The 234,109-nt window shown below is 52.9% G+C and overlaps 10 protein-coding genes, 1 long non-coding RNA gene and 2 pseudogenes across 38 annotated transcripts; 7 read left to right on the top strand and 6 right to left on the bottom strand.

Moving 5' to 3' along the window:
• Positions 1-304: 304 nt before the first annotated feature.
• LOC100339706 (alpha-galactosidase A pseudogene) lies at positions 305-8,578 on the bottom strand (annotated as a pseudogene).
• Positions 8,579-9,209: 631 nt separating this feature from the next.
• MAT2A (methionine adenosyltransferase 2A) lies at positions 9,210-16,281 on the top strand. The gene is made up of 9 exons (XM_051842703.3): positions 9,210-9,406; positions 11,105-11,182; positions 11,271-11,393; positions 12,721-12,833; positions 12,915-13,058; positions 13,225-13,443; positions 13,593-13,775; positions 13,930-14,063; positions 14,678-16,281. Exons 1-9 carry the CDS (start codon positions 9,316-9,318, stop codon positions 14,778-14,780), a joined length of 1,188 nt encoding a protein of 395 aa, XP_051698663.2. The 5' UTR covers positions 9,210-9,315; the 3' UTR covers positions 14,781-16,281.
• A 1,193-nt stretch (positions 16,282-17,474) lies between these two features.
• GGCX (gamma-glutamyl carboxylase) lies at positions 17,475-53,565 on the bottom strand. 12 transcript variants are annotated; one of them, XM_002709673.5, is made up of 15 exons: positions 53,349-53,565; positions 52,838-53,008; positions 50,849-51,007; positions 50,372-50,537; positions 43,689-43,767; positions 43,132-43,238; positions 23,718-23,881; positions 22,047-22,312; positions 21,761-21,892; positions 20,324-20,475; positions 19,769-19,938; positions 19,429-19,559; positions 18,812-18,959; positions 18,438-18,633; positions 17,475-18,058 (listed from the first exon to the last, which is right to left on the bottom strand). In XM_002709673.5, the coding sequence occupies exons 1-15, from the start codon at positions 53,389-53,391 to the stop codon at positions 17,872-17,874; spliced, it is 2,271 nt and encodes a 756-aa protein (XP_002709719.2). In that variant the 5' UTR covers positions 53,392-53,565; the 3' UTR covers positions 17,475-17,871. The 12 variants fall into 12 exon arrangements, 10 of the variants coding, with proteins under 10 accessions (XP_002709719.2, XP_089182314.1, XP_089182312.1 ...); XR_016229245.1 differs by lacking the exon at positions 20,324-20,475; XM_089326188.1 differs by lacking the exon at positions 23,718-23,881 and having other exon boundaries at positions 53,349-53,528.
• A 1,744-nt stretch (positions 53,566-55,309) lies between these two features.
• Positions 55,310-56,276, top strand: LOC100339210 (large ribosomal subunit protein P2 pseudogene; annotated as a pseudogene).
• Positions 56,277-68,569: 12,293 nt separating this feature from the next.
• Positions 68,570-72,803, top strand: VAMP8 (vesicle associated membrane protein 8). The gene is made up of 3 exons (XM_008254170.5): positions 68,570-68,651; positions 69,967-70,122; positions 72,373-72,803. Exons 1-3 carry the CDS (start codon positions 68,649-68,651, stop codon positions 72,514-72,516), a joined length of 303 nt encoding a protein of 100 aa, XP_008252392.1. The 5' UTR covers positions 68,570-68,648; the 3' UTR covers positions 72,517-72,803.
• Positions 72,804-75,415: 2,612 nt separating this feature from the next.
• VAMP5 (vesicle associated membrane protein 5) lies at positions 75,416-84,007 on the top strand. Its single transcript, XM_008254169.5, has 3 exons — positions 75,416-75,560; positions 82,887-83,024; positions 83,550-84,007. The coding sequence occupies exons 1-3, from the start codon at positions 75,558-75,560 to the stop codon at positions 83,718-83,720; spliced, it is 312 nt and encodes a 103-aa protein (XP_008252391.2). The 5' UTR covers positions 75,416-75,557; the 3' UTR covers positions 83,721-84,007.
• A 1,840-nt stretch (positions 84,008-85,847) lies between these two features.
• On the top strand, positions 85,848-87,537 carry RNF181 (ring finger protein 181). 2 transcript variants are annotated; one of them, XM_017340388.4, is made up of 5 exons: positions 85,848-85,952; positions 86,513-86,643; positions 86,826-86,935; positions 87,099-87,173; positions 87,394-87,537. In XM_017340388.4, exons 1-5 carry the CDS (start codon positions 85,867-85,869, stop codon positions 87,451-87,453), a joined length of 462 nt encoding a protein of 153 aa, XP_017195877.1. In that variant the 5' UTR covers positions 85,848-85,866; the 3' UTR covers positions 87,454-87,537. The 2 variants fall into 2 exon arrangements, with proteins under 2 accessions (XP_017195877.1, XP_089182309.1); XM_089326183.1 differs by lacking the exon at positions 86,513-86,643.
• A 648-nt stretch (positions 87,538-88,185) lies between these two features.
• TMEM150A (transmembrane protein 150A) lies at positions 88,186-92,185 on the bottom strand. Of its 3 annotated transcripts, none has more exons than XM_070068842.2 (8): positions 92,124-92,185; positions 91,376-91,564; positions 90,933-90,980; positions 90,559-90,645; positions 89,936-90,003; positions 89,470-89,597; positions 89,112-89,289; positions 88,186-88,951 (listed from the first exon to the last, which is right to left on the bottom strand). In XM_070068842.2, the coding sequence occupies exons 2-8, from the start codon at positions 91,438-91,440 to the stop codon at positions 88,710-88,712; spliced, it is 816 nt and encodes a 271-aa protein (XP_069924943.1). In that variant the 5' UTR covers positions 91,441-91,564; positions 92,124-92,185; the 3' UTR covers positions 88,186-88,709. The 3 variants fall into 3 exon arrangements, with proteins under 3 accessions (XP_069924943.1, XP_002709718.1, XP_089182308.1); XM_002709672.6 differs by having other exon boundaries at positions 91,376-91,532; XM_089326182.1 differs by lacking the exon at positions 89,936-90,003 and having other exon boundaries at positions 91,376-91,532.
• Positions 92,186-94,002: 1,817 nt separating this feature from the next.
• On the bottom strand, positions 94,003-99,521 carry C2H2orf68 (chromosome 2 C2orf68 homolog). Its single transcript, XM_002709670.6, has 4 exons — positions 99,267-99,521; positions 99,069-99,187; positions 98,160-98,311; positions 94,003-97,904 (listed from the first exon to the last, which is right to left on the bottom strand). Exons 1-4 carry the CDS (start codon positions 99,371-99,373, stop codon positions 97,782-97,784), a joined length of 501 nt encoding a protein of 166 aa, XP_002709716.1. The 5' UTR covers positions 99,374-99,521; the 3' UTR covers positions 94,003-97,781.
• A 956-nt stretch (positions 99,522-100,477) lies between these two features.
• On the top strand, positions 100,478-136,981 carry USP39 (ubiquitin specific peptidase 39). Of its 4 annotated transcripts, none has more exons than XM_089326178.1 (13): positions 100,478-100,770; positions 101,767-101,836; positions 104,048-104,142; positions 105,242-105,378; positions 108,512-108,664; positions 114,160-114,385; positions 117,035-117,112; positions 122,212-122,279; positions 122,758-122,946; positions 127,071-127,213; positions 131,513-131,648; positions 135,652-135,738; positions 136,518-136,981. In XM_089326178.1, the coding sequence occupies exons 6-13, from the start codon at positions 114,244-114,246 to the stop codon at positions 136,563-136,565; spliced, it is 891 nt and encodes a 296-aa protein (XP_089182304.1). In that variant the 5' UTR covers positions 100,478-100,770; positions 101,767-101,836; positions 104,048-104,142; positions 105,242-105,378; positions 108,512-108,664; positions 114,160-114,243; the 3' UTR covers positions 136,566-136,981. The 4 variants fall into 4 exon arrangements, with proteins under 4 accessions (XP_089182304.1, XP_002709714.1, XP_089182305.1 ...); XM_002709668.6 differs by having other exon boundaries at positions 100,478-100,777; XM_089326179.1 differs by lacking the exons at positions 100,478-100,770; positions 101,767-101,836; positions 104,048-104,142; ... (2 more) ...; positions 114,160-114,385; positions 117,035-117,112 and adding an exon at positions 121,057-121,279.
• A 447-nt stretch (positions 136,982-137,428) lies between these two features.
• SFTPB (surfactant protein B) lies at positions 137,429-144,988 on the bottom strand. Of its 11 annotated transcripts, none has more exons than XM_070067873.2 (12): positions 144,745-144,979; positions 144,198-144,290; positions 143,744-143,871; positions 143,451-143,522; positions 143,081-143,206; positions 142,736-142,873; positions 142,448-142,537; positions 140,235-140,418; positions 139,906-140,066; positions 139,023-139,103; positions 138,462-138,540; positions 137,429-137,995 (listed from the first exon to the last, which is right to left on the bottom strand). In XM_070067873.2, exons 2-11 carry the CDS (start codon positions 144,265-144,267, stop codon positions 138,478-138,480), a joined length of 1,113 nt encoding a protein of 370 aa, XP_069923974.1. In that variant the 5' UTR covers positions 144,268-144,290; positions 144,745-144,979; the 3' UTR covers positions 137,429-137,995; positions 138,462-138,477.
• A 48,760-nt stretch (positions 144,989-193,748) lies between these two features.
• On the top strand, positions 193,749-223,137 carry ATOH8 (atonal bHLH transcription factor 8). The gene is made up of 3 exons (XM_008254167.5): positions 193,749-194,907; positions 202,805-202,996; positions 222,151-223,137. The coding sequence occupies exons 1-3, from the start codon at positions 194,140-194,142 to the stop codon at positions 222,154-222,156; spliced, it is 966 nt and encodes a 321-aa protein (XP_008252389.3). The 5' UTR covers positions 193,749-194,139; the 3' UTR covers positions 222,157-223,137.
• Positions 218,642-220,966, bottom strand: LOC127488289 (uncharacterized). The gene is made up of 2 exons (XR_016229244.1): positions 220,865-220,966; positions 218,642-219,011 (listed from the first exon to the last, which is right to left on the bottom strand). It is a non-coding gene; the product is annotated as an uncharacterized LOC127488289 (long non-coding RNA).
• Positions 223,138-234,109: the final 10,972 nt, after the last annotated feature.

Below are 234,109 nucleotides of genomic sequence, written 5' to 3'. Positions count from 1 at the left end.
CAAGCACTTGGGACATCCTCCACTGCACTCCCGGGCCACAGCAGAGAGGACTGGAAGAGGGGCAACCGGGACAGAATCCGGCGCCCCAACCAGGACTAGAACCTGGAGTACTGGCGCCGCAGGCGGAGGATTAGCCTAGTGAGCTGCGGTGCCAGCCTATTGTATACGTTTTAACATATGCTTTTTTCATTTAGTTTGGCTTATTTCTTCCAGCAAAAGCAAAACAGCGCCCATGGGACTTAAGTCTGTAGGGCATGCATGGAAGCCCATGCTCCCTTTTCCTAGAGAGCAGCTATGTGAGGAGTCAGGCAGGGTTCCAGTCTGCCTCACCTAGGGAAGCAGTTAAGAGTGGGAGTGGGAGTGCCACCAGCTCCCCACAGGTGTATATAGCTACAGCCCAGGCCACATCTGAGAGGTCATTCCCACCCCTCAACTTGGTCTTCCTTTCTAAGCAGGTACCCCTGCTTGCCCACGGGGTCCTTATCCTGAAGTAGAGCTTCGGCTTGGGGGCTGATGTGTCAGAAATCATTAGATCCGAATAAAGGGACTGCCGCGCTAGCCCAGAGGGCCATCCGGGTTCCTTGCTGATCCCAGCTGAGGCCAAAGTTGCCAATCACAAACTTATCTGGGTCATTCCCACCTCCTGGTCCAGCGACATAATTCCCTGCTGTTAGAAGCTGTCTAGGCCACTCTTTACACTTTGTCAGGAATCATAAATGTCAGCAAAGTCTCGCCAGTCATGGCAGTGCTGTGTAACTGAGCTTACGTAAGGGCTGTCTGTAAAGGGGCCACTCACAGCAATGCAAAACGCGTCTGCCAGTCCTGTGCAGGGCCACCGTTATGCATGTATAACCGCATGCCGAATGTTCCATACTGTCACAGTAGCAACCGTAACATCTTAGCAGATCTACTTCCCGGTCAGCAATGTCACAGTATCCCAAACTCCCAGGGGAGCTTGTGCAGGTTTTATTTTCAATGTCTACCTAAATCCCTAGCTTCAGTCCTTTGCTGTGGACACAAGTAGCTGGGTGTTGATCCCACCAGGAAAGCGCTGTGCGTGTGCCTGAAGTCTCCCTCTGGAGTATCTCTGGGGAGCCATCCCATAGTCATCAGTGCAGAGCTACTCCTGACCTGCATTCTTCCAGTCATCTGCCAGCTGCCTGCAGAGCTGCGCGCTCCTCCATCTCAGGCCATTCTTGCATCAGTTTGAGAAAATAGTTCATATACATGTTGGGGGTTTGGAAATTGAACGCATTAATACTATCCATGTTCTGGGGCTGGTGTTGGGGCAGGAAACCTCTGCCTATAAGGCCAGCATCCCATATCAGAGTGCCAATTTGAGTCCCATCTGGCTTGTTTCTGATGTAGCTCCCTGCTGATGTGCTTGGAAAAGCAGCAACAAGGTAGCTCAAGTGCTTGGGTTCCTGCAGTCCACAAGGGAAGCCCAGAGGGCTCCTGGCTTCAGCCTAGCCTGGTCCCGACTGTTGCAGCCATTTGGGGAGTGAAGAAGTGGGTGGAAGATCTCTCTTTGCTCTTCTCTCTCTGTTACTCTGCCTTTCAAATATATATATATATATATATAAAGCCATCCACCTTTAGACAGACATGGAAAGCTTTCATGTCGCCCCAGGGGTGTCCTATCCCAGTTTGCAGATTACCGATCTAGGTTCCGGCTATTCAAAGTGTGGTCAACAGCCTAGCAGGATGAGCACCACCTGAGAGCTTGTCAGAACTGTGGGCTCTTGTTGAGTGCATAGCATAATGGCTCTCTGCATGATTTACTTGCACATTTAAGTTCAAGAACCCACTGCTTCCAGCAAAGGTGTTCATGGTCTAGAAAGGTAACACTTAATATTCTTACCATTGATTCAACCAACAATTGCTGGCCCAACAACCAATCATTGGCAGCTCTGGTTTCTCACTAGAATCACCTGGGTTGCCTTTCAAACCGCCTGTACCCTGTCCTAAACTCAGAGATACTTGACAGGGTCCAGGTGTCACTGATTTAAAAGGACCTCCATTGATTTTAATGTGCAACCAGGGCTGAGACCACGATGCTGTTCCTGTGAATTATCTACTTGAGAAATGTTGCCCATTACTCTACTCCTAGCTGGTGTAGTTTTCAAGAGACTCCAGAAAAATAACCTACTAGTTTTAATCTGCACATCACCTATTCCCAGAGAGTTGGGTTGATACCTTCAACCCAGCCGGCAGGCAGGAAGGAGGGTGCCAGCATTGGAGCCTGACCAGAGGAGCAGGCCTTTCGGGTGAGTGCTGTGCTGGGCCCACTCCCTTATGAGGGGTGCCGTGAGTCTTCCAGGATGTCATGCAGAGGGTGACATTTACTCCAGGCTAAGTTCAGGGACAAAAACCACAACTCTGCTCCCCAGCAGCTGAGAGGATCTTGACCTCCGACCTCCGTGAACACTGGTCATGAGCTAGTTTTTAACTCTTCTTCTGCCAGGCCTGTAATCGCAAAGCACAATCAAACCAAACCCTGCCCCCTCTCTTTTTTAAAAAGATTTATTTACCAAAAATATTTTATTTCACTTGAAAGGTAGAGCTACAGAGAGAGAGGGAGAGACAGAGTAAGAAAGAGAGAAAGAGATTTTTTTTTGATAGAGAGAGAAAAAAAGGTCTTTATCCGTTGTTTTACTCCCCAAATGGCTGCAGCAGCTGGATCTGGGCCAATCCAAAACCAGGAGCCTAGAGCTTCTTCTGGGTTTCCCATGTGGGTGCAGGGGCCCAAGCACTTGGGCCATCTTCTTATGCCTTCCCAGGTGCATTAGCAGAGTTGTATTGGAAATGGAGCAGTGGGAACTCTCAGCAGCACTGCAGACAGCAGCTTAACCCACTACACCACAATGCTGGCCTCAAGTAAACGAGATTATAGCAATACAAAGTATAGGGGCCGGCGTTGTGGGTAAAGCTGCCACCTGCAGTGCCAGCGTTGTGTATGGGTGCCAGTTCGAGTCCTGGGTGCTCCACTTCCAATCTGGCTCCCTGCTATGGCCTGTGAAAGCAGTGGAAGATGGCCCAAGTCCTTGGGCCCTGCACCCATGTAGGAGAGCTGGAAGAAGCTCCAGGCTAATGGCTTCAGATCAGCCCAGCTCTGGCTGTTGCAACCATTTAGAGAGTGAACCAGCCGATGGTATACCTCTCTCTCTCTCTCTAACTCTGCTTTCAAATAAATAAATAAATCTTTTTTTTTTTTTAAGAATACAAATGATTTAAGCTTCTTGGGGAACTGGGTATCCTGAGAACTGAAAAGTTATCCAAGTGTAGCAAAAACCTATAGCAAGTAGATAAAGTCTCTCTGCATTATGCAGGCAACACCACTGAGGGTGGGGCCACGTGCTCCCAGCTGCCCCACCCAATCAGCAGTCTCTGTCCTGAAGTATTTTTCTGTCCCTGGGTACAGCTGTGTCCTCCCAAGGGCAGAGACAGGCAAGATAAAGGATACAGAGGTTCCTGAGGATGGTCCCCCAGGAAGAGGGTTCGAATGTGAATGCTTAAACCCTGTACACCCCCATCTATGCCAGTATTAGAACTTTTGGAGAGGGGCTGGTGTTGTGGTATAGTAGGTAAAACCACTGCCTGCAACTCTAGCATCCCATATGGGTGCCAGTTCTTGTCCTGGCTGCTCTATTTCCAATACAGCTCCCTGCTAATGGCCTGAAAAAAAGAACATATATGGTTCAAGTATTGGGAACCTGCCACCCATGTAGGAGACCTGGATGAAGCTACTGGCTCCTGGCTTCAGCCCTGGCCATTGTAGCCATCTGGAGAGTGAACCAGCAGATGGAAGATCTCTCTCTCTCTCTCTCTCTCTCGCTCTCGCTCTCTGTAACTCTTTCAAATGAATAAATCTCTTTTTTTAAAAAATGGAGAAAATTTGGAGAGCATCATCAGCATCATGAAAGCTCCCCCATAGCTTTTCCCCAAACTGAAGAGCTAGAACACAGCAGGATTCTGCCTCTGACCTACCCACCCCCACCTCCCTGTCCTTAATTTTCCCCAAACTCTCTCTATAAATAAATTCATTCATTTCCCTGTCAGTGAAGTTGAGCATCTGTTCATGTTTATTGATAACTTGGATCTTCTTTTTGGTGAACTACTTAACACTCTTTTCCCCTAGTTTTCATTGGACTCTTTTTTTTTTCTTATCAATTAGTATTAACCCTTCTCGTGTGTTTTATAAATGTTTTCACCTATTCTCTGTCTTTGGGTATTACTTATACAATAATTTTTCATTTTTATGTTAAATTTATTGATCTTTTTTCTTTGACTTCTGTATATTGTCAATGTTATAAAAATATTCTTTGACCATTTTTCATGTCTCATGATGACAAAAATTGAAAATAGTAGTAATACCCAGCACTGGTAAAAGTTAGGAAATAATATTCACATACCTTGCTGATAATGTGAGTTTTGATAGTCATTTGGAAAGTAGTCTGGCTGTAACTATAGAATGTAAAACACATATATCCTTTGTCTAATCAGTCTCACTTCCAGAAATCTTTTCCATAAAAATACAAACAGTGGTTCACAAAAGTCTGTATGAAGATGTTAGGTTCAATAACATCTGTAGGACAGAAATGAGAAACAAACTTGAATGTCAACAAATAAGGTGGGGCTGGCACTGTGGCATAGGGGGTAAGGCTGCTGCCTGCAGTGCCGGCATCCCATATGGGTGCCGGTTCGAGTCCCGGCTGCTCCACTTCTGATCCAGTTCTCTGCTATGGCTTAGGAAAGTAGTAGAAGATGGCCCAAGTCCTTGGGCCCCTGTATTCATGTGGGAGACCTGGAAAAAGCTCTTGGCTCCTGCCTTCGGATTGGCACAGCACAGGCCATTGCAGCCAACTGGGGAGTGAACCAGTGGATGGAAGACCTTTCTACCTCTCCTTTTCTCTCTGTGTAACTCTGACTTTCAAATAAATAAAAAAATCTAAAAAAAAAAAAAAAATAAGGTAACAGTTGAATGGATTATATAGCAGAGTCATACTATATTTTACCCCTACACCCATGTGGGAGACCTGGAAGAAACTTCTGGCTTTGGCCTAGCCCAACCCTGGCTGTGCAGGCCATTTGGAGAGTGAACTAGTGGGTAGAAGATCTCTCTCTCTCTCTCTCTCTCTTTCTTCCTCTCTCTCTCTTTCTGTAACTCTGTCTTTCAAATAAATAAGTAAATCTTTTTTAAAAAAAATCATTTGGCAGCATATTAATGTATTTATTGGAGCAGAACTGCACACTTAAAAAGTTAAAACAACAAATGTAATGGTATATCTATTTTACCACAATTTTTTAAAAAAGGAGGAACAAAAAGAATGATTTATGCCTCTATATCCTGGAGAGGTGGTCATGAAAATTGCTAAGAGAAAACTGTAGGGCCAGTGCTTTGGCACAGTGAGTTAAGTCACCACCTGCAGCCCTGGCATCCCATATGGGTGCCAGTTCAAGTCCCGGCTGCTCCACTTCTGATCCAGCTCCCTGCGAATGCACCTGGGAAGGCAGCAGCAGATGGCCCAACCGTTGGGCCCTGGTCACGCACGTGGGTGATCCAGATGAAGCTCCTGGCTCCTGGCTTTGGACTGGCCCAGCCCTTGCCATTGGGCCATTTGGGGAGTGAACCAACAGATGGAAAATCTCTCTTTCTGTCCCTCCTTCTCTAACTCTGTCTTTCAAATAAACAAATAAGTCTTGTTTAAAAAAAGAGAGAAATCCATGTTTCTCTGAATGATAAACCTCAAATATGCACAAATATGTGCGCACACATGTGTGTAGATGTGTATGTTCACAGCAAAAGATATGGAAAGTGCGGACCAAAATGTTATGATTAATTACCTCATGGAGTGTGAAATATTTATCTATAAAAAGGGGAATGAATTTAGGACAGAGACCCAGGCTGATTTGATACATGACCTACATGCTAGTTTCTTCACCCATAAAAAAGGAGAAATAAATGGTAACTGCCTCACTGGAGTTGTTGTGAGTAGATACTGTAACTGCCTATCACAACTGTAGCTATTGTTATCAGTGGCCCAGGGTCCTCTTCGCTCTCTCTTGTGCATTTGTCCATCCCATGTCTTCATAAGGACTGTAAAAACATTTAAATATCCAGGGGGAAAAACAGAAATAAAAGCAAAAGACAAAACAACCTAAAAATGAGGGGAGATTCACGTCATATTTGTTTCTGAGTGTTTGCTGTCTGGGTTACAAATACTAGTTATGCAATTCCAATTTTGCCTCTTTAGCAGGACTAATGTTAAATGTATGTTCTCTGGGCTGAGAAATATGGAGCTCCTAAGCAGTGGTTAGATTTTTTCCAATGTGCTTTACAGCCTTTCGCGTTCAATAAATCTCATTAATGGTAAATATGAAATAAACCAATAGCTACTCCTGGCTTATTTTACCCTTAGGGCACTAGTCAATGAAATCAGAAATCTCATTCCTCCCAGAACAGGATGGCCATGTGCTTCTCTGTTAGTAAAGACGTCGCAATGTTATTCGTCACAGCGCTTCTGACTAAAACTAAGCAGGGCCTTTTTCCACGGGTGTCCCCTGATCACGAGGGTCTCATTCCCTGCTTCCTTCTCCCATTCTTTGTGTTCATTCACCTTCTGCCCTTCCTCTCTTCTCTCCCCTGCAACAAACGTTCGCAAGCAGCTTATGTGTGCCAGGCGTTTAGCAGCAAAGCTTGAGGAACACAGACCAGCTTCTCATCATGGAGTCTATAATTCTAACTGGGAGCTGGGGACATTCACCAGATACGCAGCACATCTGTCACTTCCAACTGTTCTTAGTAACATGAAGGCAAACACAGGATACTGTGAGAAATGTGTGTAGGTGAGGGCTTTAGCCAGGAAGCGGCAGGTGAGCGGGGACGGAGAGGGCCGAGACGAGTTAGTCAGCCAGGCACCTTCCCTCAGGTGGAGCTTGGACAGGGTTGAGAGCAGGACTGTGTCTGTATGTGGGGCTGCTCATAGTGTTTGGGAGACGGGAAGGGCAAAATGAGTGACCATGCTTGTTTTGCACTAATCAATACATCTGACTGTTACTAACCAAAAGAAATCCCAAGTAGGAGACAGAAAGAGGGGAGCATGATGCAAGAGGAGGTTGACAAAGACAGCCAGATCACACTCAGCCCTTTCAGGGCAAGTAGGGATGGTGATCTTCATCCTGACAGCACATGGAGAGCCCCTGAAAGTTACTTACCGGCATTATAGCTGATATTTTTCTGCTAACGTTTAAAGCAAAAATATGCTAGTCTTTTTCGAATGTTGACTGCGCTGTGCTAGTTAATTTGCACAATTTTATCTATTCCTTCAAACAGTCCTATGATGATAGCATTACTATCCCAAGTTTACAGACTGAGGGCACTGAGGTATACAGAAGTTCGATTGCTCAAGACTGTTAATAAGTGGCAAGGGCATGGCTCCCAACCCCCACTCAGCCACTTTACTGCCTTTACTGGGAGCGAGAAAGAACAGTAGGCAAGCAAGTAGATACAGCAGATTCTAATCTCCTTGGCAGGAACGGCCCCACTGCGGAGTTGGTAGCATAGGGGTATCGGGGTCTAATGAGCTAATCACTGAATTTAGCTAATCCCCTTGTTCTCTCTGTTAATAAAATCCTTTTAATTATGTTCTGGCTTCCCATATGGATTTTTCTGCTGGGAGATAATGCACTGACCAGCCTACACACGCATTTTGTTGCAGTTGACAATTTTATTACTCATTGTGAGTTAATAAATTGGCATCCTGCTTTTAAAAGCGATGAATTAACATTAAAACAAACAAAAAAACTATGAAACTCTGACACAGTCATTTTTCCACGGTGAGCTTGAAAAGTAAAAGCCAACAAATGAAGATAACAAGGCTTTTGTCTCTTCTTGCTTTTCTTGCTGCCTGCTGCGAGTGACCACGGATGAGCCCGTTATTAATCTTCTTTGTCCCAGCCCAAGAGCCTCCTTTGTTTCCCAGGGATCCTTTGGGCGAGTCCCACCTTTCCTCTCCGCTGAGGAGTCACCGTCCCAGGCCGCCCCTGGCACCCTGGGCACGCGCAGCCCCCCACCAGCCTGCACCGGGGTGCCACCCGTCCTCGCTGCGGCTCCCTTTTGGTGGGGACTCTAAGCAGTCGGTTCTCGACTCCCTACTCCTTGCTGGCTTCAGTCTTGTTTTTGCTCTTTTTCCTTCTCCAGAATTCCTTTCATGGGTAAAACGAGGGCACCCGCAGGTGATCATTTTAAAGTGAAAGTTTCACGCTGCAGCTCTGCAGCAGCACATTCAAGGGCTTGGCTAAGGCCCTGCCCCCAAGGGAAAGAACTAGCCCCCTCGACCGGGGCTGAAATGACGCGGCAAACAATTCTTTCTCTTTCAAAGGCACAGGAAAGACCGGGCCACGGCAGCCTGGTGAGCGGCCTCCTTTCTCTCCGACGAAGAAGAGGCCAGAGCGTGGCCTCGCTGTGGCGTCGACGAAGGCTGAGGGTGCCTCTAACACACTTTCGCGGGGGGGATGGGCTGGAGCGGCAATTGTTCAAATCGGTGACAGCACGGTTATTAATCAGCTCTCCAGCCATTTTCGCCAGAGCCACTAACCAAGAGATTGCTGGCTGGGCCGGGGCCCCTCAGAATTTCTAGCTGCCTGCCGCGAGCTGGGTGGGGTGGATAAGAAGCGTATTTTTTTTGGTCACTCAAGATGGCCACTTCCACACGCCTAAGAGCCCATGGGCTGCCTGTCACCAGACCCTAAATTAGCCGGGGCGGCGGGAAAGACCCTCGCCCAAAAGCCTTAGCACAAAACCTCGGCGGTTCCCGCCGCCACCACCGGGGGGCGCAACCCGGCGGAGAAGCAGCGCAGCCAACGGTCGGGAGGGAGGTGCCATTTCACAGCACAGGGGACCCGTGCCATAAAGCCCTGGTCGCTCTGCCTCTCCCACCGCGAAGACTCAGGATATTCACGTTTCCACGTACTCCACCGCCTATATACACACAGCTTCCTAAGATGGCTAACTACGCGAGTGCCTCCGCTCCCTCGCCTCCCCCCGCCTCGCACAGTGGTTCAGCCCGGGCTCCGCTCGGCGCACCCCGCCTTCCCCGGCCGCCCCCCGCGCGTGTGGTGCATTGGCGCGCGGCGCCGAGGGGCGGGGCCCGGGGCGGGCGCGCGCGGGCGCCGCGCTATAAATACTGGGCCGCGCCGGCCGTCGCCTCGTTTGCTCCGCGCCGGCCGTCAGCCTTCGGTAGAACGCAGTTGCTGCCTCGCTGCCGCTCGCTTGCCTCAACGCCACCGCCTTCATCCTCCGCCACCGTCGCCAACATGAACGGGCAGCTCAACGGCTTCCACGAGGCGTTCATTGAGGAGGGCACGTTCCTGTTCACCTCCGAGTCTGTGGGGGAAGGCCACCCAGGTGAGGGGCCTGGGCCCGGAGCCGAGGGCGGGAGGGGCGGGGCTGGGGCCGCACGGAGGCCCGCCGGCCGGACCCGCTGGTCAGCGGCGCCCGCGCGGCTCGCCCCTGGCCGCCGGGCGGTGGGGGGAGAACGGCGGCTGCGCGTTTTTCCTCGTGGCGCTGCCGGTGCCGAGCGCGTGGCCGCCCCTCCCCTCCCCCCGCCCATCCGGCCGCGCGCTCCGGCATGCGGAAGATTCCAGAAAACGTGCAGGGCGGGGGCCGCGGCCGCTCGTGGGCTGGCTCCGGGCGGGCATTCTTGTCTCCTCTCGGCGCTGCGGCCCGAAAGCCCTCGAGTGGGCGACCCGCCCCGCAGGCTCGCGGCCGGCCTCGGGAGCGCGCGCCCCGCATTGCAGCGGCGACCACGTGTCCGCCGCCGCGTGTGGCGGCGCCCGGGCCTGGGGCTGGGGGCGCGGGCTCGGGGTCTCCCCACGCCCGCGAGACGATGGCCGTGCCCTTAGGCGGCAGCGGCCTTGGCGTCAAGGTGACAGCCTCCGACTAAATATAGCGCGCGGTGGAGGCGGCAGCCCTTATTTGGGCGCGGTGGGGAGGCTGGGGAGGCTGAATGAAGCGGGAGCTGCCATTGCGTGGGGTTTCCTTTTAAAGGCTTTGGGGCCGACCGTCGGGCGAGGTCCTCCTCCACGTTCCTTTCTCGGGGCTTTGTCCACGGCGCCGCCATGATAGGGGCCACTTTGCACGTGAGCGAGGGAAGCGCCCCTAGGAACTGTCGCTCTTGGGCAGAGCACGTCACCTAATACAGATAATGACTGTGCTGCCCTTAAAGTGACCACGATAACGTGGTGTCTAGTCTGATGGCGTAAGGATCTGTTTCTCTGCAGGCGCCAGTGCTGCGCTGAGCGCCCACAGGCGAGCGAGTGGCAGCAAAGGACAGACGCGAGCCGGGGATCCGTGATGGAGGCCGGCTGTTCCGGCTGTGGCTTTCTTGTTTCTGTTGACCCAGCTTTTACAAGTTACAGGCTTTTAAAAACAGTTTGTTCATAAGTCTGGATTTTGGTCGCCATTCCCACTAACAGCTGAAGACAAGGATTCAGAATACATTTGGGCATGTTTTTTTCTGGAGAGCTCTAACAGAACCAAATAAGTGCTTACTCCCATTGTTCATAAAGTTAATATTTCCTGTCAGTTGTTTAGTTCTAATTCTGTTGCCCAAATTGGTGATCCTTAAATTAGGGCAACAGCTTGACAGGTGGTCTTAGTTATCCTAGACCCCAGGTGTGCGGGGGTTAAGAGGTGCTCTTGAATGTTGTAAAGGGAACTGTTTCTTTAAAGATACCACTGTTTTCTACTTTAACCTGATTAATTGGTTACAGGTCAACGGTGAAAATTGCTTTGCTTATGAGCTTAATTTTTCAAAACATTTGAAATATTTTTGAGATGGGACTGGAGTCGGTCGGATATAAATTTATGTATCATAATGGAGTAAGATGTGTTAAATATGCAGTGTTTTGCTGGATTATCTGAATTGGTGAGCTTGCACAACTATCTTTAAGACTGTGGTGTCAAGTTTTCAAGTAATAGGCAGCACTACCTCCAACACCTATTCAAGCAAATGGTTCTGCTAAAGCAGTGCTGAAGAGCTCGGAAGGGGCATGACCTACTTAACAGAAACTTAAAGTGAGTCGGGAATTTGTTTTTTTCCAGATAAAATCTGTGACCAGATCAGTGATGCCGTCCTTGATGCCCACCTCCAGCAGGACCCTGATGCCAAAGTGGCATGCGGTAGGTTTGGAATATGTGCTTGCATGTCAGCTGGAGAAAAGTAACCTCAGGAAAAAAATGTTTTGAGTGTGGGCCTTTCTCTTCTTAGAAACCGTTGCTAAAACTGGCATGATCCTTCTTGCTGGAGAGATCACATCCAGAGCTGCTGTGGACTACCAGAAAGTGGTTCGTGAGGCCATTAAACACATTGGATATGATGATTCTTCCAAAGGTACATTTTAATGATTTGGTCTGAGCTCGTTTTTTGATACTGCTAGTGAAAGTTGAAGACTATTTAACAGTGTTTGATAAACCCTGAGTTTTACTATTTTGTTCCAGCTATATTCCATTCTCTAAAAAGTGTGATGTTGTAGGTGTACAGTGCCCCCCTTAGCCTTCATCCATTGCAAGTGTTCACCCTCCACTTGTGAGTGCCTGGAAACTCAATACAGGACTTTTTTTTTTTTTTTTTTTTTTAAAGATTTATTTGAAAGAATTACAGAGTGAGAGGTCTTCCATCCTTTAGTTCACTCCCCAAATGACTGCAATGGCCAGAGCTGAGCTGATCTGATTAGGAGCTCCTTCCGGGTCTCCCACGTGGGTGCAGGGCCATAGCAGAGAGCCGGATTGGAAGTGGAGCAGCTGGGACTCAAACCAGCGCCCATATGGGATGCTGGCACTGCAGGCCAGAGCTTTAACACACAGTGCTGGCCTCCAGATTTTCAGGATTACTGCTCTTGTGCTTTGGATATCTAAAAACTGTTTTGAGATAGGGTGTTTGGTACAATAATTAAGATGCTTCTTGCATACATCGTGAGTGCTTGGCTCTATCTCCAGCTCTGCTGCAATCCAGCTTCCTGCTGATTGCACCCTGAAAGCTGTGGTGATAGCTCAAGTTCTGGTCTCAGCTTCAGCTTGATCTAACCTTCCCTGTTGCAGGAATTTGGGGAGTCAATGAACAATGGGAAATCTCTTATTTTTCAGATGTTTAAAAATTGGATTATGAGTGATAGGAAGTAGCATAGGGCATGGATACAATGGAAGAAGGGCTAATTAACATCCTTGTGCAGCCCAAGATTTTTTTTTCCTTAAAGGTTATGGTTATTTGAAAGGCAGAGCAATAGGTGTTCACCTGCTGGTTCACTTCCCAGATTCCCACAACAGCCAGGCCTGAGCCAGGAGCTCCGCCCTGGTTTCCCACATGGCTGGCATGGGCCCAAAGTACTCATCATCTGCTGCCTTCCCAGGCATATAAATGGAAAGCTGGACTGGAAGCAGAATATAGCAATGCTGCCCTCCTATACTGGGCTCCTGGCATGAAGTGGCTGTAACCCACTGCTGTGATGGCAACTCAGGATTTCATCACACTATACAGCATACAGTAAAAACTATTTCTGGAATTTTCTGTGTAACATTTTTAGGTGGTGGTTGGACATGGGTAATGTAAAGTAGAAACTGCAGTTAAGATACTGCATCTGTTTTCTTTTTTGCAGTATTTAGAATTCTAAATAGAAGGTAGTGCTATGACTTTTTTTCCTAAACAAGCTTTTTATTTATAGGATTTGACTATAAGACTTGTAATGTGCTGGTAGCCTTGGAACAACAGTCACCAGATATCGCTCAAGGTGTTCACCTTGACCGGAATGAGGAGGACATTGGTGCAGGAGACCAGGTAACTTGGTAGAGGTTGTTTACATCTCTACTAATGTTAAATCCTGCAGCCTTGATCACATTAGTGATTTTCTCTTTTCAGGGTTTAATGTTTGGATATGCCACTGATGAAACGGAGGAGTGTATGCCTTTAACCATTGTCTTAGCACATAAGCTCAATGCCAAACTGGCTGAACTGCGCCGCAATGGCACTTTGCCTTGGTTACGCCCAGATTCTAAAACTCAAGTAAGTGATCATAAAGCTAAACTGTCTCTCATATATGCAATCCATAGTTGTTGAATTATAGCTAATTGGAAAATAGCATTTGTCTTAAGTCTCACTTAAGTAGAGAACCAAGAACAAAGCTATTGTGTAGTGCACTGGGGTTCTGATGACCTGTGTTGCCTTTAAGGTGACCGTGCAGTATATGCAGGATCGAGGTGCTGTGCTTCCCATCAGAGTCCACACGATAGTTATATCTGTTCAGCATGATGAAGAAGTTTGTCTTGATGAGATGAGGGATGCCCTAAAGGAGAAGGTCATCAAAGCTGTTGTACCTGCAAAATATCTTGATGAGGACACTATCTACCACCTGCAGCCAAGTGGCAGATTTGTTATTGGCGGGCCTCAGGTAATGTCTTGGGTTAATTAACAAACGCTGGCTGCCTCCACCTTTTGTCTAGGCTCTCTGAGGCCTACGTGTGCATCTTCTGAGGATACTTGCTTGGGTTATAGAGGTAAGAAGTGGGCATAAAGTGACTTTAAATCCTGTCATTTCAGGGTGATGCAGGATTGACTGGCCGGAAAATCATTGTGGACACTTATGGTGGTTGGGGAGCTCATGGAGGTGGTGCCTTTTCAGGAAAGGATTATACCAAGGTGGACCGCTCAGCTGCTTATGCTGCTCGTTGGGTGGCAAAATCCCTTGTTAAAGGAGGTCTGTGCAGGAGGGTTCTTGTTCAGGTATATATACTCTTACATTATACGTAATTGGAGTGATTCAAACTCATAGGTGGGGAGGGTCTCATAATATTTAACCAGCTTGTCTCTTGTTATGCCAGAATGCAAGTGTGTGGTCTTCTAATCACTGACTCTTATAACATTTGAATCCCTTTAGGTCTCTTATGCTATTGGAGTTTCTCATCCATTGTCTATCTCCATTTTCCATTATGGTACCTCTCAGAAGAGTGAGAGAGAGCTATTAGAGATTGTGAAGAAGAATTTTGATCTGCGCCCTGGGGTCATTGTCAGGTAAAGATGGTAAAGCCTATTGCTAGTGAAAAACATTGAGGCTGTGTCAGTATGCACACACACACATGCATATACTAAATCTAAGTAAGGATGTAAAAGTATGAAAAGGTGCTCCACTGAGGAAACACAATCCTAGAACATGTTGATGTTTTAAACTGTCTTCAGGAGATGGCTGAGTTGAGGAATCTAAAATTAGTGTTCAGTGGTTTAGACTAACCACCTCAGAAAATCTTCCACATTTGATATTAGACTTTACTCATCTAAGGGTGTTCACATTAAGAACTTGATAAATGGGATGTTTAGGACTGTTAAAAAGAAAAACATAGTGGACAGTGAGATCTTGGTAAGTATTCCATGATTACATCTCAGAATAATGACAAAAGTTTTCATATCTTTTGAGCCAGGGATGGAAAAATAAGAACTGTAGTTACTAATAAGGACTGTGCAAGGAGTTTGGACACGAGGGAAGTAACACTTCTGCCGCAAACTTTTTTCCTAGCATACCCCAGAGAACTGAACTCATTTGCCAGAGCTCTTGAAAATGAGTCTTGCTGATTGTTTTGCTTTACTTTAATTCAATGCTACATATTAAGTTACGGACTTGTATATTCCAGGGATCTGGATCTGAAGAAGCCAATTTATCAGAGGACTGCAGCCTATGGCCACTTTGGTAGGGACAGCTTCCCATGGGAAGTGCCCAAAAAGCTTAAATACTGAAAGTGTTAGCCTTTTTTCCCCAGACTTGTTGGCGTAGGCTACAGAGAAGCCTTCAAGCTCTGAGGGAAAGGGCCCTTCTTCCTAAATTATCCTGTCCTCTTTCAGCTCCTGATCAGTTGCAGTCACTCTATAGTCAATGACATGAATTCTAGCCTTTGTTGGGACTGTAAGTTGGGCTTGCTATTCTGTCCCTAGGTGTTTTGTTCACCATTATAATGAATTTAGTGAGCATAGGTGATCCATGTAACTGCCTAGAAACAACACTGTAGTAAATAATGCTTTGAAATTGAACCTTTGTGCCCTATCACCCAACCCTCCAAAGTCCTAATTGCATTGACTTCCCCACCAGATGCTGAAAATGTCCTTGTAATGTGCACGTAAAGTATTTGTAGTTCCACTCTAGCCTCTGTCTGGCAATGCCACAACCCTGTCAGCATGAATTTGTAATGTCTTGAGCTCTATTATGAATGTGAAGCCCTCCCTTATCCTCCCTGTAACTCAATCCGTCTCTAATTATGTAGCTCTTTGTCAGGGAGTGTTCCCTATCCAATCAATCTTGCATGTAACGCAAGTTCCAGTTGGAGCTCTAGCCTGACATAAGAAAAAGGCAGTTACCATTAAACCATCTCCCTGGTGCTCATGCTCTAACGGCCACCTCTAACAGCACCAAATCAAATCTCTCCACTGTCAGCTATCTTTTGGAGGACGTACGTAATAAGGTTTTTATTTAGTACACCAATCCTATGCATGGTTTCAGCACTAGCCAAACCTCACCAACTCCTAGCTCTAGCAAACAGGCACTTGGAACCCTTGTGACGTCATACAGAGAAGTCACAGGGCAGTCCCCAAAGGTCTGTAGGTTGCACACTTTGGTACCAGATAACTTTTTTTTTCTTTATAAGAAAGACCGAGTACTCCACACTGCACAATAACTCCTCCCAGGGTTTTAACTTTGTTTTATTTTCAAAACCAGGTCCAATGAGCTTTCTGAACAGCTGGTGTGGCTACAGAGAAACCAGCTTCCTTCAGAGAGCAGTGCTTTTGGCGGGGAGGAGGCAATCCCTTCATACTTGAACATTTTCTAATTGCTTATTTATTGTATTCTGGGGGATGGCGTAAGTACAGAGAAGCCATCTCCTCAGATGGCAGCTTTTAAAAGATTTTTCTTTCTCTCTCAACACCATGATTCCTTTAACAACATGTTTCCAGCATTCCCAGGTAGGCCAAGGTGTCCTACAGAAAAACCTTGGGTTAGACCTACAGGGGGTCTGGCTGGTGTTACCGGAAGGGAGGGCAGAGCTGGTGCGGCTGGCCATGGAGAAAGCGGACTTGGCTGGTGTGGTACAGAGAAGCCAGCTTGTTTACATGCTTCATCCATGACTGCTTGCCCTAAGCAGAAAGTGCCTTTCAGGATCTATTTTTGGAGGTTTATTACGTATGTCTGGTTCTCAATTCCAACAGTTTAATGAAGATCTAAATAAAATGCTAGGTTCTACCTTAACTGTGTCCACCGTTTTTTTTTTTCTAAAAAGTATTGTGGTATAAACACTGCTCATGTCACCTTTACCTGGAACAACTGTAATCCTACCCATATTTCAGAAAAATCACCTCAATCCTTGGACATGCTGTGCAAGCAATTATTAGGTTTACAGTCCTGTCCCAGGCACTAGTTTTGTTTGGAAGCTCCCTGAGGGATCCAGGTGTTGAAGAGGATTAATAGTAAAGCAGCCCGGCTGAAGGCGCAGGGCCTGATCTTCAATGTAACCCTTTTATTACTGAAAAGTCCAGTTTTCTATTGACCTCATGCCACCCCAACATTTTTCTTGAGAAAGGCAGCATACTTACATGTACAGTTACATGTAATTGTTCCAAGGTGAAGACCCATTTTTCCCTATCAGTCTGCAAGGGGTTAGAACAAGGAAATAGGGAAAACCAGTGCTCCATGTTTATGACTGTACTACACTGAATGCTCCCAGTGTCTGAAGACCAGTATTGCAAAGTGATCATGAAGACATTTAAAGATGGTAGCCTGATCCTGATCTGTCGCTGAAAGAACACAGGTTAATGAAGGTGAAAACGTTCACAGGGTAGGTACACTGCAGGTGGTGTTGAAAGGATTTGGCAATTGGGTGTAGGGAGAATGGGAAGATAAATGTCTGAGTTGGGGATAGTGGTAGGGGTAGACTGAGTCTACCTTGGGACCACTGTCCAAAGAGGAGGGAAAAGAGTGGAAGAAGTTAATGACAATACCTATTTATTGCCAGGCTGTGCTGGGGGAGGGACCCTTGTACTGAGGAAGTTCCCAAGACACCCCTGCAAATCCAGATCTAAAAGGTCTGTTCCCCAGTCCCTTAGCATGTTAATCCTCACTTTATAGCACCTGCTCACTAAAAGCTAGAATAATGCCAAATACTACTAGCATCTAACATTTCCTAACAGTGCTGTTCATTACTGCTAGTAAAAAGCTTACTGATAATACAGATAATTTGGTCAGATATACTAGTAGGGAATTTCACATTATTTTACCTCTTTCTCAGTTCCTACAATTAAAATAGGGCTAATGACTAATGAAGAGTTAAAGGTAAAACATTTGGCTATATTCATCATGATACACTAAATCTTTTCCCCCCCAAAGAGCCGGTCACTTTAAACCTCTTACCTCTTTATCCTAAGAAGCCATTTTCATTTGTAATCTTTTGGCCCTTCAATCTTAAGATTTATTTGAAAGGTAGAATGAGAGGGAGAGGTAGAGATCTTCCATCCACTGGTTCACTCCAAATGGCTGCAATGGGAACGCCATCTGAGTCACTGCAGAAACCCAGGTACTTGAGGCATCTTTCCTTGCCTTCTACCTACTTGTAGGTAGCTGGATCAGAAGTACCATAGCCAGGAGCTCCAATTTGGTGCTGGTGTCACAGGTGGCAACTTAACCCCTTGTGCCCCAGTGCCAGTACTGGCCCCTCAATTTTGGATTAAGAAATCGTTCTTTTTTCCTCGACTCCTATAGGCTGCCATTTCTTAATTTAAAAGAACAAATGAGAAGTTCTCAACTGTATTGCATAGGTAGTAGATGTGTAACTACCTGGCCTCCCTAGAACTCTGAGTGGACAGGATCAGCATCTGGTTCAGGAGGATCAGAATTTGAAGGATCTGTGTTTGTTGAGTCTCCAACTGGCTCAAAGGGTCGCAGATTTGCATAAGTCACCTCTTGGGCAAGTTGCTCCAGTGAGGGGCGGCCTATAGCCAGATTTCGAAGTGAAATACAAGTCATGAGGAAGCTGAAAAACAGGAAAAAGGTCACTAGTTTAAACTCCGATTTAACTAATTCCAGCCAAAGCCCTTAGCAGGGTGTTTGCTCCTCCCACCCAGGCACGTAGGGGATCTCCCTGGTGACCGGCCACTTCCCAGCTGGAGCAATACACCTGTTACATATTGCTAGGAGATCCCAGGGTAGGGTGGGGCTGGGGAAGGGCTGAGGCAGAACAAAACAGCAGGCCACCAGGCCACTTAATATACCAGTAATTGGGGAAAACAGAAGGGAAAGATTACTAGAGCCAGACTGTTCTGGAAAAGGGTCTCCCAGTGCTACCATCATTGGAGAAAAGCTACATGGCTACAAACATCTCATGGCAGTGACAAGGTGCCACTGAAACCTACCTGCGGCGAAAGATGTAGAGCTTCCGCAGGAAGAAGCGGAGGAGTCGCTCGTGGAAAGGGGCATTTCGCCGGCGTTCAAGCTCCTGGAGCCTTTGCTGGCGTCTAAGAAAGGTCTGAACCAGAGGTGTTGGCTCTGGGCCCCCCTTTACTTCCCCTTCCAACAGAGGCTGCAGCTCCGGAGGCAGAGGCCCTGGTTCTGTCCGGAAGACAACAAAAAGAGGAATCACTGAGATGGAATCAGTCTGGCCCTTGGAACTCCCCTTCTACCAGCTAGATGCTTCAAGTTCATTGTCTAATGTCTAGGTCTTCATTCATTAACTCTGACCTCTTGAAACCAGAGGCTGTGTCAGCCCAGATCTTCATACTATACTCACCACTTCCATTCTCTACCTTCTCCTTTAACTCTTGCAGATGTGCCAGGTCTTGCTCCAGCGTGAGCTCCGTAGTGTTGACATAGACGTACATGTAGCAGGAAGGACCAGACGACACGGTGTACACCTTATGGTACTCACCAGCAGGCAACTGACAGGGAAGAAATGGATGTATTTCACTGACCTTTAAATCCTGAACGAGGGCCAGGCATTTGGCACAGTGGTTAAGACAGTGCTTGTAACACTCGCATCGCATACTGGAGTGCCTGGGTTCTAGTCCCAGCTCCGCTCTTGATTCTAGCTTCTTGCTAACACACATCCCGAGAGGCAGCAGGCGATGGCTCAAGGAGCTGGGTCCCTGCCCTCCAGATGGGAGACCCAGAGTGAGTTCCAAAGCCTGGCCCTGTCCTTGCTGTTGTGGGCATTTGGGGAACCAGAAGGGAGATCTGATTCCCTACCGTTCAAAGCACATTTTTAAAAAAAGGAATCCTGGATAAGTCTATTCACAGGCCTTGTAGCCCCCACCCCCCACTGCATTACCACCACAGGAAAGCATCTGACATCTACAGCAAATGAACTCTTTTCAGCACAGCTTTCTGCCATTAATCCCAACCAGATACCTGCATTTTTTCTCCCTCCCGAAGAGTCCGATTCTTCTGTTCTGCCACCAGCTCCACAGTCACCTCCCCCTGCAGCAGCTGGATGCTGGTGTTGCCCAGGTCTTCACTCACAAAATTCTCCAGGTGCAGTCCTGCCGGGGCCACAGAGTTACCATCAGCCGCAGCAGTGAACTCACTCCCAGTCAGAACAGGGCTGCCACACTGTCACCATCAGCACCCCCCGCTTTCACAGCCCTTCCCACCAGAAACGCTCCTCCCTCTCTACCACATGCACCGTCTCTGGCCAAGAGAGCCGGAAGGGACGGAAGACAGCTAAGCTGCTTCTGCCTCTCCTCCATACCAGGGAAATCCGCAATGAAGACCACCTCGGTGTGGTTGTCCAGGCTACTCTTGATTTCCTGTAATTTGGTCCTCCAGGGGGACAGGTCCATCAAGAGCGGCTGCAGCCAGGGTGTGCGCTGGAAGGGGGACCAGACAGCCTGCACGATGTCCACACGAGGATCAAAAAGCCTTGGGAAAGAAAACCAAGTGCTAAGGAGGCCACAGCCACCTACCCGGCAGAACTGCGGGTCCCAGGCAGAGGGAATAGAGTTTCCAAATAGAAGAAACAGCTTTATGTCAGCTTGTCATTGCCAGTCCATGGCAGAGAGAGGAAAGAGAGTCTGCAGCATTGGGAAAAATGGGCGTTAGTGGCCAGAGAAGGCACTGTGTTTACAGCATCGAAAAGTCCTCTCCCTTTTCTCCTGGATGATGATGCCCCCTGCTGGAAGCAACCAGTTATACCCACAACTAGATCAACCAGAACATGCACTAAAGAGATAACCTTTTAAAACCAAACCCAGGAAACACAAGAGCTATACTCCATTTTTCCCCATTCTCTGCTCCCATGGCCCACCTCTGCTGGAAGCGGTCATTGATGGAGACCCAAATATCAAAGTAGATCTGGGGCTCAGTGACATTGTACTTGGGAAGCAGGCGGCTCAGGCAAGTGGCATACTGCTTCAGCATGTCTGCGTGATCCTTCCATCGCCGGCTCTGTGTGAACACCTGCCCCAAACCCCTACGTTAGTCCAACCTCATCACTTCCAGTCACACAGGTCACACACTGCCAACAGCACAGATTCCTTCCTGCTGCCCATTTTGGACAGAAAAACAAAAAAACACTCGTCTTTAGGGATGAATTTTTCATTGCTGGGCTAGTGGAATCTAACTTTTCCTAAACCTAATCACAATTCAAGCAAGCGACAGTCACTGCCCTATTTGAATAGAAAGTTTAGGGGCTGGTGCTGTGGCGTAGCAGATGAAACTGCTGCCTGCAGTGCCGCCATCCCATATGGGCACTGGTTCGAGTTCCGGCTGCTCCACTTCTGATCCAGCTCCCTGCTATGGCCTGAGAAAGCAGTGGAAGATGGCCCAAGTGCTTGGGACCCTGCACCCACGTGGGACCCAGAGGAAGCTCCTGGCTTCGGATCGGTGCAGCTCTGGCCGTTGTGGCCATCTGGGGAGTGAACCAGTAGATGGAAGACCTTTCTCTTTCTCTGCCTCTGTAACTCTTTCAAATAAATAAATCTTTAAAAAAAAAAAAAAAGAGGTTAAGGGCCAGCATTGTGGCTCACCCTGGGATGCTGGCATCTCATACGGCTGCTAGTTCGAGTTCTGCCTACACTACTTCTGATGCAGCTCTCTGCTAATGCACGGGGGAAAGCAGTGGAGGCTGGCCCAAGCCCTCAGGCTCCTGCACCCATGTGGGAGACCTGCCTGAATGAAGCTCCTGGGCTCCTTGCTTCAGCCTTGCCAAGCCCTGGCCATTGCAGCCATTTGAGGAATGACCCTTCAAGTCAATAAATCTTAAAAACAAAAAGGTTATTTTTTTTTTTTTCAGGCAGAGTGGACAGTGAGACAGACAGAGAGAAAGGTCATCCTTTTTCCGTTGGTTCACCCCACAATGGCCGCTGTGGCCAGCGCCCTGCGGCTAGCAACTGCACTGATCCGAAGCCAGGAGCCAGGTGCTTCTCCTGGTCTCCCATGCGGGTGCAGGGCCCAAGCACTTGGGCCATCCTCCACTGCACTCCCGAGCCACAGCAGAGAGCTGGCCTGGAAGAGGAGCAACCGGGACAGAATCCAGCGCCCTGACCGGGACTAGAACCCGGTGTGCCGGCGCCGCAAGGCGGAGGATTAGCCTAGTGAGCCGCGGTGCCGGCCCAGTCTAGCTCTTAAGAGAGGGGAGAGCAGATTCAAATTTGTTTCACTTTAAGGTGTGTGTAGACCAAACGAGACCCTGAGGCTCAAGGGGGTTAGGAGAACAGTCACCCGTCAGCACCAGACGTCTCACCCCAGGGTTAAGGTAGCCCAGCTCGCCCGTGCGCCCATCACGGTAGGTGATCTTCACGTGCTGGTGGGAGCGGGAGTGCACCATCATGTCCCAGGAGTAGCCGTACAGCCCATTTGTCCAGTTGTTATAGCCCTAGGCCGCAGTGCAGAGAATCAGCTCAATGCTTCCCATACGACCCCTACCTCCACCAAGAAAGGGGTGCAAAACCCCCATTCCTTCCCAACTGTTGTCACCATTGCCACTTTCCATGCCCAGGCGCTGCTACACACCCACAACGCTTACAAACCTGGGTGAGGAAGTGGGAATAGGGCAGGAACAGCTGCTCCAGGAGGTAAAGCAAGGTGAAGAGGGCTCCCAGCCGATGGCGCAGGCCTGGCTTCTGGCCACCTTTGGCCCGGCTCCTCTTGTACACGCAAGAAGCACTGGGCTGAGGGGCAGCCTTGAGGGGCAGCAGATCTTGCAGCCTTTTGGGGCAGTGAGATACCAGCTTCCGGGGCCACTCAGGGGAGCAGAAGAGAGGGCTGCTGGCCAGCATGACATAGGGGAACATACCTAGGAAGGCAGGGAGAAAACACACATCTCCGTATTAAGCTGAACCCCTCAGCCCCCTTCCCTCAAGCCTCTCTCATGTTCTACTTAAAATGAAAGGAGTTCTGAACCACAGGACACACAGTCTCCCTCATCTAAAATGCCTTCTAAACCAGAAGTGTGTCAGACTGTCAAGTTTTTCAGAATTTAGACTATCTGCGTACACTTCACTGGTTAGCATCCTTAACTCAAAAATCCAAAATTTGGGGCTGGCGTTGTGGTGCAGTGACCTAGGCTGCAGTGTGCAATGCCAGCATCCCATATCTGAGTGCTAGCTCGTACCCAGCTGCTTTGCTTCTGATCCAGTGCCAGGCTAATGTGCCTGGGAAAGCAGCAGAGGACAGCCCATGTACCTGGGCCCTTGCCACCCATGTGGGAGGTCCAGATAGAATTCCAGGCTCCTAGCTTTGGCCTAGACAAGCCCCAGCTTTGGCAACCATTTGGAGAGTGAATCAGTGAACAGAAGATCTCCTTCTCTTTCAAATAAATGAATAAAGTCCAGTGTTGTGGCACAGCAGGTTAAGCTGCCATCTGCAGCACCAGTATCCCATATAAGTGCCAGTTTGAGTCCCAGCTGATCCACCTCCAGTCCAGCTCCTGGCTAATGTGCCTGGAAAGTAGCCGAAGATGGCCCAAGTACTGGGTCTCTGTCACCCAAATGAGCCCTGGATGGAGTTCTAGGTCCCTAACTTCGGTCGGACCCAGTCCAGTGTGTTGTGGCCATTTGGGGAGTGAACCTATAGACGGAAGTCTTTCTGTCCCTCCCTCCAACACTGCCTTTCAAATAAATCAATCTATCTTTAAAAAATATAAAATTTGAAATTCTCAGTTTCGGAAAGGTTCAAATTTTCATATTAGGGTTGCTCAACCTGTACTTGTTTCTCTCAAAGATTCCTTACTCTACTGTATGCTGAGACCAGAGGTTGGCACTGTGGCACAGAAGGCTAAGCCTCCACCTGCAGTAGTTTGAGTCCCAGCTGCTCCACTTCCAATCCAGCTCCTTGCTGATATGCCTGGGAAGGCAGCAGAAGATGGCCCAAGTACTTGGGCCCCTGCACCTCCATGGGAGACCTGGAGGAAGCTCCTGGCTCCTGGCTTTGGACTGGCGCAGCCCTGGCCACTGTGGCCACTTGGGGAGTGAACCAGCAGATAGAAGACCTCTGTCTCTCCTTCTATCTCTACCTTTCAAATCAATCATTCAATCAATCAATCTTTTAAAAACCTCCATTTATTCCTGCTTCAGTGACCACACTGGACTCAGTCTAGCTCCTGCTCCCAACAGCATCTCCCCACTCCCAAACAATACCCCTGGCTAGTCCCTCCCTAGAGACTCGTGGTTCCTGTTTCCTGCCAGGCTACAGATACTGACCAATGCTGAAGAGCTGGGAATTCATGCAGTGGAAGTAGGACACGAAGACGAGGCCAGTGGACCTTGAGACATCGAAGAAGAGCAGGAAACCAGCCAAGAGGTCAAGCAGCAGCCCACCCCAGTGCACCACCAGCAGGCTGGTCAGCTCCTCAGACAGCAACAATCTGCAGACATGAGCACTGGGGTCAGGCCCAGGCCACTGGGGAAGCCAGCAGCCACGGCACATTTGCATGTGACACAAATGGGCCTCTGCTACCCTCTTGATGCCAAAGGACGTACCCCAGTGGGTGGCAAAACCAAGGTACCTAACCTACCCACACAGACTACGGTAGTTCTCCTGTACAGCTTCACACGCTTTAGGTATACATTTTTTAAAAAATATTTATTCATTTTTTGAAAGAGTTACACAGAGATAAGGAGAGGCAGAGAGAGGGGTCTTCCATCCGATGATTCACTCCCCAAACGGCTACAACGGCCGCAGCTGCGCTGATCCAAAGCCAGGAGCTTCTGGATCTCCCATGTGGGTGCAGGGGCCCAAGGACCTGGGCCTTCTTCCACTGCTTTCCCAGGCCACAGCAGAGAGCTGGATCAGAAGCGGAGCAGGGCCGGCACTGTGGTGCACTAGGTTAATCCTCTGCCTGCGGTGCCAGCATCCTATATGGGCACCGGTTCTAGTCCTGGTTGCTCCTCTTCCAGTCAAGCCCTCTGCTATGGCCTGGGAAAGCAGTGGAGGATGGCCCAAGTGCTTGGGCCTCTGCATCCACATGGGAGACCAGGAAGAAGCACCTGGCTCCTGGCTTCGGATCAGCGCAGCTCCAGCCGTGGCGGCCATTTGGGAAGTGAACCGACAGAAGGAAGACCTTTCTCTCTGTCTCTCTCTCTCACTGTCTGTAACTCTGCCTGTCAAATAAATAAATAGTCTTTAAAAAGAAAAAAAAAAAAAAAAGTGGAGCAGCCGGGTTTCGAACTGGTGCCCATATGGGATGCTGGTGCTTTAGGCCAGGGCTTTAACCTGCTGCACCACAGCGCCAGTCCCAAGGCATCCATTTTTCAACATACCTTCTGTACTGAACAAGGCCAGGTCTCCAGGATGAAATATGAGGAGTGGTGAGGGCAGGCTCCTCAGAAAGGGAACAAGTAGGACAAAACTTTAAAGGTAGAAAGTTGGGGCAGGTGTTTAGCATAGTGGTTAAGATGCCACTTGGGATACCCATACCCTATGTAAGAATGCCCGAGTTCAAATTCCGGCTCTGTTCCTGGTTCCAACTTCCTGCTAATGTGCACTGTGGGAGGCAGCAGATGATGGCTCAAGTAGTTGGTTCCCTGCTACCCATGTGGAAAACTTGAATTCCTAGTTCTTGACTTTGGCCTGGCCCAGCACTGGCCACTGGAGATTTGAGGAGTGAACCAAGGGACGGGAGCTCCCTCACTGTCTCTGGTTTTCACTTTAAAAAAAAATTTTAAAGGTGAATTCTTGGCGCCAGCATTGTGGTACAATAAGTTTATCCTCCATCTGTGGAGCTAGCATCCCACATGGGCACTGGTTCTAGTCCTGGCTACTCCACTTCTGATCCAGCTCTCTGCTATGCCCTGGAAAAGCAGTGGAAGAAGCCCAAGTTCTTGGATCTCTGCACCCATGTGGGAGACCTGGAAGAAGCTCCTGGCTTTGGATAGACTCAGGTCCAGCTGTTGCAGCCATCTGGGGAGTGAACCAGTGGATGGAAGACCTCTCCCTCTCTCTCTGCCTCTCTATAACTGCCTTTCAAATAAATAAATAAATCTTTAAAAAAAATAGATAGAAATCAAAATGAAATACTGGAAATGAAGAATTCAACAGAACAAATAAAGAATGCAGTGGAAAGCCTTAACAACAGACTTGGTGAAGCAAAAGAAAGAATATCCCAATTAGAAGACAAATCTCTGGCCGGCACCATGGCTCACTAGGTTAATCCTCCGCCTGCGGCGCCGGCACCCCAGGTTCTAGTCCCAGTCAGGGCGCCAGATTCTGTCCCGGTTGCACCTCTTCCAGTCCAGCTCTCTGCTGTGGCCCGGGAGTGCAGTGGAGGATGGCCCAAGTGCTTGGGCCCTGCACCCACAGGGGAGACCAGGAGAAGCACCTGGCTCCTGGCTTCTGATCAGCGCGGTGCGCCGGCCACAGCGGCCATTGTGGGGGTAAACCAACGGGAAAAGGAAGACCTTTCTCTCTGTCTCTCTTTCACTGTCCACTCTGCCTGTCAAAAAAAAAAAAGAAAAAAGAAAAAAAAGAAAAAGAAAACAAATCTCTGGAAATTTTACAGTCAGACCCAAAACGAAGAAATCAGAAAATTAAAAAGCACCATTGGAGATCTATAGGATACTATCAAACGACCCAACATGCAGGTCTTAAGAGTTCCTAAAGACATGGAAACAAAGAATGAATTAGAAGGCCCCTTCAGTGAAATAATTAAAGAAAACTTCCCAAATTTGGAGAAAGAAAGGGACAGCTAAGTCCAGGAAGCATACAGAACTCCTAACAGTTCTCCTAACAGACACCACCCAGCAAGATCTTCACCATGACCCATTGTAGTCAAACTCTCCACAGTGAAACATAAAAAGGTTCTAAAATGTGCATGAGAGCAAGGCCAGATTACTTTCAGAGATCTCCAATTAAACACACAGCATATTTCTCATCAGAAATGCTACAGGTTAAGAGAGAATAGCGAGATATAGTCCAAGTCTTAAGAGAAAAAAATTGTCAACCCAGAATACTGTACCCTGCAAAGCTCTCAATTATGAATGACGGTGAAATAAAGACCTTCCATAACAAACAGAATTGAAAGAATTTCTCACTACTTGTCCAGCTTTACAAAAGATGCTTAAGGATGTGCAACATACAGAAACACAGAAACAGGGCCATCACTACAAAAGAAGGTGAAGGGGCTGGCACTGTGGCATAGTGGGTAAAGGCGCTGCCTGCAATGAACCATAATATGGGCATGGTTCAAGTCCTGGGTGCTCTACTTCCAATCCAGCTCTCTGCCATGGCCTGGAAAAGCAGCAGACGGTGACCAAAGTCCTTGGGTCCCTGCACCTCCACAAGAGACCCAGAAGAAGCTCCTGGCTCCTGGCCTCAGATCAGTGAAGCTCTGGCCATTGTGGCCAACTGAGGAATGAATCAGCGAGGAAAGACCCCTCTCTCTCTCTCCTTCTCCTCCTCTGTGTTACCTCTTTCAAATAAATAAATGAATCTTTAAAAAAGAAAGGAAGGAAGGACGGACAGACAGATGGATGGGCGGATGGACAGGAAGAAGGAGAGGGCAGAAAATCTCCCAGTAAAAGTACAAAGGAAATTCAAAGTAAACAATAGGAATATTTACACAAAAATGGCAGGGCAAAGTCGTTACTTATTAATAGTCACCTTGAATGTTAATGGCCTCAACTCTCCATTTAAAAGACACAGACTGGCTGAATGGATTGAAAAACAAAACCCATGTATTTGCTGCCTACAAGAAACACAGCTCACCAACAAAGACACATGCAGACTGAAAGTGAAAGGATGGAAAAAGATCTCCCAGGCCAGCAGAAACCAAAAAAGAGCTGGTGTAGCCATCTTAATATCAGACAAAATAGACTTTAACACAATAACTGTTAAAAGAGACAAAGAAGGGCACTATGCAATGACTAAGGGATCAATTCAACAGGAAGGTATGATTATTATAAACGTATATGCACCTAATTACAGGGTACCTGGCTATTGAAAAGAAAGCTTAAGGGATTTAAAGGGAGACATAGACTCCAATACAAGGATAATGGGGGACTTCAACACCTTACTTTCAGCAATGGACAGATCAATCAGACAGGAAATCAGCGAGGAAACAATATTTAATCGACATTATAGACCAATGGAATTAACAGATATCTATAGAACTTTCCATCCTGTAGTCACGGAACACATATTCTTCTCTCCAGGGCATGGAAGTTTCTCTAGGTTGGACCACATACTGGGCCATAAAGCAAGTCTCAGCAACTTCAAAAAAATCAAAATCGTACCATGCATTTTCTTGGAACACAGCAGAATGAAGCTGGAAATTAACAATTCAGGAATCTCTAGAGCATAGGCAAACACATGGAGACTGAACAACATGGTCCTGAATGAACAGTGGGTCATAGAAGAAATCAAAATGTTTCTGGAAACAAATGAAGATGATAATACAATGAATTAAAACTTATGGAATACAGCAAAAGCAGTGTTAAGAGGAAAATTTTTGGCAATTGGTGCCTACACATCGAGAAATTGGAAATGCACCAAATAAATAAACTATCAATGCATCTCAAGGACCTAGAAAAACAATAGCAAACCAAATCCAAAACTAGTAGAGAAAATAACTAACTAAAATTAGGGAAGAAATCAACAAAATTGAAAGAAACAAACAAAAACAATACAAAAGATAAGCAAAACAAAGAACTGGTGTTTTGACAAAAATAAAGAAAATTGACACACCATTGGTCCAACTAACCAAAAAAGGAGAGAAGACCCAAATTAACAAAATTAGAGATGAAAAAGGAAAAGTAACAAACAGACACCACAGAAACAAAAAGAATCATCAGAAATTACTACAAAGAGCTGTATGCCAACTAACTTGGAAACCCAGAAGAAATGGACAGATTTCTGGACATACACAACCTACCTAAATTGAGCCATGAAGACATAGAAAACCTACACAGACCAATAATCAAGATAGGAAGAGAATCAGTAATGAAGCTCTCCCAACAAAGAAAAGCCCAGGACCAGATGGATTCACTGCTAAATTCTATGAGACATTCAAAGAACTAACTCCAATTCTTCTCAAGCTATTCAAAACAACTGAAAGGAAGGGAATCCTCCCAAATTCTATGAAGCCAGAATCACCTTAATTCCTAAATATGAAAAAGATACAACAGATGAAGAGAACTACAGACCAAGTTCCCAAATGAACACAGACACAAAAATCCTCAACAAAATATTAAGTAATTGAATCCAACAACACATCAGAATGATCATTCACTCAGATCAAGAGGAATTTATCCCTGGTATGCAGGGATGGTTCGATATTTCACAAATCAATGTGATACATCACATTAGCAAAATGAAGAATAAAAACCATGATTACCTCAATAGATCAGAGAAAGCATTTGATAAAATAAAGCACCTTTTCATGATGAAAACTCAGCAAATTGGGTGTAAAAGGAACCACCCTCAACAAAAGGCAATTTATAAGAAATCCATGGCCAACGTCCTATTGAACAGGGTAAAGTTGGAAACATTCCCACTGAGATTCAGAACCAGACAAGGATGCCCACTCTCATCACTGCTCTTCAATATAGTCTGGAAGTTTTAGCCAGAGCCATTAGAAAGAAAGGGAAAGGGAAAGGGAAAAAGGGGAAAAGGGGAAAAAGGGGAAAGGGGAAAGGGAAAAGGGGAAAGGGGAGAAAGCAAAGGAATACAAATTGGGAAGGATGAAGTGATGGAACAAAGATGTCAGCTTCAGCCATTCTTGCTCACTGCCCAACAGATAGATAAACTTTAGGATGTATTCCTTGCCCTTGAATCTCAACTGGGTCTCACACTCTAATGCCTTCATACCCCATTCGCAACGGCCACCTGGAATTCCCCTCTGCCTGCTGCCCCTTACCCCCACCCTCCTAAAATATAAAAAGACCCTGCCCCTGAGGTCCAGGCCTTCTGCCAAGTGTTCCATCAATGCGCACGTGGGCAGTTGGTCATCCACCTGTACAAATTTATTTCCTCTGCATAAATTCGGTCTGGCTATAAATTCGTACACTGCCTCCTCTCTATTCTGCACCTCTTTTTCTAACATTTTGGTGCCCCGTGTGAGGAGGCACCAATCTGCAACTCTTTCCCTAGCATTTATGGTGCCCTGTGTGAAGAGGGGAGTGAGGAACCAGCATCTTGCCCACACCAGCCGCTCCCTGCATTCTCTGGGTAAGAGCTGTGATCCCCCACCCTTCCTCTGAACTCTTTATTCTGAACTCCTACCACTTTTTACTGTCTCTGCCCACCCCTTACCTTCTTGTTCCTACAGTCTCCTTCTTTTTCTTCTGACCCAAGCAGCCCTGAGAGACATCTCTCCAAACACGTTTTTCCTCCTCCTTGCGCTTCTCATTTCCCAACGAATGTACAGCCAGAGCCCTTTGCTGGATCTCCTCGCTGCACCCAAGACTGGATCTCATTCTCGACCCATCGGACTGGTGAGAGAGGCCTTTGTCACCTCAAGTGCACTGGGGCGCTGCTCATGACGGTTCTTTCCCCCCATCACAGGGCTCAGGGTGTTTGGTCAGTTTCCCTGGCTTAGAACTGGGACTCTGGGATTTCTCACTCTCTCCTCTTAGGAGGACTCAGAACTTCGGTTCTCAGTTGGGGTTATCATTTTCCAGGGGATGCCCTGTGAAAAGGACGCCCTTCCCTCAGGCTATATTTTGCCTAATCCATGGGTTCCAAAATTTCTTGGATCTCACCCAACTCCCTTTGGCCTGCCTCTTAAAAAGCTTGCGTGGGGGCCAGTGCCTGCTGGTGGCTGTGGATAAGAACAGCCATAAACAGGTTAATTATGAGAAGATCAGAGAGGTCACTCAGGAACCCCATAAAAATCCTGCTCTATTTATATCATGTCTTAGAGAAGCAATGATAAAGTATACTAACACCGATCCCAATTCCCCAGAGGGATGACTGTATTTAAATTTCCACTTTATGTCCCAGTCAACTCTAGATATCCATTACAAACTGCAAAAATTACAAGATGGTCCGCAGACCCCCCAGAACTCATAGAAGTGGCTTTTCATGTTTTTAACAATAGAGATGAAGAAAAAAGAACTCAGAAGGAAATAAATAGAAAACTGAAGTCTCAAAGGCTTGCCTCTGTAATTCACCAAGACCCCAATTGCCAGCTAAGTCCCACTGCTCAGGGGCCCTGTTATTAATGTGGCAATGTTGGCATTGGGCCAAGGCCTGCTCCAACTCGAAGCCCACCTTTGTTAAAGGCTCTAGCCCTCCTGGAACCTGTATTAAGTGTGGCAATACCAGACACTGGGCCAGGAGCTGCCCAGCTGCCAACAAAAGCTGCTATTATTCACTGCAAAGGCCACCGGAAAGGTAAACAATACCTAGCTGAAGCTAACAACAAGGCTGATCTGACAGCTAATGCAGCGGCTCATGGGGAGGCGATCCCTTCTTTTCTCTTTAAATTAGCTCCTGTATATTCAGACCTAGAACTCTCAGTTCTAACAACAAGGGGCATCTAGAAAGGATTCATGGTGGTTTCTAGATGAAAAACTAATACTCCCTTCTTCTCCCCAAGCAGCCTTTCTAAAAAACCTCCATTCTATCATTCAAACTCAAACTCTCTTCTTCACTTCCTGAGATCACATGTACACCTAACTCCTGCCATAAGAGAAACTCTGTATAACATATCTCAGACATGTAACATCTGTCAAACTTCTAACCCTAATTCTAATATCAGGCCACCCCCACTCCCCACTTCCCAGGCCCATGGATCACTCCCAGGAGAGGACTGGTAGACTGACTTCACCCACCTCTCTCAGGCTGACATGCTAACAAGAGCTACGCACAAGGTAACTCTGTCTCATTTTGGCCATCTTTTCCACCGTGGGCAATCTCCCTTTTGTCCTCATAATCATAGGGCTCCTATTTCTGCCATGTATAATTAACTTATTCCAAACATTATTGCAGGAACGAATAATTGCTATATCTCAAGTCATCTCGTAACAGCAGCAAAAGATTGCTCGTTGAGGGTGGGAGGGCAGGAACGGGGTTAGAACCACTATATTCCTAAAAGCTGTACATATGAAATTTGTATTCATTAAATAGAAATCTTCTTTAAAAACAAACAAACAAACAAACAAACAAAAAACAAAAAAACTCCTCTGCTCGTCTTCTTCAATCAATCCGATCTCGAGTAGAGACTCCTGGTTCCACGTCTATGCCCCATATTAGCAGGTAGTAGCCAGAGAGAAATCGGTGCCCCTTCTCCTTATCTGTACTCAGAGTCTGCTTTGATGGAACAGACATAAACCTCAGCCATTCTTGCTCATTGCCCCAAAGAAAGATAAACATTGGAACGTATTCCTTGCCCTTGAATCTCCATTGGGTCTCACACCCTATCACCTTCATACCACTCCCCACGCCAACTGAAAGACCAGTTCTAGGAATTCCCCTCTGCCTGCCGCCTCCTAGCCCGAGCCCCAGCCCTAGCCCTCCTAAAATATAAAAAGGCCTGGCCCCTGGGGGTCAGGGCCCTCTGCCCCGTGTTCCATCAATGTGCACACATGCAGTCGGTCACCCACCTCTACGGATTTATTTTCTCTGAATAAATTCGGTCTGGCTGTAAATTCGTACACTGCCTCCTCTCTATTCTGCGCCTCTTTTCCTAACATTTTGGTGCCCCGTGTGAGGAAGCAGCATCTGCAACTCTTTTCCTAACAGAAAGTCAAACTATCCTTATTTGCAGATGACATTCTATACATAGGGGATCCGTAAGACTCTACTAAGAGACTACTAGAACTCATTGAAGAGTTTGGTAAAGTGGTAGGATATAAAATCAATACACAAAAATCAACAGCCTTTGTATACACAGACAATGCCACAGCTGAGAAAGAACTTCTAAGATCAATCCCATTCACAATAGCTACCCCCCAAAAAAAATCAAATAATTTGGAATAAACTTAACCAAAGATGTCAAATGTCTCTATGATGAGAATCATAAAATATTGAAGAAAAGAAAAGGAAAACACACAAAAAAAGGGAAAATCTTCCATGTAAATGGATTGGAAGAATCAATAACATCAAAATGTCTGTACTACCAAAAGCAATTTACAGATGTAGTGCAATACCAATCAAAATACCAAGGGCATTCTCAGATGAAAAAATGACTCTGAAATTCATACAGAAACACAGGAGACGCTGAACAGCTAAAACAATCTTATACAACAAAAACAAAGCTGGAGGCATCACAATACCAGATTTTAGGACATACTACAGGGCCGGCGCTGTGGCTCACTTGGTTAATCCTCTGCCTGCGGTGCCGACATCCCATATGGGTGCCGGATTCTAGTCCCGGTTGCTCCTCTTCCAGTCCAGTTCTCTGCTGTGGCCCGGGAAGGCAGTGGAGGATGGCTTAAGTGCTTGGGCCCATGCACCACATGGGAGACCAGGAGGAAGTACCTGGCTCCTGGCTTCCAATCGGTGCAGTGCGCCAGCTGTAGCAGCCATTTGGGGGGTGAACCAATGGAAGGAAGACCTTTCTCTTTCTCTAACTCTAACAATTAAAAAAAAAAAAAAAAAAAAAAAAAGACTACAGGGCAGTTAGAATCAAAACAGACTGGTACTTGTACAAAAACAGATGGATAGACCAATGGAACAGAATAGAAACACCAGAAATCAATCCATGCATCTACAGCCAATTTATCTTTGACAAAGGAGCTAAAATTAATCTCTAGAGCAAGGACAGTCTGTTCAACAAATAGCGCAAGGAAAACTGGATCTCCACATGTAAAAGTATGAAGCAAGAACCTTACCTTACACCTTACACATAAATCCACTCACTATGAATTAAAAGGGGCTGGCACTGTGGTGCAGCTGGTTAAAGCCCTGGCCTGAGGCACCAGCATCCATATGGATGCCAGTTCTGGTCCTGGCTGCTCCTCTTTCAATCCAGCTCTCTACTGTGGCCTGGGAGAGCAGCAGAGGATGGCCCAGGTCCTTGAGCCCCTGCACCCATGTGGGAGACACAGAAGAAGCTCCTGGCTTGGGATTGGTGCAGCTCTGGCCATTGTGGCCATCTGGGGAGTGGGCCAGTAGATGGTGGACTTCTCTGTCTCTGCCTCTCTCTGTAACTCTTTCAAATAAATAAAATAAATATTTTTTAAAAATGGATTAAAGATCTAAATCTATGACCTGATACCATCAAATTATTAGAGAACATTAGGGAAACCCTGAAAGACATTGACAAAGGCAAAGACTTCTTGGAAAAGGCACCAGAGGTACAAGCAATAAAAGCCAAAATTGACAAATGGGATCACATGAAACTGTCAAGCTTCTGCACTGCAAAAGAATCACTCAGCAAAGTGAAGAGGCAATGGATAGAATGGGAGAAATTATTTGCAAACTTTGCAAACTGATAAAAGATTACCAGAATATATAAAGAACTCAAGAAACTCAACAACAACAAACTACCCAGTTATTAAATGGGCAAAGGACACAAACAGGCATTTTTCTTTTTCTTTTTTTTTTAATTCTAGTGTTTTGTTTGTTTGTTTGTTTTTTTTTTTTTGACAGGCAGAGTGGACAGTGAGAGAGAGAGAGACAGAGAGGTCTTCCTTTTTGCCGTTGGTTCACCCTCCAATGGCCACCAAGGCTGGCGTGCTGCAGCCGGCGCATCGCGCTGATCCAAAGCCAGGAGCCAGGTGCCTCTCCTGGTCTCCCATGTGGGGGCAGGGCCCAAGGACCTGGGCCATCCTCCACTGCACTCCCAGGCCACAGCAGAGAGCTGGCCTGGAAGAGGGGCAACCGGGACAGAATCTGGTGCCCCGACCAGGAATAGAACCCGGTGTGCCGGCGCCGCTAGGCGGAGGATTAGCCTAATGAGCCACGGTGCTGGCCTTCAAACAGGCATTTTTCAAAACAGGAAATCTAAATGGCCAGCAGACACATGAAAAAATGCTCAGGATCACTAGCTGTCAGGGAAATGCAAATCAAAACCACAATGAGGTTTCACCTCACACCCGTTAGAATGGCTTTGATTTCAGAGAAATCAAAACAAGAAATACTGGCAAGCATGTGGGGGAAAACGGACCCTAATCCATTGCTTTTGGGAATGTAAACTGGTACAGCCACTATGGAGGATGGTATGGAAATACCTCAGAAATCTGAATATAGACCTACCATATGACCCAGCCATCTCACTCCTGGGAATTTACCCATAGGAAATGAAATCAGCATATGAAAGAATAATCTGTACCCCCACGTTTACTGTAGCTCAATTCACAATAGCTAAGATGTGGATTCAACCCAAACGCCCATCAACTGAAGACTGGATAAAGAAATTATGTGGGAGGTTCCAAGATGGCACTGTAGGGAAGGAGCTTACTGCTCTAGCCCAGGAAAAGACAGTTTAAAAAAAAAAAAGTGGAGGCTGGCGCCGCAGCTCACTAGGCTAATCCTCTGCCTTGAGGCGCCAGCACACCGGGTTCTAGTCCCGGTAGGGGCGCCAGATTCTGTCCCAGTTGCCCCTCTTCCAGGCCAGCTCTCTGCTGTGGCCTGGGAAGGCAGCGGAGGATGGCCCAAGTCCTTGGGCCCTGCACCCCATGGGAGACCAGGATAAGTACCTGGCTCCTGCCATCGGATCAGCGCAATGCGCCGGCCGCAGCACGCTGGCCACGGCGGCCACTGGAGGGTGAACCAACGGCAAAAGGAAGACCTTTCTCTCTGTCTCTCTCTCACTACCACTCTGCCTGTCAAAAAAAAAAAAAAAAAAAAGTGGAGATAGAGGCTGGCGCTGTGGCATAGCAGGTAAAGACGCTACCTGCAGTGCCAGCATCCTATATAGGCGCCAGTTTGAGTCCCAGCTGCTCCACTTCCGATCTAGCTCTCTGCTATGGCCTGGGAAAGCAGTAGAAGATAGCTTAAGTCCTTGGGCCCCTGTACGCATGTGAGAGACCCAGAAGCTCCTGGCTTCAGATCCATGCAGCTCCAGTTTTAGAGCCATCTGGGGAGTGAACCAGTGGATGGAAGACCTCTCTCTCTCTCTCTGCCTCTCTGTAACTATGCCTTTCAAATAAACAAATAAAAATTTAAAAAACAAAAGTGGAGAGAGTATAATCTCAGGGAAAAGTTAGGGAAAAAATGGCAGAGGAAACTCTTACCGAAACTAGAGGGACATGGTGGACCTACGTGGAGGGCATGGGTGTCCACCATTCAGGACTCCAACAGCCGAGAGCCTATATACCAGTGTTGGAAAGTGAGGGAAGACCATACTGCAGCAGCCCAAACCCCTGGCAAAAAAGTGGCAGTAAGAGCCTAGAGGGAAACAGGCTTGGAGCCCCGTGGGAGAACGTGTACCAGTCAAACCAAAGCAGAAAAAAAAAAAAGACGGGATGGACACATTTCTCTCTGATCACTTTACAAAGGTGTACTGTGACAAGCCGATAGAACAGGCTCCATTTTGGACATACGTTAACAGCTGTGCCAGCTCGTGTCTGTGCCCAGCAACCCGCCAAGCGGAGACTCCAGACTCTGGTTGGGAGAAATAACAGGGGGCTGGGAGCTTGTGACTGTGTGAAGCTTCTGAACCAGGACTGTGAAAAAAACAGGGTGTGTGGGAGGACTCACGATGTGGCTGGGATTTTGAGCAGTTGTAGTGGGAGACTCCACAAGCTCGAGGGTTCCTGGTTACCTGGTGAGAGACACTGCAGGGGAACCTGAACTTACACTGAGGACTGCACAGATCCTTTGTGTGGTCCTTGGGACAGCGCGGACTAATATTATACCCACTGGGGCTAGCGCTCAGCCACTGGTCTTCACTGAAAAGAGCTCAGCTGAGCAGAATACACCTCCCTTCTGATTAAAAAAAAAAGAGAGAGAGAGATTTACCACGCCAAACCTGGGTGTGTCACCTTAGGCACTCAAGAACTGAACAAAGCTCTCTGGCCACACCTACTACAAACCTCTAGAGATTCACCAAAAGCAAACATTCTATGTATCTACAGAGACATAAAAAGATAAAAGCCACCACAGGAAAAAAAAAAAAAAGAAACCAATGGGTATCTCCACAAATGCCAAACAACAAACACACCAATCGCAGAAACAAGAATAAAAAAGACAATATGATGCTCTCAAAAGAACAAGATACTTCAATACTAGATTGTAAGATGAAGAGAGAGAAGAAATGCAAGAAATGGACCTCAAAAATTGATCATAAGATTACACAGAAATGGCCGGCGCCGTGGCTCAATAGGCTAATCCTCCGCCTTGCGGCGCCGGCACACCGGGTTCTAGTCCTGGTCGGGGCACTGGATTCTGTCCCGGTTGCCTCTCTTCCAGGCCAGCTCTCTGCTGTGGCCAGGGAGTGCAGTGGAGGATGCCCCAAGTGCTTGGGCCCTGCACCCCATGGGAGACCAGGAGAAGCACCTGGCTCCTGGCTTCGGATCAGTGCGGTGCGCTGGCCGCAGCACACCGGCCGCAGTGGCCACTGGAGGGTGAACCAACGGCAAAGGAAGACCTTTCTCTCTGTCTCTCTCTCTCTCACTGTCCATTCTGCCTATAAAAAAAAAAAAAAAAAAAAAAAAAGATTACATAGAAGTAATCAAAAGCAAATGTACAAACTACTGAAATCCATGCAGGACATGAAAGAAAACTTCTCCCATGAAATTGAGATCTTAAAGAGGAATCAAAATGAAATGAAGAATTTAACAGACCAAAAAATGTAGTGGAGATCCTTAAAAACAGAATTGGTGAAGCAGAAGAGAGATTATTGGTCTTAGAAGTCAAAGCACAGGAAAGTATACAGTCAAACCAAAGACAAGAGGAAATTAGAAAACAAAAAACACTTTTGGGAACCTACAGGATACTATATTTAAAAAAAAAAAAAAAAACCTTTGGGTTCCAGGAGTTCCTGAAGGCATGGAGAGAAAGAAAGGATTAGAAAGCCTTTTTTTAGTTAAATAATAGCAGGAAACTTCCCAGGTTTGGAATAAGGGTCATCCCAATAGCCATGACACATTGTAATCAAACTCATCACAGTGAAACATAAAGAGAAGATTCTAAAATGTGCAGGAGAGAAATGCCAGATTACTTTCAGAGGATCTCCAATTAGACTCACAGCAGACTTCTCATAAGAAACCCTGCAGGCTAGGAGAGAATGGCAAGATGTAGTCCTAAGAGAAAAAAACTGTCATCCCAGAATATTATACCCTGCAAAGCTCTCATTTGTGAATGAAGGTGAAATAAAGACCTTCCATAACAAACAGAAATTGAAAGAATTTGTCACCACCCATCCAGCCCTGCAAAAGATGCTTAAGGATGTGTTGCACACAGAAACATGGTCATCACTACCTAAGAAGATAAAGGAAGAAAATCTCTCAGTAAAAGATCAAAGAAGTTGAAAGTATAAATTTGGAATATCTTCGGAAAACCGGCAGGGCAAAGTCATTACTTATCAATAGTCACACTGAATGTAACTAGCCTCGGCTGGCGCCATGGCTCACTTGGCTAATCCTCCACCTGCGGCGCCAGTACTCCAGGTTCTAGTCCTGGTCAGGGCGCCGGATTCTGTCCGGCTGTTCCTCTTCCAGGCCTGCTCTCTGCTGTGGCCCGGGAAGGCAGTGGAGGATGGCCCAAGTGCTTGGGCCCTGCATCCACATGGGAGACTAGGAGGGAGCACCTGGCTCCTGGCTTTGGATCCGGCGCAGCGCACCAGCTGTAGCAGCCATTTGAGGGGTGAACCAACGGAAGGAAGACCTTTCTCTCTGTCTCTCTCACTGTCTAACTCTGCCTGTCAAAAAATAAATAAAAAAATAAAAATAAAAAAAATAGAATGTAAATTGCCTCAACTGGGCACAGACTGGCTGAATGGATTAAAAAACAAAACCCATCTATTTGTTATCTACAAGAAACAATCTCACCAACAAAGATGCAGCAGACTGAAAGTGAAAGGATGGAAAGATATTCCATACTAATGGAAACCAAAAAAGAGCTGGGGTAGCCATCCTAATATCAGACAAAATAAACTTTAACACAAAAACTGTTACAAGAGACAAAGAAGGGCACTATGTAACAGGAAGATGTAACTACTATAAACCCATATGCACCTAATTACAGGGCACCTGGCTATTTAAAAGAAATGCTAAGGGATTTAAAGGGAGACTTAGACTCCAATATGATAGTAGTTGGGGACTTCAATACTCTACTTTCAGCAATGGACAGATCAACCAGACAGGAAATCAGCAATGAAACAGCAGATTTAACTGACACTTTAAACCAAATGGATCTAACAGATATCTACAGAACTTTTCATCCTACAGCTGCATAATACACCATTCTTCTCAGCAGTACATGGAATCTTCTCTAGGACTGATCACCTACTAGGCCATAAAGCAAGTATCAGCAAATTCAAAAAAAATCAAAATCATACCATGCATCTTCTTGGACCACAAAAAATGGAATGAAGCTGGAAATCAGCAACTCAGGAATCTCTAGAGCATATGCAAACACATGGAAACTGAACAACATACTCCTGAATGAAGAGTGGGTCATAGAAATCAAGAGAGAGAAAAACTTTCTGAAAACAAATGAAGACGACAACACAAACAAAAACAGTGTTCAGAGGAAAGTTTTTGGCAATTGGTGCCTAAACATCAAGACATTGGAAAGGTACCAGACAGGTATGCCCACTCTCACCAATGCTATTCAATATAGTTCTGAAAGTTTTAGCCAGAGCCACTAGGCAAGAAATAGAAATCAAAGGGATACAAATTGAGAAGGCAGAAGTCAAACTATCTCTAAAGGCAGATGACATTCTTTATAAAGAGGATCCAAAGAACTTCATTAAGAGACTACTGGAACTCACAGAAGAGTTTGGTAAAGTAGCAGGATATAAAATCAATACACAAAGATCAACAGCCTTTGTGTACACAGACAATGCAGTGGCAGAGAATTTTTTTTAAAGATTTATTTTATTTATTTGAAAGACTGAGTTACAGAGAGAGGTAGAGACAGAGAGAAAGGTCTTCCATCCACTGGTTCACACCCCAACTGGCCACAACGGCCGGAGCTGTGCCAACCTGAAGCCAGGAGCCAGGAGCTTCTTCCAGGTCTCCCATGTGGGTGCAGGGGCCCAAGAACTTGGGCCATCTTCCACTGCATTCCCAGGCCACAGCAGAGAGCTGGACTGGAAGTGGAACAGCCGCAACATGAACCAGAACCCATATGGCATGTTAGCACTGCAGGCGGCGGCTTTACCCACTATGTCACAGCACCGGCCCAGGACTAAATCTACAACCCAACATCATCAAATTATTAGAGAATATTGGAGAAACCCTGCAAGATATCGCAAAGGCAAAGACTTCTTGGAAAAGACCCCAGAGGCACAGGCAGCCAAAGCCAAAATTAACAACTGGGATTACATCAAATTGAGAAGTTTCTATACTGCAAAAGAAACACTCAGGGAAGTGCAGAGGCAACCGACAGAATGGGAGAAATCACTTGCAAACTATGCAACTGATAAAGGATTAATAACCAGAACCTACAAAGAGACCAAGAAACTCCACAACAACAAAATAAACAACTCATTTAAGAGATGGCCCAACAACTTAAACTGACATTTTTCAAAAAAGGAAATCCAAATGGCCGACAGACACATGAAAAAATGTTCAGGATTACTAGCCATCAGGGTAATGCAAATCAAAACCACAATGAGGTTTCACCTCACCCTGGTTAGAACAGCTTTCATATAGAAATCAACAAATAACAAATGCTGGTGAGGATGTGGAGAAAAAAGCACACTAATCTACTGTTGGTGGGAATGCAAACTGGTAAAGCTATGGAAGACAGTTTGGAGACACCTCAGAAATCTGAATATAGCCCTACCATACGACCCAGCCATCCCATTCCCTGGAATTTACCCAAGGGAAATTAAATCGGCAAATAAAAGAGCTATCTGCACCTCCATGTTTATTGCAGCTCAATTCACAATAGCTAAGACATGGAATCAACCTAAATGCCCGTCAACGAAAGACTGGATAAAGAAATTATGGGATATGTACTCTATGGAACACTACACAGTGGTTAAAAAAAAATGAAATACAGACATTTGCAACAAAATGGAGGAATCTGGAAAACATCATCCTGAGTGGAATAAGCCAATCTCAAAGGGACAAACATGTTCTCCCTGATCTGTGACAACTAACTGAGCACCTAAAAGGAAACCTGCAGAAGTGAAACTGAAAACTGACACTATGAGAAGCAATGCCTCGAACAGCCCTTGTCCTGACTGTCGAGGAACAGCTTACTATTTTATTCTTCTTAGTATTTTCTTTTTCTACTTAATACTATTGGTTGAGGGGCCAGCACTGTGGCACAGCAGGTTAACGCCCTGGCCTGAAGCGCCATCATCCCAAATGGGCGCCAGTTCAAGACCTGGCTGCTCCACTTCAGATCCAGCTCCCTGCTATGGCCTGGGAAAGCAGTGGAAGATGGCCCAAGTCCTTGGGTCCCTGCACCCACGTGGGAGACCTGGAAGAAGCTCCTGGATCCTGGCTTCAGGTTGGCACAGCTCCGGCCATTGTGGCCAGTTGGGGAGTGAACCACTGGATGGAGGATATCTATCTCTCTCTCTCCTCTCTCTGTGTAATTCTGACTTTCAAATAAACAAATACATTTAAAAAAAATCTATTTAAAAAAAAATACCATTGATTGAACTCTTAACACAGAATTCTCAGGTGTTTAAATCCAATTGAAAATTGATCCCTGTTAAAAATAAAAGGGAGGAGATATACAGTTCGGCACATGTTCCCTCGGACTTACCCCAAAGGGTAAAGCTAAAAACTTGCCATGGGACTCCAAATCCCATTAAATTGGCAGGTACCAATGCCACCTTACTAGATAAAGTGATCATTTTAAGTGCATAGCTGATCATAAAGATAGGATTAAGTGTCAAAGGGATTACATAAATAAGATCAAGTGTATGGTAATAACAATAGATGGAATTAAAAAGGAGAGAATGTTCCAACATGGGAAGCAGGCCTCAGAGCCGCGTAGAATGACAAACGCCCTAAACAGAACTCTGGCCTCAGAATCAGCCTTTAAGGCATTTGGATCTGGAGAAAAACCCCATGAGAGCATTTCAGGCATGGAAAGCCAAGACACTGTGGCAAAAAATGACCTACATGAAAGAGCTCTGTGAGATCCCAGTGGAAAGAAAGTGCCATCAAAGGAGGGGATACTTTTCTCTGAAGGGAGGAGAGAATTTCCACTTTGGTTATAGCCTTGTCTAAATAATGTTGGAGTCTGTGGACTCAAGAGGCTTCCATAGCCTTGGCAGCTCATGACAAGTGATCACTGACATCATAAATGTCAATTGTTAAATCAACAACAGGAGTCACTGTGCACTTGCTCCCCAAGTAGGACCTCTGTCTTTAATGAGTATGAGAATATCAGTAAAACTAGTCTTCAAACAGTACTTTATACTTTGTGTATCTGTGTGGGTGAAAACTGCTGAAATCTTTACTTAGTACAGAATTGATCTTCTGTATACAAAGATAATTAAAAATGAATCTTAATGAAGAATGGGATGGGAGAGGGAGTAGGAGGTGGGACAGGAATGGAGGTGGGAAGGCAGGTTTGGGGGAAAGAACTGCTATAATCCAAAATATGCACCTATGAAATTTATATTTATTAAATAAAAGTTTCAAAAAAAAGAAATTATGCGATATGTACACCATGGAATACTACACAGTGGTTAAAAAAAAAAAAGCCAGTTGTTTGCAACAAAATGAAGCTGGAAAACATCATACTTAGTGAAATAAGCCAGTCCCAAAAGGACAAATGCCGTATGTTCTCCCTGACCTGTGATAACTAACAGAGCTCCTAAAAGGTCATCTATGGAAGTGAAACTGACACTGTGAGAAGCAATGACTTTGAACTGCTCTTGTCTGAGCTGTTGAGGAACAGTTTTTTCCCCATACTATCATACTATTTGTTGAACTTTTTACTTTACACAGAGTTAATCATATGTATATAAAATCAACTGAAAATAGGTATTAGTGAAAAAATAAGAATGGGAATAGGAGAGGGAGGAAAAAGAGGGTGGGAGGGCGGGTAAGGTGGGAAGAATCACCGTGTTCCTAAAGTTGTAGTTATGAAATAAATGAAGTTTGTATTCCTTTAAAAAAAAAAAGAAAAAAAAAGAAGAAATAGGAGGAAGAGTGAAATCTGAGAGGCAAAGCTCTGTTCTGTAGTCAATAATGGTTTTCTGAGAGCAGAAACAGTGGCTGCCTATCTTCTCATCATCTTGACTGAAGAACCCCAGGAGAGGCCAGAGGCAGAGAAAGGACACAGACACTACCCCAGGCAACCACCAGGGGGCGTTAGCTCATGCACCAAGTCACCTAGTTATGGCGTTTCCTTTCCCTCTGAATTTTTTCCTTCTTGCCCACCTGACCATCAGTATCTCAGGGGCAAGCAGGCCTCAATCTTTTAATATCCTTGACTCTGCCTCTGCTGAAAAGGGAGATCAGTGAGCAGAGGAAGGCCAGCGGCAAATTCAGGCAAACTAGGGACAGCAGGCATTACTGCACACCTGAGGCAGACAGGGCACCTGCTCTGCACCTGGGCCACAACGAGGCCTCTATCCTGACTGCCACTCACTTGAAGGGACTGAAGAGCCAGTGTCGGGACAGGTGTTCCATGGAATAGCCTTCAACCCAGTCTGCATCCAGCTTTTTCACACCCGCAATGAAGTATACAATGAAGATCTGAAAACACAAAATGCAGCAGCAATGTTCAAACAAAAACAATCTTGTTTTCTTCTACAGATATCAAGAATGATATAAACTCTAATCTCAGTCCAGAGCCCAGGGAAGTACAGATCCATTCTGTTCATTCATTTCCAATATTCACTTAACCAACATGCATTTATTGACATCCTCTGGGTGCCAGACACAGCATTAGGCACCAAGAAAGGCATCACGAAGCACAGACATGGTCCTTTCTCTCATGAGGAGTCTCATCTAGCAGGAACAAAGCTCTACTCTTTCTGTGGCAAGGCGAGAGAACGCAGAGATTAGGAGATTGGGAAAAAGCCAGACTTGCTTTCTAGCAAAGGGAAAAAAGAGAAGACCCTGGGAGGCCGACGAGAGTGCAGCCTAGCAGCGGACGGCCATGCTGTTCACAGTGGCTCCTCCCTCGGCCCTGAAACCCCGTACCTGGCCTCGCAGCACTGCATAGTTCCAGAGGGGCACATGGGCATTCCTCTTACGGGCATTCAGCAAGCCATCCACAGACCTACGCCAAGGGAGGCAAGGGTTGAGGTGGGCTTAGCCCAGCCACATCTGCATCTTTATTTATTTTTTTAATTTATGTATTTGAGAGGCAGAGTTACAGACAGGGAGAGAGGTCTTCCATCCACTAGTTCACTTTGCAAATGGCCACAATGGCCAGAGCTGGGCCTATCTGAAGCCAGGAGCTTCTTCCGGGTCTTCCTCACAAGTATAGGGGCCCAAGCTCTTGGCCACAGCAGTGAGCTGGTTCAGAAGTGGAGCAACCGCCGGCGCCGCGGCTCACTAGGCTAATCCTCCGCCTAGCGGCACCGGCACACCGGGTTCTAGTCCCGGTCGGGGCGCCAGATTCTGTCCCAGTTGCCCCTCTTCCAGGCCAGCCCTCTGCTGTGGCCAAGGAGTGCAGTGGAGGATGGCCCAGGTGCTTGGGCCCTGCACCCCATGGGAGACCAGGAAAAAGCACCTGGCTCCTGGCTCCTGCCATCAAATCAGCGCGGTGCGCCGGCCGCAGCGTGCCGGCCACGGCGGCCATTGGAGGGTGAACCAATGGCAAAGGAAGACCTTTCTCTCTGTCTCTCTCTCTCACTGTCCACTCTGCCTGTCAAAAAATAAAAAAATTAAAAAAAAAAAAGAAGTGGAGCAACCAGGACTTGAACCAGCACCCATATGGGATGCCAGCGCTGCAGGTGGAGGCTTAGCCTACTACACGATGGCACCAGCCCTTTTATCTTTATTTTTTTTTAAGGTTTATTTATTTATTTGAAACAGTTACAGAGAGGTAGGGAAAGAGAGAGAGAGAGAGAGACAGACAGACAGACATGTCTTCCACCTGCTGGTTCACTCCCCAAATGGCCACAAAGACCAGAGCTAAGCCAATCAAAAGCCAGGAGCTTCTTCCAGGTCTCCTACATGGGTGCAGGGCCCAAGGACTTGGGCCATACTCCGCTGCTTTCCCAAGTGCATTAGCAAGGAGCTAGATTGGAAATGGAGCAGCCGTGACACAAACTGGCACACATATGGGATGCCAGCACTGCTGGCGGTGGCTTTACCTGCTATACCACAGTGCTGGCCCCCATCTTTAAAAAAAAAAAAAAAAAAAAAAATTTATTTATTTGAAAGAGTTACAGAGAGGTCTTCCACCCACTGGTCCCCAGGTGGCCACAATGGCCGGAGCTGTGCTGATCCAAAGCCAGGAGCTTCCTCCGGGTCTCCCATGCAGGTGCAGGGGCCCAAGGACTTGGGCCATCCTCCACTGCCCTCCCAGGCCATAGCAGAGAGCTGGATTGGAAGTAGAGCAGCCAGGACTAGAATCAGCGCCCATAAGGGATGCCGGCGCTCCAGATCAGGCCTTTAACCCGCTGCGCCACGGCGCCAGCCCCTATTTTTACTTTCAAAAGTGAGGATCCCATCTATCCCAGAAACATCTCCCACATCCTGAGACTGTTAAGACTTACATGAGCAAATACAATTCTCATTCAATCATAAAAGAAATATTACTACAGATGCTTCGACTTATAGTGAGGTTATGTCCCGATAAACCAACTGCAAGCCTAAGAAATCGTGTAAGTTAAAAATGTATTTAAGGGGCCAGGCCGGCGCCGCGGCTCACTAGGCTAATCCTCCGCCTAGCGGCGCCGGCACAACGGGTTCTAGTCCCGGTCGGGGCGCCGGATTCTGTCCCGGTTGCCCCTCTTCCAGGCCAGCCCTCTGCTGTGGCCAGGGAGTGCAGTGGAGGATGGCCCAGGTGCTTGGGCCCTGCACCCCATGGGAGACCAGGAAAAGCACCTGGCTCCTGGCTCCTGCCATCGGATCAGCGCGGTGCGCCGGCCGCAGCGCGCCGGCCGCGGCGGCCATTGGAGGGTGAACCAACGGCAAAAGGAAGACCTTTCTCTCTGTCTCTCTCTCTCACTGTCCACTCTGCCTGTCAAAAAATAAATAAATAAATAAATAAAAAATTAAAAAAAAAAAAAATGTATTTAAGGGGCCAGCGCTATGTATGGCGCAGTGGGTCTAGCCAAAACCTGCAGTGACAGCATCCCATATGGGCACTGGTTCGAGTCCCAGCTGATTCGCTTCCAATCTGGTTCCCTGCTGGTGCATTTGGGAAAGCAGTAGAGCATCCAAGTCCCTGGGCCCCTGCACCCACATGGGAGACCACAAAGAAGCTTCTGGTTCATAGCTTCAGCCTGGCACAACCCTAGCAGTTACAGCTATTTGGGGAGTGAATCCACAAAGAGAAGATCTCTCCATCTCTCCTTCTCTCTGTAACTCTTTCAAATAAATCTGAAAAAAAAAAAAAATGCATTTAACACATATGACCAGAGCAGGTGTTTGCTGCAATGGATAAGGCACAGTGGTTCAGATGCTCCGTGAGATGCCCACGACCTGTACTGGAGTGCCTGAGTTTGAGTCCTGGTTCTTCATCCAATTCCAACTTCCTGCTAATGTGCATTCTAAGAGGCAGCAGGTGACGGCTCAAGTACTTGGAGTCCTGCCACCCACACAGGAGACCCAGATTGAATTCCAGGCTCTGGGCTGCTCCAGCCCCAGCTGTTGCAAGCATTTGGGGGAGTAAACTAGTGGGGGATTTCTCTCTGTATCTGTCTCTGCCTAATAAACTCAAAAACACAGAATCTAATGAACATCATAGCTTGGCCCAGCTCACTTTAAACACAAACAGAAGACTTATGTTAGCCTACAGTTGGGCACAATCATCACATAAAACCTTTTTTATAATAAGGCGGTGAATATCTCCTGTAATTTATTGTATACTGACAAACAGATGGTTGCACAGTTATACTTTCAAACCATAATAAAGTCTAAAAATCAGGGGCTCGGGCTGGTGTTGTGGCACAGTGTGTTAAAGTGCTACCTGCAAGGCTGGCATCCCTTATGCAAGTGCTAGATTGAGCACAGCTACTATGCTTCCCAATCCAGCTTCCTGCTGATACGCCGAGGAAGGCAGTGGAAGATGGCCCAAGCACTTGGGTCCCTGCCACCCATGAGAGAGGCTGGGATGGAGTTCCTGGCTCCTGGCTTGAGCTTGGCCTTCTCCAGCCATTGCAGCTATCTGTTGAGTAAACCAGCAGATGAAAGATCTCTCCCTCTGAAATTCTGCTTTTCAAATAAGTAAATAAATCTTTTTAAAAATAAACCATTAAATTGATAATCCATACGAACAATGAAAAATTCAGTGTAGGGGCCGGTGCTGTGGCACAGGTTACGCCATTGCTTGCAACGCTGGCATACCATATGGGAGCTGGTTCCGAGTCCCCATAGCTCTACTTCTGCTCCAGCTCCCTGCTGATGCACCTGGGAAAGCAGCAGCAGATGGCCCAAGTCCGTGAGCCCCTGCACCCACGTGGGAGATCTGGAAGAAGCTCCCAGCTCCTGGCTTCAGCCTGGCTAGCCCCAGCTGTTGTGGCCATTTGGGGAGTAAACCAGCAGATGAAAATCTCTGTCTCTGTCTCTTCCTCTTTCTGTAATGCTACCTTTCAAATACAATGAATAAATCTTAAAAAAAAAAAAAAATGCAGTGTTTACCGTCAGTTTACAATTAATCAAGCAGGGAAGACAAGACTGCAGTGCTAGAAAATGACTACAAAATGGAATGAATGAACATGAGGGAGCATTGAAAAAGTTAAAAGTGTGAATAGGGCTGGCGCCGTGGCTTTCGGTTAATCCTCCACCTTGTAGCGCCAGCATCCCATATGGGTGCCAGGTTCTAGTCCCGGTTGCTCCTCTTCCCGTCCAGCTCTCTGCTGTGGCCCAGGAGGGCAGTGGAGGATGGCCCAAGTGCTTGGGCCCTGCACCTGCCTGGGAGACCAGGAGGAAGCACCTGGCTCCTGGCTTTGGATTGGCACAGCGACGGCCGTAGCGGCCATTTGGGGAGTGAACCAATGGAAGGAAGACCTTTCTCTTTCTCTCTCTCTGTCTATAACTCTACCTGTCAAATAAATTAAAAAAAAAAAAAAGTGTAAATAAATATATTCACGGTGTATTGTGAACATCTGCTATCCTATAAGAGAATTGATAAACTCAGGCTACTGATAGCAGATGGATTCTGGTGAGCTAGAAGCAAAGCAGGTCTTTCAGAAGTAGGAAGTCAGCAAAGGGGCAGCTTACACTTGTGGCTGGTATTATGGCACAGTGGGTTAAGCCACCGTATGCAGTACCAGCATCCCATATGTGTACCAGTTCCAGTACCTGCTGCTCCACTTCTGATCCAGCTCCCTGCTAATGCACCTGGGAAAGCAATGGAAGGCAGCCCAAGTCCTTGGGCCCCTGCACCCATGTGGGAGTTCCAGAAGAAGCTCCTGGCTCCTAGCTTCAGATCAGCCCAGCCACTGCAGTCATTTAGGGAATGAACCAGCAGATGGAAGATCTCTGTGTCTCTCCCTGCCTCTCTATAACTCTGTCAAATAAATACATCTTAAAAAAAAAAAGAAAAAATTTAATATTTAGCATAGAGGCCGCCACACGGAAAACCCTCATTAAATGATAGCTTTTTTTTTAAAGATTTAAAAGGCAGATCAACAGACAAGAATGACCTTCCATCCTTAGTTCACTCCCCAAATAACTGCAACAGCCAGGTCTGGGCAAGGCTAAAGCCAGGAACCAGGAACTCTGTTCCAGTCTCCCATGTGGGTTGCAGGAACCCAAGTAATTGGGCCAGCCATCTGCTCTCTGCTCAGGTGCAATTAGCAGGAAGCTGAATTGGAAACAGAGACAGGACTCAAACCAGCATTGATATGGGATGTGCGATTGGTGGCTTAATCTGCTATGCCAACACGAGCCTCTTAATGATATATATAAGTCTTAAAAATGCACAGAAGTCATAAAAGTGGGACATTCTCAGGGATATTCTGTCAAAACTGCCTCTTAATTATCTACGATCAGAGCCAGACATTCTGGATGAGTTTAAAGTTTTACAAAAGGAGCATCTAATGTAATGAATGAGACATAATGATTTTTAATAAATTTAATGTTTGAAATTTCCTCCCTGGACTCATCTCCTGACATTTTGTGTTTGTGTTTCAGTTAACAATGGGAACAATCTTTAAACTCATCTGCCCTGCCATCTTGTCTCTTAACCCCTTCTCCACCTCCTCTGAGAGCCAGGTATCAGAGCCACACATGGGGCAGGGTTACCTCCTTGCAGGACAGTACCTCAGCAGCCCTGATAGGCCCCCTCCTCCTGACATGACCTCCATACCTTTTTTTAAAAAAAGATTTTATTTATTTATTTGAGAGGTAGAGATACAGTGAGAGGTAGAAACAGAAAGAGATCTCCCATCTACTGTTCACTTCCCAAATGGCTGCAATGGCCAGAGCTGAGCAGATCCAGAGCCAGAAGGTTCTTCTGGGTTTCCCACACAGGTACACGGGCCCAAGTGCTTGGGCCATTTTCTGCTTTCCTAGGCCACAGCAGAGAGCTGGATCAGAAGAGCCGCAGCCAGGACTAGAACCGGTGACCATATGGGATGCCTGCACTGCAGGTGGAAGATTAACCTACTGCGCCACAGCAGCAGGCCCTCTTCACAGTCATTTACTCCTGACTCTAACTGTCCCTCTGAGCTCGCACAGAGAAAATGCTCCGATGGCCACATGATCACCCTTGATTATCTGAAATCAGTTATGTCTGGCTTCAGTCTTCTCTCCCTCTAAGATGGCTACAGGAAGTAGATGGATCAAGGCCCCTGGGAAGATACGGGAAGAGTGAACGGGTAGGATGGAGCCATTTTGCTTTTCATCAGCCCAAGTGGCTGCCCCTCCTCCTTTCAGATCCTTCCCAATCAGGGCTGGCGCTGTGGTGCAGTAGGTTAATCCTCCACCTGCAGTGCCGGCATCCCATATGGGTACGGGTTCAAGTCCTGGCTGCTCCACTTCCAATACAACTCTCTGTTATGGCCTGGGAAAGCAGTAGAAGATGGTCCAAGTGCTTGGGCCCCTGCACCCACGTGAGAAACCCAGAAACTCCTGTCTCCTGGCTCTGGATCAGCCCAGCTCTGGCCGTTGCAGCAATTTTGGGAGTAAACCAATGGATGGAAGATCTTTCTCTGTCTCTCCCTGTCAGTAAATTTGCCTCTCAAATAAGTAAATAAAATCTTTAAAAAAAAATCCATCCAAATCAAAGGTCACCACATAACTCTGCAAAGCATGGTTGAAAATAAGCTTATAAGGGCTAGGGCTGTGGCTTAGAGGGTAAAGCCACTGCCTGTAATGCCAGTATCCAATTTGGGTGCCGGTTTAAGTCCCAGCTGCTCCACTTCCAATCCAGCTCTCTACTATGGCCTGGGAAAGCAGTAGAAGATGGCCCAAGTGCTTGGGCCCCTGCACCTCCATGGGAGACCCAGAAGAAGTTCCTGGCTCCTTGCTTTGGAATGGTGTAACTCTGGCCATTGCAGCCATCTGGGGAATGAACCAGCGGATGGAAGACCTCTCTACCTCTGCTTCTTTTTAACTCTGCCTTTCAAATAAATAAATAAATATTTAAAAAACTAAAGACAATATGCTTACAGAAGCAAATGCTAGGACTTCTTCACTAGTCCCTCAAGTCTGGGAACCATCCGGATCCAGCCACCCCTCCCCTATGTCCCCCAGACTCATACCAGTAGCGGTTTGCGTCCATGAACGTCAGCTGAAAGGCCAACAAGCCATACAGATAGGAATGGTTGTTCCACGATGTCTTGTCCAGGAGAAACACATACCAGTACGGCAGCAGGAATAACACACAGCTTATCCGGTAGCACAGGCCCAGCAGCATGCCCAGTGCCCCTGGGATTGTGGGGAGAGGATGAAGAGGTCAAGGGGTCACCACAGGCCCAGCCTCCCCGGGACAGGGTGTGGTGAGGGTTAAGCAAACTCTTGAGGCATTTTATGATCAGGTGACATTGGATGAAAACTAAATGTTATCTGAACACTTTACAAAGAAGAGTTATGGGGCCACGGCTCAGGTGACACAGGTCAGTGGTGTGACTGAACCGCACCAGAAGGGGAGGCGGCACCCAAGACCTCTGTCATTCCCAGCATGCTAGGCCTGCGTTCCTGATGCTCAGTCCCCTCATCTCTGCCACAGTTCCCCTCACCCAGAAACATGATGGTGTAGACCAAATACATCCAGTCAAGGGGCAGCGGGCGCAGGGCGTCCAGCAAGGGGAAGCGGCACACATCCAGCCCATCCAGGTATCTCCGGTCCAGGGAGCTGAGGCCCCGCTCCTGCGGAATGTCCAGCATCATCAAGAGCCCTGAGAAGGCAACAGGAGAGGGACCGCGAAGCCTCAGAAGGAAGCAGAACCAGTGGTACACAGTAGTGCACTGCACTGTTTTTCTAACCTTGGCTCTGCCATTTATTCAACAATTACTGAGTGCCTATTCTGTGCTAAGCACTGTCAACTGTGTGAGCTCAGATGACCCCTGAGGCTCACTGACCCAACTCCCCATTTGTGGAAAGTGAAGTAACACCTTGACAGTAGGGACTCCATTTTGGAGTAACTCAGATTCCATCCTGAGAAAGCACCCCGCTCCCCTCTGGCCTCCCTCCCCCCGCTGTGAGACCCTGGTCTGAAACTATGATCTAAAAGTCAGACAATAGCAGTCCACCACATCACACTTGTCAAAGCATAGAAAACCCCTAGCATGATGGCTCAAGCTTGGAAGCGGATAAGCTGTACCTGGGTTAATGATAAAAATCTAATTTGTCTATGTCCTACATATGATTTAAGCCAATACCTGGATTAATGTCAAGATTATAATTCAGGCCGGCGCCATGGCTCACTAGGCTAATCCTCCGCCTGCGGCATCGGCACCCCAGGTTCTAGTCCCGGTCGGGGCGCCAGATTCTGTCCCGATCTCTCCTCTTCCAGTCCAGCTCTCTGCTGTGGCCCGGGAAGGCAGTGGAGGATGGCCCAGGTCCTTGGGCCCTGCACCCGCCTGGGAGACCAGGAGGAAGCACCTGGCTCCTGGCTTCGGATCGGCGCAGTGCGCCAGCCGTAGCGGCCACTTGGGGGTAACCAACGGAAAAAGGAAGACCTTTCTCTCTCTCTCACTGTCTAACTCTGCCTGTCAAAAAAAAAAAAAAAAAAAAAAAAAAAAGATTATAATTCAAACTGTTAGATTGTAACTGGTATTAAGATTATAATTAATATTAGTTTCACATAGGTTTTAGGTTAGCTTGACCCGGGTACCCATGTATCCACTCCCAATTTTGTGTTTTTTGCCTTTATAAAAACTCAAGAGTTCTTTAGGGCATGAGCCCACTTTCAGTGGGCTGCAATAAAGGACCATCAAATTTTATCAGTGTATGGTGCTCCTCTGTTTGCCCTCACTCAGGTACAACAAAAGGAAGGTCATAAAACTTCACCAGGTTGTAGGAAGGATTAAAGGAGAAAAACATTCAAAATGTTTCACTTTTATAAAGATCCACCCTAGAGGGCTGCACAAGTGCTCTGAGGTCAGTCTCAACCTTTTTTTTTTTTTTTTCCTTCTTCTTAGCACCCCTAGAAAATAGTGGGATTTGGGCCACACAGCTGGGATGAACCTTAGGGGCTACTGGGATCAGGGAGAGCGCTTGGGTAAGGCAGGGTTTCTCAACCTCAGGATCAGTCCTATGTGGGGCTGGTTAATCATCTGCCATGACATCTAGAAGTGTGCTGGCTTCTACACAGACGCCAGCAGTCACCTCCTCCCCCCACCAGAGAGGGACTGCCCCGCAGGTAAGAGCTATTCGGCTAAGGAGGGAAAAAAATTCGTATTTTGGCACACCTGTGACCTGAGTCAGGAAGGTCTGGATCAGGGAGCCCCAGCGAAAATGTTTGCGCCTTGTTATCCACGCTCGGTTTCACTGAAGTCCTTAACACACTTCAGACCACAAGCAAATGGGACCCTGTTCCTCTGCTTCTGAGTTTTGTAAGGGCTCAGATCAAAGTATTTCTGGCCACTAAGCCCCAAGTGCAGGAGATAAGGGAGGATTTGATGCTAACCTTGACAAACACCTCTTCCACTAAGGAACCCCGAAATGGGTGACTGTCATTTTCCCACCCCCAACTAAACGACCCGCACCCGGAAAATCGACTCACCAAAGAGAAAACGAAAGACAGCCAAGCTTGCGGGGTCTGTTGGTCGATTAAGCAGGGTAACCAGCCTCTGCCAGCTGGATAAATCCGTCCACTCGAAACCCAAGAGTTTCTTCATTCGGCTGTCCTGCCTGGGCCCTGAAGTCTGGCCAGCCTTGTCTTTCTGTACTTTATCTGCAACCAGTAAGGGGGACAAATCACCACCTCAATAGCCTCAGCGCTTCTGCCCACCTGGCTTCTCCCACTCATCTCTGACTGCTGCAAACATCCCTACGTGTAGTGCAGCCCCTCCTGCAGGCTCCGCCAACGTCCCAGAACCCCTCGGGCCACAGCCTCCTCGCTGCAACGTGCGCCCATTGGCATCATCACCTGAAGCTGCAGACCGCGATCGCTCAACACGCCCCTTCCCCACCAAAACCCCCCGTCCCCAGGTCCCACGGGGCGTCCTCCCGCCCCTTCCCCTCTGGGACAAGTGCCCTTCTCCCTCTGACGCAAGGCTAGGCCCAAGGCCGACCTGAGCCCGGCGGGGGCCGAGCGGACCGGACACGAACAGCCATGGCTCCACTGAAGCAGGCGGGCCACAGCAGCAGCACACAAGCAGGAGGTGCTGCGAAAGTTCGCTCCCATAGGCTCTACCCTCACCCCCGACACGTAAACACCAGCGTGGCCGGCCGGAAAGCGCTGACACTGTCGTGAAAGGCCCCGACGGGCGGGGCGTCAGGGGGCGGAGCGAGGAGCCTGGGGCGGGGCCTAAGTAGAAGGATGGTGTGACGCTGTGGCCGGTAGACCTGCTAGGGCCCATGCACAGCCTGTGTCACTTCCTAAGGCCTACCTGAGGCCTTGCTGGTCTTTCAGCCCTAAGGAAACTTTAGCTCCTCGGTTTCCTTGGATCCTTTCCCAACCCCTTTAGGCCTCACAGTGCTCCCTGGCGTGAGCAGTCAGGCACAAAGAAAGGTTGACCATAGATAGAGTTGAGGACTCAGGTGAAAGCAAGAATCCTTTTAGTCATGGCCTCATCCTGTGGGTGCGGAGAACCCGAGAAATAAGGAGCAGTAAAACAAGGGCAGTGAATAGTGTGGTGCCTGGGCCCCGGGTGCTTAGGAGTCCTGGACAGAATTCTAGGACTTCTCTCCACTGGGATTAGCCAGAAAAAGGAGAGGAAAGCATCCCAGGGCAGCGGTTCTCAACTTCTTTGGTCTCAAGGTTCTTAAAAGTGTAAACACTGTTATAAATTATAGAGGGCCTAAACAGCTTTGTTGGTGGTTATATGTTCTGATATTTACCATATTAGAAGCTTTTAAGTGGAGAGACTTTAAAAGATGGATTGACTTGAGGCTGGCATTGTGGCATGGTGGCTAAAGCCCCTGCCTGCGATCCACACAGGTTCGAGTCCTGGCTGCTCCACTTCCAGGCTAGCTCCCTACTAAGGCCTGGGAGAAGTAGGAGAGGATAGCCCAAGATCCCGGGCCTCCACACTCACATGGAAGACCCAGATGAAGCTCCTGGCTTATTGAGGTCATCTGTAGAGTGAACCAGTGAATGAAAGATTCTCTTTCTGTAACTTTCAAATAAATAAATAGTTTTTTAAAAATTGGATTGACTCATTTAATGTATAGTAAACCCATTACATGTTTATATAACATTTTATGAGATACAAGTATTTTTCACAAGAATAGGTTCGTTTTATATACAAATCTCTTTAACATCTGGCTTTGTTGAAGATAGTTGGAGTCTCATTTTTGCTTCTGCATTGTATCTGTTGTGAAATGTTGATTGAAGAGTATGAAGGAAATACGGCCTCACAGATATTTAGTTGGAAAGGGAAAAGCATTTTAATAGCCTTTTGGATATTCTTGATACCATATCTAAACTTACAAGCATTTTTAAAAAGATTATTTATTTAAAAGGCAGAGTTTCAAGAGGCAGAGGCAGAGAGAGAGTCTTCTACCCACTGGTTCACTCCCCAGATGGCCACAATGGTGCGCGTTGAGCCGATCCAAAGCCAGGAGCCAAGAGCTTCTTCCGGGTCTTCCCACACGGGTGCAGGGACCCAAGGACTTGGGCCATCTTCTACTGCTTTCCCAGGCCATAGCAGAGAGCTGGATCAGAAGAGGAGCTGCCGGAATAGAGCTGGTACCCATATGGGATGCCAGTACTGCAGACAGTGGCTTTACCAGCTACACCAAGCACCAGCCCTACTTACAAGCTTTAAAATTTTTTTTTATTATTATTTGAAAGATAGGGCAACAGAGAGAGAAGGAGAGACAGAGCTAGAGGGAGATCTTCCCTCTACTGGTTTACTCTCCACACGGCCCCATTAGCCTGCTGTGGGCCAGGCCAAAGCCAGAGGCCAGGAACCACACACGGGTCTCCCACTTGGGTGGCAGGGGCTAAAGTACTTAATGCATTCCCAGGTGCATTTGCAGGAAGCTGAATTGGAAGCAGAGCAGTCAGGACACACACCTGCATTCCAGTATGAGCTGCCAGGTACCGCAGGTGTTACTTTAATCCACGGTACCACGGAGCCAGTCCCACAAGAGTAGCTTTTTTTTTTTTTTTTTTTTTTTGACAGGCAGAGTGGACAGTGAGAGAGAGAGACAGAGAGAAAGGGCTTCCTTTGCCGTTGGTTCACCCTCCAATGGCCGCCGCGGCCAGCGCACCGCGCTGACCCGATGGCAGGAGCCAGGTACTTCTCCTGGTCTCCCATGGGGTGCAGGGCCCAAGCACCTGGGCCATCCTCCACTGCACTCCCTGGCCACAGCAGAGAGCTGGCCTGGAGGAGGGGCAACCGGGACAGAATCCGGCACCCCGACCGGGACTAGAACCCGGTGTGCTGGCGCCACAAGGCAGAGGATTAGCCTATTGAGCCGCGGCGCCGGCCAAAAGTAGCTTTTTAAACATTAATTGAAATGTGGAATCTGAAACCTTATCTATAAATTTGTCTCTATTACATACTAAGTAATTGGTATGTTTTGCATCTTTTATTCATGCATGATTTTTGTTTTTACTAAGATTTATTTATTAGAGCCTTCCCTCCATGGAGCTGCTGAGGTCACACACGTGAGGCCTACTCATTGCCATCAACATGCTATACCTCCTCCTACCTGCTGGCTGCCCTTGGGAGCAATGCCTGGCCCAGTGCCAAGGATGTCAAGAAGACCCTGGGCAGTGTGGGCACCGAGGTGGACGATGACCGGCTGAACAAAGTCGTCAGTGAGCTGAACAGAAACAGCACTGGAGATGTCATTGCCCAGGGTTTTGCATGCTTGCCAGGGTGCCTGCCAATGGGGCTATGGCTCTCTGCAGCCCCTGACTCGCGGCTCCTGCTGCTGGCTCTACCCCAGCTGCAGCAGAGAAGAAAGACAAGAAGGAGGTGTCTGATGAGTCAGACGATGACATGGGACTTGGCCTATTTGATTCAATTCCTGCCCCTTGCCAATAATGCCATTTTATGTTTACAAAGAGAGAAAGAGAGTGCTCTTCCATTCACTGGTTTACTCCCCAAATGGCCACAACAGCCAAGAGCTAGGAGCTCCATGTGGGTCTCTCACATGAGTGGTAGGAACCCAAGTACCAGAGCCATCATTTTCTGCCTTCCCAGATGCATTACCAGGAAGCAGAGCAGACAGAACTCCAAGCAGCGCTCTGATATGGGATGCTGGTGTTGTAAGTGGTGGCTTAACCCAGTATGTCACAACTTCTGGCTCCTATCTTTTTCCTTTTAGAAATGTGGGGTTTTTTTTCTTCTTTGGTTTTTAAAGATTTATTTATATATTTGAAAGGCAGAATTACAGAGAGGCAGAAGAAGAGTAGAGAGAGAGAGAGATCTTCATCCACTGGTTCATTCTCCAGAGGGCCTCACTGGCCAGAGCTGGACCCATCCTAAGCCAGGAGTCAGGAGCTTCTTCCAGGTCTCCCACGTGGGTGCAAAGGCCCAAGCACTTGGCCATCCTCTGGTGCTTTCCCAAGTACATTAGCAGGGAGCTGGATTGGAAGTAGAGCAGCCAGGACTTGAACCTGTGCCCATATGGAACACTGGTGCTGCAGGTGGCAGCTTTACCCACTACACCACAGTGCCGGCCCCTAGAAACATGCTCTTAACATATGATCAGGGGCTGGTGCCCTGGTGTAGCAGGTAAAGCAGAGCGGACCTCCCATATGGGTGCCGTCTCAAGTCCTGGCTGCTTTACTACTACTATTACTACTTCTACTACTTCTTCTTCTTCTTCTTCTTCTTCTACTACTTCTTCTTTTTTTTTTTTTTTTTTTTTTTGACAGTGTGAGAGAGACAGAGAGAAGGGTCTTCCTTTTTCCATTGGTCCACCCCGCAGTGGCCGCTGTGGCCTGCGTGCTGCAGGTGGCGCACCGCGCTGATCCGAAGCTAGGAGCCAGGTGCTTCTCCTGGTTTCCCATCGGGTGCAGGGCCCAAAGACTTGGGCCATCCTCCACTGTACTCCCGGGTCACAGCAGAGAGCTAGACTGGAAGAGGAACAACCAGGACAAAATCTGGAACCCCGACTGGGACTAGAACCCAGGGTGCCAGCACCGCAGGCAGAGGATTAGCCTAGTGAGCTGCAGCACTGGCCCTGGCTGCTTTACTTCTGATCCAGCTCTCTGCTATGGCCTGGGAAAGCAGTAGAAGATGGCCCAAGTCCTTGGGCCCCTGCCCCCACGTGGGAGACCCAGAAGAAGCTCCTGGTTCCTGCCTTTGGATCACTGAAGCTCTGGCTGTTGTGGCCAACTGGGGAGTGAACCAGTGGATGGAGGACCTCTCTCTCTCTCTGCCTCTCCTCTCTGTGTAACTCTGACTTTCAAATAAATAAATAAATCTTTAAAAAATTATTAAAAAACATATGATCAAACAATCATACTTCTTGGAATTTATTTATAAATAAATATTTAAAAAATAAATAAGGGAACAGCACTGCACCCATGTGGGAGTCCCCGAGGAAGCTCCTGGCTCCTGGCTTCCTCTTGGCCCAGCCTTGGCCATTGTAACCATTTGGGGAGTGAACCAGTGGATGGAAGATCTCTCTTTGTCTCTCCCTCTCTCTGTCTATAACTCTGCCCCTCAAATAGAGAAATAAATCTTTAAATAAAATAAGAAGAAATGAGGCCGGCACTGCAGTTCACTAGGCTAATCCTCCGCCTTGCGGCGCCGGCACACAGGGTTCTAGTCCCGGTTGGGGCGCCGGATTCTGTCCCGGTTGCCCCTCTTCCAGGCCAGCTCTCCGCTGTGGCCAGGGAGGGCAGTGGAGGATGGCCCAAGTACTTGGGCCCTGCACCCCATGGGAGACCAGGAGAAGTACCTGGCTCCTGCCATTGGATCAGCGCAGTGCGCCGGCCGCAGCGGCCATTGGAGGGTGAACCAACGGCAAAAGGAAGACCTTTCTCTGTCTCTCTCTCTCACTGTCCACTCTGCCTGTCAAAAAAAAAAAAAAAAAAGAAAGAAATGTTAATTCAGTTTAATTGCACAAGAGCTTTTCCTGGAAACTATGAGAGTCATCCCATGCGGAAGTACTATATACTATATACATATTTCCCATTTCTTCACACAAAACGTGAAAAAGATGTGTACTTAGGGTCAAGTTTTGATAAAATTAATAATTTTAGACTTTTATTGCATCATCAAAGATATTCTTAATTGAAAATGGTATTTTTTAAAATTCCAAGTACATAGCATCGAGGAATACAATGACTGCTACTGCCATTTGGTGCCCATCTTGATTCATGGTGAGTTGCCAGCAGTTTTTTTTTTTTTCTTAAGATTTGTTTATTTGAAAGGTAGAGTGACAGACAGAGGGAGAGACAGGGAGAGAGAGATCTGCCATCAGCTCATTCACTCCCCAAATGGCCACAATAGCCTTGATGGGGCTGTGCCAGGCCAAAGCCAGGAGCTCAGAACTCCATCTGCGTTTCTCACGTGGGTGGCAGAGCCCCAAGTATTTGGGCCATTTACTTTTAAAAATACATTTTATTTATTTATTTGAGAGGTAGAGTCACAGACACAGAGAGGGAGAGACAGAGAGAAAGGTCTTCCATCACTGGTTCACTCCCCAGATGGTTGTAAAAGCCAGAACTGGGCTGGACTGGAGCTGAGCCAATCTGAAGCCAGGAGCCAGGAACTTCTTCAGGGTCTCCCACACAAGTGTAGGGGCCCAAGAACTTGGGCCATCTTACACTGCTTTCCCAGACCATAAGCAGAGAGCTGGGTCAGAAGAGGGAGCTGGATCAGAAGAGGAGCAGCCGGGACTAGAACCGGCGCCCATATGGGACGCCGGCACCACAGGCAGAGTCTTAGCCCACTATGCCACAACACTGGCCCCTGGGCCATCTTATGATGCTTTCCAATGCACATTTAGCAGGGAGCTCCATCAGAAGTAGAGCAGCTGGGGCTTGAACTGGTGCTTATATGGGATGCTAGCATCACAGATGATGCCTTAACCCACTGCTCCACAAAGCTGGTTCCATGAATCTTTTCTAATAAAAATCATCTTTCTGGGGCCAGCACTGTGGTGTAGTGTGGGTAAAGATGCCACCTGCAGCATAGGCATCCCATATGGTCGCTGGTTCAATTCCCAGCTGCTCTACTTCTGATCCAGCTCCCTGCTAATGCACCTGAGAAAGCAGCAGAAGATGGTCCAAGTGCTTGGGCCCCTGCATCCATGTGAGAGACCTGGAGGAAGTTCCTAGCTCCTGGTTCTGGCTTGGCCCTGCCCTGGGTGTTGTGGCTATTTGGGGTGTGAACCAGCAGATGGAAGATTTTCTCTCTCTCTCTCTCTCTCTGTAACTCTGCCTTTCAAGTAAATAAATCTTAAGAAGAATTAGAGTTGTACCATAAAAAGCAGTCAGTCATGTAAAAAAAAATCACCTTCCTAAAAAAAATTGTTTTTACAAAAAATTAAAAAGGGGGTGGGCATTGGCACAGCAGTCAAAGTGCCCACAGCCCATATTGGAAAGCCAAGGTTCAAGTCCTGGCTCTGCTTCTGATCCAGGTTCCTGCTAATGTGCCTCCCAGGTGTCTGCCACCTATGTGGGTGACCTCAGTTGAATTCCAGGCTCCTGGTTTTGGCCTGGCCCAGCTCTGGCTTTTCTGGGCATTTGAAGAGTGAATCAGCAGATAGAAGATACCTCTGTCTCTGTCTCTGTCTCTGTCTCTGTCTCTCTCTCTCTGTACGTGTATGTCTGTATGTGTGCCTCTCTCTGCCTTTCAAAGAAAGAAATTAAATCATTTTTCTGTCTGCATTATGGAAAAAGAACTCATTTTTCAGATCTCTCAACTCAGTATCAGAAACACTCACTGAGGTGCCTACTCAGTGCAGGGGTACATGTTATACACTACAGAGGGTGTCCAAGTGAGGGCACAGCCCTTGCCTGCTGTCAAGGAAAGCAGCTAAAGGTTGGCCAGCGCTGTGGCATGGCAGGTTAAGCCCACCGCCTCCCAGATGGGCACTGGTTTGAGCTCCAGCTGCTCCATTTCTAATCCAGCTCCCTGCTAATGTGCCTGGAAAAGAAGTGGAAAATGGCCCAAGTCCTTGGACCCCTGAACCCACATGGGGGACCTAGATGAAGCTCCTGGCTCCTGGCGTTAATCTGGCCTTCCCCAGCCATTGCAGCCATCTGGGGAGTGAACCATTAAATGGAAGACCTCTCTCTCTCTCTCTCTCTCCTCCCCCCCTTCCTCTCCCTGTCTCTCCCTCTCCCTCTCTGTAACTCTGCCTTTCAAATAAATAAATAAATCTTTAAAAAAAGAAGAAGGCTGGCGCCGCGGCTCACTAGGCTAATCCTCCGCCTTGCAGCGCCGGCACACCGGGTTCTAGTCCCAGTCGGGGCACCGGATTCTGTCCCGGTTGCCCCTCTTCCAGGCCAGCTCTCTGCTGTGGCCCGGGAGTGCAGTGGAGAATGGCCCAAGTGCTTGGGCCCTGCACCCCATGGGAGACCAGGATAAGTACCTGGCTCCTGCTATCGGATCAGCGCAGTGCGCCGGCCGCAGCGGCCATTGGAGGGTGAACCAACGGCAAAGGAAGACCTTTCTCTCTGTCTCTCTCTCTCACTGTCCACTCTGCCTGTCAAAAAAGAAAGGAAGGAAGGAAGGAAGGAAGGAAGGAAGGAAGGAAGGAAGGAAGGAAGGAGAAGAAAAGAACTAAAGGTTAAAAATTTCTCAAGTAGATTCTAGAGATTGTGAGATGCTAAAGGTTAAGCTAAAGAATGTTCCAACAGATTTAGGAAAACAATTGAAGTCAGTCTCCACCGGTCTTCCGCCTCTTGCAGCTGGGAATTTCGTAGTTCATGAACCAGTCAGAAAGGGTTTGCAGTTGAGAATTTCTTGCCCATCGATGTGGAAGTCCCCTATAGAAACTTCAGCATTTGCCTCACAGGACACTGTTCAGTGTCCTGAATGGTAATTCTGTGTCCTTTGACCTCCAAGTCATTCTTTTTCTTTCTTTTTTTCCTAAGTTAGCCTTGACTTCATAGAACTTAGGCTCAGGGCCGGCGCTGTGGTGTAGTGAGTAAAGCCGCCGCCTGTCGCTCCCCATCTTCGTGGAGGAACGACACAGGACCCTGCGCTGTTCTTTTGTCTGCTCGGCCCTCCCCAGGTTTGCTGCTGGTTCTTCCCGGGTTGGCTACCATCCCTTCCACCTCCGTGGAAGGGCGGTTCCCCCTAGCCACTTTCCCCACTTCCGCGGGGGAGCGGCACACTGCCGGCTGGCTCTCTTGGGGGCTGCACAGGTGTTCCTTCAGATAGATGTTCCCCTTAGATGTTCCTGGTGCATGTTGTCTCTCTCCTCCTTTATAGTCCTCTTCCACCAATCCCAACTCTGCTACCCACATGCCGAGTACGCTGCTCTCCTCCAATCAGGAGCAGGTCCTGCTGTTTATTGGTTGAACTGGAGGCAGCTGTGTAGAAGCTGCTTCTCCCTTCTCAGTGCCATATTGTGGGAGAGCAGATGCATAGAATAAGTCTTAATTCCAGTAACTTAGTCTAGTCCGAGTTGCTCCCAGTTGCTCCCCACAGATCCCCCTTTCTTTTTATTTTTGGCGTTGATATGCGCCTGTCTTCGGTGCCCCGCGGCACACACTCTGCTCTGCTTGCTAGAGTTGCCCACAGGTGCTTACAAGCCCTATCAATCAGGCAAACCGAATCCGGGTCCTCTCTTCGCCATGTTGTGAGGAGGTTTTTAGGCGCTGATGCGTGCCTGTGTTCGGTGCCCTGCAGCGCATGCTCTGCTCTGCTAGAACTGCCTGCAGGTGCTTACAAGCCCTAACAATCAGGCAAACCGAATCCAAGCCCTCTCATTGCCGTATTGTGGGGAGACTTATTGGTGTTGATTCGTGCCTATCTTCGGTGACCTGCAGCTCATACTCTGGTCGAGCTGCCTGCTGGTGCTTATCGCCTTACTAATCAGGCAGACCGAATCCAAGCCTTCTCATTACAGTATTGTGGGAAGACTTATTGATGTTAATTCGTGCCTGTCTTCGGTGACCTGCGGCGCATAAGCTGCTAGCCGCCCGCAGGTGCTCACCACCTCCCTAATCAGGCAGACCGAATCCAAGCTCTCTCATTGCCATGTTGAGGGGAGGCCTTATTTTTCTCTATTTCTCTTTCTCTGGGCATTCCTGTCTCTCCCATTTTACTTCTATCTGCCAGCATTCCTATTTCTCTCATTTTACTTCTAAATGTCTGTTTCTCTTATCCCCTCGGCTTCCCGGCGCCCACCCCGAGGCTGCTTCTCGGCGGCTTCCCGGCTCTGAGCCGCTTCAGCCTGCGCTTCTCTCATCTGCGCGGCTTCCCGGCTTCGCGCGCGCACTCCGCGGTCTCCGCGCCCCTTCGCGCCCACACCACGGCCTCACACTAGCCCCACGTTCCCTATCTATCCACGCCCCATGCTCTCTCTGCACGCGGCGGCTTCCGCGAATCACACAGCGTAGCTCACGTTTCCGCCACCAGCATTCAGTCCAAGTTCCCCGGACTAACCCGGCGAATTCCAACCTGGCGGCCCACGTCTCTGCCTCTGGTTCCAGATTTTCGCCTTTTGCTCCCCGGGCTGACTTGAAGAATTCCAAGCTGGCTTACGTCTCCGCCTCGGCCTGCCCTCGCGGCTTCAATTTCCCTAACATTTTTCTCTACCCGGTATGTTTCCCTAACTTTTCTTCCAACAACAATATTCCCCTCTCATTTCTCCCGGCTTCTCCCCACAGTCCGCATCCGAGTCCAAGCCTCCTCCAGGTTTCACTTTTGCTTTCAATCTCCTAGCTTCCCCGCCATAGTCCGCATCCGAGTCTATGAAAGCTTTCACTTTCAATCCTAACTTCTTTCCCACAGTCCATATCCGAGTCTATGCCTAGGCTTTCAATAGCTTCTTCCGGCACCTTTTCCATCCGGCTTTTCCCTAGGCTCTTTGCTAGTCTCTCTCTCTCTGGTATTTTCCCACTTCTTCCCGTTTCTTCCCTCCTAGGTTTGCTATCCGAGTCACAGCACCATTATGTCGCTCCCCCTCTTTGCGGAGGAACAACACTAAACCCTGCCTAGGCTTCATATCCGGGTCACGGCACCATTATGTCGCTCCCCGTCTTCGTGGAGGAACGACACAGGACCCTGCGCTGTTCTTTTGTCTGCTCGGCCCTCCCCAGGTTTGCTGCTGGTTCTTCCCGGGTTGGCTACCATCCCTTCCACCTCCGTGGAAGGGCGGTTCCCCCTAGCCACTTTCCCCACTTCCGCGGGGGAGCGGCACACCGCCGGCCGGCTCTCTTGGGGGCTGCACAGGTGTTCCTTCAGATAGATGTTCCCCTTAGATGTTCCTGGTGCATGTTGTCTCTCTCCTCCTTTATAGTCCTCTTCCACCAATCCCAACTCTGCTACCCACATGCCGAGTACGCTGCTCTCCTCCAATCAGGAGCAGGTCCTGCTGTTTATTGGTTGAACCTGGAGGCAGCTGTGTAGAAGCTGTTTCTCCCTTCTCAGTGCCATATTGTGGGAGAGCAGATGCATAGAATAAGTCTTAATTCCAGTAACTTAGTCTAGTCCGAGTTGCTCCCAGTTGCTCCCCACAGCCGCCCACAGTGCTGGCATCCCATGTGGGTGCCAGTTCAAGTCCTGGCTGCTCTACTTCTGATCCAGCTCCCTGCTATGGCCTAGGAAAGCAGTAGAAGATGGTCCAAGTGCTTGGGCCCCTGCACCCACATAGGATGACTAGAGGAAGCTCCTGGCTCCTGGCTTTAGATCAGTGCAGCACTGGCCATTACTGCCAATTGGGGAGTGAACCAGCAGATGGAAGACCTCTCTCTCTCTCTCTGCCTCTGACTTTCTCTCTGTGTAACTCTTACTTTCAAATAAATAAATTAATTAATTAAAAAAAAACTTAGGCTCTTAAGAGGTGTCAAATGTGTATGCAGTTAATGGCAGAACACATGATAGAGTCTATGAAAGAGAAATCAAATGTGAAAAGGAAAAGGTGAACTTTTTAAAATATTTTATTTACTTATTCGAATAGCGTGTGCACACACACATACACACACACAGAGACAGAGAGAGAGACACACACAGAAAGAGAGAGAATGTCTTCCATCTGCTGGTTCATTCCCCAAATGCCTGCAACAGGCAGGGCTGCACCAGGCCCAAGTCAGGAGCCTGGAACTTATTCTGGGTCTCCCTTGTGGATGGCAGGGACCCAGCTACTTAAGCCTTCATGTGCTGCCTCCCCAGAGGCACACCAGCAGGACACTGGGTCAGAAGCAGAGGAACCAGAGCTCAAACCAGGCACTCTGATTTGGGATGCAGGCACACAATCTGTGTCCTAACCGCTGTGCCAAACGCCTGCCCCAAGTTATCTTCAGTAAGGGAATCTGGAAGGCTTCATAGAGGCTGTGTCTTAAATATCAATACAATTTTCACAAGCAGTGATGAGGGAACTTTTTTTCAAAAAAAATTATTTATTTGAAAGGCAGAGTTGGGGGTGGGGGAAAGAGACATCTTCCAGCCACTGGTTCCCTCCCTGAATGATGTCAATAGCCAGGGCTGGGCTCGGCTAAAGTCAGGAGTGAGGAACTCCATCCTGATCTCCCACATGGGTAGAAGGAACCCAAAGACTTGCGCCATCTTCTGCTGCCTTCCTAGGCACATTAGCAGGGAGCTGGATCAGAAGCAGAGCCGCCAGGACACAAACTGGTGCTCTGATACGGAATCCCAGCGTCACACGTGGCAGCTTAATTTGCTTTGCCGCAGTGCCATCCTGGTGAGGGAAACCTTGACGCAAAGATATAAAAGGGAATGGGAATGGGGGAAGGGTGAGTGATTTAGTGTGACTGCAGGGCTGGCTGGGAGGTGAGTCTCATGACAGATAAGCTTAGAAAAGCAGGTTGAGAACACTCTTGAAATGCCATGCTAAGAAGTTCGGTCTTTAACTTGGAGGCTGGGTGGAGCCTACTCAAATATGTATTTTTGGAAGATAGCAGATAGTCACCAAAGGAATGGACAGGGAAAGAATAGTCAGTTGGAGGAGGTTGGAATTATCCAGAGAGGAGATCACACTGCCATTGACTGTGGGTGATTCTGTGCCTGGCTGGGAGACTGCCTGCCCAGCCCACGCAGGAGGTTAACCTGACTGCTGGCTGGTGGGAGCCCCAGGCACATCCCCCTCCCCTCCCTGTTAAAGGGCCCTGTCACTGCTAATCAGGTAAACAGCTCCCAGGTGGGACCCAGGCCCATAGGGAGGACCTGAGAGGCTACTATAGCCTACGTGAACTTCAAGCTGATTGGAGAAGCTTAGCAGCGCCAATATCAGCTTCATCCTATAGAATTAGTGTTGCCTTGAATTAGCTACGGCCCCTCTGTCTGCCCTTTAAAAGCTTATGCTTGATGGTTTAATAAACAAACACGCTCACTGAAACTTGTCCCCGGTGCTTCTTGTGGAAGAATACCATTGCCCCACCATCCCAGCAGGCGCGCCTTGCAGGCCAATCCTGCAATTGACTATGAAGGAGGGGTGGAATATGAGAGACATGACCAAGAATGAATCAAGACTTGGTGATGGGGGCTAGCATTATGGCGTAGCAGGTAAAGCCACTGCCCGCAACACTGGCATCCCATATGGGCGCCAGTTCGAGTCCCAGCTGCTCCATTTCCAATCCAGCTCCCTGCTAATGAGCCTGAGAAAGCAGTGGAAAAATGGCCCAAGAGTTTGGGCCCTTGAACCCACACGGGAGACCTGGATGAAGCTCCTGGCTCCTGGCTTCAGTGTGGCCCAGCCCTGGCTGTTGTGGCCACTCGGGGAATGAACCAGCAGATGGAAGATTTCTCTCTGTAATTCTACCTTTCAAATAAATAAATAAATATCTTTTTGTGAGACTAATATGCCCTTGCCCACATCAGATGGGCAGGTGTTTGGTTGAGACATTGCTTGTGTCCCGGCTCCACTTCCAATCCAGCTTCCTGCTAATGTGTATCCCAGGAGGCAGCAGATGTCATCATCAAGTACTTGCGTCCCCTGACAAAGCAGAGAGACACGGAGACAGAGACAGCTACAGACAAGAAGCCGCGCCAGAAGTGAAAGGGCCAGAACTGAATCAAGTACTTTGACATGGAATGCAGGCATTCCAGGCAGCAACTTAGCCCCGGTGCAAAAACACCTGGCCCACTTGTGTGATTATGGTGGTCCTCTTTGGACACTCTGGACTCTACCTGCTGATGATTGCTGAGTCTAGGCCACTGGTCAGCTCCCCCGGGGACACCCACCCATGTTAAGGTTGGCAGTGGCAGGCGAGAGCCTAATAACTTCTCAACTATCATAACCCTGATTCCCACTCTGGGGATCCTACTCCATTTCCCTCTCTCTCTCTCTTTCTTTCTTTTTAATTTATTTATTTGATAGGCAGAGTGAGCAAGATAGAAAGAGGGAGAGAGAGAGAGAGAGAGAGAAACATCTTCCATCTGGTTTATTCCCCAAATACTTGCAACAGCAAGCCTGGGCCAGAATAAAGCCAGAAGCCCGGAGCTCCATCTGGATCTCCCATGTGGGTGGCAGGGACTCAAGCACTTGGGCCTTCATGTGCTGCCTCCCAGGCAGTAGCTGGAAGTTGGATGGGAAGTGGAGTAGCCGGGACTCAAACTGGCACTCCGATATGGGATGCAGGTGTCCTGAGCTGTGGTTTAAAAACTGCGCCATAATACTCACCCCCCGAGACATTATTCTAACATGCCATCAACATATGAAATTATGAATGCGATATTTCCATTCTTCTTTTCATACTACGTCTTTGAACTCTGGTGTGTATTTTACATTTACAACACATCTCAGTTCAGACTGGCCACATTTCAAGTACTCAACAGCCCAAGTGGTTAATGGCAACTGGTCTGGATGACACAAGTAGAGACTAAGAATTCCACTCCTCCTCCACCTGGCCTTGTGGCAACCTGAGAAGGGTGAGGCAGCCATGTTTCTTTGCCAAAGCAGGCTGGTACACACTTTGTTTCCCAGGCTATTTGTCCTGGCCACTAAAATTCATGTCTGTATAATCTAATAAACTTACAACCTAATTGGGGACAAAATTGTATTTAAGTTAGAAAAAAGATGTCTCAAGACAAAATGTATTAAAGACTTTTTAAAAGCACTGGTTTGAGTCCCGACTGCTCCACTTTATATCCAGCTTCCTGTTAACGTGTTCGGGTAGGCAGCAGAGGAAGGCCCAAGTACCAGGGCCCCTGCCAGCCACATGGGAGACCTGGATGGAGTGCCTGGCTCCTGGCTTCAGCCTGGCCCAGACCTGGCTGTTGCAGCTATTTGGAGAATGATCCTGCAGATGGAAGATCACTCTTATTCTGTTTCTTGTCCTCTCTTGGTGTTCTGCCTTTCAGATAAATCTCTCTCTCTTTTTAAAAGTATGTGTTGGTGAAGTTGATATTTCCTCTTTGGAACTGCCATTTCTTCTGGGAAGAGGCAAGAATGTTTGTTCCCTTCTGCAGGTCCCTGTTACTGTTCTTGTGTCTTGATAAACACCATCCAGGAAGAGAGGATTTTTTTTCTGGCCTTTCTCTGGCCCAGGGCCAGGTTGGTGGAAAAATCCTTTGCCCTGGGTCGTCCCTGTCTGGTTCATTGGGCTGTCCTCTGACCACTGATAGGGTCAGCAACCTCCCCCAAAACACACACACACTGTCCTCCCAAGGCACATGCAAGGCAATTGGGAAGGGAAGGGGAAGGGCTGGTGGGCCATCATTTCCTGATTACTTATTTTGTTCAAGGCACTGTCAGGCACATTGTGTGAGCTGTCTTTTACTCCTTTGCACCTGCAATACAGAAAGAGGTGAGGAAGTTCACTAGGCAGCATGCAGCCGGTAACCCTGAGCTTTCTGACACCCGAGCCTGGGGTGACAGCATTCCAGACTTTTCCCAGTGTTTGCAGTCCTAAGTACAAGGGCTTCGGCAAGATCTTGTCACCTCTGCACCTGTTTTCACGTGATCTCGGCCCGCAGGGTGCTTAAGACATCCCAGACATAAAAAGGAGTCTGTCCCGCCTCAGGAAACCTAGGAAGGTTGCTTGATCTTTGCTTTGTCGTTTCTGGCAAGTGGCAAGACCTTCGGTGCCCTCCCGGGGAGCCTTGTGGCTTTAAGTTTAAGCCCTGGTTGGGTGGAGACTGGGAGGGCGGGGGCGGGAGCCCGCCTACCTGAGGAAACCTGCGTTAGGTGTGGCGCGAGCGCAGGGATGGAGGTGGGCAGGGGCGGGCTGAAAGTTGGAGCAAGCAGGAAGTGGAGCGAGGGCTGCCCGGGAGGAAGCAGCCTGGGTGAGCTCCGCCGCTGACGGGCCCCAGCGACTCGCAGACATGGTGAGCGATCCGGACGGGGGCTGCTTTCTAAAGGGGGCTGGGGACTGGGGCTTGGCCTTGCCGAGAGGGGAGGGTGCGTGGTGAAGTCAGAGGGCTGGGGCCGGCGCTGTCTGTGGCCTCTCTGACAACTTGGCCGCAAATACTTCTGAGCCGCCTGGGCGGTGTTCCTGTCCCTGCCCCACTACCTCCCTCCCCTGGCCTCCGTGCTGGCCCCGAGCAGGGCCGCGGTGGGGGTTGGGGGGGCGTCCGAATTCCAGGCAAAGAGTTGCTGCCACTTTCTGCCGCCCCCCGCCCCCGCCTCCCCTGGCAGGGACAAACTGGGTGTTGTGACACCGCTGGACAGCAAGCGCCTCTGCTGTTCCCGGCTCAGATTCCAGGCCAGCGGCGGCGGGAGTTCTCCCACCGGGCCTCCCGCTTTCTCCCTATGCAGAAACCCAAAGGATCCCTCTGTACCGCGTCTAAGGAAGCAGCCGGGGGCCTGTAAAAGACCCATAAGTTGGTTCTCTGCGATAATCCAGCTTCGCCCCACACCCTTGGCAAGGTTCTGCCCCCCCCCCCCCCCCCCCCCGAGGGCCAGGCTGGGAGGCCTGTTTTCCCTCCTTGATCAAAAACCTTATCATGAACCCTGCAGGATGAGGCAGGCAGCAGGCGGGCAGCACTTGTCCTCCATTTCCCCCAGCGCCCAGGCGGCTGTTTTCACTTAGTATCTGCACAGGCTCTGCTGAGAGGTGGGGAAAGCAGAAGTGTGTGCTCAGCGGATCATGGCGCCGTGTGAGGGACTTGTTGGCTCTGGGTCATAGCCATGGAACTAGGGTCAGGCTGTCCAGGAAGCCCCGGAGCCGAAGCAATCCTCCAGCAGCTGTCCGGGAGCCGGAGCAGGCTTGGGCCAGGTGGGGCGTCCTGCTGGCTGGCACTGACAGGTTTAATGAAGACTCAGGGGGGTCCAGGAAGCAAGGGAGGGCTCTAGGACTTGGTAAATCATGGGGGGTCTGCACTGGAGGGGGACATTGTGAGATGCCAGCTCTGCAGTGCCTGCGACCCCATGAGGAGGAGGAAGTAGCCAAGAGGGAGTTAGCCATGCTGCTTTCTTCCTTGCCAGGAGCCCTGGGAACCCAAAAGTTTGAGTGATGGTGTCCAGCATCAGATCTCACCTGCTGGGGCTTACAGAGTAAAGCAGGAAAAGATAGTTTGTAAACAATGCAAGCATTATAAAGGCTGACGTCCACCTGAGGCCTTCCACTGCCCTGGCCTCTGTGGCTGGGTCTCCCTCTGGTCCTCTGTCACTTGGCCTAATTAGCCCCTGTGCTGTGCGCAGGAGGCGGCCAGCGGAGGCGGAGATGACCGAGTGCGGAACCTGCAGAGTGAGGTGGAGGGAGTCAAGAATATAATGACCCAGAATGTGGAGCGGATCCTGGCACGAGGAGAAAACCTGGACCAGCTGCGCAACAAGACAGAGGACCTGGAAGCCACTGTGAGACCGGAGACCCTGGGACAAAGGGAGGGCATGGTGAACGGGAGGGGCGAGGCTCTGCTGTTTCTGTTGCCTTTGCATCTATTTCGGGAATTGGCATGAGCTGGGTCCCCATTTCCTATTCTGCTCTGCTCCATTGATTGGTATGGGTCCAAGGAATGAGTCTGATGACTGGGGTTGGGGTGGGGTGACCCACAGAGACATTTTCTGAGGCACACAGGTGGCTCAGTCAGCCCGCTCATTTTACTGTGTAGTGGTAAAAGCTGCTGCCTACAGTGCCAGCATCCCATGTGGGCACTGGTTTGTGTCCCGTCTACTCTTAGCTCTCTGCTATGGCCTGGGAAAGCAGTAGAAGATGGCTCAAGTCTTTGGGTCCCTGCACCCACTTGGGAGACCCAGAAGAAGCTCCAGGCTCTTGGCTTCTGATGAGCCCAACTCCAGATGTTGCAGCAATTTGGGAAATGAACCAATGGATAGAAGACCTCTCTGTCTCTGTCTCTCTCTCTACCTCTGCTTCTCTGTGACTCTGCCTTTCAAATAAATCAATCAATCTTTTAAAAAAATACATTTACAGAGGCCGGCGCTGTGGCATAGCCGGTAAAGCTGCCACCTGTAGTCCTGGCATCCCATATGGGCGCTGGTTTGAGTCCCGGCTGCTCCACTTCTGATCCAGCTCTCTGCTGTGGCAGAGCATAGAAGACTGGCCCAAATCCTGCACCCATGTGGGAGACCCAGAAGAAGCTCCTGGCTTCAGCCCAGCCCCGGCCATTGAGGCCACTTGGGGAGTGCACCAATGGATGGAAGACTTCTCTCTCTGCCTCTCTGTAACTCTGCCTTTCAAATAAATAATAAAATAAATCTTAAAAACAAACAAACAAAAAGATTTACAGAGAGAGGGAACCATCCACTGGTTCACTTCCCGAATAGCAACAGTCATGGCTTGGCCAGACTGAAACCAGGAGCCTGGAACTCCATCCAGGTCTCCTATGTGGGTGCAAGGGCCCCAAAACTTGGGCCATTATCTGCTGCTTTCCCAGGCACATTAGCAAGGAGCTGTAGCAGAAGTGGAGCGTATGAGATGCCTGTGTTGCAGGCAGCAACTTAACCCACTGCACCACAATGCTGGCCCTAGCCCCTGCATTCTTAAATTTCTCTCCTATGAAACATTCTCCCTTTGAAGGCTGACCTTGACAATCATTTGGATCTGATCCTCCCCCCCCCATCCCCAGAGAGCAAATATTGATTCTGGGAAAACCTCCCTGGGCCTCTGGCCTTCTCCAGGAGTTATGAGGCAGGCGGTGGAAAATTGCGAGAGTCTTGCTGAGTCAACTTTAAAAAGATGCTGGGAAGAGCAGTGCGCTCCTCCTGTCCTGAGGTCCCTGCCAGCTGAAGGTTAGAATAATATCTCCCACACATCTTGCTGGGCCTTGTTCTCTCTCCCTAGCCGGGGACCAAGGCCAGCTACTCAAGGAGGGAATTTGTGTCCAGCTAAGAGAGACTGGCTCTGGCTTTCTGAGGCCCGAGTGTGAACTTGAGTAGTGCCTGAGAAAATTTAGTGGGACAAGGAGTCACAGAGCCAGGGCATGTGCCCCGCCCCTGGAGCCTGCACCCCTCGGCCCCAGGGTCTGCCTTCCCAAGAGCAGGTTGTGCTGCCAGTGTGGACTCCCTGGATGTGTGCGTGTGTACCAGATCACTCAAGGGCAGGGGTTCGGCCTGGCAGCTAAGATGCTGGTGAAGACACCCGTGTCCCATGTCAATCTCCAGCTCCAGCTCCCAGTTCCATCTTCCTGCTAATACAGACATCAGGCGATGGTTCAAGTAGGTGGGTCCCTGCCACCCACGTGGGAGACATCAACTAAATTACTGGCTTCTAGCTTTGGGCCTAGCCCAGACCATTGCAGACATTTAGGGAGTGAACCCGCAGATAGGAGCTCTGTCTCTGTCTCTCTGCCTTTCAAATAATAAAAAAAATTTTTTTTAAAAAGACCCCTCAATGTGCATGACAGTGCAAGGACAAGAGAAGGGGGCACCTGTCCCCCATCATGTCCAGGTGGAGAACTCCCAGGAGCTCAGAATTCCAAATTTGAATCTCTTCCGCCAGACTGAAGATATATGTGTCAACAGGGCAGGATGGGTGATCTTTTAGTTGACAGTTAGTTAACATGATTGAGATGCTGATGGGCGGCAAGTGAGTACTGTGGCTCCAGTGAGCGGGGTGGCGGTCACTCACTGCATCTCATCCCCCGGCAGTCGGAGCACTTCAAGACCACGTCGCAGAAGGTGGCTCGCAAGTTCTGGTGGAAGAACATGAAGATGATTATCATCATCTGCGTGATCGTGTTCATCTTCATCCTCATCGTCGTGCTCCTGTCCACTGGTGTCATCCCCACTTAAGGGGCCCGCCCCACCCCGCCCTCCCCTCTTCAGGGGCAACCCTCCAGAATGGATGCCAAGAGGGGCCCTTGCTCCTCTCTCTCCTCCTCCCAGGGAATGCTGCTTGGATTTCCCCGGGGCCCCTCTGGTGCAGGATGCACCCCCCTCCCCCCAGCACCTTGGTCTCCCAGTAGGAGACAGCTGGACTGTGGCTGCCTTCCACAGTCCTTAGAGCAAGTTGGAGAGACCCAGAGGGCTCAGCTGGGACGCTGTTGGTGGCCGGGGGGCAATAAAGACCTTCCCGAGTCCCCGTGTGTATGAGGCCCTTTGTCCCCAACTGCCCTTCCAGTCTGCTCCACCTGAGGACCCCTGTGCCTGAGCTATTCCCACGACAGGCCCGGGGAGGTGGACTAGGGGGCTTTCTTTATTCCTCCCTATTCCATTTGTTGTCAGGAATCTCGAGAGGGGGTCTTTTCTGGGGGTCTTTTCACCTAGAAAATCCAAAACCTTCCCAGCATTTTAGGGTGATATGCAGGATTCTTACGTGTGCCCCAGGGGTACTGCCAACGTCCTTTTATTCCTCCACTTTTGCAAATGCTAGCTGAAACCTGAAGCCTCCCTGGAAGGGGTGCTTAGGATGTGGCACGGGCGTGGGGGGGCCCCTGCCTCTGCCACCGTCCCCACCTCTCTTCTGCAGCAGCCCCCCCGTAGCCTAGACCCGAATGCCAGAGGAACTGGACTGCTTTTCTTTTCTGGTGCTCCTGAGTGTTGTGTGTGGTCAGCCCCTGCCCATCTGGGTCTCTGCTGTCCTGAGGGGGCGAGTGTCTCTCCCCCGCGTCCCATGGCTGGGCACAGTCATTGTCACAGGACAGGGCCCGTGGCCCTCCTTCCCTCCACACACAATGAGCCTCTCTGTCTTCAGGCCCCGCTCCTCCCCACCGGGTCCCACCATCATTGCTGCTCTTCCGGGCACCCGGTCTGCCTTGTTGGGTGGGGAGGGTTCTAGCCCTTTCTGTCTCTGTCGCCTCCATAGGTTTCCCAGAATTGCAGACAACCTGATGTTGGGAGCAAGTGGGGGGAGGGGCAGGCTCGGGAGACAGGGTCTGAGACCAGCTCAGAAGTCTGGGCCTGGAACCCTGCTTTGTGATCTGAGGAGGGCCAGTGCAAGTACAGGGGAGACCTGAGGCAGGCTGGGCCATGGCAATGTCCATCCTCACTCTCTATAGCTCACTCCTAGGCCTAAGGTCCAGAGAGCTGAGGTGAAGACTCTTAGAGACTGAGGCTTTCCCCGGTAAGGGTGGGGTCTGAGCTCCCAGCTCCAAGCCCGGAAGCTCTCAGCCCCTCTGTCAGGGGAGGTCTCATCTGAGTCGCTGGAGTGGAGAAGTGCTGGTGACTTCTGTGTAGCAGGGAGAGGACGGGAGGGGGTAGGAAGACCCCGCTGAGGGAGGCTCTGGAGTGGCAGCAGCGAGCAGCCTTCGCCATCCTTGGATGGAGGAGCAGGTTCCTGTCCGGGCAGGGCTGCACTTGCTGCGGTGCCAAGGACGGGGACACAGGAACGTGAGCGGCTTCCCCGTGAGGGTCTGCTTTCTTTTTAAGTTGAGGTGAGATTCACAGGACTTAGAGTATAACATTTCAACACGTACAATTCAGAGACAGGTATTGTATTCAGAATGTCGTGCAGTGGTTAAAACGCTGCTTGGCTAAGTGCTTGGGTCCCTGCCCCTGCGTGGGAGACCTAGAAGAAGCTCCTGGTTCCTGATAGGCCCAGCTCCTTCTGTTGCAGCCATTTGAGGAGTAAACCAGCAGATGGAAGACCCTTCCCCACCCCCGCCTCTGTAACTCTGCCTTTCAAATAAATAAATGAATCTTTAAAAAAAAAATGTTATTTGGGATGCCTGCATCCCGTTGTCAGGGTACCTGGCTCTGAGTCCCGGCTGTGCTTCCAATTCCAGCTTCCTATTAATGCAGACCCTGGGCAACATGGGGAGGGGGATAAGGGCTCAAGTAGCTGGGTCCTTGCCACTCACATGGGGGACCTAGATCTAGTTCCGGGTTCCTGACTTTGGCTTGGCTCAGCCCCAGCCATTGTGGCCATGTAGGGAGTGAACCAGCTGATCAGAGATCTCTTTCTATTGCTCTGGCTTTCAAATAGTCAATTAATAATCTAAGGGACCAGTGTTGTGTTGTAGAGGGTAAAGCCGATGCTTGCAGCGCCAGCATCCCACATGGGCTGGTTTGAGTCCCGGCTGCTCCACTTGCAATCCAGCTCCCTGCTTATGTGCCTGGTAAACACAGTGGAAGATGGCCCAAGTCCTTGGGCCCCTGCACCCATGTGGGAGACCTGGAAGAAGCACCTGGCTCCTGGCTTCGGCCTGGCACAGCCCCAGCTGTTGTGGCCATTTAGGGAGTGAACCAGCAGATGGAAGATGTCTTTCTCTCTCTCTCTGCCTCTCTTCTGTAACTCTGACTTTCAAATAAATAAATAAATCTTTAAAAAAAACAATAATTTAAAAAGGAAGAATATTGTGCAAGCATCACTTCTCTAGTTCCAAAACTTTCATGCGTCAGCTTTGGTTTGGGGTGAGATGCACCCACTGAGACCCTACCTGGCTTGCTCAGGGCCGACAGCGCCTGACAAGGACACTCTACAGATGCTTGTTGAATGAACGGATGACACCTCCCTAGCTCACCTACAGGGTGTCAGATGCAACACTAAAGAGGGTCCCAGGACCGGCTCCATATGTCCATCTCACCCACTGGGCTCTGAACTGCATTTAACCTGCAGGCTGGCGCCCGGAAGCACAGTAGCTGACCAGGTTGGGGTGTCATTGCAAGTCGGGCGCCGGCGGCCCGGCAGGAGGCGCCCCCACTGACCTGGGTCGCTGTCGCTGGCGGCTTTCGGTTTGTCTTGGTCCCCGTCGCCTCTCTCGGCTCGCGGAAGGCGCGCCCCCCGCCCCCGCCGGCCGGCCCCGCCCCGTCCCGCTTCCTCCCCGGCCGCTGGCACCGCTGCCGCTCCACGGGCAGAGCAGCCGGGCGCGGGCGAGGCGGCGGCAGCGGCGGCGATGGTGAGCCCCCGGCGGGGCGGGCGGGCAAGGGACCCAGGGCCAGCGCAGGGGTCAGACCACGCATCACAGGTCCGAGACCAGGGGCGTGGGCTCGGACCCGACGAGGTGACTGGCGGCTGCGAGCAGGACCCGGGCCAGACTCCCCCGGCCGCGCTCGCAGCCCGGGAGGGAGAGGGGGGCGTGCGCCCCGTGGGGCTGCCCCGCGCAGCGCGTGGTGAGCGGTGAGCGGGGCTCGCACTTGCCTTTCTTCTGGAGCCAAGTAGCTGGGAGCGCCGCTTTGGAGTAGGACTCCGAGTTGGGATCCCGGTTCTGTGACCCCTGGCAAGTCACTTAACCTCCCCGAGTCTCCTTTTCCGCATCCGAGAAGTGGGGTCACCAATAGCTGCCTTGTTGGGTGCAATGGCCGAGACCCGCCTGGCACTCAACTCACTGCTAAGGAGTGGTAGGTAATGCGATGACCTCTTCAGCCCTTCCCCTAGGCGGTAGGAGCCAAGCCTGGCCCTGGAGCTGGAAACCTGAGCGGATGGCTAGTGGTTCCAGTCCCATGGCAGGGTGGAGGACAGACACTCCCCCTCCCTCGGGGAAGAAAAGTGTTTATGTAAAAGTTCATTGAAGTTATCAGAGTATGGCCCGATCCCTTCCTAACCTCTACCTAGTGACATATTCCTGGGTTGAGTCACCCCCGCTCTGGCTACAGTCTCTGGCCTTGTCCAGTCTTGCCAAAGCTGAGATGTTAGGGACAGCTGGTGCCAGCACACTCCCCTCCCCACTATTCCCCTGCCCCGAGGTCTGTGGGAAGGTGGGCCAGGCAGGAAGCAGGCTTGGTGCTTTAAGGTTCTGCCTTGGAGAAGTTGGCAGAGGAGTGATGGATGTGGCCTGGCTAGGGGTCCTGATGCATGGCCTGGTCCCCAGGGAAACCAGGCAGGAAGAGGAAGTGGAGCAGGAAGGTAGCACTGAACTCAGAGGCCATGCCAGGAAACTGAGCGGGGCCCTGAGAATAGAGCCCAGAGTCCACTTCTGAGCGTGCAGGATGAGGGACCTGGCAGGGCTAGGGGTGGGCTTTTAAGTGACCCCTAGCTTCCCAGCTGAAGAGGAAACTCCTGAAATGAAGGCTGAGGCCAGGATAATTTGTTGGGGGAAACTGAAAAGCTTCAGGACCTGAACAAATAGAGCATTAGAGTCTGAAGAAGATACACAGTCGCCCGTTGATATACGCCGGGGATTGGTTCCAGGACACTCATGGACACCAGAGTCTGCAGAGGCGCCAGTCGCTTTTACAAAATGACCTGGTGTTTGTATAGAATCTGTGCACATTCCCCTGTAGACTTAAGTCATCTCTAGATTACTCAGGATACCTAATACAATGCTTTATACTATTGTTTAGGGAATAATATGACAAGTCAAAAAATCTGTACATGTTTCTATAGATGTAATTTTTTTAAAGATTTATTTATTTTATTTATTTGAAAGGCAGAGTTAGAGAGAGAGAGAGAGAATCTTCCATTTGCTAATTCACTTCCTAAATGGCTGCAATGGCCAGGAGCCAGGAGCTTCCTCTGGGTCTCCCACATGGGTGCAGGGGCCCAAGGACTTGGGCCACCTCCTGCTGCTTTCCCAGGCTATTAGCAAGGAGCTGGATCAGAAGTGGAGCAGTCAAGACTCCAACCGGTAATCATATGGGATGCTGGCACTACAGATGGCTGCTTAACCTGCTACGTCATAGTAGCGGCCCCCAGATGCCATTTTTACAAAATATTTCCGGTCTGTGGTAGTCAGACCCACAGATGGAGAACATGCGGAGGGCTGACTGTGTTGATCTGTCTCCCCCAGCCTGCTGTCTCCCAGCCTCATACTCCCATCCCTTCTTTCACTCCTGTCCCTTTCTTTTTCCGAAACTCTTTCACTTCCTTTTCCCCCTCACCTTTTCCTACCTGATCCTTCTTCTTTTTCTACTTTTCTCTTCTGTGACTCATTCATTCAGCAATAATTTCATGGGCATTTCCTTTGTGCCAGCTGTGATGACAGGCACAGGGGATCAGGGAGGAGCAAAGCAGTACGGGAAAGACACAGGTGAATGAGTAATTACTTGAGTTAATCTTATAAATGGGCCTCTCTCCAAAGACTTTGTGTTTGGAGCCGCAGGCCTCCCTCATATGCACACAAGCATTGAAAGGTGTGGTGGTCTTCAGTCAGCCAGCTAAAGCACTGAACCTCCCTTTACCTGCACCTAATTTACCACAGGGGTTGAGATGCTGATCCCCGGAATCTATGTTGGTTCAACTCCCAGAGCTTCTGTTCCCTCTGATTGTGACTGGTGATTTAACATCTCTGTCCCAAAGTTTCCTGTAAAGCTGGGATAGTAATGCTGTCTTCAGTGGACTGGTGTGAGGAATACATGAGATGGAGATGGAACAAATGAACAGCCAGCAGCGCAGTGCCTAGCTCAGGGCACGTGCTGAATGAACGGTGGCTGCTATTACTGCTCAAGATGTCAAACTGAGGCCTGGCTCCGTGGCACAGTAGGTTAATCCTCCGCCTGCGGCGCCGGCATCCCATATGGGTGCCAATTCTAGTCCCGGCTGCCCCTCTTCTGATCCAGCTCTCTGCTATGGCCTGGGAAAGCAGAAGATGGCCCAAGTGCTTGGGCCCCTGCACCCACATAGGATGACCTGGAGGAAGCTCCTGGCTCCCACATGGGAGACCAGGAAGAGGCACCTGGCTCCTGGCTTCGGATCGGCACAGCTCCAGCCATTGTGGCCTTCTGGGGAGTGAACCAATGGAAGGAAGACCTTTCTCTCTGTCTCTCCCTCTCACTATCTATAACTCTACCTCTCAAATAAATAAATCTAAAAAAAAAAAAAAAAAGTCAAACCTTTCCAACAGCCTGTAGCACCCAATGGGAAGAAATGAGATGCTAGTTCTCAAAGGCCTACAGAGGGTTCTGAATTTAAGCACCCAGGTCTGCAATGGGGAAGACCTTGCTTGGCTGAGCATGTTGTAAAATGATCTAAGAGGCTTTGCTAACCACCAAGATTGGCAGGGAAAGAAGCTAGGGAAATGTGGGCTACACCAATATTAATAACTCTTCTTTACTGAGCACTTAGTATGTGTCAGCCATTGTGCCAAGCATTTTGTTTACGACCTGTTACATAACCTTGAGCTGGCATTATGCGGCAGGTGTCACTATTATCACCACCTTACAGATGAGGGGCGCGGAGGCTCAGGAAGGCTGTGTCCCCAGTCTCAGTCACTCAGCTGGTGAATGGCAGAGGCAGGATTTGAACACACAGAGGGATGCAGCGCAGAGCCCCACCCGCACTTAGACTCTGGGCTCAGCTGAGTGCTGACCCAGGGAGGAGATGATAGCCTGGAAGCTGCACCCATGTGATGACACTGAACAGGAGAGAGGGCCCGGCAGGGAGGTTTGAGAGAACTGTGCTTTCAGAGGAGGAACCCAGAGTGTGACACCTGGAGGAGCCCGCCTGGAGATCTGTGCATTGTAGGAGGATATTCTGTGCAGAGTGATGGTCTGTCGGAACACTTCCTGTGTAACTGTCACCCTCTGTGTGGCAACAAGGACTCCCACTCTCCCTGGCTCAAAACCTCAAGCCTGGGCGGGTGTTGTAGCACAGCAAATTAAGCCACCACTTGTGATGCCCGCATCCCATATCAACAGTGCTGGTTTGAGTCCAGGCTGCTCTGCTTCCAATTCAACTTGGATGGAGTTCCAGGCTCCTGGCTTCTGCCTGGCCCAGCCCTGCCTGTTGTGGGCATTTGGGGAGTGAACCAGCAGATGAAGATTCTCTCTCTCTCTTCCTCCTCTCTTTCTCTGTTGCTCGCTTGCTTGCACTGATTTCCCAGGCACATTAGCAGGAAGTTAGATTGGAAGTGAAGCACCCAGGACTTGAAAGGGCACCCATATAGGATGATGGTGTCATAGGCAATAGCTTAATCCACTGCACTGCAATGCCAGCCCCAGCTCTGCCTTTCAAGTCGATAAAAATAAATAAATAAACATGTAAAAACAAAATGAAACAAAACCCCTCAAGCTTTGCAAGCCCCTGGCAGCTGTCAGAAGTGCCTCTTTCACCCACCTTCCTCTTTGAGCTCTTGGCTGCTCCCCCTCCCCGTGCGTGGTGGGCATCTTCCCACACTCTGGCTGATGGCATTTCTCCCCGGCTGCATGGCTGCTTCTCTGCCCTGACTTTTCTCACTTCCATCTGTGCCTGTCCAGCACCAATGGGGAAATGTTCTTCATCATTGCCCTTGGCCCTGTGCACGTGTGTGTTACTGTTCCCTCCAAGCCAGCCTCCTCTACTGGACTTTTACTGCTCTCTCCAGCCCCACCCTGCCCCTTCACCCGTACTCTCTGCCTGCTCCGTCACTGTCTGGGGCGTTCCCTTGGCTCTAGGTTGCAATGCCCCAGCTCCAACCCATCCTGCAAGGGTTCCTCCATCCCATGCTTCCAATCACAGTTCTCACCTTGTTACTTGCACCCTCTGTGGGCAGCCGCATCACTTACAGCTCATATCTCACAGTGTCACTGTTTACTCTTCAGGGAGAGAGGGAGAGAGAGGAAGAGAGAGGGAGAGAGGGAGAGAGGGAGAGAGAGGGAGAGAAAGGGAGAGAGCGAGAGAGGGAGAGAGAGGGAGAGGGAGAGAGAGGGAGAGGGGGAGAGAGGGGGAGAGAAGGAGAGAGGGAGAGAAGGAGAGAGGGAGAGAAGGAGAGAGGGAGAGAAGGAGAGAGAGGGAGAGAAAGGGAGAGAGCAAGAGAGGGAGAGAGAGGGAGAGAAGGAGAGAGAGGGAGAGAGGGAGAAGGGGAGAGGGGGAGAGAGAGGGAGAGGGAGAAAGAGGGAGAGGGAGAGGGGGAGAAGAGGGAGAGGGGGAGAGAGGGAGAGGGGGAGAGAGTTGGAGAGAGGGAGAGGGGGAGAGAGTTGGAGAGAGGGAGAGGGGGAGAGAGGGGGAGAGGGAGAGAGAGGGAAAGAGAGGGAGAGGGGGAGAGAGGTCTCCTTAAAAGATCTCCTTTTATTCCAAAAACAGTTGTCCTGGACTTTAGGCTGAGTTACAGTGTGGCGGAAGGCAGCACAGCCCTTGCCCCCCTTGCCTGGTGCTTTATCTCGCGCCGTGCTAGCAGACACCTGTGCACACACGGTCTGTGTCCATTTTCCCCTGGTTGAGTGGGCCAGGGAGAGCCTGAGACTTGAGAGTCTGATGGCTCTGTGTTTCAAGTGTGTTCCTTTCAGCCTGGGTCCATCTTGGCTCTGGACAGGCCTGGCTTCGCAGTGTCGAGACTGCTCCAGATAACAGCTGGAGGCCCAGCCAGCTCTCCGCGGAGAATGTGACCCCACATCACCCTTGTTGGAGAACGAGAACAACAGCTGTCACATTCAGAGTAGCAAAAATAATGCCCAGCACCCCACCAGTCTCTAGCAGTGATTCTTATTTCCAAATCATTGCCCGTCACCGAGTTTTTGCCTTAGACTTGGAATGTGGGGGAGTTCAAAGGATCACATCACGGAGCCTCAGGGAGTAACAGGGCAGCCATGGCAAAGAGGGTGGCTGGCTCAGGAAAAGCTTCCCTGCCCTCCTTCACCCTTCCTCTGTGCTCCCCAACCTGTGAGCACCCCTCCTCCCAGTGCTTTGCCTGACCCCGCTTGAAGCAGGTTGTTTTTCAGGCTCATGAGTAAACACTGACCTATTTGGGTTTCAGATGCCTGCCCTGCAAAATTCCTGCTGGGCTGGATAAACACACTGGGGGAACATCTCTTGAGAATGCAAGTTGCTTTTGGATACAATGCAGGTGACCCACTGACTGAGCCCTTGCAATGGTCAGCACTGTGCCGGCCTCCTGGGCCCCCCAGGATGATGGCAGATGGAGGCAGGGCCCTCTCCCTGGGAGCTTGTGGTCCATTTGGAGAGCTAGGACTCATTCACTGGGAATGCATGCAGGCTGTGTGCAAGGCAGCTGCAAGGATCCTGAAGGGGGGATTCTTGCCTGAGGAGGAGGTGGTCCTCTGTGACTACTGGATCCTTCCCAACACTTAAGTCCTCTGCTTTTGAGGTGCCAAACGGTCTGCTGCAGACAGTGGCTATGTGGGCTGGCAGGAAAGGGAGCTTAGCTGATACTCTCTGCCAAGAGGAGGTGAGGATCAAGGCTGAGGTGAGGAGCTGCTGAGCTTTGCTAATCTGCCGATAGTCATCTCCCTGAAATGTCCCAGAACCTGCACCTGCACCTGCCTCCTGCCCTGAGTCTCTCTGGCCCAGGCAGAGCCAGGTGCCAGTCTTACTCATGACCCAGACGTTTCCTTTCTCCCGTGCCCTCAACCTCTCCCGGCTTGCAAGCTGCCCTTCCCTTTCCAGCCCTCTGAAAGGAGCTGTGTTTCTGTTAGGTGAGGCTGCTCAGGCTGGGAAAATCCAAGGAAGGGTTGGTCTCTTGGCAGTGAGCTGGACCCCAGTGAAGACCCTGGCTAACTGGAAGAGGGAGGCCAGAGGCTAAGACAGCTGAGCTTCCTGGGCAGAGAGGGAGTGACTGTGGCCGCTGATGTGGTCAGCGGGCTCCTGACCAAGAGGCAGAAGTGGCCAGGAAGCAGATCTGAGTTGCTCAGTTTAGGGGAAGAGGAGAGGGTTAGGCTGGATTGATACATGCTGATCCCAAATTACCTTTTTAGCCTGAAGGGTGGGTGTCTTCCCTGTCTGGCTTCCAGCCAAGTAGCTTGGCTGCCTCTTTAGGTCAGTGGGAAGCCACAGGGCAGGTGTTTGTGGGAGGGTAGGGTCCTCGCTGGAATCCAGGACTGATTTATGTCCTGCCTAATGGGCAAGGGGAGGAGACTGTGAGACCAAAGGTGAGCCGCGGAGGCCACGTGCCGTGCCGTGCCGTGGTGCAGCAGGTTAACTGTATCGTGTTTGGGAGTGCCGCTTAAAGTCCCAGCTACTCTGCTTCTAATCTAGCTCCCTGCTGAGGCACGTGGGAGGCGTCTGCTATGCACCTGGGAGACTCCTGGATGGAGTTCCTGGCTCCTGACTTCAGCCTGGCCTATCCCTGGTTGTTCTGGTCATTTGGGGGAGTGAGCCAGCAGATCAAAGGTCTCTCTCTGTCTCTGCCTTTCAAATACTATTTTTTAAAAAGATAGGACAAAAAAATTTTTTAAATGGCGAGTGGCATTTACCCAGCCCCACCCCCCAACACATCACACCCTTACACGAAGGATCCTGTTACTCACATGCTGAATCCACACACAGTGGGGGGAGAGGACTGTAGGTCTCAGGGCCAGATGAGGGCCGGGGGGGGGGGGCCTCATGCAGCCCTGACCTGGGGCTTGGTGCCCAGGCAGGGAAAGAGTTGGAGCGATGCCAGCGGCAGGCCGACGAGGTGACAGAAATCATGCTCAACAACTTCGACAAGGTCCTGGAGCGCGATGGGAAGCTGGCAGAGCTACAGCAGCGTTCGGACCAACTGCTGGACATGGTGTGAGGCCCGTGGGTCAGGGAGGGGAGGGAGGGCTGGGCGAAGGCCCTGCAGGGAACGCTCGGGCTCTGCCCAGGGTATACAGACACTTGGTGGTGGCTGGGGGGGGGGGCGGGGGGGCTAGGGGCCAGCATGGGGGCCTCTGGGTTTCTGAGGCACTCTTAGTAGATATGCAATGGCCTGCCTTCAAAAATAAGACATTCTTGATTTTGTTATGGGAGAACATAAAATTTTGCTTTATGTTCTCCCTTAATAATGTGAAGCTATGTAGCTTCCTAAGGGTGGGGACTGGCATTGTTAACAAGGGGGGAGGGGCGGGTTGAGCCAGTAGGGCAGAAAGTCAGGGGTTACACCAGAGCCTGAGGCCAGGAGTGAGGCTGGGAAGATGCGGGGCAGGTTGTGGAGGAGGGGGACAGGGTGGGGAGGATGCAGGAGAGAGGAGGCCTTCCGGGGCCAGGCTGGGAGGCGCTGGTTCTGAGGCCATGGGGCGATGCTAACTCCCACTGTGTCTGCGGGTGTCCACAGAGCTCAGCCTTCAGCAAGACAACCAAGATCGTGGCCCAGAAGAAGCGCTGGGAGAATATCCGCTGCCGGGTCTACTTGGGGCTGGTGGTGGCCGGAGGCCTGCTCATCATCCTGATTGTACTGCTGGCCGTCTTTCTCCCGCAAAACAGTGGGGACAGTACTGCCCCATAAGCCCAGGATGCAACCGCTGCCTCAGGATCTGGGGAATGACCCAGCTGGGCCTGGAGAGAGGCCGAAGAGCTGCACCGGCCAGTTCTAGTCTCCAGAGAACCCTGCTATTGGCTCCTGTCTGAGCCACCTCAGTGAGTGCCAGAGGGCAGCCCGGGTGTGGGTACCTTTGCATCTCCCAACAAGCCACAGACTGGCCCTCAAGGGCGGCCTCCTGCACTGGCCATGCCGGGCCAGCCCCACCTGGAGCTCAGTAAAAGCTGCTGTTGGATTAAAAGATGATGATGATGTGTGTGCTGCACGTGTGCACGTGTGTGCCTGAAGCTCCCCAGGTTGGCAAATCCTGCTCTGCCTCCACCCTCAGGGCTGCTTAGAAAGCCTGCCACCCAAAGGACTCCACCCCTGCAGTATAACCCGCTTCCGATTCCCTACTTGATCCAGCCCTACACAGACAGACCTTTCTGAGGTGTGGGGGCAAGGACACAGCAGCCCCCAAACCAGACCCTTGAACCCATCTTGTTTTTCTGACATCTTGGGGGGGGGGGGAGCTGCGAGATGGGATGCCAAAGAGGAAAAGACGTCAAAACTCTGTAAATGAGTCTCTCACCGTCAGCTAGACCTCCCCCCTGCTGCCCCTGAACACTTTCCCCTCCCCAATTTCTCCGGCCCAGGTTCTTCTTCAGCCTTTACATACCAGAGTGCAGGTGCCCAGAGCTCCTGTGGTGCTGTGGACACAAGTGTGGCCTGGAGTTTGTCCTGTAGGAAAGGATTCATTCGGGCTTTTTTCAAGCTCCAGGGCCACCCATGGCTAGGCAGGTGGTACCTTCAGGGCCTCGGCACAGATCCTTGTGCAACATCACAGAAGGCCAACCAAGGTGGTGGAGGCAGGGCAGCCTCTCCCTGGGTCACTTAACCACAGCTCAAACTCAAGGAAGAGTGGCAGGGGGAATTCAGAGTCAAGTGTGTAAAATAAGCAGGTGCTTGTTCAGTAGAGTGAGGGCTACCGACAGGAACAACCACAAGCTCTGAGAATTGTGTGGAATTTCATCCCTCCAAGAGGTCACGGCTTTCACCTTCCGGTGGTGGGAAAGACAGGGTCAAGCCTTTAGCCCTGCCTGGTCAGCCACACCACTTACAGGCTGTGTAATCTGGGTGAAGCCACTGCTGTAACTCAGGTTTTACTGATGTAAAAAGGACATAAGGATGCATAGCTCCCAGGACCACTGGGAGAATTACTGATGCGGTGTGGAAAATATCCATCAGACAGTTCCAGGTGCCAACCAGTAGCTGTCCCAGACATTGAGTGCAGTGGTTCTCTCATTCGAATCGGCAGAACTTAAATCAGAATATTCTTAGGGCATCAGCCCTGGAGTTATTTTCTAAAGCCGCACCTCTCATCATTCGTGTGCGGGCAGGAATACAAATATTGTAGTTCGAAGCCCTGGTTTTACAGATGCTGGATAGGAGGTTGAGCAATGGGCTGAAGGTCACACAGATGGGCAGTCCGTTCCATGGCAGGTGAAGCCACAGGGCACAGACCTCTGCCTTTTGGTTGGGAGGCTTGCCCCGCCCTTTATTAATTCTACCTAACTCTTGAGAAATGCGCAGGCTCCCCGCCCTCCGCGGGCTGGGGAGGAATCAAGCGCAAACCACTGAACCAACTTGAGCGCAGCGGGGCGAAAGGGCCCGGCGGGGACATGGGCAGAGCCGCGCGCAGAGCCATCGTTCCAGCCGGGCTCGTACACGCGTCCCCCTCTCCCGAGCGGTCTCTAGCGTCGCATGACCGAGGCCCTCGTGGCCTCAGGGCACACTGAGGACCCTTACTGCTCAGACGCCCGGCCTTCCAGAGCACCAAAAACGCTATCACGCCAGAAATTCCCGGGAATTCTCTCCGGTCTTGGATTCCTACATACGCTTTAACCAGCCCTGGTTTCTGCCATTGGCTTTACTCCTTGATCATCTGATTTATCCTAGCCAATGAGAGGCGCCCAAATTACTACTTCCGGCTTTTTTTTTTTTAGTGAGCCACTATACCCGCCCGTTAGATACTCTGATTGGCCATCCTCTCTCAACTTGCCAGTTTATTGGCCAGCACTGTGAGGCGACCGGGGGCGGGGGCCCGAGCGCTGTGTCAGACCGTGGAATAGCCATGGCGTCCTATTTTGATGAACACAACTGCGAACCGTTGGACCCAGAACGGGAGACGCGAACCAACATGCTGTTGGAGCTCGCAAGGTGGGTGCTCGGGGTTCGGGCGTGCGTCCGGGCAGTAGGTTTCTGGGTTGGGGCTTACTGGTTAAGGATTATCTGGGGCAGGACGGATGAATAATGTGGAATATTAGTCCGGAAGGCGAGATTGGGGGGTTTTATGGGGGGGCGGAACCGGGGCAAGGAAGTTGAGGGGAAGATTGGAACTGGAGAGTGGTGGGAGTCGGGGCGGGTGGGAGGCCAGCTCTGGGAGCCAGGGGTGAGCCACAGCGGGTTAGGTTCGGAAACCCGGAAGCCCACACAGCCAGCCCGCAATCTGGCTCCTCCAGTTCGTTCCTGCGTGGCCTGAGGAACTTATCTGAGTAACAACCTATGTGCAAAATGGGAATGATCAGTCTGCGTGCTGGGGTTATCAGACAGCAGCTGTAAACTATTTCCCATTCTGCCTTTTATCTCGTTAGCACCCTCTGAGGGTAGCTGTTACTGCTATTGGCTGGGTTGGGCATTTATCTGTTGATGCCCAGTAGATGATGGACAAACGGGAGGTCTGGTTTCCCTGGGGTCCAACCTTGCACCCTCCTCCCCAGGTCACTTTTCAATCGGATGGACTTTGAAGACTTGGGGTTGGTAGTAGATTGGGATCACCACCTGCCTCCACCAGCCGCCAAGGCTGTGGTCGAGAACCTCCCCAGGACAGTCATCAGGGGCTCTCAGGCTGGTGAGGCCACTCATTCCTCTTGTTGTTGGGGGCAAAGTGACAGATGCTCCCCCTTCTTCCAGCCGGACTCTGGTCTGGCCGTCAGTGGCCAGGCCAGGGCCAGGGCCAGGGCGCCCTTCAGGAGTGGGAGCTGGGCGGGGGGACCTGCGGGCAGCTCTTCTGATCAGCGCTCCCTCCTAAAGAGCTCAAGTGCCCCGTGTGCCTTCTGGAATTTGAGGAGGAAGAGACTGTCATTGAGATGCCTTGCCACCACCTCTTCCACGCCAACTGCATTCTGCCCTGGCTGAGCAAGGTACTGGTTTCCTTCTTCCAGTCCTCACCTTGCCCCTGGGCCCAGGTCTCTAACTTGGTTTACAGACTGTTGAGAGATCAGGGAAGGGTGGGAGTTGGGAGTAGGGGAGGTGATTCTAAGGGTGAAGACCTGACCCCTGGGAACACTGCCCTGTTTCTGCCAGACAAATTCCTGCCCCCTGTGCCGCCACGAGCTACCCACTGATGACGACACTTACGAGGAGCACAGAAGAGATAAGGTAGAGGCTGGGGTGGGGGGCCGGGATGGTTTCCCTGAGCCCCTTGTCCTCACAGCTCTCCTTCCCCACTTCAGCAGGCCTGGGTAGACCTCAGAGTCTCTGACCGCCTTCCCAGAGACTTTGTGGAGGGGTTTAAGACCAGGGAGAGCCAGCCCAGCCCAGCCCCTCCCCCACAGACCTTTAGGTTTGGTCCCTGCCCAGTGTGCCCTCTGTCTTCCAGGCTCGAAAGCAGCAGCAGCAGCATCGACTGGAGTACCTCCACGGAGCCATGTACACGTGAGGCGGCCGGGGCTGCGCGCTGGCTGGCAGGCCACAACAGCTTCCTCTTGCACCTTGAATCCTCATTAAAGGTTTCTTTATCTGCCTCGCCGGGGTTTCACATCCTCCACTAGGTCTCCGTTGCTGTTGGTGAAGGTGGTCCTAAACCACGAAGGCAGGCGTCGGGCTCTTGTTCCCTCCCTGCTGGCCTGTCTACACTCAGGGCGGCGGAGCCCGAGTCCAGGAACCTTGACCACTGGGCCAGCCAGGGCTTGGGCCTCTGTGTTTTTATGGTTCAAAGGCACAACATAGCAGGATCTGGCCATTTAGAGCTGATAAACCAGCCTCCATCCCCGTCCCCCTGCAGTTTCTAGTTAACCTTGGAACTTTTAGTTAATGCTTAGAATCCCGCGGGTTTTCCTGCAGCTCCATTGAGAACACTGGGTGTACCATTTTTTAAGTGGCTCCCTAGAGCACCCCCCCCCCCACCGCGCGCGCCAAAGAATCAAAGCTCAAACTGGATTCCTAGTGGGGGAAAGAAGTGTGAGGTGATCAGACCAGGTCAGCTGTTTCGTCTGAGAGGCCCAGAAAGGAGCGCAGGTCCCCAGGTCCTTGTGGGGCATCGCATGGCTCCTGGCATCACGTGTTCCTGGCAGTCCTGCTCTTAGGACTCCAGAGCTTCCTCCCCTCCTTTGCTTAGGGAAAACCATCCTGGACCAGGCCCTCTCTGACTCTCCAGAACAGACTACAAAGATGCAAATTAGAATTCTTTTAATAGGTATATAAAAAAAAGTACTAAAATACCCCCGTGGTTCTGCTGTGTTATTTGCCCTAAAGGAAGTGAGAGGCAGAGTGAAGAATCCCAGTGCAGCTCAGTGGGCCCAGAAGTGGGCTTTCCCATAAACTAAGGCGTGCCCCCCCCCCCGGCTCCTATCCCCTCTGCTGTTCCCAGCCCCCCAATTCCTGCAGCAGGAACCCCAGTGGTCTGGCTCTGGCACTGGGATAAGAAGGCACCTGAAGGGCTGGCTGGGCGAGTGAGGACAGGTGACCTTTAAACACAAAACGCCACCTCGGCGTGGGGGAGCAGGTCATGCTGCTGAGGCAGCCGGCAGGGCCTGCTCCTGTATGGCACAGGTGGACGTGGGCTGGCCACTTCCCTGCAAGCAGGGAAGCCCAGATCCCAACAGAATACTTTTCTCAGCACTGTTTTTGGTACAAAATAAACACAGATATGGGGTGGGGTGCTGCGGAGGCCAGGCCAGCCACCCTCCCCAGACTTCAGATCATGGCAATGCTCTCGGGGGTGCAGTTGAGGTGGGTGGACGTGCTGCTGCTCCCAGAGGATTTGCAGGCCCGGCCAGGGGCAGGCTGCAGGGCAGCCACCAGTGTGTCTGAGGAGATTGCCCCAAACTCATAGCTGAAGGTGCCATAGAAAATAAGGATATCGATGACAAACACCCACTCGCACAGCGCCGCCCCGTGCTGCAGCTGAGAACTTTCGTGGACAAAGAAGACACCACCTGGAATGAGGCTAAGGAAATGTTCAGGAGGATGTGTGGGCGGCAGGCCACAGTGCCTCCCCCGCCATCAGCCTTCCCCCCAACTCCCCGCCGCCATCCTGGATGGGAGAAGGGCTGGGCTAGAGGATGAGTTCTTGGCTGCCCAGTCCTGGAAGGATACTGAGGACCAGGGTGACGAAGGCGATGACAGCCAGCACACTTCGCAGGTAGGCCACAGCCAGATCCAGGCGCGTGGCGGCCCCGTGGTAGGAGAGGGCGCAGTGCAGGGACACAAAGAGCAGCCCCGCAGGGAAGGCCACGCCAGCTCCCACATAGTGCAGGGACTTGGCGTGATCCACCTGGGCCCAGACAGAGGGGCTGGTCTGTGACGAGGCCCCAGCGCTCCACCACCTCCTCTCTCCTTTCCCTCCCACTCTCTCCTTCCCCAGCCCCCAGCCTTGAGGTGCTGCTGCCCCTGCAGGCAGCCAGGCCCTGTATGGGAGAGCTCAAGGGGCCAGGTTGGGTGGGCAGGAGGGCACCTGAAAGTTGCCGACCACCACGAGGCCCGCGGCGTTGGTGCAGCCCGTGATGAGTGCTGTGGTGTTAACCCAGGAGTGCCGGTTCTGCTCCAGGAGCTGCCCGTAGCGCAAGAGGCAGATCAGGGCCACTGCAGGAGGAGAGCAGAGCTGGGGCTGGCTCTGAATCCTTCTCCAGCCCCGGCCCCACCCAGCGAGCCTGCCGGCTTGCCCGCAGTTCTGGTGCTCCTGCCCTGAGGGCTGGAAGGCAGTGGACAGGCATGTGGTGAGCTGGGTTTCCTCAGGCCCGGACCAGCAGGGTGGACGGTGTGGGCTATGTGGGAGTTGGCCTTTGGCCTTCAAGGAATGGGAGACACAGGTTGCCCCGCTTGCCTTGGCCCTCCGTGGGGGAGGGCTGAGCTGGACGAGGGCTTCCTGGGCCTTTCTGGGGAGGGGGCATGTGCAAGGTGGGGCTGCGGGGCCAACTCACCCATGAAAGCACCCATGTTGCCAATGAGGCTGAAGAGGCAGCTCTCTGGGGGGTATGTGCCGCACTTGCTGAGGGAGGGGCAAGGGCAGAGTGAGAGGGGAGTCCCAGGGGAGCCCCGTTCTGGCCCGGAGGCTCTCCCCTGCTTTATCTGTGCCCGTTCCTTTGTAGGCAAGACACTGATTTCTGTGAAAGGCCCGTGTTGCTCACGTGTGGCTGGCTCTAAGCAGAGCTCACGTGTCGGGGAGAGAAGGGAGCAGCCAGGAGTGGCCAGTAGACCTGAGACTCCTTGCCGAGGCCTGCGGCTGGTCAGGCTTTCCTTAGCCCAGAATGTGGGCTGGGCAATCAGAAGGCTTGAGCCTGGAGTCTCATGCCTCCACTCACCAGCTGTGTGGCCCGGACAAGCAACAACACTGAGTCTCGGTTTCTGAAGCAATAGATAAAATGATAGAAACAATAGCTGCCTCACCGGTGGGAGGAGGATGAGAGACTATGCATAGAGGCCCAGTGCATCGTGACTACCCCTAGGATAATGGTTATTCCTGACCCCCGAGAGCAGCCAGGGCTGTTTTGGAAGTCTGGGAGGGCTGAGGGTCTCCCTGACCTGCCCAGGTTCCAGGCCTTACCTGATGAGGGGGACATCGTCCAGGGTGCAGCAGGTCTTGGGGCCCCCTTGCTCAGCTGGGTCAGGAGAGCAGGACTCGTTGTAGGACCTGGCAGGCAGGACAGGGAGTAGACTGGGGGAGGGGGTGCCCTGGCCTCTGGCTTGTAGTCTCAAGTCTCAGAGAGGGACCTCCCCAGCAGGGGCAGGAGAGTCGTACACCAGGGCCTGCCTGCAACAAGCCGGAGGGACAAAGGGATGGTGGGAAGTGGGTGGACGGGCAGGGAGCCATGCCTGGGGGGCTCGTGACACTGGGGACACAGGGAGGCCTAGGGTCTGCATCTGGCTGGGGGACAGAGCGCAAGGGAGCTTTAGGTGAGGCTGCAGAGTGCTCCATACCAGTTCTCCACAGGACACACGTGGCGGTTCATCACGGCCATGGCGTACCTGCGGGAGCAGAACTGTCACCCCGCCCCCACCCCTCCCAGCCTGGCCACCCCCCACCAACTCCTCTCCTCCACTCTGATTTCTCCCCCCAGTCAGCCTCCTTGTCCTTGCTGGGGGCTCAAGTTGGAGTGCCCTGAGGCTTGATGTTACCACACCACACCCAAGCCTGCCGCATGGCCCTCTAGAAGTCGTCCCCTCTAGAGCTTAGAAGTCAGTCTGACAGGGAGACGCTGCTGGACAGCAGTGGTGCCAGCTTGTCCCAAGGGGCGGTGTGCCCAGGCACCAGGCCAGGCTTTGGAGACAGCCAGAGTGACCCCGGGTACCACCCTGGAGCCTGCAACGGGACAAGGGGCTTTGTGTGCCCCCCAGCTCCTGTCGCCTCCCCCTGTACTCACACAGTCCATATGCCGGTGATGGAGAAGGCTGACAGGCTGACAGGAAGGAGGATCCAGGCGGTCATGAGGGAGGGGAGCCAGGGTGGTGGTGGTGTGGGGGGAGGACAAGAGGTAGGCGGGGAGGAGGGGGCGGGCCACAACCATCAGCTGCCCTGGCCTGGTGGGGAGAGACAGATCAAAGTCCAGGGTCTGGTAAGCGGCCAGGAGAGGGGGGAAGGGGAGGGAGAGAGGTGGTCAACATCTCATCCGGAGCTGCCCTTGGGCCTAGGAGCCCATTAACTTTGGGCTGAACCCTGGCTCCTACGTGGACACCCCTGGCATCCACCGAGGGGGTATCCGCGGACCACCCAAACGCCACCGGCATGCCGCCGGCATGCCGAGAGATTCAAGCTGAGCTGTAACATCTGGAAAGCGAGTCACCCTCCTTCTCCTGAGAGACCCGGGTTGGGAGAAGGCTGGAGCTAAGACAATCGAGGGGTCCACGCCAAAGAAAGCAGGGACGGTGTGCGGGGGCCCGGTGGAAGGCGGTGAGGCGGCGGCGCGCAGGCAACCACCTGATCACGGCGCCCTGGCCAAGGGGCGGGTTCACGCGGGAAGCCCGGTCCGGCCCCCGCTCGCGTGGGCGCGGGGACCCCAGCGTGGGCAGGAGCCCGCTGCCGGCAAACCTCCCGCCCCTGGGGACCTGCGGACGGGGGCCTCCCCAAGGAATCCCTAGAGGCCCCAGGAGAGGAAGGAGCCCAGTACGCACCTCCCCGTAGCGCCCAGCCGCCGCGCCCTGCTCGGCCCCCTCGTGGTGCCGTCTCCGGCTGCGGCCCTCGGAGCAGCCCTGAAAGGTTTAAAGGGCCGAGCGGCCCCGCCCCTGGCGGCCCCAGGCCGCGCCGCGCCGCCCGCCGGGACGTGGAGTCCGCGCAGCCCCGGCCCCAGCGCCCGCGCCCTGCCGCAGACTACAACTCCCGAGCCCCCTCGGCGCGTCACGGGGGAGGCGTGGGCGGTGCCCCAGCTTGGGGGACCTGAGCGCTGAGGGCTGTGGCCCGGGGACCTCACTGACACCGAGATGCTGGCAGGACCGCTCGTTTACCTTGTTCCTGCGGCGGAAGCGCCGGGAGGCAGGGACAGCCAGCCTTTCGGCTCCACCTGTGATTGTCATCGCGCACGCGGCTGGAGGAAGCCTCCTCCCGCCCCCCTGCACAATTTGCAACCTGGACCCGGGGCAGTGAGGCTTCGGAGAAGCTCCCTCAACGTGGCACCCCTGTCCGCGGCCTGAGACGGGTGCCAGAGAAGGGAGCACAAAGCCTTGGTTGTTCCTTAGGAAACTCAGGCGCCCTGACTTTGGCCTGTGCTTCCCGCAGCTCCGCAGGTTCGGGAGGAGGGTTGCTTTCAACAGATAAACGTTGTTTTTCTTGGCGTACGAGTACACGGAGTGCTGAACAGCAGTCCGTGCCCTAGACGCGTTTCCCAACTCCTCAGTACTTGCTTGAGACGGAGACCAAAGGTTAGCCATTCTAAACAGACTCGTGTAGGTGTCAGTGTAGGGGAGGTAAGAATTAACACGGCCAGGTCTTGCCAAGCAATGAAGAGGAAGGTGAGAGGGGCGTCAGGATTTAGGAAAAGGAAACGGGATAGTGTGGCAACCATCCGCTGGCTTCACCAAACTTTGTAGGTCAAGCGTCCACTCCTGGACATTCTTTTCATGACCAAAAAGGGTGGAATACTTCCGGTCACATACATAGTGTGCCTGGCAGCCCCGTGCGTGTTGGAGCACTGGTGAGCTAACCCCGGGGCAAATCCTGATCTGAGGGTGTGCGGGCCCAGGCGGTTGCAAGCTGGGAAGTGACACTGATAAGGCAAAGGTTATGTGCACAAACAGGACCCTGTGCTGTAGAGAGATGAAGAAACCCTACAGTGGCGTGAAGGAGAGAGCGTTTCCCAGTCACATCAAGAAGCATGGCTGTGTGGAGCCAGGACTGTAATATCTGGCTAAATGGGTGAGGGAGGATAAAATCCAGCCCACCTACTTACTAGCCAGGCTCTGTGCCTGAGGACAGAGGAGGGTGTCTCTAATTCAGAGGAACCATGGTCCTGCTCAGCAGCCTTCCCACTGTTAACAGGCAGCTTCTTCTCATCTGCCCACTAGAGCTGTGATCCCGCTGGGGGCTTTGGGGTTCTCACTCAACATTCACTGTATGCTGAGCTGGGTTTGAGTGCTTTCCAATCATGGCAGGACCACCAGTGGGGTTCAAAGCTCGCTGTGCTAACATGATGGGGTAAGGCGTCAGCACCCCACAGCTGTGACATGGAGGTAGTTTTTGGCTCAATATGACAATCTAATTCCTAAAACAGAATTGCCCTAAGATAGAGCTCTCTATGAAAGGAGAGCTCCTCCTGGGTGCTTGGTAGGGAAGAGTCCTGCACCAGGAAAGCAGGACCAAATGCCATTACAAATGCCCTTCCAGCTCTAATGCTTCATGAGTTCTGGCTGGTATGTTCCAATCAGGACAGTTCTTAATTACAGGAAAAGCAAGATGAGATTCCCAGTGCTGATTCTGTGGTGCAATGACTTTACGGCCGGCATTTTATCTCCAGTCCCCCATGTACATAAGTGATTTCACAACTCTTGGCAAAAACAGTGCTGTAAAAAAAGTTTATTGTTTAAAAAAATACTGTATTTTAAAAGAACCTTTTTTCTTGGGCCAGTCACATAATTTGCACTTAATTTTATTAATCCACACAGCAGAAACACTGGAAATGAGGAAACAGAACATATGGCTTTTTATACATTTAACACAAACAGTGCAGTCTCATCTGTTGCAGGCAGTGGAGTTGTCACTCAGGTTTTCGTTTTGAGCATTGCTCCAACTCCTGGGGACGTTTGGGGTGGGTGCCTATGGCTCCTCCCAGCTGATTCCTCGACAGGGCTGGAATTCGATGAGGGGATTTAAGACGTTTCAAGTAGTTAACTGTCAACATGCCATGGCAATTCTCCCAAAAGGCAGCTCAGAGGTAGGAAAGTGATGTCCTTACTGTTCTTTCTTCTTAGAAAGGTTCCCCTAAATTTGTGAGCTGGCTGGGGATCTACCAACCATTCACTGGTCCTGCCAAATGAATGGCACTGAATGCATACTACCTCCAAACACTTCCACGTGGGCTCATCTCTAGCAGGCAGTGCCCCTCAGAGTGGACCGACCACATGAGCATACTTTCCACAGGGAGATGCGCTTGTAATTGCCTACAAGGGCCCACTGGCTGGTTGGCCTCCAGAGGCTCTCTCAATGGGTACAAGGTTTTCTAGAGAAAGGTGGTTTGGCCCAGTGGTTAGGATGCCCATGTCCCACCAGGAATACCTGGTTTCAATTCCTGGCTCCAGCTCCCTAATACAGACTCTGGAAGGCAGCGGTGATGGCTCAAGTAACTGGATTCTTACGATCCACATGGGAGACCTTGACTGAAGCTTGGCTCTGGCCTAGCCCAGCTCAGGCCATGGTCATTGTGGACATTTGGGGGGTGAACCAATGGATGGGAGCTCTTTCAAATTAAAAAACAAAACAAAAACAAACCAAAAGGTTGTATAATTCCCTTCCTTTCTTGTGTTACATTCTTTAAGCACTACCTCTGCCAACTGGCTATGATTCAAGGTTTAGTGTTTACTCTTGCACAGCCCAAAGTCCCTGCAAGCCCAGGTTCCTTGTACCTATGACATCACCTGCTGGCTCAGGAAACACAAAGCGTTAAAATCCAGGCTTACCTTCAGTTAAGAATTAATACTGCATATTGAATGCTGAGAGATATGCCTATCAGACTTTTTTTAAGACAGCCAAGAATTTATCTAATCAAACGAACACTGATTATGAAGCAGCCAGTTGGAAAGTTCTATTTAGTCCAAAAGTGTTGCCACTGTCCCACACAACACAGGGCAGTCCTGAGACATCCTGGAGTCAGTGGGAGAACACAGTCCTGGATGGCAAAGCACCAATTTTTGTAACTGGTGGAAGGTGTCTGGAGGCAGGTCCGGTGACGAGATAGTACCATTTTTGGGCTCCCAGTAGGGGGTGGCAGTCAGCGGTAAGGCTGAGGCTGTCCGTCTGCAGAGGCAGCCTTGCCTCCAAGAGCCCAGTTCTGATGGACAGGCTCTCTTCCAGGTACAAGGCTTAGTGCTTTACAGGTCATGCTACACGGATTAGAGTGCTCTGTTGGGTAGAAAATGTTTTACATACACTTGATAAGCAAAGTGCTGCAAGAAAAGCAAGTTTAGAGGCAAGGAGTTTCAATCCATCTACCTGAGGGGATCTCGGAGGATCCCATGACAAACACACGAAAGGACACGATGTGTAAACACTGACAACTTCCCTCCACACAAAACAGGAACAGAAGCTCAAATGTCAGGGGTCATGCCCCCAGACTTCAACCCTCTGGTGTTCTGAGTTCTATAAAAATAGGACACAGGTGATCCAGTTGTGAGATGAATCCAGAAAGTATTTCCTTCTAAGCCGTCATGGAATTCCAGTGAAGTCCTATGTCCCAACCATAGGATCCATTGAGGAGCTGGAGGACTAGAGTGACTGGTCTAGGCTGTGTGAAGAATGGGGGTAGGGCTCGGCACAGCCTCCATGACCCAGGCTGTGGAGGGTAGTGAACAGAAGGCACTTCTTTTAGCCAGCTGCCTAAGTAGAGGGCAAAGACTTTTCTCCTTTGAAAGTAGACCTGAGCCCAGGACTGGTAAGTTCAAGGCACTTAACCTGGTGCAGCTTTGCGGGTTTGCAGCACTCTGCTCACTGGCTTTCACAACCAGGCCCCTCGACCTTATCTGCCTCACTCACTGTCCCAGCGTTCCCTGGCGCTGCAGGCTGCAACTCAGCATTCCACGTTCTAATGGCGTAGCTGAAGGAGCCGCCTTGCCCCATTTGGAGGGAGATGATTTTCAGGAGTGCGGGGCACAGACCAACAGTTCCCTTGGGTGTCTTTTAGGAGAAGAACCTGCTCAATAGAACTGCCAGACTGATCCTGAGACCCTGATGTGGAGAAACCAGGGGGCCAGGGGGCTTTGGTTTCGGGAAGTTCCAGGGCTCACCGGCTCACTTAAGCTGTAAACTTCAAGTCACTGAGGTCACGCCGATTTGCTCGCAGATAGACATGCCTTGGAAACTTTGGTGCACACGATGTCTTGTGGACTTCAGACCTTAGCCTAACCCTGTGGTAGAAAAAAATGTTCCCTAGGGAAGAGCAGCGCTATCCTGGGACTCTTTCAGGACCTCAGTTATACGTACACCAGAGGGCTTCAAGAAGTTCACAGACAATTCAGGCTGTCTTTCGATTCCACCTTCCATGAACTTTTTGAAGCTGCCTTATGCATATCCTTGAGATAGCGAGGGAGGAAGCATGGGACAGGACGTTGGACAGGGAGAGGGAACAGATAAGGAGAGTTGTTTAATCCCCCCCCACCTTTTTTTTGCAACTAGGGCTCCAAACAGGCAATTATTGTTAATGTTGAGTTTCCCTTTGTACTTATGGTCTAGACTTTTAAGTCACGGTTGGAGAGTTAGTTTCAAGCTTGCTTTGATAATTCTCCATTGGTTGTCCTGAGCAGAGGAGTCTATTCGCAGCTATTTGCAGCTGGAATTCTGCAGCTCCAGGCAGGTTTTGCTGCAAGAAATCCTTGCAGTTTAGCACCAGGATCTTCTTCCTAGGTCTGCTGTCTGACAGTGGTGTGGCGCATGCAAGCAGCTCACGAAAGCATGGGAGGGGAGGGAGACGTGCTTGTGAGTGGGCCTCAGAAATAAAGGTCTCCCACTTTATTCTGGCGTCAGAATTACTTGGAGAACTTGTTGGAAAGACAGAGCCTCACAGTCCCCCCCTCCAAGGTCCTGAGCAGCTGCAGGTGCACAGTCCTGTTGAGGGGGTGGGGAGAGAACTGAGAGATTCGACCTGAGGCAGAGAGATGAAGAAAAGGAAAAACAAAGAATAAAGCTAAAAAAAAAAAAAAAAAAGTCCAGGGAAACACGGGTGGAAGTGAAGTGAGCACAACACGAAGGAAAGGAACTATGACAACAGCGCTCACAGAGCTGGGTGGGACACGAAGCAGCCAGGCATGTGACCTCTGAGAATGCAGCATGATGGCGAAAGGCTTCATGGACCCTGGTTCGCCCTCAAGCCTGTGCTCCCAGAACACCAAGTCAGCCACACCGAATTCTCAGAGAATTCCAGAATATGAGGGTGGTCAACAGGCCAACCAGTAAACGGTTGTGGGGGACACGGGCCAGGTGGAGTCTTGGAATGACCCTGGGGATGCAGCAGCTCTGGCAGTGTCAAGATCAAACAGTGGTGCAGGTGCCCTCAGGCTACGGCTGAGCTCCCTGGGCAGAATTCTTCCACGGGCAGTGAATCCAGCCTGCAAAGAATGCTTTCAAGTTGGTCAGTGACGGTTCTGGCGCTTTGCAATCTCCTCTTGGATACGCAACTTGAGAGCCTCTCGCATGGGCGGATCCAGAGGCGTGTGGGCAGACACCTCCTCGCTCACCCTTCCTGGGTCATCGTCCTATGTGGAGGAAGAGTCAGGAAGCTCAGGGCCTGGATGCTTCTAGAAAGGCAACCTGCCCTATCCCTGGACAACACTTTCTTACAGAACTCTGCTTGGCTCAAGGCTTTTTGCCCATACCTGTCATTTCTCAGATATCCCCTGTAATAGTAATGACTCTCAACTGGGGGCCATGAACCCCACCCACCCACCCCATTCCCCCTTTGGGAATCACTGTGTGGCAGCCCAGGCTGCAGCTGCTGCTGCGGAGCGTACCTGATACACGATAACTGATGTGACCTCGCCACTGTCCGCCTCGTATTCTAAGCAGAAGAGCTGATGGCCAGAAGGCTCTAGTTCAGAGCCACCACTACTGCTGCTTTCACTGGACTCCTCCAAGTCTGGGTTGCCTGGGCGGGTAGAGCCATCTGGAAGGAGGAATCAGAGTGAGGGAAGAGGGAGACGCCGCGGAAGCCCCTGCCCACAGAGAAGATGCAGGGAAACGTACTATGAAGAAAGCACCAGTCTGCCTGGGGACACTGTGTGTGTGTGCCACCTGTCACTTTGATTTACCTCTGTGTCCCTGCTTGGAGGCCAGCACACTCCTGTCACTGAGGAGGTACACAGTGTCAAGTATCTGGCAAAGAGGACTGGAACGTAGTGTAAGGGTAGAGAGAGCTCTACCTGGGTTCAATTCAAGGTTCTGCCATTGACTGAGCTCTTGACCACACCATTTGCACCCTCCTTGAAGGTTCGCTGTGACATAGAAATGATAATCCTTATCTTCAGACTCAGTATAGAGATCTAAAAGCCCTTGAATGCTGAGCAGTTTCAGTGCCCTATGTGGTCTCTCTAGGTCGCAGGGAAGTTGGGGAAAAGGCCAACTGCTGGGTTGATCCTACACTTCCTTCCTGGTCGCTCATAGTTGCGTCAGGTTTCCTCCCTGGCAGGTGGTGGGAATGCTACGTACAGCACGGTACGATGGGGCAAGCCAGCAGACAGACAACGGCCTCCAGGTACCCAGCGATGCTTAACTGGGGGCCATGAGCCTTCCCAGTTCCCTGGGAAGAATCACTGAGTGGAGATCTGGGAGCCCCGGGGAGGAAGGGATGAGGTCAACCGAGCCCCCTACGTGGAAGGGAAGAGCGCGTAGGCTGGAGGAGACGGCGGGGCGGGTGGCCTCACCTCGATGTCGCGGCAGGTACACCTGCAGGTCGGGCTTGCGGGGCCGCGTCGGCGCAGGCGTGTGCCGCCTCCTCACCTTCTCCTTGGCCGCCTGCTTCACCTTCTTGTCGTAGTCGTCCCTGCGGGGAGCCGAGCGGGAGTCAGGGACAGCCGGCCGGGCCAGGCCAAGGGTGGCGGTGGCGCGGGGCGGGGAGGTACCGGGCGATCTGGTTCCGTCGGATGTGGTGCACGAAGCCGTGGCTCATGTCCAGCCGCCCGCCAGGCTTGCAGCAGAGCCTGGGCCCGGGATCCCGGGCCGCCTCCATCTGGAGCCCTGGGCGCAGAGTCGCCGCCACCTCAACGGCCCCAACGGCCGCCCTCCCGCCGGTGGAGGCCCGAGCCAGCCCGCGCTCAGCTTCCGGCCGGGAGTCCCGACTTCCGGCCGCGGGAGGGCTGGCGGGACCGAGCGCCGCGGCGCGCGGAGTTCGCGGCGCCGACAGGGTGGAGGCGGGGCTGTTTTGTGTCATCAAAAGGAAACAAGGACTTCGGCTTACAGTTGGTACATCAAAAAATTTCAGAAAAAAAGGCACATCTACTAACGCCTGTGAACACTACTCGCACCAGCTGCGTGAACTGAGCTGACCCCGCCGTGCCTCAGTTTCCTCACCTGTAAATGGGAACACGGAGAGCACCTTTCTCAAATAAGCTGTGTAGGCGACCAGGTGCTGGGGCAGGCTACGGCTCCGCGAAGACTCGCCCGGCCCTCCCCTGCCCTGCTCTAGTCGCTCAGTACCAGCCCCAGGGTTTTTGAGCTCCGGACCGCCCAGGACAGGCTCACTCGGGTTGAGGCCGGACAGGACCCCTAGATCGTGGCGATGTCACGGTGCATCCACGTGGGAACGGAGCGAACCGAGCGCGTTAAACGTGCAGGTCCTTGTGGGTCAGCTATACCCCCAATGTAAACAAACCAACAAGCAAACAAGGTAATAGCAGGCTCCTAGGTTAGAGCTTTATTGGCCTTAGCATTTTGCTGACAGCTAGAACCCTCTAGTTGTGGAATCAGGGTTGCCACGTTGCCGCACGGGCTTTATCGCCTTGTTTTCCCGTGCAGGGCCGTCAGTCTCAGAGGAGCCAGGACTGGGGGAGACGACATCCCGAGGCGCTAAGTATCTCGTGCGAGTTATAAAACCGTATAGGCAGGAAAAAGTTCAGGTTATTTTAGGCTGAAAATGATAGGTAAAGAGGAAATTAGCCCACAAAACGTTCCCAGAAGCGCACGGAGCCTAAGGATGCCAGGAATGAAGCGACTCCGCCCACAATTTTCTGTAGCGCCATAGATTTGTCCCCGTTGGCGACCCGTAGGGAGCTTTGCGGGCTCCACCGGCCCCGCCCCTGATTGGCTGCGCGTCGCGCATTTGCGCGTGCCTGGCGCCTGCGCTGGACGATCTCTCCGGTAGTGGAGATGTCTGCCCGGTCCAAGCGGGAGTCCCGTGGTTCCACCCGCGGGAAGCGCGAGTCCGAGTCCCGAAGCAGCTCGGGTCGTGTCAAGCGAGAGCGAGATCGGGAGCGGGAGCCGGAGGCGGCGAGCTCCCGCGGCAGCCCGGTTCGCGTGAAGCGGGAGGTCGAGCCGGCGAGCGCGCGCGAGGCCTCGGCGGCCGCCGTCCCGGTGGTGCGGATTAAACGGGAGCGCGATGCGGACGAGGACTCGGAGCCCGAGCGGGAGGTGCGAGGTGCGCGAGGCCGGGCTGGGCAGGGCGCGAGCCCCACCTTCGCCATCTCCGTTTTGTCTTTGACTTTCTGCTACTTCCCCGCCTGGATGGGGGAGGGGGATACAGATGTTCCGATGAAGGCAGTGTTAGTAACCGTAGTTATTTGAGTATTTCTGATAGCAGCAGCAGCAACACTTTTCCCATAAGCCCTCAGCTGTAGGATCCTGCTGTAATTTGCAGTCTGGTGTTGGGAGACTTCTCCATCGGCTTCCCGCGTCTCTGTGCACACAGCGACCAGAGGCTGGCTCGTCAAAGGTGTTCCTATAGTGAACAGTCTGGGAGGGCAGAGGTGCCGTTTCCCAGTAGAGCGAAGGAGGTGGCCAACACACAGCCCCGTTTAAAAAAGGAGTTAGGATCTCCAGCCTCAGGATTCTGCCCCTCTCGGGCAGCGCACTGTGCGTGGGTTCTTAATGTTGCCTTGTGAGAGCTGACGAAGGGAATGGATAGCAAGGCTGTCTTTTGGCTGCTGCTATTACTGCTGTAACAGACTCCTTTGTTTCAGACCCAATAGTTGGGGGTCTTCCATTAGCATCCACGAAACTGCCAGACTAACTCCCTAGCCTGCAAATAGAGTAAAACCTTATAGTTCTTGGCAAGTGTTAGATTGAAGGGCATTCATTTATGCTATTTAAATTGTTCGTGGATGTTACATTCAGTTTATCTTGTAACCTGTGATATGTTTCATATCTCTCATGCTTCATGGAATTCTTTATGTAATAGATTAGTGGATTTTTGTTTATACGTGTACCAAATATATTCTCCTAGTTTGAGGCTTATTCCACTAGCAGACATTTTTTTGGTTGCTGTTGCTCTCTGAAAGGAGTTTATGTTAATGGGGAGCTCATCTTGATGGATTGCGTGCTAGTGTGTCTTCAGTTGTGTCTTCCTTCTGTGTTTGGCCTTGAGTACTGGTTTCTCATTTTCAAAGCCTGTGGTGATTTTCCTTTTAGCGAAGAATGGCCGCGTGGATTCTGAGGACCGGAGGAGCCGCCACTGCCCGTACCTGGATACCATTAACAGGTCAGTAGGGTAAAGACACCAGAGGTAGCAGAACAGTGGAGGAGCCAGTCTTTTAGCTTAGTGGTTAAGACACAGGTTAAGGGGCTGGTGTTGTGGTGTGGCAGATAAAGCCCTGATTTCATGCTGGGATCCTAAATGGGCAGCTCAACTTCTGATCCAGCTCCCATATGGGATGCCGGTACTGCAGGCAGCGGGTCTACCGCTGCATCACAGCGCCGGCCCCTTCAATTAATTTTTTTAAGGGGCCGGCGCTGTGGCTAAGCAGCTTAACATCCTGGCCTGGAGTGCCGGCATCCCATATGGACACCGGTTTGAGACCCTACTGCTCCACTTCCAGTCCAGCTCTCTGCCATGGCCTGGGAAAGCAGTAGAAAATGGCCCAAGTGCTTGGGCCCCTGCACCCATGTGGGAGATCCGGAGGAAGCTCCTGGCTCCTGGCTTCTGATCAACGCAGCTCTGGCTGTTGCGGCCAATTGGGGAGTGAACCACTGGATGGAGGACCTCTCTTTCTCTGCCTCTCCTCTCTCTGTGTAACTGACTTTCAAATAAATAAAAAATAAATAAATAAAATTTTTAAACATTTTTTTGGCCTAATCTTTGTTTGAAAGGCAAAGAAAGGGAGACAGAGAGAGAGAGAGAGAGAGAGTGAGAGAGTGAGAGAGAGGTATTTTCTACCTGTTGATTCATTCCTTAAATGCCCACAACTAGGGCTGGCCGGGCCAAAGTCAGGAGCTCAGTTGGTGTCTCCCGCATGGGTGTACTTGAGCTGTTTGTCATGTGTTGCTTCCCAGGGTTTGAATTAGCAGGAAGCTGGAATTGGAAGTAGAGCCGGGACTCAAACTCAGTGTTCTGATATGGCTGTGAGCGACCCACGTGATGTCTTAACTGCTGTACCAAGTATCTGCTCCAATGTTCATAAACAATTTCTGTTTGTTTATTTGAGAGGCAGAGAGTGCCCGTGTGTAGGTTAACTCCTTAAATGCCTGGCTGGGAGCCAGGGACTCAGTCCAGGTCACCCACATGGGTGGTAGGGACCTAGCTACTTGAGCCTTTAGTAGTAAAGGCTGCCTCCCAGGATGTACATTAACAGGAAGCTAGGATCCAGAGTGGAGCCAGGACTTGAACTTGTTCTTCATTTAAACTGGTAGAATACGTGTTGTAGAAACGTCAGAGAGCATGTTGTTTAAGGGTGGGCATATGCATGAAGAGCTCTTAGCTCATGTTGAGTTTGTGTGTTGTAATAATTTGTAGTAGCAAATTTAAGTATTTATTGAGTACCGATTACATACGCGGTACTTTTCTGGGTGCCTAGGACTCAGTAGGAAGATAACAAAAATTTTCTTGAAAGCAGAAATAGTCACCTCGTTATGCTATTTTTTTCACTGAGTCGGAGGTGGCATGTTGGATACCTTCCAGCCTGTGTCCCAGGGTAGCACTGCCTACAGAGCTTTGAGCAGTAATGGAATTGCCCTTGGGAAGGACTGTCCAGCAAGGAAAGCTTGAGCAACATACGCCTATTGGGTACTTGAAATGTGGCTTCTATACCATACAACTGAAGAATTGAATTTCAGATTTCATTTAATTTTAGTTACCTAAAGTTTAATTATCCATAGCCACGTGTTGCTAGTGACCCCTGTATTAGGTAGTGCAGTTCTGTGGGATCATAGTCGGTAAGAGTTAATACGTCAGCAGTGCTCCTTTTGCTATCCATGGATTCCGTGGAGGTAGTTTTTTATTCTTCATTACCCAGTACTCACATACTATTACCTTGCACTTGAATAAATGGACCTGTTTGTAGTTGTTCTCCTAAAAGTCTTTAGACTTGCCATTTATTTTTATGGGCAAAATTCCATTTTTCTCTTATAAAAGGGTTTATTCACTCTGTTCATGTCCTCTCATCCACAGAATACTCTTGGGCCCTGCTACTTTAGTTTTAGTTCTGCTGTAGCTTTCCCTCCAGAGAAAGTGGCTGGTTACAAATACTAGTAAGAAAGAAGGTCATGGGCATTGTGTGTTGTGGAGACCCCTGATGCTGCTCGGGGCACTGTGGTGGAGGTGGGGAACACTAGTGTTCATGGCCGCCAAGCCGTTCTCCGAATGATGCTGTGTAACACTGTGGGATGTAGAGGCAAGGCTGGGTCATTTGGATGCTCTCCCAGGTGTCCAGTCCTAATCATTTTTATTTTTTCTATTCTGTTTTGGTTTTTATAGGAGTGTGCTAGACTTTGACTTTGAGAAACTGTGTTCCATCTCCCTGTCGCATATCAACGCGTATGCCTGTTTGGTGTGTGGCAAGTACTTTCAGGGTAAATAAACGTTATAAATTATAAAATTGTTAAGTTTTCAGAGCCAATTGCAGGTGTATTCCAGTGAGCTTTGTTGTTGCTTTGAAATAAAGTAAACTACTTTCAGGAGTCCTGTGTAAGATTTCCTATCTTTATTCCTAGGAAGTTGGAGTACTTTTAGAATACCAGTAGGAAGTTTTGCAGTCAAAATCTGAATATATGTGAAAGGAAGAAAGAATGAGTTGTATGAAAGATTATGATCTCAAAGACTCTGGGTTTCTGAATCTCTACTGTTTTCTACACGTGTATCTTTTTGGAGAAGGCTTTTGTTCTAAGGACTTTTTTTTTATTTTTTTATTTCCACTCATTCATACCAGTGCTGTATACATGGTATTGGGAAGAATTCAAAAGAGATACAAACTACATTCTTTACTTTAGAGATACAAACTACATTTTTTGCTTTTATAAAGAGTCAAAGTTGACTCATGAAACAATCATTGAGTGCTACAAGACAATAAAGATTACTGTTAGACTGTGTCACAGTAAAAATAAGGACAGTAGGAACTATGCAAAAATCAGTGTTAGCTGGAAGGTTATCTTGAGTTCATGGAGGAGGTAAGGTGGGACTTGAACTAGCAAGACATGGAGGATTTGAATGGGTGGAGAGGGGGAGAGTCCAGGAGTTCCAGACTGAGTGAGGGTACATGGGTGCAGGATTGGCCTGACACAGACAGTAGGAGACTCAGGACTCAGTAATGTTGGACTGTCACAGGATACGTCCGTGTGCCCGTGTGTATGTGCATGTACACATGAGCTATTCCTGACTTGTGGCCTGTATGAAACTAACTCATATATCACATGCATTTTCATTTTGAAATGGGTTTCCTTAGCTAATGTCTTACGCTGTGTAGGGAATGAAGTGAACTACTGTGCTATACTTTCTTGCTAATTTTTGTGATGAGAGACGTTCATGTGGGAGAGTCATTTCATGAATGGCAGAGTGCTTTGTTTTTGCTGACTGTAACGTGTTCTAGTGCAAGGTGACGAAAGGGAAAGCAAACCTGATCTGTGCCCCTCCAGGACGTGCCCTTGTCTCACAGCCTTTTACCCTTCCCTACAGGCCGGGGTTTGAAGTCTCATGCTTACATTCACAGCGTCCAGTTCAGCCATCATGTCTTCCTCAACCTCCACACCCTCAAGTTTTACTGCCTCCCAGACAACTACGAGATCATTGACTCCTCGCTGGAGGACATCACGGTGTGTCCAAGAGGGCTGGTTTGGTGCTGATTGATGGGGGAGCTTTCACAGGGCTCTCTGGGAACTATGTCACCCATGGTGAGGGGAAGAACCCTCAGTCTCTTGGCCTTAATAGGCTTCTTTTTGGGAAGAACCAAGGAAAGCGAGTAACATAAGAATTCATAATTGTGGTCTGTGGTTTGTGACCTGAATGTCATTTTCTGTCTTAACGGTGAGGGCCAGGACTGAAGAAATATGGTTCCATTTTTTTTTTTTTACAGATTTGTTTTACATTAAACATTTTTTTATTTTACTTTTTCGAAAGGCAGAGTTAGAGACAGAGAGATCTTCCATCTGCTGGTTCACTCCCAAAATGGCTGCAACAGCCAGATCTGGGCCAGAACAAAGCCAGGAGCCAAAAGCTTCTTCCGGATCTCCCACATGGATACAAGGGCCCAAGCACTTGGGCCATCTTCTGCTTTCCCAGGAACATTAGCAGGGAGCTGGATCAGATGTGAGCAGCCATACGGGATGCCAGTGTCACAGGTGGAAGCTTTATCCATTGTGCCACAATGCTGGGCCTGTGGCTACTTTGTAATAGGAGTTAGTACTTTTGTTGTTTGGAGGATTTTAAAAATTTTGTCATTTTAATTTTGTTTGAAAGAGAGATGCACAGAGTCAGAGTTTTTCCATCCACTGGTTCATCCTTCAAATGCTACAACAGCTGGGTCTGGGCCATTTTGAAGTCAGGAGCCTGGAACTCAATCCAGGTCTCCCATATGAGTGGCAGGGGCCCAAGTGCTGCCTCTTGGTGTGCATTAGCAGGAAGCTAGATTGAAGTGAAGGAACTTGGAATTGAGCCAGGCTCTCCACTATGGGTGTAGGCATCCCAGATGGCAACTTAACCACTGTGCCAAACATCTGCCCCATAAAGTGCTTTTGTGAAATAAATTATCCTTCCATATTTTAGAGTGGAGATATGAATTGAGCCTGGCATAGACAGTGGATATCAAGCTGCATAACAATTTCTGGCTCCTTTTCATCCATGATGTGGCGTGTCCCATCTGGGAGCTCCAATTTGAGACCTGTGCCAAGGGATCTTGTTCTTTTTTTCTTTTCTTTTCTTTTTTTTTTTTTTTAGGTTTTTCTTTTTCTTTTTTATTTATTTGAGAGGTAGAGTTACAGACAGTGAGAAGGAGAGACAGAAAGGTCTTCCTTCCGTTGGTTCACTCCCCAAATGGCTACAACACCCAGAGCTGCGCTGATCCGAAGCCAGGAGCCTGGTGCTTCTTCCCAGTCTCCCATGCGGGTGCAGGGGCCCAAGGACTTGGGCCATCTTCTACTGCCTTCCCAGGCCACAACAGAGAGCTGGATTGGAAGAGGAGCAGCTGGGACTAGAACCAGCACCCATATGGGATGCCGGTGCCACAGGCGGAGGATTAACCTGTGCCACAGAGCTGGCTCTGGGATCTTGTTCTTAAGTGGAGAGAGTGAAAAGTCTTTGTTGTAGGCCTCAGTTAGTTTTGGACTGTTGATTATTTTCCTTCTTAGCAAGTGGTACATATTTTTAATTTTTTTGGGAAGATTTATTTATTTGAAAAGCAGAGTTACAGAAAGAGGGAGAGATAGATCTTCCATACACTGGTTCACTCTGCAAATGGCCACAGTGGCCTGAGCTGGGCCAATCTGAAGCCAGGAACTGGGAGCTTCTTGTGGTTCTCCTATGTGGGTGCAGGGGCCCAAGCACTTGGGCCATCTTCTACTGCTTTCCCAGGTGCATTAGCAGGGAGCTGGATTGGAAGGGGAGTGGCTGAGACTCAAACCAACACCCATATGGGATGCCAGCACTGCAGGCGGTGGCTGTACCCACTGCACCCTGTACTGGCACCAGTGTTTGTTTATTTCATCTACTTGAAAGGCAGAGAGATCTTCCATCTACACTGGTTCACTCTCCAAATGCCCACAACAGCCACAGGTGGGCCAGGCCAAAGCCAGGAGCCTGGAACTCTATTCAGGTCTCCTTTGTGGGTGCCTGGGCCCCAAGCACTTCAGCCATAATCCACTGCCTCACGGGATTTATTAACCGGAAGCTGAATCAGAAGTGGAGCAGTCAGACCCTTACTGGCACTCACATATGGGATATGGGTGTCTCAGGCAATGGACTAACCTGGTGCACCACAGTGCCTCTATTGACCAGGCAAGGGGTGTGTATTTCTGCTGCTGAGTTTTATGAGTTTATGGTGCTGTTTATTTTTAATGTTTATTTTTAGTGTTCAGAGTTTTTGAAATACTCTGTTTATTGCTTTTGAAGTTTTATAGGCCTGGTAATAACTGTGGTTAAGAGAGTTAGGGACAATATTTACAGAGGGAGAAACTGGAATAAAGGCAAAGATTCACACTGAGTTCATGATGACCTCTGTCTAGTGCATGCCACAGAGTCTCTCTGGTAACTGTGACTGGGAAGATTCTGATCCTGTCCCTGTAGTCCCAGGAAGTCCTGGAGATCCATAGTCCTATCCAGAGGGGAGGAGGTTCACCTGCCCGTGAGCTAGGTACATGTGCTGGTCTGCGTGAGGTTCACCTGAAACCTGCTATCCTGAGACCTGAGTCTCTACAGTTTCTGGTAGTTTACTTTCATGAGTAGACCAGATGTGAGGTCTGAAGAGGGACTCAGTGATTTGAGGTTAAACATAGAGATCCTAGGCCTGGTCTAGGATTAAACCACCTTCTGCAACACTGGGACTCCATATGGGTGCCTGTTCAAGTCCAGACTGCTCCACGTCTCATCCAGCTCCCTGCTAATATGCCTGGAAAGGGTGCATTGGAGACTTGTGCCTGCCACCCATATGGGAAACCCAGATGGAGTTCTGGACTCCTGGCTTTGGCGTAGTCCAGCCCTGGTCCTTGTGAGAATTTGGGGAGTGAGCCAGAGGATGAAAATCTATCTATTTCTCTTTCTTCCCTTCTCAGTAACTGTCTTTCAAATAAATAAATATTTGAAACAATGTAGAGATTCCCTTGCAGATTAGCAAGTACTTTTGTCTTTATATCTGTTGCATGATGTTTTTGTTTGTGGCAGAAGTTGCCATTCCAGGTATATATTGTGAACTGTTTACAACTCTAAAACAACTTAGGATTTTCTTTTGTTTTGCAGTATGTCTTGAAGCCCACATTCACAAAGCAGCAAATTGCAAACTTGGACAAGCAAGCCAAATTGTCCCGGGCCTATGATGGTACCACTTACCTGCCGGGGATCGTGGGGCTGAATAACATAAAGGCCAACGATTATGCCAATGCTGTCCTGCAGGTAGGTTCCAGATGTGAATGGTGAGGAGGACACAGTAACCTGGGAACTGCCTGAGTATCAGACAGGAAATCCCTCCCTCCCTGTGGTCAGTGGGCCCAGATTCCGAGTCTTGCTGAGGACTCCGCTTGAGTTTTGTGCAGCAAACAGCATTTCTCTGTGTCTACACAGAGGGCTGCTGTGAGTGGTGAGGCTTTAGGTGGGGGGAGATTCCCAGCCTCTGGAACTTCCAGGGAAAGAGGGATAGAGTCGGTATTGCCTGGCAGTATCAAATAAGAAACATACTAGATGCCTTTTTTTTTTGACAGGCAGAGTGGACAGAGAGAGAGACAGAGAGAAAGGTCTTCCTTTTGCCGTTGGTTCACCCTCCAATGGCCGCCACGGCTGGTGTGCTGCGGCCAGGGCACTGCGCTGATCTGAAGGCAGGAGCCAGGTGCTTCTCCTGGTCTCCCATGGGGTGCAGGGCCCAAGCACTTGGGCCATCCTCCGCTGCCTTCCCAGGCCACAGCAGAGAGCTGGCCTGGAAGAGGGGCAACTGGGACAGAATCTGGTGCCCCGACCGGGACTAGAACCCAGTGTGGCGGCGCTGCAAGGCGGAGGATTAGCCTAGTGAGCCGCGGCGCCGGCCTAGATGCCTTTTTTTAAAATGATGTATTGTACTGGTTGTCTGGTTCCTTATTCCTCCCCTGTGCTTATACCCCAAAAAGGAAAAGCAGAATGCTCAGTTGTCCTTTTTTTTTTTTGACAGGCAGAGTGGACAGAGAGAGAGACAGAGAGAAAGGTCTTCCTTATTTTGCCGTTGGTTCACCCTCCAATGGCCGCCACTGCTGGCGCGCTGCGGCCGGCGCACTGCGCTGATCCGATGGCAGGAGCCAGGTGCTTCTCCTTCTCCTGGTCTCCCATGGGGTGCAGGGCCCAAGCACTTGGGCCATCCTCCACTGCACTCCCTGGCCACAGCAGAGAGCTGGCCTGGAAGAGGGGCAACCAGGACAGAATCTGGCGCCCCGACCAGGACTAGAACCTGGTGTGCCGGTGCCGCTAGGTGGAGGATTAGCCTATTGAGCTGTGGCGCCGGCCGAGTTGTTCTATTTTCTATTTAAAAGCTTTTTTTTTTATTCTGTGAATATCGTGTAAACATTATAGAAAAAATAGGAAATCTTGATAAGTATAGGTTAAAAATATCATTTTTCCAAGAAAAAATTGATTTAAAAAATTGCAAGCAAAACCATAGGCTTATTGACCAAAAATGTATAAATTATGAAGTGAAAGCTTCTGTCCACTGGTTCACTCCCCAGTTGTCCGCAATTGCTGGAGCTGGACTGATCTGAAGCCAGGAGCCAGAAGCTTCCTCTGGGTCTCCCATGTGCATGCAGGGACCCGAGGACTTGGGCCATCTTCTACTGCTTTCCCGGGCCATAGTAGAGAGCTGGATCAAAATTGGAGCGGCCGGGACTCGAACTGGCGCCCATATGGGATTGCCGGCACTGCAGGCAGCAGCTTTACCGGCTACACCACAGTGCCAGCCCCTGAAATTAATATTCTTGTGCAGCATTCTTAATCATAATCTCATGTTCATTTTATTGATGAGTTATAATCAATAGAACCTAATAGTTTAACCATCAACCCCCCCCCCCTTTTTTTTTAATTACTTATTTAAGAGAGGCAGAGATAGAAATCTTCCTTCTGCTGGTTCACTCTCTAAATGGCTGCAGTGGCTGGGGCTGGGCCAGAATGTAGCCAGGAACCTAGAACACCATCTAGGTGGCATGGAGCCAGGCACTTGGGCCATCTTCTACTGCTTTCCCAGGAACATTAACAGGGAGCTGGGTTGGGAGTGGAGTGGCCGGGGTGCACACTGGTACCCATATGGGATGCCAGCATTGCAAGCAGCAGTTAAACCTACTGCACCACAACACCAGCCCCCTTTTTAAAATATTTATTTGTTTGTTTGTTTTAAAGGCAGAGTGAGAGAGAGAGAGATCTTCCACCACTGGCTTACTGCCCAAATACCCACAAGAGCCAGAGATAGGCCAGGTTGAAGCCAGTAGCTAGGAACTCCATCCAGGTCTCCCACATGAGTAACAGGTACTCAGGTATTTGAGCCATCATCTGCTGTCTCCCAGGTATATGTTAGCAAGAAGCAGGAAAGGAAGTAAAATAGCTGGGACTTGAACCAGGCATTCTTAGAATGGGATGTGGGCATCCCCAGTGGCAGCTTAATGCACTGAACCATAATGCCTGCCCTAAACTTACTGTTTTTTTTTTTTTTTAAACATTTCAAAAAAAGATTTATTTATTTGAAAGGCAGAGTTATGGGGGGCTAAAAAGGGAGAGACAGAGAAGGGGGGGATCTTCTATCCTCTGATTCACTTCCCAAATGATCGCAACAGCCAGAGCTAGGCTGATCCTGTGCCAGGAACCAGGAGCTTCCTGTGGGTCTTCCACGTGGATGCAGGAGCCCAAGCACTTGGGCTGTTCTCTGCTGCTTTCCTAGGTGCATTGGCAGGGAGCTGGATTGGACGTGGAGCAACTGGGATTTGAGCTGGTACCCATATGGGATTCCGGTTCTGCAGGCAGCAGCTTTACCCGATATGCCACAGTGCAGGCCCTTAAACTTGCCTTTAAAAAAAAATAAATTATTATTGTTTTGTATGAAAGAAAGAGCTATCTGCTCGTTCACTCTCCAAATGTCCCCAACTGCCAGAGCTGGACCACGCTAAAGCCAAGAACCTGGAACGCCTTGTGGTCCCCCATGTATATAGCAAGGACCCAAGTATTTGAGCCATCATCTTTTGCCTGTCGGGGTGCACATCAGCAGGAAGCTGGATTGAAGCAGTGTTGCTAGGACTTGGACCAGGCACTCTGATTTGGGATGCTGGCATCCCAGGTGGCAGTTAGTGCTACCTCTGCCATGAGCTTTTTGAAGTACCCCTGTTTCAGCCTTTTTCTGTTGTATATGTTGCAGATGTTTTCTCCCATTTCTTATTTGGCCTTTAGACTTTTTTAAATGGCATTTTCCCATATAGAATTGGGTAAAATATTGTAATGCTGTGTCTGTTAGATTTGATACCTACCTGGATATCATGCCTAGTCCCTAGACAGGTCAAATTCTTGGGTGAAAAGGGTCTTTTCAAATTCCTTCTCTTACAGCCTCTCATGGCTTTGTGAAAGCTGTTACAGGGTGGAGTGAGAGGATTAGGATATGGTCAGGCCAGTAGTCTGGCTTTCTGATGAGTTTTGGCTCCTGTAGGAAGGTTTCTATTTATAAAAGTAAGCAGATGAACAAATTCTCTGTGATGACGTTTCTGCTAAAATAGAGTGGAAAGCTGCTGTCATCCCTCTGGAGCCTGGACAGTTCCTCCCTGAGGATGCCTGCTGCTATTCGTATTGTTGCTGAAGTCAGAGAGCAAGTTTCTCCATAAATGGGTAACGGAGATTGAGGATAAACTTTATCTGTTTTTGAGAGTAATCCTTTTCTGGTGATGGTTCCTTGTTTCATTAGCTGGGGTCAGTTGGTAGAGGCTTCCCCAGTCCTACTGGTGGTGGTGCTTTGTGTCCTGAGTTGTCTTCCCAGATACCTGGTTTGTTGTGTCCAGTGGAACACAGTATCCTCTGTTCTCAGTGAATGGCCTTGCCTAGGGAACAGGCTTACAGTAAGTACTGTGCTGGTGAGGACTCAGGAACTTACCAAGAAGAACCTGTGGTGATGTTCCATTTTTATTTTGGATCTATTCTGTGGTCTCCATCCAATTTTAGAGCTCATACTAACGAGCATGTGTGGTGGTTTTGGTTTTGTTTTGTTTTGTTTTTTTTTAGATTTATTCATTTATTTGCAAGGCAGAGTTAGAGAGGGATATGTACTGATTTACTCCCCAAATGGCCACAATGGTCACAGCTGGGCCAATCTGAATCTAGGAGCCAGGAGTTTCTTCCAAGTCTTCCACATGGGTGCAGGGGCCCAAGCACTTGGGCCATCTTCTGCTGCTTTCCCAGGCACATTAGCAAGGAGCTAGATTGGAAGTGGAGCAGCTGGGACTTGAACCAGTGTCCATATGGAATGTTAGTGCCTCAGGCAATGGCTTTACCTGCTGTGCCACAGCATGTGTTTTCTAATTGACTCATGTGTTTATCTTCCTCTTTTTTGCTTAATGAGGTCTGATTTATTTTTGATCTTTTAAACTTTTGACCATTTTCCATCATAACAGAGTATATTTTTATTTTTGAGAAAGAGAAAAAACTCCCATTTGCTGGTTCATTCCCCAAATGCCTGCAACAGCCAGGCCTTGGCTGGGTCAGGAGCCAGGAACTTAATCCAGATCTCTCACATGGTGACAGGGACCCAGCTACCTGAGCCGTCATCTGCTGCCTCCCAGGTCTGTTTTAGCAAGAAGCTGGAGTCAGGAATTGGAGATGAGAATCTAACCCATGCATAGGACATGGGTGTCATAACCACTAGGCTAAATGCCCATTCCTGCCTTCACTTTTATTTACAGTTAGGTGGATTTATTGCAAGAAAGCATCAAATTTTATTAAGACAATTGTCATTTTTTAAAAATATGTAGTAAATCAAAATAGATGGTGAAAAGGTGGCAGGCATGCGGCACTGTGAGTTGCTGTCACTTGGAGCACCTGCCTCCCATGGTGGAGTGCCTGGATTGAGTCCTGGCTCCTCTGCTTCTGGTCTAGCTTCCTGCTGATGCCCCTGGGAGGCAGCATTTGATGGCCCAAGTGCTTTTGTGCCATCCATGTAGGAGACCTAGGTGGAGTTTCTTCAGCCTGGCCTACCTGCGGCTGTTGGAAGCATTTGGGAATGAACCAGTAGATGGAAGATGTCTCTCTCTGCCCCCCTCTTTCTCTCTGTCACTCTGCTTTTAAGGAAAAAGAAAAAGAAAAAAACAAGATGGTGAAGAAAGTATTTGGATTTCTAGCCTTCAGCACCTTGTGAATTTAAGTATTGTCTAAGACATAATCAAAGTGGGAAAGAAAGGATTTTTTTTAAAAGATTAATTTTACTTATTTGAAAGACAGAGTTACAGAGGGAGGTAGAGATAGAGAGAGAGGTCTTCCATTCACTGTTTCACTCCCCAGATGGCTGCTACAGCAGGAGCTATGCCATTCTGAAGCCAGGAGCTTCTTCTGTGTCTCCCACGTGGGTGCAGGGACCCAAGGATTTAGCCATCTTCTGCTATCCCAGGCCATAGCAGAGAGCTGGATCAGAAGAGGAGCAGCTGGGATTAGAACTGGCACCCATAAGGGATGCTGGCACTTCAGACCAGGGCTTTAACCCACTGCACCACAGCGCCGGCCCCAAAGAAAGGATATTATTAAATAAATTGTTCAATGCTTGGAGATTTGAATACCTTTTTACAAATTCCTTTGTGATACCCACATCAGCACAGTCTTCATAGAACTGTGCTTCCTACCAGATTCAGTGGGAAGGATGTTCTGAATAGGATTCTCCAGAGGGCTTTGGATTAATTGGAATATTCTATTTGCAGGCACTATCTAATGTTCCTCCTCTCCGGAATTACTTCTTGGAAGAAGACAATTATAAGAACATCAAGCGACCTCCAGGGGATATCATGTTCTTATTGGTCCAGCGTTTTGGGGAGCTGATGAGAAAGCTCTGGAATCCCCGAAATTTCAAGGCACATGTCTCTCCCCACGAGATGCTTCAGGCTGTTGTCCTTTGCAGCAAGAAGACTTTTCAGATCACCAAACAAGGTAAAAACGGTCACTCCTGTTGCTTTGACAACAAAACTAGTTTAATGAACAAATTTATTCACTTTTTTTTTTTTTAAAGATTCATTTATTTATTTGAGAGGTAAAGTTACAGACAAAGAGAGGGAGAGACAGAGAGAAAGGTCTTCCATCTGCTGGTTCATTCCCTAAATGGCCTCAACGGCTGGAGCTGAGCCAATCTGAAGCCAGGAGCTTCTTCTGGGTCTCCCACACTGGTACAGGGGCCCAAGGACTTGGGCCATTTTCTGCCTTCCCAGGCCATAGCTAGAGCTGGATCAGAAGTGGAGCAGCCAGGACTTGAACAGGAGCCCATATGCGATGTTGGCACTGCAGGGGGCCGCTTTACCTGCTACGCCACAGCACTGACCCCTATTTTCACTTTTAATAGTGAATCTTGATAGTAGCCAAATGAGTGACTGATGTACAGCATGGTTAGGTTCCTCACTTCTCTCTGATTGAACTAAGCAATACATTTATTTGGATGCAAAAATATTTGAAATCTGTATGATGTTTTCATAATATGCATCATCTGTGAACTTTCTGAAGACCCTTTTTGTTATGGCATGGCTATTGATGGTGTTTGGGAGTTTACAAGATAGCAGTAAAATGTTCCTCTGAGAACACCTTGCCCTGTGACCAGGTGACAACCAAGCTGTGTAGGACCATTGAATTCCAACAGCTAGCATGGCTAGGGTATTAACCTTTTTTTTTTTTTTTTTAAGATTTATCTATTTATTTGAAAAGCAGAGTTACAGAGAGAGAGGGAGAGACAGAGAGAGGTCTGCCATACACTGGTTCACTCTCCAAACTGCCGCAGCAGCTAGGGTTGGGCCTGTCTGAAGCCAGGAGCTGCTTCTGGGTCTTGCACATGAGTACAGTGGTCTAAGCACTTGGGCCGTCCTCTGCTGCTTTCCCCTATGCATCAGCAGGGAGCTGGATCAGAAGTAGAGCAGCTAGGACTTGAACTGGCGTCCGTATGGGGTGCTGGCTCTGTAGTTGGCAGCTTAACTTGCCATGACGCAACACCTGGACCAGTTCTGTCCATAGTCCCGGCTTTTCATATTAAGGCTGCATCAGGTATGAAAGTTTTGTGGAGAGATTTTTTCTGAGCTGTTGATGGGCCAGCACTGCATTCACAGTGCTCCGTAGATGACTCCTGGCCTAAGGGTGGATGCTGGAGTTGCCCAGCTTTCGACAACACTGGAAAGCTAAAACATCATTGGTTGGAAAATCAGGGTGGCCAAAGAATAAGCTTACCCAGTTTCTCCTGTCACAGCATTGTTGGGCATGATAATTATGTTGTCACACAAACATAGTGTATATATCCCATAGAGTATATATCCCATAATTTCTTTATCCAGTCTTGTTGACAGGCATTTAGGTTGATTCCATGTCTAAGCTATTGTGAATTGAGCTGCAATAAACATGGAGGTGCAGATAGCTCTTTTATTTGTCGATTTTATTTCCCTTGGGTAAATTCCAAGGAGTGGGATGGCTGGGTCGTATGGTAGGGCTATATTCAGATTTCTGAGGTGTCTCCGAACTGTCTTCCATGGTGGCTTTAGCCAGTTTGCCTTCCCACAAACAGTGGATTCAGGTACCCTTTCCCCCACATCCTTACCGCATTTGTTGCTTGTTGGTTTTTGTATGAAAACCATTCTAACCCAGGTGAGGTGAAACCTCATTGTGGTTTGATTCGCGTTTCCCTGATGGCTAGTGATCCTGAACATGTGTCTGTTGGCCATTTGGATTCCCACTTTTGAAAAATGTCACTTTAGGCCGGCGCCGCGGCTCACTAGGCTAATCCTCTGCCTTGCGGCGCTGGCACACCGGGTTCTGGTCGCGGTCGGGGCGCCGGATTCTGTCCCGGTTGCCCCTCTTCCAGGCCAGCTCTCTGCTGTGGCCATGAATGCAGTGGAGGATGGCCCAAGTACTTGGGCCCTGCACCCCATGGGAGACCAGGAGAAGTACCTGGCTCCTGCCATCGGATCAGCGCGGTGCGCCGGCCGCAGCGCGCCAGCCGCGGCAGCCATTGGAGGGTGAACCAACAGCAAAGGAAGACCTTTCTCTCTGTCTCTCTCTTACTGTTCACTCTGCCTGTTAAAAAAAAAAAAAAAAAAAAAAAAAAAGAAAGAAAAAGAAAAATGTCACTTTAAGTCACTGGCCCATCTCTTAAGTAAGTTTGTTTTGTTGTTGTGGAATTTCTTGATCTCTTTTTAGATTCTGGTATTAATCCTTTATCAGTTGCATAATTTGCAAATAATTTCTCCCATTTGAGACAGGAATCTTTGTCAGCTAGAGAAAAGAACACAGAAGCCTGAGCTTACCCTGGAGAAGTTGTTGGTCATTGGTTTTGGCCGTCCCTGGGTAATGAGACTCAATTTGGGTTAGAGATGAAAATTGAACATGCTAGTGTGGCTCAGAGAGCCTGGTGAGAGAGGAAAGATTGGAAGAGCGACAGCTTGACCTTGAAGAGCGCCAGCAGTAAGTGTTCAGACAGGAGGATAAACAGGACCAGGGTGATGTGGCCAGAGAGGAAGGAGCAAATCCAGGAATGGAGTCACGGAGTCGTGGTGTGGGTTTCCTGAATGACTGCCAGCCTCAGTGTGTGCCACCTTTCCTTTTTTCCAGGCGATGGAGTCGACTTCCTGTCTTGGTTCCTGAATGCTCTGCACTCAGCTCTTGGGGGCACAAAGAAGAAAAAGAAGAGTAAGTCATGCTGCTTGTACAAAGAAGCTCTTGTTAGCTCCCTTTAAAAAACTTTGCAACTTTCCATTCTTTTGTTCTTAACTGTTTATCTTGTGGGGGCAGGGGGGGAGGGTATCTGTCGTACACACAGGCTAAATTTTCTTCCTGAATAGGCCTTATGTTAGTCTTTTTCATAATGTAATGAAATTCTTGAGGCAGGCCAACATTGTAAAAAAAATAAATTTTTTTAGCTCAGTTTTGGATGCTGAACACCCAGATATCATGTCACAGGCCCTGACGAGGGCCCCATAGTGGATGATAGGAATATATATATAAAGAATATTGATATAGGAGGCCAGAGAAAGGGAGACTCAAGGATCTGGCTCAGACTTTTGCAACATCTCATTTTGGGAAGAACTCTAGGAAGCCAGTGTTTCCTTCAAAGGTTAGTGCCTGATGACCTACCGCTGGGCCCTGCCTCTTTTTTTTTTTTTTTTTTTTTTTTAAATATTTATTTATTTGAAAGTCAGTTACACAGAGAGAGAGGAGAGGCAAAGAGAGAGAGGTCTTCCATTCGATGGTTCACTCCCCAGTTGGCTGCAACGGCCGGAGCTGTGCCAATCTGAAGCCAGGAACCAGGAGTTTTTTCCGGGTCTCCCACGGAGGTGCAGGGGCCCAAGGACTTGGGCCATCTTCTACTGCTTTCCCAGGCCATAGCAGAGAGCTGGATCAGAAGTAGAGCAGCTGGGTCTTGAACCAGCGCCTATATCAAATGCCGGCGCTTCAATCCAGGGCGTTAACCCACTGAGCTACAGCGCTGGCCCCTGGGCCCTGCCTCTTAAAGGTCTCACCACTTCCCAGTACCACCACCCTGGGGACAAAATCTTTGACAAGTGAACCTTTAGGGGATGATGACATCTAAACCATAGTAGGCCCTTCTCCATGCTTTTGTTAGAATATAGTAATATTCCCAATAGTTTGTTGTTTTTTTTTTAACTTGAGATTTCGATAGGAGCAGATACACAGAGCTCCCATCCACTGGTTCATTCCTCAGAAGCCTCCAGCAGCAGTTTTCTGAAGCCAGGAGCCGGGAGCTCAGCCCAAGTCTCAGGTGCAGGTGGCAGGAACCCAGCTAGTTGTGTCATCACTGCTGCCTCCCGGCTGTGCATTAGCAGGAAGCTGGACCCAGGGATCAAATCAGGTTATCTAGTGTGGGACACGAGTGTCTATAATGGCAAATTAATTGCTAGGCCAAATACCCGCCCTCCCCAGTGGTATTTTTAATAAGCAGGGATATCTAGAAGACATTAAGTTAAGTGAAATAAGTCAGATATAGATAGATAAAAACTGTTCTCACTTATATGTGGAAGCTGAGAAAGCTGATCTCATAAACACAGAAAGCAAAGGTGGGTGTTTGACATATTAGTTAAAACATTGCTTGGGATGCTAGTGTTCCATATTGGAGTGCCTGGGTTCCAGTCTTGGCTCCACTTTTTTTAAATTAATTTATTTATTTGAAAGGCAGAGGCAGAGACTGGTTCAGCCCCTAAATGGCCACAATGGCTGGAGCTGACCAGGAGTCAGGAGCTTCTTCCAGGTCTTACATGTGGGTGCAGAGAGCCAGGCACTTTGGCCATCTTCCACTGCTTTCACAGGCACTTAGCAGGGAGCTGGATCAGAAGTGGAGCAGCTGGGACTCGAACATGCAGCCGTAGGGGATGTTGGCACTGCAGGTGGCAGCTTTATCTACACCACAGTGCTGGCCCCTTGGCTTCACTTTTGATTGCAGGTTCCTGCCAGTGTGTACCCTAGGAGGCAGCAGGTGATGGCTCAGGTACCTAGGTCCCTGCCACCCGTGTGGGAGACTTAGATTGAGTTTTGGGCTCGGCTGTCTCCCAACCTAGCTGTGGCTATTGTAGGCATTTGGGGAGTGAACCAGTGGGTGAGAGGTTTTTATGTCTCTGTCTCTCTGCTTTTTAAATAAAAATTAAAACAAAAAAATTCTCTTCAAAAAACTGGGGGAGGGTGGGTACTGTGGTGCTTGGGACACTTGCATCCTGTATTCCAGAGTACCCGGGTTTGGGTCTTGGCCACTCCACTACTGATTGCGCCTGGGAGGCAGCGGATGATGACTCAAGTACTGAGTTCCTGACACTCATCAGAGACGCAGATGGAGTTCCTGGCTCAGACTGGCTGTTGTGGACATATGGGAGTGAAGCAGCTGATAGAAGATCTCTTTGTCTTCCAAATAAATAACAATGGATACACATTAAAATAAGTGGGGGGTGGGCATCTGATGCAGTGATTAAGATGCTACTTGGAACACCCACATCCCATATCAGAGTGCCTGGTTCAAGTCCCCCGGCTGCTTCCAATCCAGCTTCCTGCTAATATGCACCCTGAAAGACAGCAGGTGATGGCCTAAGTGCTTGGATCCATGCCACCTATGTGGGAGATCTGGATTCCTGGCTTCAGCCTAGTGAAGCTCTAATTGTTGTGGGCATTGGGCAGTGAACCATTGGATAGAAGATTTCTTTTTGTCTTTGTGTCTGTCCATCACTCTACCTTTCAGATTAAAAGAAAGCAGAAGGCAGAATGGTGGTTACCAGAGGAGGGAAAGAGGTCAGGAGGGTGGAGAGAGGATGTTAGTACACACAGGGATATCATTGGATATGAATAGTAACTTTTAATGTTCTCTAGCCTGGTAGAGTAACAGGTTGAGAGCATTGCATTGTATATTGCAAAATAACTAGCAGAGGGTTTTGAGTATTTCCAAAGAAATGCTAAGTGTTTGAGGTAATGGATATGCCCGTCACCCTGATGTGATAGTATACATTGTGTATGTGTATTGAGGTATTATGGTGTACCCCATAAATATGTACAATTGTGTGTCAAAACTAAAAACAAATGAAATTGTGCCCTAGAAATCCTGACAAATTTTCTCTTTTTTTTTTTTTTTTTTTTTGACAGGCAGAATGGACAGTGAGAGAGAGAGGGAGAAAGGTCTTCCTTTTGCCATTGGTTCACCCTCCAATGGCCACCACGGCTGGCGCGCTGTGGCCGGCGCAGCGCGCCAATCTGATGGCAGGAGCCAGATACTTCTCCTGGTCTCCCATGGGGTGCAGGGCCCAAGCACCTGGGCCATCCTCCACTGCACTCCCTGGCCACAGCAGAGAGCTGGCCTGGAAGAGGGGCAACCGGGACAGAATCTGGCGCCCCGACCGGGACTAGAACCTGGTGTGCCAGCGCCACAAGGTGGAGGATTAGCCTAGTGAGCCGCGGCGCCGGCCTAAATCCTGACCCATTTTCAAGCTATGGGGCTGGACAGTGTGTTGTAAACTCCTAGTCTATGATTTGTTTATTTTTGTTTTGAAAGGCAGAGTTAGTTAGAAGGAGAGACAGAGAGATCTTCATCCACTCGTTCCTTCCCCAAATGGCCACAATGGCTAGGGCTGGGTCAGGCCAAAGCCAGGAGTGAGAAGCCAGAAGCTTCATCTACATCACCCACATGGGTGGCAGGGGCCCAAGTACTTGGGCCACCTGCTGCTTTCCCAGGTTCATTAGCAGGGAGCTATCGCTCCCCGTCTTCGTGGAGGAACGACACAGGACCCTGTGCTGTTCTTTCGTCTGCTCGGCCCTCCCCGGGTTAGCTGCTGGTTCTTCCCGGGTTGGTTACCGACCCTTCCACCTCCGTGGAAGGGCGGTTCCCCCTAGCCACTTTCCCCACTTCTGCAGGGGAGCGGCACACCGCCGGCCGGCTCTCTCCGGGGCTGCACAGGTGTTCCTTCAGATAGATGTTCCCCTTAGATGTTCCTGGTGCATGTTGTCTCTCTCCTCCTTTATAGTCCTCTTCCACCAATCCCAACTCTGCTACCCACACGCCGAGTACGCTGCTCTCCTCCAATCAGGAGCAGGTCCTGCTGCTTATTGGTTGAACTGGAGGCAGCTGTGTAGAAGCTGTTTCTCCCTTCTCAGCGTCATATTGTGGGAGAGCAGATGCATAGAATAAGTCTTAATTCCAATAACTTAGTCTAGTCTGAGTTGCTCCCCACAGGAGCTGGATCAGAAGTGGAGCAGCTGGCACTCGAACTCCTTCCCATATGGAATGGCAGCATTGCAGGCAGCAGCTTAACCAGCTGTACCACCATGCCAGCCCCTCATGTCTTCTGTGTTCCAGTGGCCTTGATGGTAGCTTAATGTGGGGCTGTGGCCTGGGGCTCTTTCTGTTAAATGACTCTGCCGCCTCCAGCAGGTGTTTTCAACCTGTGCTTACCCTGTGAGTTCTCTGAACCTGAGTCCTGGCAGGATTCTAGAACATGATTGTGCTTTCTGTCTCAATGCTTCATTTGCCTTTTGGTCCATCTCCAAGTCTGTCGTTTTTCTTTGGCTCCCTTGGCATGTGGTTATGGGAAGTTCCTTGACTATACCTTCTTTTGCTTGTGAATTTTTTGTGATCCCTGTATGTCCAGGCTCTATAAATCATTCACGTCAAACGTACTTACTCTTTGTCTTATTGGCCAGGCCCTGTGTTGTGAAGGAGACATGAAATAGTTATTTACACAAATAATTGTAAAAGTAACTGATGGTGGCCGACGCTGCGGCTCACTAGGCTAATCCTCCGCCTTGCGGCGCTGGCACACCGGGTTCTAGTCCCGGTCAGGGCGCCGGATTCTGTCCCGGTTGCCCCTCTTCCAGGCCAGCTCTCTGCTGTGGCCAGGGAGTGCAGTGGAGGATGGCCCAAGTGCTTGGGCCCTGCACCCCATGGGAGACCAGGAGAAGTACCTGGCTCCTGCCATCAGATTGGCGTGGTGCACCTGCTGCAGTGCGCCGGCCGCGGCAGCCATTGGAGGGTGAACCAACAGCAAAAGGAAGACCTTTCTCTCTGTCTCTCTCTCTCACTGTCCTCTGCCTGTCAAAAAAATAAAAAAAAATAAAAAAAATAAAATAAATAAAATAAAAGTAACTGATGGTGTATGTTACAGAGAGAAACCCGTGTTTAGTGAGAGTTTGGATCTTGTACTAGAAGATGGTGGTTTATTTCAGAGATTCAGGAGTTGGAAAGATATTTGTGATTTGCTTTCCAACCTCACAGACCTGTATTTTGCTTTCTGTTTGTGCAGCTATTGTGACTGATGTTTTCCAGGGGTCCATGCGGATCTTTACCAAAAAGCTTCCCCATCCTGATCTGGTGAGTGGATTGAATCTGGTTTGGACTGGTTTATGGTGTCTGAGAGGACTTAGGGGAGCCAGAGAGATGCTTAGAGAACTGGCAAGCCTCCTCCCCAACCCCGACCCCGAGCAGGCTCTGCAGAGCCTGCCACGTGCCAGCACACTGCATGCTGGGTGTTTGTGGTTGGGCGTGGGCTGCTGGTTTGATGGCCACCAAGTGGTGCTAGTGTATTTTTTTCAGGAATCTCAGCTAAGCTTTCTAGATACTCTGAGAGGTTTTTAGGTAGCAAAATCTCTCAGAAGGAAACCCTTTGGTTCCCGAGTTAGTCCTCAGGTGGTGCTGCAGTATGCAAAGCTGCCCAGTCGCTGGGGCACCTCTCTTCCTTGCAGTTGGCTGAGGGGAAAGTGTCAGGGCAGCAGCCGCATTGTTTCCCTCCGTTGGCTCATGGCTCAGAGCTGCTCACAGCCTCCCCTCCTTTCTTCTCACCCACCTTCAGCCAGCTGAGGAGAAAGAGCAGCTGCTGCATAATGATGAGTACCAGGAGACGATGGTAGAGTCCACATTCATGTACCTGACGCTCGACCTTCCCACTGCCCCCCTCTACAAGGATGAGAAGGAGCAGCTCATTATCCCTCAGGTGCCGCTCTTCAACATCCTGGCCAAGTTCAACGGCATCACTGAGAAGGTAGGCCATTCGCGCTTCGGCCCTGCTAATAAAACCGTTCATCATTTTTTTTTGGCCTTGGGAGTTACCACATGTGTGTGATAAAGTTATATCTGTTATAAAGTATATCATCTTTATGAAGCCTCCTAGACCACCTGGTGTTTCCAGCTGGTCAACCCCAGCTCTTAACTTAAGTGTCCCTCCTGTCCTTTTCTTACAAGGGTTGTTCAGAAAGTTCATGGAAATGTGTTATGCACAGACTACCCATCAATTTCAAAATTTTTTGTGGGGCCGGCGCTGTGGCATAGTGGGTAAAGCCACTGCCTGCAGTGCTGGCATCCCATATGGGTGCTGGTTCGAGTCCCGGCTGCTCCACTTCTGATCCAGCTCTCTGCTATGACCTGGGAAAGCAGTAGAAGATGGCCCAAATCCTTGGGCCCCTGCTCCCACATGGGAGACCTGGAGGAGGCTCCTGGTTCCTGGCTTTGGATTGGCGCAGCTCCGGCTGATGCGGCCAACTGGGGTGTGAATCAGCGGATGGAAGACCTCTCTCTCTCTCTCTCTCTCTGCCACTCTGCTGCTCTGTCTCTCCTTCTCTCTCTGTGTAACTCTGATTTTCAAATAAATAAATCTTAAAAAAAAATTTTTTTTTTTTTGTACCGTAAGAAACTCACTTTTCATTTCAGATTTTCCATGAACTTTTTGAAGTGTCTGCATACATCCCTTTAAGCTTTCTGCTGCCTCTGGGTAGCATAGAGAAAGGAAGGGTAGTTAAGACAGTAGAAACTGAGAAAAGTAGGAAAAACACCTGTCTTCTAAAAAATGTTACAAAGTTAATATTAAAGTGAAAAAATAGGGGCCAGCAGTGGATAAAGCCATGGCCTGCAGTGCTGGCATCCCACATGGGTGCCGGTTCGAGTCCCAGCTACTCCACTTCTGATGCAGCTCCGTGCTAATGTGCCTGGGAAAGCAGCAGAAGATGACCCAAGTACCTGGGCCTCTGCGCCCATGTGGGAGATCTGGAAGAAGCTCCTGGTTCCTGGCTTTGGCCTGGCACAGCCCTGGCCATTGTGGCCATTTGAGGGGTAAACCAGCAGATGGAAGATCTCTCTCTCTTCCCTCTTCTTTCTCTCTGTAACTGTGTCTTTCAAATACATAAATAAATCTTTTAAAAAAGTGAAATAGAATTAAAACATAATAAAATGAAATAATGTGTTCTTACTGTAATACTGCTCTTTATCAAGTTAAAGGTTTCTTTTTATCTGCTTAGTTAGCTGTTTCTTGATTTCTTATTTTAATTCCCCGCCTTTAGTTATTTATTTTGAATTTTAAAATAACCTTTTTTTCATTTTGGGCAGTGAGTGGTCATCCAGTCTCAGAGTTCTTGGAACTGCTTTTTGGTATCAGCAGCCTGGGTGACATTGAACACATTGAAGTGCCTTGTCTTGCTCAGGGCCGGCACTTGCCCACGGTTGCTGATCTGGACGTCCCTGAAGCAGGGGACAGTCCATGGGGAGAGGCAGCCCCATGTACCTCTGGAGTTTCTGTCTGACAGCTGGAAGAATGAGGCCTTCTGTCAGATACCACTGACTCCTGCTTTTCTTACCAACTTACTAGATTTTATTTTAGTAGCTGTTCAGAAAATTGAAAAGTAAAACTTTTTAAAAAATATTTACTCAAAAACATTTTATTAGTACATTTTTCTTTGATTGCTATGGCCATTTAATAATTTCCCCTAGTTTTTCTGGTAAGCAGGCCTGTGGACCTTGTCATGTTAGAAGTGGCTGGTTCACTCCCCAAATGGCTGTAACGGCCAGAGCTGGGCAGATCTGAGCTAGGAGCCAAGAACTTCTGGGTCTCCCATGCAGATGAAGGGGCCCAAGCGCTTGGGCCATTTTCCACTGCTTTCCCAGGCCATCAGCAGGGAGTGGGATTGGAAGTGGAGCAGCCAGGCTCTAGGCGGTGCCCATACAGGATGCCAGTGCCGCAGGCAGATGCTTAACCTACTTTGCCACAGATGTTTTTTGCCCTGGATTTTTTTTTAACCTTTTTTTCCCCCAAGATTTATTTATTTATTCAAAAGGCAGAGTTAGAGAGAAAGAGAGGGAGAGAGAGAGAGAGGGAGGGAGGGAGGGAGGGAGGGAGGATTCTTCTATCTACTGGCTTTTTTCCCCAAATGGCCACAACGGCTGGAGCTGGGCCAATCTGGAGCCAGGAGCCATGAGCATCTTCCAGGTCTCCCACATGGGTGTAGGGGCCCAAGGACTTGGGCCATCTTCTACTGCTTTCCCAGGTCATAGCAGAGAGCTGGATCAGAAGTAGAGCAGGCAGTACTTGAACCGGTGCTCATATGGGATGCTGGCATTGCAGGTGGAGGCTTTACCTGCTACCCTATAGTGCCAGCCCCAGAATTGGACTTTTTGCTTGATATTTTATGAGGTTATCTTCCACATAGTTTTGGAGTATGCATATCCTAATTTCAAATTAAAATGTTTCCCTGGGAAACTTTGGGATCTGGAGAGGGGTCTGTTGTTCCCTCTGCAGCCTATCTGCTCCAGAGAAAGATGCCGTCACTGGTATTTTCTGTCGGGTTTGATTAGTTTTTCACTCCTGTCTGTTTTTACTAGGAATAAGAATTTAGGTTAAGGAAGGATAAACTCTTGTTCACCACTGTTAAGCCCTTGCGTCTGGCCATATACCCTGGGTCCTTCTCAGCCCACCTCCTTGTTTACTGGGAGGCCCTCAGTAAATGCAGCGTGTCAGACGGCATTTGGCCCTTTGGATCCTTTGAGAAGGAAGGAGTGCTGGGATACTCTGATGACAGGATCCTCACTGCTGTGAAAGGATGTTTCTCCTTAGTTTTAATTAAGTGAGCCTTGTGTGGTTTGAATTCTGTAGCTTTTAATAAATCCTCTTCCTGCTTAGTTTTTTTTTTTTTTTTTTGACAGGCAGAGTGGATAGCGAGAGAGAGAGACAGAGAGAAAGGTCTTCCTTTGCCATTGGTTCACCCTCCAATGGCCGCCGCGGCCGGTGCACTGCGGCCGGCGCACCGTGCTGATCCGATGGCAGGAGCCAGGAGCCAGGTGCTTCTCCTGGTCTCCCATGGGGTGCAGGGCCCAAGCACCTGGGCCATCCTCCACTGCACTCCCTGGCCACAGCAGAGAGCTGGCCTGGAAGAGGGGCAGCCGGGACAGAATCCGGCGCCCCGACCGGGACTAGAACCCGGTGTGCCGGCGCCGCTAGGCGGAGGATTAGCCTAGTGAGCCGCGGCGCCGGCCCTTCCTGCTTAGTTTTTGTTTTCCTTGTAGAAATTGACCCTCACATTCCACAGTTGAAATAACTTATTTTTTTTTTTTTAAGTTTTTTTCTGTTTATTTGAAAGAGTAACAGAGGGGAAGGACAGACAGATCAATCTTTGTTCATTGGTTCACTCTCCAAATGGCTGCATTGGCTGGAACCTGTCCAGGACAAAGCTGAGATCCCAGAACTCTGCTAAAGGCTCCCACCATGGGTGGCAGAGGCCCAGGTATTTGGACCATCTTCTGCTGTCTTCCTAGGCACATTAGCAAGAAGCAGGATCTGAATTGGAGCGTCTGAGACTCAAACTGCCACTCTGTTATGGGATGTAGTCTCAAGCTGCATCTTAGCCTGCTGCACTACTCCAGTTGAAGTTTTTTTTTTTTTTTTTTTTTAATTTATTTATTTGAAAGGCAGAATTGGATCTTCCATCTGCTAATTTACTCTCCAAATGGCCCCAACAGCCAGAGCTGGACCAGGCTGGAGCCAAGAGCCGGGCGCTTCATCCAGGGGTCTTCCATGTGGTTGGGCCATCTAGCACTGCTTTTCCCATAGGAAGCTGAAAATGGAGGAGCCAGCACTCGAACTGGCACCCAGATGGGATGCTAGCATCTCAAGTGATAGCTTTACCTGCTACGCTGTAACACCAGCCCCAGTTGAAGTCTTTTAATCAGCATTAGCCAGAGTACTGATTCTAAGCCTCATTTGTGGTTTCTGGGGCCAGGTGTCTTCTGAATTCTAGGTGTGAAGCAAAATTATATTCAACAACTTATTCTCCTGCTTCAGTACCTATTTTGATACTATTAAACTCCAGCACTAATTTGATAATTTTTCTTTTCTATTTCTAGGAATATAAGACTTACAAGGAGAATTTTCTGAAGCGCTTCCAGCTCACCAAGCTGCCTCCATATCTCATCTTTTGTATCAAGAGATTCACGAAGAACAACTTCTTTGTGGAGAAGAATCCAACGATCGTCAACTTCCCTATTACGTGAGTCATGTCCTGCTTTCTCGCTCTTCAGGGCAGTGAGCTTGGCTTTCTTTCTACACCACTATTAATTGTTGTAGTTGGGGTTGATAAGGCATAGAGCCTAGTTACACTACATCAGTTAAGGTTTTTTTGGAAGTATACATATCTCAGGAACTCTAAAGATAGACATTTTTTTGAAAACTTTTATTTTTTAGTCTTTTTTGGAATTTCACAAAGTAGTTTGGAAGTTATAGTGGACAAATGCTTAATTCCTCTTTTCTTTATCCCGCTGTCCCCTTTGATTTCACAGCTCCCTCAACTGTACCAGGACTACTAGTTTTCTCCTTTGAAAATAGTTCCAGTTCTGAGTTGTGTGCAGTGTTAAAGAGAGTGGTTGTCTACCATTAAGAGGCCTGAGTTAAGGGGTGTCCTAGTGGTGGGACCTCGGGTTGGTCATTTGCGTGTTTTCTGCATGTGTTCTCTCTTGGATGACATGAAAGGCCTGGACTAGCTGAGCCTGCAGGGTGCTTCCAGGTAGAACAGTTTTACTTCCAGATTCCATGATGGCTGTAAGGGGTGACAAGAGGAAGTCTGTAATGAGGGCTTAAGGAGAATTTATTTTTTCTCTTTTCCCATACCTGTCTGTTCTTCACTAGCATCTTGTTAGTATGACAAGTAGAGTGGAATGGGGGGCATGGTGGCTAGCTCTCTGCTCCGAGAGGGACCACAGAGGTACTTACTTTGAAAGACTGAGTCAGGCTTTTCAGAGCTGGCCCCTTGTGGATTGCCACAGGGCAACCATGTCTGTTCCTGGTAGGGAGGAACAGTGTGTGTGTGTGTCTGTGTGTGTGTGCGCGCGCCAGTGTGCCATTAGCTGTTCCTGGTAGGAAGGAGCAGTCCTTATATGTATATGTGTATGTGTGGTGGGGGGCATTAGCTGCTGCCTTCCAAGGCACATTAGCAGGAAGCTGGATTGGAAGCAGAGCAGCTGGGACTTGAACTGGCACTCTGATACAGGATGCTGGCATTGCACATAGTGGCTTAACCTGCTGTGCCACAGAGCCAGCCCTGTGGGCTGTTGGCTCCAGGCGGTTTCAGAGGCAGCAGGGCTGTGGTACGCATGGCAGTTGCTACTCAGTCACTGCGGAAATTGTCTTACCCCACTAGGTTCTTTACTTCTGGGCTTGGGCTGTGACTGTTTCCCTACCAGTTGTATTTGGCTTTTTGGTAACTTTCATTTCAGTAGTTTGTCCTTCAGAAAGCTTGCTTTGGAGAAGTTAAGAAGAGGACAGTGAGGGTAGGCATTTGGCCTGGTAGTTAAGAAGCTGGTTGGAACACTCAAATCCCACATTAGTGTACATGGGTTCAACTCCTGGCCCCTGGCTCCAGCTCCCTCCTGATACAGAACCCAGGGAGCAATGGGGATGACTCAAGCAATTTGATTCCTGCTACTTCATAGCAGACCTAGATTGAGTTCCTGGCCCCTAGCTTTGATGCCTGGCCATGTCCTGGCCATTGCAGGCATTTAGGGAATGAACTAGTATCTGTCTCTACCTCTCAAACAAATTGAAAAAGAAAAAGTTAACTCTTAACTAGTTAGCCTTTCAGAGAATATCAAACTGTGTGGCAAATTCTGGAAACCTGCGGTTTATTACTTCATGCTCTGTAATACTTTCAGAGTTGCATGTTTCTAGATTGTCCAGATGTCCTTACTTGAAAAGGACCCTTATAATTCTTCATTTTTCAGTCTGATTTATCACATTTAGGGTGGCTACGTGCCCTGTAATGATTTGCAGATAGGATTTTTTGAGGTCTTGTTTAAAGATTCACTCTGATCTACATAGTCATCCTCTAAAATGTACTGTTCTGGTTGAGAAATGAACACAGTTACTCCGTTGCCTGTTTTCTGAAACCAAGTGACTAAACATGTACTCATCCTCTCTGGCCAGACAGTTCTGGCTCGGTTATGAATTTTCGAGTATAAATGCTTCTGAAGACTTGTGTGGGGCTCAGTGAGACAGATCCAGACAGCTGCTCTTCCTGCGGAGGGCAAGAGAGCATGAGAAATGCCAGAGCAGCCTACGAGCAGGGGTGGCTATTTTGAGCTCGTGTGGATGTCTTAGGATGCAGAACAGAATTATCTTTTACAGTGAATATTCATTGAAACTTCATTGTTACATATGGAACAGTGTGCATCACATCAAATATCTACCTCCAACACATAGAAATCAGAACAGGATCCTGTTTCTTTTGCACTGTTTGGTTCCAGATCTGTTTCCTAGTCTGAAAACCCTGAATAAATTCCCCTGTTGTGCTTAAGCTTCCTTGGGTACATTTATGTTATTTAAATATTTGCTACTTCCTTGACTAAAAGAAAAACAAGGAAGCGAGATCTCAAAAAATAAATAAATCTGAATGGTCTGCCTGGTTTATCATACTGAGATCGTTACAGTAGTGACATAAGGTATCCCTCCTCATAGTGTTCAGGCGCTGGTAACCTAAGGCCAAAGACCAGATGCTGACTGAATTCCCAAGTAGGACGGGGTGAGACAGTTTCCACCAGTTAGCCTCACTTAATCAGCACTGTGTCTCAGCAGACACAGTGACTCTCATTCTCTTAGAAGAGACTTGGGTTGCATAACCTGCTTATGCTCAACTCTAAAACAGAGCCAGGGTTCCAGTTCATGTTGGAGTGAGTCCAGGGCCTGCACTTTGACTCCCAGACAAGCTCCATCTATGTCTATCTGTCTGTCCATCTCGCTAAGAGGCAGAGAGAGAGTGAGCTCCCATCTGCTGGTTCATTCCCTAAATGTTCTATAATGGCTGGTGCTGCGACAGGCCAAAGCCAGGAATTCAGTCCATGTCTTCCACATGGATAGCACGAATCCAGCCCCTTGAGCTATCATTGTTGCCTGCCAGCATATGTGTTAGTAGGAAGCTGGAGTTAGGAAGTGAGAGATGGGTATCAAATGCAGATACTTCATATTGGGTGTTTTCACCACTAGGCCAAACACCGCCCTCCCATCCCATAGACATGCTTTTAAAAAAATGTATATAGAGGGCCGGCGTGTGGGGCAGCAGGTTAAAGCCCTGGCCTGAAGCATCAGCATCCCATATGGATACCGGTTCGAGACCCAGCTGCTCCTCTTCTGATCCAGCTCTCTGCTATGGCCTGGGATAGCAGTAGAAGATGGCCCAAGTCCCTGGGCCCCTGCACCTGCATGGGAGCCCCAGAAGAAGCTCCTGACTCCTGGCTTTGATTCGGCGCAGCACCGGCCTTTGTGGCTAATTGGGGAGTGAACCAGCAGAAGGGAGACCTCTTTCTCCCTCTCTCTCTCTCTTCCTCTCCTTCTCTCTCTCTCTTTCTCCCTCTCTTTCTCTCTGCCTCTCCTTCTCTCTCTCTATAACTCTGACTTTCAAATAAATAAATAAATAAATCTTTAAATATATGTATATATGTGTGTATATATATTTGAAAGACACAGTGACAGAGAGAAATCTTCTATCTGCTGATTCATTCCATAAAGTGCTGCAAAGACTGGGTCTGGGCCAGGCTGAAGCCAGGAGCCAGGAACTCCATCCTGGCTTCCTGTGTGGGTGGCAGGGACCCAAGTGCTTCAGCCATTGTCTGCTGCTTCCCAGCTACGTTAGCAGGAACTGGGTCAAAAGGTGGAGTAGCCAGGATTTGAACCTTTCCTCCGATACAGGCTTAGCACTGTGTCATGGTGCCTGCTTTTTGTTGGTTTGTTTAATTGTATGGCACATAGCCATACAATTCTTTTTTTTTTTTTTTTTTTTTTTTTAAGATTTATTTATATTTATTTGATGAGAGTTACAGAGAAGGTAGAGACAGAGAGAGGTCTTCCATCCGCTGGTTCACTCCCCAAATGGAGTGGAGCTGATCTGAAGCCGGGAGCTTCTTCTGGGTCTCCCACATAGGTGCAGGGGCCCAAGGACTTGGGCCATCCTCCACTGCTTTCCCAGGTCCATTAGAAGGGTGCTGGATTGGAAGTGGAACAGCCAGGACTCGAACCAGCACCCATATGGGATGCTGGTGCTGCAAACTGGGGCTTTAACCCGCTGCACCACAGCACCATCCCCAACATCACGATGCCTGCTTTTAAAGGTGCTTTCCTCATGGAGCCTGTCATTCTTGTTGGCAACTTTTGTGAATTCCAAAAAACCTAGAGTTCATGGCTCTGCATGGGAGCTAGGATCCTAAAGTAGGGCTTCACTGCTCTGTGGTTGGTCTGTGTAGGACAGTATCCCGGAGCCCCTCACCTTTGTCTGATATTCTGGTTTCATTTTTGTCATCACCAGAAATGTGGACCTGAGAGAATACTTGTCTGAAGAAGTGCAGGCGGTACACAAGAATACCACCTATGACCTCATCGCCAACATCGTCCACGACGGCAAGCCCTCGGAGGGCTCCTACCGGATCCATGTGCTTCATCATGTGAGTGGCTGCTGACTGGCTTGTGGAACCAAGTGGCCAAACCGGTGTTCCTTTGGCATGTCAGAGGGCAGCCGCCTCCTGTTTGCCTGTGCTTGGCCTTGTCGTCGGGCTCTGCGAGTGATTGACCTGTCAGTGGTTAGCTTAAGGCAGTGGTTCTGAGTTCTGGCTGCGTGTTAGACTCACCTGGGGAACTTTCTGAAATCCTCATGCCTGGGCTCCAGTGCAGGCCGATGACATTAGGGCAGTGGTTTTTAACGGGGGTAGAGGCCAGGGATGCTGCTACACAGCCTACAGAGCTCAGGACAGTCCCTGCAACAAAGAATAATCAGCCAGCAGAATTAAGAGTCAGCATTAGGTTATCCCGAGGTGGAACTGGCATTGTGATGTTTCCAGTTCCCCAGGAGATTTGAATGTGCAGCCAGGGCTGAGCTGCATCCTGGACTAGAAGCTTACTACCCCAAGTGGGGGCCTCCCGTCACGCGTGTGCAGAACCTGTGAGCTTGTCAGAAATGCAGTCACGGCCTCTGACCCTGCTGAATCAGAATCTGCACTTTCACAGGATCTGCCTCTCATTTGTGTGAAGTTGAAGTTTACAAAGCACTGATTTACAGTTCCCTTTGAGCTCAAAAATTTTGTGAATGTCTTGAGCTGAAAGCAGATAAAACATGTACTTGAGGTTTATTTGGGTATCACACAGATGACTAGCACAGATTGTTCTTTATTAGTCTCTCATGGGACAGTGGATTTAATGATAGCTGGCTCTGGCTATCAGGTGCTTTACTGTGTGCAAGAAAGCATGCCAGGTGCTTCATGTGCATTTCATTTCTGTCCTGCAGACCTCTACAGCGGGTGTTAGTATCATCTTTATCACAGATGAGGACATCTAGGTGCAGAGTTTTTTTTTTTTTTTTTTTTCCTTTTCTTTTTCTTTTTTTTTTTTTTGACAGGCAGAGTTAGTGAGAGAGAGATAGAGAGAAAGGTCTTCCTTCCATTGCTTTACCCCCCAAATGGCTGCCACAGCCAGCGCGCAGCGCCAATCTGAAGCCAGGAGCCAGGTGCTTCCTTCTGGTCTCCCATGCGGGTGCAGGGCCCGAGCACTTGGGCCATCCTCCACTGCCCTCCCGGGCCACAGCAGAGAGCTGGACTGGAAGAGGAGCAACCGGGACAGAATCTGGCGCCCCGACAGTGACTAGAACCCGGAGTACTGGCACTGCAGGCAGAGGATTAGCCTAATGAGCCGCGGCACCAGCCAAGAGTTTGAGTTTATTTATTTATTTTTTTTAAGGTTTATTTATTTGAAAGGCAGAGTGGCAGAGGGCAAGAAAGAGATAGATTTTCCATTCACTGGTTCATTTCCTGCAAATGGCCATAGCAGGGCTGGGCTAGGCTGAAGCCAGAAGCCAGGAACTTCATCTGGGTCTTCCACATGGTTAGCAGGGGCCCAAGTACCAGGGCAAGCATCTGCTGCCTTCCCAGGAGTGTTAGCAGGGATCATAAGCGGAACGCCTGGGACTCAAACCAGCCCTCCTTTGCCAGTGTCAACAAACAGGCTTAACCTGCTGCGCCACAACTGCAGCCCCAGAGTTTGATTAATCTGCAGTCAGAGTTGGGCTTTTAACCCAGATACTTGGCTCCAAAGCCCACGTTCTTAACCAGTCCTTGCTTATGTGATCCTGAGGTTTGTTTCTGTTTTCTGTATTCTCAGCTCTTGGAATATCCTGAATGTCTGGAATTACCTGTATTTTATTTGATTTACAATTTTTATTTATTTTTATTTTCTTTGAAAGACAGAGATCTTCTATTTGCTGTTCACAGATGCCCGGAACAGTCAGGGCTGGGCCTCCACACGGGTGGCAGGAGCTAAGTACTTGTGCTATCACCTGCTGCTTCCCAGGCACATTAGCCAGAACCTGGGTCAGAAGCAGCGTAGCTGGGAACTCAAGCCAGGCATTCCATTATGTGATATAGACGTCTGTGCCAAACACCTGCTCCGTGGAATAGCTATATTTTATAATACTGATTTTTGGTTCTTGGCATTTCCTACAAGTTTGGATGGGTGAGACAAGAGGGTGGTCAGCAGTGCCTCTGCCTTAATCCAGAAACCTTTATCCCCTTTGCTCGTGGAAGCATGAAAAGAGGTGGGCTTTGCTGTATTTGCAGCTCTGGTTTCACAGGCCAGAGGTCACATTCTTGTATGGTAGGCAGTGTCACTGGGACACTTTCCTGACTCCTGTTGCTGCTGCACTCTGGGGTGAGGGTGTGGAGGGTGGGGGTGTACACTTCTAGCTTCTGGTAGTTGGCCCTGGTCACCTCCTCAGTGAATATATCTGGTCTGCCATTCCTGAGTAGGAAGGAGACGGCTTACATGAGGATTAGGGGGCCTTCCTCTTTCTCCTCTTCAGTGTCCACCTAAATTCTTTGTTTCAAAATAATAAATGTAGTTTTCATCTGTTTGAAAGGCAGAGTGACCGAGAGGACTATCTTTTATTTAAAGATTTATTTCTTTGAAAGAAAGATCTTCACTCCCCAAATGACCTCAACAGCCGGGGCTGAAATGGGTAGCAGGGGCCCAAGTACTTGTGCTGTTTGTCTGCTGCCCTCCCAGGTGTGTTAACAGGAAGTTGGATTGAAAGAGTAGCAGGGGGCCGGCGCCGCTGCTCACTAGGCTAATCCTCCACCTTGTGGCGCCGCCACACCAGGTTCTAGTCCCGGTTGGGGCGCCAGATTCTGTCCCGGTTGCCCCTCTTCCAGGCCAGCTCTCTGCTGTGACCAGGGAGTGCAGTGGAGGATGGCCCAAGTGCTTGGGTCCTGCACCCGCATGGGAGACCAGGAGAAGCACCTGGCTCCTGCCATTGGATCAGCGCGGTACGCCGGCCGCAGTGCGCTGGCCGCGGCGGCCATTGGAGGGTGAACCAACGGCAAAGGAAGACCTTTCTCTCTATCTCTCTCTCACTAACTCTGCCTGTCAAAAAAAAAAAAAAAAAGAAGAAGAAGAAGGAAACTGGGTTGGAAATGGAGTAGCCAGGACTTGAAATGGTGCTCTAATATGGGATTTGGGTATCCCAAGGGTGGCATAATTTATACCACAGCACCTACCCCTCAGTATTTTTTTAAGGTTTATTTATTTGAAAGAGTTACAGAGGAGAGACAGATCTTCCGTCTGCTGGTTTATTCCCCAGATGGCTGCAATGGCTGGGGCTGGGTCAGCGTGAAGCTATGAGCTTCTTCTAGGTCTCCCATGTGGGTAGCAGGGACCCAGGCACTTGGGCCATCCTCCACTGCTTTTCCCAGGCCATAGCAGAGAACTGGATCGGAAGTGGAGCAGCCAGAACTCAAACTTGCACCTATATGAGATGCCAGCATTGTAATCAGTGGCTTTACCCATTATACCACAATGCCAGGCCCATTTTTTTACTTCCTTCAGCACTTATTTTTTGATTGAATGATTTGAAAGGCAGAGTTACAAAGAAGCAGAGGGAGAGAGGTCTTACATCCGCTGGTTCACTCCCCAAATGGCTACAATGGCTGGAGCTGAGCCAATCCAAAGCCAGGAGCCAGGAGCTTCTTCCGGGTCTCCCATGCGGGTGCAGGGACCCAAGGACTTGGGCCATCTTCTGCTGCTTCCCCAGGCCACAGCAGAGAGCTGGATCGGAAGTGGAGCAGCCGGGACTCGAACCAGCTCCCATATGGGATGCCAGCACTGCAGGTGGTGGCTTTACCTGCTACGCCACAGTGCCAACCCCCCTCTACTTCTTAAAAGCATACAGAAGTGGTTGAAACGCCACTGCACTTCATGGAATCATTGGCTAGAACTGAGTTTTCCATGACCAACACAGTTGAATCGAGTTGAATCAAGCCCAGACGAGACCATGCTCCTTCCTGGGACTCTTGCTGGACAGTGTCCAGTGACTGTTCTGTTTTTTCTACCTCTTAGCTATCATCCCTTCCTCTATGCCATTTGGTTGTAGGGGCAGGCTAACCCGGCCCTTCCTACTTTCTGCAGGGGACTGGGAAGTGGTATGAATTACAGGACCTCCAGGTGACTGACATCCTTCCCCAGATGATCACCCTGTCAGAGGCCTACATTCAGGTGGGTGTGAGCCCAGGGAGAGGGGTGATGGGGGCCGAGGCAGGAGGTGGGATTGAGCTAGAATCTCGGTGGCAGTCCGGGAGCTTAGCGGATGTACTGAGGGAGGTGGGGCCGCATTACATGGCCTAAAGGTCACACAGAGATTTTCAGAAAACGAGGAGAGCAGGGAAGCGTGGCTGGCTATGAGTGAGCAGAGGAGGTGGTGGTTGTGAGCAGGTTAGTTTTGCAGATGTGCGGTCTGCCGTCAGGGAGGAAGGGCCTGGACTCCACAGGGAAGCCGGCCAGGAGTCGTCCTGAAGCGTTGCCCACGGCCCCGGGCAGGTTAGCCCTTCTCTCTGTGACTCAACAGTGTTTTCTCCATTCTCTCACGTGGGGTGCCAGCCGCAGCCCGAGGGCTGTCTGGTCTTCACTGAGTTGAGAACTCTGCAAGCACAGTCCTCTTTTCTAGCTGCCTTAGTACCTGGTAACAGCGGGCAGACTGAGACTAGGAAAAGCCAAAGCTTTGCAGAAGAGGAGACTTCTGTTTCCTCAGTGGCTTCGTCTGAGGTTATAGACTTGGCCACGTGTGCTTTTTCAGAAAGGACGTTTGGAATGGAAACGAAGAGAAAGGGTGGGTAGAAGAATGCAAATGGAAGGAGAGGGGTCCTCTGGCAGGCGTGCAGCAGATAGGTCAGGGTGACGGTTGTCTCTTACCTGGCACAGCATAGGTTTTTGATAAATATCTGTTCACTGAATGCCTCCTAGACCAGCTGGTCAGTGTCTGTTTTCATTTCTTACAGATTTGGAAGAGGCGCGATAATGATGAAACCAACCAGCAGGGGGCTTGAGGGGAGCCGAGAGCACTGACACTGTGGCTGATCTCAGCCGGAGTGGCAGGTCTGGCAGCCCCGCGTCTGTGGGCTCTGCCTGCCACAGAGCATCAGAGCCGCCCGCCCGCCCACCTGGGGAGGCTCTGTGCTGTCACCAGCTGCCTTCGATCGACTTACGGAGATGGATGCGCCTTTCTCCTTCCTGTCTAGCTGCCTTTCCACTTCCGCAGGGCAGATCTTTGCAGATGTATATAATTTATTTCTGAGTGACTGGGAGTATCTGAAGGACAGGTAGCTTCCTCCACACATCGAGCCTCGAGATCCTGGGAGTAAGCATGGAGCCTGTAGCCCCTCTGTCTGTAGATTATTTTCCTGTGCCCCCTTCATTTCCTGATGTGTTTTTGAAATGGATTAAATATTTTCCTGTTTTTAAACCAGGCTGTGTTTTATATCCTCTTAGGCAGCTGGCTAAGGGCAGGATTTATTTTCTTTTAATCTACACTTGTCTGCCCTGCAGTCTGTCACCTGGGGGACATCGTGCTGTCTCTCCCTGTCAGTCTGGGTGGGAGTGGCTGCATTTGCCTCAGAGTAGGAAACCGTCTGACTCAAAGTGCTGAATTCGTGCTGGCTGGTGGCCGCCGGGGGCAGTTCAGGCTGCGTGGGGCTCAGTGGGGGGGAAGGAAGGAGACGCAGGGAGCTGCTCACGTCAGTGCACTTCTGAGTCTCAGCCAGGCCCGTGCGTGCCCCAGCGCAGAGTGCCCATGGGAAGTCAGGTGGAAAGGGCCTCCAGCAGGCTCCGACACTGACTCTGAGCTGCCTGGAGGAAGAGTGGGCTCAGCACCCCCTGAAGCAGGTCCAGATAGGGAGTCCACTACGGCACGTCCTCTTGATGTATTTATTTTTTAAAGATTTATTTTATTTATTTGTAAGAGTTAGAGATTGAGCTCTTCCGTCTGCTGGTTCACTCCCCAAATGGCTGCAATGGCCAGGGCTGGGCCAGCCAGGAGCCAGGAGCTTCTTCTGGATCTCCCACATGGGTGGCAGGGGTCCAAACACTTGGACCATCTTCTGTTGCTTTCCCAGGCGCGTTAGCAGGGAGCTGGATCAGGAGTGGAGCAGCTGGAACTCAAACTGGTGCCCACATGGCATGCCGGCACTGCAGGCGGTGGCCCAACCTGCTGGGTCACAGCACCAGCCTCTCTCTTCTGTATTTTGAACTTCGTAGACTGTGAGCAAGTAGCGGTAAAGCCAGTCTCTGGAGTGAGGTGGGGGTGGGGGTGGGGAGGCAGTATTTGGTCAGCCTGGCCCCTGGGAGGCTGTGGGAGCCTCGTGTGGCTCTGCTGGAGTGAAGGCTGTGGGGTCTCTCTGCAGACCTGCTGTGGGGCACACGGCTCTTGCTGCTTGCCGGACAGGACAGAAGTGGCTCTGGTGTTGGGCTGTGATTCAGGCTGGGACAGACGAGGTGGAGGCAGGGCTGTGGCTACACACTGGGGTCTTGCATCCACCAGTGCAAGGTCCTTTTGAAGAAGGGTGGCGAGGAGGGCGCGCGTGGGCAGCTGGCAGGGGGGAGACTACAGGCCTGGCTCCCGCTTTGCGGCTCAACAGGGTGAGGACAGGGTAGGGCCATGTGTCTCATCCAGGAACCCAGGGTCCAGTGAGGGCAGACTTGGGACCAGCACCCAGGCCTGCCTTGTCAGCCCACTGCCCATCTTGTGTCAGCAGAGAAGGCTGGGAGCCCTGGGACCTGGGAAGGGGAGACTGGCCTGTTCTGGGGGGTTCTCTGGCCGCCATGGGGATGGGTAGGGGTTCTCCTGAAGGTGCGCCTGAGGCCCTCAGGGGAGGGAGCTGATGAGCATGGAGCAGCCTGAGAACAAGACCTGCCCACCCCCCACCCCACCATGGGCCTGGACTCACCTGGACAGCTGAGTCCTCAGAAGTGAGGGCTTTGGATGCACTGGAGAGGGCTGAGCGTGGCCACACACGCCCCCAGGGCCTGCCACAGGGGCGGTATTAGGGCCTGGCCTGGGCATCTCTGCTCCCCACTTCAGCTCTGAGGGGGCCACAGAGCCCCCTCCCCCTCTGCCCCGGAAGGCACAGCTCTCAGTCCACCTGCTGCCTCCGTGGATGCTCTTGGAGTGACCTCACAGACACAGGCTGGAGCCACAGTTGGAGGAGGTGGGCATTCACCCCCTAAGACCCTTGTGCGCCCGCATACCTGGTCAGCGAGCCCAGCCCCATTCCATAATAGGCATCAGACTGTACTCGGCCGCCCCTCCCTTCCCAGACTGCTCCTCCCCTTTCTGTTGCGACTTCCTTACCACTTGGAGACAGCCTTTTCTATGTGAACACGGAGCGCCTCCCAGACCGCGCCCCTGCCCCTGGGAGAGCAGGGCCCCTGAGGACCACAGGCTGGAAATGGCGGGACTCTGGGAGTTCAGGGATGTGCTAGGACCAGCTGTGGGGCCGGGCGAGTACCTGGCAGATTGCGCGGGCATCCCAACCCCTGGACAGCAGGCTCAGCAGCTGGGGCGTGTGCAGCTCCACAAATTGTTCACACTGGAGGGAGGCACAGACTTGCTGGAGGCTGAGGGGTGGGGGCCGAGGCCCTGCCCTGGCCTCTCCTGCCTTCTTGTTCCTCCTCCCTGTTCGCTCTGGGTGTAGCTCCAGCCATTGGCCCTCAGCCACCATGGCTGGAAGCAGAACCTCTGCGAGCTGGAGCCGGCCAGAATGGGGGATTTCTGCAGGAAAATCTGGGCACACTGGTGCTGCCTCTGCGCAGAGATGCAGGCAGCTTGCCTCAGATCACCGTCCTGTCATTGCTTCTGGACATTGGCCGAGCCCCTGGGACTCTGCAGGTGGGCTTGTCCTAAGGTACATTGCAGGGAGGGTGGGGTGGGCACAGGAGCTTGGAGAGAAGGCCAGGCAGGCCCTTTCCTGGCTCCAGGGGTCTGGCCTCGCTCATCTGGTATCCACCAGACAGTGGCAGATGCCACTCACAGCAAGGTCACCAGGTGGCACCCTGGGGCCACAACTGCAGGTAGTACACTCTGAGGGGGGGGGAGACTGGAGAGAGGACAGCATGGGGCTTCTGGCAAGGCTTTACTGGGCCTAACCACCGTCCCCTGGCACTCACTGAGCTCACGAGGGAGGCCTGCCAGTCCCCCAGAGCCCACAGCCCTAGGTCCAGAAGTGGCTCCTCTTAACAGGTTTTGCCCTAAGTCACAGCCGTTACCTCTGTCCTGTGTGCCCGCCTGAGCTCTAGGCTGGCCCGTGCTGGGTGTCTCTGACTTTGCCTGTGCTCAGCCCTCTACCATGGATGGGCCCTGGGTCCCAGGACCCCCATGTGCCTGCTCCTCACCTCTTGCTTGTCCAGCTGGGAGCTGAGGCAGGCGTGGTACACTGCCTGCGGCCTGGTCTGCTCACTGATGTTCCTGGCCTGGGTGGTCACAGACATGCAAAGGCGGCACTCTGGGTCTTGCGGCAGCCACTCCCCTGGCAGGGCTTCCAGAGTGGGCGGGACTGGAGAGGAAACAGTCAAGGCTGCTGTGCAGAGGTGTGGGGTTCCTGCCACCCCCCCCCCACATGGCAGGGGGACTGGAGAAGGAGAGGGTGGTGCAGGGCCAGGACGGAGGGAAGGGGGGAAGTGAGCCATGGGCTGTGGGCTGGGGTAGCGGACAGTAGGCTCACCTTGGCCAATGCTGTCCACGCTGGAGCACCGGAGGACAAGGCCACAGACCAGCTGGGGCAGCACATGGCCCAGTAGCACCTCCAGCAGAATGACAGTGTAGCGTTCGGCCAGGCACTGACAGATACCGCCCACCACCAGGGGTACCACGTGGCACACCTGTGCCACAGCCATGGCCAGCACACCCTGAGGTGGGGGCAGAGAGAGGGCAGGGTGGGACCTTCCCTTGGGCAGGCTCTGGTGCTGGGCGCTCGGCATAAGGCCCCTGTTGCTCTTCAGGAGGGATGATAGTTGCACACCAGGTTGCTGAGGACGGAGGGTCTAGGGGACTTGGGACTGACGTGTAGCCACTGAGTGTGCAGGAGCCAGCAGGGAGACAGACTCGCTGCAAGACTGTGGCTAGCCCAGAGAGGCGGGGAAGCTGCATCTTCCCTCTCCAGGCTCAGAGCTCCTCTCTGGCTCAGAGCCAACAGGTGTGTGGTTTTAGGAGCCCCTGCCTGGGGCAGCCTGCAGTTTCCCCACTCTTTCCCAATTGCAAAGACAACCTGTGAGCTGAAGGCAGGGAGCGGTGAGTGGTTAGCCTGTGGCTTACCCTCCCCTGCCTTATTTACATGCCAAGGTTGACGTTGACCTGCCCCTCTTGAAGCCCCCTGCTGTTCCCCAGTGCCAGGGGGCTGGGGTAAGAGCAGGGCTCAGGGAAGTGTTCTCTGGACTATGGCACCTTCCAGATGGACACGTGTGGTGACACGAACTCCCACTGGGTCTCCCCTCCAGCTGCGATGACTACGGTGGGCTGTCCTTCCTCTGCGAAAGGCCAGCCTGGACCTGTGTGCCCTGCGTCACCCCTTCTCTCTTCCACCTTACAACTCCCCGCCTCACTGGCCAGCCCCATCTACATAGGACGCTGGCTGGAAAAGCCTCGCCCACCTCTGCCACCCTTCCCAGAGGACCTTCCTGGAAGAGTGGTCAGTACTCGTGCCGGCCCCTTCCTCTCCCTTTCTTTGCTGGGGCTCCTGTCCCCACCTCACCTCCAGAACAGGTCTCAAGGTCACCGACACCCTCCCTCTCACCAGATCCACTGTTGGTGTCCTCTCTCGCTTGGTTTTTGAAGCACTTGCTTCCTCCTGGCTCCCATCTGGTGGGCAGTCCCTCAGGTTCCTCTGCTTGTCTGAGCTGCCTGTGCAGCCTGCCCACTTCCGGTCCCCCTCCCTGCCCATTTGCTGTCTCTCTGCAGCCTCACCCCTTCCCCTGGATTCCAATTTGGCCCACAGCCAGTGACACCCAGAGTCCCCCAAAGCCTGGTGTTCAGCCTCCTGCTCCTGTGTCACACAGGCGTCTCCAACTTAACGTGGCCAGGAGAGACGCTCTCTGCCTGAACCTATCAAGTTCACCCATCTCAGCTGGCACATCACGGGAGAGCCTCGGTCTACAGGCATCAGTGGTATTCCTCTCATTCTCACTCTCCGAGGCTGTCCATTCTAGGGCCTCTGGAGCCCACCTTCTTAGCTCCAAGCCCTGCCCAACACCTCTCCTTGTGATTTCTGCAGTGATGTTGTGAGAAACTTCCTTCATTGTCACCTCCCACCTGCCCGATCCTCTCTGCACACCGCGGGGGAGAGACTGAGACCCTCAGGAAGCCGTCAGCTGCACGTTTCTGAAGTGGGCTTAGAGTCATCTCCGTGGGCTGGCAGCCCACTCTCCCTTGGGCAGGTCCTCCCCCCCACCTCACGCTTAGCCACGCCCTCCTCAGAACCTCTCCCAGACCCAACAGCCTACGCCTCTGCGGCCATCCATGGCCTCATCCCGAGTGAGTCCCGTGCTCTGCACTCAGCACTGTCCCCGCGCAGGTGGACACTGGGAGCCTCAGTGACAAGGTGGCCTGTGGGGTGCCCTCGGGGAAGGGCTGTGGGCTGATGGGGCCAGTGGTCATGGCCACTCCAGGTCTGCAAAACTCCACATTGGACGCTGCAGGGGCGGGGGTAGGGGGGAGTCCCTCTGGGGAATCCCTGCCTTGGGAGAATTAGAGCAACTTGTCCGCAGAGACTCTGGTCTCACCTCTTCCGAGGCGCCTTGGCCTTGTGCCTGTCACAGCAGGGGCTTCCTGGCTGTCCTATGGACTCTAAGCTGGCACCTGCAGGCCTGAGCAGCGTAGGGGCGGCTCCCCCCTCCCCAGCTGGCCCCGGCAGGGCTGGGATTGGAGCCGGGGATGTCTCACCTTGGGAATCATGGCCTGGATCCGCTTGAGGAGAGTCCTGCAGAGCCAGCACAAGGGCAGGGGGATGGGGAACCGCTGCGCCGACAGATCCTGGCGGGGAGGATCCCGGAGTGCTGCCGGAAGTTGTCCTGGGGCTCTGCCTCCCGCCCCTCACCCCTTTCTCTCCCTCCTGCCCGGAGCTTCTCCTCTGCCTCCTGGCTTTTGCCCTCTGGAGTGCAAGTGTTCCTGGGCCTTAGCTGTGGCCCTAGCTCCCCGGTCCCCACCTCACTGCCTGGAGGGCTCCCTTACCTGCGTGTGGGGCCCAGGCTTTGCTGGGAGGGCCCCCAGCAGTGTGGGGAGGACCAGCTTGTCAGGCAGAGGGTCCAGCGGAGGCTCTGGTGACCCGGGTTGGCACAGGCCCAGGTGCTGGCAGATGGCCTTTGCATTCTAGGGCACAGAGCAGGTGAGGGGTAGTTAGGGGAGGGAGAGAACCCTCGTCTCGCTAGGCTGGCCCAAGGCTCAGAAGTGAGGGCCAATGACTTCGGGTGTGGAATGGCAGGGAGCAGGCCGGGCAGGGTGTGTGTGTGTGCAAGCACTGGGGTGGCCATGGGGTGCATGGAGAAGCAGGTGGGAGGCAGGTCCACAGGCCCTCACAATCTGGCTCTGGAAGTAGGTGATGGTGAGGGGGAAGTAGACGTCAAGCACGTGGTGACACTGGGGCACCAGCAGCTTCAAGGGAAGAACGTCGCACTCATGCTCCAGAAACTTCCGTATGGTGTCCTGGGAGGATAGAGAGGGGGTGGTCAGCCTGGCCCGCCCGAGCCCTGCCCCCACCCAGAGTTCCTGGACACAGGGCAGCTCCCAGGGCAGACTGGCCCCCTTCCCCTTGGGAAAGCCCGTCTCCAGCCGCACAGCTGAGCTTAGTCCCAGGCCTCCTCCTCATACAGGAGACGGCCTCCTTGCTCTCGTCTGTCTCTCTCGTCTCCCAAACCCCAAGCTTCCTCCAGGATCTGGGCCTCATCACCTGGAAAATGGCCTCCTTGGTCATCTTGGTTAGGATGTTGACGATGTCCTGACACTCCTGGCACAGGTCATCCTGGGGAGAGGGCCACGGTGGGGACACGTGAGTGGGTCATGCTCCCAAATCCAGTGACTGGGTGGGGCTCTCCCAGGGCAAGGCGGCTGCCCACCATCCCATGGCATCCCATGCCATCCATCCCATACTATCCATCCTATCTAATCTACCTCAACCATTTATTCCATCCCATTCCCTCCATCAAAGACCCCCTGTTGCCACGCATGGTTGGTGGTACTCACGGCTCCCACGTGTCCCCAGACTTCCTGTAGACAGTGTCCCAGGGCTTTGCACTGCAATGCTTGCTCCAGGCTTTGGCACCAAAACTCAGGGCCCTGAGCACAGGCCAAGGGTGAAGTGGCCCAGACAGCTGCAGTTGGGGGCCAGGGCAGCCTTAGTCAGGGTGAGGCTACATCTGGGTCCCCAACCTCACCCAGCCTTTGCTGGGACTGAACACGCTGGAGTCATGCAGTTCTGGGTCCCACCTGCTCGGGGACCCACCAACTGTGTGGCCTTGGACAGAACCTGCAGTCTCTCTCAGCCTCAACTGCCTCGTCTTTAAACCAAGAATGAGGCCTAGACCTAGGCCAATACCTGGCACGGGGCAGTGCTCAGTAAGTGGTGGAGACCCCTATGATGGTCCTTCCACACCTGTCCCAGGTGAGAGGGAGGTGAAGAGGGGCTGGGGGGACTCACCAGTGCCTGGGCCACAGAGTGTGGGCAGCAGCAGCAGCAGCAGCCACGGCGGCAGGTGTGACTTGGCCATGACGCCGCCAAAGCCTGGGTGTCCTGCTTGGGGCAGAGGATCTTATAGCTGGGGGCGGGAGCATGGAACAGGGCTCTGTGGGGGCAGTGGTGACCTCAGTGTTTGCCTTTGTCCTGGAGAGCCCTCCAGGTGTTTTGAACCAGCCCCTTCCCAGCAGGGGCATTCCTGCCCTCCTCCCCTGATTTGGGCTGGTGGCCACTTCACTTTCCCTTTGTCCCTGCCCCGACTCCCACAGGCCTGGGTTCCTGGATCCTTCTGAACAGGGGCCCTTTTTGGTCTCCACACCTCGTCCCACCTCTCCAGGCTGAGCAGGGGAAGCCGATGCACGGCTGGGGTGGCCAGGGTGATCCCTCTGCCACCCTCTCCTCCCAAGTCCTCCTCTGCTCTTGTGCAATGGCCCTAAGAGCTTCCTGCCTGGCTCTTGACCCAGGGCAAGCACCAGAAGGGCAAACCCAGGACCCTCCAAGCCCTTCTTACCTTTTCTCCTAGAAAAATTCCTCTGGTTCTATAGGTTAGTGAGAAGAGGGTTTACATGGAACAAAGTGAGCCAAGAGTCAGAGAGGAGGATGGAGGGTGTGGGGGACGGGCTTCAGTGGGCCCCTCCAGGGCAGGCACACAGCTGGCAGTTCAGGAGAAGCTGTCCTGAGTGGCTTCGGTGGCTCTCAGAGGGGGTCCCCACCATGCGGGCACACTGGAGCAGAAGCTCTAAGCCGACTTGCCCATGAGTGGAGGAGGAGAGCGTGAGCTCACCGACATCTCCCTGGCCAGGATCAAGGTTAATTTATCTGGTTGCTGCATGAACTCTCTCCCTGGCGGAAGCTCACAGGTGTCCATCTCCAGGAAGCACTCCAGGGCTCTTGAATTAGTACCACGATGAAAACAGCTGCACCCAAGGCGGTTGAGTGACACACTCAAGGTCATTGTCCAGGACTCACATAGTTTCTGTTGGCCTCAAGCCCTTGTCAGTTTGACAAACACAGTTGCCATCATGGGAATTGATCAAGAGTGTGAAAACACGTGCCCAAAGATTGGGAGGGCAGGCACTTGGTACAGCAGTTAAGGAGGTTGAGCCTCCTCTTCTCTCTCGCTCTTTCTCTCTCTTCTCTCTCTCCCTCCTCTCTCGGCTTGCTCGCTCTCTTCTCTCCTCTCTCCTCTCTCTCTCTTACTCTCTTTTCCTTCCTCACCCCTTCCCTCTGGCCTGCTGGATTTTCCCCCACTAAACCCTTCCCCTTACTCCAGTGTTTGGTGTGTTTTGTGGCGACCTTACATTGGTGCCGTGACTCGGATCCAGGCTCCCCCAGTGACCTTGCTCTCCTTTTGGGGATCTCTGAGCTGCTCTGGGGTCCTGGATTTTTGCCAGTCACAAAACACACCCCCAGAACTCCTTCCATGTCACCAAACACTTCATGATCTCCATCCACACACGGGTCTTTCAAATTCTGAGCATTTAGAGGAGGTGATAATGGAACGAACCAAGGCCTTCAGCAACCAGGCGGTCAACCAAATGCTGCTACAGGGATATGCTCGGCTCCCCACCCAGGAGACAGCGGCTTGAGACATCGCCCCATGCCAGCAGAGAGCACCTCATCACCCCATGTCAGCAGGAAGTAGCTCTAAAGACAGATCATCATCCCTCTACCCCTCCTGGACTTTTGGGACTAATGTAATCCCATACAACTTCTTCTTTATAAAAAAACAAAAGAGGGGAATGTTAGGAAAATGGCGCAGTCTTATCTATGGCGCAATCTGCACCCTGACACCATCCTAGGCTCTAGCCCCCGCCACCATTGCTGGAAGCCAGGTGGCCACATGGCCCAACCACCAGTGTTAAGCTCCACCCCCATCCTAATGGGATTCACTGCTTCTGCTTCCCTGCCCACCCTCCAGCGAAGTTTTAAAAGGACCTGTTCCTGAACACGTGGCTCTCTCTCCTCTCTCCTCTCTCTTCTCTCTTCTCTCCGTTTTCTCTCCTCGCTCTCTTGTCTCGCTCCTCTCCTCTCCTCTCCTCTCTCAAGCTCTCTCTCTCCTCTCTTTCTCTCTCTCTCTTACTCTCTTTTTTTCCTTCTTTGCCCCTTCCCTCCAGTCTGTCAAGTTTCCCCCAATAAACTCTTTCCCTTAAGAATAAAAAAACCCAGGTTAAGATGCCTACATCCTGGGGCCGGCGTGGTGGCATAGTGGTAAAGCTGCTGCCTGCAGTGCTGGCATCCCAGATGGCCACAACGGCCAGGACTGGATCAGGCCAAAGCCAGGAGCCAGGAGCCTCATCCAGGTCTCTCACGTGGGTGCAGGGGCCCAAGCACTTGGGCCATCTTTTGTTGCTTTCCCAGGTGCATTAGTAGGGAGCTGGATCGGAAGTGGAGCAGCCGAGGTTCAAACTGGCATCCATATGGGATGTCAGTGCTGCAGATGATGGCCTAACCCATTGCGCCACAGTGCCAGCCCCTGAAAGTAATTCCAAAAACAACCTCTAAAGCAATTTAATCAACTTTATTCACAGAAAAATACAGTTAGAGGACTAGTACTAGCCCCTGATTAATTCTGATCTGTGACCCCTCACGCCGAATGATCCATGTTGTTTTGAGAATGGGATCTACACCATCGAGACACACCTTGATTTTGATTCACCATTTTATTGAATTCCTTGGAATTTTCTATACATGGGATCATATCATCTAAAAATAGATAGAGGTAGTCAAACCTGTTCTGTCCAGTCTGGATGGATTTGACTTCATTTCTTTGCCTAATAGCCCTGGCTGGAATCCTCAGGACACTGCTGAATAAAAGCCAAGGGAGCAGAAAGTCCTGGTCATGTTCCTCGTCCCCAGGGGAAAGCATTTAGTCTATTTATTTATTTATTTGAAAGGCAGAGACAGGCACACACACACACACACACATTTACTCCCCAAATGCCCACACCCGCAGGGGTCTGGAACCCAACTAGGTCTCCCACGTGGGTGGCAGGGACCCATGTCCTTGAGCCGTCACCTGCTGCCTGCCAGAGTGTGCATTCGCAGGGAGCTGGAATTGGAAGGAGAGCGGGGCTTGAACCCAGGCACTGTGACACAGGATGCAGGCATCCCAGGTGGCGTCCTGACTGCTGTGCCAGAGCCCAGCCCCAGAGAACGTTCAGTCTTTCACCATTAAGTGTGACTTCAGGTTTGGGCTTTCCAAAGTCACCCTCTATCAGGTTGAGCAAGATCTCTTCTCCTTTCAGTCTGTTGGCTGCTACATAAAAAAGAAATGTTAGATTTTGTCAATGATGTTTCTGCAGCTTCCGAGAAGAGAATGTGCTTTTTATTTTTTTATTTTATTGATGTGGTCAATTCTATCAGTTGATTTTTGGATGCTAATTCACCTTGCATTCCTAGGTAAATCTTACTGGGTCATGGTGTATAATTCTTTAAAATATCTATTTAATTAAAATTTATTTGTGGGGCCGGCGCTGTGCCATAGTAGGCTTGAAGGTGTCCGGCGCATAACAAATCTTTCCAGGCAGATGAATCAATTAATTCACAGGCTTTTATTGGGATTCCGCTCCCTGGCGAGGTTCACCGGACCTAGCAGAGCAACAGAGCGGGGGCCGGGGAACTCGCGCGTCAGAGGGCTCCTTTTATAGATACAGGGCATGGGGGTTAAAGGTTGAGGTAGGTCTGATCCTCACTGGTTGACCTTCAGGCACCCGTGGGGACCTTGACAGGGACTTTTGATTCCCAGAAGTGCGGGTAGAGACTCTCCATTCCCGGAAGTGTAGGCCTTCTCTCCTTGCAGATCCCAAAACTACCATAGGCTAAGCCTCCACCTGCAGTGCTGACATCCCATATGAGCACTGGTTTGAGTCCTAGCTGCTCCACTTCCGATCCAGCTCTCTGCTATGGCCTGGGAAGTCAATGGAAAATGGCCCAAGTCCTTGGGCTCCTACATCCATGTGAGAGACCCAGAAGAAGCTCCTGGTTCCTGGCTTTGGGTCAGCCCAGCTCTGGCCTTTGGGGCCATTTGGGGAGTGAAGCACCAGGTGGAAGACCTCTCTCTCTCTCTCTCTCTAACTATCCCTTTCAAATAAATAAATAAATAAGTAAAATCTTTTAAGAATTTATGCATTTGAGAGGGAAAGTGAGTGAGAACATGCACACCCTTGGGGCCGGTGCCATGGCTCACTTGGTTAATCCTCTGCCTGCGGTGCCGACATCCCATATGGGTGCCGGGTTCTAGTCCCGGTTGCTCCTCTTCCAGTCCAGCTCTCTGCTGTGGCCCAGGAGGGCAGTGGAGGATGGCCTAAGTCCTTGGGCCCTGCACCCACATGGGAGACCAAGAGGAAGCACCTGGCTCCTGGCTTCGGATCACCGTAGTTCCAGCCATGGCGGCCATTCGAGGAGTGGACCAACAGAAGGAAGACCTTTCTGTGTCTCTCTCTGTCACTGTCTAACTTTGCCTGTATAATTAAAAAACATGCATACCCATTTGTTGATTTACTTCCCAAATACATTGCAATGACTGAGGCTGAGCCAAGGTCAAAGCCAGGAGCGAGGAACTCAATTCAGGGTGGCCTTAGCAGGAAGCTAGAACCGGCAGTGGAGCCAGGACTTGAACCCAGGTACCCTGGTAAGTATCTCAAGTGGTGTCTTAACTGCTGGATCCATTGTTTTCAGTGTCCCAGGCACAAATTGCTTTCTAATGGAATCCAAAAAATGCAGGCTCCTTTGTAGAGGTGATGCCCAGCACAGTCTGAGCAGTTCTGATTGGCAAGATCCGCCCTTTTCCCAATTTCTGTCTAGAAAACTAGCCAGCCTGCCGTCTAGCTGCATCTCCAGTGGACCTGTTGACTGCCTCCCAAATATTTCCCTGCAACTCCCACCTTTATTGAGAGGACCCTTCAACTTGAACCTCACTCCACGGTTGCACGTGAAGTCAGTTCACCTGGAAGGGCTTTGAGGCTCTCGGCTGCTGTCTGGGGGACTCTTTGGGCCAAGGCCCTGGTGCTGGCAGTGGGGATGACAGGGTGCTTCTCTCTGAGCGACACCCCCTCTCCAGGAGCTGGGTGCTCAGTGCAGGGGGGCAGCAGCCGCTGGTTTCCTTCTGGCGGGAATCCCTCACCTCGTGACCTGGGACAAGGGGTAATCCTGGCTCCGGTGTTCTTTAGGGTGTCATGTTCTCCATTGCAGAGCCTTAGTGCACCCCGTGCAGCCGGAGGAAAAGGGCCCCCACTTCTCGGCTGCCGCGACTCAGGACTGAGCCCCAGCCACAGGTGGCTGGCGGCAAGACGTGGAAAGTTCTGCCCAGGAAGATGGCTGGCTGACTGGAAGCTGGGAGGAGCGAGAGAATTCTGTGTGCATGGAATGGTGACACCTTACGGAACTGGAGGGTGGGGTAGACGGCAGATCTAGGTACAAATACATGGAATTGCAGTTCTTACCAAATTTTAGTTATTTTCTTAAATAAATATTTCTTCATTTGTTCTATGTACTTAGGTCAGTTTCTGGGGGATTTAAATGGTTGCTGTTTTTTTTTTTTTAAATTCATTTTATTTATTTGAAAGAGTTACAGAGAGAGGCAGAGAGAGAGAGAGAGAGAGAGAGAGAGTCTTCCATCTGCTGGTTCACTTCCTAAATGGCCACAATGGCCAGAGCTGAGCCAATCTGAAGCCAGGAGTCAGGAGCTTCTTCTGGGCCTCCCAAGGGATGCAGGGGCCCAAGGACTTGGGCCATCTTCTGCTGCTTTCCCAGGAGCACTAGAAGGGAGCTGGATCAGAAGTGGAGCAGCTGGGACTCAAACCAGCATCCATGTGGGATACCGGCACTACAAGCCGGGGCTTTAATCCACTGCGCCACAATGCCAGCCCCTAAATGGTTGTTTTTAAAAATAATTGTCAAAGTTTCTCAGGTGCATGGAGCTCCTTGGGCTGTTCTGCCAACAGTAGACCTCCCTCAAATGTTTTCCTTTGAGAAGTGTGGTGTCCGGCGAATGAGAGGAGGCAGGCATGTCCCTCCAGTCGGCGGTCTGAGGTTTGGTCCCTTGGTAGTAAGTACCCTGATGCCAGGCAGGGTTGCAAAGGCAGTGATGTGGAGTAACTGTGTTTCTAATTCTAAATGCTTTGTGCATTTTGATTCAAAGGTCTGCTTTACTAGGGTGGTGGCTACGATTAAATGACATATCCCTTTAATCTTAGCCGTGGCCGTGGCAGATTTGGGATCTGAACCTAGGCAGTCTGGGTACCACCACACCATGCTATCTTTCTTCCAAGAATGGGGCCGTGGGTTCCCTTGTAATTGGGGTAGTAACCTGGGCTTGTGCCCTTGAGGAACAGTGGGACCAGAAGGTTCCACACACAACTGCAAGTGCTCATGGGTTGAGAAACAAAGAAACTGACCATGCTGGACATCTCCATCCTGGCCCCGCACAGGTCTGAGGAATGGTGCAATAGAGAGGGGGTGGTCTTAGGCTGTTCGTGAGTTGAGTATCCACTCGAAATGCCACTCCTCCACTCCCTGTTTGTCATAGGTGGACTAACTTTGCCAAGAGAGCTCAGGTTTACCACGTTCCCATCAGAAGTTGCCAATCAGCTGTTGGCTAGGGCTCGAATTACATAAACTTCTCTTCTCCTTGGCTAAGAATCTTTGGGAGCTCATTCCCCAGGGCAGAGGGTCCAATGTAGTCTTCAGTCCCATGCTGGACTCCTCTTGGGAGGGGAAATGTGGAGACCTTTCTCCCTCCGATGAGCTGGTGCATCAGCCAGGCTCACTGATGGCAAGCAACAGAAATGGATTCAGGCTAAGTGAAGAAAGAGGAAGTGACGGGATGGCCATGGCTGCCATCAGGAAGGGAAGCCCTAGAACTGAGCTGAGTCAGGAACCAGGCAGCTCTGATGGTCTTGGAAGCAGGGACAGTGCCACGATCGCTGGGAGGAATGAACTTCCACCGTTCCTCCTGCCCTTGTGTTTCTTGATCCAAAACCAAATTCCCAAACCCACCTTAGGATGAGAGGGAAGCCAGGCAGCTGGAGAGCTGGACGACCCTATTGGCTTAGGAGTTGGGGGATGGATCCCGACTCCACACGCAGTAGGTGCCAGATGAGTCTCCACGGGAACTGGGGGTGGTGTCAGGAAGGAAGAGCAGACGCCGTGTGGCCACCCAGTGTCACGGTGGCACTTCCAACCAGGAAGACGTTTCTATGATGGGAACTGGGAAGGCTGAGGGTTAGCCTGCAGGAAAATGGGGCCCTGTGTACCATGTGCATGCATCCATGCAGGCTGAGAACCTGGAGCTCCCTCGGCACACTTCCAGGATGCCACCAGTGAGCCACGCCCCGTTGTCGCTCACCCTCTCCCGCTCCTCTTGGGAGCAGGATTGGCAACACTCGGACGCTGCCGGTGGCGGGACAGCCTGCAGCTCTCCTGAGGTCCTGAGTCAGAATGTCTCATTCTCGGGCTGGATGGCCCCATCTTCCTCCCAGGCCCCATCCTCATCCTCCACCCCTTTCTTAGCCAGACTGAGTGAGTCTTTAGACTGAGATTTGCTCACTGGAGGGGCAGGGGCCCGTGGTTGGGCCAGGTTCGGGCAGAGTCACTTGAATTTACTGCAGGTACTTCTCTTTCATAGGCGTGCTTAGATGTGGGGCATTGTTCCTTTATTTCATTTTTTTAAAGTTGTGTATTACTTCCTCGTGTTTTGTATGAGGGTGTGAATTTCACAGTTGCTTTCATTATGCAGCATGTGTGGATCATTTCCTGCTGTGCTGATGTTATTAGTGAAACTTATTAAGAATCAGACTTAAAGGCAATGGTACCCATGCTGCCACCTACTGGTAAAGCTGTTTTATTACAACTAAATGAAGAGAACTTGGGACAAGCCTCAAAGCTTTCATTCACTCTCGTTTCCCTAACATCAACTGATATTGTTATGGATCAAACTTGCATTAAAGCAATCCTACTCCAATAGGAAATTTTGCTTTATTTTCTAATTTTATCTAGGCCTTTTATGTGCTAAACTCTTTTTTTTTTGACTTTTTTTTTTATCTTTTATTTAATGAATATAAATTTCCAAAGTACGACTTATGGATTACAATGGCTTCCCCCCCATACCGTCCCTCCCACCCACAACCCTCCCCTTATCCACTCCCTCTCTCCTTCCATTCACATCAAGATTCATTTTCGATTATCTTAATATACAGAAGATCAGCTTAGTATACATTAAGTAAGGATTTCAACAGTTTGCTCCCACACAGAAACATAAAGTGAAAAATAACAGATGATTTTTTTTAAAATGATGATGAAATCAGATCAGACCTATTGTCATGTTTAATCCCAGTGGGAGTCAAGTTGGGAATTGATAATTTTTTTTTTTTTTTTTTTTTACTGTGCTAAACTCTTTATATGCATTCTCTTTCATCCTCACTACAATTGTATGAGCTAAATACTGTTATCTGTATTTTGTAGAGAAGGAAGGTGAGATTCAGGAGCGCTAAATAACTGCCTACTTGAAGAGTTCACATACTTACTTACTAACATGACCTGTCTCGTCTTTTTTTTAAATTTTCAATTAACTTTAGGGGCTGGTGCTGTGGCATAGCAGGAAAAGCCGCCACCTGCAGTGCTGGCATCCCATATCGGAGCCGCTTCTCCACTTCCCAGCTGCTCCACTTCCGACCCAGCTCTCTGCTGTGGCCTGGGAAAGCAGTGGAGGGTGGCCTAAGTCCTTGGGCCCCTGCACCCACATGGGAGACCCGGAAGATGCTCCTGGCTTCTGGCTTTGGCCTGGCTTAGTCCTGGCTGTGGGTGGCTACTTGGGAAGTGAACCAGCAGATGGAGTATCTCTCTTTCTCTTTCTCTCTCTCTCTTCCACTTTCTGTAACTCTGACTTTCAAATAAATAAAGGAATCTTAAAAAAAATATCCTAGTAACAGCATATGTGTCTCAAGGTTTTGGTTTCTAAGCACCAACCTCTAGTACAGGGAATCAGGGTTCCTTGCAGAAATGGCTGGGTTTAGGGCTGGGGCAGAGAAAGTGCAAATGAGGTTGGAAGAGTTTTCATTGCTAGGAAAATTCAGAAATTATGAGGCCACTACAAAAGGACAAAGGAGTCACACAGAAGGGGCTCCCCATGGTCAGACCTGAGACGATTGGAGTTATACAGTCAACATGAGATTGTCACACAGTATAAAGTGTATCCCTGCTTCCATTCTGATGTCAGTAAATACAGAGGTGAGGACAGAAGGGAAGCTAGTTGATAAGTGTTTTTTTTTATTTTTTGACAGGCAGAGTGGACAGTGAGAGAGAGAGACAGAGAGAAAGGTCTTCCTTTGCTGTTGGTTCACCCTCCAATGGCTGCCACGGCCGGCGCACCGCGCTGATCCGATGGCAGGAGCCAGGTACTTCTCCTGGTCTGTCTCCCATGGGGTGCAGGGCCCAGGGACCTGGGCCATCCTCCACTGCACTCCCTGGCCACAGCAGAGAGCTGGATTGGAAGAGGGGCAACCGGGACAGAATCCGGCACCCCGACTGGGACTAGAACCCGGTGTGCCGGCGCCGCAAGGCGGAGGATTAGCCTAGTGAGCCGCGGCGCCGGCCGCTAGTTGATAAATGTTGACGAAGCATGGGCTCACATGGCAGGGCTGACTGTCGCAGCCGAGAACTGGGCAAGAGCAGGAAGAGAGAGGTGTGAGGAGAAAGGGAGCAGCCACACAAGGCAAGGCGTCACCTTGTGAGATACAGGCGAGTCACAAAGGGAGGGCAGGCACTTGCAGTGTGTCCCTGGCCGCCTCGGCCCAGGCATCAGGAGTGTGCGCTCACTGTGTGCCTCCTTCTGCGAGGTGCGGGAAGGACACAATGTCCTCACCCAAACCACATGGCCGCAACCCAAGCAATGGCCAGGGCTGGGCCAGGCCAAAGCCAGGAGCCAGGAGGCCAGCATTTCTTCTGGGTCAACCATGTGGGAGCAGGGGCCCAAGCACTTGGGCCATCTTCTGCTGCTTTCCCAGGTGCATTAGCAGGGAGCTGGATCAGAAGTGGAGCAGCTGGGGACTCCAACCAATACTCATATAGGATGCCGGCACCGCAGGTGAGAACTTAACCCACCGCCCCACAGTGCCGGCCCCTGCAATGCACTTAAAGTTTAAAGTTATTGTGAAAAATGAGAAACAAGCTTGTAATAAAATATACATAAGTAAACATGTTTTAAAAAAGGCATGCCAAAGGGTGCCAGGGTTTCATTGCCAGGAGTTCGGAGCCCACTGGGTCTGAGCACAACTTCTCTGCCCTTCAGTGTCTGTCTGATAGATGAGAGCGTGTGTCTGCCTCCCCCTTCACCAGGACACAGAGGCAGGAGGAAGGGAAGCGTGTGGGCACACACTGAGCAACTCCCACAGTCTCTGTTCGGCAGATACTTGAGCTGCATGGCAGAGCACACGTTAGTCCGGCCGAACCCTCTGGAATGTTCTGACCACGGCTTCTGGCGCATGTCCCTGCATTTCACAGACATCGCCACGGCTGCACCCAGCGCCGCCCTGGGGATCACAGGACTCCCCGTTTCCTGCTTTCACAATGCCGGCCCTTGAGTGAGGCACTTGAAGGGGTTAGAGGAAGCAGATCGTATCTGCCGAGTGCTTGAAATAATATTGATGATAATGACAGCCAAGCTATCACACGCCGGCTGTGTTCCAAATGCCTTAAGGCTTAAACCAACCCTGGGAGGCAGGGTCTGTGACTACACAGGCAGAGCGAGTGAATCAACAAAGCTCTCTCACACGCGAGCGCGCACGCACGCGCGCACACACACACACACACACAGCTAGCTAACTGGTGGAGCCACACAGGCGCCCCCAGAGCCCGGGTTCTGATACATGTGGGTGTGCAGGGTCTGCAGCCTCGGCTGTGGGGCACTGAATGCAAGGGGCCCTGGAAACCAGCACCCCACTGCTTCTGGATTTGCTACAAATCCTTTCCCCTGGGCCCAGCAGCAGAACAGTGACCGCTGCTGGGAGCTCATTCAGCCCTTGGTTTCCAGGGCTGCAGGTGTCCCTGGAAGGAGCGGGCCCCGGGGTCGCCCCGCATACCAGCTCCGTCCCTATCAGCTACGCACGCAGCTTCAGTGAGTTTTCCTCTGAGTGCCCCGTGTGGGAAACACGCAGGTTCTGATACACGAGGCACCTGAGACTCTCCCTTCTGGACCACGTCAACCCTGATTCTTGGGGGGGGGGGGGCGCCAGTGCTGACCCCTGAGGTGGGTGGTGAGTGAGGGGCAGGAGCCAATGACTTGTAGGGTCTCTGCTTCCAGCACCTTCCGTTTAAGGCACCAAGAGCTGGTGACAAAGGCAGAAGGAAGCCAGGCCCATTTTTTGTGGTGCAGCAGCGGCCGGCTGTGGCTTCAGGGAGGGTCTATGGCTGCTCTGCCCCTGCACACAATTGGGGTGACTCAGAATCCAGCAGGCCATGTGTTAAAACAGGAGCTGGCCTTTCTGAGAAGGGAAGTCGCAGAGCCGGGCAGGACCCGGATCAGCCCCTGATAAGGGGGTCCCATTGTTCTAGCTCTCCCCTGAGGCTCCAGCCACATCCTAGAAGAGAAGCCAGGTCTCTGGGCCCTAACATGGCTGGGACAGAGCTGAGGGAACCGCCCAGGGAGGCTGCCTGGGCTGGGGCCAGGAGGAGGCAGGGTGCTGCAGTGGTTAGGGGTGTGGCTTGGGGCTCTTGCCAGCCTGGCGCCCTGGCTTGTCACTTGCCTTTGGTTCTCACCCCAGGGCCAGCGTGGCGTTGGGAGGGGACCATGGAAGAGGACACTGAAGGACTGCGGTGGTCCCGGCCCAGCCATCCTGGCCAGCCACGCCCCCCCTCCACACCCCTCCCCAAAGGTCAAGACCAGAGCCAGGGTGGGTGGGGAAGCCACGAGGGAGCTCTTCAGTTGAGACTCTTAGGACTCGGGAAACGGGCCGAGAGGAACACGAGGAAACCACTGTTTACTCTGTTTTCAAAAGGGCCCCACTTCAGTGCCTTATACAACGCGTCTAGGCGCGGGGATGAAGGGCGCGGCGGGACAGAGAGGCGGGGCGCCGCGCTGGGAACCGGAGGCGGGTCCTTGGGACGTCCAGGGAGGAAGCCCGACTTGGCCAGAGCCTCTAACGCTGAGAGGCACGTCGGGGTCGACTCTTTTTTGACCTTGAGAGGGAACCAGAAAAGAAGGGGCGCAGGGGATCGGGGTGGAGCAGTGGAGACCGGCTGCGCTGGCTGGTGGGAAGCCACAGTCATCTGTTGACGCTGGCTTAGCGATGGGGGGTGGTTTAGGGTGTGGATCCCAGGGGGTCCTGCGGACAGGATATAGAGCCCATCGCTAGAGGAGGTCAGGGCAGCGTCAGGCCGTGGTGGCAGCCTCAGTTCTGCCGGCCCGCCTGTCTGGTTTGCATTTCAGCGGCCCCTCTGCTCCATGGCTCCCTGTAGTTCACGGCCGGCTCCTGCGCTGCCGCCTGCTCACAACAGAGTGTCAGCCCCAGAGTGCGGGGAGCCACTGAGGAGCCCGCCCTGGCAGGGGAGTCAGGCTCAGTGCCTTGGGCGTGGCCAGGTGGGAGGCCGCTCTGTGCGCAGCCCGCAGAGATGAGGGAGATGGGAAGCCAGGAGGAGACTGGGCAGGCCCAGAAACGGACGCTGGGGGCCTGGGGTCCGAGGGAGAGCTGGAGGGGAAAGCGGAGTCATGGATCTGCGCCATGATTTATTCACAAGGTATTTTTATTTATTCACAAATCAGGAAGAGTGCACTGGACTCTTACAAATGAAAATTTTTCCCAGGAAGACAATCTATGATCTGATTGTCGTCGACATAGTAAAAAGTCTGTTCCTGGAGTGGGTGTTTGGTGCAGTCACCTGCATCCCATCCCAGAGTGCATGGGATGCAGTCCCAGCCCCACTTCCGAATCCAGCTTCCTTTGGCTGTGCACCGTGGCAGGCTGCCGGCGATGGCTGCCACCTGCATGGGAGACCCAGACTGAGTTCTTGGCTCCTGGCTTCAGCCTGACCCAGCCCCACCTATTGTGGGCATTTGGAGAGTGAACCAGAGGATGGTAGGTATCTCTCTATCTCTCCCAGGCTCTCTGATATGGGATGGGGGTGTTGTAAGTAGCATTTTTTTTTTTTGACAGGCAGAGTGGACAGTGAGAGAGAGAGACAGAAAGGTCTTCCCTTGCCGTTGGTTCACCCTCCAATGGCTGCTGTGGCTGGCGCACCGCGCTGATCCTATGGCAGGAGCCAGGTGCTTCTCCTGGTCTCCCATGGGGTGCAGGACCCAAGCACTTGGGCCATCCTCCACTGCACTCCCTGGCCACAGCAGAGAGCTGGCCTGGAAGAGGGGCAACCAGGACAGAATCCAGCACCCCAACCAGGACTAGAACCTGGTGTGCTGGCGCCACTAGGCAGAGGATTAGCCTATTGAGCCGGGGTGCCGGCCCTTAAGTAGCATCTTAACTCCTAAAGCCAACCACTGCCTCAGGCTCTCATTCTGGCTCCCCTTGCTGTCTAGGCAGTAAAGATGGAGGTGGTGTGTACAGACCCACAATTGTCCTGGTTTTTCAGAACGTTCCTAGTCCTGGCACTGAATGTCCTGCACCCCAGGAAACCCGCTGGCCCTGGGTAAACTGAGGCTCTGGTCACCTTGCACAGTGGCTTCCTGAGGTGGTGGTGGGTGGGGGAGGACCTAAGCTGAGGGTCAGAGGCACCCAGCTGCCAGCTTCCAGCACCCACGGAGCCCCACCCCCACAGCTGCCCACGTGCCCCTTGTCGGGAGGTCCCAGTGCTGCGGGCTCCTTACCACTGCACTCTGCCCTGTCTTGGAGAATGTTGACTTTTCTCACACCCACACATGCGCATGTACAAGCTCAGAACTATGCAGGCATTGTTCACACTTATAGCAGGTTATATTCTAGGAAAAGGTGGTGTAAGTAAAAAAAAAAAAAAGAAAAGATAAAATTTGGATCCATTTGCCCGCAGAAACAATACCACGATGAGAAACCCGGAGCTCGGGAGAGAGCTCTAGAAAGAGTTCTGTCCTGGCCGTGAAGTCTTTCCAAGCTTCTCCACTCACCTCTCTTAGGTAGTATTGAGCAAAATGATCTCCCCGAGATACCAGAACCCCAGTGTAATGAACTGAGCAGTAAATACGGCCATCCCTGGCGTCCAGGGGTGTTTGTCCCAGGACTCCTGGACACTAAAATCCACGAGTGCTGGAGTCCCTTACACAGGCGTAGAATCGCATAGTGTTTACCTGTAACCTACATACATCCTCTGGTGCATTTTTTATTTTTATTTATTTATTTTTTAAATTTTGATAGAGTTAGCAGTGAGAGGGAGAGACACAGAGAAAGGTCTTCCTTTTGCCGTTGGTTCACCCCCCAAATGGCTGTTACAGCTGGCGCTGCGCCGATCCGAAGCCAGGAGCCAGGTGCTTCCTCCTGGCCTCCCATGCCAGTGCAGGGCCCAAGCACTTGGGCCATCCTCCACTGCACTCCCTGGCCACAGCAGAGAGCTGGACTGGAAGAGGAGCAACCAGGACAGAATATGGCGCCCATATGGGATGCCGGCGCTGCAGGCGGAGGATTAACCAAGTGAGCCACAGTGCCGGCCCCTCTCTGGTGCATTTTAAATGAACACTCAAGTATAATACTGAACACTGTGAAAATGCTATGTAAATAGCTGTTATATTATGTTGTGTAGGGAATAATGACAAGAAAAACAAAGTGTGTACATATTCATACAGACAAAGGGTTTTTTTTTTTTTTTTTTAAGATTTATTTATGTGAAAGGCAGTGTTACAGTGCAGAGGGAGATAGAGAAAAAGAGAGAGAGAGAGAGAGAGAGATCTCCCATCTGCTAGTTCAGTACCCAGATGGCTGCAACAGCCAGGCTGAAGCCAGAAACCAGGAATTTCTTCTGCGTCATCCATGTGGGTGTAGGGGCCCAAGCACTTGGGCCATCTTCCACTGCTCTTCCCAGGTGCATTAGCAGGGAGCTGGATCAGAAGTGGAGCAGCTGGGACGTAAACCAGTGCCCATAAGGGATGCCAGTGCTACAGGCAGCAGCTTAACCTGGTACACCACAACGCTGGTCCCAACATACAGCCACAAGTTTTCTCCGTGAATCTTTGTGGTCTGGGCTTGGTTGAATGTGGAACTTCTGGCTGCGGAGGCTCCGCTGGACCTCTTACCCCGCAGCGTAAGCTCTCTCAGAGTGTACGTGCGCCTAAGGAAGAGGGCCACTCAGTCACCGGGCACAAGCGGTGTTGTTTGATTTGTTGGACAGTTCCCCTGGGTGTAGGGCGAATCAAGTTGGAGCCGTGATTCTCAGCCAGGCTGCACGTTGGAGTCTCCTGGGGGAGCTGTGGAGCCTGCAGGTACCTGGCTCCTACCAAGAGGTGGGGGCTGAGCTGGGACATGGCTTGAGTGTCAGTGTCCACGGTGATCCCATGTGTGCCCAGGACAGAGCACCTTGGGGAGGGGCCGGGGGAGGGCCTTGAGCCTTGGAGGGAGCACCTGGAGAGCAGAGGGTTGAGGCTTGCTGGGGTGGGGGTGGGCTCAAGGGAAAGCTGTGAGAGGTCTGGGGTCCAGGCCTGGGGTTCTGAGGATGGGGGCGCAGAGACACACTGAGATCCAACTCTAGCGGTCACCCAAGTCAGTCCTCTCACTATGCAGAAGAAGCGGATCTCAAGGGATAAAGTCATTTGCCCAAGGCATCCACGCTTGAAAGGAAAGTTAGCCGGAGGCGCAGCTCACTAGGCTAATCCTCCGCCTTGCGGCGCTGGCACACCAGGTTCTAGTCCCGGTCGGGGCGCCGGATTCTGTCCCGGTTGCCCCTCTTCCAGGCCAGCTCTCTGCTGTGGCCCGGGAGTGCGGTGGAGGATGGCCCAAGTGCTTGGGTCCTGCACCCCATGGGAGACCAGGAGAAGTACCTGGCTCCTGCCATCGGATCAGCGCGGTGCGCCGGCCGCAGCGGCCATTGGAGGGTGAACCAAAGGCAAAGGAAGACCTTTCTCTCTGTCTCTCTCTCTCCCTGTCCACTCTGCCTGTCAAAAAAAAAAAAAAAAAAAAAAAAGGAAAGTTAAAAGTAGGCCTCTTGCAGTGGGCATTAGGTGTAGTGGTTAAGCTGCCGGGGAGGCCTACGTTCCAAACCGTGGTGCCCTTGGCTCAGCCCTGAGAGGCCGCAGGTGATGCCTCAAGTCCTTGGGTGCCTGCCACTCATGTGGGAGACCTGGATGGCGTTCTGGGCTCCTGGCCCAGCCCTGGCTGTCACGGGTACTTGAGGTGTGAACTCACAGATGGGAGATCTCTGTGTGTCTCTTTCCATCTCTCTGCCCTTCGAATAAATGAAATTCTTCTTAAGGGTGAAAAATAAACATGGGTAGTTTCATCCCTCATCCTGCTCTTTCTTCACAGTTTACCAGCTTTAAACTCTGCCCACATAGCGAAGCTTGCGGGGAGCTTTTGGCCCAGCAGCTCAGGTGCGGTTAGGATGTCGGCAGCCCACATCCGGGTGCCTGGGTGCCAGTCCCTGCTCTCCGTCCTCACTCCAGCTTCCTGCTCAGGCAGGCGATGACTCAAGTAATTGGATTTCTGCCGCCCTCGTGGGAGACCTGCCTTGAGTCTCCTGCTCCCAGCTCCAGGCCGGCCAGTCGGCTCTTAGGAGCATCTGGGGAGTGAACCAGAGGATGGGAGCGTCCTCTGTCTGTCCTTCTCTCTTCCTCTCTGCTGCCCAGATTTTTTTTTTAAAAAAGACAAAGCTTAATTTTCCTCCGCTGGAGCATGGGCAGGGCTTAGCGACCCACTTCTGATGAAGAGACCGTGGGAGAGGTGACGGTGCGTGACTTCGGGAACTGGATTGTATGCGGTGCTGTGGCGTCTGCCTTGCTCTGTCTCTTGCATCACTTCCTCTGGGAGAAGCCGGCTGACCGGCCGTGAGGGCGCCCTAGCAGCCTCCAACGAGCACCCTCCAGAGGCAGACTAGCAGGCCCCAGCCAAGCCCTCCGAGGGTGGTCCTCCCGCTGAGGTCTGGAGTGCAGCCCTGTGGGAGTTTCTGGCCAGAACCACGTAACAAAGCCGCTCCTCGATTGCTGGCCTCCAGAAGCAGTTCATCATGTTAAGCAGCCACGTTTTGTGGCCGTGGGTAACGAAGACACGTCCCCGAAATGTGATCTTCCCGAGTCAGTGATGGCCACTGTGAAGAGAAGATCTAGCGTAGTGGGAGACAGTGAATGAAAAAAAAAGCAGAAAGTATAGCAGTGCTTTCTTTCTTTTTTTTATTAAGATTTATTTTATTTATTTGAAAGTCATAGTTACAGAGAGGCAGAGGCAGAGAGAGAGAGAGAGAGAGAGAGAGAGAGAGAGTCTTCCATCCTCTGGTTCACTCTTCAAATGGTCGCAACCTCTGGAGCTGCGCTGATCTGAAGCCAGGAGATTCTTTTGGGTTTCTCATGTGGGTGCAGGGGCCCAAGGACTTGGGCCGTCTTCTACTGCTTTCCCAGGCCATAGCAGAGAGCTGGATGGGAAGTGGAACAGCCGGGACTTGAACCAGAGTCTATATGGGATGCTTTTTTTTTTTTCTTTTTTTTCTTTTTTTTTATAAAAAGGGAGGGTAAGGTAGGGAGCTGGAAACTCCATCCAGGTCTCCCACGTGGGTGGCAGGAACCCAGTCTGGTAATTGAGCTGTCACCACTGCCCCCCCCAGGGTCTGCGTGAGCTGGGAGCTAGAATCAGCAGGGACTTGAGTCCAGGCACGGTGACATGGGACGCGGACATCCTAAACAGCTTCCGAGCTGCTGGGCCAGATGGCTCTCTACCGAGCCCTGTCATTTATGGAGACTGGGGAGGGGTAGAGAAAGGAAAAGGAGAGGCTCTGGGGGGTCTGGCAGCACCTCGCCCTGCTGAGGCACACAGCCCGGAGTCTAAGTGGAGCCCACGCAGCAGGCCTGGTGCTGGGACGGGGGTGTGGATTTTCTGTTGCTGATAACGCAATACCGCAGACAGTGTATGTTATCAGAAAAAAAAGGTTTGTTTTGGCTCACAGCTCTGGTCTGAGGTGGAGGGCCCACATCTGGCAGAGTCCTGAGGCAGCTCAGGGCATCATGACAAGACACAGGGAGCCTGTGCGTCGTGGGCGCCCGGCCCTGATCCCCTTGTCTGAGCCTGGTCACCTCCCCAAATCCTTTCTCTAAGCCTCACCCTCTTGGTACCTCCCACGGGGATGAATTTCAGTGTGAGCTTGGAGAGGCCAAACTGTAGCCGAGTGGAGGAGCAGGAGGGAGCAGTTTATAAGAATCAAGAATTGGTATCTGAGGTTTAGATACATTGTTTGTGCAGGTTGACAAAACCCTTCTGGTAACCCCCAAGCCACCTGTGGAGTCTGCTGCACACACAAAGGAGCTCTGAGAGCCGGTTGATTGAGTTCCCTGCAGGGGTCAGTGCTGAGCTGGCACAAGGGAGCCCAGCAAGTAACCACCCCGCAGGGTGAGGCTTGGTAGAGCTGGCGATTAGAGCCAGAGAGAGCAGAGAGGTCCCCAGGGCCGTGGCAGTGGCCACAGGAGGTCAGGACACAGAGGCCACCCCCGCACCTGCTCAAGCCACCTCTTCTGTTCTCACAGCCCCGGGCTTCACTTCTGTCTTCCAAACCCTGGGCAAGGTCCTCTCATCAGTTAACTCCAATCCGGGAGTTGGGGAAGGGGCTTCTGGGACACAGAGTCAGCCCTCGAAAGTGATGGCGGTGATGAGTTGACCTTGGCTGTGGACTTCCCTGTGAGCAAGGCCAGGACAACTACCGCTGGCAGCTGGGTCACCCGGGGGATGCTCGGTCTCACCAAGTTTACAGACAGAGCAAAAAATCCGATTTGCTGTTTGTTTTCCAATATCTTCAAGTAAGTTCCATGGGTGGGCATTTGGCCTAGTGGTTAAAACACCTGTTAGGTCGTGTGTGGCACTCAGGGGTGCACCTGGTTTGAGGCTGGCTCCAGCTCCTGATCCAGCTTCCTGCTTATGTGGACTCTGTGAGGCTGCGATGATTGTTCAACTAATTGGGTACCTGCCCCTCATATGGGAGACCTGAGCTGAGAGCCCAGCTCTTGGTTCCAGCTGCGCCCACCTACACGCTGCCCCCCTCAGCTGTTGCAGATATCTGGGGAGTAAACCAGTAGATGGGATCTCTACTCCCCACCCCTTCCCTCTCTGTCTTGCCAACAGTTGTTTTAAAAAGTGAAACATGCAGGCTGGCACTATAGTGTAGCGGGTAAAGCTGCTGCCTGCGGTGCTGGCATCCCATATGGGCACTGGTTTGAGTCCCATATGGGCACTGGTTTGCTCCACTTCCGATCCATCGGGTCCAGCCCCTGCACCCGCATGGGAGACCTGGAAGAAGCTCCTGGTTTTAGATTGGCCCAGCTCCAGCTGTTGTGGTCATTTGGGGAGTGAACCAGTGGATGGAAGATCTCTGTCTCTGTCTCTGTCTCTCTCTCTCTGTAACTCTGCCTTTCAGATAAATAAATAAATCTTTTTTTTAAAAAGTGTAACATGAAGTAGAGGCAAAAAATGATTAAAAAAGAAAAAGAAGAGAAACCTCCAGAGAAAAGGGTTTTTCAGGGGTGGGGTAGTGGGCTTGAGTGCACAGCTGTAAGGTCTGGTAAGGCAGCTGGATAGGTGGGCACCGTCTCCAGGCCCAGAGGTGGAGACAGATGCCAGGGGTTCAGGCAGACAAGAGCTGGCTCCCTGGGAAATCAGCCGAGGCAAGCAGCTTAAGAGGCTAAACTATTCTCCTAAATTCAGGCAAGAGGGTCAGAGTTCACAGGCTGAGAGTCCTCCAGAACGAGTGACACAGATCAGAGCAGGTGCTGGAGAGAGGTGAAGGACCGTTACCCATACATCCCGCAGGTGGTGGGCCCTGATGGGCGAAGACACCTGGGCTGGGGCTTTAAACTTGAATTCCAGTTCATCCATCAGCTCACCATGTGACCTTGGAAGACCCTTGGCCTAACCTGAGCCACAGAGCCACAGTGAGAGGAGGGTAGGATCTCTTCTCCTGCCCCCAGGAATGTGCGGAGTGAGGGCACGGGAGGAAATGTGGGTTCTTTGTGGGCAATGATGAACAGAAGGGCCCCTGGAAATCGGGGGTTCCTAGCCAGAGTCAGTTCCCCCAGAAGTGGAGTGAGAGGAAAATGCAGCAACGGAACCCCCTAGGTTTTTCCATCTGTTGTGGGCAGAAGTACCATCCTTCCGCCACCTTGGCCTCAGGCTGTTGCACAGAGCCAGACAGGTTGCTGTGTTCCAGGATGGCTGTGTCCCCACTGCAGCCAGCTGCCCACTCCCTGGCTGGACCTGCTCCAAGCCGGGCTGTCCCCGAGCGTGCTGTTGGAGTAGAGGGAGAGGACAGAGGCCACGCTGGGCCCCTGGAGCATCCCAGGACCTCAGTGGCCCTTCAGCTTCTCAGGGAAATAAAGCATCTCAGGAGGAGTTTGGGCCCAGGTGGCGTGAAAGGAGCCAGCCCGCAGGGTGATCTAAGCCCGTCAGTGGCACTGAGCAGCCCCGGCAGGGGCACAAGCACTTGGGCCATCCTCTGCTGCATTCCCAGGTGCATTAGCAGGGAGCTGGATGGGAAGTCGAGCAGCTGGCATCACATGTGGTCTGAGTCAGCAGGGGGGTTCTGCTCATCTTAATCCCTCAGCAATCAGGCGACAGGGAGACCATCTCAACACAATTGCCATAATCCCCACGGCGGAGGGGTGGGCAGGGAAGTGTGTGGGCTCTTAAATCCCTCATGTGGGACGACAGATGTCTCTCCCTCCCGTGCCTGACTCCCGGTGGGGCGGGATGGTGTCACGCTCCCAGGAGAAAGGCTGGGCCACACTAGTGACCATGATCAGCCACGAGCGTGGGGTGGGCAGCCGTGGATGAATGCAGAGTAGCAGAGGGCAGCGGAGAATCTGCATGGTTCCAGGTTCACAGGTTAAGTGTCCTTTTTTTTTTCTTTTAAGATTTATTTATTTATTTGAAAGTCGGAGTTACACAGAGAAGAGAGGCAGGGAGAAAGAGAGAGAGAGAGGTCTTCTATGTGCTGGTTCACTCCCCAATTGGCTGCAACAGCTGGAGCTGGGCTGATCCGAAGCCAGGAGCCAGGAGCTTCTTCCGGGTCTCCCATGCGGCGCAGGGGCCCAAGGACTTGGGCCATCTTCCACTGCTTTCCCAGGCCATAGCAGAGAGCTGGATTGGAAGAGGAGCAGCTGGGACTAGAACCGACACCCTTATGGGATGCTGGTGCTGCAGGCCAGGGCGTTAACCCACTGCTCCACAGCGCCGACCCCAAGTGTCTTAAAGAATCTTTATGTATTGAGGAGTGAGAAAGAGAGAAAGAAAGTGAGCACTCTCATCCACTGGTTCACTCCCCAGGTGATGGCAAGGGCCAGTGGGCTGGGGTGAAGCCGGGATCTGGGTACATAAGCCAGGTCTCCCGCGTGAGCTCTCGTCACTGCCTCCCAGGGCCCACATCAGCAGGAAGCTGGAGTTAGCAGCTGGAGCTGGGACTTGAACCCACACATTATGATATGGGATGTGGGCATTTTTTTTAAAAAGCGCATATATGTTTTTCAAAAATTAATGTTCATTTATTTGAAAGGCAGAGAAAGAAGCAGAGACACAGACAGAGATCTTCCACCGGCTGGTTCACTTCCCCATGCCCTCAACAGCCAGGGCTGGGCCCAAAGCCAGGAATCTCATCCAGTGGCAGGAACCCAAGCACTTGAGCCCTCACCTGCTGCCTCCTAGGGTGCACATCAGCAGGAGGCTGGGTGGGGAGCAGAGGAGCCGGGACTGGGGCCAGGCCCTCTGCTGTGGGCTGCAGGTGTCCCGAGGGGCATCTGAGTTGCTAGGCCATCGCCTGCCCCGGGGTGGTGGTTCCTCACTGAAGGTCATCTCCCATACTGGAACAGCACCTGGCAGTCGTGTGTCCAGCTGACTCCCAGAACAGGGGGGGCCAGGGCATGGCCAGGAGACTCACGGGAGTGGAGGAAGTCCACAATCAGAATCCGGGCCGGTGGGGCCGGGGTTGTGGCACAGTGGGTTAAGTCACAGCCAACATCCCACATACGAGGATCATTCCAGAAATTCATGGGAAAATGGAGCTACAAATGTTTATTTTGGTGTAGGAATGAGCTTTTGGAAGACCCCTCCCATCCTACACTTTTTCCTATACCACATACCCATGGTAGAGTTTAATTCATAAATTAGGCACTGTAAGAGATTAACAATAGCTCATAATGAAATAGAACGCATATAATGTAATAAAAATTACATGAATGTGGTTTCTCCCAAAATATCTTGAATGCTCATGGCATGATAGGAAGATTTTTAGATCACAGTTGTCTATAGAAAGTGAAATTAGATAAGGAGAAACTACTGTATAACTTAAATGTCTAAGAACAGGGGAGGGGCCGGTGCTGTGGCGTAGTGGGTAAAGCTGCCACCTGCAGTGCTGGCATCCCATCTGGGCGCCGGTTCTAGTCCCCGCTGCTCCTCTTCCAATCCAGCTCTCTGCTGTGGCCCGGGAAAGCAGTAGAGATGGCCCAAGTCCTTGGGCCCCTGCACCTGCATAGGAGACCCAGAAGAGGCTCCAGGCTCCTGCCTTCAGATCCGGCCAGCTCCAGCCATTACAGCCATCTGGGGAGTGAACCAGCGGATGGAAGACCCCTCTCTCTCTCTCTCTGCCTCTGCCTCTCTGTAACTCTGCCTTTCAAATAAATAAATCAATCAAAAAAAGAAGAACAGTGGAATATTACAACTAATTACAGTATTTTCTTCTGTATTTTGTCACTTATTTTTCAAAATACTTGAATCACTTTGTAATCAGAATTCAATTTTTTTTGTTTTTTTCCTAATATTCTATTTCATTTAAGATATTTTAGGAAATATTATACAGAAGTGATCACAGCTGATCAAAAATAATCTAAAAGAATTTTTAAAAAAGATTTATTTATTTGAAGGCAGAGTTACAGAGAGGTAGAGGAAGAGAGAGAGAGAGAGAGGGAGAGGTCTTCCATCTGCTGATTCACTCCCCAAATGGCCCCAGTGGCTGGAGCTGGGCTGATCCAAAGCCAGGAGCCAGGAGCTTCTTCCAGGTCTCCCATTTGGGTGCAGAGGCCCAAGGACTTGGGCCATCTTCTACTGCTTTCCCAGGCACTGCAGGTGGTGGCTTTACCTGCTATGCCACAGTGCCGGCCCTTCTAAAAGAATTTTAATTGTAGTGTTATTTAGAACTGCAAAAAGATTGGACATGAACTAATCACTAATGGTCTGAGATTAGTTAAATCTATTTTATAAGGGTTCTTTATGGAAAAAATGGAATGAAAAGATGTTTATATTGGTGCAAAAAGATTTTGAAATCCATGCATAGTTCTTAAAAGTATGCGTTTTCATAAATTTTTCTTTGTAATTTTTATTTATTTTCATTCTTATTTGAAAGCCAGAGGCGGGGGTGGGGAGAGATCTTCCGTCTGCTGCTTCATTCCTCAAATTCCTGCAACAACCAGGACCTAACTGAGCAGAAGCCTGGAACCCAGAGCTGCCTGTGTCTCCCATGTGGATGCAGGGACCCGGGCACTGACTGTGCACTGGCAGGAAGCTGGACCAGAAGTGGAGTGGCCAGGACTGGAACCAGGCACTCCACTACGGGCCTCCCAGGTGGCATCTGCTGTCCATCGCTCTGTGAACTTTTATGTTACCCTTACATGCTAGAACATTCTATACAACACATGTAGCAGAATATGTCACTCTTCTTTATGTTTTTCCTCATTTAAAAAAAGTACAACTGATTGTGAACATAAAAGTAAGCTTGTTTCTTCTAGAAATTTTGGAGCATACAAGAAAAAGGCAAAACCGGCCGGCGCTGCGGCTCACTAGGCTAATCCTCTGCCTAGCGGCGCCGGCACACCGGGTTCTAGTCCCGGTCGGGGCGCCGGATTCTGTCCCGGTTGCCCCTCTTCCAGGCCAGCCCTCTGCTGTGGCCCGGGAGTGCAGTGGAGGATGGCCCAGGTGCTTGGGCCCTGCACCCCATGGGAGACCAGGAGAAGCACCTGGCTCCTGGCTCCTGCCATCGGATCAGCGCGGTGCGCCGGCCGCAGCGCGGCGGCCATTGGAGGGTGAACCAACGGCAAAAGGAAGACCTTTCTCTCTGTCTCTCTCTCTCACTGTCCACTCTGCCTGTCAAAAAAAAAAAAAAAAAAAAAAAAAAAAAAAAAAAAAAAAAAAAGGCAAAACCACCGGATACCTAGGAGCAGTCACCTGTTCCCGGTCATCCAATCGTGGGTAAGACACCTGCTCATAGCCTGCTCAGAAATCCCGCTCAGGCAGAGGGGTCTGTGGGCAGCGAGGAAGAACAGAGAAGCGGCGGGTCCGCGAGATTCTCTTTGTTATCATCATAGCCATGGCCACAGCTCTGGGTCTTCACTATGTGCCGAACAATTCCATAAGAGGTAGCAGCCGTGTTATCATTCCCATTCTACAGACGGGAAAGCTGAGGCTTAGGAAAGTGAAGGAGGTCAGCGAAGTTCACCCCTCGAGCTAAACTGCAAAGCTGGGAATCTGAAGAACATGGAAGGCGTCTCTCAGCTTTCCCTGGAGTCCTGGTGCAGAGAGGTCCCGCCTGGAAGCCATGAAGTGCACATCTGTCTTGAGAAGTTTCCCAGAGAACAGCTACCGGGCCCCTGTCTGACCCGGCTTAGCTGCCGGCCCGCGGCCACGAGGGGGCAGCAGAGGCCCGCGGTGGCGGCGCCGCTCTGTCCCCAGCTGACTGCGTGCTCGGGGCAGCTGTCCTGAGTCCAAAGCTGAAACCTTGTGGTGGCTGAGAATAGCAAGGGGCTGTCGTTCACATGGGCAGCTCCTTCCCGGGTTTCGAAAGCCCCTCACGTCACCCCTGTCATTTCGTAATCCTGCTCACGGAGCACTTTTTCCATCTTCCTCGGGCAGGTCAGAGCTCTGTGGGTGACGTGAGCTCCCGCGGCCGGCGTGTAAGGCACTGGGCCCGCCTGGAGCTGTAGAGGTGAAATCAGCAACCGAACCACCAGAAACCCCAGGTCCTGCCTGCTGGCGCCCGAGTAGATCAGCCAGGCAGTGACGTGCAATGACAGACCAGTGTCAGCAGCAGGAAGTGGGGGCAGGACCGGGGGGATCCCGGAGGTGGCCCACGGGCCTGGGTCACCCGACCTGAGGCAGAGACAGGGACTGAGAATTCCAGGCTCAAAGGATGCTGGGTACAGAGTCCCATGCTGAAAAGTGTTAGGTGCCGGGGGCACGTCCCGAGTCCTAGAAATGCCCAGTTAGCCGCTCAAGGGTGTGGATGGGTGGGGTGGGGCGGCCCTGTGCTCAGGGAGATGGCCAGTGGCGGGGCAGGGGTGAGGAGGCTGTTATGGGGTGCACGGTTGCAGCCAGCAGCTCCAGGGAAGAGGGGGGCCCGCCCTGCCCACTTCTCCGGGTAGGCCAGCCCCTATGCAGCACTCAGACGGGAACTGAAGTCCTCAGTGGGATTCCAGGTCTCTGCCCAGACAACTTTTTTTTTTTTTTTTTAAGATTTATCTATTTATTTGAAAGGCGGAGTTACAGAGGTAGAGGCGGAGAGAGAGAGAGAGAGAGAGAGAGAGAGAGAGAGAGAGATTGTCCATCCACTGGTTTACTCCCCAAATGTTCACAAAAGCCAGGTCTGGGCCAGGCCCAAGCCGGGAGCCCAGAACTCATTCTGAGTCTCCCACAAGGGTGGCTGGGGCCCAAGCACTTGAGCCATCACCCGCCGCTGGAGCCGGATGGGAAGTGGAGGCGGGACTTTATCCAAGTGTCTCAGGCAGTAGCCTGACCTGCTGCCCCCACCCGCCCCTCCAGTTCTAGTTAAAGGGAGTTAAGTGGCTGATTTACCTGCTCAGTTCTAAGGTGCTGTCGACTACTGGAAGCACCACCAATGTAAAGACATTACTGCTTTTTTAAGGAGTAAGAAACATGACCTCATTAAACCCAGTGATGCATTCGGATTTTAACAACGTTAGAACGTGAGACAAGGGGCCGGTGTTGCCGTGCACTGGGTTCTCCCATGGCCTGACACTCTGGCATCCCATATGGGAGCTCAGACTTGAGTGCTGGGTGCTCTGCTTCCGATCCAGTTCCCTGCTAACGGCCTGGGAAAGCAGTGGAAGATGGCCCGAGGACCTGGGCCCCTGCCACCCACGGGGGAGACCCGGATGAGCCTCCTGGCTTCAGCCTGGCCCAGACCTTCTTTCTCTGTACCTGCACTCCCATCACTCTGCCTTCAAATAAACAAATACATTAAAAAAAAAAAAAAAACATGAAAAAACGCACGTCTTCAAATGAGGGAAATTCTGGTTGATAACTTCCAAGTGACCCTGGCTCTCCTGGCCTGAGTGATGTTTGTCCTTGGTTTCAGACCCCTGTCCAGCAGGTATGGGGACACAGGGTGAATGAAGTCAGGCTTGGTGTCATTTGGCTCTGCGTTGTCCCAGAGAGAATGCTTTCTGCTCGTCTGGAATGTTCCGGAGCTGGAGTTCCAGTGAATGGAGACATGCTGGCTAAATAAGGGCCACTCTCGATGCACTTGAACGTTTGCACACTTGGGATTCAGAGTCTTCCCAGGATACAACAAGCAGCCAGTCAGCCCCTGTTCCATAGTCTCTGGAACATCACGGATTCGCACCCTCACACCTGGCGATTTAAACGGGCTGAAGGAGACCATCCCATGGGGGTGCCATCTGCCTCCTGTCATCTCGCCAATTTCTTAGGACAACGCCGTGAATATTATTATCCTGGAGCAGGCATGGGCCATTTGGAGATTTATTAGCACTGTTCAAGAGCCACACGAAATGGTCAATGTAAAGACGAGCTTGCTGTAGACGTATTGGAAGTCCAGTCCCGCCTGCCGTTGCCTTGGCAAGGCCAGACCAGCCACTTTTGAGGGCCTTCTGCAGCCCACGGGCTGGACCATAGGTTCCCCACCCCTGTCCTGGGTCTTCCAGGGCCTGAGGAAGTCGCTGGGGCTGTGGCCGGTGCAGGGCAGGCACTGGGGCGGTCACGCCAGGACTCAGCCTGGCCTGGTGGCCCTGGATCAATGGACACACAGGCTGCGAGGCCATCTGCTGACCTGGCTCCGTGGCCGTGCTGAGGGAGCCCTGCAGGAGCCCCGAGGAAGGTCCACCAGTGAATCTGCTGGAGGGGAGGGCCAGAAGGTGGGGCCGGCGTGGGGAGCACATTTCACCAGGAGGTGACATTTGAGCAGCCTCTGGAATAGACCGAGGGTATTCCTGGCAGAGCAGAATGCAGACTTGGGGGTGCATGGCATGCAGGATGGCACGGGGTGTGAGTGTGAGTGTGTGTGTGCATGCGTGAGAGAGCTTCCCAACTATGGGGCGACTTCAAAGTGCATGGAAAATACACATTATGAAAAAATCGTACATGAGTTTTCAAAAAATCTTGCACCAAAATAAGCTTATCTTTTAATCCCATTTTCCAGGAACTTTAAAAAAAGGTATAACTCTGCATGAGAATACTTCAGTAGTTCTTTATTATTTTTTTATTTGAAAGAGTATCAGAGAAAAGAGAGAGTGGGAGAGGGAGAGAGAGAGAGAGCAAGAGAGAGAGAGAGAGAGAGATCTTCCACTTGTTGGCTCACTCCCCAGATGGCCACAACGTGCTGTCCAATTTCCAGGCGCATCAGCAGGAAGCTGGTTGGGAAGCCGAGCAGCTGAAACTGCCCTCCAATGTGGGATGCTGGCACCGCAGGCTGCAGCTTAACCCGCTGCGCCACAGCGCCGGCCCCTCCAGGAACTCTCCGAAGCCCGCTGGTCTCTACCTCCTCCTCCTCCCTTCCCCAGTGCCCTTGGCCCAGTCCTGAGCCCTGTGGGCCTCGCCTGCTCCTCTGGGCTCAGCACTTCTGCACTGCAGTCCCACGAGTGCTTCCCTGTGCCCCTAGTGGCAATCAGCTTTGAGTCTATTCTTTGAAAAAAAAAAAAAAAAAAAAAAAAAGCTGCCTTTGAATTTGTTCTTCCTAAGCTTGCCCTAAGCTTGGTCTCCCCAAGGACGGACACTCGATCCCAGTCCGTGGCTGGCCCTGGGGCGCGGTCCTCGGAGCAGCTGCAAGCGGTGTTGACTCCAGATGGAAAGTGTTTCGGGAATTTTGAGGTGACGTCACAGCACCAGGACGCTGCATGGGGCAGTAAGTGACCTGGGGACGGTCAGGCGAAGCCACTCCCAGCCTGGCTTCCCGTCAAGCACTGGCGCAGCTTGCTGGAGGGGGTCTCCAGAGCCAGGGGCCGGCCCAGGGCGAGACTGTCTCCGCAGACAGCCACAGGCAGAGGGGCGCCGTCCTCTGCTCCCTGTGCGCACGTCACTGCCTGGATGGAGGCCCAGTGAGGCTGCTCTGGCCTCCACTCCACACCCTGGGCCATCTCTCCCCCTCCCAACCAGGCCTCCACTCCCAGGGGGCCTCCTGCTGTCAGCCTCCCAGCTCTGCTAAGCCCCACTGAGCCGGGCGAAGAGCTGGGGCTGCCCCAGCCGCAGGCCGGGCGATGAAAGGGGAGCCCTGGTGCAGCTGACATCGGCACCCCTGGGCCCCGTCCCAGCTCTGGTCTTCAAGGCACCATCTGTCGCCTGCGAGGGCTGAGCGGGGACAGAAGGCTGGCACGGGGGCTCAGAGGCCAGGCTGCGAGGGGAAGGGGCCTGCACAGTGGTTTGCGTGAGGTCCTCCCTGAGACAGACGCCTCGTTGTCCCCCCTTCTCCCGCCACCTCACCCACCCGGGAAAAGCTCGGAGCTGGGCTGGAGAGGAGAGTTGGAGGTGTCAGTTCTGAGCTCGGGCTGGCTCAGTTCCCCTGACGTCTAAGAGCCTGCCTTCCGGGGAAGCCAGAGGGCACAGCCAGATGGTCTGGAGCCCAGGCCGGCGTCCAGTTCCAGGCATCACAGCGGTCCCTGTGGGCTCATGAGCTGGGAGTGGGGCCCTGGGCATTCAGCTGCCTGGGGTTGGTGCCCTGGCTGGCTCTCAGCCCCAGCCCCAGGAGCAGGTTATCCGCTGAGCACAGAGCTGGACACAGCGGGAGGCTCCTGGGGGCTGGAGGGCAGAACAAATCCCCCGTAGCTTAGGGCCTTGGGACAGGGACGTGTTCATGGGGACTGGGGAGCAGCAGAGCCGTCTGCACCCTTGGCTGCCTGCTCCCGTCACCTGCCACTTTGCAAGGGGCCAGTGGGCTGAGATGGGGAAGGGAGGGGGATTTGAGGATGGGAAGGAGAAAGGAAGGGAACAGCGGGAGAGAGGCTCGGACGAGATGGGAGCTGCACTCACGTAACCGCCCCAGGCGGGAGGGCCAGGACTAGTTGGGATCCCGGGCTCCTTGTCTTGCCACTGTTTCTAGGGTGTTGCCCACGGCCCTATGACCCCAAAGGCCCACCCAGGGTGGAGGAAGGGCTGGGGAGTGGAGTTGACACCATCCTTCCCCGCACAGCTCACTGGCCAGAATTTGCCTGCTGTGGCTCCATCCAGCGGCAAGCAATGCTGGAGTGTGTGCCTTCTCTGTAGCATCCACGCGTCCAGAGGAAAAACCTCACTGGGAAAGACGGAGGCGATGGGTGTTGGGGAAGAAGCTCTTAAGGAGAAGAGGAGGGAGACTAGGAAGGGAAGGAGGGAAGGCTGCCTGGAGCGGCTCCCACGGTGCCGGCTCTGACCTCCCAGCCTGTTGGCTCCCACCCCGGGTGATTGAGTGTCTAGGGGATCTGCCATGGACAAGTTCTCTGGGGCCCAGGGCCTTTCCCCTTGCCCAGAGACTGACAAACCTGCTACAGAGCCCCAGAATGCGGGGGCTTGGATTCCTGGGTCTGTCTAGCATGAGGGGCGAGGACCAAGGGCAGGGCTTCCTTCTGCACTTGGCGGAGGAGAGGCTCCAGGGTGTGCCCGAGTTGGTGCAGAGGGCGCCATCCGTCCGACCCAGGCATATTCTTTCAGGATGCAGGCAAGGAACTCGGCTGGCCTTCACAAAATGGGTGGGGTCAGGGCCCCTCAGGGCTCCTGGAACAGAAGAGCCACCCAGAAGTTTCCAAAAGGGCATTTGCTGATTCGCAAAGCAAGATGTCCAAATGAGGGCGATTCCAGTTCTGGTTGATGGAACAGCCCCGTGATGTCTGGGCTCTGGGTCAGTCTCCCAGGGATTCTCGTGGCTTCTGCTGTGGCTGTGAGGTGGCAGCTGCACATCTGAGCATCGGATCCTGAAATTGCCTTCCAAGGAAATAGCTCCCTCCCCAAGAAATCTGGGAGAAAATACTTTCCCAGAACCTGGCCACCAAAATTCTTCTTATCTTGTCTAGCCTGGCCAGACGCTAGCCCTAAGCCAGTCTGTGCAGGAATGAATGGGATTATGCATTTCCATGGGATGGATAGTTTAGGGCAATTGTGATTCCTCATCTGGGACCCACCTCCTCTGAGCACGTGCACGAATTCTGTTGTCAATGGGATAGGGAACAATAGCTGCGGGTCTGGGTCAGGACAGACATCAATAATCAATCAGGAGTGGGCTTTTAGCCTGGAGGTTAGGATGTCTACAACCCACATCGGAGTGCTTGGGTTTGATTCCCAACTCTGGCTCCTGCTTCTAGCCTCCTGCCAGTGCCAGCAGTGATGGCTCAGGTAGTTGGGTTCTGGCCACATGGGGGACCTGGATTGAGTTCTAAGCTCCTGGCTTCAACCTGGCCTAGTCCTGGCCAAAGTGAGCATGTGGGGAGAGAGGCATCAGATGGGGGCTCTGTCTGTCTGTCTGTCTGTCTCACACTGCCTCCCAGACTCTCAAATAAATATATAAGCAAAAAAAATCAATCGCGTCTCTCTCTGTTATCACAGGACACACAGCACTGGCGCAGATCCAGCATGTGTGTCAGCTCAGCCTTCTGGGATGGGAAGCGAAGAAGCCACGGTTCAGGGCGTCATGGGGTACCTTGAGACCCCTCCTAACAGTGTGGCTGTCTCCTGGTCTTCCCTTGGATCTCGTGCTCCGGGGGACACCGTGATGCGAGGAAGCTCCAGCAGCCCCGTGAGGAGACCGGGTGGGGAGGTGCTGTTCTGCCAGCGGTCACGTGGGGGCGCCATGCTGGGAGTGAGTCCTCCTCCCCAGTCAAGTCTTCAGATGATAGCAGTGCCTGCTCCCACCTGGAGGTCTGGGCTGCAATGTCATGGAGCCCCCAGGCCAGGACCCCCTACCCCACCAAACCACTCTCAAATTCTGGAGCTCCACACACCGTGAAAGCATGCACGTTCATTGTTCGAAGCCATCAGGTCTTGGGGTAGCTTGTTCTGCAGCCAGGCCTGGCACCAGGGTACAGAATCCAGGGGCATGCTCATTTCAAGAGTTAAGGACATGCAGGGTCAGCATGTGACCCGCGGAGGGAGCCATGCGCTGGACTCCTCCCTCGCCTCCCATCCTGCCCTGGGGCAGCAGCAGTAGATGCACCTGCCTCCATGCCCTGTTTCTTGCCTCCCGACACGCTCCAGCTCAACCCTGGAGACACACATAGTTCTGAAGATTCTGGCTCCATCTCTGGGTCCAAGGCAGAGCTTGTGACTGAGCCAGTCAACGCGTTGCATCATCCTGTGTTCACAGCCGTCAGACTGGCCATGGCATGTCCTCGATCAGAGCGAACGTCAAGCCTGTTGCTGGGAATGCTGGGAAAATATGATGCCGCTTTCTCAATGTGAACAGGATGAGTATAACCACGGGGACCTCCGGCAGCCTTTCTGGGACCTCCGAGGGGAGCTGATTTAGGGGTAAAGTGGATAGCAGGAAGCAATGACCCTAGCTATTTGGTGATGTTGTTCAGTTACTGGAATAACTTTTTTTTTTTTTTAAGATTTATTTATTTATTTGAAAGTCAGAGTTACACAGAAAAGAGAGGCAGAGGGAGAGCGAGGCAGAGAGAGAGAGAGAGAGAGAGAGAGAGAGAGAGGTCTTCCATTCAATGGTTCACTTCCCAGATGGCTGCAACAGCCGGAGCTATGCCCATCCAATGCCAGGAGCCAGGAGCCTCTTCCCGGTCTCCCATGTGGGTGCAGGGCCCAAGGACTTGGGCCATCTTCTACCGTTTTCTCAGGCCATAGCAGAGAGCTGGATAGGAAGTGGAGCAGCCAGGTCTTGAACCGGCGCCCATATGGGATGTCGGCACTTCAGGCTAGGGCTTTAACCCACTGCGCCACAGCACTGGCCCCTGGAATACCTTCTTGCTGTAGCCACCCTCCTCTCTGCACTTCCCAGCCCAGTGAGCTACGAGTTTTTCTTTGCAAATCTCAAGCAGTTTGAGTCTGGTTTTGTGTTACAGGCAAAGGCAAGCACACATGTGATGTTAAACACACAGAGGAGACCCCACATCAGTCACTCCCACAGATGCTGCCAAGGGTTCAGCTGCTCCACACCGTGCCGAGCGAGTATCCAGATGTTCTGCTACAGCACTCTGGTTTCAGCCAGATGTTTAGCATCTCGCAGATGGAAGGCTAACATGATTTACTACTTAAGCACAAACTTCCTTCCCTCTCTCCCACCTGTCCCGCACCCAGGGCTGGCGCCTGCCCACCTCCTTGCTCCTCCCAGGTGGCTGTGCCCGACTCCCGTCCTGGGGCAGGTGCCGTGTTTTGCTTCCTGTAATACCACACCCTCACTTGTCCTCCATCTCCATAGCTATTTGGACCAGGGATTGATACTTAGCTCAGAGAACCAGGCTGGGGGTGGGGAAAGCACACATGTAGGTTGGCATGGAGAGATGAGCTGGGGCACTTGGGCCGTCTTTGTCTTCGTCTCCAGCTACGATATCCTGAAGAGCGAAGCAGCGAGGGGCAGAGCCACACAGCAGAGGCAGGGTGCGGGAGACTGTTCAGCAAGTACAAGTTCTATGGCGCAGGTGGAGGCGACAGGAAAAGATTGCAGATGGCAGAAAAAGGGTTAGCTCACCGCTAGGGAGGAGAAGGGGTTGGAGCTGATTGACAGAAACAAGCAGGCTGCCCGGACAGGGAGCAAGCCATTGAGCTGAGCTACTCAGGATGGACTCCAGGCTGGCTGCTACGGGACAAGCCCAGGTCCCTGGAGGGCAGCGTGGCCCACCCCTGACCTGTCCATGACAGCCGACAGGGACGGCTTGGGAGAGTGCAGGCGGAGGGAGGCTCCGGCTTGACCTGTGCTTCCACAATTGCAGAGGAGACTGGGCCACTGGCCCTTCAGCCCCAGGCTTCTGTCTGGAGGCGACACAGAGCCCCTCTGCTTACAGTTCGAGGGCAAAGGCGAGCCTCACGCCAGGGTCTCCATGCGCAGGTGGAGTGCGGACAGAGGAGGAAGAGCCATGTCTGTAGGCAGCCGCGTTGATTGCATGCAGAGGAGAGCTGGGCTCGCAGCTGCCTTGGGCCGCACAGGACAAGACATCCCGAGGCCCTGCCATGGGGTGGTCCCGGCTTGTCCCCTCGGGCCCTCCATGTACACAAGCCATCCACAGAGCTCGTATTTCCTTTGAAGTAAGAAGCTGGAGCTTCCCTCTCTCATAAGGCCTACTGCTTTGTGTTTCTACTGACCAGCACTGCCGTGAGGTCTCTAGGCCTTGCCCCCAGGCACTCAGGAGCCCGTGTGGGTCTCTACGGCAGGTCATAATGTATGCATATGGTTTTCTGGAACTCAATTCTGTCAAGCACTGTGCTAAGAACTTTGCCTGAATTCTCTCATTGAAAATGTTTTCAGCCTCGCTTTGTAGATGAGAAACATTATGGCAGAGATGGGGAGGCCATTCCCTTGAGGTCTGATTGTAGCGTCTGTGTCCCTCACATTATAACATACAAGAACTGGGGCTGGTGCTGTGGCGGACAAGGTTAAGCATCTGCCTGCGGTGCTAGCATCCCATACGGTCGCTGGTTCAAGTCCCGGCTGTTCCACTTCTAATCTAGCTCTCTGCTAATGTGTCTGGGAAAGCAGTGGAAGATGGTCCCCGTTTTGGGGCCCCTAAACCTACATGGGAGACCCAGAAGATGCTCCTGGCTCCAAATCAGTCCAATTCCAGCTGTTGAGGCCATCTGGGGAGTGAATCAGCAGAAGGAAGACCTCTCTGTCTCTCCCTCTCTCTCACTATAACTCTGCCTCTCAAATAAATACATAAATCTTTAAAAAAATATGAGCAAACTAGAAAAAGTCTGTGAAAAAACAGAACTAAAAGAGAAGTTCACAGTTGCATTTTTCTTTTTTTTTCTTTTTCTTTTTCTTTTTTTTTTTTTTTTTTTTGACAGGCAGAGTGGACAGTGAGAGAGAGAGAGACAGAAAGAAAGGTCTTCCTTTTTGCCATTGGTTCACCCTCCAATGGCCGCCGCGGCTGGCGCGCTGTGGCTGGCGCATCGCGCTGATCTGAAGCCAGGAGCCAAGTACTTCTCCTGGTCTCCCATGGGGTGCAGGGCCCAAGTACTTGGGCCATCCTCCACTGCACTCCCAGGCCATAGCAGAGAGCTGGCCTGGAAGAGGGACAACCGGGACAGAATCCGGTGCCCCAACCGGGACTAGAACCCGGTGTGCCGGCACCACTAGGTGGAGGATTAGCCTATTGAGTGGTGGCGCCGGCCGCATTTTTTTTTTTTTAAAGATTTATTTTATTTTATTTGAAAGACAGAGTTACAGAGAGAAGCAGAGACAGAGAGACAGATGGCCACAATGGCCAGAGCTGCACCGATCCAAAGCCAGGAGCCAGGTGCTTCTTCCCAGTCTCCCACGAGAGTGCAGGTACCCAAGCACTTGGGCCATCCTCTACTGCTTTCCCAGGCCGTAGCAGATAGCTGGATCCGAAGAGGACTAGAACCGGCGCCCATATGGGATGCAGGCGCTTCAGACCAGGGCGTTAACCCACTGAGCCACAGCACCGGCCCCCACAGTTGCATTTTTCATCAAGAGTGATGGTGATGAGGGCTGAGGGGCTGGTGGGCCAGCCCTGGAACTGAGGTTTGTGTTTGGAGCCTGGGGAGAGATGGGAGAAGTGGGCTTCAGGTGGGCGGGGCTTACCTTTAAGAAAGAGAAAGCCTGGGATCGCAGAAAAAGCCTTAAAGGGCAGGGTGTGGCATCCTCTGGGGGCCAGACTCAGGTGTGCTAGAAGACTGAGAAAATGAGGCGAAGGGGTGAAGCCGCCTCCCACAGGGGCGTCGGTTCGAGTCCCAGCTGCTCTACTTCCAATCCAGCTCTCTGCTCATGAGCTTGGGAACACATCGGAAGGTGGTCCAAGTGCTTGGGCTCCTGCCACCCACGTGGAGACTCAGATGGAGTTCCAGGCTCCTGAGTGTGGCTTGGACCTGGGCCAGTTGTTGCGGCCATTTGGGGAGTGAACCAGTGGATGGAAGACCTCTTTTCCTCTCTGTAACTTTGTCTTTCAAATAAACAAATAAATCTTACAAAAAAAAAAAAAAAAAAAAAAAAAAAAAAAAAAAAAAGAAAGAGAGAGAGAGTGACTCTAGTGTCTTTGAGAACATCAAGTGCCCAGAGTGTGGTCTCTAAGTCTCCCTTCTCACTGCAGGGAATGAAGGCTTCTTGGAGAGCTGCCCGTTTGCCGTCTGGAGCAGGGAATGGACATGCTGAGCCTGGAACATCTTGTACCAGAGACCAGAAGGCCGTGAAGCTAGCAGGGTCTTGTGGGGGCCAGCCTGCAGGGGCTCCCATTGGGCAAAGTGGGATCAAAGCGGAGACAGATAAGCAGAAACCTTGCTATGAATCGATTTACAGCAAATATCGTAAAAAAAGTCCACGAGTCCAAAATGACAATAAAAAAAGACATTTGGAGGATGCTTAGAGAGTCAGCTTACTATTCTGGGAGCTGAGAAAGGAAAACAGTTTTTTAAAAAGCTGCCCTTGGGGCTTCCCCGTGAGACAGCGGATTTGAGAGTCGGTTGGAAAACTCCCTGAGTGCTCTCAAAACCTCTCCCTCTGGCCTCCGCCAGGCCTCGATTTCCACCATTACAGACTCATTTCTTTCACTCGTTCACTATGTTCTGAAGATTTTTATTTCGTGACAGAGGAGAAGTGGGAAGTCTTGCGGTTCCTGGCTCTGGGTAGACAGGGGCATGGGAGGAGAGGATGAGGTGGTCAGAGCGCTTGGGGCCATTGCCCAAGGCAGGGACTCCTCCACCTGGATGTTCAGTTCCTCTGATCCAGCAGGGCGGCCAGGGTCCAGCAGGGAGGCGCATCCATGCCCCAGGGGACTGCGACACCGGTGGCCTGGCCATCGGCCTCTAGGGGGTACCCTGCCTCAGGCTGCACTCCCCAGGGCTCTTTTGTACATCCAGGTCCTGTGGTGCCGGCCCTTTCCCATGTGGGGCACTACATCGTGGAGTAGGGGCTCGGCCACGGGGTCCTCGTGTGTGCCCCCAGTGCCTACTGGCCCCCCCTCTCACGCCTCTCAGCTTTTTGTGTGATGCCACTTCTCCTGGGCCACTCCATTTCAGCCCAGGCCTGTGTGTCCTGGGCCAGGGGACCCCACACTCCTCTGCAGGACCCGCTCCCCTCATTCCTGGACAGGGAGCTCTTCCCAGCCCTGTCACCAGCCCTGCGGCTCAGCCAGACCTGGGACTCTGCTGTCCTTTGCCTGCCCACACCTCACCCAACCCCTACTCCCCCATGGGGCCTTCCTGGCTCTGCCTCCCTGCTTCCCGGCCCTCCAGCTGTCCACACGGGCACCTGCACCCCTGCCTGAGCCCATCCTTCCTAGGGGGCTCTGGGTGCCCTATCAGGGGCTGACCGTGGGAGTCCCGACCCCAGGGCCCCGGCTGTACTCCCCAACCCCCTGCACAGTCCTGGGCGCCAGCCTCAGCCCTCCCTGGCTGGCCAGGCCTCCAGCCGCAGAGCCTGGGTTGTGACATCTTTCCACCCAGCCGAAGGCAAACCCAGCGGTGCCTGCGTGCCCCGCATACACGTGCCCGGCCCTGTGCCCTGATTGCACTGGGGGGTCAGAGCCGGCTGGCCTAGTGGATTTTCTCCACCTCCACTTTCCCAGATGGAACAAACGGGTCCTGGAGCCCCACCCCCTCTCCTCCCGGCTCCGCTGCCCCCCCCCCCCCCCCCAGCTCACAGCTGTGAATGAGAACAGAGCGAGGCTTGAGCGGGAGGGGGCGGCAGCCTGAATGAATTGATCCCGGCTCCCAGGCGGCGGGAGAGGGGGCGTGCGAGCTTGTGCGTTTGCTTCTGCACGCCCGAAGCGTCTCCTCTGCTTCCCACGTGTTTCGGAGCCAGCGCTACCCCCTCACCCCTTTTCACATTGATTTTTATTTCATTTCTGGTCCCATGCATTTTGTTTTCTGTTTTCGACAAGGGAGCCTGAATTAGGGCCTCAGAAAAACAAGGCTGAGCTGCCAACTGGAAATGTTTGCTCTGGGGGCGAGTTGGGAGGCTGGCGTCAGGCGGGGCAAGATCCGTGCCAGTGGAATGTGATTTGGGGAGGAAGCTGCAGGTCACTCAATCGCTGGCAGCTTGCCCGGAGCAACTGGATGCTTTCTGGGCTCTGTGTGTGTCGACTTTCCCTTCATGCAAACAGAGCCCTGGAGACGTGGAGACAAGCGGCAGGAACAAACCAGACCGGGGGTGGAAAACCAGGAGCCAGGGGATGCGGTGGGCAGGCCGGCGGGGTGGGGTGTATGGGGGGGCCCAGGGCCTCCTGTACCCCCTTGACTGAGCACCCACTGTGTCCTCAGCCCAGAGCTGAGTGACTTGTGGACTCTGGAGGAACAGGGCTCTCAGGACAGACCCCAGGCAGGCCGGCTTAGAAGTTCATGCAGCGGGCATGAATGGGTTGAAGGTGTTCAGGGAAGGCTGCCTGGAGGAAGTGTGTGTGGTAGGGTCTGAGCCCAGCACTATGCCTTTTATTGTTTTATTCTTCCTTTGCTTTCTTTCTTGCTTTTTATTTTTTTAAGTGTTTTTTTTTTTGTTTTTTTTTTTTTGAGAGCCAGGGTTACAGACACAGAGGGAGAGGCAGAGAGAGAAAGGTCTTCCATCCACAGGTTCACTCCCCAGATGGCTGCAATGGTGATTCGAAGCCAGGAGCCAGGAGCCTCTTCTGGGTCTCCCACACGGGTGCAGGGGCCCCCTGCACTTGAGCCATCTTCCACTGCTTTCCCAGGCCAGAGCAGAGAGCTGGATCAGAAGTGGAGCAGCTGGGACTTGAACCTGCACCCACATGGGATGCTGGCACTGCAGGCGGCTGCTTAACTTACTACAGCGCGGCCCCTTCTCTGTGTGTTGAACTGCACTGAAGGGAGAGAAGCTAAAGGTACTGTTAGTAGGCGCCACGTGCCGAGTGCTGAGCCGTTGAAAACACTGATGATCAGTGCTCACGACAACCCCACGGGGGTCAGCAGTCTCTCCACCTGGACTTGGCAAAGGAGGAAACTGAGTTCCCTCAGAAATCAGGGAACTTGGTCAGGCTCCCAGTTTATAGGTGGTGAGCCAGGGTTCAAGGCAGGCTCCAAAGCCTGGGCTCCCCCTGCCCCCACTAAAGGCTGCTTCCCACTTAGCCAAGCTCCTCGGGGAAGGCCTCTCCCCACCCTCCCCCTGGGTGGCGCTGGATTCACGGAGGGGGAGCCAAGACAGCAGCGCTTCCCAGGGGGCAGTGTGACAAGTGCCCGGAACCAGAGTGCCATCTGCCTGCTTTCAGGCTGGGTCCCCGGCAGTCCTGCCAGGTTTCCTGTCACGATGTCCTCACCCACAGCCCCCTGCCAGTGACTTCCGCCCCCTTTTACACCCCCAGCGGCCCCTTCGCGTGCCAAGAGCTTTGCAACTGAGGCGAACCACCCAGAATGGCAGCAGCACAACCCTGGAGCTGGGTCAGCAGACCCGGAGCCGCCGTCCCTCCTGGGGCACGTGAAGCTGGCTCGTGGCCTTCCCAGGCCTCAGTTTCCCCAGCTTTACATTAAGGAGGGACTTGACTGGCTTTGGAGCTGTTGCAAATGGAGTCAGCTTTAGAAGGCTGTAGAATCGAGCTGCAGGTGTTGTGTGAGTTTGTGTGTGTGTATGTGTGAGTGTGTCTCTGTGTGTGTGTATGAGTGTGAGGGTGAGTGTATGAGTGTGAATGTAAGTGTATGTGTGAGTGAACGTGAGTGTGTGTCTGCATGTGTGAGTGTATGTGGGAGAGTGTGTGTATGTGTGAGTGTATCTCTGAGTGTGAGTGTATGAGTGTGAATGAAGTGTATTTGTGTGTGAACATGAGTGTGTCTATATGTATGAGTGTATGTGGGAAAGTGTGTGTATGTGTGTGAGTGTGAGTGTGGGTGTATGTGAATGTGTGTGTGTATGAGTGTGAGTCCATGTGTGTGAGTGTATGAGTGTGTGTGCATGTGAGCGCATGAGAATGTGTGTGTGCATGTATGTGAGTGTGAGTACATATGTGAGTGTGTATGAGTGACGGAGTATGTGAGTGTATGTGTAAGTAAGAATGTGTGTGAGTATGTGAGTGTATGTGTCTTTGTGTATGTGTTTGTGAGTGTGAACATATGTGTGTGTCTCTGTGTGTGTATGAGTGTGAGGGTGAGTGTATGAGTGTGAATGTAAGTGTGTGTGTGAACGTGAGTGCATGTGTCTGTGTGTGAGTGTATGTGGGAGAGTGTGTGTATGTGTGTAAGTGTGAGTGAGTGTAGGTGTATGTGAATGTGTGTGTATGTGTGAGTGTATGAGCGTATGTGTATGTGAGTGCATGAGAATGTGTGTGTGTGCATGTATGTGAGTGTGAGTACATATGTGTGTGTATGAGTGACTGAGTTTGTGAGTGTATGTATAAGTATGAATGTGTGTGAGTATGTGAGTGTGTATGTGTCTTTGTGTATGTGTTTGTGAGTGTGAATATATGTGTGAGTGTGTGTATGTGTGTGTGAGTGTGGATGTGTGTGAGTATATGTGTGTATGAATGTATGTGTGTATGAGTGACTGAGTGTGCGTGTAGGTGTAAACGTGAATGTGTGAGTATGTGTGAGGGTGTGTATGCAAGTGCCGCTGTCAGGAAGCCGTGCCACGGGTGTCCAGCCTGCTGCAGAAGCCTCCCCTGGCCGAGGAATTGGGGTCTGTCCCAGGCTCGACAGAGGAAGTCAGCCAGGCTGGGAGGGCAGGAGGAGCTGGGGGAGAGGAAGTGGGGCACAGCCAGACTTGGTTAAGCCACTCTGATGCGAGCCTCTTGGGCAGAGATCAGATGGTCGGTGACCCATCTGATAAGAACCATGCCCTTGGCCACTTGGAGATTTGATTGTCAAAAGCCCAGATGGTGAGTTAGCGTCACCTGTGGATTCTTTCTGACCCGGTCTGCCAGTTCACCTGCACTGGTTGAACGGACTGTCAGTTATATGAGACCTTTACCAACTATTTCCAGGAAAGAGGCAATTGACCCAATGAAGCAAACCCAGAGGTTGCTTTGGCTTCTTGGAGATGGCCTTGGATATGCCACCTCCAGTCCTCAGAGGAACTCAGCACCCATCACCAAGCACCAGTGGCCAGACGCCTGAGAAGGGAAAGTCCCGTGAACAATGGGCTTGGGGACTCCATCTCTGCCACCCATGCAATAGAAGTGGTGAACACAGGGTGTGAATCCTGCTACTCCTGGTCTCTCCATGGCAGACATGGCTAATCAATCACAGCACTCATTCCCAAGGGCCCCAAGGGCAGCCTCAGAATCCTTTTCAACACAGAGCTTCAGGCAGCCCTTACCAATCAATTCGATTTGGCACGGCTGGTGGACCAGATGATCTGCAAGCCTCCCTCCAGCTGTGCTGAGCTAAGATTGCAACTGCCTGGGCGTCTCGAGGTCTCGGCCAGGAGACCACCAGATCCACAGCTGTCCCTGGGGCTTCCCAGACCTGAGGAGCAGCCCTCCAGCGGGTGCCTTATTAATTTTCCTCTCCGCTAATAAATGTGCATTGCGTCAGCTCCATTCTGCCCCCTCATGTTCTCTGGCTGCCGCCATCAGCTGGGACTTTTTCAGAGAGCTGTAAAAATAGGTGGTGTGCGTGTGTGCATGCGTGTGTGTGTGTGTGTGCATGTGCATGTGTGTACAGAAGCAGCAGCCCAGGGTGTTTTGTTTCTCTTCCGAGGGCCGGGGGAGATGGGCAGGGAAGACTTCACAATGAAGGAATGTGCTCTGGAGAGAACTGAATGCTGTTTCCCCTCAAAAAACAGCGGCGGCTGCGGCAGTGGCTGCAACAGCTCTCATCTGGTTTCACATCTTGCCACGGGGCACTTGCGCGGGGACTGGGGACAGCTCCCAGGAGACACCAGCTAAGCCGAGGCTTGTTAGGCCGCTGACAACTGGGTCCCGATGAACAAAGCCCTGAAGAGCGGGAGTGAGCGGTCGGCTCTCCAGCTGCCCCCTGGCTGGCGCAGCCTGCGTGTTCCGGGGGCGGGGGACGGCTCCAGCGAGGCCCCCACCCTCCGCCATACAGTTCAGGTGGGCCGGAGCTGAGCTTGCTCCCCCAAACGTGAAGATTTCCCTTCTCCCCTCTGCTGTCTGGCTCCGCGCTGGGAAGAGGCTTCAGACAGATCCTTGCTTGCTAGGGATGCGAAGAGCCGAAGGTCTGCGGATTCCGCCTGCTCCTCAGTCCTCTCCCGTTACAGATGGAGGATCTGAGGCTTCCAGGGGACAGGGGTGGGAGGCCCAAGGGAACAGGGCAGGTCCTGGGAAGAGAACGCATTGCCCTTTGAGCCCAGACCAGCAGGAAGCTCAGAGTGCTCCCAGCCTAGCACTCCTTGAACTTGAGTCATGAAAAGCAGCGTGTGGCCACAGTGCCCCAGGGCTTGAATTAAACTCTTACACTTCACGCTTTTCATTCTCAGATAATTATAAACCCAGAACAAATTAATAAATGAAGGCAAACAGAACTACAGAAGTGATCTGAATGCTAACATCAAGAGGCTCACAGGATGGGGAGTATCGTCTGGTTGACACAGAATCCCATGGGGTGTGCAAGAGGGGCAGAGAACTGGTCGGGGGCTGGGGCCTTCCAGTCTGGCCCCCATCACAGGCCATTAGCATGGGGACTCCAGGGGATGGGGAGGGAAGAGAACCAGGAGAGGGCAGGCCCGAGTCAGACTCGGGACAGAGGAAGCTGAGAGCCTGCGGGTGAGCGGCTCCCGGCAGCCTGCAGATGCTTCTGCGCTGTGGTCCAGCAGAGCCTGGCACTGCCTTGTCTTCCTGGGGCAGGGCTTCTTGGGCGGTGTGCAAACAAAGCATGGATGGAGGGAGCTCAAGGTGAGAAAGTTGCAGCTCCATGGGGCAGCATGGGGAGGCCGCAGGGGTGAGCAGCACAGGCTCAGAGGACGGGAGAGAGCAAGCCATGGGCACTCGTCTGCCTAGCCCAGTCCCACCTCTTTCTAGTCTGGTTCAAACACCCCTTCCTCCAGGAAGTCCCTCAGCGCTGTTCTGCCCCACTCCAAATTCCCACCACTTTTCCGGCAGCCCCTGCCACCTTACTGGGGGTCACAGTTGTATGATCTTTCCCACTGGACGTGGAGCCCTTGAGAGGGACGCTGTGCCTCCTCGCTGAGGTTTCTGTTCTCATCACTGCAGATCCCCAGCCTCAGTGCAGCGTCCGGCAGGTGGCACTGGAGCGTGACCGCCGGATGGGGATTGCTTATCCTCCACAGGTGGGCTCCTGCTGGTGGAAACCTCACGGAGCTCATCTTCCTAGCCAGCTGGTTGTGCCACCTGGCTCTAGATGTATCCAAAGGGAGAATGACACAGCTCACACGAAGCCCTTGTCCCCTGGGAGACCCAAAGCCAGAGGAGCGAGTGAATTTGAGACACCATCAGCGTTCACAGGAGAGAGCAGTGGTGTCTCTGCCCCGGAAGCCACCATTTCTTCTGTCAAAGCAGCCGGTGGGTGAGCTGGGCAGGCACTATTCCTTAAGCAATGATTGAGTGCCTATGGTTTGTTCTAGAAGCTGTAACATAGCATTGAGCAAGGCAGACGGAGATCCCAGCCCACCTGCCACTGCAGGGCAGGGGGAGACGGAAGTGAGCGCACGAGACAGTAATGCGTGTGTACGGTTTGGCGGATGGTGGACATGCTGAAAGCCTAAATGGGGGAGGAGCTGGAATACATTGAAGGGGGCGGCATCAGAACAGCCTCACTGAGGAGGGGACGCAGAAATCCCAAAGCCAGGAGGCCACCCGGAAGAGCATTCCAGGCAAAGGGAACAGCCAGTGCTAAGGCCCTGAGGTAGGAGCCTGCTGGGTAGATTCAAGGAGTAGCAAGGCGCCCAGAGTAATTAGGGTAAAGGAATAGGGTGGGGATGAGGCCAGCGAGGACATGAGGGACCAGACTCCATTCTGGTTCTTACCCTATGTGCCGGTTCTCTCCAGGTGCATAATAAGCCACCCCAAAGGTAGTGATGTAGCAGAACGCCTGCGTGCTCCTGTTGTGGTTCTGTGGATTGGCTGGGCTCAGCTGGCCGGTTCTTGCTGCGTGGGTGCTCCCAAGGCTGGGGTGATAGCACCGGGGCTGGAGGCATCTGAGGGCTCCCCGGGGCACCTGCTTTGCTCTGACTCCCTGGTCTGACTCCACGGTGCCCTCCAGGGGGCCCCGCTCTCTCCTTGACCTCCCACATGCCGGGCAGGGGGCTGAGACGGCCCAGACCAGACCCCGTGAAGCACAGCGCCACTGCCGCAGGTGCAGGGACAGGCTCCACTCGCCACGCGTGTAGAGAGGGAAGGGGCTGGCAGCAGTCTCTATACATCTCTGGAAAAGAGGCAGTCACGGGGCGGGCTCCAGCAGAGAAAGGGCATGTGCCCTTTTAGCTGGATTCTAGGCCAGAGCAAACCTGTGATGCCATCGCCTCCTGTTGTTTATGGATCACCTATGTCCCCTTCCCTCCCCTCCTGGGTGGCCTTAAAATCGGGCCTTTGCCCAGCTCCAAAGACGACCTCCCTCTCCCACGTGGACACAGGCAGGTGGCAGGAAGAGTGGAGAGGGAGTCTGGGCATCTCATCACGGGGTGCAGTGTCCCAGTGGTTCATGTTGGCAGTGCTGGCACTGTGGCTGGGAGATGGAGGGTGGTTTGGGGCCACCAGGCCGAGGCCAGGCTGCTGTGGGCACAACTGCAGGTGCGTCAGTCATGCTGTATTCTCTGTCCCCCAGCGCTTCCTCCTGACAGTCTGCTCCCCACCCTTGCTCTCTTCCCTAACAGGTGCCACACCTACTGTGGAATGACCTGCACAGCCTGGTTCAGGAGTGCAGGACATCAGTGTGGCCAGCAGAAGAGGTTCCATCCTATCCGGCCAAGAGGATGGCAGTCATTGGCTGTCACCTGGCAGAGTTGTCCTGCTTTCGCTCAGGGGCGGTGCATGCGTGCCAGGAACTGCTGACCAGGTTCCACCGGCAATGCAGGCAGGGCCCTGGGGCCTGGATGCCAGCACCTGGGGGTCACGTGCCCGGGAATCCTGAATGTCCAAGGTGATGCCCCTACTATCTGACCTTGACCTGGACGGAGCCAGAGGGGCACCGGGGAAGCCAGTGGCTTCAGCTGAGTGTGGGACAGCAGGAAGTGCACCACCCAGGCTGGCAGTGCATGCAGGGGAGCCAGCTGTCAAAAAGGGGGGTCCATAGGTGGCCCAGTTACTCATCTCCCCGGATGCCCCTCACTGTGCTTTCAGGAGGCAGTGAAGCACAATGGTTCAAAGCTTGGGTCTGGGGGTTAGCTGGCCTCGTTTTCCATTGGCAGGTTTATTCTCCCCCTCTGGGAGCCTTGGTTTTGTTCATTGTCAGAGGGGTTCTGTTCCCTGGGCTGGTGTAAGTATTAATGGGACAGACCCTGCAATCATTCCCTGTGGGGTTGTTATCGCTGCCTGGATTTCTAGCATCCACTCCTGGTGGCCGAAGCCCTAAGCCTGAAGCTCTTCTGTTCCTTTCCTTTCCAGCTTCACCCCTGTTCCCTGAACCAGACATCCAGGGGATAGGGAACGTACCAGTGACACTATTATGTGATGCCAACGTGTTGGCATCAAACTGACTCAAAGTTCAGTGTGGCTCTGGCCTCAGAATCAGCCCTTAAGGCATTCGGATATGGCTGAAGAGCCCATGAGAGTATTTTAGGCATGGAAAGCCAAGACACTCTGGAAAAAAAAAAAAACGGGGCCATCAAAGAAGGAGGTACCTTTCTCTGAAGCGAGGAGAGAACTTCCACTTTTGACTATGATCCTGTCGGAATAAGATCGAAGTTGGCAAACTCAAAAGGCTTCCATAGCCTTGGCAACTCATGACTAGAGCCCAGGGAGATTACTGACGCCATAAACAAGAGTGTCAAATTGTTAAGTCAACAACAGGAGTCACTGTGTACTTCTTATGTGGGATCTGTCCTTAATGTGTTGTCCAATGTGAAGTAATGCTATAACTAGTACTGAAATAGTATTTTACACTTTGTGTTTCTGTGTGGGTGCAAACTGATGAAATCTTTACTTAATACATACTGAATCGATCTTCTGTATATAAAGAGAATTGAAAATGAATCTTGATGTGAATGGAATGGGAGAGGGAGCGGGAGATGGGAGGGGTGTGAGTGGGAGGGAAATTATGGGGGGGAAAGCCAATGTAATCCATAAACTGTACTTTGGAAATTTATATTTACTAAATTAAAAAATCTGAAAAAAAAAGAAATAATTTGTGAAAACAGGAGCAGGCAGTTAGCCTAACAATTCAGGTGTCTGCTTTCCACCTTGGAGTGCCTGTTTTCCATTCCTGGCTCTAGGTATTTACTCCAGCTTCTCCCCACTGCCGACCTTGGGAGGCAGCAGTTGTGGCTCAAGTAATTGAGTTCCTATCTCCCGTGAGAGTCGGGGGCACATTTCTGGGTCCTGGCTTTGGCCCTGGCCCAGCCCTAACCATTGCAGGTATCTGGTGAGTGAAACAGTGAATGGGTGCTCTCTTTGTGTCTGTCTGTGTCTCTCTTTTTCTCTTTCTCTCTCTGCCTCTGATTCCAAAATAAATTTAAAAAAAATTTTAATTTGTGAAAACATAAAAAGTAGCCATGAGGCAATACATTATTTGAGCTACAAATTAATCATTTATACCTATTATCTACTTTAAGAAGCTCTTTATATAGGTTAGTGTAAATACCATTTTTATGTATACTATTTTTTATAATGAACTGGAAAGAAACATGCCATTGCAATTAAATGTAACCATTAAATATACCAGGTTTAAGATCTGAAATTCTGTGGATGGGGATTCAGAGGAAGAGAGTCTGGAAGGAAAAAAACACTTAATTTTCATTGTATATCAGTACTGTTGAACTTTTAAAAAGTATGTATATATTGCTTTTTCCATTATAAAATATACTTTTAAAAGTGAAAAAAAAAGTTCAGTGTGGGATTTTTTTTTATTTTTTTTTATTTTTGACAGGCAGAGGGGACAGTGAGAGAGAGAGAGACAGAGAGAAAGGTCTTCCTTTTGCCGTTGGTTCACCCTCCAGTGGCCGCCGCGGCTGGTGCGCTGCAGCCGGCGCACCGCGCTGATCCGATGGCAGGAGCCAGGTACTTCTCCTGGTCTCCCATGGGGTGCAGGGCCCAAGCAGTTGGGCCATCCTCCACTGCACTCCCTGGCCACAGCAGAGAGCTGGCCTGGAAGAGGGGCAACCGGGACAGAATCCAGCGCCCCGACTGGGACTAGAACCCGGTGTGCCGGCGCTGCAAGGCGGAGGATTAGCCTAGTGAGCCGCGGCGCCGGCCCAGTGTGGGATGTTTTTGACAAAGGGCAGAGATTTTCTTGGGGTGTCTGTGTCATCCCATCAAGGGGCGGAGCACCCTGCGAGCTTTTTTATTGACAGCTCTATGGATGTGTGACACCCATTTTACTGTCATCCCAGGGCCATCACTCCAGGGTCCCAAACCAGCATCAAGTTCCTAGCCGGGAAACTGCACTGTGTGCAGTCCTGGCAGTGTTCTACCACCAGGGGGCGCTGCCTAGCTGGTCTTTGCCCTGCATCTCAAGGAGGCTGAGAGAGGGCAGAGCTAAGATCCCTGCTGGGGAACAGATTTAATGCCCAGTGTAGGGGGGTGCGGGCCAGCTGGCCGGGGCCTTGAAGGTCTGCGTCCTGCCAGGCTGTGACTGGAGACAGCAGGGACCCTTCATAGCAGCTGGACTTTTTACCGTTTGCCTCACACACAGGTCCGTCTAACATGAACAGGATGTTACGTGGTAATGAACCCAGGCTCAGAGAGGTGACCGGGCTGCGCAAAGCCGCGGCTCCTCCGAGGCCCGCCCGCCGGTGCATTCAACCAGGGAGAGAGGCAGCGAGGGCGCAGGTGGAGCCTGGAGCCCGGAGCCCAGCTCCACGTGCACCCAAGGCAGCTGACTTCCCACCCACCCTATCCCCTCCTCCACCCTCAGGGACCTGCTGCTCTATTCGAAGGGCTTGGGAAGGGCCTCAGGACCAGTGCGAGTGGGGCTCACTACTGAACCAAGACGAGCGATTCTTCCTGGTCTGTTTAGGGCTGACACAGCCCTGCCAGAAACTTCTCACACAGCCCACCTGGCCACAGCAACACCGCCTGCACTTGCACTTGGAGTCTGGGGGCAGGTCCCGGGGTCCGGGCTGACACAGGAGGCCCAAGGCCACCCTTATGTCTGCCTGAGGCACGGTGCGCTGTTATCGTCTCTGCTTCATACAGGAAAGCGAGGTCCAGAAAGAGCCGGAGCCCTGCAGCTTTGCTCCATCTCTGCCACTGCCTGGCAAGATGCGCTGGGTCGGGGCTCCAGACAGAGCGATGGAGAGGGCACAAGGGTTGGTGTGCTTCAGCAAACATTTCCTGGGCAGCAGGCATTTCAGGTACTCACCAATCCGGAGGGTGTAGCTGGCTTGCCGGGGCGGCAGAAGCAAGCAGGAGCCACGGCAGGCTGGGGCGATCAGCAAGGGCTTCTGAGAGGAGGGGGAACTGGAGGTGGACATGAGAGGAGGGGCATACTCGGCCAGGAGCAAAGGCCACGTGTTAGGGACCAGGGCTGGATGAGGAAGCCACAGGGGAAGCAGGGGGCACGCCCTTGGTCTTCAGAACAGAGGTGAGGTGCAGGCAGAGCCAGGTGAGCAGGGAAGGGGGTGTCTGGGGAACCATCTCAGAGGATTCACTGTAGTCAGCAAATCACTTCTCAGCATGCGCCGTGCATGCGTGCGCACTGTGTGTGTGTGTGCGTGTGTGTGTGTGTGTCTGTGTTTCAAGCCTACGTCAACGTCATTTTCCATTTATGACCTCCTTTTGTTTTCCCGGAGACGTTGGCTAGCCAGGGATATCATCCTCCAAGGCAGAAACAGGGCTCCCATGGGACGACAGGCCCTGTTCACCATCGCAGTAGAAAAGCTGAGGCCCAACAGCGCTGGGTGCTTGTCCCTGGACCTCGGGCCCAGACTCTCAGCCCACCTCCCAGACCCCCACATGCTGCAGGTCACTCTCCAGGCTGGGCGTGAGCCCTTGCACTTTTACTAGAGCTCAAGGCCAGGGTCAAGGGACCATCTTCTGGGTACGCAGGAGGTACAGCCACGGTGAGAGGGTCAGAGGTGAGAGAACTCCCCAGCTGTCCCGGGGGGGGGGGGCAGACGTGTGGAGGTGGCCTGTGTGCCAGGGCTCTTAGTCTGACTTCTGCCTGTCAGAGTGGAGAGGCACAGAGGACTGGAGACCTGGGGAGTACCAGGGGCCAGCACCTGCAGATCTCTCTCTGAGCCAGGTTCTGCTCTCCCAACCCTCAGGTGGAAGACAAGACCAGGAGCCCCTGTGCACCATGAGGGGATGGAGGCACGCTGAGGTTAAGGGATGAGTTCCGGAGATCACCCAGCAAGTGCACCCAGGGATTCTGCCTCGGTTAGTACTTCATTCATACTCACAAACACCACCTCCCACGTGCCTGGTGCCAGGATTCCTTTGGGCATCGCTGGGACTCGGGCGTTGATGTCCCCTGAATTTCTCATTCATAGGGGCCTGGGGTGAGAGGGCTTCAGATTCTCCCAGGCGCCAGGGCAGTGTGCGAATCCCAACCTTCCATCCTCTGTTGCTGCTCGGGAAAAGCGTGTGCAGCCTCAGTTTCCCTAGGGCCTAAACTCTCTCAAATACTCCTGGCTTCCTTGTTCCAGCAAGTGAGAGCGCTTACTGGGTCGCTGACCCTTCTCGGTCCGCCCGAACGGGACAAGCCGCAGCGGGCGGGCAGAGGGCAAGGTGGGCGCTGTGTCCCCAAGAAGCTGCAGCAGGGCAGGCCCCGCGGGGCTGTGCGGAAGGGCGCAGCGCAGAGGGCCACGCGCCCAGGCGCAGGGCAGGGAGCAGCGCGCCCCCATCCGAGCAGGGGCGGGGCGGGGGTCCCGAGGAGGCAGGTTCCGCGCCGACGGGAGGGGGCTGGCCGGGAGGTGGAGAGCACGCGGACAAAGGAGGCGGCCGGCGGCCCAGCTGTTTTGAAAAATGCTTCCTGTTTCTTTAAAGGCGCTCGCGGCTCGGGCGGCTGGGGCTGGGGAGGCGACGGCTGCAGGAGCTGCCTCCTCTCCGGGCGGCGGCGCTGACTGATCTCGCGAACCGGGCTTCTGTGTAAACTGAGGCTAAACAAACACAGATGGAGCGCAGCGGGCGTTCTCCAGCAGTGCTGGCGCGGCGGCAGCGACTTCAGATGACACTCTGAGCGCTCCGGGAGCGGACGGCCCCGCGGCCACGCCGAGCCGGCGGCGCAGCTGCCCCGGGCGAGGGGGAGAGGGCGCGCGGGCGGGAGCGCGGGCGGGCGGAGGGGGAGCGCCCGAGACTCGGCGGCGCTGCGCGCGGCGGCGGCCCGGGCAGAGCCGGCGCGCGGCGTGCAGAGCGGGTGCAGCCGGCGCGCGTCCCGCGTCCCCACGCCCCCCCGGCCCGCGCGCTGTCCGCGCCATGAAGCACATCCCGGTCCTCGAGGACGGGCCGTGGAAGACCGTGTGCGTGAAGGAGCTGAACGGCCTCAAGAAGCTCAAGCGCAAGGGCAAGGAGCCGGCGCGGCGCGCGAACGGCTATAAAACTTTCCGATTGGACTTGGAAGCGCCCGAGCCCGCCGCCGCCGCCGCCACCGCCACCAACGGGCTGCGGGACAGGACCCAGCGGCTGCAGCCCGTCCCCGTCCTGGCCCCTGTGCCAGCCGCCGTGGCGCCGGCCGTTCTCCCAGGTGGGAGCGCGGACACAGCTGGGGAGCGCAGGGGCGCCGGGGCGCCGGAGGTCTCGGACGCACGGAAACGCGGCTTCGCCCTGGGCGCAGTGGGTCCGGGACTCCCCACGCCGCCGCCGCCGCCGCCTCCAGCGCCCCTGGGCCAGGCACCTGGAGGTCCCGAGGCACCGTCGTTCCGCGAGCCCGGCCTGCGTCCCCGCATCTTGCTGTGCGCACCGCCCGCACGCCCGGCGCCAGCCGCGCCCCCCGCGCCCCCGGAGCCCTCGGTGCGCCCCGCGCTCCCCACGCGCCCGGGGGAAAGTTCCTACTCGTCAATTTCACACGTAATTTACAATAACCACCCGGATTCCTCCGCGTCGCCTAGGAAACGGCCGGGCGAGGCGACCGCCGCCTCCTCGGAGATCAAAGCCCTACAGCAGACCCGGAGGCTCCTGGCGAACGCCAGGGAGCGGACGCGGGTGCACACCATCAGCGCAGCCTTCGAGGCGCTCAGGAAGCAGGTACCTGCGCCCCGCGTCCCGCTCCCCGCGCCTGGGGGCGTGCGGCCGGGTGGGTGGCTGGGTGACCCGGCACAGCTGCCAGGGCAGGGGTGCGTTTGAGGAGCAAGCTGTCGCCGCACGGTCCGACCGCGGGGCCCACACGGGATTGGGCAGTCGTGGGGCCGCGACCTCTGCCGCAGCGCTGGCACGAATCTGAGCTTGCAAAGTGGAGGTGAGGGTTGGAGCTCTCCGGGCCGGGTCCGCGCCGGCACCCCGGGATATAAGCCTGACTGCGCGTCAGACTCCAGCCTCGGCGTTCATTTTTATGGCCGCGAATATTTGTTTCCTGAAGTCCCCAGGGCGCCGTGGGGGCGTGGGGAGGGAAATGTGGAACTCTGTCCCGGGAGCGGGGAGGGACACTCTTTCCCTTGGGAGTATTTGGTGTGGGTAAAGGGTCTTAACGCCCCGTTGGTGCTGGCGAGGCCCAGAACACCGCGAAGGAGCGATCTTGGGGCTGCTTGAGTGTGAGGGTCTCGACGAGGGCGAACGTGGAGGAAGGGGGAGCCCGTGAGCCCATCTTCATCCCCGGCTCCCAGCAGGCGTACCTGGCGCGCTCGCTCAGGCTGCTGCTGGCCTCTGCACCCCTCGCCTTGGCGTTCTTCAGGTCCTGGCTGCAAGCGCGCCCCCTCCCCAGGGGCGGCGTCAGGCGTTGGCTGGTGGGAGTCTGCTGAGAGAGGCCCTTAGCTGCGGGATTCCCTAGGGAGGGGGTGCAGGATGGGGCGCTCGCTGTGTGGGTTGGTGTGGACTGCCCCACCAGACAGCGCCCCGTGGTGGGGGTGTGGAGAAACACTTAACCCAAGACTTGCTCATGGTGGGGCGAGGCAGGGCACAACACTACAGCTCAGCAGCACCCTGTGCTTCTGGCTTCTAGAAAGGGACTGGCAAGTGCCCCACCCCCACCCCATCCCACACAGGGAATGGAGAAGGGTTGGGGGTGGATGCTTCTGGTTTGAGGAGTAAGGTTTTTTTTTTTTTTTTTTTTTCTTTCCCCTATGTGTGACTGACTTGCTCTGTGACTCCAGGAAAGTTACTCAACCACTCTGGGCTTTAGCCAGCAACACATTTCGGAATATGTGACCTTTCTAAATCCTACTCTTCTCTTTCTCCAGGAGTAGCATGGGGGTAGCTGTGCCTGTGTCTGCTGAACCCCTGGGGGAGAGAAACTATGCAGCTTTTGAGCCAAAGTGTGTCTCTTGAGTGGGGGTGGGGCAGTGCCTGCAGCCGCACCAGCTGTGCCCTGGGCAGGAGGTCCAGTGGAGCAGTCAGCCCAGCCCCGGCCAGCAGCTCTGTGTGTGAGTGTCTGGGGAGGGACTGCAGCCCGCGGGGCGTCCTGCAGCCCACTCGGTGAGCCGGAAGGTGACAGAGGGCAGAGAACTACCCGTCCACCTGCTCACCTTGCACCTAAGGGAGTCCCTTCCAGACTGGGAGCCACGTGCCAGGGCCTCCCAGCTGGTGAGTCACGGGCAGGGCTGGCGCCCAGGTCCTTTTGCTGCCGGTTCAGGGCCCGTCTGCCCCTCCAGCTGCTGCTTTCAGTTCCAAGGGAGAAAATACTCCTGGCAGGGGTGCTTGGTTACGGCTCGGGGTCCGGGGGCTTGTACTTCTGCCCACGAGACATCCGGTCTTCCCTGACCTTAACGACACCCCAGTCAGGGTTGGACTCACCCATTTCACGGAATGGAAACCTGAGGCCGCAGAAGGAGGGAGACTGGTCCAAGAGCACCTGGCAGGTTAGGGAAGATGGCAGTGGTCCCTAGAATGTCTGCTGACCAACTATCCCACAGTGCTGTCTGTGTGTCTAAGCAGAAAGCTCAGAGGGAGACAGGTGCACACACCCCTGCGTGTGCCCGCCAGCACACAGAAGTACCCGGTCACAGAGTGCCTGTTCCTGTTCGCTTCCTCATCGCCCACTCTTCCTGTCCCTCCCCGGGAAAGGCTGCAAGGCCAGAGTGCACACCTGCCTATTGTCTCAGAAGGAAGGAAATAGAGCCAGTGCACTTCTGGTCGCACAGCCAAGGCCAAGGCCGTGCCCGCTGTGTCCCACCACGCGGCACCCGTATCATGGAGGAGACCCCATGTCCCAGTGCGGTGCCTTCTTCCCCTGCACCGCAGTCTCCCGCCTGCGTGATGCACAGATGGGCTGCAGCTCTGGAGCTGGACTCAGGCCTGCCTGTTAGAAACGGGCTCTCGGGACAGGAGAGGTGGGAGGGTGGCTTTGCCCGATCTGGGACCTTGGTGGCCCCGAGGTTAGTGCTGGGGTTGGGTCTGGGGCTTTGGTCTCCTAAGCAGCTTCCTAGTATGGGGTGGGGTGGGAAGAGCACTGGCCCGGGTGTTCAGGGACTGGGCTTTGAGTCGTGTTCCCACCACATGCTCTCTGTGCGGCTGTGGACAAGTCACTCTCCCTCTCTGGGCCTCAGGTGCTAAAGCTGTGACATGATGCCACTGCTGTCCTCCTTCCCTCTTCTTTGCAAAGAGCACGTGGAGGAAGAAACGAGCATCTCTTAAAAGCATCCTAGGGCGCTCAGAGCTGGGCAAGGCTTCAACAGATGTAGCAGTACCACGTCTTTGTTTTCTTCTAAAGATTCATTCATTCATTTATTTCAAAGGCTAAGCGAGAGGGAGAGATAGAGAAAGATTTTCCATCCATTGGTTCACTCCCCAAATGACTGCAGCACAGGACTGGGCCAGGAGCCAGGAACTCCATCCTGATCTCCCCCATGGGTGGCGAGGGTCCATGTATTTGGGCCATCTTCCACTCCTTCCCAGGCACCTTAGCAGGAAGCTAGATCAGAGGCAGAGCAGCCGGGACTCCAATGCACTCTGATACAGGATGCCAGCGTTGCAGGCAGCGGCTTAACCACAACCGCGGCCGCTGTGTGCCAGGCACTGATACAAGCCCGCTATGTGTACTGGTTCATCTGGTGTCATAGGTGCCGTTATCCTGTCCCCGTCCCGCCCCATTTCACAGGTGGTGACACTGAGGTCCAGAGAGCTTGTCGACGTTGGCTGAGGTCGTGCGGCTCTTTGCAATGGACATGGCCTCACAGGTCCTGTGTGGTACACCACTTTGCCATGCCGTTCACTGGGCTGCAGCGTGGTGGGTTCTCCGTGGCTCTGTCTGGTCGCAGCCTGCATAGCTGCGTGCCACTGTCACTGCACAGCCTGGATTTGAATCAGGGCTAATGAGTTGCTTCAGTGCCTGGGGTCCTTAACAGCTCTGTGCTTCAGCCTGCCTAAGGCCCTGAGCACGAGGAAGCCAGACAGGCTCCTGTTGGGCCATAATCCACCATCTTCTCCACTGGGAGGAGAGCAGGGGAGGGCGGAGCGAGGCTGCTGCAGGTGGAGGGAGAGGCCCTCTGGTCTAGGGGTAGGGACCGGCCAGGGCAGATGGTCGGGCTGTAGCACATGCCACCAGCCCAGCTGCACCAGAGCCCCCTCCCTGCAGCCCCAGGGGACGGCCATGTGTGCACAGCTGGGCCTGGCCTGTCTTCAACACTGCTCCCTGCCGGCTGGGAGGGGTCCAAGGGAAAGGCTAGCCTTGCTGTGGGAGGGAGGGGATGCTGGGAGGGGCTGGGGGCCTTGGCCTCCGGCAGGGCCTTTCTGCTGGCGAGCTGGGCCCACCTCGGGGTCCCTGGCCAAGCCCTGCCTTGGGGATGGAGGAATGGCAGCCACGGGAGGTGGCTGGGGCGTCTCCCCCGTGAAGGCCCAGGCCACCTCCCCTGCTGTCCCTGCAGTCTCCTGGGGGTCCTCACTAAGCAAAATCCGGTACCCAGGGGAGGACACGGAGATGGTGCCCCCAGCTCCGGAGCTCCCTCTCTCTCAAATCCCATGTGCAGAAGGGAGACACGGGGGACCTCCTCCAGCGATGGGGGGCAGGCCTGTTGGCACCGGGGGCTCCCCACAGGCAGGGGCGCATGCCGGAGGGGCCCCTGTTGAGCCTCATGGTGCCGCTCCCTTTCCTGGGCCTGTTGAGATCTGAAGTGCTGTCTCCCCTTTTACAGATGAGAACATTTACAGAAGGGGAAGCTCATCCCACAGAGGTCACAGCGTGACCAGGCTCTGTCCCTGGGACTGTCTGGCTGGCCCTGGGGCCATAGCTCCTAACTGCCAAGACCCAGACTCCCAGCGTCCAGCCCCGGGGCTGTGCTGGTGGCTCCGAGGTGAAAGGATGCATTTAAAGTGACCTCTGAGGGACCTTGCCCTTCCCTGCCCTGCTCTGCCCTGCCCTGCCCGATCGGCTCAGCCTCCCAGGTGGCTGGAGAGTGGGCCCAGATGGGGGCCAGCACCCAGATGGGTGCAGTGGATAGTTGCTGCTGCAGCTGGACAGACCCAGGGCTCCCGGCGGGCTTCTGGGAGGGTGTCTTGGATGGGATCTGAAGAGCGGGCAGGAGGCGGTGCAGAAGCAGGAGGGCAGAGGGCCTCGAGGCCATGCCTGCAGGCCCTGGCTGGCTTTTGGCTTTGTCTCTCCCTGGCATCTCCCCACATCTGCCCACTGCGACCTCATCCTGAGCGCCCAGGTACTCTGTAGGGCTGGGGACCCGCCCCTGGCTACGGGGTTGGCCAACGGGAGAGCCAGGCCCTCAGGCTCCCAGGCCAGTCCCCTTCCTCTGCTTTTCCCTGCATGCTGGGGTCAGGCGACGGTCCAGCTCGGGGTAGGTGGGAAGCACTGTTTGGGGGAGCACCTGGGATGTTTGAAAAATGCCAAAGGCTGCCCCTTTGAAGTTTAGAAATCATTGGGTGAGCAGAGGCAGGCCCTTATTCCCTTCTTGGAAGCCGGGTGGTCTGACGGTAGGGAGTGGGGACCAGGTGCTCCTGCCTCCTCCTCTGGCCTGTCTCCTCGGACCTCAGGGGGAACAGGTGGCTGTTGGGGGAGGGGCAGGATCTGGGTCTTGGTGGCGATGCTTAAAGAAGTAATGCACTGGGATCTCAATGAGGGGCTCCACCCACAGCTCAGGATAGGCTGGCTGGCTACCCTGGACTACAGAGGATCGAATCCTGAAGCCGCTCCTGCTGGCTAACGGGCAAGAGTCCAGCTCAGGCACGGGTTCAAAACCCACCTGTGTCTCAGCGGCTGGGAGACATGAAATTCCTACGTGCTGGGGGCAGGAGCGAAGATTGTCTCTGTGCAATAGAAGTGATCGATCGCCGGCGTCGTGGCTCACCAGGCTAATCCTCCGCCTTGTGGCGCCGGCACACCGGGTTCTAGTCCCGGTAGGGGTGCCAGATTCTGTCCCGGTTGCCCCTCTTCCAGGCCAGCTCTCTGCTGTGGCCAGGGAGTGCAGTGGAGGATGGCCCAAGTGCTTGGGCCCTGCACCCCTTGGGAGACCAGGAGAAGCACCTGGCTCCTGCCATCAGATCAGCGTGGTGCGCCGGCCACAGCCCGCTGGCCGCGGCGGCCATTGGAGGGTGAACAAATGGCAAAGGAAGACCTTTCTCTCTGTCTCTCTCTCTCACTGTCCACTCTGCCTGTCCAAAAAAAAAAAAAAAAAGAAGTGATCAATCCTACTGCCTACTGCACCAGGCTGCCTCGAAGATGGAAGCAGACTCTGTTATTGGCATGTCCATCCTCTGCCTGGGCCCCTCGGGCATGGAGGGCCCAAGCCACACAGGCCCTGTGGCCCAGGATGTCAGCCCTCTGCTTCCCCCAGCGCAGATGGGCGCGTGGGTAGGCACCGCAGCGCCCCATGCATGGGAATGCCACGTGTGGTTTTCTTGGAGACCTGGCGTTTGACAGAAGTCACGAGGGGATGCAGGGACACGTCTGGGATGAAAATGCCCCAGAACCTGGCGTGGGCACCCATGGGTCACCTTTGTCCTCATCTGTTGCTCTGTAGTTGCCCAGCGGTGCTGGGTCCCAGGACTGCCCCATGCTGAGCCCTCCTGAGAGCCCCACACCCTGCTGGAAGGTTAGCTATTCCAGGGCTCCCTCTGGGGGACAGGGAGGCTCTGGGCTTTGTCACAAGGCTGGGCCCAGGCCCCAGGACCTCCCTGGGGTGAAGAGCAGGCAGAGGCGCTAGGCTGGCCCCTTGTTTGTTTGTTCAGGCTGATAAAGCAGGATTCGCTGGACCGTGCCTGGGATCAAGCAAGGCACACTGTCCTGCCCACTCTTCTCACAAGGAGTTGGAGCTGCGGCCAGGACTGGGAGTGGGAGGAGGCGGCGCGTGCTTGAAAGGGAGCTGGCGTTCTCTGGGTGGCCTCCTCTCCCTCTCTGGGTCTCTGAATTTCAGGACCCCTGGGGTCTGTGTCCCGGCTCCGGAACTTGCGTGGGGACCCTCTGCTACACCGAGGGTGGGGACTCCCTGAGCTCTGGTAGGCTTTGCTTATTCTGTGCAGCACACGGGTCCTCTCGTTGAATCCTCACTGCTCTGTTCGCGGTAGGGCGAGGACACCGAGGCCCAGGATGACCTTGGGCTGACAGCAGGGCGGGACGAGAGCCAGGAGCTGAACGCGGGTGACAGAAGGGCACGTGCACTTGGGCTGTGTGCCGGGCAGCTGGGTCTCCATCCTCAGAGAGTGAAGGTGTTTGAACTCAGTTCAGAGTGCATGCTGGGGTCACCTGGTGGACTCAGAGGGCGCGCGTGTGCTCATCCTGATTCCCTTGTCCTATAAACCCTTTCGAGGGCCTGTACGGGCAGCTCCCATATGCTAGTCCACTCCCAAATGCTTGCAACAGCCGGGGGTGGGTCAGGCTGAAGCCAGGAGCCAGGAACTCAACTCAGGTCTTCCACATGGGGGACAGGGGCCCAAGCCCTTGAGCCATCACCTGCTACCTCACAGGATGCACATTTCTGGGGAGCTGCACCAGAAGCCAAGTGGCCAGGCCTTGAAGTAGGCACTCTGATATGAGATGGGAGTATCCCAGTCTATGCCGAACACCTGCCCCTGTTATAACATTATAACAGCACCCGAGTGTGAATTCTCTGAAGGCAGGAGGTCGAACTCCCATCTGCTGGTTTGTTCCCCAAGACCAGGTGGGGGGGAGGTGCAGGGGGCAAAGCCAGGAGCTAGGAACTTGGTCCAGGTCTCCTGTGTGGGTGGCAGGGAGCCAACCTCTTGAGCTGGACTGGAAGAAGGGCAACCGGGACAGAATCCAGAGCCCCGACCGGGACTAGAACCCGGAGTGCCGGTGCCGCAGGCAGAGGATTAGCCTAGTGATCCTTGACCTCCCAGGGTCTGTGTTAGCAGGAAGCTGGAGTCAGGAATTGAACCCAGGTACTTGGTGTGGGACGTAGGCAGCTTAACCAGTGTCTCAATTGCTAGGCTAAATGCCCATCCTGGGAATCAGATTTTTAAATCATTGAATCCCCAAGTGCCCAGCAAAGCGAGGGTCACTGAATGAATGAATGAAACATCAGAGATGTTTCTGTGTAAACAGATGGTGCTTAGCACAGGTAATAAAACTAGGTGAAACACCCTAGCCCCGCCCCCGACCCCTGCCGGGCCGAGGGATGCACTGCGCAGAAGTCCCTGCAGGCCAGCGCCTCGGCTCACTAGGCTAATCCTCCGCCTTACGGCGCCGGCACACCGGGTTCTAATGCCGGTCGGGGCGCCAGATTCTGTCCCGGTTGCCCCTCTTCCAGGCCAGCTCTCTGCTGCGGCCAGGGAGTGCAGTGGAGCAGGGCCCAAGTGCTTGGGCCCTGCACCCCATGGGAGACCAGGAGAAGCACCTGGCTCCCAGCTTCGGATCAGCGTGGTGCGCCGGCTGCAGAGTGCCGGCCGCGGCGGCCATTGGAGGGTGAACCAACAGTAAAGGAAGACCTTTCTCTCTGTCTCTCTCTCTCTCACTGTCCACTCTGCCTGTCAAAAAATAAAAAAAAGAAGTCCCTGCAGCCTTGCTAACACCTTCTCCCGTGCTCCACAGGTGCCGTGCTACTCGTATGGGCAGAAGCTGTCTAAGCTGGCCATCCTGAGGATTGCCTGTAACTACATCCTGTCCCTGGCGCGGCTGGCTGACCTGGACTACAGCGCAGACCACAGCAACCTCAGCTTCTCCGAGTGCGTGCAGCGCTGCACCCGCACCCTGCAGGCCGAGGGGCGTGCCAAGAAGCGCAAGGTACTCACTGGCCACTGGGGCTGCACGGGGGAGGCAGGGCTGGGCACTGGCGGGAGCCCTGCCTGTGCGCAGGGTTCCCAGGGGACACAGGTCTCCTCTTCCCTGGGGTTGTCGATGGGACGCTGCCCTGGTAATAGAGCTGCTGGCTGACCTTGGACAGTCATCAGGGTCTCTGGGCCTGGGTTGCCCATCACTTAAATGGAACCCTTCCTGGTGTTGCATGCTTTAAAGTGCTGTTTCCCATGTGGCCCCTGATACATGTCCCGTCAGGACGAGACTCTAGTGAGCAGGGTCACAGTCTAGGAGAGCCCTTCAGCAGGTCAGGGAAGGTGACTTGGCTGAAGTCGCATTCCGAGGCTGCGCACGAAGGCGGGTGATTGTCATCCGTCCATCTGTCCACTCATCCCTTCTTGAGGGGGTTTCTAAGCCCTGACTTCACACAGGCGATCTAGACCGGGGCATAGAGAGCACAGGCGTGGTCCTGGGCCCCATGCTCACAGGGTGCTGAGAGGGAACGTCGCGTGAGTGGACAAAGGTGGGACAGGGTGGCCCGTGCAGAGGGCCGGGGTGGGCCAGGCAGATTAAGGACAGAGTAGGCCGAGGCCGTGGCTCAATAGGCTAATCCTCCGCCTTGCGATGCCGGCACTCCAGGTTCTAGTCCCGGTCGGGGCGCTGGATTCTTTTTTTTTTTTTTTTTTTTGACAGGCAGAGTGGACAGTGAGAGAGAGAGACAGAAAGGTCTCTCTCTCTCACTGTCCACTCTGCCTGTCAAAAAAAAAAAAAAAAAAAAAAAAGGACAAGCTGAAAAGGGGCATCTTAGCGGAAGTGGTGTTTGAACTGGGACCAGCGTAACAGCTAGGAGGCCACCAGGCGGATGGGGCAGGGAACAGCATCCAAGGCCGAGGAACAGCCTGCCCAAGCCCTGTGTGTTTAGGGAAATGCGTACAGGAGGAAGGGTGTTGGGCGTGGCTGATGCTTTGGGCATTTCCTGTCTGGGCTCACTGTAGCCCTTGCTGGAGAGAAACAGACCCAGCGTGGGCGGGGGGCCCGGCCGGGACTGGGAGGAGATGCCTGCCCTGGACGCTCCCAGGGCCACCTGGGAGCAGGTGATGCGGCTGTCCTCTGTGCTGTCCCTCTGCAGCCTCCTTCCTCCCTGGCTTTTCTTCCCCCTCCCTCTGACCTCCCCTTCCCCCAGACGCCCTCAGGCAGGCCTCTCTATGGGCTCTGCAGGCTTCCAGAGCGACCCCCACCCCCCCAGCCCCTCCACAGACCCCAGGCCAACGCCAGGGATGGGCCAGGCCCGGCCTCACCAGCAGCCTCTGCCCTGGCGCTGGCAGTGGCGGCAGTGGCGGCTGCAGTAATTGTGCTTTGCATTCCTGGGAGTGATTTAACGCGGACCAATTAGACGAAATCCTCATCAAGAGGGTAGGGAGGAAGTGCCGCTGCCTGCGCTGGGGCCGCTTTCCTCTGGGGAGTGACACGGGTAAATTAAGGGTGTGATTGATGGCTCCATGCAGCGCGCTGCGACAGAGGGGGTTCGTAAACTCTCGGTGAACTCCCCCTGGCATTCAGCCGTCCTCGTCAGTCCGGGCTGTGGATGGGCAGCGGGGGCAGGTGCCCGCCACCTCCCTACCCCCTTCTCTCACCCACTGAAGGCAGACCATGGAGGCTGCCTCCCTGCCCTGGCTCCTGGATTTGGGGCACACAGTCGGGGGCTGGGAGTAGGGGAGAGGAAGGTGGAGCTAAGCTTTGGCTTCCCCTGAAATCCCCTTGCAGACTCCTCTGGGTCTGGTCCAGCCTGCCCATTGCACGGGTCGGGAGACTGAGGTGGCAGATTTTGGGTAAGAGCCATCAGAAAGCCCAGCCCTGGCTCAGCTGGTCACCTGCCCGTCCTGTTGTCTGGGACCCAGTTTGTAACCCCTTTGAGCCTCCGTTTGGTCCTCTGTAGGTGGGGAGGGGCACGCCAGCACACAGCCCCCTGCAGGATGAAGTGCCCCCCCCCCCCCCCGGGAGTGGCGCACGAGGAGCGTGCATGTGCTCACCCTCAGGCTGAGTGCTGAACTCGCTCCTGCCGTGGAGCCTGCTGAGCCGTGGACATTGCCTGGGAGGGGACCCTCGGGGCGAGATGGACACTGAAAGATGAGAACACAGTTCTTTCCTTTGCATCCTCCCTCCCCACTTCTCATCCCGCCGTCCCCTCCTGGGTGGGGCTGGGCCAGGCCTGAGGGTCCCTCCGTGCTCTGATGACCTGTGTGGTCTCACAAATTCCGTCCACAGCAACACACGGCCTCTGTGGGCAGTCTTGGGAGCCCTGTTCACCCGCCTGCGGATCAGTGTCCCTAATGCCAGCCCTCCCCAGGCCACGCCCCCCCTCAGGAACTGTATCTGGACCATCAGCATGTGGCCCCACGGCCTTTTCCAGAGTGGCCACGGGGTGCGCCCTGGGCGCTCAGGTTCCACCCTATATCAGGAGCCCGTGTGTCCCCAGAGGCATCTCTCCTTCCAGGTCCCTGGGCTCTCACTGCCCCCTCCCTCGGGCGCTGCCTCTCCCAGTGTGCTCAGCCATCCCATCTCACGGGAGAGTGTGAGAACAGGAACCTTCCACCTAGGGGCTGCCGTGCCCTCCCTGGGTCAGGAGAGCCTGTTCGTGGGTCTGGACTAGCAGGGGGCTTCTATGCCATTTGCCACTGGTGTTGCCTTTGAGGAGGCCCCGGGAACAGGTGCTTGGGTCCAGTCCGAGTCTGGATGGCGTGGTGGGAGTGGCACTTTCCCTTTGGCCCCCGCTTCTGACTGCAGGCCACTGCAGCCCCTCCCTGTTCTCCCTTGGAAAATGAGGGGCCTGCCCCGGCCTTCCCTATTCTCTGGTCCCTGCCCCCCCCCCCCCCCAAGATGGGCCACGTTGGAGTGCGCTGCCCCTCCACATGTCTGCCGTTGTGAAAGCCAGACTCATAAAGCCGTTCTGGACAGGCTGTGTGATTTCTTCATGGTTATCCTCCATGCTAGTCTGCTGTCTGTTGCTGTAGCTGAACCCCACAGACTGGGAGATGTACAAAGAAGAGAGGTCTGTCTGGCTCACAGCTCTGGCACTGGTGAGGGCCTCCGTACTGATGCTGACACAGCAGAGGGCATCCCATGCCGAGACGGTGCAAGGTGCCAGCTCACACCCTTCTTCCTCTTCCTATAAAGCCATTCATTCCTCCGTGACCATGCCTGATGCTAATGCCCCCCAGGCACCACTAACACATGAATGTAGGGACAAAGTTTTCAACACTGAGCACTATCCTGGCAACCCATTGCCTTGACTGGGGGTAGAAGGCTGAGGCAGAAGGAGGAGCTCTGGGGATGCACCTGCCAGGCAGGCTTGCAGGAGCTGGGGGAGCCAAGGTCTGCGGCTAAAGGCTGCTGGACCGAGGGCAGATGTCTGTTGTGGCAGCTGTGACGCTCATGGCCACCACCACTGGGACTCGGGAGACTTGAGCTGCTCACGTGTCCCAGGAGGCTGGCTGACCCTCCTTCAGCACATTCCTGGGGAGGTGGAGCTCGGTGTCTGATGAGCTGCCCTGGCCCTCCAGGCTTGCGTTAGGAACAGGTGAGCGCAGGTGCATCTTTCTGCCTGTCTAGGTCCTTCCTGGCCGACCAGCGGGTGCTCCTTTCCTGGGCCTCACTCTGTGTGGTTTGGAGGGTTCAGAGCCCCCACTGGAAGCCCCTGGTGTACAGAGCCTGTGTCAGAGGCCACCCAGCCGAGAGCCAGGACGGGCTCTGGGGAGTTGAGCCGTGACTCCGGCTGCAGCCGGAGATAAAGCATGCTAAGCCCCTGGCTCCAGGCCACACTTCTGCAGCTCCTGTTTCTGACTCCTGGGAGCTTCTGAGGAGGAGGAGGAGGAGCGGAGAGAGGAAGAAGAGAAGGCAGAACGGCTCTTGCACACCTGGGCCGGTGGGCAGCACCGGACCTGTGGAATAGTACAGGACCCACTTCCTACAATGTAGGGCACCCCTTCCGGGGCGTTGGGAGCCATTGAGTAGTAATGACAACAGCAGTGGCTTTGCAGATTGACGGCGTACTTTGAACCTTGGTGACAAATAGCTGGTGAGCTCACAGGTACCAGGTTGGGGTGGGCATTGAGTGAAGAGGCCTGGACAGCGAGGGAGGCCCCAGGGAGCGGATGCCTGTAGTCTGCATTTCCCACCGATTTGAAAGTCGCTTCTAGAGACTCCTCCCTGACTCCTCCTCACTGACTCCTCCCACCAACGCTTCCAAGTCAGAACCAGGGCTGTTCCATCGCACAGATAATGGGACAGAGGCTCAGAGAGCCTGGCGAACCTGCCCAAGGTGGCCTGGCCAGTGGGAGAGGGGTGCCTGTCTCCTCCCACTCCCCTGTCCTGTCTCCCACGTGGAAGTGGGGCTGGCGGGTGGGAGGGGGGGTTTCTCATTTCCCGATCCTCTGGGTCGCATTGCTGATTTTAAATGCCATTTGCTTTCAAAGCCCACGGAGTCCATCTATGCTGGGAAAACAAGGGGGGGTGGGTGGGAAACCACCGTCAGATTCCCCTCTGGTCATAAAAATGGATGCAATTTATTCTTTCTGGCATTCCAATGACACAGACGTTTGTCGCCAGCTGTTTGTTCTGCCGTGGAGCGGCCGCTCAGCTGCCGTTTCTCCTCTCACATTTGACACTGGAAGGCCCCAAGGCTGGCAAGGCCCCGGCTCAGGGGATCATTAGCAGGGCTGCCTCGCAGGTGAGCTGAGCCGGCTTTCCCAGAACACAGCCTCTGATGTTCCCAGGTGGTCCTGAGCGGGCGCTCGGGGCTCCCTGCGCCCCCTCCTTTTTCTGATGGCCCCTCCCACACCCAGACAGGTGCTCATACGTCTGCATCCTTTCTCACATTGAGTAGCTCCCACCACTCCGGGTCTTGGACCCAGCGAGTACGAGCCAAGTGTTCACGCTCACAGAGCCACAGAGACTTGGGCAGCCCCTCCTGATGTCCCTGGGAATGACAAGAAGCCCCCCCTTTGCAAACACCTGCAGAGGCTCGGTGGCCCCGGGTCTGTGTAGGGTGAGCGCTGACCCCTGAGAGCCCTTCAGTTCTTCGAGTTTCCCTGTGGTGTTTCCATTAAGCCTCGTGAAAGCCCACCTGCAAGTTGTCTGCAAAACTCTGAAGTAGGCGACCTGAGGAGCTGTGGGTCCCGAGACCTGGACTTGGGTCTTGGCACCGGCACTTCTCACCGTGGGCCTTCAGCCATGTGCCTCAGCCTCACCTGCCAGGTGAGCGCACACGTGCCTTCCTGTGCGATCCTGTAGGAGAAAGAGCTCAGTGCCTGGGCTGTGGGTGGGGCTGGGCAGCCACAAGGCAGGCCAGGACCCGGGCTTCCCCCTCGCCCACTCCAGCTCAAACCCTGGCTCCGGTGCCCATCAAGTAGAGCCAGCATGTGGCCAATCCAGAAACTCCTGCTCTCCAAGCGCGTGGATTCCCCGAAACTTGCCTAAGGCTGTGTTGTAAAATGATGCTGATGAGCGGACCCCCCAGCTGTCACATCGACCTCATCGCTACCCTTCTTGTACTAACCCTGCCCAGCAGGACCAGAGGGGAAACGGAGGCTGAGAGCTGGGCAGTAACTTGCCCAGGGCCACGCAGCTAGGAAGTGGCGAGCGCTGTTTCAAACCCGTGTTTTCTGTTTGGTTCCGTCCTGGGGATCTTCCACTCCTGAGGCCTGTGCGCAGGAGAAGCCCACACACGGCCTGGCACGGTGGCCTCGCAGATGCCTCGCCTAGCGCGGTGTCCCTGCCCAGAGCGGCGGCTCTTGTGTAAGTAGCACGTGGAGGCTCCATTTAGCTGTGGGGAGCCAGGAGCCTGCTGGTGGTGGCGCTGGTGGTGGCGAGGGCTGGGGGAAGGGGGCGGGGGCGCGGCATCAGCTCCGTGCACCCCCAGGGCAGCGCCGCCAGCGAGGCCTGCCACTGGGTTAAGTCGCCTGGCGGCTTCGGGCTGCAGCTGGGAGCGCGCCTGGTTCCCATTGGGGCGCTGTGGTTTTGATTAGTGGAGTTGCGAGGCGGGCCTGCCGCGAGTCCCTGGGAGCTCCGCGGGAACAGCGGGTCCCCCGCCCCCCTCCTGGCAGCCCCAGACTCCAGATGTTCCGAGCGCTCGCTGGGAAGGCCTGCTGGCGCCACGGAGGGCAGAGGGCAGGGAAAGCACGCGAGCTGGAAGCCCAAGCACTCAGTCACCACAGGCCTTGGCAGCCCGCCCGGCCCTCTGCTGGCACATTCCCCAGCTCTCCCCTGGCCATCTGTTCCCAAAAAACCCTTTCAGAGCCTCATCATCACTCAGGCTACAACAGCGCGAGCAGCTGGTTTGGAGGCAGCGGGGGAAAGCGTGCAAAAGGCCCTTTGTGCGGGAGGAAACGCGCTTATGAATCACAGGGCCGGCCGCCGTAAAAGCTGGCGGCTGGAATCCGGGTTGCTCGGGCGCCGCCGTGGTCCCTGACTTTTTATCTCTGGTTTGTGTTTTTTCTCCTTTGTTTGCTTTTCATATTGTTTCTTCCTCTTCTTGCACCAGCGGTGACTTTTCTTTCTCCTTTACGCTGCCTGCCCGAGGGCCACCTAATTAGTTTCCTGGATGCTGGTGTACTTTTATTCCTCCCCACTGCCCGCCCCCTTCGAGCTGTTACCACTGGGGGTGGCTGGCAGGGACTGTTTTCTGAGACCCGGACGGCAGGGGATGGAGGGGCAAGAAGGCGCCTGGTGGCCGGGATGCAGGCCTGCCCACGTTGGGGTCCCCTCCAAGCAGCGCTGCTGTAGAGTCATCCCCTCCTCCATACCCGCCCCACATGCACCCCCAGCTTGCAGAGGGAGGGTGGGGCCGAGCAGAGACCTCGGAGAGACCCCCGTCGGCTCATCACAGGGCACTGGGAAATGCTTCGGGAGCTCAGCCACATTCATCAGGGCCCCGGTGCCCGGGCCCCGCAGCTGACTACAGCATGACACGAAGCCTTTTTTAAGAACTGGCTGCCGCCGCTGCTGCCAAGGCTTCTGGGAGACATCTGCCCGGAGTCCGGGCACCTCCTGGGGGCAGTCGCCGGGTGGCCTGTGCGGGAGGCCGTGGGCTCCTGGACCAGGGGTGGCAGCTGGGAGGTGGGCCCTGAGGAGGGAAGGAGAGAAGGGCACAGCCTGGTGGCCTTGCTCAGACCCCTGGGGACCCTCAGGAGGAGCTGCCAAGCAGGCGTGGGGAGGGGGCACTCCCAGGTGTCAGATGGTGGTGATGGAAGGGGGAGGGGGAACCAGCTCAGGAACAGGGGACTAGGGTTTCCCCTTCCCCTTCTCAGTCCCCTGCACCCCTTTTCCACTGGCCACCTGCCCCCCACCCCTGGCCCGCCAGCCCCAGCAGCCCCTCACTCCAGCTGTTACGGCCATGTGGGTGGCCAGCCTTTCCCAAGCCTGGGGTCTGGGGCTTTGGAGGGCGTTTTGCTTGTGGTCTGCGCGTTATCCCGGCCCCTGCACTTGGTTCCTCTTGCCTCGCTCCCCGCTTTCCTCCTGGTTCCAGCTGGGGAGCTGGCAGCTCTGGCAGGACCAGTGCCTCATATTTAGTGCAGTTTCAGGGCCACTTGGCTCTCTGTGTGAAGGGCTTGTGTGGTAGGCAGAGGCCTCCCTCCCGGCCTGGCCTCCGGGGGCAGGTGCATCAGTGGGGCCTTTAGGGGCTGGGTGTCCAGGTGGCCTTGCCCCTCACAGGGCCTGTGGAGTCACTTGGAGGTGCTAGGGGGCCTCCTGGGTCTGTCCAGGGATGGGTGGCTTCAAGGAAGAAAACTGGAGACCTCTGCTCTCCCGCCACCTCCACCGCCCCTGCCCCTGCCCCTGGCTTGTGTCTCCTGCCTTTGGAGAAGTCAGATTTTTGGGGGCCCAAGGTGACGAAAGAGGGGTGGCCACTGCTTCCAGGCCCCTGCGTGGCCAGGAATTGCTTTCTAGGTCTGAGGGGACAGGGGACAAGGGGAGCAGCAGGGACAGGGCAGCGCTGCCTGCCACTTAGTGTTGAGCGCCTGCACCTTGCGCAGTGGAAGGTCAGGGGCAGAGGGGCTCCCACATGTCCTCGGGAGGTCACCCCCTTTCTGCTTTTGCTCCCGCAGAGCAGGAAGCTGATTCTAGGGAAGCCGGGACCGCCGCCTTCCTCGAGCGCCCAGGATAAGCACACCAGAATGCCAAGCAGGCCTTGCCGCTCGCCGCCCAGAATTTATGGCCGCCTGCAGCCCGTCCCAGCCACCTGGCTGCTCTGTGGCTGTCTGTCCCCGCAGAGACCCCTGCGGCAGCCCCTCTGCCTGCCTCACTCTACCCCTGCTCAGGACTCCAGGTGCACCCTGAAGCCAATGGATGAGGTCAGACTCAACAGGATACCCGACCCCCACCCGCACCCCCGCCCGGTGACCCGGCCCAGCTGGTCACTGCTGTGTCCCAGGTTACACTCCGGCAGCACAGAACTCCTTGCTCAAAGGGCCTATTTTGGGCCTGTGTGCTCATGCACATCCCTCTGCCTGCCTGTCTGGCGAACTGCTCATTCTAGAAGGCTCAGCTCCTCCTGGAAGCCCTTCTTGACCCCTGCCCCGGCTTCCTCCCGGGGGCCCCGTGGCACAGCCACCCCCCGCCCTCATCACAGGGCGCGCAGGCTCTAATTCAGGACAGCATCATGTGGTAGGCGGTGCAGGATGAGATAAAGCATTGTAGCGCGCTGGACCCTTTTATGCGATACATGAGCCGTCATTACGTTGCGCTGTATTATATTTTTAGGTGGTACGTTATGTGATATATTATGTGATGTGATACCACATCCATTACACCGCGTTACACCGCGTTGGTTTCGTGCCTGCTCCTCTCGCTAGGCTGGGAGTGCTTTCCTGTCCGTCTCCCATGTAGCAGCCACCGGACGACAGTTCAGCCTTTCCCTCCCCTGCAGTCCACACAGCTGGGGCTGCGTGTCCCTGTGCTCAGGGCAAGGACTCCGGGAAAGTGACACGGCCAGGGAAACACCCTAGGCTCCCCTGGGCTCATATGCTTCTGCCCCCTTGGATCCACAAGGAACGCTTTTAGCCTCAGTTCATGGAAGCCTACCAATACAGCAGTGTAAGTGGACAGGGACCCGTCTGTCTCAGAGTCCAGAAGTCTGGAGAGAGGCAGCTGCTCCCTGGGCTCCGGGGCTCCGGGCTTCTTTGGGTCTCTGCTGCTACAGCACCAATCGCTACCTCCCAGGCTGCACCCAGAGTCTGGGTGGGGAGCATTTCTTCTCACTGGGGCGGTCAGCCCTGCCCACACATCCTCCGCCTTCTCTGAAGACAGGGATGCTCCCCTTGAACCTGAGAAAGCCTGGGGATCTGTGAGCTGGGAGGACAGCAGAGTCCATGGCCGCGTGGCTCATCTCTGGCAGGTGTGTGTGTGGGCGGGGAGGGTGGCCCTGATATGTGACAAGGTGGTTTTCTTGTCACGGGGCTGACCAGAGTCATAACCTTAGCCACATGTCAGAGCCCCGCTTCTGTGAGCTGGCCTGGTCCTCACCACCTGTCCCAGTATCACTTGGTGGCATTGAGGTTCCCAGCACTGAGGCCACCAAGCAGGCTGGGTCACGTGTGATCTTCTACCTCTTTTCTGCACAGCACTTTGTGTTGAGCCCCACGACAACCTCCTGGGGTCCACGCAGTTTACCGTGGGAATGAGAGCAGGTGGAGTCAACAGGGTCACTCGGGCGGGGTCCAGGCCGCTTCTTCCAGCCCCGTGGGACGAGCGCTCCTGCATCCAGGCCAATGCTGTCCTCTGTCCCTCTCCCAGAGGTGAGCCTGTGAGTAGCAGGGCTGTCTGGTGGTGTGCGGCCTGGGGGGCTAGGCGACAGGGGTCTGCGTCTCGCCTCTCTCGGCCCCGGCACCCAGAGATTGGTGACCCCGGGCTCCTTCTAGAAGCTTCTCTTTCCTCATGGAACACGGACACCACTGTGTGAGCAGGGAGGCTTCAGGGACACGGTGGCTGTGAGAGGATTCGTTGGCTTGAGGCACTGCTGGTCCCCGAGCGTCCCTCCCCACATCCCACGGCCCTGAGTCTGTCCCCTTGCTGCCTCTGCGCGTGCGTGTCTGTGCACCTGCACCTGCACAGGCACCGTCTGTCGGGATGAGATAGAGGGCGCCCGCCTGGTGGGAGGCGGGTGTACGCTGGAAGGCAGCTGGTGGCCTCCAAGGGTTTTCAAAGTCGCCGTCCCCACCCAGGGGTCAGGAGCCCTAAGAAATGGCCTCATCATAGCAGGGCAGGGCAGAGACGGAAAGCAGCGCCAGTGAGCGAGCTGCTCGGAGACCCCCCCCCCCGCCCCGCCCCCGGTATCCTTCCCCTCCACCATGGTCACGCTCAGTACTTCGCTTTGCTGCCACGACCATTCCTGCATGCACAGGGAGCTAAGTGCACAGCCTGCGTGGGCTCTGGCCCCAGTCACCCCACCCGGCCCCTGCACGTCCACGTACTCTTTTGGGTTTGGGGTCTTTGGCAGAGAAAGATGAACAAAGCATGTGCCTGTGCTTAGGCGTAAGTCACTTTCGGTGTTCTGGTCCTGGGATCGCTTTGTCACAAAACAAAGGGCCTGCTCTTTGGAACTCAGAACTAAAGGACACAAAGGCCATGCTTAAAAAGCCCTAAGAGGAAAGCCCAGCAGAACCCTCTCCAGAGCCCAGTGCACTTCGCCTGCATATACTGCTCACAAGGCCAATGCTCAGGTGTCCCAGGTCAGAGTGGCTGACCAGATACACCTTCCTGAAGCCAGGCCAGCTCCCAGGGGTAGGTGCAGAGACGGCACCCTGATCCCAGCCAGCAGCCTGGTTGCGGGGAAGCAACAGACACAACAAAGAGCGAGGCCAGCGGCTCCAGGAGTCCCCCCCTCCCCCCGAGGGGGGGATGGAGCTGGGCGTGGGACCTTGGAGTCCTACGTAGATTGATGTTCCTGAACTTGACCTTGAGTTGTCGGGAGGAAGCCGAAGTACATCCAGGAACAACTGAGCACGCCGGGAAGTGCATCGATTACTGGGAACGGATGGTACAGGAAGCGCCAGGCTTCCTCGCTCACGGCCGGCCGGCCGGCCGTGTGGGGCTGGTGCCTTGGGGACTTGGGGACATGGGAGCTGGGAGGGCTTGGCTGCTTGTTCTCTGTGGGATTCCCCCAAGCCTCCAGGGGAGCCTGGCTTGGTCTCACCACTGGGTAAACATTAGCTGAATGAATGGAGGAATGGAAGCGTGAGGAAATGCGCTTGTTTTCTGTTGTCTGCCACAGATCTCTAATGGGCAGCTCCTGTGTGTCCATCTCGAGGGAGGCCCTGGCAGCCTGGGGGCACGGTTTGTGCATAGAGTCGCTGATGGGGGTCGGTTGGGACTGGCGTGTCACTGCCTATCGTTAGTATGTGGCTTTGCAGCATGGTGGTCTTTTAACCTTTCTGACAGCTACACGCAGTAAACACTATGCCATTTTATAGGTAAAGAAATTGAGACGCTCCAGGTCCCCCAGCTGGTGAAATGGGACATCAGGATTTCAGCAGAGGCTGTCTGATGCCCTGGCTGGCACGTCTTACCCCTGTGCTGTCCTGCCAGGGAGCACGTGTGTGGGGCCCTTCGTGTGTGAGTGCACCTGCACACATGTGTGGCTGAGAGAATCATTTCTCTTCCCATTCCTGGCCTCTCTCTTGTGCACCTAGAAGGTACTGCCGTGCTGTCACTGGTAGACAGGTGCTGGTGGGTACAGATGGCCCCCGCTGGATGCAGAATCCAGCTTGGGGAGATGGTAGGGGACAATGGAAGAGGGATGCATTTTCTGGTCTTAAAACTGCATTTACGTGGCAAGTGCACTGTTGTTGCTGAAATTTGACTGCATGGGCTGCCCAGAAAGCTCGTGGCCCCTCTCAGCCCCCTGGTCCTGAAATATCCACAGCTCGGCCCCCTCCCGGAGGTCTCCCAGAGACACTCTGGGGTCCTTGCAAAGGCTTGCAGGCCAGCATGTTGGCATGAACTGACTTGTCTGGTGCTGCCCTGCTGTCACTTTGTGGTGAGGACTGGGAGGGCAGATGCAGAAGAGTGATGGGGAGGAGGCAGGCCTGCTGGGATCCTTGGCGCTGTGGCTGGACGGGGTGTGCGTCTGTGAGGGTCCCGTGGCAGGGCCCACTGGGAAGGTGCAGAGGAGTAGAGCTTCCCTCGCCTGGCTGAGCCGCTGTGTGCCCAGCTGTCTGCTCCCTTCCAGCCTGGGGGCCTCTTCCAGCTCTGGGGTAAGGTCAGGGGCCCTTGGAGCTGCTGGGTCTGGAAGAGCCGTGCGGAGCCAAGTGGGATGGCCGGACAGCCTCCCAGGATGAGAAGCAGATGGGCGGCTGTAGCAGCTGTGTCCCAGGCCTCGCCCGGGGCCAGCTTGCCCCCTCCAGCGCCCTGGACTGTGGGTGGGGTGGGGTAGGGGCCAAGAAAGACAGATAGACTGACAGAGGAGGAGAGACAAACAAAGACGAGGCCAAGAAAGAGTTGGCACGGAGACACGCAGGCAGAGCCCAGAGAGAGAAGCAGATCGGAGGCAGACCACGCAGCCCGCAGCCCGAGGAGGCGTCAGCATGGCATGGCTGTGCCCCGCAGGCCATGACGCTGGCCCCCGATGCCAGCCGCCTTCCCGTGGGCCACAGGGGTCCAAGGCAGCTGGGTGGATGGCCTGGGGATCTGCAAGTTTTGTTTGCCAGTGAAGACACTGCCCCCTCTTGGGGTTGAAGGGTCTGCCTTGCTCTGCCGCATTCTAGCAGCATGGCCTAGGGCGGGTTCCGTTTCCTACAAAGTGGGAGCAACAGTAGGCACCGCCTGGGGCTGGAATCCAACAGAGCCTACAGAGGAGTGTCGCCAGGTGCCTGCACGCAGCCGCCCCTGACTGTGGCAGCCATGGGCACGAACGCGCTTGCGCCTGCTGACACGCCCTGGGAAGACCAGGGTGAGGATGGCACCTTTAGGAGCTGGTGGAGTGGGTTAAGGATCTGGCAGTCACACCCATAGGAATTCATGGCACCCAGGGGCGGGGTGGTGGTGGTGGTGGTGGTGATGTGGGGGGAGTCAAGATAAAGTGCTTGGGAGTTCAGAGGAGGAGCCCATGGCCCCCAGCTCATCATGGGGGTCAGGGCTGGTGGGGCTGGGAGGTTGGACTTGAGCAGGCTCTCACTGTGCCTCCTGCCAGTGGGTGGAGGGACTCCCCACAGGGCTCAGGAGCAGCATGGGCTGTGTGGGAATGCTCGCCCTGGATACCCGGCTCCCAGCTCCACCACTGATGTGTCGGCACAGAAAGGGGCCCCCTAGCGGTACGGTCGCATCCCCAACCTTGCCAGTTGCTCCTTACCAGGAAGAAAGCTCTGTGTGTCACTGACTGGCGGAGGTTCGACCACATCCGTTGGCCTCACCAAGTTGGGGAGCGGGATGGGGTTTTGGCCTGGAGAGCTGAGGCCTTGGAGCAGCTGGGAGCCCCGGGCAGTCTGCTTCTCCCTGGCAATCAGCCTTGAAAAGCACAGAGGGGCCGGCGCCGTGGCTCACTTGGTTAATCCTCCGCCTGCAGTGACAGCATCCCATGTGGGCGCCGAGTTCTAGTCCCAGTTGCTCCTCTTCCAGGCCAGCTCTCTGCTGTGGCCCGGGAGGGCAGTGGAAGATGGCCCAAGTCCTTGGGTCCCTGCACCTGCATGGGAGACCGGGAAGAGGCACCTGGCTCCTGGCTTTGGATCAGCGCAGCGCTGGCTGTGGTGGCCATTTGGGGGGTGAACCAACGGAAGGAAGACCTTTCTCTTTCTCTCTCTCTCTCACTGTCTATAACTCTACCTGTCAAAAAAATTATAAAAAAAAAGAGAAAAGCACAGAAAAGGACCTTGTAGAATGCATGCCCTTAGACCTATGGCAGCAGCCTGCCCTGCGTCTCCCTGGGGCAGAGCCGCTAACCCCAGTGCCTGTCGCTGAACTGGCACCTTGTAGTAGCAACTCAGTAAATCCTTGTTGAATAAATGAGTTTTTCTGCCCCCCTCCCCAGCAGGCGCTGCTGGCTCCCCACAGCCCTTGGCCGGGGCTCTGAAACTCTTAGACACTGGGAACCTCCGAGGGCCCTCCCAGCCTGGACACAGTGTGATCCTTGATTCACGCCATGTTCCCGCCCTCGGCAGCCGGCAGCCAGCTCCGGCTGCTCATAAATTTCCTGCCTGTCACCCGTGGCGCCCGGGCCAGGCGGGGCGGGAGGCGCTGTGGGCCGACTGGCCCCTACCTGCTTCCAGTTCCCTGGGAAGTTTGGAGGCCAGAAGCCCGGGCCTGTGCTTGTGCCCAGAATAGCCCCCTGCGCAGCCTGGCCCTCGGAGAAGCTGTGGAAGCAGACCCAGCCCTGGCAGAGGGTTCGGGCCCGAGGGCGACAGCTCCAGCTGACGCGCCCTCTTCCTTCGAGACCCTGGGTACTTTTCCGAGCATAGGCATAGCAGGAGGGGGCTTCAGCGAGGGCGTGGGAAAGTGGAATTCAAAGAGAATGCGGATTTTCCACGCCCTTCTAGAAGCCCCCTTGGATATGCAAAAATAATCCTCCAACCAACGTGTGGAGAGACTGCCTCTGTATTTCCAAATTTCTCTAAACTTAACACACTTCCCAGGTAATTTTTAAAAAGCTAACAGTCTATTTTGATTCAGCGACTTTTTAGTAAATTCACAAGTAGCTGCAATTTTAGAACCCCGAGAAACCCAAGTGATAGGTCTTAGCTGTCACACACCCCCCCCCCCCCCCCCCCGCCCACAGGTCCAAGGCCGCTAACTAGGACTCTCGCTGTCTCCATAGATTCCCTGTTCTGGGCGTTTCTGTGAATGGAATCACAGACTGTGGGGTTTGACTTAAGAGACTTGTCGGGTTGGTACCAGCATTTCATTCCTTTTGATGGCCAAATAATACTCCATCTTATGACTAACCATGTTTTTCTATCCGTCCCTTCATTGATGGGCACCACCTACGTAAACTTCAGAGTTGTGGATTTTACAAGAATTGGCTGAAAGCAAATGGGTCAAAGATGACAGATGGTTCAAGGTGACTGTTCCTCATTTGAGACGTCGCAGCCCGTGTTGCCACTTTACATCTCAGGCCCAGGGAGTGAACCCAAGGCCCCAGCACTTTGCATGAGCCCTGTGCACCACGCCCTGCCAAGGCTGGGTACTCTCACCTGAGGCTTGGGGCGGTTAGCCAGCCTGCTCTGACTTTGGGGTAGAGATGAATCCCAGTTGAATTGAGAGCAGCATTCAGGGCCAGACACGAGACCCCTTTCCACCTTACCTGTTGGTGCACTCACTGGGAACGGAGCCCAGTAGCTCGGTTTTCCTATGTCCTCCCTGTGTCTCTGCTGTCTTACTTTTAAAATAATGTTTGGGGCCAGCGACGTGGCTCACTTGGTTAATCCTCTGCCTGCGGAGGTTTTCTCCCCTGCATGGAGAAGATGATGTCCTAATTGCTAAAATATAGACCAATGTATAATTTGAATATAGTGAAAAGTAGGTAAGGAGGTAAGGTAGGCACCAATGAATGACAATGACTTGGAAAAGTAAACTAATTTAGAAGACAGACAAAATCGTTTCTTAAATGCCCCTAAAGAGGTTAAATTACCCAGCTGTGGTGCACAGAAGTGCTTTTTTAATTTTTTTTAAAGATTTTTATTTATTTATTTGACAGGTAGAGTTACAGACAGTGAGAGGGAGAGACAGAGAGAAAGGTCTTCTGCCTGTTGGTTCACTCTCCAAATGGCTGCAACGGCCAGAGATGTGCCGATCCGAAGCCAGGAACCAGGTGCTTCTTCCTGGTCTCTCCATGCAGGTGCAGGGGCCAACTTGGGCCATCTTCTAATGCTTTCCCAGACCACAGCAGAGAGCTAGATTGGAAGAGGAGCAGCTGGGACTCGAACCGGTGCCCACATGGGATGCCGGTGCCGCAGGCGGAGGATTAACGTACTGTACCATGGCGCCAGCCCCCAGAAGTGTTAAGAAAGGAAGGCAGTGAGCTCTGAAAGCCAGAGAAGGTACCATCAGAAATCAGGAAAACGGCAAGTGAACACAAGCAAAAAACAGCGTGAGGTTGTTCCAGAGTTCACAGCAGTTACCGCGGTTCCCCTGAAGGACCGACAGTTGAAAAGAGGTGTGATGTTAAGTTTCAGTAGGGAACACAGCCCATGGGACTTAACAGCTGCAGTGAATTAAATGCCTGTTTCTGGAAGTGGACATCAGCTCGATCAGTGACCAAGACGCTGCTGTAGGTAGGTCAGGCGCTGCGCCGGGCCTCGGGGCCCCGGCGGTGAACTGGACAGACCCCCGTCTCTGCCCGCGGGAAGTGGGCATCCTAGCCCCAAACAAGTGGACAGAGAGACAGGTGGTGTATGATGGTGATGAACTCACTCAGCTGGCTGCACCGCCGCCTGGGTGGGGCTGTGCGTGTCAGGCCTCCTCGTCTGGTCCTGTCCACAGTTCCTGTAGCATCCACCCCTGATGTTTGAAGGACTGCTCCTGTGGTGAGGGCTTTGGTGGCACCAGCTCTGAGGACAGTGAGCCAGGAGCTGCCCGGACCCAGACCTGGCCTGGGCGTTCGGGGACCTGAGTCCTCCTAAGGATGGTTGGATGCCGGATGTTGTCAGGTGCTACAGAGAAGGGGGCTGTGAGGCCGTGTCACAGTGGGACGTGTCTGCTGTGCCCGCTATTGACACACACATACACACGCACACACACGGACGCATGCACACACACGCACACACAGCCCTTAGGAAAGGCTGTCATTGGTATGTTCGTCTCCCATCCCTGAGCCACAGCTGATTGGTCCAGGGGGAGAAAGCTGACCTAGGCTGGACCAGTCAATCAGCTGCCGGGAAGCTGGGCCTCTTGGTAGGAAAGCAGGGGCTACCTGCACTGGCCCAGCGCCGTCTCGACAGGGGCCTAGAGTGTGGGGCCACAGTTCGCTCTTGCTGAGCCCTGCAAGTCCTTTGCTGCCTCTCCTGGGACCCTACCCCTGGCCTCTGTGCAATGCCCATTCGAAGCCTCAAATAGACTTCCCTTTTGCAGAGGGTTGCAGTGAGATTCCACTCCTTGTGCTGCTGTTCAGTCTGTTGGGAAAATACTGACAGGCGTCTTACATCAGGACTTTAAAAAAAAGAGCCTTTAATATGCTAATAGACAAAGCCTGGCTGGTGTTCTGCCAACCACTGCAGGGGAGATGTTGCCCCCTCCCTCCAGGCCTCCTGGTGTTCTGCCCGTCATGGCCCCTGGACAGCGGCTTCCTTGGACAGGATGAGGCCTGTGCTATTTTCTGGGCCAGCGTGGCTGGTAGGAATACAGGTCCAGTGTGGACCCTGCCAGGGCTAGGGTTGGGTCAAGAATTGAAGGTCAGGCCCTCAAGAAACCCCATGGCCTTCACTCCCGGGCAGAGGCCGTGGCTGCGGCAGGGTCTGCGAGCTGACAACAGGAGGGCTTGGGCTGGGCCCCTTCCCTGCACTGCAGGCCGGCTGAGCTGGATGGGTCTCTGGGCCTGGTCCACGGTGGGGCCCGCCCAGGCGGCCGGCCCTGGGATGACACGGCAGTAAATCAGCTCCCGGGCCACAGATCCAGTGCCATCCCCACGGGTTTCCCTTCCGCTTCTTAATCCTCCTGCTCAGACTCAGTAACAAAAAGCAGCCTCGTGCTGGGGCCAGCCCTGCCCCTGCACAGAGCAGAGCCTGGGGCTTACCACATCATCAGCTCCCGCCTGCCCCTCACTGCTCCCTCCCCAGCTGCTGTTCGCTGCAGAACACTCCCATCCCCTCAACCCCCCAGCGCTCGCCACCCCCTCCCCGCCCCTGGCCTTCGCTCCCCACCCCCCACTTCCAGCCTCACCCCAGCTTGTCTTGGACAGGACACCATGGCTGTGGCCTGGAGCGGCTGCCCCAGGCCTGCGAGGCTCCCCGGGGCCTGTGGTTAGCAGGCCCTCCAACCTCGTGGTTTGGCTGTATCCCAGCCCCCCCCCCCCCCCTTCAGCCAGAGCAGCCTCTGGGTGGTAGAATCAACACTGCCGGTCCGGATTCAAATCCTGCTGTGGCCAGCTTCTCGCACTTCCTTCTCTGAGCGTGGGGTTGCTTCCCACTGTACAATGGGGCAGGGTAGGGGGACAGCCCGCCACGTTGGAGGGGCCTGGCATGCGTCTTGCTTGAGAAGAGTTGGAAGAGAGGGAGGTTTGCGATGGCTTTATCAGAGCTGTGCTGTACCAGGTTAAGGGACTGATACTCTTTTTTCCTGTTCCGGGTGGGCTCGGAGCCCTCAGCGCCTCTCGGCCAGCAGCCCCCATGACCGGTCCCCATCTCTTGTCACAGTTTCTCAAGTCCAGCTGCCAGAGGGAAGATCCTGCAGGTCAGGGCTGCCGGGAACTTAAAAATGGTCGAATCCAGCAGTTTTTGAACTGTGCTTCCTCTGGGATGCTGCGGCTCCCGCTCTCTCTGTGACCCCTCACCCGGCTTTCCCAGGTAGATCCGTGTTGTCAGTTCTGTCTGCTGAGGTTCCACAGGCCACGTTTCATTCCTGCCCTGTGGTGGTCTGCTCCAGCCGTGGCATTTAACAGATGAGGAAACTGAGGCACAGAGAGGTTAAGTGGTTTGTCTGTGGTCACCCAGCCAGCTGGTGGATGGACTGCAACCAGAGCTGGCCTCTTGGCTCCTGGTTTAGTGCTCTCAGCTGAACAGTGGAGGGGACCAGGAGCCACAGAGCACGGCCATTCCAGTGTGTTGTGGCGGGGGGGGGAGGTCTCCCGGCCTGCAGAGGGGTCCTGCCAGCCAGCAGTGGGGGCAAGCCTGGCTCGGAGATGCCTGCAGACTGTGGTGACAGCACCGGGCTCCCTGTGCTCTCTGTGGTCCTGCCTGTGTTCCCCAGACCAACAAGACGAGCAGGGATGAAACGCGGAGGTGGAGAGGAAGGAGACACCCGGGGCTTTTGGAGAGAACCAGCCCTGGGTCCAAAGCTGGCTCTGTCATTGGCTGAAGCCGTCCAGGCTCGGATGGGCGTCCCCACTTGGGTCCCAGGGATTGAGAGGAAGTGCTATGGGAGCCGGCACCTGGTACTGTGGTCAGCCTTTTGGAAACGGGCATCCCAGTGAGTGGGGGCTGCTGCTAATGGCTGCTCATTTCTTCTAGGAGTGACCGGCCCCGTGGCCCAGGGACACTATGTGGGCCTCTCTCCAGGGACAGTGAGCTCGCCACGCCCAGCCTCGCCCACCCGTTGTCTTCCCTGAGATGCTGCTGGACACAGCCCACACACTGCCTCTCAGGGCCAGACAGGAGCCGCCTGCCTCCCTGTCACTCCCGCTGTCACCCACCCACTCCACGGGGACTGCGCATCTTGCCCTGTGCCTGGTGAGGAAGGGCGAGGTCGGCCTGGGGCCTGTTGTCTGGCTACAGAGGTCCGCTGTCGAGGATTCGCCAGAGCCCCGGGATGGAGCGCGGGAAGGAGCCCCAGCAAGCAGCCACAGTGCGGCTCCGTCCCTCCTGCTGCCTGAGTCCCATCTCAAGCCAAAGACGAGGCAGCGACTCCACAGGAGCTCGTGGCAGGGTGGACCCTCGGTGACCACGGGCACAACTTGACCCCTGACCCAGCGCTCGGTCTGCACTGGGTCCTGACTGGCTGGGGACAACATGAGCCTTCTGGGGGCTACGCAGGGAGGCTGGAGAGGCCTGGAAGGGTAGGGGGTGGGGCTGAGTGCCTACCCTCTCTCCGCCCTCCTGCTGGCTGCCAAGCCCTCTGACCCTGATTCCGGATGCCCCCTGGACCCAGGAGCATCCCCAGAAAGGAGGAAGAGGGGAAGAAGCCACATCACTCGTCTCCACCCCAGGGACTTGCCCTGCCTAAGGGTCTTTGCTTCCCCAGCTGGCTGCCCCTCACCCGTGGCCCACCCTCACGGCAGGGCAGACGGGATGGCGCCCTGCTTGGAGGCCCCTGGTCTGTTACCGATTGTGCAGGCCAGGCAGAGGGAGGACGGGACCAGGGGGATGGGCCAGTGCGTGGGGGACGGGCGCGTTCACAGCCAAGGCGGCCCCCTCCGTGTGCTCGAAAGGCCAGAGCTGTTCGCGTCTCTGCTCCACCACCTGCTTCAAATTGAAGTAAAAGCCCCAACGTGCAACGCAGATCTGTGCTGGTGCTGAGTGGGCTCTGGGGGCGCCCAGGACGCGGCTACCATCACGTGGGCACCTGTGAGCGAGGGGCCTGGGGGCCTGAGGGAGCAGTGAGTGTGAGAGTGTGCGTATGTGTGTGACGGTCTCAGTGTGTGTGTAAGAGTGCATGTCAGTGTGAGTATGCACGTGTGTAAGAGTGTGCATGTCTGTGTGTCAGTGTGTTGTGGGAGTGTCCGTGTGTGACTGTGGCTGTGTGTATAAGTGTGTCAGTGTGTTTGTGTGTGACTGGCAGTGTGTGTGTGTGGCTCCATGTGTATGTTGCTAAGTGTGTGCATTAGTATGAGAGTGTGTGTCAGTGTGTTGTGAGTGTGCATGTGTCCATGAGTGTGAGTATGCGTGTGTGTCAGTGTGTGTGACTGTATCAATGTGTGTATGAGTGTGTGTTCATGTGTTTGTGTGTGTGTGTGTGACTGAGTCAGTGTGTGCGTGTGGCTCTCCGTGTGTGGCTGTGTCTGTGACTGAGTCAGTATGTGAGTGTGTGGCTCTGTGTGTGTGTGTGGCTGTGTGTGTGTGTGACCAAAAAAATGGGGTGGCGGAGGGGGGTCCCTTCCGTGGCCTCAGCCTGGACTAGCGACCATGAGACTGGTCGGGAGCATGTGAAGAGCCCTTCCCCCAACCCTGCAGTCCATACCGCAAGCTTGGGAGACGAAGACTGCTGGTATTAATCCCGTTTTATAGGGAAGTTGAGGCCCCCAAGGAGGCAGGACCAGTCCGTGGCAGAGCCCACTCTCAGGCCGCTCCTGTGCTCCCAAACCCTCGTCCCATGACCGCGGGTTCCAGCCCCGAGGCACCGTGGGCCTTGCCCCCTGGCTTTTCCTTGGGCGGAGACACTAAGGTAAGAAATCAGACAGGACAGTCAGGGTGGGTGAGGCAGGGAGGAAGGGCAGTGCTTGCAAAGTGTGTTCCCCGAGCACAGGTGACGAAAGCTGAAAACACAGTCACTATTCAGTTTTTCCCTTCTGTCCGATATCTGATTTATTCAAGACCCTGAGAGGAACAGGCTGGCTGAGCTTCCACAAGGCCAAGGAGAGGCCCTGGGGGAGAAAGGGGCAGCTGAAGGCAGCCCAGCCCGGGGCTCTTTGCTCTTGCTGTGCCCGAGCCTTTGAGGACGCAAGAGCATGGCTCCAGAGTGCATGCTCCCGGCACACAGTGGGTGCGCAGAATGGCGTGTGTGAGTGAGTTCACTAATCCACGGCCGCTCCGTTCCTCGAGGGGCCCAGGTGCTGCCCAGTGTCCCCCCACCGTGCTCCAGGCAGACCCCTATCCGGCAGCAGAAGGCATGAGCTCTCTCGGCCACACCCGAGCACCCCCGGGCCCCCGCTCCGGATGGTGACACTGAGGGTATGTCCACCAAGACAGACTGCTGGTCTGTCCCCATCCGATCCTTCCCCTGTCCTGGCTGGTGGCGGCTACATTCCGCAGCCTCTCCCTGGGCCCGTGACATTCAGACTGCAGCCCTGGATGCCCCGCGGGGACAGTCCCACTGCTGCCCAGCGTCACTGACATCGCTCAGTCTCCTCCAAGTCTGGCTGTGCCCCACCCTACCCCCACCCCGCCTTGCCTGTCCCATCCCGAGCCTTTGCTCACAGCTCCTGTCTCAACGTCATGTCCCCATTTCCTTTGCTCTGGCTGCCCACGACATAGCGTTCTTTCTGGTCCTGTGTGGGCTGCAGCGGAGCGGTTCCTGTTAAGTCTTATGGCTCTCTGCCTGCCTCTCCCTGCCCAGCCCTTGGGTCCCCCGGGCAGTCACAGAGGCGCTGCTTCCCCCAGCAGTGGGACGGAACCTCCTCAGTGCACACCCAGGCCCTGAGGGCTCCTTGACCCTTGTCACATAGAAATAAAAGCATCTCCACCCCACCCCATCAGCAGGAAGCAGGCCTGGGGTCACCCTCAGGGGACCCACAAATGGCTGGCTCTAGCTGTGGCCTCGTGAGTTCTCTGAATTCCTCATCTCTCCCTCATTTGTCTCCTAGGGCTGCTCGTGTGTCAGCTCAAGGGACCACAGCCACCTGCCTCAGTTTCCCTACAACATCACTCACACAAGGCAGTGGTGTGTAGCCCAATTATTTTTCTCCTGTTCCTAATAATTAGAAAAAAGGTTTATGTGCACAACGTAACCCGGACAGGAGAGCTTGCGTTGGACGTCCGGCTTCGTGTAGCCGGCTTAGCGCAGTTTGGACAGGTCCGTGCGTTTCCGGCGGTTACGTTCTTCCCTTCCAGCCTCGCTCCCTGACGCTTAACATTTCTGGGCTGTGACTCACCCGGAGTTGTCCCACAGCTGGCACTTAAATCCAGGCTTTTTTTTTCTCCATTCCGACATCCTGCTCTGCCCACTGTGGCTCCAGGTCACCGTCAAACCCAAGCCAGACAACGTGAGACTGTGAAGTGTGGTGGCCGGAGGGTAGCCGATGAGCAAACAGGGCTGCCGGCTGGAGCCCTCATCCCCCTGCCTGGCTGAGCAGGACCCCTGGGTCTTGCCTCAGAGAGGAGTGGTGCTCGCCCAGGCATCCCCGTAACCAAGGCTTGTCCCGAGGCAGCAGCCGTATAGCGCAGAGGGGAGGCAGGGACAGGACAGGGGCTCCTGCCTCCTGAGGGTGGGGCAGAGCCAAGCCCGTGCCCCAAACCACCGTCAAAGCCATCTGGCCCACAGACCACGTGCTTTCATCCTCTGGGATTTCACTTCCAACCCCACACCAGAAGTTTGTAGAGCACTCTCTTGTGTGCCCACGCATGCAAGACACACACAGGACTTTTTTTTTTTTTAAGTAACTAGAAATGCTTCCGAGTCTCAGGAAGGAAATCTCCATTTGATTTTTTAAAGATTTATTTATTTATTTGAAAGGCAGAGTTGCAGAGAGAGGGGGAGGGGATCTTTCATCTTCTGGTTCATTCTCCAAATGGCCACAACAGCTGCAGCTGGGCGAAGCTGCAGCCAGAAGCCTGGAATTCCATCCGGGTCTCCCACATGGGTGACAGGGGTCCATGCACTTGGACCATCTGCTACTTTCCCAGGCGCATTAGCAGGAAGCTGGATTGGAAGAGGAGCAGCCAGGACTCATACCAGCACTCATAGGAGATGTTGGTGTTGCTGGCAGTGTCTTAAATTGCTGTGCCAGCCCTAGGAGAAGAAAATTTTTAGAAGACCTTGGGGTACCTAGGTTGCCCTTTGTGGTTTTTTTTTTTTTTTTTTTTTTTGACAGGCAGGTGGACAGTGAGAGAGAGAGAAAGGTCTTCCTTTGCCGTTGGTTCATCCTTCAATGGCCGCTGCGGCTGGCGCACCGTGCTGATCCGAAGCCAGGAGCCAGGTGCTTCTCCTGGTCTCCCATGGGGTGCAGGGCCCAAGGACTTGGGCCATCCTCCACTGCACTCCCGGGCCACAGCAGAGAGCTGGACTGGAAGAGGAGCAACTGGGACAGAATCCGGCGCCCTGACCAGGACTAGAACCCAGGGTGCCGGCGCTGCAGGCGGAGGATTAGCCTAGTGAGCTGCGGTGCTGGCCAGCCCTTTGTTTTCAAAATAAAGCTCAGGGCAAGGGGTCTGACAAAGATTTGTTGCCTATTCTGGGTGTGAGAAGCAGCCTAGGAAGGCAAGTGGGGTAACCTGGCGACAAGGGCCAGTGATCTTCCCTGGGGCCCACAGCACTGAGTGTCCCTTTCCTAAAGGCTCTGAGAAGTCCTACAGCAGGAAAAGGCACTCCCTAGGATACGGGCATCCCACCTTGGCATACAAGTCTCAGCCCTGCTTCCAATTCCAGCTTCCTGCTCATGTACACCCTGGAAAGCAGCAGCAGAGACTCCAGTACCTGGGCCCCTGCCCAGCCCAGCCCTGCTGCTGGCGTTTGGAAAGTGCACTAGTGGATGGGAGATCTCCTTCCACGGCTGTCTGCCTCTCTCGGCCTTTCAAATAAATAAAGGCTAAAAATCTAAAAACAGTGTACGATGAAGGTCCAGATGTGTGTGTAGACAGCCACACATCAGAATGCTAACAGCGGTTATCTCTAGGTGGCATGGTTAGGGATGCTTTCTATTTTCTCCCTTTTGCTCATTTGTGTTTACCGAGTTTCATACACATGTTTCCACTTTGGGGCTAGAAATGAAAAAAATAAACATGGCTTTGAATGTTTGCATGAATATCAGCTTGTGGCGAGGGCCACGGGCTATTCCACGGGGTCACAGCGGACAAAAGGAAAAGAAGCCGGCACGTGCGGAAGAGAGGCGAGGGGGCCAGACTCCCACCAGAGCTCCCCTATTCTCGCAAGAACATCCACCCATCCCCGGCCCCGGAGCTCTTGAAGGCCCCACCACCTGTCAACACTGCTACACTGGAGACCAATCCATGTTCAGGCCGCAGCACTCGTAGTAATGGGATCAGACCACACTGGCCCTCCTCCAGCAGGGGGCTTGCTCCACCAGGCCCCGGGTCCCCAGGGCCCACGTGTTAGGTGTCTGTGCCTTTTCACAGCCGAGTGGTATGCCGCTGAGTGTGCAGGCTGTGTTCTGCCTATGCGTCCCTCTGTCGGCCACACTCCTTCTTGATTTCTCGCACCGACCTCTCACAGGGTGCCAAGAGGGGTCCTTGGATCAGTGTGGGAGCTGCTGGCTTAAGGGGTCATTACAGTGGTGAGATTTAGGGCGGGCGGGGTTTTCCCACCCCCATGGTCGACCCAGACTCTGACCTAGGACGATGATCAGCTCCGTCTCTAAACCCAAGGCAGAGGAGCCTGAAGCGCTGGGTAGGGAAGCTGTGCTCAGGAGGTCCCCCAGGATGGGCGGCCAGCGTCAGCCCTGGGGGTAAAGCAAGGGGGGCCCTGATCCTCCAAGCCGCACAGGAAGCTTAGTCCTGCCGGGCTGTGGGGACCTGCTGGGAAGAGTGACAGCTCAGTGCTGGTGCCATCTGCTCAGGCTGCCCTCCCTGGCTCTGAGGACAGGGCTGGCCGCGGGCCAGGCTGGAAGGGAGCGGTTGCTCAGGAGGCCCTGGGTCCCTCTGGCAGCCAGACAGGTCCTGCTCCTACAAGGAGTGGACAGGCTGTTCTGACGGCCCTGCCCTTCCCTGGCTGTGTCTCCCACAGCGGTGCCTTTCTAAGCGGGCAGACAGGCTGGGGACTAACGGGTCAGGGTCGTGGCCCCTGGGTGGACACCACAGCCCTGGGGTGAGTCTTCAGGGACACACAGAACCTGTGCTCCAGCCCTGCCGGGGTTTTAGCAGGCAAAACCCCTCCTGAGTACAAGTAGGCTGTGGTCCTGGGGCCTCTGAGGTCTCTAATGGCTCGGGAGTCTCCCATCTGGCTCCCACACTGCCTGGTGCTGCAGGGAGGATGGAGTTCAGGGTCAGATTCAAGCTCCACCCGCGGATGCCACCAGGCCCTGAGGCCTGGCCCGGCCTTGCTAGAATGGCTGTGCTTCTCCTGAGAGATCATCTTCTGAGCTGCAGCAGCCTTTGAGAGAGCAGAGCTTCCAGCGCATCCCCAGAGACCTGACAGCGGGGCGCTCCTCCTGGGCATCTGGCCACCTCCCTGGACCCCAGACCCCAGCTTCCCCATGCCACGGGCAGCCCAGGATGCCCCTTCTTCCCCTGCCCCGCCCCTTAGGATTGTGTGCATCTTCCTGGCTGCGTGGTGCACCCTGGGAGACGGGTGTCTGTCCTGTCTGCCCAGGCCTGCCTGTGCTCTGGGCCAGAGCCTGAGCCCCATGAGGCTCCCACCCGGGCAGGCTCTGTCCTCAGGGCCCCTCCAAATCACCCCTCCCAGCACAGTACAGCCCTCTTGGACTCCGGCTTCTTTGTGTTCTTCTTCCTCCACCCCAGCCCATCTGGGTCTGTCCTGGCTCCTCGCCCCACCCCTCCATTAACCCCTTTGGAAGTCAAGCGGCTGGAAGAACTGGTGGCGGAAGCCTCTTCCAGCTCCGTGGTTCTCCCAGGAAGACACCTGCTCATGCAGCCAGGGCGGACTTAACCATCCCTCCAGTCATCCTCTCAGGCCTGCCCTGCTCCACGCTGGGCACCAGCCACGGCGCGCAGGAAGAAACCTCACGTTCCATCTGCTTTTCTCACGCAGCGCTGGCCTCAGCTGGCCTGTCCTCTCCCGGGCCTCAGGGCCCCGCCCAGGGCCGTGGCCTTCCTCTGGCCGGGCCTGCTCATCAGGGCCACTTCCTCCTCCAGGCTTGAGCGCTTTCCCAAGGAGCCAGCACCGGGCCTTGCTGCCCAAATGCTTCCTCCCAGGCAAGGACTTGGCACGCACTCGGCCGGCGCTGATGAGACTTAATTAACGCAAGGAGCCGCTTTCCTCCTGGCCTTCGGGGAGCTCAAGGACACAGGGTCCCCCATTGTTCTTCCGAGACACACAGCTGCCCGCCTGCAGCTGCTGGGCTGGCCCCGTCAGCTGCTGCCCCCTGCCCGCGCTTGCCCGCTGCGGCGGTACTTCCCGCTTCTCGCCCAGTGGCCACCCTCCGGGATCAGGGTCTTCCTCCCTGCTGTGGGTGTGTCTAGGGCTGGGTGCTCAGGTCTGGGGTCCCCCCACCCCTCAGTCAGGATGGCATGCCTTTTGTAGGCTGTGGCCTTGCAAATTCACAACTGTGTCCCAGACACGACCAGAGCCCACTCAGGGTCAAGCTGAGCCCTGATGTTGACCTCCAAGGCCCCTGGCAGCTCCCTGGCCTCACCACCTGCTGCTGCCTGTGTGTGCTTCTCTGACACAGGGGACCCAGCCTGCCTCCAGGCCTCTGCCCTGCCTGTTCCCCGGCCTGGGGTGCTCTTCCCTGAGCAGTCCCACGACTTGTCCCAGCCCGTTCTTCAGTTCTATGACCAAACGCCACTTTCTTGGGAAGCCCTTCTCTGATTGCTCTATTTAATTTATTGGTTTTTAAAGATTTATTTTATCAATTTGAAAGAGTGACAGAGAGAGGAAGAGACAGAGAGAGAAGGAAATCTCCCATCTGCTGTTTCACTCCCCCAGTGGCTGCAACAGCCAGGGCTGGGCAGGCCGAAGCCAGGAGCCAGGAGCCAGGAGCTCTGTCTGGGTCTCCCAGCCATCTTCTGCTGCCTCCAAGGGTGCATTAGCAGGGGCTGGATTGGAAGTGGAGCAGCCAGCACTCAAACCACACTCCAGTATGGGATGCCAGTATCATTGGCGGCAGTTAAGCCCATCGTGCCACAATGCCAGCTCCTCTATTTTATCATTTAAAAAATCTATTTATTTATAGATGCAAAGAAACAGAGCCCTCCTCTGCTGGTTCTTTTTTTTTTTTTTTTTTTTTTTTTAAGATTTATTTGAAAGTCAGAATTAGAGAGAGAGAGAGAGAGATATTTTTCAGCTGCTGGTTCACTTCCCAGAAGGCCTTAATGGCCAGGGCTGGGCCAGAATGAAGCCGGGAGCCAGGAGCTTCTTCCAAGTCTCCCGTGATGGCAGTGGCCCTAACACATGGGCCATCTTCCGCTGCTTTTTCCAGGCCTTTAGCAGGGAGCTGGATTGGAAGTGGAGCAGCTGGGACTTGAACCAGTGCCCCTACAGGATGCTAATGTTATAGGCGGTGGCTTTACCTTCTATGCCACAAAGCCGGCCCCAGTTCATTCCTCAAATGTCCTTGATAACCGAGGCTAGACCTGGCTGAAGCCAGGACCCAGGAACTCCACCCAGGTGGGAGCAGGGATTTTTGTCGGCTCGTTCACCACCATATCCCTAGTGTATGAGCAGTGCCTGGCCCTTGGTAGCTGGCTACCAAATCTTTCCACGTAGCTTTAGGTTCTGGGATGCTCACTTCTGTAGAGTAGACCCTGGAAGTATGAGGAGAGAATGTTTTTCATTTTAATAAACAATCTGAGATTACGATCCCAAGGGGTGGTAGCAATTGGTGCCCATTTTCCTGCCAGTGCTGGATGTTATCACACTTGAGATTTTGCCAATGGGAAAGGCATCCCATTGTTTAGTTTTTGTTCTCCTGATTGATAGAGAACATTTGTCAGTGTATTGACCGTTTGGATTTCTATTTCTGCGAACTGTCTTGTTTATATCCTTTGCCTATTTTTATTGTTTGGGTGGGCGAGGGGGTGGGGGGCTCAGCTTTCCTAACGAGTTTGTAGGAAGAAATCTGCATCTTTAAGAAAAGCAGCCCAGAGAATTCTGACACTTAGGGCAAGTCCCAGAGCTGCGACTCCGTGTAAAGACCCTCCGTGTTGTCTACTGGGATCCCCTGTGGGTTTTGAAATTATGAACGTTCATTCTCCGTATGTTTTAAAAGTCGGTCCTCTGAATGTTCTCCTACAAACTCGTGCTACTTAAAAAAACAAAAAGGATATTAAAAAACAATCATAGGAAAATCCTTGTGCTGTGATGCCAAGTGGAAAAAGCATTTATAATTAGGATGTGCTTTCTGATTACAACTACATGGAAAGGCTCAGAGAAGCAGCCAGAATGGAAAGGGTGGGATTGTGGGTAATCTGTCCTTGCCACAGGAGACAGACAAGTGGGGGAGGAGGAGGAGAGGGTAAACTCCTGGTGGAAAAAAAGGATGAGCTGCTGGAATGATGACACTCAGGCTACAACCCTCTCCTTCCATGCCTTGGCAGACATCACTAATCAATCACTTCAGCAGTTCCTCCTAAGCTCCTCCTCAGCCCCGTAGTCCAGGGAGCCACAGTTCAAGAGATCAGAGCTGGGACACAAGATTAGACCCTGCCCACAGGAGTGGAAGGCAAGGCACTTGGCACCAGCCACGGCAGAGCCCCCTCTTGCTGGTAGGGTGTGGAGGGAAGGAGGGCAGCCCTCCTGCTTGCACTGGGGCTGTGGTGCCATTGGCTGCTCCTGCCCAGCAAAGCCCTGGGTGCAGCGCCTGAGGCCTTTTCAGCCTGCACTGGCTTCCATCGCCCACACTGAGCACTGTGGTCCAGTCTGGGCAGCGAGGGGGCTGGGACGTCATGGTGCCAACCAGACACTGACCTGCCCCTCCCCATCCCAAGCACACTGGGTGTGCTAACAAGGACGAGAGGCGTGGTCATTGGCAGCAGAAGCCATGTCTGCTACAGGCCCAGCCGCAAGGGTTTCCGCCCAGGAGCTTCCGTGGTGCTGCAGGTTTTCAGACATCTGCCTTCCGGACGTGACATGGAAAAGTCCAGTGTCTCCCCCTGCCATTCCAGGGTCCCACAAAAAAGACCTTGACCCCCCTGCAAGGCTGGCCTCCAACTGACTTCCTCTGGGCACCGTCTCTTAAAGATCCCGCCTCCCAGCACCACCACACTGAAGAACAAGCTTCCCACACTTGGACCCTTGGCAGAGGAGTCACATCCGGGTCACAGCCCTGGGCCATCCTGCAGTAACCAATGGCCCCGTGAGAGCGTAAAATTATATCGATTTGATCTTGGTCCTGTGCCCCAGCAGACAGCTTCCAACACTCCAGGAATCTCCAGAGCTGTGAGCGTGTCTTGTATGCCAACGAGACGACTGGTGGCTGGCCGTCCCTCCACGGCTTCAGGATGGGGACTGGCCCCTGCAGAGCCCCCGATGTGATCAGAGGGGCGGAACTTTCATCCTGTCCCCGAGTTCTGGAGCAAGGGGAGGGGCTGAAGGTTGAGTTGATCACCAGTGGCTGATGATGTGATCAAGCATGCCTGCATACTGAAGCTTCCGTAAAACCCCAAAGGGACGGGATTCAGAGCTTCTGGGGAGCTGGACAAGTGGTGGTGGAGGTGCCTGGGGGGTGGTATTCCTGGACGAGGCATGAGAGCTAGCTTCTCCTTCTCCCATGCCTCATGTAAATGTGTGTGTGCGTTTGTGTAAATACATGTGTGTGTGTATATATATATAATTAAAAATTTAAATTTTTACTTACCTGAAAGGCAGATAGAGATCTCCCACTCATTGGTTCATTCCCCAAACGCCTCCAACAGGTGGGAATGGGCCATGCTGAAGCCAGGATCCGGAAACTCGGTTCAGGTCTCCCACATGGGTGGCAGGGCCCCAGTCACTGAAGCCCTCACCCTGCTGCCTCCCAGGGTGCACGGCAACAGGAAGCTGGAACTGGAAGCAGAGCTGGGACTTCAGCCCAGCACTCTGAATCGGGGTGCAGGAGTCCCAGGTGCCACCTTAACTGCTGTCCCACCCAGAGCCTCCCTCAGCTGTGTTTTCCAATAGGCAATGGGTAAGGGGGGGGGGCAGGTGTTGCCCTGAGTTCTCCGAGCTGCTCCACCTGAGGAAGGGGCCAAGCCAGCCCCGGCGCCAGTCAGAGGCACCTGGGCCCATGGGACGGCGTCCCGAGCCTGGCGGCCCGGCACTGTCTCCAGGATCACAGAATCTGAGGACGCCCAGGTGGTGGCTGCTACAGAATCGCTTGGTTGGCGAGCAGGGGACGGCGCACCCATCTGGCCTCAGGAGTGGTGTGTACCCAGTGGCTCGGGAGCTCGGAAAAGCACTTCGGTTTCATAGGCCCTTCCCCCGGGGGCTCTGCTCCATCGCCCTCAACTCCGGGCCCAAGGCTGGCGGAGCGGCCACCATTTCTGGCTTGCTGGTTACCATGTCAGAGAAAGAAGAGATCTGGCCAGAAGTTGTGACTTTTCTTTTTTTTTTAAGGAGGGTTAGCAAGGTCATGTTGGGCTCTGGTGTTGATTATGTAAGCTCGTTTCTCTCAGCAGGGCCTGGGGTGGCTCCTGTCATCAATGCATTATTATTAATATTCATTAATGCCAGGGATGAATGTTCCTAGCGAGTAGGATAAAGACCGAGTGAAGCATCTTGTGCCACTTGAAGCCAAATGCATTCCACTCAGGTCAGCTTTGCCCCGAATACCACACACGAGTGTGCACATACGAACACGTGTTCTGTTTTCAGAGCTTTAGAAGTTTGGAATTGTGCCACAGCAGGTTAAGCCACCGCTTGTAACACTGGCATCCTGTGTTGGAGCTCTGGTTGAAGTCCTGGCTGCTCCACTTTTTTTTTTTT

Source organism: Oryctolagus cuniculus, chromosome 2, assembly GCF_051225735.1.
Source record: "Oryctolagus cuniculus isolate XC-2025 breed Fujian yellow rabbit chromosome 2, ASM5122573v1, whole genome shotgun sequence".
NCBI classification, from domain to species: Eukaryota; Metazoa; Chordata; class Mammalia; order Lagomorpha; family Leporidae; genus Oryctolagus; species Oryctolagus cuniculus.
This window is presented reverse-complemented; position numbering and strand designations above follow the sequence as displayed.

What these genes read in the sequence shown, in the direction of transcription:
- SFTPB (XM_089324386.1), bottom strand. Translation starts at nt 144,267, where the DNA reads ATGGCCAAGTCACACCTGCCGCCGTGGCTGCTGCTGCTGCTGCTGCCC. An exon ending in CCTACTTCCAGAGCCAGATT is followed by an intron (nt 142,874 to 143,080) that starts GTGAGGGCCTGT and finishes TCTGTGCCCTAG; the next exon opens with AATGCAAAGGCCATCTGCCA. An exon ending in TCCAGGCCATGATTCCCAAG is followed by an intron (nt 140,419 to 142,447) that starts GTGAGACATCCC and finishes CCCCCACCTCAG; the next exon opens with GGTGTGCTGGCCATGGCTGT.
- VAMP5 (XM_008254169.5), top strand. An exon ending in CGGACCAACTGCTGGACATG is followed by an intron (nt 83,025 to 83,549) that starts GTGTGAGGCCCG and finishes GGGTGTCCACAG; the next exon opens with AGCTCAGCCTTCAGCAAGAC.
- USP39 (XM_002709668.6), top strand. Translation starts at nt 100,510, where the DNA reads ATGTCTGCCCGGTCCAAGCGGGAGTCCCGTGGTTCCACCCGCGGGAAG. An exon ending in TTTTCAGATCACCAAACAAG is followed by an intron (nt 114,386 to 117,034) that starts GTAAAAACGGTC and finishes CCTTTTTTCCAG; the next exon opens with GCGATGGAGTCGACTTCCTG. An exon ending in TGTCAGAGGCCTACATTCAG is followed by an intron (nt 135,739 to 136,517) that starts GTGGGTGTGAGC and finishes CATTTCTTACAG; the next exon opens with ATTTGGAAGAGGCGCGATAA.
- RNF181 (XM_017340388.4), top strand. Translation starts at nt 85,867, where the DNA reads ATGGCGTCCTATTTTGATGAACACAACTGCGAACCGTTGGACCCAGAA. An exon ending in ATGCTGTTGGAGCTCGCAAG is followed by an intron (nt 85,953 to 86,512) that starts GTGGGTGCTCGG and finishes CCTCCTCCCCAG; the next exon opens with GTCACTTTTCAATCGGATGG. An exon ending in AGGAGCACAGAAGAGATAAG is followed by an intron (nt 87,174 to 87,393) that starts GTAGAGGCTGGG and finishes TCTGTCTTCCAG; the next exon opens with GCTCGAAAGCAGCAGCAGCA.
- VAMP8 (XM_008254170.5), top strand. An exon ending in CAGAGGACCTGGAAGCCACT is followed by an intron (nt 70,123 to 72,372) that starts GTGAGACCGGAG and finishes ATCCCCCGGCAG; the next exon opens with TCGGAGCACTTCAAGACCAC.
- TMEM150A (XM_070068842.2), bottom strand. Translation starts at nt 91,440, where the DNA reads ATGACCGCCTGGATCCTCCTTCCTGTCAGCCTGTCAGCCTTCTCCATC. An exon ending in GTGTGTCCTGTGGAGAACTG is followed by an intron (nt 90,646 to 90,932) that starts GTATGGAGCACT and finishes CCTGCCTGCCAG; the next exon opens with GTCCTACAACGAGTCCTGCT. An exon ending in CTTCGTCACCCTGGTCCTCA is followed by an intron (nt 88,952 to 89,111) that starts GTATCCTTCCAG and finishes GCCTCATTCCAG; the next exon opens with GTGGTGTCTTCTTTGTCCAC.
- C2H2orf68 (XM_002709670.6), bottom strand. Translation starts at nt 99,373, where the DNA reads ATGGAGGCGGCCCGGGATCCCGGGCCCAGGCTCTGCTGCAAGCCTGGC. An exon ending in GTACCTGCCGCGACATCGAG is followed by an intron (nt 98,312 to 99,068) that starts GTGAGGCCACCC and finishes TCCTCCTTCCAG; the next exon opens with ATGGCTCTACCCGCCCAGGC. An exon ending in CATCAGTTATCGTGTATCAG is followed by an intron (nt 97,905 to 98,159) that starts GTACGCTCCGCA and finishes TCCTCCACATAG; the next exon opens with GACGATGACCCAGGAAGGGT.
- MAT2A (XM_051842703.3), top strand. Translation starts at nt 9,316, where the DNA reads ATGAACGGGCAGCTCAACGGCTTCCACGAGGCGTTCATTGAGGAGGGC. An exon ending in ACATTGGTGCAGGAGACCAG is followed by an intron (nt 12,834 to 12,914) that starts GTAACTTGGTAG and finishes TTCTCTTTTCAG; the next exon opens with GGTTTAATGTTTGGATATGC. An exon ending in GCCCAGATTCTAAAACTCAA is followed by an intron (nt 13,059 to 13,224) that starts GTAAGTGATCAT and finishes GTTGCCTTTAAG; the next exon opens with GTGACCGTGCAGTATATGCA.
- GGCX (XM_002709673.5), bottom strand. Translation starts at nt 53,391, where the DNA reads ATGGCTGTTCGTGTCCGGTCCGCTCGGCCCCCGCCGGGCTCAG. An exon ending in TGGCTCTTCAGTCCCTTCAA is followed by an intron (nt 23,882 to 43,131) that starts GTGAGTGGCAGT and finishes TCATGTCTGCAG; the next exon opens with ATTGTTGCTGTCTGAGGAGC. An exon ending in AATGACCGCTTCCAGCAGAG is followed by an intron (nt 19,939 to 20,323) that starts GTGGGCCATGGG and finishes TTCTTTCCCAAG; the next exon opens with GCTTTTTGATCCTCGTGTGG.
- ATOH8 (XM_008254167.5), top strand. Translation starts at nt 194,140, where the DNA reads ATGAAGCACATCCCGGTCCTCGAGGACGGGCCGTGGAAGACCGTGTGC. An exon ending in TCGAGGCGCTCAGGAAGCAG is followed by an intron (nt 194,908 to 202,804) that starts GTACCTGCGCCC and finishes CGTGCTCCACAG; the next exon opens with GTGCCGTGCTACTCGTATGG.